This window comes from Dermochelys coriacea, chromosome 2 (assembly GCF_009764565.3).
Source record: "Dermochelys coriacea isolate rDerCor1 chromosome 2, rDerCor1.pri.v4, whole genome shotgun sequence".
NCBI lineage: Eukaryota > Metazoa > Chordata > Testudines > Dermochelyidae > Dermochelys > Dermochelys coriacea.
This window is the reverse complement of record NC_050069.1, coordinates 267,193,207-267,423,192: the sequence shown is the minus strand read 5'-3', so window position 1 is coordinate 267,423,192 and position 229,986 is coordinate 267,193,207. Positions and strand designations below refer to the sequence as shown.

Here is a 229,986-nt window from a genome sequence, read left to right as displayed (position 1 = left end):
GGCAGCTGAGCGTCATGCTCCAGGAGTGGCTGCTTGCAACTCCGCGAGGCCCTGGACGCCAGCTCTACGGCTGCCCCTTTCCCCTGGAGATGGACATGGACACAGGAATCTCCCAATCTCCCATCCGCCCAACAGGACACCGACGGCTTTCCTGATAAGTCAGCTCATAGAGTCTAAGGCCAGAGAGCCTCACCCCGGGATCCAGCCCAAGAACTTGCATCTGAACCAGAGCAGATCTTTATCAAGATGCAACTGCCTGCCCAGCTCAGATGGTTACTGAGCACTGGCTCCAGGACAATCAGAGCGAGGGAAGTTCCACCGCTTTAGAGATGACCAGACCCACAGCCTGGGAGCGGTAAGGCCGAGAGGCATTAGGGAGCGAAGACTGGCCTGCGAGCAGGTTCATTTCAGTCTGTGGCCTTCACAGAACTCCTCCAGCTGGCTGTGTGAATTCAGCACCTCCATGCCCTTCTCTGGCACAGGAACTAGGGATGCAGGGAGTGCTGCAGCACCCCCAGGTTCTGCATGGGGCTCTGCTCCCAACCCCACGTCCGGGGTCCAGGCTGCCACCCCTCACCCAGGGCTCCATTTCTAGCCCCACGCCTGCTCCCAGCTGTGGCCCCCGCCTCGGCCCCCGTATCCTTGTCTGGGTTCCCCCCTCCCAGAGACATGACCCTGCTCCCAGCCCCAGGGTAAGGGGGCTGTCTTTCGGCACCCCCACTGTTAAAAATGTTACAGCACCACTGGGGCTACAGGAGGTTGGAAGCGGCACATTTGTGTGGGTTTTAGGCAGCTGATCCAAGCCCCAGCTAACACATGTTGACTAAAGTATCTAGCTCCTGGGAGAAGAGAGAGACAACAAAGCCCAGTCTCTGGCCTGCGTTATAGCCTGCTGCCTACCTTCTCCCACGTCCAGCTCCTGCAGTCTCGAACCACTGCATGGGCACCACTGTCAACCCCCTTCTTTTTAAAACCCCTGGCGTTTGCTCTGGCCAACTTCCCGCACTTTGGCTGCTCCTCTGTCTCGGTTGCCTTGCCTTCCTTTCACACAACCCCACCGCTTGAGGTGAGAGAGCCTTCTCCTCTGCTGTCTGAACCAGACCACTCAGCTCATCCCAAACCTCCGCCAGTGACACTTTCTCTCTCTGGGGCTAATTCTTCTCCTCTGCCCCCATTAATGACCCGATTTCCCTTCACCTCCACTCACCTTCCTTAACCCATAGTGCTGCTTCAATTCAGTACATTCCCTCCCTGCAGTTCTTGCTAATGTGAGTAAGCAGGGGAAAAGTTGAGGGCCCTAATACTGTGTGCACAGGAGGGTAGATACCTGTGAACCGCAGCACACACACCTACCAGCCCAGGAGCCCTGCCCTTCCCCGCTCCCCTGGGAGCACTGGTATAAGTGTAAGAACCCGCCCGGCTTTGTTGCATTTTTTCCAAGTCGGCCCCATCCTTGCAATAGCGCGCAGGGAATGTTCCCTCCCCAGAGCCCTTCCTGCCCCCTGGGGAATGATGTCAGAATGGGAGCATCTGGCAGACATTCCTTGCTGGAGGGAGAACTCAGCCAGGGAGGGAGAGATTCATGCGCCCCCAGCTGCCACCACTGATGTGGTTTTACCAAAGCCATTCAACAAGGCAACCACTTCCCCACCCCGCTCCTCTTTAACTGTCTCCAAGCAGCCCAGCCGCTGCCTTCCTTTTCACTCCAGTCCCAGGGTGGGTCTGTGCAAACTTTTTATTGTGACCAAGCTCAGCACAGAGTCAGGGTTAGGTCTAGTGTCTTGGTCAAAACAGCCCATGCAGCGTGTTATGTGGCAGTTAGTTGCCATGCTCCACCCCAGAACGGGCTGCATTTCAGGGATGGCATATGTATAGTGTGAGGAGCTTCAGCATGGAAGCCTCTATGGGTTTGATGTTCAGACATAGCACCCACTAATCTACTTGAAGTCAATAGGAATTGCAGCTGCTCAGCAGTGCTGGCCCAGTCACAGCTTGGCTAGACTGAGTGGCTCACGTCCACCGGAATGAGCACAGGGCTGAGCATCATGGCTCAGCCACTGTCCTGTGACCTCAAGCATGCCTCTTCACTGTGCTGTGCCTCAATTTCCCCTTCTATCAACAGAGATGCAACCTCTCAGCTTTCGGTCGCAAAGTAGCAGAGAGGTGCCGAGTCACTCTTAAGTAATTTACAGGGGGAAACGTGTTAAAAATAAAAAAAGAGAAAAACGTTTTCCATGTTTTCCAATTTATTTTTTGTGGGCCAAAATTTTGAAACTTCAGCATTTTAAATTTCAAACTGCAAATCAACATCAGCCTGCTCTAGCGCTGGTTAAAACACAAAAGAAATGGGGATTTCATCCAACATTTCCCCCGTGCTTTTTCTTTTCAAATGTCTAAATTTGAAAAATTCTGATCCATAGGTGCCAACTAGAGCACCAATGGGAAAAAAACAGTGGGTGCTCAGCACCCATCAGCCACAGCTGTTTGGCAGCTGGGGGAGGCGGTTGGGGGTGGGTGGAGAGCAGTGAGTGGTGAGCGGGCAGGGCCTCAGGGGAGGGGTTGGAGCAGGGGCAAGAAGAGGCGGAGCGAGGGCGGGGCCTCAGAGAGGGGGCAGAGCCTTGGGGCAGACCAGGGGGTGGAGCACCCCAGGGGAAAAAACCTAAGCGCCTATGCTCTGCTCACCCCCATTTAGGGACCTCGTCAGTGCCGAGAGGTAGGAACAGTGGCCATTTGCTCTCCTTCTCCACCCTGTCTCTCATTCTGCTCCTTTCCACCCGGGCGTGTCCCTCTCTCGAAGCAGAAACACCCACGCTCCAAAAGAAGAGCCTCAGAGCATCTCAGCATCGGCGCTTGAGCTGGATCTTAATGGCGGCTGGGAATAGCGCTCCTAGTCACTGCAAAGGCCTTCCTTAAACCCGGCTCGGTAAAGGGCCCCTGGCTGGAACTATTTCCTTTCCTGTGCAGGAGGAGGGCATTGAAGAGGGGTGGAAAGCCAGAGACGTGGCGACCCTTTTGAACCGGCTTCAGATTCCAAACCCATCCAAAATCTACAGGTGGGGGTGGGAGCCTTGATTTTGGTGGGATGGGACCGCTCTCTCCCACCACGGCACAGGAGCCGGTGGCTGGAAGTTGAAGTCAGACACATTCAAATTAGAAATTGGCCCCAATTTTTTTTTTTTAAATCAGTGACGGTGATTAAACGTTGGAACAGAGTCAACTGGCGGATCCTCCACCTTGACGTCTTCAAATTTAGACTAGATTCCTTTCTGGAAGATGCTTTAGTCAGCCACAAGTTATTGGGCTCGATACAGGATTATGCGGGAGGTCAGACTAGGCGAGCCAATTGGCCCTTCTGGCCTTAAACTATAAATTGATGAAAACTGACAGAACTTGCTACCCCAATCGCCACCAGTCCACACAGCCCAAGAGACTAAGAGCTCGTCTTACACTTGCAGTGCTACAGCACTTCAGGGTAGACACTCGCTGCAGAAACAGGAGGGGGTTTCCTGGCTGCATAGTTAATCCATATCCCCGAGAGACAGTAGGTGGTTCGACGGAAGAATTCGCCTGTTCACGTAGTGCTGTCTACACCAGGGATTAGGTTGGCTTAACTACACGGCTCAGGGGTGTGGATTTTTCACACATCTGAGTGATGTAGCTGGGTCGACTTAACTTCTTAGTGTAGACCTAGTCCAGGGAATATCCCCAGGTAAACACTCAATCCCAGGTGACAAAAAGAAAACGCTGCGTTTGCAGGCTGGGAAATATTTTGTACTCACGGCTCAAGTTTCTGGCCACTACCAAAGGTTGTTTGTGCAGCCCAAGTAACTCCCCTTTGGCTATGTGCACAGAACGGTCCCCGCTGGGGGGAAGCTCACACATGTGACTAGGTGGGTACTTGGAATCCTCTTCCCCAACTGCGAAGGAATTTCCTCATGCTTTCCAATGACAATGTACTTTTGATAACGGTAGGTCTTGCTAGGAAATCCCTGGGAAGGGACAAAGAGCAGCGCTACACAGGGCTCTGCTGAGACACCTGGAGTTCAGATCCTGCCGCATGACCCAGGACTGCCCTGCCCATGACTGTCCCTAGGCAGCACCTCAAAGGAACTGGGCTGAGGTCCACCAAGTCCCAACCTGAGCTGAACCCCTTCAGAGGACTTCTCTTTCCAGAGATCCATGTAGGAAACAGGGCCCTTTCTGTATCCACTACCCCAGCCCCATCTCTCTCTGACACCCCTGGCTCTCCATGTTATCACGGTATATGCTCCAAACCCCACTGCCAGCTCCGGACCTCTCCTGTTTCTACCCATTCAAGTAAGTTGGATATAAACTGGTGGTTGCTTGGACGTGAGGTAGCTGCCTCTCAAGCCCGGTGTCTCAGCTGGGCGATGGGCCAGGCCCGAACAGAGCATGGTACCGTTGTCTGAACGGCTAATCCAGCCTCCCCCTGGATCAGCCGTGATAGTCCCGGAAAGCACGTGGCAGCCAGGAGGGCTCCCAGCAGGCAGGGGGTCCCATGCAGACTAGGCACCCAGGACGGGACAGGCTAGGCTGTCGGCCCCCGGCGAGCTTCTACCACCGGCTCGTAAACCGCAGGCCGAAGGAACATCTGCACTAGCGCAGCCAGGAGGCAGGGCTGTCAGACACGAGCGTGGCCCGCACAGGACAGCGGGGTAGCCCCATCGCCAACAGAGCTGTGGCCAGGGGGAAGGAGACAGCAGGGGTGGGGCTGCTGCCTGAATTCCCCCTGCTCTCCCCCAGAGGCGGCTGCATTTCCGTGCTGGGTGGAGCAAGCTTGGTAGGACCCGCTTGCCAACGGTTAAGGTCACACCGGGAGCAGACCTGCTAGGCCCCAGCGATCTCAACAGTACGCAAAGCACCTCGGGGACAAGATGGGGCTGCCCCATCTCAGGGGGAGGCCCAAGATGCCATAGAGTGGATCCAGCTGCGCTAGGAGCCGCCAGGGCCCTGTCCCCCCTTTGCCCCCGCTGTCTGTCTCTCCCCCCAGCGGGGGCAGGGGGAGGCTGTCTGGGACCTCCCCCTCCCCCATCATGAGGTTTTCATTCTTTCTCCTGGGTCTTGTGGCCTCCCTGGCGCCTCTCCAGCCCCCCCTCCCCCAATGCCCCCCAGGGCTGCACTGCTGCCTCCCCACAGCCCACATGTCTTTCATTAGGCCCCTGCCGTAGTGTTGTGTTGCCGGGATGGCTCTGCGCCCAGCCAGCCAGACCCTGTGCATCTCCGCCCCCCCGCTCCCCCCTGCACAGCCCCGGGCAGTGCAGGGAACCCTAGGAACAGGGAGAGGGCCCTGCCTGGCACCAGCTCCCTCTGACACCCACCCCCCCAGCCTAGCCTTCCACCTCTTACACCCTCAGCCTCCCCATCCTCTTTCTTCTCTGCCCTCTTCCCACATCCCGGTTCCTCTCCCCCTTCCAGCTCACAGCTGGCTCACTCTGCTTCTCACCCCGACACCCCACTCTCTCTCTCTCTCTCACATTCATCCCCCCCACACACACACACTAGGGCCCGGTCTACACCTAAAACTTAGGACAACCTAGCCACGTTGCTCAGGGCTGTGAAAAATTCACCCCCTGGAGAGACGTAGTTAAGTTGCCCCAAGCCCCGGGACCGGCACCACTAGGCCCAGGGATGAATTCCAGGCGCTGGATTTACAATGGAAACCCTCCAGCCGTCGCGGTAGCAAGTGTCGGCATGACGCAGCTGGTGGAGGGTGTACGGGAATTGTCCCGGTTGGCCAGCACCACTGGGCAGAACCAGCTCCGAGCGCCACCCTCGCTAGTGTCCAGGCCTTGGGGATGCTGAACACGAGGGCTTAGGGGGATGTCAGGGCGGAGGGAACATGCACGAGGGGGTTGCACACTCTTATCTCAGCGCTAAAGGAAAAACTCATTCCCTAATGGGGCTCATGATGTTTGAAACCAGTCACTGACCGCTGGGCCACAAGGCGCGGGGAGCACAGGTTCCTATAGGTGGAGGCAACTCATACAGCTCCTGTGGTAGGATCGATAGCTTTTCCCATCCCTCGCGCCACATGGGACATCAGGGTTTGCTCCTAGGGTCACCTATGCTGTAAGGTTGGCTGCATCTAGCAACCAGGCAGCTGGAGAGCTTTGCACGGAGTCAAATCCAGCTCAGCTTGACAGTGCCCGGGGCCATCTGACAGCCTGTGGGAAAGTGTGATGGAGCTCCACCAAGTCCAGCACCAAACTTGGCATGAAGTGGAGGGGCCTCAGCAGAGAAAATGGGGATCAAACAGGCCTGGGGACAACCCTGTCCTTTAACTAGCAGAGGCAAGTCCCTGGAGGTTGGGGTGGAATCCCATGAGCAGCCTGCATTACTGCAGGCTACCCGCTGCTTTGGGAGGACTTCAGTCCTCCTCCCCTACCACTACAGTCAGTTGGATCCTCTGCGGGTGGAAGTCCCGCAGCGGGGCGGAGTGGTGCTAGTTCACACCAGCCGAGGAGCCAGCTTACGAAACCTTTCTAGACTCTTCACAAACTTCTCCATTGCTGGCACAACGCTCTGACCTTGCCTTCTCTGCCACAAATGCAGAGCAACAGGGTCATTTAAAACCCAAACCCCGCCACCCTAAAACCCTACCAAAACAAGACACTCCGCTGCCCATCGGGGCACGGCTGAGAGAACACACATGTCTGATGGGGAGTCACGGTGCTAAATGCACGAGCGGAAGGCACCCAGATACTCCAGTGATGGGCGCGGGATGAGAATCTCAGTGGAGAATCGACTATGCTATTTTCAGCATGGTGCTGTCAGCCACTAATTTCTTTTCTTGCACTCTGTAACGCTGCCACGCTGCACGGACTCTCCCATGGCAGCAGTCTGCTCTGGTTCAACACAGTTGCAAGCAAGGCCTTCTGGAAACAAACCCTATCAGTGTTTATACTGCCCATCGCCTTCGGAATTAGTCCCAGCCAGAGCAAGGGGGCAAGGCGCGGCCCAGGGGTGTCTGGGAACCTGGAGAGTCACCCCAATCTGCCTCATCTTCCCAGCCCACTGAGCAACATTCAAACACAATTCTCTCCCAGATGCAAAACCCACCCTTCACCCCTGGCTTTGTCCAGGGACAAAAGGGCCCAGCTGGGAGCTTTCCAAACAGCAGGCGCTTCAAAGGCAGCAGTTCACCTGAAGCACTGGTCTCTTTTCTAGTATGGGGCGGAGGTGATAGGCTAGCTGTTAGGCCCCCTGGGGAGCAGAGTGGGGGTGGGAGAGACAGCTCAGGAAATGACCCCAGCCCCAGGGAGTTTTATTGCCCCTGCTGTAGGAGAGTGGCATTTACAGGCTGTTAACCGGTTGCACTTCAAGGGCATTTTTGGTTTTTATTGGAGTCCACAGGGTGCTGCAGAAGGGGAGGGGAGAGGGGCTGGGGCAGGCCGGGCTTCGGAGAGACACTCATACAGCTTGGATCCAGTGGCAGGGTGACCCAGGAAAGTGGCGAGTAGGAGGGAAACCTGTCCAGAATAGACAGCCCCCAGCAGAAGGCCTTAGGTTGGGGGGAATAGAGGGTGCTGAATATGTTAGTTGGAGGAAATAAAACTGATACCCTGAGCAAAGTCTGGACCCTGACTCTGGGCACGGCCTTGCTCCGTCCTGGCCTGGGGGACAAGCCAGCAGGTAGAAGGACAGGGTCTTCCCAGGAGATGTTCTGCCGCTGGCGACAATCCCACTGGCAATAAAGCCACCTTAGTCCTTGCCTGTCTGGTTGGAGCCTTTGCCAATCACCTAATGGGTGAGAACAGTTGCCGAAAAACAAGCCCCCAAAGAATGGGCTTGATTCAAGGGGCATCTTCTCCAGCCTTGCTTGAATGCAGGGTTCATGAGCCTGGCCTGGAGGGGGCTAAGGGAGGATGCTCAGTGAAGTCAATGGCGTTCCACTAGGCTTGATGCCAGCCCATCATGGCTGGGAGTGCCCACAGCAGACCAGTGCCTGTGTCTTTGCTAGGCCGGCAGGGCGCGCGCTCCAATTTCACAGCGGTGACTGGAACAGTGTCGCGGGGGATGTGGTTTACCAGGGAGGGTTATGCTCTGGCAGAGCATGGGTTTGGGTTTTGATTCAAGCTAAACCCAGCAGGGCAGAGCTGACATAATGCAGCCACCCCTGTGCCCGCCTGTGCGAGCAATCCTCTCTCCCAGACGAGGGAGGCTGTGGATTCCCTTGCTGACACCACCCACCGCTGCGCATCAGCGGCTCTTTGGCTCTCTTTCTGTGCCCTCTCTGAGCCCGGCATCCATGTTGCCTTGCATCACAGCACTGCTGCCACGCCAAGCAGACCAGGGCAGTATTTGGATGGGAGATCACTGGGGAAGTGGAATCCTCCTTTGGGTCAGTACTGAACCATTGACCCTAGGGGGCACCAGGCTGCTGTTGGCTTTCCACAAAATCAAGTCGGTTACGGTTTGTTATCCCAGGCCACCTTTTAGATATGTGCACCCCAGGTCCTGTTCTGATTGCGATTTGGGCTACGCCACTCTACCTCCCAGTCCCTACCCTCCAGCTGGATTCTTCTTCACCTTTGTCCCAAACCGCGGTGTCAGCTTGCTGGGCAGTTTCACCCCAGAGGTGGCTGCAGTTCAGAGGCGGGGGACGAGATCCCTGCATCTGCAGTATCATTGCATGGGATTTGGACTCCTTCAGAAATATGGGACTGTCTGAATTCCAGCCATCAAAACAATCCAACAGCCCATATGCAAGAGCTCCTAATGCACCAGTGGGGGCTAGAAGCAAGCACCTTACGTGTAAGACACCTCTGTACCTTGCCCTAGGCTCCTGCTTGTGCATCTTTCCGAAGCCCAGTCATTATTGCGAACCAAAGGCAAGAACTCGAAAACCTGTGTGGTACACGGACCCCCCAGGGCAATTTCCTGGTTGCTACTCCTGCCCTAACACGGTCCAGGCACATACACCTTGTTGCTCTGTGTACGGGGACCAGATCCAGAAAGCCACAGCAGGACCCAGGGCTGGGTTTGCCTCTGGTCCCACCCCCTACAGGGCAAAATGTCTATTCAGATACAGGCAGGGACTCCCCCTGACTCTGCCTCTCTTGAAAGACGAGAGAGACACTTATGTCTCGGAGAAGCAGCCACAAAGTCATCCATTGTAAGGACCACTGTGGTCACCTAGTCTGATCTTGTGTCTAACACGATCCATGGGACCAACCCGGAATTAATTCCTGTCTGAACTAGAGCCGATCTTGTAGAAAAACATCCAAGCTCGATTTTAAAAATGTCCAGCGATGGAGAATCCCCCAGGACCCTTAGAAAGTTGCCCCAATGGTTAATTCCCCTCACTGTTAAAACCTGTATCTATTTCTAATCTGAATTTGTCTAGCTTCATTTTCCAGCCACTGGCTAGATTAAAGAGCCTCTTATTAAATTTCTGTTCCCCATGTGGGTCCTTAGAGACTGTGATCAAGTCACCCCTCAACCTTCTCTTCGTTAAGCTCACTCGATGGAGTTCCTGGAGTCTCCCCCTCTAAGGAAGGTTTTCCAGACCTTTAATTATTCTCTTGGCTCTTCCCTGAGCCCCCTTTAATTTATTGATGTTCTTGAACTGTGAACACCAGAGCTGGGCATGGTATTCCAGCAGCGGTCGCATCCATGCCAAATACAGAGTAATATAAACAGAGACCCTGCCAACTCCTCCGGCTTGCTACGCCCCTACCATCCTACCTCCCGCAGGATTGGCCCCCTTGTGGCTGGCGTGGCCCAGAGTCCGAGGCCCGAATGGCCATGGACATTGAACTCCCCTTTTGGTCTTTAAAAGGTCCCTTTCTGAGTAGGGCTCAGGCACGTCAAGGGGGCGGAGGCGGGGAAGGCAGGGGCTGTTCTGTGGTGAGCAGATTCCAGGGTCTGGGGTTGTGAGGTCAGCATCAAATTCACATCCAAGAAACCACAGTCCCAACTTGCCAGGTCAGCATCACAAGTGAGCGGCGCTCGCATGCATCCTGCAAAGTGACTGATGTACTTCTTGGAGAGGGGGACATGACGCAGTCCAGCATAGGTTCCTGCTCACCCTCCTCCTCTCCCCTGAAGAGGGGTCCTGGCAGAGCCACACCACAACAGCTGCCTTCCTGCTTCTGCACCAGGGTCCCTGGTGGAATCCCTTGTATTTACAGAAGGGTGAACTCCTGTAAACAGAACCTAGCATTAGACTAAACACAGGCAGGTCGGGGAGGCCGAGTTGTTGTCTTATTAGATGCAGAGCTTGCCAAGCCGAGATTGCAGCAGCTTCTCCGGCGAAGTGCAGAGCCCCCAGCATCCAGTCTGGGCAGAGGGCAGTGGTCAGGGATGCGTGCTTTGGCCACAGCCGCATGTCGGTGTGCCCGGATCTTCACAACCATTCTGGCTTTAGCTTCCTCCCGACCGACATGTGGAGGAGTGATGGGGCTTACCCCGGGGAGCACAGTGCTGGTGTGGGTTGAACCGTCCCAGCGATGATGCGCATGGTTGAGTGTAGTTGTGTGTTAACCAACTTGACACGAGACGGATGGAGCCAGACCGGAGCACAGTGTTCTGCTGCAGAGTAACAGAGGGCTAGACCTGATGAGTGCGGAGTTCGAGCGTTTGCTCCACATGAAGTCCCGGCCTGTTTGCTTAGGAGGTTGTTATGTGTCCTCAGCATAGCTGCCGTTTTCCTCAGGTGGTTAAGATATGTGAGAGATCTATCCAGGGTTACTCCAGGTAGACTGGGCAAGATTTGTGGTTCAAGCGATGTCCGTTGACAAAGACATTCAGTTCTAGGGATGCTCTGGGCCTGCGAGGATGGAACACACTCAAAACTGTCTTGGTTACACAGGGTGGCAAATGCCACTGACTACAGTATTGAGCCATCTTAGTCAAGTCAGCATTTCAGGTGCCTTCGAGTTCTGGAAATGACCGTGCTTCGACACCTGAGCAAATGTCATCTGCCAGTGTGAACGTGTGGGACTGGGCGAGCCTGAGGCCATTTGCACACAGGTTGGGACACATCAGTGCCAGCAGAGAGCTTGGGGGTAGACCATTGGTTTGTCTTCTCCCCGTCCTGACTCCATCTCCCGCGTGCACTCGGAAGCCTCTGTGGTGGAGAAGGAGGCCAACGCTGCTGACTACCCATGCTGGGAGTGCTCTTGACAATTTGACCAAGAGCCCCATGTGCCAGACCCCCGGGGTCATGCCACTGTTCGGTCCAGAAATAAAGCGCGCCAAAGGGACGAATGACACTGGGTGGGGGAGGCAGGGGAGGGATGCTTTCAGGCCAATGGCTTCCCATTGTGATCAGCCTCCATCCATGCGCAGGGGTGAGGAGCTGCCTGGGAGAGCGAAGCCCAGAGCATGGCCAGGATGCTTACTGGACACACACCATGCTGCCAGTTGGCCTCTCCCCGGCAGGGTCAAGCAGCTTGTACAGGAGCAGGCTGCCCAGCGAGGCCCAGCACTGCAGCCTGCTCGGATCAGGGGCAGAGAAGGCCGGGGAGGGCATAAGCCAGGATCAGACTTTGCTGAATGAGCTCAGAGAGGCTGGTCCCATTGCTCTCCCGCTTCGTGACCGGCGCGTACGCTGGCTTGGAGAGAGAGAGGTACTCGTGCTGCGTCTGAACCCCAACCCCCACATTCCTGATGGGCCCACACAAATGTCTGCCTCAGCCTCTCTTGCCGTGGCCCCGATCCAGCAAAGCACTTCGGCTTCAATCCCAATCCCACGGGAGCCAGCGGGAACTTTCCTTGGGGGCAGGGCTAAGCCATTCAGCAGGCACTTAAGTGCTTTGCTGGAAGTGGCTCAGCCAAATTCCCCCCTGGCTCAGCACCCCATAACCTGGGAGCGATTCGACTCCAGAGCAGGACTTTACGGCTTGGAACCATTGCCCAGCCCTGGAGGGTGGAGACAGTGGCCTCCGGACAGCACATGTTCCCGTTGCGAGTCCCTAGCCGCCGAGTGCAACAGGGCCATCCCTTCTGACACAAGTCAGCCCCCAATTTAACCACGTTCCCAAGCTGTGCAGGAGACCAGGCCTGTACTGCAGCAGTAACAGCACGGCCTGATCTCCTGGGGGTGATGAGACAGCCCAGCCGTTCAAGACTAGGAAGTGCTCAGCTAGGATAGCCAACTTTCTAATCACAGAAAGCCAAAACCCCTGCCCTGCCCCTTCTGAGGCCCCGCCCCTTCTCTGGGGCCCCGCTCCTGCTGGCTCCATCCCCCCTCCCTCCGTTGCTCACTCTTCCCCACCCTCACTCACTTTCACTGGGCTGGGGTAGGGGTGTAGGAGGGGGTGAGAGCTCCGGGGTGGGGCCGGGGATGAGGTGTTTGGGTGCGGGAGGGAACTGTGGGCTGGGGCAGGGGATTGCAGGGGGCAGGGTCCCAGCAGAGCTTACTGCAGCTCCAAGGAAGCGGCCGCCAGGTCCCTGCGGCCTCTAGGCGCATGGGTGGCCAGGCGGCTCAGCGCAGCGTGCACCTCCTCCACACCCGCAGGCATTGCCCCCCGCAGCTCCCATTGGTTGCAGTTCCCGGCCAATGGGAGCTACGGAGCCGACACCGGGGGGGGGAGCAGCATGCAGAGCCTAGCTGGCAGCCCCAGCGCCTAGGGGCTGCAGGGACGTGCCGGCTGCTTCCAGGAGCCAAGAGCCTACCTTAGCCCCGGGCCCCTGCTGTGCCGCTGACCGGAGCCGCCAGGGTCCCTTTTCAACTAGGTCTTGGAACATGGCTAAAACCCAGCATGGTGCCATCTCTACCCTCAGTCCCCAATGTCTGGCCCGCGCACCCAAGGGCTCACAGGCCACCAGGCCTTAATGGCCCACTGGGGCCTGAAGGCAGTAAGATCGAGGCTGATTTGCACCAGCTGAGGATCGGGCCCTTCACATTTAATTTGACAAGCCTGTGGTTACAATTAAGCGGGAGAAGAGAAAGTTTAGCAGAGGCAGGGTCCTCAATCCCCCCACGCCAGTAAAACAACCCAGGCTGTCCCCCATCCCCTCGGCTGCATGTAGATCTCTTGCTACGCCGGCCAAACCCACACGTACACATCAGAGACGCAGGCTGGCAACCATCTCTGCATGCTCCCCAGCAGCTCACAGGAGCTATGGCTATGTATGCTTTGAAGGCCCTGGCTCCGATCCCAGGGATGGGGGAGCAGTGCAGGCAGAAGGCCCATCGCCAAGCTAGGGGACCGCCCAATCGCCCCTGTCCTCGGCCAAGGGCCGGCTTGGGAATTCGCCCATCAGGGCATCAGTTTGCCCAACCCCGCGTGGCAGAGCAGGGAGGTGAGGAAATGGGAAAGCCCCCGCAGATCCCGGCTGACGTATTGATCCCACAGGCCCCAGGCCAGGGAGCCCATTCAGGGTTCAATGCCACGCTGGGGAGGGCAAGAACCCCCATCGGGTGTCAAGGGCACCCGTCCAGCCTGCACCCTCGGGGTTAAATGCCTCCCGCTAGAGAGGGGCACAGGACTGCCTCACTGCAGGAGTTTTAACCCTTTTGCTGCCCAACTCCTTCCTCCAGCCAGGCCCCCACCTTCTGGGTTTGAGCCCCTCATCCCGTGGGTGCAAAGCTGCCCTCCGGTTTGCCAGCCAATGCAACAGAAATGCCAGCTCCTGGTGGGGCATCTCCGGTGGTGCCTTTCCAAGTGCCCCCTCCCACCTTGGGAAGGGGTGGCCTGCCCTACATACTGCCAGAGCGAACTGCGGCTGTTCTGAGCAGATCCGCCTGGAGCAAACACCCATGCGTCCACCACAAACAGACCTCACAGCCTCTCCGGAGCCGAGTGTGGTTCCCAGGCTGGTAGGGAGGGAGCAGAGGGGGACACAAGCCTGTGGGCAGCTCCCAGCACTGTGGCTGGATGGAGTCTGCAGCTCTGCTCCGAAAGCCACAGCTACTTCCCACCCACGTGAGAGCCTGGGGTCCGGTGGCCAAGATAAACCTGCCGGACGCCAGAACCTGGCTGGGCATCTCCCCTCGACCACAGTGGGGCTGCATCACTGCTGCGGCCCCTCAAACGCCCGTGCTTGGCAACCGCACACCATGGGCGCAAAGCACTCTGGGAGTGCGGCCAAGGGGCCAATGCCATCTCCTGCAGCCAGGCAGGGTGAATGCACAGGGTCACGCCAGGTCAGCCCGTCCTGCGAGCCAGCGAGAGGTTGGACAGCATTGCAGGGAAGCAGCTAGCCAATACCGTTGGCTGGGAGGGGAAGTGAGAAGCCCTGGGTGCCGTGGCAGGAGGCAGCGACTCGGGGCATCCCCTCCCCCCAAGCCGTGCCGCTGCACCTCACTCCCACCCTGCAGCACCCTACTCTTCCAGCCCTGGGACCCCCCCCAGCCCTGCCGATGCACCTCGCTCCTGCCCTGCAGCACCCCACTATTCCAGCCCTGAGACCCCAACAGCCCTGCTGATGCACCTCGCTCCTGCCCTGCAGCACCCCACTATTCCAGCCCTGGGACCCCAACAGCCCTGCTGATGCACCTCGCTCCCGCCCTGCAGCACCCCGCTATTTCAGCCCTGGGACTCCCCTAGCCCTGCCGATGCACCTCGCTCCCGCCTAGGAAATGCATGCAATAGGGGGAGCTGCATCAGGATTTGAACTTTTCTCCCCAGTGCACGATCCTCTGCAGAGCTCCGTCCCTTCCCAGCACTGCTCAGCGCCCCCCCCCACGCCTGACCCCCCCCTCCCGCTCCCGCCCCCCAGCTGAGCTTCTGAGTCACCCAGAACTTTAAACACTCAGCCAGGTATGTAAACAGTCCCCAGTTCAGACCAGATTCCTGGCAGGAGATGAGGTCATGGAGCTGCTAATCGGGGACAGATGGGCGTGGGGAGTCCATCCAGGGCACACTCCCCTGGGGAGTCGGGGGTGTGTGTGTGTGTGTGTGTGTGTGTGTGTGTGTGTGTGGGGCGCAGCAATCAGAGCATCTCCCCTAATACCTCTTCCTGGATATTCGGTGCCCAGCAGTGGGCCAAGAATATCCCACAAAGGGCTCCTAGGGGGAGCCCCACGGCCTGGAGCAAGGAAGGGCTTGGAGGACTCATCCAGGCTTTGCACCGTCTGCGCACTGCCTGCCGCACCCCAGCCCTTGGGATCTACGAGAGCCCTTGGGAAAAGGGAAAGCCTAGTTCAACGCCCCCCCATCCTATCACCAGGCAGTTGGCACCCAAGGGTCCCCACTCACCTGGCACATGAGCTCTATTTAGGAGGCCCTAGGTGTTAGAGCGCCCCCAACCCCCTGAGTTCTGACCCTGTATTACCCCAGCGCTGGGCTCCCCTCTTTCTCTTCCAGGGCTGGGCACCCCCACTTTTCCACACCCATCCCTTGTGCTCCACATTGCTGCCGCGATCAGGGGCAGCTGGCCAGAGCTGGAACTGCTGGTTCCACCCGTGGCCCTGCAGAGGTACGGGGAAAGAAGCGTCCGCTGCCCCGTCTGCCTGCACGGCCCAAGAGATGTGGGGGCAGCACCCTAAAAAGCCCAAGCAGACAGGGAGGGCAGGAGAAAGAAGGGAGATCACCCCCTGCTGGAACCAGGGCCTCTGTCTTGGCACACAGCGGGCCCAGAACACAGGGAGCAGCAATTCCTCCGGCGAGCCCCTACCTCTGCTGAAGAGAAGAGGCAGGGCCGTAATTTAGGAGAGGACCATTTCTGTCCTCACCCAGCCAGAGCAGGGGCAATCTACCTACCTAGCTACGTCTAGGGCTCCTGGCAGCGCAGCACCGGGGCTCGTTAACAGCCGGATTTATCACCTCCCCATTGCACCAGTGGGGAAACCGAGGCACAGAGCGGCTAATGGGCATGCCCAAGGTTGCACAGGGAGTGTGATGAACCCAGGGCTCCCCCGGCCCATGGCGGCACAGTAACTACCAGCTGGAAAGCGGCTGATGCCAGAGGCCGGTCACCCTAGGATTTGGTGGCCCAAAGACACCACCGCCTCCTCGCCCCAGCCGGAGCAGCCTTCCCCGCACAGCCAAACCCTGCCACCAACGGCTCCCACCCCGGCTGTGGCTGGTGGAGCGATTCTTCCTCTCCGCCTCTGCTTTGCATTTGGGTGATTAAAGGCTGTAAAGGCCTGGAATGTGCCCCCCCCCCCATGCCACTTCCTGTCTGCAACTAATTTAACATCCTCAGAAACATCTGACGGAAATATGCCTGCATGAACCAGGCAGGGGCGCTGGGCATGAGCCACAGTGCCCCCCCCCCCCGACGGCAGACCGGCTCCTGGGCATCCCCTAGAGCCCAGACAAACACTGAGAAAAGGGGCCATCCCGTGAGCTGGTTGGTGCGGATCAGTGCAGGGGGAGGGTTGGCAGCACAAGCCCCGAGCCCCCTCAGGGGGAGATAAAAGAATTTCTCCGCTATCACCAACGCCTCAGAGGCTGCTGGAGCATAAGGTCATGAGGCCTGGGCCCCTCCACTGAGACTGGCGCACTAACGCCCCTCAAAAGAACAGCCCAGGAGGGGGTACCCAGCCCAGCTGGGGCTTCCCCGGCCCCAGACACCCTCCCCACCCGCTGCGGAGCCAGGGACTCTCGCACGTCTGCCTTTCTCGCACGCCAGGCTCAGCTCCACCAGCCAGGGCTTGCCCCAGGCCTCGCGGCTACCCAGAAAGCCGGCAGGCACTTGGCCAGGGCAGGGCATAGCTCTGGCTTGTCCAAGGGCAGCGGTTGGGCGCAGAGGATGATAGCAAAGAGCTGGGCCTCGGCCAGCTTGGATACCACAATGCCCTGGAGCCTCTCCCCCTGTTATGAGGTGTCCAGGTCTCCTATAGGGCAAGTACAGAACCAGGAGCCAGAGACCAGATGAGGAGAGCAGGGCTGGGGGGAGGCAGATCCAGGGGGCACCCAGAAGCAGGTGGAAGGGATCAAAACTCAGGGAGGTGGGCAAGCATCTGGGAGGGGACAGGGTAGAGACAATCTTCTTTTGCTGCCGGGGAGGGCCCAGCCTGGAACTCATCTCAGCAAGAAAGAGGGGTTGGGCCCTAATAAAGGAAACTGGGTAGATGGAGGAAGAGTTGCCCTGAGAATGCACTCTATAGGCTCGAGTGACACAGACATTCAGAAGCCAGGCAAATAACATGGAGGGAAGCCCAGTGCAGCAAAGGGGCCCACGCTCCCAGCTTGGGGCAACTTATTTTGCCAAGCATGCAACGTCCATAACTGCAGCCTGGCAAGAGGCAACGTCACCTGCCCTGGGGGGAATAGTTTAGACATGAGTGCAAACAGCTGTATGCCCACTGCAGCCCTGTTGCACTCCTGGCATCATTTCTCTTGCGTAGTTCCATGTATTTGTAGGTTTTCAGACATGTTCACAAAGTGTCATCTGTTTGCACACGCAGAAGGCAGACTAGAAAATCTGGCCCAAAACGTGTAACACAAACAATATCCAGTGTGTCGATATAGATGAGGTTACACTGCTGCAGGAAACTTAAAAAAAATAAAAAATTACCCATAAACTTAGCGATGGCCATGGGGAAGAACTGTGCTGGGAACCAGGACACCTGGGTTCTGCGCCTAGCTCTACCGCAGACTTGGGGTACAACCTTGGGCAAGTAGTCAAAATTCCCAAGACTGAAAGATCCCATATTGCAGATGGGTAAGTCAAGTCTTCATTTACAGCTGTCAAGCATTTTGAGGTCCTATATGAAAGACGCTAAAGAAATGCGAAGTTTTATTACACAATAAGTGGGTTCAGTGGGGGAGGGAGGAGGGAAGGTCAAGGCATTGAGAAACGTGTATTCCTTTATAAAGTTTATTAAAGATCACATACATTGTACTTTGCTAGCAAACCACATAACCTGTCCCCCTACAGAATGAGACCATGCTCCTCTTCAAGTTTAAGGCATAAATGTTTATTGGATTGTGCTTTGCTTTTGGAAAGAATCTGTAGACAAAGCTACAATATAAATACATTTTTCTGAGCACCAAACACACCCCTTGTGTGGATTTGTCATTCACCCTTCTCTTCCCTGCTAGACAGTGGGGAGTGGAGTGTGAGTGAAAGACTCGGCTGGTCCATTTCTCCTCAAAAAGAGAAAAGGTTCTAAAGGAAAAGCATAAGCAATGGTCCCATAAATAATGACTGGAGGACCACTTGGTCAGAGACGGGGAGTCTGAATTCCTGGGTTGGGTCCCAGCTATCAACCTGTCCCTTCAAATTCTTTGCCAGTCTCCCCAAGCAAACACTGCTCCCGTCCATACAGGAATGAGAACTGCATTCAGGTCTGAGTGGGATGCAATCTGACACAAGGAGGGTGGATTTGTTAACACCTTTCCTCTCCAAGATTCAGGATGCTTGGAGATCAGTATGTAGCACAACTGATTAGCATGAAGGCTCCAACGCTACTTACAGCGGGCCGGAGAGCTGGGAGTACCAGTGGTACTACCCTGGTCAAACCACTTGCTTGAATTCACTTTCCCAAAAGGCAGATCCACCGGGAGCCATTCACTTCCCAGAAGAGGTAGAGAAGTAGGTGGCCCCCCACGTAACCACCCCAGTGTCATACCACTGTACGCAGAGATCAGGCATGGGGCCAGGTTTTTTTTCTAAATTTGGGTGCTCACGTTAGGTTGCCCAAAGGCCAACTTGAACAGCCGTGCCCCCACTGGGCCGTGTAACGTAGACACTCAAGATTGAAGATCAGGTTTCACATTGTTATTCCAGGGGTGGACGGAGCCGGAAGGAATCTTGCAGAGTCAGAAGGAAACCATTCCCTTTGATCCGATGAAGTGAGCTGTAGCTCACGAAAGCTTATACTCTAATAAATTTGTTAGTCTCTAAGGTGCCACAAGTACTCCTTTTCTTTTTGCGAATACAGACTAATACGGCTGCTACTATGAAACCTGTCATTCCCTTTGAAGAGGAGCATCCCAAGCCTGCCAGACCCTTCCCCACACCAAAGTCTCAGAGAAATTGGAGAAGATGGGGATCAATATGAACATCAAAAGGTGGATAAGGAATTGGTTAAAGGGGAGACTGCAACGGGTCCTACTGAAAGGCGAACTGTCAGGTTGGAGGGAGGTTACCAGTGGAGTTCCTCAGGGATCGGTTTGGGACCAATCTTATTTAATCTTTTTATTACTGACCTTGGCACAAAAAGTGGGAGTGTGCTAATAAAGTTTGCAGATGATACAAAGCTGGGAGGTATTGCCAATTCGGAGAAGGATCGAGATATTATACAGGAGGATCTGGATTACCTTGTAAACTGGAGTAATAGTAATAGGATGAAATTTAATAGTGAGAAGTCTAAGGTTATGCATTTAGGGATTAATAACAAGAATTTTAGCTATAAGTTGGGGACGCATCAATTAGAAGTAACAGAAGAGGAGAAGAACCTTGGAGTATTGGTTGATCATAGGATGACTATGAGCTGCCAATGTGATATGGCTGTGAAAAAAGCTAATGCGGTTTTGGGATGCATCAGGAGAGGCATTTCCAGTAGGGATAAGGAGGTTTTAGTACCGTTATACAAGGCACTGGTGAGACCTCACCTAGAATACTGTGTGCAGTTCTGGTCTCCCATGTTTAAAAAGGATGAATTCAAACTGGAGCAGGTACAGAGAAGGGCTACTAGGATGATCCGAGGAATGGAAAACTTGTCTTATGAAAGGAGACTTAAGGAGCTTGGCTTGTTTAGCCTAACTAAAAGAAGGTTGAGGGGAGATATGATTGCTCTCTATAAATATATCAGAGGGATAAATACAGGAGAGGGAGAGGAATTATTTCAGCTCAGCACCAATATGGACACAAGAACAAATGGGTATAAACTGGCCACCAGGAAGTTTGGACTTGAAATCAGACGAAGGTTTTTAACCATCAGAGGAGTGAAGTTTTGGAATAGCCTTCCAAGGGAAGCAGTGGGGGCAAAAGATCTATCTGGCTTTAAGATTCTACTCGATAAGTTTATGGAGGAGATGGTATGATGGGATAATGGGATTTTGGTAAGTAATTGATCTTTAAATATTCAGGGTAAATAGGCCAAATCCCCTGAGATGGGATATTAGATGGATGGGATCTGAGTTACTATAGAAAATTCTTTCCTGGGTATCTGGCTGGTGAATCTTGCCCATATGCTCAGGGTTTAGCTGATTGCCATATTTGGGGTCGGGAAGGAATTTTCCTCCAGGGCAGATTGGAGAGGCCCTGGAGGTTTTTCGCCTTCCTCTGTAGCATGGGGCATGGTTGACTTGAGGGAGGGCTTCTCAGCTCCTTGAAGTCTTTGAACCATGATTTAAGGACTTCAATAGCTCAGACATGGGTGAGGTTTTTCATAGGAGTGGGTGGGTGAGATTCTGTGGCCTGCGCTGTGCAGGAGGTCGGACTAGATGATCAGAATGGTCCCTTCTGACCTTAGTATCTATGAATCTATGTAGCCCAAGCATTCCTGTTTGTGAAGAAGACTGGAACAGGAAGATCCCTCAGCAAGTTGCATCCTGACTCCAAAAAACCAGAGAAGGTACAAGCAAAGTGAAAGGAGGGAAAGAAAAACCTCTTCAAGTAGAAGAACATGGCAGAGGCCAACCAGAGAGCAGGTACCCCTGGAATTCAAGCATCTTCAGAACAGGGCCAGCAAAGACCCCTTCAAATTTCCACTGGCCCGAACAATTCTAAGAAGGATGACAGACAAATCCACAGTGAGGCTTGTAGGTCTCTCAGTGCTCTATAAAAGCCAGCAGGATTCTGGGAAGCTCCAAATACTTACCACCCTGTTTTTTGGGGGGGGGGGGGGGCAGGAAAAGTAGTAGAAATCTTTAGATTTACATCATTCAAAAAAGTTACAAAAACTACACACACACACACACACACACACACACACACACACAAACTGCAATACAGCACACATGCTAAAGAGAGTTTTCTCTACAAGTCGCAAATATTGCACTGTCGGTGGTTAAACCTTGATCTTCACCCAGGGAATGAAGTTGAGAGCATTGCTTGAGTTTCTTGCCCAGCGTTGGTTCTTCTTGCTTTTTTAAATCTTTTGTGAAGAGAATTGTGCACTGAACAGTGCCTCAAGTGTGATCTAACCAGCCACCCACCAAAAAGTCACCTCCAGACCAGTAGCAGCCTTCGCACGCAACAGGGTCCAGTGGCTAACAAGTGGTGCATTTAGAGAGCATCTCTCTCCTTATTAGTGGCATTTGCAGTTCAGCATCTGCAGCGGATTGTCCCAGGCCTACAGTAGATGTTTCCTCCAGCGTGAGCCACAACAGACCCACGTCCTCTCCTCTCAGCCCTTGTTGGAAAGAAGCTACCGAATTACCATGTCCCAAGACAGTGACCAACCCTTTTTTGGTCAGGAGGTGTCACGGCGTGGAAGGTCCAAACCATTTATAACCATCATCTGTTGTTGTTTGACGGAAAGGGACCCTGGAGGACCAATGGAAGAAAGTTGCGAGGTTGGATGGTGCAGCACCTTTAACAACCCAACATTATGAATAATAAAAGCAAAGCACATCTCCGCTGAACGGGATGGGGACTAGCAACCCAAGGCACATGGCTTTCAACCCGTCAAGAACTGCACTCAAATCCTAATGTTCCTTGACCATCTCTTTGATTTTCACATCATCTGCCCTGCCTCCCTCCCACAGATCTTCACCAGGGACCTACGACTTCTAGGAGAAATCCCTGGACGTGGGGGAGCAGTCTGTCTCCACACTGTGGCATTAGTAACACGGCGTAACATACCTAGAGTATATGGGGCCAGGGGAGAGATCCATTTCCTAGAGCCAGGGAATGGGTTCGGGGGCTGAGAGGAAAGGACAGAGGCTGCTCTTCAACCCACCTCATTACAACCCCTCCAGACTCTAGGACTGTGAAGTTTCACGTGGTTCTGAAGCCATGAGATTTGGATCCAGACCCGAATCTCTCCTCCCTCATCTCTGGGGAGTTCAGATCCAGCCGTTTACGGAGAACAGTGGCCGCACTTGTGAAGCTCAGCCCAAGATTCCAACATCTCCAGATGTTCGAGCAGGATTGGAGTCAGGTGTGCAATTGTCTATGGCTTCAAGCTAGTCACAGCCCTTCCTCTCTGAACCAAAGCCCGGCCCAGTCCGGAGGGCTGCGCCTGCAATAGCAATGGGCAGTCACTGGCACCAGGGGTAGGGAGAGCTGAATGGCGCCAGGGTGCTTGTCACTGAGAGCATCAACATGATGCAGAAAGGCTGTGGATTCTATAGTTCTCCGCCCAGACGCATCTGGAGCATGGCCGGAGTAAAGCCCCACCAGTCTCTTCCACCCCTGGCTTACCTGACGGAAGGAGAGTTTTTAAGATCGGAGAGGAAATGTGGGGAACAACATGGCAGCTCCCTCCTCCTTCCAGCTAAATGACAGTAACCGTGTCCTACAAGGACCGATCCATCGCCCCCTTGTTTGGGGGCCATTCACTCCCAGATGCTCTGGTGATGGGCTCATGCCCTGCATTGTAAACACGGAATGTTCCATTTCACAGGGACTGCAGGGCTCCTTGCAGCTGTAAGCTATGTCTGAATGGGGAGATGCCCAGGGCACAAACGTGCAATAGCCTCAGACAGCTGCTTCTAGCCTAACCCAACCCCCCACTCCCCTGTTCCTCCCTGGATCAACAAGGCCTTGGTCATACAGAGATCAGAACCTGGGTCCTTCAGAGAAGGTGCCAGCATGGTTTCAAATCTCACCATGACCAGGGATGGAAAGTCTGTAGGACTGGACCACTCCCCAACCCACCCAGTTGGTTAAAAGCAGGGAAGTGTTGGCTGCAAAAACAAGCCTCCTTCTGGGCGAATTCCTATTTACTGTGTGCCACTTCAGTATCAAAAACATACAGACAGACAGAGTGTTGGAGGGACAGATGGGCCTTCCTGGAGGGGGGGCATTTGCAGATGGGACCAATATTGGGCCCAGACTGTGAAGGAGACAAAATCCCAGTATTGCTTCATGTCTACTGCCGGAGCTTTCTCACTTCTGTCGCGATCCCTCTCGCATTCACCTCCACTGGCTTTGACTGAGCCCTTTGAAGCTTCGGAAGAGCTCTGCTTTGGCTCCGGGAGCCCTTATGGAGATGCCATGCTTCGAGGGCTGCTCTGTTGGTGAAGGGGCAGTGTGTGCTGCCTTACTAAGATCCGTGCTCCTTGTCAGAGACAAACCCCCACACCTCTTGCACCTGCGCTGACTGCAGAGCAGCCTGACCCTCTCCCCTTGGGGTGAGAAGAATTCTCTTTCCCCCTACAAGCAGGGATATCCGGTGTGCAGCCAGAGGCAACCAGGAAGGAGTTCCGCTATGGCCCCGGAGCTGCAGGACGAAGGCAAAGCTAACCAACGGCAGGGTTTTATTACTGGTGAAGTCATCCAACAAGCCATGCCGGCTCGTGCTTCATGGAAGAGATGAGTCTTGGGAGACAATAAGATTGTGCACATTTATTTTTTTTTGTTTTCTTAAAAAAAAAACACGTATAAATCGATAGGAAAGTTAGGAGGCGCCACCGGAAAATGATTGGGGCCCTGGGAGGCGCTGAATTTGGGTGCCTCTGGTGGAAGAGGCAGACAATCCATATTCAGAAGAATCCCAATGAAAGCGGAACACCCTTCTTTGCCAGCAGGGGGTTTAAACACATCTAGGATTTGGGGCTGGTTCAAGATAGTCAGTAGATATCTTTCTGGGTCCCTGGTATTTGTTGCCCTCCAAAATTCAACCTCTGGGAGGAAAACAGAGCAGGCTCTTGCCAGTCTCATCACATTAAAGCTTTTCTGCAGCAGACCGGCCTCGTGCTGAAAGCAGTTCTTGGTTTTGGTACAAGTTCTCTACGTAGTGCAACAAGGTCTGGTTAAGGCCACCCAAGAAGGACTGAGAATGCAGCGACGGTCGTCGTCTTGCATCTATTGCAACGTTTCCCTGCTGGGCGGCAAGGGGCGCCGGCTGTGGGCTTCCCATCCTCTCTGTCCAGCGAGAAAGTCACAAAGGATAATACAAAAACATTTTCCACTTCAAGCTCTGCTGGAAAGGGGATGGGCTGGGGGGGCGGGGGGGAGATACCAGATCGTCCCACACGCATCCTGGCTCAGCAAACCAGAGTCACCGGTGCAAGCCCCTGGCTCAGAAAGGGATCCTGAGCTCTGCACGCTCTGAGAGTGAGTGGTCAAGAGACCCAGTGCTCCCACAGTTCACAGCGATCGCCATGCTCCCAGGGGACGTGCAGATACATCTGAGTGGTGTGGCTGGACCGGCCCCCTCAGCCACCCTTCAGAGACCTCCTGCTGCAGGACATCTCTGCCCAGTAATGCTCTGGGGACAGGTCATCTCACATCAAGCCTGTCACTTGGACTCGGGCGGGTTGTACTCGGTCTCTCCGGAGGAGACCTGGGAGATCCGGCGCGTGGAACGCCACAGCAGTCTGTGGAACTGCCCCGTCCGCACCTGGGGAGAGAGCAGAAGGAAGGGGCAGGGCTGAGGAGTGACGCAGAGGTGCTTTGCGGAGAGGGATGGGGTTGCTCAGCGGAAGCAGGGCTGCAGTCCGTCCTGGCTACGTTACAGACCTTGCTTCTGTAAAGGGGGCCACCCTGCATTACGGAGCCCCGCCCTCCAGGTCAGGGTCTCATCACACAGCTGGGTTGGGCAGCTGCCTGGCTCCCGGGACACCCGCCCCTCGAGGGTTGGAGCCCGCCCTCCAGCGCGGACGAGCTGTCTCACCAAAGAGGGCGGGGTGCCTTTGTCCTAAGGGTTCAATCTAAGTCTTGGCTGATCCCAGCCATTTCACACTCCGGAGAGGGGCTGGATTTCGAGCGTTCTCGTGTGGGAAATCCAGCCCTACCGTCATGCTGCCCATGAGGAGACAATCCCCCAGTCTGTAGACAGTGGCTCTGATTTCATTCCTGTCTATGGGCCCATCCAGTCTCCTACCTGGGCTGGCCAGAAGCACAGCTCCTTCCCAGTCTCCCTCTCCTGCCAGCCAGGTGCATCCCCTCCAATCATGCAACTACTTCACTGGTGCTTCCAGCTGATACTGCACCTGCCCCTGCACACCCCCACCGAGCTCCGAGAAGGAGACGGTCTCTATTTACCTCTGAGGGCTGGCCCGCTCCCACCACAATCAGCTTCCCATCCTCCAGCCCCACAAGGATGTGGCTCTTCTCCTTGGTCACAGACACGCTATGAACTGGGACCTTCATGGGCATTGGCAACACCGCTGCTTGGAGGCTGCAATGGCAAGGAGGGGGGCATTTAAACAGTGTGGGGAGCTGCTGGGGACTCAGCAAGGACTGTGGAAACGGGAAGATGGGAAGGGTGCCCTGCCAGAGACCCTCCTCTCCAGGATCTTTAAATCGGGGGTCTCTCAAAGCATCCTGCTCACTCAGCAAACTGGCTCCTGGCTGCGCTCAGAGCCAGATCTGGGGATTATACTGCATTTCATGCCTGTTCACCCTGCCAAGCCGACGCAGCTGCGGGATAGGGAGCTGGGTCCCATTCTGGCTCCTGCATCAGTCAAATAATTGGCTAAGTCCCAGTTGCAGGGACAAATGCCATACCGGGGCAACTGGCTTGTGCGGGCATCTGAGGGCAGCGTTTTATTCCACAGACCCTTTGGGATGGAGGTGACATGAGAAAAGGAGAAAGCCAAGCTTGACTCTCAGATCCCAAGCTGGCGGGTAGAAAAACCAAACCATTTCACTTTGCAAGCAGAGTCAATCTGATCTGGAATTCCTGCCGTGCAGCATCCCACACGGCCAGTAGTGCAGACCTTGTCCCAGGGAGAACCACATTTTCAGGGGTTGATAAATCCAGGGTCGAGCGCCATCCATAGTGTCCCCAGAAGCCCCAGCCCCAAGCAGATAGTTACAATAGGTGATTCTCTTTCACCCACAAAAGCCAGCAAGACCAGATCCAACTGGACAGGGCCACAGGCAGGTTTGCCCCACCCTGCAAACGTCAGCTTCCTAATCCCTGTAAGGAACCCACAGATACTAACGGACACCTCATCAGTACAGATTCTATGGGCCTGGGAAACCAGCAGAGGATTTCAATCCCAAAAAAATAATTTCCACTCCCATTCATGGACTTTATGGTCAGAAGGGACCATTGTGATCATCTAGTCTGACCTCCTGCAGGACACAGGCCAGAGAACATGTTCACCTCACCCCCAGATGGGACACGAATCCTCAACCCCCAGTTTGGGAAGCCAGTGCCTTACCCATTAGTACATTTCACCTCCCGGGCTACTGAGAGCAAGGCACCAGCCACGTCCTAACCTCAGCCCAAATAAAAATGGAATGTTAACGGCTGCATGAGTATCTCTCGCCTGCATTGGGAGCTCCTCCAGAAGATGGTAGGCTACCCTGGGGTGAAGAGAGGTGCATATGCAAGACCCATAAGCTATGCTGTTGACCCCCTCGCTGGGTGGTTTTAGGGATACAGCAACTGGGTAAGAGCATTCACTGTAAGTGGAGGATCACAGCTGAGACACACTTGGGACCCTTGTCCCCTGCACGGGAGTGATACATGGCGCTGGTGGCGGGCCCAGGAAACTGATGAGGGAACATTTACCTCTGAAGATCCAAGATCTGGAGAGAACACTGCATGGTCCCCAGCACCACAAACTCCTCAGTGACACACATGGCAGTGACCTGCTCCTCCAGCGGGGTGGAGGAGAGATGCTTGCCGTTGACGGAATAAAGGTGCAGGGCAAATTTATCCTTCAACAAGAGAAAGGAGAAGGGCGTTGGGGGAGCAACTGACACTGGGTTGAAAGCTTTCCAAGCGCACCTCTACTCTAGGACGCGACTGGGTGAATGGCCTTGGCACCATCTCTCCCCGTTCAAATGGTAATAACCAGGACCCTGTTCAAATGGGCCTGGTTCTTACCTTCTTGGGCATCACCAGCCATTAAGGTTCTGCAGGCTGAGCTATACCATCAGCAATGCCTCCCCACTGCCTGCAACAGGTGTGACTGGAACTTACTACCCAATTCTGCTGGTGATGCGCACGAAGGACTAAGAATCCGCTTCCTCCCTCTTAGCAGTGCTGGCTCTGCAGGGTTGGAAGAGTGAAAATCTCCCCGGAGCCTTCAGTAAAACATGCCTCTGGAGCAGGAGGTGGGGATGCCATTTTTAAGAGTAGAGCAGCACTTTACTATACCAGCCAAATACCTAATGTGACCAGAGGACAGAAACGCGACAAGTCTCACTGCAATAGGAGAGCTATACAATGCACTGAGACACTATGGGAACCAGCACTTTGGATCGACAGATGGAGAGAGAAACTTTTGAGCACTCTTCCCTGCGATCACATGGAACGACCTCATTCGATGAAGCAATTGAAACCAGAGCAGCGGCTGTGCTCAGGCTAACCGTCTGCAAGAAACCTCCATGCTACACAAGACCCTTCGCACTCATTTTCACTGTTGGAGATTGCAAATTTTCCATATCTCTAGACACATTTACAGCCACACACACGCATCGTGGGACCCTCCCAGCATAGGTGTGAAACCAGGAAAAACTCACCAGTTTGGACTGAGTTTCCCTGTGTGCTCTCAAGGTAAATCTGCACTGCAGTTAAAAACCTGCAGCTGGCCCATGCCGGCTCACAGGGCCTGTGCTAAGGGGCTGCTTAATGGGAGTGTAGACATTTGGGTTTGGGCTGGAGCCCAGGCTCTAGGACCCTGTGAGGCAGGAGGGTTCCTGAATGTCTTCACCCCAATTGACGGGCTGCAGGTGTCTAATTGCAGTGTAGACATACCCAGAGAGTCGCCTTGAGGTATAGCAAGTAGTACTCCCGGGGGAATTCTGCGCCACTGTGTGTGCACATAATTAATGTGCCGTGAATAATGTCATTCCCCCCCGCCCCCGCAAAAAATAACTTCTGCCGAAAAATTTCTGCAGTTCTGCCTTTTGCCCTCCCGGGACCACTGTGGTGCTAGAAAAGAGCACCCCGTCCTGAGTGGGACCAGTCCCAGCTGCCAATAGGGAAGGGAAGAGGTTGCCTGCTTGACAGCACCCTGCCAGTGTGGCCAGGTCAGGAGACAGGGAATGGGGGGGGGGGGGACAGACAGCATGGGGCTGAGAGGTGACAGACTGGAGCAGGGGCTGAATAGGAGTGGAGGCGCTGGGCCACATGGAGGAAAAGTGGTGGCTGAGGGGGTGCAGGGACACATGGGGACCGGGGGGGGAGAGGGTGCCTGAGTGGGGGTGGAGGAATATATGGAATGGGGTACAAGGACACATGGGGACAAGGGCAGATGTGCCTGACTGAATGGGAGAGGCCGGGGTCAGCCAGGGTCTGCATGGGGGAGGCTACCTAACAATCCCTTGCTGCCCCCCACCCACACCCAACAACCCTCCAGGTTCACTCCCAGGCTCCTTTCCTCTCCCTCAGCTCCTTTGTTACCTCTGACTCCCCCAAGCCTTTGCATTGCTTCGGGGGGGGGGCAGGAAATATGGGTCTATATTGTAGTTTAAATGAATTATTACTCAGAATTCTGTATTAATATGCCCAGTAAGGAATCTATTTGTCAAAAAACATTTCCTGAATCTTTTTCATTGTCTGTATTGTTATAGACATACTTGTTGATAGGTATTTTGAAATAAATTACCAAAATAATTGAAACTGGTGTGATTATTTTGTGTTATTTTAACCAATAAAATGTGCAGAATTTTAAAATATGGTGTGCAGAATTTATAATTTTTTTGGAGCAGAATTCCCCCAGGAGTGAAGTGGGAAAGCTGTGGGGGTGGGGTGGGAACAGTGCCTTCTGCTCGGTGACAGACGGGTTGGTCCAAACAGGAATAAGTCCTCTGCTATGTTTATTTGGGATTGGAATCTGGCTGCTGCTGCTGATCTGCTCTGAGGCACGGTGCCGTCACCACAGCAGGATGGAGTTACTGCCCCTTCCCTGCTGGGTTTCGGACCGTGTCTGAGAAGCCCATCCTTGCCCACAGTGTCCCACAGGGAAAGGCCACACCTGCCCCTGCATTGCTGCTGGGCCCGCGGGTCCCGGCCCACTCACCTTCAGGGAGGATCTCCCCGCCACCGTAGTCTGGACGATGATCTGGCCCTCCAGGCCCACGGCGAGGTTCGAGACAGTGGCGGGCAGCAAGCTCTCACAGGGGGGCTTGATGGACTTCATGAACTGGCCCCGGCGGATGGTGTGGACGATGATGGTGCCGTCCTGCCACAACAACAAGGCCTTTCGGCTGTCACCAGGGCAACTGGGTGCTTTGCTCCCATTTACTGTCAATGGGCCCACAATGTCTAATTCCCATAGGCCTCTGAAAACCCAGCCTTAATCTCCACCTGCCCTGAGCCTTCCGTGAGGACTCCCCAAAGCTAGGCGGGCGACACAGATGAGCCATCGCCCTTCCAGCTGGCTAAAGTCCCCACCTCATCTTTGGTGGGCAGATTTCCTGTTGGTGCATGCTCTCTCTCCGGCCCTCCCACGAAGAGAGGTCTTGAGAATGGGGCAGCAAGCCAAACACCCCGAAAGCTGGACTGCCAGATGTGGCGAGCTCCAGGACAATGGAGGGGTGAAGCTGGCATGACAGACAGGAAACCATTTCAAGCCCAGGGATGCAGCAACACCCCCAGCACCTGTAGCTCCAGCACCTATTGCTCCTCTCCCCAGGAAGAGAAGTTAAAATAGCTAAGTGACCATATACAAATTAAGAGATTTTTGCCTAAATGGATAAAACCTTTTTCTCCCTATTGACTTAGCTACAAACAACTCCAAAGCCAGGGTGACACCTAATTTCCTACGCAAAACGATACGCTCATTGTGCAATAGGCCATGAGGTAGGTGAGGAAGCTGGGAGTTAACCAAATGAGAAATAATTTGCTATGTGAGACTGAAGGTCAAATAAGGCAAACTGCCTGTTACCCCAAGAAATCAAAGCCACGTTTGCACCCCAAGTTACAAACTACCCATTTGTTTGTCTTGTAAATCAAATACACTGTGGATAATCTGTTTTTGCCCCAGCAATGAGTCTTTCACTCCAAATTAGAGGCTGCACATTTGCTTGTCTTGCGAGTAAGATCTACAGTAGAACCTCAACGTTCTGAACTGACCAACCAACCACACTCCGCATTTGGAACCGGAAGTACACAATCCAGCAGCCGCAGAGATGGGGGGAAAAAAAGGCAACAGAGAACCGTGTTAAACAAACTACTGAACAAATAAAGGGAAAGCAGCATTTTTCTTCTGCATAGTAAAGTTTCAAAGCTGTATTAAGTCAACGTTCAGCTGTAAACTTTTGAAAGAACCATCATGTTTCGTTCAGAGTTATGAACATTTCAGAGTTACGGACAACCTCCATTCCCGAGGTGTTCGGAACTCTGAGGTTCTGCTGTACATCTCTGTGTGTGTGAACAGTGGCTCTTTTTCCATTGCAAACCCTAAATAACATGAAATTCTTATGTATAATCAAAGACCCTATAAAGTATGTCCATAGAATCTGGAAGATCTTTTGGTGTTCACCGTAAATAATTGTGACACTAGAAAGAGAGAGAACAGCTGGGTGAGAGGATATCTTTTATTGAATCATAGAATATCAGGGCTGTAAGGGACCTCAGGAGGTATCTAATCCAATCCCCTGCTCAAAGCAGGACCAATCCCCAACTAAATCATCCCAGCCAGGGCTTTGTCAAGCCTGACCTTAAAAACTTCTAAGGAAGGAGAGTCCATCACCTCCGTAGATAACCCAGTGCTTCCCCACCCTCCTAGTGAAAAAGTCTTTTTCCTAATATCCAACCTAAAACCTCCCCCACTGCAACTTGAGACCATTACTCCTTGTTCTGTCATCTGCTACCACCGAGAACCATTGGACCAACTTCTATTGGTGGGAGACACAAAGTCTGTGTAGCTTGAAAGCTTGTCCCACTCACCAACAGAAGTTGGTTCAATAAAAGATATTCTGTCCCCCACCTTCTGTCTCTAAAATCCTGGGACCCGTATGGGCACCACAACCCTGCAGCCTAGAAACAACAGGAATGTTTGGCACCAAAAGAAGGAATGTTGAAAGATATAAACACAGGAATAAGTTTGGATTATCCACAGAAACTGCTTAAAAAGGGAGAAATTCCAGGTAATAACGTGGGCTAATATTGAGATGCGATCCTGGAAACGAATCAAACATAAAAAGATAGGGAAATGGACTGAAGAAATGTGTTATACGTCAGCACCACCTACCGGGTACCGATGGAAGCATAAGAGAAACAGAGCTAAAATCTGCGCTTAGCTGTCTGTTAGAAATCAGAGGAGCCCTGAAATCAGAGTATATAAAGCTGAAGTCACCACGTGGGACTCCCCAGAGTTGACGGAACCCACGAGGAAGCTTCTGAATCCCCAGTGCAACGTATGCCAGGACTGGCTGTGGGCAGTCTCCATATTCCAGGGTTAAAAGGAAAAGAATTGGGGAGATTTCATTTCACAGACTGGATCGCCCCTTCTGCTCTTTAATATAAGTAACAAAGTGCCCATTCTCTAGGGAGACCTCCTGTAACCATAGGTTAAGAGTTGAACTCATGCTAGACAAATGCTCTCCTTCGTAATCCAAGCAAACCGGCCCAAGAGAGATTTGAACTGAAACTTAAAGCAATTGCTTTTGATATTTTAAACTTGTCCCTTTTGCAGCCAATTCATTCAAACAGCAGGGACTCAAAACTGCCTTACAGACAAATGCATCCAGCATTTCTCCAAGAAGGCTGGATGCAAGGGTGATGATACGTGTTCAGTACTAAGAAATGATGCTCATAAGTAAATGTAATTAAAAAATCTTGGTGGTTTGCATTGTTCCTTGGTGTAACTGCTGAGCTCAACCCTAGTCTTTGACAATTGCTGGCAAGACTCTGCTGGTGTGTGCTGCATGTACCAAGAGCATTGGTGCACCTACATGAGTGGTGAACTGCTGTGTATATTAATCTGGTTCTGGATCAATGAATACATTGTTGATTGGTTATTGGTAACCAAAGTGTCCTGACTTGAGAAATACTGTTCAAGTTAAGAGCTGATCTGAAAAGAGCCCAGCGTTAAATTAGGAAGGGAACACTCGCTGGACTCAATACAAAGGGGGTATCTGATACTGGCTGCAGCACTTAACCAACTGGCAATTCTAGTTGGTTGGAGTTCAGCTTTAAAATCTAACTGGCACCTCAGCAAACTCCTAAAATTGACACCTTCCACCCACCCCGCACACGCACTGTGACACATCCTCACCTTCGACCCCGACACGGCCATGTCCAACTCAGTGCTGATGGCGACGCAGGTCACCTCGGCGTCATGACCGTATAGGACTTGGACAGGTTTGGGAGCCAGGCCACTGGAAAACCCACCCTGGAGAGAGAAACCAGGGTATGTGGGCCAGATCCTGAGCCAGTCTAGGCCCCACAGCCCCTCCGGCTTCAGTGGAGCTGTTGCTGCTTAGAGCAGTGGAGGATCTGGCGTGGAAAGGCCCAGAGGAAACGGAGCCGAGAGGACAGAGCGCCAGCCAGAAGCTGGGGATGGGAAGCGTTTAGAACCACCGTGCAAAGCCACCGATGCTGCTTGCAAAGCTCCAATGGCTGAGCGAGGCTGGAGGAATAACCACAGCCACAGCCACACTTGCCAGGCTGTCTTCGGAGAAGCACCAGCCACATGGGTCGACACATTAGGGGAGCAGAGCTCAGAGCCTTTCCAGCAGGGCAGGCTGAACCGGGTAGGTTCTTGTCCTCATCTCCCGAAGGCAACCGGCCCCAGCACACAAATTCCACGGAAGCTAGTATGATGGAGCAATCTCTGCGCGGGACAGGGCTGGACCAGGAGTGTGGGGAACTGGCGTTGGGTAGAGCTGGGCGTGGGGAGCCAAAGGCTGGTGCTGCGAGTCAGGAGCGAGGGGCAGTGGCAGAGCTGTGTGGGGAGGCCCAGGGTTGGCATGGCAGGGGGTGCTGTGGGCCATGAGTGAGGGGCACTGGCAGAGCTGGGTGTGGGGGGAGCAGTACCACTCCCACCAGACAATCAGTATCAAGTCAACCAAATGCACACAAAATGACCCTGAAAACCTTTGAAGAGGCATCGGGGTAGCCCTGCTGCCAGCATGCCCTCGGACCTACAGAATGGTGCCTTCTCGGCCAGGAGCGAAACACACCGGGGATATGCCCTCTCCCAAGGCGAGCCCAAGAGTCACGCGAGGGTCTTACCAGGAAGTTCCCAACCACCTAGAAGCCTCCTCAGACCCAGCCCTGTGCTAGTAAGCAGAGAATTCCCGGCCGGAGCCGGTCTCTCCCTCACCTGCTGAAGGACCTGCCAGACCATGCAGGTGGTATCCCGGGAGCCCGAAATGAGGTAGATTCCACACAGATCGAGTGCCAGGCAGGTGACCACATCTGCAAGGAGGGGAAGAGGAGACATTGCTGCCGAGAGGCTGACCCCAGCGCCCCACAATGCCAACCCCCACCCTGTTTCCCTGGGGATCTGAGATGGGGCTAGGATCTCATGTGTCCCCTTCGCTGGAGACTCCATATCTGAGAAGGGGGCTTTGGGGCAGAGCCCACCAGGCACTTCGGAGGGGGTGGAAGTTAGTGACTGCAGGGTGAGCTGGCATGGCTCATTTCAATCCCACCCGGTCCTCTGGGCAGGTAACTCCTCTCCCCAAAGCACCAGGGCCACAGAGATAACAAGCTGCAAAGAGCAAGGGGTGGCTCCGGGACCCTGGCCAGCCCAAAGCATCGCGAGTTTGCCAGTGTCTTCCTAGTGCCCCCGTTGGTCGTGCCACGGTTAATCAGCTGGGCATGGGGTGGAACAGCTGGGGGGCTGCAGGCCAGGGTGGAGGTGCATTGGAGGGACGGGACACAGAACCGTGGCAGGATGGTGCATAGCCAGCAATGCGAGTCCCACCGCCCCACACGCCCCGCATCAGGTCACCCCCGCCGCCAGCCTGTCCGGGCGCCATACCTATATGCCTGGTGATGTGCCCGACAACCTTCCCTTTGCTCAGCAACGTGACACGCAGGCTGTTGTCCCAGTGTCCCCCGCTGAAGAGGAGCTTCCCGTCGGGAGAGACAGTCAGTGTCTTCGAGGACACCTCCACCCCTGGGGCAAAGGGGCCGGAGAGGAAGCGCTGGGTTCTAGCAGAGGAGACAAGAGCTCTTGGCTACAGAGCATCGCCCCAGAGAGCTGCCCACCCTTTGGCTCCCGGGAGCTCTCCGCCGCGCCGTCAGCAGGTCCCAATGGCAGCCAGCGTGGTGGGGGGTAATGGAGAGGACAGAGAGCCGGGCCTGCAAGAGAGGGGGCCTGGGAGCCCCGGCTGGCACAGGCAGGGTGGAGGGTACAAGCAAGACCCGGAAGGGGGCAGTGGATCACCACCACAATCCTGTGTCCAGAGAAGGCATTTGGGGCTGTGCATTCAGAGGAATCCCCTTGTCCCAGAGCAGAGAGGCGACCCACCCAAGGCACTCAGCCGGGGTGCCCTATGGCCAGAACATAGCTAAATGGAAGGGAATGGAGCAAAGAGCAACAGAACTGGCCAAGGGGTTACGAGGACTGGCCCTTGGGGGGCGAATGTCAGGAATGAGCATGCACAGCTTGGCCGGGAGCCAGGGGACGGGGAGCAGGCTGTTGGACCGGGAGGGTTTGGAGCCAGCTCCTCTAGGAGGCGGCTGGAAGATGTGGGGTAACACTATGCAAAGGACGCCGTAGGGTGACAGCTGAAGGAGTGTGCCTACTGGACGGGGGAGGGGTGGAGGCCTCCTTGGGTAGTGCCACCTAAAACCAGACTGGACAAAACATCTGGGGACTCAGTGTCGGGGCAGATTCCTCTCGGCTCTCCCAGGGCACTGCATGGCAGGAGCCAGGGAGGGACCCGGTAATGGGGTTCCCAGCCAAGAGGCGCCGGGCCCAGACTCACTTGGTATTGGAGACGGTGGGGTCTTTGGTGAAGCTGAAGTAGTTGGAGATGTTTTTGTCGTAGGGCAGCCAGCCGTGGGTTCCCAACAGGCCGTTGGTGCTCACCGTGACCTAGGAAAGGAGAGGGAGGCTAGCAGGAGAAATCAGGGTGCGCAGCCCCCAGGGTTACAGCCCCGCTCTTGGGAAAGCGCCACGAGGCATGGGAAGGCCGGGGCCGGTCAGGACCTGTTTTACGACTTGTTCAAAAGGCGCCACCCGTGTCCCGCAGCACCAGTGATGGCAGTAGTATGGTCACCCCTACCGCACTGGGTGATTCCAGGGTGTCCGAGCCAAGTACCAACCGGGCCTGACCCTACCTAGCTACTGCAACCCGAGGCAAACCACCGCGCCCGGCGGGATGCGTGCAGGATAGATTCCCTTCTCGCTCCACTTAATAAGCCAGCAGTTTAGGTAGTGCTCTTGGGAACAGCTGGAGCCAACACCCGCTCGGCCTACACTTCATCGTCAGCTGCAGGAGGGAGCTTTAGTTTCCCCGTACAAGTGCTGGAAGTTGGAAGGCCAGGATTGCGGTGAAAGCCCCGGGCTGGGACCCAGGAGACCCGGTGGCCAGTTTTGCCACTGACCTTCCACGTGACCGTAGGCAAGTCCCTTCAATGGCTCTGTGCCCCAGGCCCGGCCCTGTGAACTGGCAATCAGCTGCCCTGAGTGCACGGGGGCCGGGAGGAAACAATGAACTGATAGCAGAGGGGCTCCGATAGGTACCAGCTGGGGGGCTACAGGCGAAACGAGCTGAGAGCCCCCCCGAATTCCCAGCCCACAAGCCATGCCATGCCCCCAGGGCACTCACCAGCACATCCGGGGAGCCCTGTGTGATGAAGGAATGGGCCTGGTTCTTGGGGACCACAGCCTGCACCAGCGGGACCCCGTCGCTGATCCCCTGTGGGAGAGAACAGAGAGCTCTGGTGCTGCTGCCCGGCAGCTTGGGGGCTATGCACTGCCGCGGCCCTGCCAGCATGCGCGCGTCATGTTAGCGCTAGGCATTGTCGGGTGTTTGCAGCACCTCGGAGCCCCAGTCACGGACCAGGACAAGGTCGTGTTAGGCGCTGTACAGACCCACCATAGAGTCCCTGCCCCAAAGAGCTAGGTAACCGCACAGTCTCTCTGGAACCTGTGTCCTCCCTCACCCCAGAACTCCCGCTCTGGCCATTGCCACCCCATCACTCGCCCCTGTACCCCCCCGACACGGGTCCCCCCTCCCCACCACGTGGGAGGATTCCCTCGTAAGCTCTCCCCGGCAGGGCCCACAGTGGGCGGCCCTTGGAGCCCAGCGGTGAGGAGAGCTCTCACCTCGACGAAGAAGGACTTGAGCTGGTCGAGGTTCTCGAAGACGTTGGGGGAATACGTGTCGAGCCGGGCCAATCTCCTGGCGGCGGTTTCGGCTGAGAGGCGCACTGGGTGAGGTTCCTGCCGGGGGTGGGGGGGGGAGAAAATGCCAGCGAGTCGGGAGATGCCAGATCCCTGAGCGAGATCCCAGAGCCCAGCCTCCCGGGGAGAGAGAGGAAGAAGAGGGTGAAAGGACCCGGGGTGGGGTGGGGGGGGCGGCGCGGACGTATATGGACTTAAGCCCTGGCCGTGGGAGCGGAGCTCTGCTCTCAGGGCCTGTTGGGGGATCCCCACCCTCCCCGGGGTTAGTCGGGCACTCTCTCTCTGGCTCCCGATACCTTGAGCAGCTGGCAGGGGGTCTGCCCAAAGTTGCTGATGATGCCTTCCAAAGCCTTCCTCTGCGTCTCGTCGGCGATGGCGTCCAGGTCCACGGCCCCTGGGGAGCGAGAGAGGGGGGTGCTGTGAGTGACAGGCGCCCACCAGGGAACCTTCCTGCCTGCCCAGGCCCTGGCATGGCATCTCTTACCCTCGTACGTGCAGTAATAGAAGACGTTGAGAGCCTCCACGGCGGCCGGGCCCCTCTGCTTGTACCCAAAGATCAGGTCGATCCACTCGTGGAGGTGGGCAGACACGTGCTCCGACTCCTGTTACAGGGAGAGATCGGGGACAGTCAGCGCCACAGGGACATGCTGGGCTGGGGATGCCCCAATGGGTCTGAGCCACCTGGTAGGGAAACTCCGGGCCCCCGCCCTACAGGCTGGGGGAGCAGTGAGTTTGGCAGGCCAGGTGAAGGCTTCCCGGGCTGGGCGGAGCCCCTGCCCACTTACCAGTGCTTTCCTGTGCTTGTGGACGAAATCCTCCGGGGATCTGGCCCACGTCGGGAGGACGACGTCGTTCACCTGGTCGTTCGACATCTGCAGGCAGCCCAGGTCGAACCCTAAGGAAGGCGACACAGCAGGGTGGCTCACCATCCCCCGGCACGGGGTCAGATCAATGGCCCACCCAGCCTCAGGGCCAACACTGGCTCATGCTGGACGTTGCAGGGCAAGGTGGCGCACCGTGCTGCCCGATGCTATAACCGAGCAGAGCGGGGAATCCTGAGGATCCCAGGAGGTCACGCGCCAGCCATGGCACGCCTGCCAGGCACCAGCTCCATGCAGGGCGAAATTAGCTCTCCCGGCCCAGGAGCTCAGCCTGCGTCCCAGCTCTGTCTAGAGCCCAGTTACGATGCGCACAGAGTCCTGGGGCCCTCAACATGGTCCTGCCCCTGCTGGCTTGGGCATTACACCCTGCATGAGACAGTGAGCCTGGGCGCCAGCATGCCCAGTGGCTAGAGACCAGGACTGCGAGTCACTGCGACGATCATGAGAGATCAACTGAAATGGAAGTCACAGAAGAGATCCTGCCCCTTAAATGGAGGCCCCAAGTAGGCACCTCCCCATGCCAACCCCAGCGAGCCCCTCTCCCCCCGGCTCTAGACCCAGAGCACTCCGGCCAGCCGGGCTGCAATGCCCCAGGAGCTCCCTTTACCATTCTGGTTCTCCAAGAAGTCTGTGAAATAGAAGAACTCCGGGATCAGCTCCTTCACATCCACCGGGTTCTCCATGCGCGCCTGCCATGCTGCAGGCACCGAGTGAAACTGGCGGTCCGAGCAGTCAAACCTGCCGGCAAGAGTGAGGTTTGGCCTAATGGCTAAGGCACTGGGTTGGCACTCAGGAGAACCGGGACCTAGACTCAGCCCCACCGAGTGCCAGGGTGACCCTAGGCAAGACCCTTCATGTGTCTGCGCCACAGCTCCCTAGCTCGAAGATGGAAAGGGGCCTCACTGTCTCTTGCTAGATACCTGTCCAGCCCCAGGCAAACCAGACCCCGATCTAGGTGGAGGTGTGTATGCACTAGAGAGATATAATAAAGAACGCGTCGCTTTTCCTATCTTCCAGCGAGCTCCCGGGTTTACCGTATGGGCTGAAAAAATCAGCCTCGCCAGCCAAATCCCTGCATCTCTAGCACTCTCGCTTTCCCCGTGCCGGATAACGCCCATGAGACAGGCAGCCACGGCAGGATACAGGGCCGGCCAAACCCTCTTTCTGCTTTATCAACTCAGAGGCAAGGCTCAGAATCGGTTCTAGGACACTTTTTGCAATGGGTAATGAAGAATATTTAGCGCTTTCCTCAGCAGATCTCCAAGCACTTCACAGAGGTACCATCCCCATTGTACAGCTGGGGAAACTGAGGCACAGCACGGGAAAGTGACTTGCCCAAGGTCATCAGCAGAGCTAGGAGTAAAACTCAGCTCTCCTGAGCCTGATGATCTATTCGCTAGTCTACCTTCTGCATGTCCGTGCAAGGAAGTGTGGGGAAGACGTTCCTTGCACCCAAGTGAGGGAGGAGCATTTAAGAACAAGCCATGGGAAAGGATCCCCCACCAGCGAGCTCTCAGGCTGTGGATCAGGCTCCCAAGGGACGTGGTGAAAGTCTCCTCTCACAGGGGAGAGTTAGAACGAGCATGGGGGAGGTGGCAATCCTGCGTTAGCAGGGCCTGGAGAAGCTAGCAGGACTGTCCTGCCACGCCGATGCTAGCCCAGCTCCGGGTCTCACCGGCCGCTCTGCAACTGGATGTGAAGAGTAGCGAAGGGCTCGGTCCGGATCATGTAGTGCATGACGCCCGCCGCATTGGAGTAGTGTGTGCCATAGTGAAACTTGTCGATCATGCCCGTGGGGTCCTCAAAACTCTCATACCTGGGGACAGACAGGGGAGGGGAATAAGCAAAGCGCACCACTGAGACACAGGCGGGGGAAGGGAAGGAGGAGGAAGAGGGAAACCCAGCGGTGAGGCAGGGGTGGCTTGCAACACAGCAACTGCCTTGGCCGGGCTGGTTTCCCGGCTCGTGCTGCCACAGCCAGAGCGATTGCATTAGGAAGAGAAGATGGGCACCTGAGAGGGCACAGCCTTCTTACCAGCATGCCCCCACCCACCTCGCTGCTCTGCGTGCCTGGGGAAGGGGCTGGAGCAGCAGTCCCGGCGGCCCAGGGCCTCTCTCCAGCCATGGAGCAGAGCGCAGGGCAAAAATCCCCTGCCCACGCACCTCTTTTCTAGCCACGAGATGATTGCTCCATCTCCACAGAGCAAATGGGACGCATCAGCAATCTGCCAGCCACCCCCGACTCTAGGCCTTCGCTACCCCATGTGCTGGTGTCGGACTGCTATGTCCAGGGCACGCCGCCGGCTCTCGCCGGACACTGCGATGTCAGCCCCGCCCCTGGCGTGGCTGCTCCGGGCCACCTATCCCAGCGCAGCCACCGCCTTCGAGCTGCCCGGGACGTGCACTCACTTCTCCTTCACATCCTTGGCATGTCTCTCGTTGGCCACCCCGATGGGCTTGGAGAGATCCCGGAACACGTCCGGGTCACTCAGGTCCAGCGCCTCGGAGACGTAGTCCTGCAGGATCCAAGGGAACTATGGAGGGGAGAGGCCAGTCAGATGCCTGCCAACTCCTTACCCAGCCTGCCGCCGGGTCTTCAAACCCAGACAGACAACAGGGGAGTGGCAGAATGGGCAGTTTTCCCTAGGAGCACAGGGCCAGCGTTAGCGGCCGTGCTGCTGGGGCGGGCTGGTTGGCAGTGAGCCTTCCGGACTCTTACAGGGGGAGACGTTCTCAATCCACCGGGAGAGCCAGGAGGACACTGACAGCTCTGCATTACGAGGGCAAGAGGCTGGGCAGCTCTAATTTTATACTCTCCCCCACAGCAGGTAAGGTCCTTGGAGAGGTACGATCATATCTATAGGTTTGTACAGCACCTAGTGCAAAGACGCCCCCACCCGGCTGGCCTTAAGTGCCACCGCACTGCAGCTGTGAAACAGGCCCGCTTTCTAGTCAAGGCCCGCATCCATCTAAAGGGTTCCGACAGGACTGATCAACATAGGCACAGTTCAGGCGGCCAGCAGCACCCCCGGGTGCCAGAGACGGCAGGGAGTGACCAAGCACCTGCTGGGCTCTATCGCACTTCGTTAGGCAATCATTAACACCTCTACCAGTCCCTTCATAACCCCGTGGTAAGCACGCAGGGAGCGTCCCTGCAACGTGAAGGATGGCTTGCTAATACCGTCACCAGGCTAGTGAGAGCCGGACTTGGGCTGAGGCTGGGGGCCCATGCCACACTGCCAGCCCAGGGAGGGAGCGTGGAGAACAGACAGCCCCGGAAGGAATGTCGCGAGGGCTGCTCTGAGCACCCCGTCTCCGTCCGCCTGCCGGCCCCAGGACAGACCCTTGACAGCGTCTCTGGGCGGAGGAAGGCTGAGGGGAAGGGCCCGGCGGGCATGCTCACCACGGGGTACTGCGACAGATCGTTGTAAGTGCGCCCCGCAATCGTGTTCAGCTGCATCAGGTACTCGAAGTTGGAGATCTCCCTGTAGACCCATTTCTGAAACAGACATGGCGGGGCTGAAACAGGCCCTGCGGACGACAGGGGCAGAGGGGGTGGCTCTGGCTGGGGGAGCGGGAGCAGAGTCGCTGCATGGGGGTGGGAGTGGCATGGCACAGAGTGACCATATTTTCCCAAAGGGAAAACGGGACATGCCACAGGGCCAGCCTGAAGCCCTTCTCACCCCTCCCATGGGTCGGCCCAAGCCCCCTGCCACTCACCCATGCAGGGTCAGCCCGGCCCAAGCTGCTCTCCTGAGCCCTCCCTCCCACGTGGGGCTGGCATCGCCACTTGCCCCCTCCCCCTGCACGTTCTTCCATACCTCGCTTCGGGTTGCACTCCACTTTTCTGGCAAAACTGTGCATTTGCCCCCTTTGCTCTTGCCAACTGATCCGTTGCAAGCAGGACAAATACCCAATTTTGCCAGAAAAGTCGGGACGGCCGGGACAGGGGACTGTCCCAGCCAAAACGGGACACATGGGCACCCCATGGAAGTCGCTGCATGGGGCGGGGCTGGCTGGGACAGCAGGGAGGATATGGCTGGGGAGCAGACTCTGCAGGGAGGGGGATGGGAATCGCCATGCTGGGGGTTGGGGGAGGACCCTCGTGGGGAGCAGCATAGACACAGGCTACTCATCTAACCAGTGAGGATGGAAAGTCAGGCCTCAGGCCTTACCAGGGAAACTCATCCCATGGATTCTCCCCACCCTGCCATCACATCCCAGTGGCCTGCACCTGCGGGAGGCCATGCTAGCAGCCAGCCATGCCTGAGCTCGCCATCTGGCTATTTAACCCCTCAGGTGCCCATTCTGCCCCTGAGCACGATGACCCGCACCAGGAGTGGGACCCCGCAGCGAGGCGGCGCTCACTTTCCCTCTGCGACAACCCGAGCGACCCAAGCCTGTGCTCGGTCCCTCAGCGAGCCAGGGCTGGGGCCTCTCCCTTCGCAGGGCTGGGCTCACAGCCGGACCACGCCCCGAATGAAATGTGGTGGTTGCTGTGCCAACCTGGGCAGATCTCAGAACCATGACCCAGCTGGGCACAGCTGACAAGCCCTGGTCCAAGGGGCCCGTGGCTGGGGCAGAGGAGCGGGCCCCAGGATTTCTGGCAGAGCTGAGAGGCTGGGGGAAGTTTGCCCAGCACTCTGCCTGGCTACGAGGCAGCCCCGACGGACACACACTGCTCTCGAGGAGAGAGAGGGGGAGGCTAGAAGAAAATGCTAATGGCACCTGAGTCAGTCCTGAGGCCTTCAGCAGCTCCTGGGGCGACCGGCTGCCAAAGTAGATCTGGTTGGGTGGGCGCAGACCCAGAATACAGGAATACACTTTATTTCTAACCTGCGGGGACAAAACCAGGCACATGGAGCATTCAGGGGAGCACAGGTACAGCGTCCAGCCTGCCCTCGAACAAGGCTTTGCATTGCCAGAGTGCCTCTTCCCCAGGACCTCAAAGCACTTGATCCAGGGGGGTGGGGGGGATCAGGATCTCTCTCTCCATTTTACAGATGGGGAAACTGAGGCACAGAGGGGCAAGGACTTGCCCCATGTCAGACACTGGAAGCCGACAGAATCCAGCTCTCCCAATGCCCTGCTCTAGCAAAAAATTATCATGCCTCTCCACGAGATCTGGCCTGCTCTTGCAGTAGGGGCTGGAGAACCCCTCCCTGACAGACATGAACAAACCGCGTGAAAGGGAGAGCCATCCAAGGGCCAGACCCCTCTCCCCTGCTGTAAATCAGCAATGAAATCAAGGGCCCACGCTGATTTACACCAGCAAAAGATCCAGTCTAAGGAGTTCAATCCTAAATCAGATGGGTGTGCAATTCCCTTCTTAACAAGGCTCCAGCCCCTGCGCATCACGGTCAGGAAAGACGTGGCAGGGAGAGATGCAAGAAGCCAGACGGTTCTGTAAGCTCAGCTACAGATGCCAGCTTGGATCATGCCAGAGAGCTAGCAACCGAAGTGTAGCCAGGGCGATGTGAGGGACTAGCTGTGTCTAGGGTCCCGGGATGGGATTGTGCCCAGGCAGCCAGCCCCTTGCCCGCCACGGTTACACTGGTACTTTGAGTGCATTAGCCCGATCGGATATCGCGCAGGGACGTCCGGCAGAGCTGGAAATGATGCCTCTCGCTGCACCTTACATGAAACGGCGGCGCACGAGCGCTGGGGGAACGGAACGGGGGGATGCAGCCACTTGGCCCAGCGTCCCGCGTGGGGACAGGAGAAAGCAAGACACTGGAGACCTCTCGGCTATTTCCCCTTCAACAAGTGATCAACAGAAATCGGAACATGCCGGCCGGGTGCGGCTCCCTTGCTTTCCCTGCGCGGGGAGGGAGGCTGGAAAAGGTGGGGTGGGATGGGAGTACTACGGGATCACACACACAGCCCCCTCCATCCCATACCACCCCCCTTCCTGGCTGATCTCCGTCCACTTTAGAAGCTCTGGATGAAAGGCCATTTTGCCCATCACTCTGCATCAGGCCTCTCGCACCAGTGACAATTGACTTCCTGTCTTACCCCCCCGCCCCCCATCAATGCCCCCCTGGAATTCAGATCACCAGAGCACGATACTTCAGATAGCAACGTGCCCCAGGCTCTCACCACACGGGGCCAGGACCTTGTTTTGCGTCTCCAACATTGCACCATCGGCAGCCCAGCACCTCCCAGCACCGTGCTGGGGGCTGAGCTGGGCACCGACGCTCTGGGAAGGGTGCCACCAGCTTCCCAAGAGAAGTGGGGACGCCCCTGGGGCTGGGTAGCGGCCCCTGGTCTAGGAGAGCAGAGGGGATCAGGGCGAACCTTCTTCTTGAAGTTAACGAAGTAGTTGGCCTGGTCGATGAAGAAGAACTCCAGCGCCGACCGGCGGAGGTTGTAACGGCGGAGGTGCACTTCCCGGAGCTGAGACAGGGGGCGCTTGAAGTCATAGCCGATCCCTGGTGAAAGGGCAGAAGGCAGGCCAGCTGTTACTCCCCCTCCTATATGCACCTCCGTAGCTGGACAGCTCCCAGCGCTGCGGGGGCCACCCTGATCCTAGACACTGACCTATCTCAGCCAGCAATCGTCACACCAGGGAGACCCAGCGAAGGCTTCCAGCCCTCACCCGCTCCCCCATGTCACACCTAGGGTCTGAGCTCAGTGCTGGGCTAACCCCCAAGCCAAGCCAGCCTCCAGGTTAAGGCACTGGACTGGGACTCAGGAGATCTGGAATCAATTCCCAGCTGCACCACAGACTCCCAGCATGACCCGGGGCAAGTCACTTAACCCCTGTGACTCAGTTTCCCCATCTTCTGCCTGAGTCCCCTTCATCCGTGAGCTATTCGGGGCAGGGACAGTCTCTTCTGAAATGTACATCCAGCACCTAGCAGCATGGGCCAATAGGTGCTGCTCTCATGCAACGCTAGTAACGAGATTAACGAGTGATCTAACAGCAGCGTGGCAGTGAGAGGACAGGGCAGGCAGCCTCTGGTATCAGCAGGTGCGACAAAGGGCAGAAGAGGGGCAGGCATGGGCAAGCTCCGGTACCTTCCTCCGTCTCCTCCTTCTCGCTGCTGCAGTCGTAGAAGTAGATGTGCTGCGTGGTGACCTCCAGCCGGCCCTGGATCACCGCCACAATGGTGATGAGCTCGCAGTCCTCGGAGATCACCAACTTTTCCCTCTGGCTCTGCTCTTTGGGTTCAGCCCTGGAAGAGATCGGGGCAGCAGAGCCCTAATGGGTAGGATGTCCCGCCCGCGCGCACCTCTCTTGCGGCCCACGACCTCCCTCCCCGCACGCAGTCTTCCAATTATCAGGCGTGGGACTGGCTGGTTACAGAACAGAGGCCACCTTTGGCGTCCTGCTCTGGCTGGGGCCGTATGCCATACCGCATGCTCTGCTCCCAGCAATGGGAGCAGATATCTAGGCGCCCAGTGGCCTTCCCGTGACGCTCACTGCTGCTCAGCCAACCCTAGGCAGCTTGGCGACTCTCCTTGCACCCTTGCCAGGGAAAAACCTGCCAGCTTCCAGGAGTACCAGCTTGAGCGGTGTGCAGAGCGCCTCCTGGCGCTGCAGTACCAAGGAGGAACTTGGAGGGGTCTGAACTTGTGTTAGCTGGGAGAAGGGTAAGAGGGAGCCAGGGCCCAGGCAGGCGAAGGGGGATGGATGGCTCGGGGGACATGCGAGAGGATATAGCACCTCTCACAGCTCTACTGTGCTAGTGGCCAGAGGTCCCAGTCAGGATCGGGACCCTGCTCTACTAGACTCGGGGGATGTGGTCTCTACCCCAAGCTGCTCACAATATAAAGGCTGCTGGTTCAAATCCCACCTGTGACAGTCCCGGACCAAGAGCGGTTACCAGGCAATGGCTGTTTGAAGGCCACGACTAGCCCCGTTGATGAGCTCAGCAGAAAAGCCAAGGACTGAATTGGCCGGGAAGTCCCAACTGCCTCCTCCCCAAGAAGGGGGCCACACAGGGCGACACCGAGACACGCGGGCAGGCTCAGATGCAAGCCTCCGAGGCAACATACCCCTCTGCTGCAGGACACACTTCGTTCCTGCGCCCAGCAAGGGCCCGAACAGCAACCCAGGGCACAGAGCCGCCCAGGAGAGACTCACTGATTGTCCAAGAACTCAAGGTCCTCCTCCGCCAGCTGATCATCCTCCAGCTCGCTCACTTTCGCCTCCTTGGCCACAGCCAGTGGCAGAGGCTCTGCAGGGCTGTGAGAATGATCCGCGCCTGAAACGGACAGAGACTAAACTGGAGGCGCCAGGCTGAGCATGGCTCCTAGACAGTCACCCTGGGGCCCTGCAGCTGAGGGGCCCTGCTCTAGGTTTTATTTCTGCAGGCAGAGGTGGGATCCGGACCCCACTCCCTCCAAAATGTACATTAAATCCCTCTACATGCAAACCCTGCTCGGTGTGGCGCTCTGTCCCCCCTCTAGTGGCACCTAGCCCAGCTACAGATTGAAGAGCTGCTACAGCCTTGGCTAAGAGGCATGTGGCTTTTAGCTCACGCAGTAGAGGCTCATACACTAAGCTTCGGAGGTCCCAGGTTTGATGCCGCCCACAGGGGTCTGTCAGCGTTACAGCTGACTACACGGCAGTGAGCTGGCAGAGCCAGGCTCTGACCCACACGCACAGGGCCCATCCCCACGCTGCAAGCCCCGCTCACCTAGGTTGTCCCGGAGGGCACTAGCCTCCATGTGGCGGTCAAAGTTATAGTTGGGGACCAGTTTCAGCCTCATTCTGGAGTAGGTCTCGGCACTCGACAGCTTCCAGCGAATCTCTGGGGGGTTTCTGTGGGGGAGAGGGGGGAGAGAAAAGTGAGCGAGCACCGAGCACCCCGAAGTTGGGAACTGGAAGGGGGGCAGCTGGAGTCAGCATGGGGCAATGCAGCCTGATCCACAGAACAGTCTGGGCTCGCAAGGTGTTGGCTGACAGAGTCCCTCCTTGCTGCAGGGATTACGAGGACTCTACACTGAGCCGAGGACCTGCCGGACCAGGGCCCAGCTGCCTCCGAGAGTGGCCACGGGGGAGTTTCTACCACACCCCATCATGCCTTCAGCCTGGGAGCTGCAGGGCAGAGGGCAGGAGGCAGTGCGACAATAACGAGACAAAACGGGGTGGAGAGGGGCACAGAAAAACGCGGGAGGGTCAGGAACAGCTGTAAGCCACACTGCCTGGTTCCAACTGGGGGAGGCGCAGCTTTGCCACAGTGGGTGGGGCTAGCGCCTGAGCTCCCTTTGTTTTTTGTCTGACTCCAGCAGGCGTCGGTCTTCCAGTGGCCGCTCTGCAAGCGGGCAGGCTACAGCAGGACACGGCCGCGGCACGCACGGGGCTCTGCAGCACCTGCCATGAAAATGGCCCCCCCCCCATTGTGGGAATCACACCCCACGATGGGCAGGAAGCCAGGCTAGGACCATGGCACGGGATTCCTCTGGCGGGGGTGGGGGAAAGCAGCGATACTGCTAAACCCGGAGGATCCAGCAGCCCCAACCATGGGCTGCCCCATAAGCGCTGAGCTGGAGAGGGCCCTGGGCAGCATCCCCTCCCGCAGCCCAAAGGGAGCGTTAACTCCTGACCGGTCCGCCCAAGCAGAGCGCTGTGAGGTCAGCAGGCGGCGCAGGGCCTTCCACTGCTTCAGGACCACGCCGTGGTGGTTGTTGATCTGCTTCAGGACGTTCACGTGCCGGATGTGTTCGTACTTGGAGCGCTTTATCACTGGCTCCAGAATCAGCTCCTAGCGGGGGCAGAGAATGGAGGTGGGACTGGGTGGGGGGGGGGAAGGGAGTTGGAAAGGGCGGGCAAGCACACGGGTCTCCCCTGGGAGGAGACATGGCACCACAAATTAGGGTTTTGCGGGAAGATGTGCCAAAGAAATTCAGCTTGGAGGAGACACCCGGCACGGGCTGTTTCAGCCCCCGCGGTTTGTGTTTGGCCGAGTTATATTGGCTGTCATTCTGGAGCCCTGAGGTGTGGACTGGACAACAGCAGTGGGGGGGGGGGGGAGTCTTTCGAACAGCTGACCGCACGTACCTGGAACTTCTTCCTGCTCTCCTCTTTCTCCCTCTCCCTACGCAGGGAGCTGCTCATCAAGGCATCATAGCAGGAGTTCCAGAAATTGGACATGTGGTCATGGCTCTTGGCGAACGTGTCGATTTCAAACTGCGCCATCATGGGCTGTACCTGCCGAGGGGAGAGAGCCCTTGAACGGTGGTGGCCAAGACGGGTGGGCGAGGACGTATTTTCTGGGACGCTGCCTTAGAACCGGGCGAGGTCTAGCAGCGAGCACAAAGGACTGGGAGGCCAGGAACTCGCAGCTGAGGTGTGAATTCGCTGCGTGAATTCGCCCCTAGTAGATCATATGATCCATGCCTCAGTTTTCCCATCTGCAATCTATTTAGGTGAATGTATCCCCTCTCCCACTCCCCCCAAAAAAATCACTGCAGTGTCTGAGCACTTTATCCTCAACTCCCTGGCAAGCTACATAAATATTGGTTTCAGAGTAGCAGCCGTGTTAGTCTGTATTCGCAAAAAGAAAAGGAGTACTTGTGGCACCTTAGAGACTAACAAATTTATTAGAGCATAAGCTTTCGTGAGCTACAGCTCACTTCATCGGATGCATTTGGTGGAAAAAACAGAGGAGAGATTTATATACACACACAGAGAACATGAAACAATGGGTTTATCATACACATTGTAAGGAGAGTGATCACTTAAGATAAGCCATCACCAGCAGCAGGGGGGGGGAAAGGAGGAAAACCTTTCCTGGTGACAAGCAAGGTAGGCTAATTCCAGCAGTTAACAAGAATATCAGAGGAACAGTGGGGGGTGGGGTGGGAGGGAGAAATACCATGGGGAAATAGTTTTACTTTGTGTAATGACTCATCCATTCCCAGTCTCTATTCAAGCCTAAGTTAATTGTATCCAGTTTGCAAATTAATTCCAATTCAGCAGTCTCTCTTTGGAGTCTGTTTTTGAAGCTTTTTTGTTGAAGTATAGCCACTCTTAGGTCTGTGATCGAGTGACCAGAGAGATTGAAGTGTTCTCCAACTGGTTTTTGAATGTTATAATTCTTGACGTCTGATTTGTGTCCATTCATTCTTTTACGTAGAGACTGTCCAGTTTGGCCAATGTACATGGCAGAGGGGCATTGCTGGCACATGATGGCATATATCACATTGGTAGATGCGCAGGTGAACGAGCCTCTGATAGTGTGGCTGATGTGATTTCACATTTGGTGACAATGTATACCTTCAAATCAGCGGCACTGCGATGGGTACCCGCATGGCCCCACAGTATGCCAACATTTTTATGGCTGACTTAGAACAACGCTTCCTCAGCTCTCGTCCCCTAATGCCCCTACTCTACTTGCGCTACATTGATGACATCATCATCTGGACCCATGGAAAAGAAGCTCTTGAGGAATTCCACCATGATTTCAACAGTTTCCATCCCACCATCAACCTCAGCCTGGACCAGTCCACACAAGAGATCCACTTCCTGGACACTACGGTGCTAATAAGCGATGGTCACATAAACACCACCCTATATCGGAAACCTACTGACCGCTATTCCTACCTACATGCCTCTAGCTTTCATCCAGATCATACCACTCGATCCATTGTCTACAGCCAAGCTCTACGATATAACCGCATTTGCTCCAACCCCTCAGACAGAGACAAACACCTACAAGATCTCTATCATGCATTCCTACAACTACAATACCCACCTGCTGAAGTGAAGAAACAGATTGACAGAGCCAGAAGAGTACCCAGAAGTCACCTACTACAGGACAGGCCCAACAAAGAAAACAACAGAACGCCACTAGCCATCACCTTCAGCCCCCAACTAAAACCTCTCCAACGCATCATCAAGGATCTACAACCTATCCTGAAGGATGAGCCATCGCTCTCTCAGATCTTGGGAGACAGACCAGTCCTTGCTTACAGACAGCCCCCCAATCTGAAGCAAATACTCACCAGCAAGCACACACCACACAACAGAACCACTAACCCAGGAACCTATCCTTGCAACAAAGCCCGTTGCCAACTCTGTCCACATATCTATTCAGGGGATACCATCATAGGGCCTAATCACATCAGCCACACTATCAGAGGCTCGTTCACCTGCGCATCTACCAATGTGATATATGCCATCATGTGCCAGCAATGTCCCTCTGCCATGTACATTGGCCAAACTGGACAGTCTCTACGTAAAAGAATGAATGGACACAAATCAGACGTCAAGAATTATAACATTCAAAAACCAGTTGGAGAACACTTCAATCTCTCTGGTCACTCGATCACAGACCTAAGAGTGGCTATACTTCAACAAAAAAGCTTCAAAAACAGACTCCAAAGAGAGACTGCTGAATTGGAATTAATTTGCAAACTGGATACAATTAACTTAGGCTTGAATAGAGACTGGGAATGGATGAGTCATTACACAAAGTAAAACTATTTCCCCATGGTATTTCTCCCTCCCACCCCACCCCCCACTGTTCCTCTGATATTCTTGTTAACTGCTGGAATTAGCCTACCTGCTTGTCACCATGAAAGGTTTTCCTCCTTTCCCCCCCCTGCTGCTGGTGATGGCTTATCTTAAGTGATCACTCTCCTTACAGTGTGTATGATAAACCCATTGTTTCATGTTCTCTGTGTGTGTGTATATAAATCTCTCCTCTGTTTTTTCCACCAAATGCATCCGATGAAGTGAGCTGTAGCTCACGAAAGCTTATGCTCTAATAAATTTGTTAGTCTCTAAGGTGCCACAAGTACTCCTTTTCTTTTTACATAAATATTGTTACCCTCCCCCAACCCCCCAATTAACATACGGGTGTAACAGGACTTAGAATCATAGAATATCAGTGCTGGAAGGGACCTCAGGAGGTATCTAGGCCAGCCCCCTGCTCAGAGCAGGACCAATCCCCAACTAAATCATCCCAGCCAGGGCTTTGTCAAGCCTGACCTTAAAAACCTCTAAGGAAGGAGATTTCACCACCTCCCTAGGTAACCCATTCCAGTGCTTCACCACCCTCCTAGTGAAATAGTTTTTCCTAATATCCAACCTAGACCTGCCCCACTGCAACTTGAGACCATTACTCCTTGTTCTGTCATCTGCTACCACTGAGAACAGCCGAGCTCCATCCTCTTTGGAACCCCCTTCAGGTAGCTGAAGGCTGCTATCAAATCCCCCCTCACTCTTCTCTTCCACAGATTAAACAATCCCAGTTCCCTCAGCCTCTCCTCATACGTCATATGCTCCAGCCCCCTAATAATTTTTGTTGCCCTCCGAGCCCAGCGGAGGGCAACAAAAATGATTTTTGTCCTGACTTGGCTCTGTCAGTCTCAGAGCTGGGACAGCTCCTAGCCCTGCTCAGACCCAGCTCAGCTGAGAGGCACACGGAGCCTCTACGTGGGTCCCTGCCCTTCGATAGCTCAGCTCTCTGCCCTGCAGCTGGTCAGATCTTCTGTGCCCATAAACAGCCCCGCTGAGCACCCCCCCACCCATGCCCATTCTCCCAACATTTACACCATCCCCCCTTGGTTCAGGGCTTGGCTGTTGGCATCCGTGGCTGAGTGTGTTGTCCGAAGAGATTCCCCATGGACACGCACAGCACCACCGGCAGAGACAGGGACAGAGCCCACATCTGACATGCTCCCCGCTCTAACCACTCAGTGCTCCCTCCTCTGGCAATGGTAACCTCCCCGAGGGGCCCGTCCCGGCGACACCCACATGCTTCTCGATGAAGGCCCTCCACTCAGGGGTGGTGCAGAAGAGCTGGAAGTCCTCGTAGAAGGTGGGGCTGCCGTTGGTGGGGGGCAGCGAGGGCAGCAGGCGCTGTAGCTGCAGCGTGTTGTAACACTGGTCCAGCAGCGTGCGGACGATGGGCAGGAGCCAGGAGAAGGCCTCCGACTTGGGCTGCAGCGCGCGGCTCAGGGGGCTCTCCAGCTTGCCCAGCAGGTAGCAGGCCTCCTCCTCCATGGGGGCCGAGGCCGTCTGGAGCAGGCTGTGGAGCTTGACGTAGGCCAGCGAGTGCAGCTGGTGGGAGCGGGGGGGAGGGGGAGGCAGGGGAGAGGCTGTTACATCCCCAGGCTCATCCCAGCATGGGGGCAGGGGGAGAAATACTGCGGTTTTGGGGCCCTCAGAGCCTCTCCAATCCCTCTCCTTCCCAGCCTCTCCCTCTCCCCCGGACCCCCCACTTCCCTTCAGAGCCCAGCCCCTCCCCAAAGAGAGAAGGGGAACCCTCAGGGTCACTCTAACAAGGCCAGTCGGGGTCCCCAGCCGCCTCACCTGGGCCTCCTCCAGCCCACTGTACCCGATGAGGATGTGCAGGCCGATCTGAGCCATCTCCTTCAGGTCCGAGGTCCCGTTGGCCAAGTGGTACCACACCCCCAGCTTGTCCAGCAGGCTATTCACCCCCTCGTAGATCTGCAGCCACAGGAAGGGCAGAGTGACTCCTCCCAGCAAGGATAGCGACGGAGCTCACCCTCCCAGCCCCCCACGCTTGGCTTCCCCGGCCTCCGGACGGGAACAGGTATCGTCCAGGGAAGCTGCGGCTGAAGCCCAGGGCGGGGTAATTTAATGGGAGAGCCAGCTGCAAAGCAGTGACCCCAAAAGGATGGCAGCCAATGAACTGCGGCAGGAGGGAAAGAGAGAGACCCCCGGCTCTGTTCCGGCAGTATATGCCCAGCAGCCGATGAGCCCTCTGCACGTCAGCACGACGCTACCCCATGGAGCAGAGCGGCAAAACCATCTTCACCCGCCCCAGGCCTGCCAAGGTACCAGCCCGGACCTTCTCGCTCCACAGGGCCTGGTTGTTGTGCCCCTCGGAAAACAAGAAGTCCTGGAGGAGCCTCAGCAACTTGAGCGCGTTCTGGGTGAGGCTGGGCAAAGTGGCCGGAGCCGACTCCTTGATGTCCGTGAGGGCCGATTCCATCATCATCTCCAGGAGGCTGCAAGAGAGAGACAGGGAGAGTGTGTGTGCGCGCGCATGCATGCACGGGGGGTGTCAGGCATCCGATGGCACTGCCTGCTCTAGAGAATAACCCACTCATCCTCCCGCGCCGAGCGGGGGACTCCAGGTAGCCCCGCACGCTGCTAGCACCCACCGGATATTGTGTTGGTCACGCAGCCTCTCTCTCTTCAGGACCCCCATTCATATAGTATCTGAGTGCTTCAAAATCTTCCACCCGCTGCGAGGTGGGACAGCGCTGTTATCCCGAAGTTACAGATAGGGAACTGAGGCACAGAGAGGCTAAGGGACGTGCCCAAGGTCCTGCAGGCAGGCGGCACCAGAGGTGGGAAATGAACTCGTGTCTCAAGTCCCAGGCCACGAAATCAGCCACGGGAAGCAGGTGCCCAAGACCAAAGTTTCTCTGCAAAGCACCCGCCCCTCTGGGGAGCGTTTCAGGGCCATGTGCTCTTCAGTGCCCCAACCCGGGATTACCCTGGGCTCTGACACTCATGAACAGACTGGGAAGCTCCTTATTTCAAGGAGACAGAAGGGTTAGTGGCTTTTCCCTTCTACAAAGATGCCCAAGTTCAAGTCTATGCCCAGGTGGCAAGTGTAATGCATTTGAGGGGTGGGGAGGGGCCTACTCCTGATGTGTGCGGGAACATCATGAAATGCACCCCATTCATCAGACACATGCGACGCCCAAGACTGGAATAGAAAGGACAGGTCAGGAGTGAGCGGGCGAGATGCACAGCTGGGATCACAGGGGGGCGCGATCTGGAGCAAGCGGCCGGGGCCTGGCTGGGCATGGGGGTGGAAGGCTGTGATGGTGTGAGCCTGCTGGCTGGGAGCAAAGGACACAGGCTGGGCATGGGGGCGCAGGGCTGGAGTAGCAGGGGGTTACTAGTCAGGACAGCTACCTTTGATGCGTCACTTTCACAAGCACAAGCCCACCCCTCCAAGGTGTGAATGGGGAAGAGAAATGGGCAGGTGTGGGGGCAGGGCAGGGCCCTGGCTCCGAAGGGGTAAAATGAAGCAGCTCCTTTGGCCGACAGGCTAGGTGCCCTTAGGGCCTGGCAGTGAGCTGCCCCCATGCTAGAGGCCAACGTGCCAGAAACCCACAAGCTCGGACACGTTGTCAGCCAGGATCCTAGGCCCTCTGGCCCAACTGAGGGGGACAGGATGAAGGGTCACACACCTGTGGGCCCAATTCTGATCCTATTTCTCGACCTCCCAAACCCCTTCCCCAAGCTGGCCAGAGTCCACCAGGTGGCAGGAGGCCTGCCGCTCTGCCAGCACCCACCTGCGCTTGATCTCATCCGGCGGCCGCACCAGCTCGCAGGCTGTGCCCAGTTTGGTGAGGACGGAGAAGACCTGCCCGCGCTCCTTCCAGGCCGCGTCGTCCCAGCCTTCCACCCCACGCCAGGTCACCGAGAAAATGATGTTGGTGAGCAGGTTGCACAGCTCCTCCTCTGGCGTTTGCTGAGATGGGGGGAGAGGCAGAAAACACACGCTGATCTGAGCAGCTGGTCCGCTCCCCATGGGCTTCTCCTAGAGGGGATGGCGGACGCAGTGCCCCCTGGTAGAGACAACTGTCCTGCTCGGACATGATGGGGGTGGGATTGGGAGTGGGGCATCTAGGGACAGAGGGCCATGACCCAAGGATCTCGATGCCAGCTGGCAGAGGGCACCAGGGGGCATATAGGTGACAGGGATCCTCTGGGTCCAGTGCGCTACTATGTAGATAGCGAAGAGTGTCATTTACAGCCTGTCACACTGGGCAGCAGAACCTTTGGGTTACGTGTGAGCAGATAACATGCAAGGAGACGTGTGTCTAGACTGGACATTTTGTTCTTAAAGACTTGGAGTTAACGGCAGGTCAGCCAGACACATCTTAAGAGGGGTCCTGCTGGAGAGAAGAGATTTCTCTCCCTGCCTCACAGCGGGTGGTTGTTTGCACAGAATCAAATGCTGATTAAGAGACGGGGGACTTGAGGAAAAAAATTAACAGGAAGGGGTGAACGGCAGGGAGAGGGGGAACCTGGTTTACAGGTGAACAACAAAGGGCTGGTCTAGTGCATCCAGGGGTGCAGAGATACCCTGGCATCCTTCATCTAGGGAGGCCAGCTGCCAGCGGGCATGGTCTTGTAGGGTGACCAGATGTCCCGATTTTATCGAAGTGAATACCTCTTACTGCAGACAGTGGCATCCCCGCTCATCCACTGCTGCCGGCTCCCCTCTGAATGCTCTCACCATGGGCTGCAGTGGGAGAGCGGCTCCTTTGGCGGTCATGGGGGGCAGTGGCTTACCTGGGGGTTACTGGTATTGGAGACATCGTCGCTGGCCAGCGTCTCCTGGTAGCTGCTTTCGTCTAGGACATTGGAGAGGCTGGAGCTTTTGCGAGCCCGTGTGCCTGGGAAAGGTTTGAAGTACTCCAGAGGAGAGGGGGTCCCTGGCAAGCTCCCCGGCGTCTGGTTGCCGCTCTCCACTGTGGCGGTGGAGCAGGTGCTGGCCAGGTCGAGGCCGAGGTCAAAGGGTGACATGCAGAAGGGTGAGAGAGGGTGGTAGACACCATCAAACTGGTGGGCATCGGTGGAGGGGGCCTCCCCCTGGCTGGGGATGTCGATAGTGTTGAAGGAGGAGGAGTGGCTGGTGCGGTCCAAGGAGTCGAAGGATTTGAAGTTATAGGAGTGGAAGGGCTTGGAGCTGCCGGTCGGGGAGATGGAGTGGTCCGAGAAGCCCTCAGAAAGCTCATGGTCAGAGGCCTCAAAGCCCACTGGCAGAAAGACATCCAGGTCCTGAAGGTCTGCCAGGGCATGGCTGGTGCTGTCCAGCCGCTCCTTCCCGGCCTCGGTGCCCAACTCCTTGCCCCCGTGCTCAGAGAGCTTCAGGAAGCCGAGACAGCCCCCGTTGGTGGAGCCGCTCAGACTGTGCTGGCGGGACTCGTACGACTCCTTGACGTAGAGCTTGGTGAGCGTGTCCTGCCAGCCGGCCAGCTTTGCCAGCTGCCTCACCGTGTCGTGCTGGGAGTAGATCAAGTGGAAGAGCTGCAGGTGGGGAGAGGAGAGAACGGGGCATGTCACGGACCAGCGTGGCCGACCAGACCTGTTCCCACTCCCCGTGCCCGCCAGAGGGGGAGGAGTTTGGCACGAGCACCAGGGCATTCCACTCGCCTGCCTTTACTGGGGCAAACAAGGATTCACCCAACGTCCACCAGTGACTAGCCCTCACGGTTCAGGCAAGACTGGGTTAACAAAGGGTGCTGGGCCTGCCCACTGCTTTCTGCACCCCTCAAGACGGCAGCACCGTGGGGTAGGGGAATCCTCCTTAGAGGGCCCCACGTGTGGTCGAGAGAGGGGTCACGCCTGACGCTCCTCAGCCCAGAAATCAGGGCTCCCACATCTACAGCCCCCACGGTCTCTGCTGGCCTGGCTCCAGCAGCAAGGATGCAACGGCCCGAGCTGCACCCGCAGTCCTTGAGCAGAACTCCATTCACCTCACTAGGTACTTGTACGGCCCCAACAGCGCAGCATCCAAGTACTTGCTCAGACACCCACAGGGACTAATCCCCCACACCCCCAGATCTGGTGAGCAGCTGAAACCCGTCCAGCAGAGACCAAGAGCCACCACCGTAGGGATGTGTTCGGCCCTTTGGTACCTCCGCCCCTTTGCGGCGGCACGCTGGGGATGGCTCCGAGTTCTGAGGCAGGGACGTCAAGGGGGGCTGAAAGCCTTTGATCATGCTGAGCTGGACCTTTGCCAGCTCCGCGGCTCCTTCCCTGGCCAGCCCTTCTCGTGACACTGGCTGGCCGGCTGCCTTGAAGGGTCTCCATGGTAGCCAGCCAGCCGCTCAGCTGTCTTCCCGCCCCATGTGGCTCCAGCTCCTGCTAATCAGCATCTCTCCCCGCTCTCCATGCTTGGGAGGGAAATGGAGAGATGGGGTCAAGCCTGGCTCCGCTGCATACCGTCACCCAGGACCGGGCCGTGAGAGGGATCTAGGGACACCATCAGCCCGGCTGCGACCAACAGGGGATGGAATCCAGGGTGTCTGCATTTAGCCCTGCAGACGGACGGCGTCTGTCTGTCTATGGAACAAGGGCAGCTCACGGCTCTGACAATATGCCCCTGCCCTGACTAAGAGGGCAAGATGGCAGGTCAGCCTGCAGGTGTGTCCGCTCGGGGCACGGGCTGCATGGCCAATCAGTGTGAGACAGGGCAGTGCCTCAGTGACAGACACCAGCTCCTGAGGACACCCAGCCGTCTTCGGAAGGCAACAGCTTCCAGGGACGTGGGGCGCGGAGGGCACGTAAAGAGACAGAGCCAGCTGACTAGGGAGGCTTGGGGGCCTGATGGGTTAATGCCCCAGGCCCGAGTTTGAGCCCATCTGGGGCTGTACGTGCAGGTAGTGACATGGACTCGTCTCTCTGCAACAGTGTATGGTCAGAGAAGCCTGCAGAACTCCTCTGCCGGCTCCACGGGCCCTGAGGGCTCCACGCCGGACACTCCTACCTTCCGGCAGGTATCCAGCCTGACTGCCAGCTCCGCCCGGTGGGACAGGTACACCACAGCCATCAGGTCCTTGTAGCTGGGAGAGTCTGCGGGGGATGAGAAGCAAGAACGGGCGTGGGATGCGGCCCTGTGGAGCGCTGACCTAACAGACACTTCCCAGGCTACAGCCCAGCCTGCCTTCCACGGAGACCACCGGCTGCAGGCGGGTGATCCCAGATCCGAAACGTATGGCTGACCCCTGGCTCCATAAATCCCAGGCTCTCTTTAGCATCACGCCCTCTAAGTCACGTGGCTTGTGCCCAGCTGGGTAATGCAGCAGGGCCACAGCCTCAAGGCAGGCGCCGTACCTGAGCCAAGGACCTGCTCCAGGAGACACCGGAAGAGCAGCATGGACACCGGGATGTCGTTCAGATACGATATGAGCCCTTGGTAGCCAATGTCCTTCAGCTTCAGGCGGTACTTGCTGCGCTCGTGGGCCTTCTCATATTTCAGCATCTTGTACAGGACCTGTGGGAGGGTTAGTGCTGGCCTTAGTGGAGGGGCTTTGTGGGACCCACCACGGGCACTGGCCAGTTGGGGGGGCCTAGTGCTGGAGGCCAGGGGGATGCGGACAACACCAGACTCTAGGACTCGCATCTCACCTTGAAGACTCTCTCCCGTACTTCGTCCGAGAACTTTCTCTGGACGAGCAGCGAGAACAGGACCTCCACATTCCCTGACTCAAAGAGGAAGGCGTAGAGCTGCTCCTGGGAGGCCGGTTCTTTCAGCAAGCCATGGATCACCTCCAGAACTCCACACACCTGCAATGGCCACGGACGCAGTTACACCCCCGGACAGAGATGGCCTGCGTATGCCGACTGGCCATCACCCCCAGACCCAGCAACCCTTTGGCCTGGCCTCAGGATACAGCCACGCCGCCCCGGCTCTCAGACGAGTGACTGGCAGGGATTCGGGTGGGATATTCATGGTAACGGGGATTGCTGAAGGTGCTGTTATGGTTGGAAAAACAGCTCCCGAGGGCTTGTCTACATGGACAGTTAAAGCGGGGAAAGCTGGGGTGTGAATCTACAGCACACACCTTTGCTGCACGCTACCTGGCCACGGGGACCCTGCTGCTGTGTGCTAGAAGTGCCGGGGTGCGCCCCAATCTCAGTTTGCAAACCACAGCAGGTCAGAGTGCACAATAGAACCGCTAGCGCAAGGCAGCTGGGTCCGCACAGACACTTGGTAACGCGCTGTACATTCCTGCCCCAGCTTGCCGCACACTAACTGGCCAGTTAGACAAAGCCCTCAGCCATTCAGCTTCCTGTGGGTCCCCATGTCCTACAGATTATCACTCACCACACACGGTTTTACCCAGGGCCAGCCCCACTACAGCGGAGCGAGCTGGGTCAGGGATCTTCCTTAGGGACATCACTAGGACACAACCTGGCTTCTAGACCCCAGGTTGCAGGGCTGGATCCGAGTGCCCCCAAGCACAAATACACAGAGTCCTCCCGAGCATCACGTCATCACTGCGCTGACTCCAGCTACAGTTCCAGCTTGGTCCCGAGCGGGCACTTCTCAAGGCAAGGCCACGGCTGCCGTTCGTCACACCTCCGGGACAACCCAGATGCCTCTGAGCTCTCTGTTCGGATGCAGTATTTGTACTGCAGTAGCGCCAACGGGCTCCGGCCAAGAGCAGGGCCCTGTAGCGCTAGGTGCTGCACAAACCCATAGCAAGAGAGTTCCTGCCCAGGAGAGCTTGCAGTCTCAACAGGCAGGACGAAGAAAGGATCGCGCCCCCCTTTTAAAGATGGGAAATGGAAGCCCAGAGAAACAAAGAGTCATCCGGGGATGTCTGTGGCAAGGCCAGGCAATGAACATAGCACCCCCGAGTTCCAATTCTGCACCTTAACCACAAGACGCTGCACTCTAGTGGTGCCTCTCCCAACACCAACTGCCCCACCTCACCTGGTGTTCATCATGCACCGCAGCCAGGTAGTTCAGGGCGCTTTGCATCTCGTCGGCAGAGAAGCTCTTGGTGAGGAAATCCTTCACCAGGCTGAACAGGGACATCTGCACCGTCTTCACGTCGTCTGTGGGAATCGGCTTCTCCTTATGAGTGCTGCGAGGGGAAAGGGGGAGGGAACTTTGCAGTAAGGGCACACGCGGCACCGATGGCCTGGCCCGGATGCAGAAATGGGGGAGAACAGCATTCCTCAGCCTCCCCTGGCTTCGCTTTATACTGCCACCCCCTACAGGGCTCCAGCCCCCAACAGCGGCAGGCACGGTCCCTGGTCACAGAGCTGCTTAGTGAAGCGTGCAGGACAGGAACTCTCAGGCTGCAGGAATCCAGAGCCATAGGGCAAACCGGGGGAGGGGATGGAGCAAGAATCGCAGCGTCCAGGGGGGCTCCAAAAGCAGCAGCAGAACTGGCAAGAATGGGGCAAAGCAGCCTCACCGGGAGTCAGTTCTACTCCAGCCTTGAGAAGCTCTCACGGAACAGCCTGCCATGGGCAGTGGGTATCGAAGGCCAGGGGAGGTTAAGCCTCCCCTAACCCAAGTGTGACCCCGCCCACGCTCTGCTCCGAGGCCCCGCCCATGCTCCCCATCTCCCCTGAAGCCAGCGGGGCTCTGCTCCAGCTGGAGGTTAGGGGTGGTGGGGCGGCCGGGGCTCCTCAAGCCGCGGGAGTGAGGGGTGAGTGAGGCGCTCGGGGTTCTGGCGGGTGGGTGGGGGCCTCAAGTGGAAGAGGCGGGGCCGCAGGCTAGCCTCACCGACCTTGGGGGGGTTACCTGCTGCCCGCGTTTTCCCCCCCTTGCAGAAGCCCCTTGGATGAGGGAAAAGAAACGGATGGGCCCTGGGCAGAGCAGGCTGGAGAGAACATCGTCTCAGACTGCTGGCGCCAAGGAACTGGTTCAGTTTTCCCATGGGCTGCCTCAGGACATCCCCTCTTCTCCAGGCATTGAAGGATTAAAGCAGCTCAGCCAACTCACCGGGACAAACAGGGGCAAGCTGGAAGCCGCGAGCCAGCCTTTAAACAACTCACCCGTAGTACGTCCGAATGGAGTCCAGGATGTATTGGACCCCATACTTCTTGCGGCTCCTCTGCTTGTGGTCCTTGATGGTGCTCGATAAATGCTGAATGTGACCTGCAGGCATTGGGGAAAAGAGGAGGAGAGCAGACACATCCAGAAGATTAAGTACGTTCCCGTATTTGGCAAGCAGAGACAGTCGGGACATGGAGCAAGCTCTCAGCCAAACCACCCTGGCCAGGAGGCAGCTGATCCTGACCCACACAGGGGGAAGCCGTGAGCTGCCAAGGCCCGCTCCAGCTGGGAAGCAGACCCCCAACAGCGCTTACTTAGCCTGACAGCGAAGTCACTCTTGCTCCAGATGCGGAAGTCGAAGAGCAGGTACTGGTACAGGAGGTGTAGTAGAAAGCTGTGGCCCTCGGCAGCCACCTGCTCCATCAGGGACTGCGACGCCATCAGCACGTTCATGTCCATCATGAGGCTGGAGACCTGACAAGTGCAAAGCAATGAGAGCTGGGTGGGCAGCACCATTTCCATCCAGCAGCCGCAGGGCATTCTGGGACTTGTGAGTCATGTGACCCTGTGTTAGAGCTCTCAACAAAAGACTGGCAGATGTTTTCCTAAGCCAGAGAGGGGGCTTAAAGGTAGCAGAGGACTTGCCATTTCGGGTGATGGGAGAGAAGGAGAGAATAAACTCAACCACGAGGGGTAAAAGGGATACATGTTTGGGTGTCCCCACAACATGTATAAAATACTCTATTTCTCCAACACCTCAGAGATCAAGCCATCAGTATGCTCCAGAGTCAACACCCTATTGAAATGAGTGGGAGCAGAGGTCACCCATCATAGCTTGTTCCAGCTGGGTTACAGCCAGCACTGCATGGCATTACATGTATTCCCCGATTGGACATTCCCCTTTGCAGGCACATGCAGTGGCCCAGCTGCTGGCTTTAATGCACCATGTGTTAGGTCCTGGGCTCAGCTCTGCCTTGTTTAGCTCCCTAGGTGACCTAGGCTCTGACCGGCTGGCCCTGGAAGTCTCTTACTTTCTGCAGCAGAGCTCCAATGATTGCCGGCCCGTGGCACTGCACCAGACTCTCCTGGTTCACGGGGTGATGCTGGATAAAGTTCTTGACCAGCAGCAGAAACGCAGCCACGCCATTCTTCTCCAGTCTGCCCTCTGCAGGAGAGGACGAGAAGGATCAGCCAGGGACCAGCTCTTATTGCCAAGTGGGGGAGTGGGGCTGGCTGCCCAAGGGACAAGTAGGTACATGGCCCAGGCGAATTTCAGGGCTCCAGCGGCGTGTGGAGGAGCTGGTCTCCCGCTGCCCCGCTCCCATGCTTTACCAGCAATAGCCAGGCCGATGCTGCGCTCACCGGAGGACTTGCTCAGGGGGATGAGCATGCCTTGGCGACTCCGCGAGGACGTCAGCTCTGGCCCAACCAGGTCGTGGGTCTCCTGGCTGTCCTCCGATTCTTTTCTCTCGGCCGCCACTTGGTCCAGCAATGGGAGGAGCACCCCCATCCCGCCAACACAGTTCACAACGTCCTACAGGAGAGAAAGAGAGAGAGAGAGAGATAGATACAGGGCCTGGCTGATCCACCGAGACCAGCAGGGCGCACCCTGCCCCGCCCACGCGGACGCTGCCTCTTACAGGGTAGTGCTCAGGTAAGTAACATGCAAGTCTCCGGCGAGTTACCAGCCAGAGACACCCTCCAGCACAAGCCTGCTCAGGCCAGGGGACTGCCCCTAGGAGTCAGCAAGAGAGCCAGCTGCCGCTTCCCAGAGCCAGCCGCCGGCAGTGCAACCCAACAGCCAGCCAGGGGAACAATCATAACAGGAACAAGGTTTAGCAGTGCAACAAAACCATCCGTGTGTGTGTGCGCGTCTCAGCAGCTGTGCCTGACTTCTCGTTACCAACACCAGTTTAACTCTATTGACCTCAGCGGGGCTACTCCTTTGTAGAAGAGAATAAGGCCCACTGAATCTAAACGGTCTAGAGGACTGAAAGCTTAAGTTAGCACCAGGGTCTTAAAAGCCAATAAACCGGTCTCAAAACGCTGCTGGGCCGATTGTTGTCCTAGAGCAGCGTTCGATTAGCTGCCATGTGCGTGCGAGTCGCACAGCGAGACCGTGACTGTACGCTGTGTGCCGTGATGTTATCGGGAACACCCCGGACAACACAAGACTGCCAGTGGTTTGCAATCCTGAGACAGGAGCCTGGGATGCAGGGTTCAAGCGTTCCTCCAGTGCATCAATATCTTGGTAGTGGGTTTAGAGAAGAGCAAGGAAAATGATCTGGGAGCTGAAGGGACTATGGGGTACAAACAATTATTGCTCAGCCAAGCTCAGTGTAAGGGGGTAATGGGGCAAGGGGAATCCTATGGGTGGGAGTGTCAGAGAGGAATGATCTAAGGGCCATACAGGGAGAGAAGCTAGGAGCGAATGGGATGGCATTAAGAAAAAAGTGTCAGGAAAGTCTCCCTGGCAGTGAAATATAACTGTAGAATAGCCTCTTAAGCCTCAGTGCAGGAGATCCTTCTTAGCAGACCCACCCCCACACTCTTACGTGTTCTGTAGCATAGGAGCCAACCTCCTCTGTTCCCAGGGGGGATGCTCGACCCCCCCCTCCATCCTTTCCCCCCAAGTCCCCACATCCGCTCTGCCACTTCCCGCCCCCACTCCTTCCCCTCCTCCCCCAACGCCTCCTGCATGCCGCCAAACAGCTGATTGTGGCAGGTGCTGGGACAGGGGGAGGAGCTGATTGGCAAGGCTGCCAGTAGGTGCTCTGGGGCTGAGGCACCCATGGAGTCAGCACCTATGTCCTGTAGGGAAAGAGATGAACTGGGTGCTCTAACCCATGCGATTAAATTGGGATCAATGCATCCTCACGTTGTTAGCGTGGTAGGAAGCCCCAGTTCCTGGATTGCTTGACTACCCAAGACCACATTTCCCACCGAGTCCCAACCTCGCTGGCCCAGCGCCCACCAACTCCAAGAGGCGGGAGAGACCAAGAGGCAGAACCGTACCTTGATATCCCAGTTCACCACTTTGTGTCCGGTCAGCCTCCCGTCAAAAAAATGGTTTGGAGACAGGTCCAGGCAGATGTTATTTTTACAAGCCTACAACGGTGCAAGCAAATGACATGTCTTTAGCAAATACTATGGCCATGACAACAGGTTCAACACACACATGCTCCCTGTCCTGGCATAAGCCATCGCCCTAGACAACCCGACACAAGGAGAGGAAAGGTAGCCTTGGGGTTTGGGCTGGGACTCCAGAGATCCAGCATTCTCAGCTCCGCCACAAACTTCCTGCATGACCTTGGGCAAGTCACTTGATCTTTCCAAGCCTGTGTAGAACAGGGATAACTACTTCGGCTGGTCTGTTTAGATTGGAAGCTCTTCAAGGCAGGGGCTGTATCAGTGAGCACACAAACAGCCACTAGCACTAGCGAGCACGTCTATGGAAAACGCCATGTATCCAGGAGAACCAAGGGCAGGAGGGCCCGTCTCCTGCGTCATCCTTGTCATCAGGAGTCAGAGTGGCTGCTACAGAGATCTAGTTAAAGGAAAGGCTTCCCAGTTGGGCAAAACGCTGCTCTGTGGGAGAGCCTGACTGATATCCCAAGCCTCGTGTCTTACTCCCCAGGCAGTTCTGGAGGAGCAGTGCGCTCAGCTCTGGGCAGGGGACTCACAACACTGAACGGTTCAAACTTATGTGTGTTGTCTTGCTAGAATATGGTGCAGCACAAACTCTGCTTCACCGACCCATGTGGATCGTGAAAGCCAGGTCCCGCCACACAGCGGAACCCATCATCCCCCGGCCCGGAGGGGTTCACTGCCCCAGGATGACAGCAGATCGAAATCTAAACCAAGCCCATCCTCTGCAGTGAAGCCCAGTGGGCGTGACCCATTGGATGACAGCCCAAGAGCTTTAGCACAAAGAACAGCTCCACCACCTTGGCCTTCGCTCCCACAGGAAAGCCCTTGTTACAAACAGCAACCTCAGACAGTCACAGAGTCACTTGTGCCGAACTCGCAGCCCTGGGAAGGCAGCTACTTTGGTCACCCCGCCGCAACGCGCCCCTCATCTCTGTACGCCCATTACCCACGTACCATTCCAGCTCCACCTACAAACTCCCAGCCCCTTTGGAGAACTGGCCAGTGCTCAATGCAGCAGGCTCTCCGAGCCCAACGCAGCCCATCCAAGCATGGCTCAGCGAACCCCCAGTAGCACTGGCCGTGCCAATCCCTCGAGATGAGGCCAGCAGGGACCGAACCGCAGAGAGGTGCCCAGGAAGGTCTCTCCTTACCTGGGGCGTGTAGTACAGAAGTAGCTTGCTGCTGAGCTCCAGGAAGTCGCCTTCCGGCTTGAGTTGTGACGTAACGTTTGGTCCTGTGGGATGGAGGGAACGGAGAGTGGGGTGAGCAAGCGACAGGCACTCCATTGCCGGGCTGGCCCAGAGAGCCGAGCACGTGCTTCCCCCTGGGGCTGACCCTACTGGTCAACGAGTGCAGAGGTCAGCACAGCTATCCCTGGTCTGATCCCCAGTGGGCCTGGCCCCTGTGCAAGAGCGACCTGCCCCTTTCTTCCTCCCAGCATGGGTCCCTGCCAGGTCAGCCTCTACCAAGAGTGCCCAGTGCCCTCCCAAGCCAGGGGAGCGGTGCACTCGGCACGGTGGGGCTTCACACCCTGCTAGTGCACACTCTGGGGCTAGGGAGCGTGGGGCCCCATCCAGGCTATGGAAATCCATCCTGCAGCAGGGCCCATGTGGCTAAACACCCTGTTCAGCCCTGCGGCACAGACTGCGTTATCGGTGCTCTGGAATCACTGCACAGCTTGGACTGTCTGTGCACCGGTGGGGTGTGGGTGGCATGCCGCGATCCACAACCACGCTGCCGGGAGTTGGGGGGCAGCTCCCACAAATTCCTCAGCACGTTCCAGGCCCCGCCGGTACTCAGGGTCGGAATCCACCAGCAGCGACTTGTGTCAGACAGCTAGCACTGCTCTATGCCCTGCAGGGCCAAGGCCTCCAAGAGGTCCGTACTGCCCCCCTTCCTCCTGCTTCACACCCCACCCCCCCGAAACCGCCCTGCAGCAGGAGAACAGCCTCCCGGGCCGTCCGCAGAGCTGCACGAGGGATACCACGCCTCAGACCGGCTCACTGAGCGAGGAGAGGCACCGAAGAGGGAGATTTTCCCTTTGAGACCCAGAACCTACCTGAGGAGAAGAGTGCTTTGACCTGGGTCTGCTGGAGGGCTTCACAGAAGATGGACACTGACCCCAGGTGCCCTTCAAGGGACGTAGGGGTCCCCCACTCTGTGTCCTGACTCCCTGCTACTGTTGTAGACACCTGGCCTTCTCTGGGGGGCTGAGCGGCCCCGGGAGTCCAGGAGTGCATGGCCAACGAGGCAGGGAAGGATTGGGAGCGGTTGAGGGAGGGGTGAGAGGGGAAGGCTGGCTCCGGCGAGTGTGAAGGCGAGGGGTAGACCGTGGAGGTGGTCGTTGTCCGGTGGCCGGCGGAGCCGATGCAACACGAGGTGAACGACTGAAAAGAGAGAGAGGGAACAATTGCACGGAGCCCGGGAGAGGAGGGTAACACGGCTCCTCCAGTGCCCCTTCCCCCCCAGGCCCTTTGACTTGTATTTAGACTGAAAGCTCGACAGGGCAGGGGCTGTCTCTTACGCGCCTTTGTACACCGCCTAGCACACCGGGGCCCTGTCCTTGGTTAGGGTCTCCCGGTGCTGCTGCAACACGAGCAGGAAGCGTCATGTTCCCAGAGACCAGAGCGGCAGGTGGCTGCTGACTTCTCCTTTCTGTAGCCACCGTGATCAAGCCCTCCTCCTCCACCCAAAGACGCGGGACTAGGACCTGCCCTCCACCACTGGCACCTGGAACGACCGGATCAAGCAATGCACGATGGGAAAGGAGGCTCCTGGGTCTCCCCTCAGCAACTAGGGGTCGCTGTCGAGCCGGAGCAGCCTCCATACACTGAACAGCGATGGGGTCCCTGGGAGTTGGTCTATGGCCTAATGTTATGGCTCAGATACCAGAATCTGAGACAGCAGAGATGAACGAGACTATGACTGTAGGACCCACCCAATCCATCTCCCTAGGGACAAAGGAGGCGCCGCTGTCGTGTTTTTACCTCTTCTAGTTCTCAGTCACCTAGACAATGAGCTGGGGAGAACCCTGGGCCAAGGCAGCGTTTCTGTTTAACACGCTCTGGCTGGGAGATGCCCTGGTTTTTAGATCCCGGCCCTGCCAGCTGCTCCATGCAGAGGGACCCCTATGCTCATAGGGAGTCCCACCGTCGTCCACCGACGAGCAGCCACTCATGGGGCAGAGCCTGGCTCAGCACGCTGGCTGTCCAGCGCCTCCCTCATCCTGCTCAGCTGCCTGGCTGTAGGAAGCCCAACTCCAGACTGCACTGGCGGTCCCTCGCCCAGGAGATCCAGGGACAGTCTGGAGGCTGCTGTCGGAAGGACCCGCGGAGTGCAGAGGAAACCACGCTCTGTGCCGACCGGTACGCCCAAGGCTCTCTGCGCATGCCCTGCGCTCCGAGCCCGGCATGGCTATTGCGGCACCACCACTGCATTCGACATGAGGACATCCGCCTGGTGAGATTCAACTACAGGCTGCTGCTCAAATCCCCCAGTGATTCACAGCATGGATGCCCTAGGCACCCCGAAAACCATACACAGCGCTCCCCACCAGCCAGGCTCTGAACTGTGCTGGTTACCCAGGAAGGAGTTAAACCCGAAGCAGGGAGAGGCGCAGGCCAATGGGGAAAGCCAGCTACTAGCCGGGTTGAGCCCCTCGAACTCTGAGGGTGGCAAGGTGGCTCAGGAGACGGCGGGGCGGATGGGCACCTCTCCCCCCGCCATGGGAAGAGATATGAGGGTGCCCAGGAAGGAGCAACCTCCTGCACAGAGTTGGGATCAGGCCCTTCCCTCTAAGGGTTTCCTTTATAACCGAGAGCATCCGAGGGGGTTCTCTTGACGCACATCCTCCCAACCTCTCCCGGGCATGGTTGCTTCCCAATAGCAGGAGGTGGGGCTCCATGGCCTGGCATCACTTCATCCAAGGTGCCCCCCCCCCCACTGCCCACCTGCAGATTCTCAAGTCAGGCCCTTCAGATCTGACCTTTATCTGACATGCCTCCCCCAACCCCCCCATTGATTTTTCTCTCTCACCCTCCCCCTTCAATCCTGACAGGGCTAAAACCACTCAGCCCGGTCTCAGTTCAGCCCAGCACTTACTCCAAGTTCAGCCCATGCTTCCAAGCCCTGTCCTAAGCAAGGATGCTTTGCTGAATCGGGCTCAAGTAACCTTCCTCAGCCCTGGCACCCTCAAAAGCGTGAGAGCAGAGCTCCTCTCCCCCACGACCTGCACGTTCTTCTCACACGGCGCTGTACAGGGGAAGGGCCAGAGGAGAAGGGAACTAAAGAAATCAGCAATGGAAAGCTGTGGGGAGGCGGCAGGACAGAGTGTGAGGAGGCGAGGGGCCTGGCCCAGGACAGCAGGGAGGGGAAGGATGGGAACAAGGCAGTAGCACCCAGATGGTCCCCCCGCGTTACCTCATTGAAGGAAGGAAAGCGCAGCTGAGCCACCTGCCGCAGCTGCCCGTCTGTATAGATGTTGACCAGGTTCTGGCCGAAGGGCCGGCGGCCGGTGACGTGGACGATGTCGATGCAGTGCTGGAGGAGAGAGCCGGGCAGGGGAGAGTCAGCGCCAGCTTCAACCCGGCCCCTTTACTGACTATACAAAGCATGAGCCCAACGACCTGCAAGCATGAGCCCCAACTACGCTCCTTCCCCACTTCCAAACGCCAGACACTCAGGCTTCCAGATCCCCTCCTTCCAGACTCTCCCCCTGCAGACCGTCAAGGAACCTGCGGCCAGCTGCCCCCAATCCAAGCCATCTCCTCCCGGAATTGGGGGCAGCTCAGGACCCAAGAGGTGCCCAGATAACAGTTCAATGGAGGTTTAGCTTCTCAAGGCTGTGGTGGACATATGGGCAGTCTCCTCCGGGTGGAAGGCACCAGCGGCGTAAGCGAGACACAGCAGTGCTGCTCCCCAGCACCGCAGGGCAGGGCGTGAAACGCACCGTACCGTGCTGAAACTGCGGTGGAACACCAGCCAGAGCCCGGGCCGGGGGGCACAGTGAAGCACCTCTACGCTTGGGGAAGGTGCAGTCGGACCCATGATGGCTGCAGTCGGTCCAGCAGCACGGTGCCACCTCCATGCTGGGCGGCTGACTCAGTAGCGGCTCGCTGGGAAGAATGCTACCTCCTGAACCCCCCATGCATTGCTCAAGCACCTAGAGCAGAGGTGGGCAAACTACGGCCCGTGGGCCACATCTGGCCCGCAGGACCCTCCTGCCCAGCCCCTGATCTCCTGGCCTGCGAAGCTTGCCCCAGGCCCTTCCCCCGCAGCCTCAGCTCACTGCGTCGTTGGCACAACGCTCTGGGTGGGGGGGCAGGGACTGCGAGGTCTTGCCGGGCAGCACAGCTGCAGAGCCGGGCCTGACCCGAGACTCCATGCTACGCGGTGGCATGGCTGATTCCAGCCAGGCAGTTCGGCTGTAGCGCCGTCAGCCACTGGTACTCCAGGAAGCGCGCAAGGGGGCGGGGGGGGGGGATTGGATAGAGGGCAGGGAAGTGGGGGTGTGGATAGGGAACAGGGGGGTTGAATGGGAGCAGGGGTCTCGGGGGCAGTCAGGAAGGAGAGGGGGGATTGGATGGGGTGGCAGGGGGCAGAGAGAAGTGGTGGTTGGATGGAGCAGGAGTCCTAGGGGGGCCGTCAGGAATGAGGGAGGGGGTTAGATGGGGCAGTGGGGGGCAGTCAGGGAGCAAGGGAGTGGTGGATGGGGCAGGAGAAGGGGGGGCACATTAGGGGGCGAGAAGTGTGTGTGGGGGGTCGGATAGGGGTCGGCCCACACCTGGCTGTTTGGGGAGGCACAGCCTCCCCTAACCGGTCCTCCATATAATTTTGGAAACCTGATGTGGCCCTCAGGCCAAAAAGTTTTCCCACCCCTGACCTCGGGGCTCTCCAAAAGGTCTCCCAGGCAAGCGCTGGTACAGCTCCACCCCGAGCAGCTTGCGAGAGCCTGTCAGAGACACGCTCGCAGCCCAAGTATGTACAGCTGCAGTGGGAGCAGTAATAGGGATGCTGCACTGAACAGCCTGCTGCTTGTTTTCAAGGCAGACCTGACACTGCAGCAGTGTTTATTTCAGACAGACGTTTGCTAGTGTAACCCACACACCTGCTGTGTTCTGTCCTAGCTAGTGGCACCAATACCACAGAGAGAGAGATTAATGAGTTTGCTCTACAGCCTTTGTTAAGAGCCAGTTGGCTTTTAGCTCACGCAGTAGAGGCTCATGCACTAAGCTCCAGAGGTCCCAGGTTCGATCCCGCCTGCCGAAGCCTGGGGTCTGTCAGCAGGTCTCAGAGCTTTCAGTGAAGGCACTGGGAGTCAGATCCTAAGAATGACCATACCAGGCCCAACTGATAGTCCCTCTAGTCCAGTATCCCATCCCAGAGCTTCAGGGGGAGCATACAGAACAGGGCAATTTTGGAGAGATCCATTCCTGCCTTCCCCTCCCAGTTTCTGGCAGTCAGAGGTTTAGGATCAGCCCGAGCATGGTTATGCATCCCTGACCAGCTTGGCTAATGGCCATCAATGGACCCTTTCCTCCATGGATTTCTCCAGTTCTGTTGTGAACCCAGTTACATACCTTCCCCCTGTGACCGTCAGCAAGTTACTTCACCTCTGAGCCTTACTATCTCCTTGTATAGAGGGGAAACTGAGTCTGATCTACTGCCTTGAGTGAGGCACTAAAGAGACCCTGGACTACTGCTTCCTGAACTGCATGTTCCTGTTTGCTGCTGTCCCACTTCACCTACAGACACCTGCCTGAGATATGGTCCGGTGGAGGGGGTACCGGCCCCAGGACACCTGGGCTCTATTCCTGGCTCTGCCACTGATCTCCTGAGTCGCCTTGGGCCAGTCACTTGTCCTCTGCTTCCCCAACCACCCGGTGGCTGTTTGGACTGCAAGCTCTTTGTCTCTCAGTCCATGCATACGCTGCACTTAACATAACTGGGTCCTGATCTCCACTGCGATTGCTAAGCGCGACCCTAGAAATTTGCATCCTGACCATCATGTTGTCTTCATATCAGGTGCCACCCCCAGTTTAAATAGGTTGGCCTCAGTCTTTTGGGGGAGTGGAGAAGGATCCCCCCCAGTGACGAAAGGGCTCAGAGGAAACCCATTGCTTTAACTGCAGAGCAGAGGGTCACTGCGTGACATGAACAGCCTGTAGATTCAGAACAGATGCAGGAAACGCTAGGGCACATGGGCAAAGGACAGAATTCTGTGGCACCTCCAGTACAGCCATTGCAGGGGCTAGTTTTAAAGTAGGCCGGACAATACCAATCAGACAGATCCAAGTCACATTTCAGGGTGTATGCTGACCCCCCCCCTCGTGGCCGAGTGAATTCGAGATTGCCACAAGCAAGATGAAGACTTGATGGACCAACTCATCAGGTAAGGCCAATGGAAGGGCACAGGGTGGCCGGAACAGAAGGCACTGGAATGAAAGGGGATGTCCCATCCCAGCATAAAAGGGACACTACTCACCCATGCAGAATCGTTGAAGGTGAAGTCCGGGAGTGCCACTGTCATATACTCCTTCTTGGTGCACACTGCCACCACCAGCATCCCGTCGGCCGTGAAGAACGCCTCAAAGCCGGTGCCACTGGCCGTGAAAAAGCTGCAGGGGGGAGTCACAAGGAGGAGGGAGGACCGTGACTTGGGGGTTAGAAGCTGGCCCGAGGCCCTGGAGGCCAGAGGGAGAAAATGGAAGGGAACGGCTGTGGGAGGTGTGTGAACGAACATGCCGCTGGAAGTAAAAGCCTGGAGAAGGACAGTCAAACCAGCAGAGAGAATGGTTGCAGACAGCTTGGGGTGGGAGGGTCAAGTGAATCATTCAAGGATGAAAAATCAGACAGATGGGGATGATTGAAACCAGACTCTGAGCTCACAGTAAAGCGAAGGTGATCAAGATACAAAACAGGAAGGGAAGGAGAAAGACACCAGATAGGGCTCTTAACTTTCTCCTCGAGGAAGACTACCTGCCGTGCTCAGAAAGGGATTTAAAGCAGGGAGTTCTCCCAGCCCTGGATGCAGGGGGAGCAACTGAGACCCGCTGGGCACTAGGCACCAGTCTAGCTTCCTTTGCGAAAAGCTGACGAGCATGGGTGGCAGGTGGAGATCCCTGCTGGGGAGGCTAGCCCCCGTCTCTGCCGCTTCTGCCCACGCCCTTCCCATGATCGGTGCCCTGAGATCCCCTGCTGCCCCCCCTCCACCTCCCATGGCTGGAGCCACAAGCTCCCCCCGCCAGAGGAGCCGCAGGCTGGCCGAAGCTGCACCACACCTCCCCTCCCCGGACCCAACCCGCCCAGGGGAAAAGTATCTGTTAGAAGATGCTTTTGATATGCCCCATGCAGGTTCCAGGGTGCCTGAAGAGGTGGTATGTGCCTCAGCTGTCCCAGAATCTGCACGGGGCATAATAAAGCAAAATCTTTGCCACCAAACCCCGCAACTGGGGGTCCCCTGGCCTATTATGCCCACCCCCCATGCTGACCAGTACTCAAGGGGAAGTTTCTACGCCCAAGTGGGGTTTTACTTCACCCTGGGCTCAGAGTCAAGCTGGGTTCTTCTCATCCCGTGCATCACCACCAGTAATAAAGGATCAGCACTCCAAGTTAGAGCCGCGACCCTGTGGTCTTCAGATTCTGTCCAAAGCTGCACCATGCACCCCCTACTTTCAACGCTTGAGCTGCACAGGTGGGACAGACCTGAGTTTGGCCTGGCTGGAGCGTAGCTATCAATTCTGCTCTAAGTATTTATCTAGCCTCCACCACACTAGTTTGTGAGCACCTCATAGAACCAGATCATATGGTTCTGTATTAGTAGGAGCATTGCCAGCAGATCGAGGGAAGTGATTATTCCCTTCTATTTGGCACTGGTGAGGCCACACCTGGAGTATTTTGTCCAGTTTTGGTCCCCCCACTGCAGAAGGGATGTGGACAAATTGGAGAGAGTCCAGCAGAGGGCAACGAAAATGATTAGGTGGCTGGGGCACATGACTTACAAGGAGGCTCTGAGGGAACTGGGCTTATTTAGCCTGCAGAGAAAAGAGTGAGGGGGGATTTGATAGCAGCCTTCAACTACCTGAAGGGGGGTTCCAAAGAGGATGGAGCTTGGCTGTTCTCAGTGGAAGCAAATGACAGAACAAGAAGCAATGGTCTCAAGTTGCGGTAGGGGAGGTCTAGGTTGGATATTATGAAAAACTTTTTCAGTAGGAGGGTGGTAAAGCACTGGAATGGGTTACCTAGGGAAGTGGTGGAATCTCCTTCCTTGGAGGTTTTTAAGGTCCAGCTTGACAAAGCCCTGGCTGGGATCATTTAGTTGGTGTTGGTCCTGCTTTGAGCAGGGGATTAGACTAGATACCTCTTGAGATCTCTTCCAACCCTAATCTTCTATGATTCTAAGAGGGGAAGGTCGGGAGCAATCCTTCCTGGGAAGGGTTGGAAGGACTGGAGCCCATAAGGCCCCATGAGGCTGATGGGTGACCTCTGGTAAACTTAGCTGTGTGTGGTGGGGGGCGTTCTTGATTGTGTTCCATAAGTTTTCCTTGTAATGCTTTCACCTCAAGAATAAATGTGCTTGCTTGGAAAGGGCTGGAAACTTAGAGCTGCTGGCAATACACTGTTCATAGCCTGTTCAGGGATATCACAGTGTAGGAAGGGAACTGTGCAGCCTGGAAAGACCCCGCTTAGGAGGGAGGGAGACATGGGTCTACCAACCGCGGTGATGGCTGAGGAGCCGGGAGCCGAGAAAGGGTACTCTTGCTAGGCCACGAGAGGAAATACAGGTGCAGTTGTCCTGAATGACAACAGTCACCGCTTGTCAACACAAACTGCTGTTTCTAGGCAAGATCCTACGATATCAGAGGGATAAATACAGGAGAGGGAGAGGAATTATTTAAGCTCAGCACCAATTTGGACACAAGAACAAATGGGTATAAACTGGCCACCAGGAAGTTTAGACTTGAAATTAGACGAAGGTTTCTAACCATCAGAGGAGTGAAGTTTTGGAATAGCCTTCCAAGGGAAGCAGTGGGGGCAAAAGATCTATCTGGTTTTAAGATTCTACTTGATAAGTTTATGGAGGAGATGGTATGATGGGATAATGGGATTTTGGTAAGTAATTGATCTTTAAATATTCAGGGTAAATAGGACTAATCCCCTGAGATGGGATATTAGATGGATGGGATCTGAGTTACCCAGGAAAGAATTTTCTGTAGTATCTGGCTAGTGAATCTTGCCCATATGCTCAGGGTTTAGCGGATTGCCATATTTGGGGTCGGGAAGGAATTTTCCTCCAGGGCAGATTGGAGAGGCCCTGGAGGTTTTTCGCCTTCCTCTGTAGCATGGGGCATGGGTGACTTGAGGGAGGCTTCTCTGCTCCTTGAAGTCTTTAAACCATGATTTAAGGACTTCAATAGCTCAGACATAGGTGAGGTTTTTCATAGGAGTGGGTGGGTGAGATTCTGTGGCCTGCGCTGTGCAGGAGGTCGGACTAGATGATCAGAATGGTCCCTTCTGACCTTAGTATCTATGAATCTATAAAGGAACCTAGCACTTACACAAAGTTTACCACAGTAACAACTCAGTTGCTGAAATAATTCAAACTAGTCAAATAAAGGTGTGAGGCAACTGTGTTCCATTCTTAAAACTGTGTTTGTTGGCTGACTGCTTTCCAAACTCCAGGGATCTACAACGGGTTTCCCGTTCGCATGAAAGGAAGGGAAGGAGGCAGGTGGACACTGCCCACTCCCCTCCACATGCCCCACCTGTATAGCTGTTTCCGCTTCAGCCTCGTAGGCAGATCCGGCAAGCCTTCGGGCTCCTCGTTCAGACAGACCCAGGCGTGGAAGGCAAAGCCACTCCCGGGCCATTTCTGGATGGCCGGCACCATAATTCCGGCCATGCTTGGCATCAGGTCGAAGTATTGCAGTGCCCTCTCAGACTGGTCCTTCCTCGCCATGCCAGAGAGTGCCCGGATGACCAGCGTGGTATAAGGGTGGGGCCCCTTGCCGGGCTCGGTCCATAGCAGCCTGATGAGCTGGCGGAGCTCCTCCGGCCGGATGGAGAGGCTGCCCAGCACCTGCAGAAGGTAGATGAGGTTTTCGGAGCACTTCCGGTCCAGCTCCTGCTCAGCGCGCAGGGCGTCCAGGAGGCAGCTGACCATCCCTGCCTTGACGCAGGTCATGCGGCTCGGCAGGGAAGCGTCGCAGATCCTCTTCAGCCAGTCGGACAGGAACACCTGCAGGTCCCGTGACTTCAACTCAGGGAGCCACGCGATGAGCATCAGCAGCGGCTGCTCATTGCGGATGAGTCGGACGGGGAAGGCGCTGTGGTCTCCTTCTACTGCCTGGCGAGACAGAAGGCACAGGGTCACATCCCTTGGCCGAAGGGCGCGCCAGCCACCTCCCCACTGCCCTCTGGCGGGGTCAGCGCCCGGCCTGCTCTGAGCCCACGGATGGGCCACCGGGGTCATTGGTACGTGTGCTGCTGCAATGCATCATGGGGCATTCCAAACCATGGAGAACGCCATCCCACCACACGTGGCAGCATCTGTAGATGACTAGCGTCTCCGTATACTGGGAACGCACAACCTAAAGGGGAGGACACGTGACCCCCCCCCCCAACGTGTCTCCCCTGCCCAGTGACCCCTCCCGCAGCCTGGGGCCGCAATGCTCTCCCTGCCCCATGTTACTTGCTGGGGGGCGGAGGGAGGGGCGCATCTCGGTCCTCCTCTCCCTGTGCCTCCCCCGTGCACGTTCAGGGACAGAGCCGCTTCTGCCTCCCAGCCAGGCTCCCTCAGGCAGAAGCAGCTCCATCCTGCTCAACTCCCAGCTGCCAGGGAGAGCAGCCGAACGTGCTGGGGGAGAAGCGCAGGGAGAGAAGGACAGAGCTCCTCTCCTGCCCCGCCAATCTAGGGGGGCATTTGACACCCCCCATGCTCCCCCACACGTTGCCTCTGGCAGTGTCTATGCACAACTCCACACAGACTGGCATGCGCATCACACGAAGGTTCAGCTGAGAACCAGCTGGGCATGTAGGTCACGTGCAGGCAGGGGTGGGGTGGGAGGTGAGAGGGGCATACAAAGGTAAGGGGGCCGGGCCAGTGGAGGAGAGGGGTGTGAGGCTCCCACCAGCCCCAACTCATCACCAGCTGTGGAAACATGACCTTGCAATCCCAGACACCACCAGGATACATGAGCTGCTCTGCCCACAGGACCCACATCACTGACGTTCAGCATGTGGTTTGCCCCTGTCTGGAGGCTGGTTTATGAGCTAGCTACTGCTGCTCTGATACTGGAAGTTTGGCTCAGGCATTAAAAGGCCGTGAGTTTAGATCCAGAGGTTCTTGGTTCAGTCCCTGCATCCGAGCCAACCAGGGGCATCATTGCACTGTAGAGGGAATTCGATTATGGATGAATTTCCCCTCCCACCCACTGTGTGTGGAAATATTTTACCAGCCAGTTCAGACTTCTGGACAAGGCAACACCCAGACATGCAGCCTGGGTGCCAGGAAAAGGAGTTGATGCCCGCAGAGGCTCCATCTGCAGCCTCTTCCCAGATCAGTAAAAAGATCGGATACAGAGCCAGGCTGCAAGTATGTATCTGTGCACTTAAGGGTGAGACACAAATCAGCATCCTCTAGAAATGACATTGCTCAGACAACAGGACCGAGGGGCTGTGAATGCCCCAGAATTGCACCTCTGGAGTCCTTCTGAAGACACAGAAATGGCTTTGCTGCTTGGCAGCTATGTCCATTTATTTATTACTTGCATGGCAATAGCCCAGGGGCCTCAATCCTGGATCAAGGCCCCCACTCTCTAGGCACCGCACAAACCACTTCACTGCTGCACTCATGGTTTGCAAGTGGAAAGCTCTCAATGGCTCCATGGATGTCCGTTCCCATCAGACCTAGATCCTTATTAACGTCACCCTTCATGCCCCATCCTCCAGTGCCACAGGCCCCCTGGCGTGGTTTAATTAGTCTGTCCCCATGGCAGTGATGAAGCAGCTGCTTTTGAGGAAGCCAAGCGCTGCGGATGATGGTATTGCTTGAATGGATGTCAAAACTGCAGCCGAGTCATCCAATAACTTGCAAATGGAGAAATAACCTTTCTCGTTTCTAACACGAGAACTCTGCTGCCTTATCATTGTCAAGGCATCTTCCCCCAGCAGGGCTTTCTTCCTGCCCTTTGTATCTCCAACTGTCTTGAGCTGACAAGCTAATTAAGGGAAATGACTCATTCTGCAAACTCCCCCTCCTCTGGGACCTAGAGTAATCGGGTCTCTTCCGTTGAAGGCAGAGAAATCTTAACCTGATCTCTAGCGGGAAAGCCAAGGGCTATGCCTGACCCGCTGCACCCAGAGATAAACTAACAGGTGGAACAGACGCCTCATTTGTATTCCTTTGCTTGTACTGGGGCCCTTTGTGCATGTCTAGGGCCCTACCAAATTCACAGTCCATTTTACGGTCATAGGATTTTAAAAATAAAAATTTCTTGATTTCAACTACTTAAATCTGAAATTTCACAGTTGGTCCTAACCCAAAAAGGAGTTGGGGGTGGGGGGTCCGCAAGGTTATTGTTGGGGGGGTTGCGGTACTGCCACCCTCACTTCTGCACAGCTGCTGGCGGTGGCGCTGCCTTCAGAGCTGGGTGCCCAGCCAACAGCTGCTGCTCTCTGGCCGCCCAGCTCTGAAGGAAGCGCAGAAGTAAGGGTGGCAATACCGCAACCCCCTCAAAATAACTTTGCAAACCCCCTGCAACTCCCTTTTGGGTCAGGACCCCCAATTTGAGAAGCACTGGTCTCCCCCGTGAAATCTGTACAGTATAGGGTAAAAGCACACAAAAGACCAATTTTCACAGTTCCATGACAGGTTTTTCATGGCCGTGAATTTGGCAGGGCCCTACTCACGCCGCAGGGAGCAGTACCATCTCACGGACATGGCCCAAGGCTAGGAGGCAGGAGATGGGTTCTATTCTCAGCCATCTTGGAGCAGCTCCAAGTCCCTTAATGGGTATAACTATTCTTAGTTGCCTTTGATCTCTACATGTGCGACGCTGGAAGATTACGGCTCTGCAGCTGGCTGGGTCGTTTCCAGCTCAGGTGAATACACACATGGCTTTTGTTGAGTTAGCAGACTAACAACACGAGCGTCGCTGCGGCGGCGTGGGTGGCAGGATACATGCCTAGGATCCCAGGTGGGATCATCTCATCAGGACTACGCTTCTACCTTTAGCGCACTAGCTCGATTAAAGCTAGCGCGGGTACGTCCGTCTGAGCTGGAACTCACACCTGCAGCTCGAATGTAGCCATACCCTCTGGCAGAGTCCAGCCCAGGGCCTGCGAACACATGTAAACCTGCTCAGAGAACAGCCCCCAGGCACACGGGCATGCGTTCTGGCCTACACTGCCTTGGTTCCAGGGCATGCTGGAAACGAGGGAGCTGCCTGATTCAATGGAACTGTGGGGCCGGGCTCCCTGCACTTGTGGTTTGACGGGAAAGCGCTTTTCCTCACGGCAATCCGCACTGAGGATTCCTGATGCGCTACTCAATGGTGTGTTTGTTGTGAGTTTCATTCCCTATCGTGCCTTGATCTTCAGTTCAAGGACACAGCTGCAGTTACTCACCCGGCTGGTTTAGCGCACAAGGCAGGGACGGAGAGGAAAGTAGGGGGGTATTGGCACAGGCACAAAACAGACCACAGGTCAGCAAACATGACAGTGCCCTCAGAAGGGGCCAATTCTCACCTGGCTCCAAGGGGGGCTTGCAAAAGACAGACTATAAAAGGTCAGGCCCAGGGAATCACGATCACTGTACTGGGGAGTGAAGAGGAACCAGCAAAGGACCGTGCTCAGTAAGGAAGGAGAACAGCTCATTTTATTACTTCCCTGGGCTGCACATGAGAAAACAGATGGGCTGTAACCCATGTATCCCACCCCAACTCTAGCAGTCCTGCATTAGCAATAGCCCTGGGTGAGTCGCCAGCAACGGGGATTGAACTCAGGATCTCTGGCTCTAAAACCATCAGCCTCTACTGGCTGAGGCAAAGGGCTAGGCTGAAGTAGTACCAGATTCAAGCCTCTAGCCATGGCCTGGCCACACAGCAGTGTTGTAGCATCCCTGACCCCACCAATCCCATTTGGGGAACGGGACGCTTGGGGCCGGGCACTGCAAAGCCATGAGCTGCCCCGCAGCAGAGCTCAGTCTTTACCATGTTCAGAAGCTCCTCAAGCAGGCGGGCGGTGGGTTGGCTCTGACTCCTGAAAACTTCGTACAAGTGGGAGTAACCGATCCTTTCTTTGAACACCTCCTGGAAGCAAGACACGTGTCCATGTTAAGTGCATGCCCTGGCCCCATACACCCAAGCACAGGGCAGGGGTGACGGACAGGGTGTGGAACCGAGATAATTCAAAATGGTATTTTTATTTGAACTGGAACCAAACTAAAACCATAAGTTTGTCCTACCTAGGACCTGAACTGAAAAAAAAATTGCGGTTACCAGTTAAAATAAAGGGTCTGCGTGCTTTAGAACAATATTAAAAAAAAAAAAAAAAAAAAAAGGACCGATCTTATTGTCATTATTAAACAACAAAATAACCAGCAGCCCTGTGCCGACTCCCAGAAAGGCCTTGCCCCCGTATGACGAGATGAGAAGGAGAATAGAAGTAGACCAGCCCACAAGAGTAGGGAAGGAGAGGAGATGCTTGGGGAGCTGCCTGCACAGGATATGTTGCTACGTAAAAGGCCCGCTCTCTGGTCCCAAACGTTAAAATAACGCCTCAAGCCTCCTCCCACCAGCCCCAGCACCTGGGGCTAGCTCCTCCCTCCAGTCGCTCCACTTGAGGTGGGGCCCAGGCTCTAAACTCAGATTTATTCCTTCACAGCAGAGGCCCAAGATGAAAGAGCAAACATTAGCAGATGCTGTTTTAATTTGCTCAAACTGTTCCTAACAAAAAATAATAATCCCATGGATTTGACAAGGCAAAAAAAAAAAAAAAAAAGCCACCAGGAAACTCACATAAAATTAAAAAAAATAAATGGTAAAAAAATAGTTTCAGTTTTAAGTTTCAACTCGCTTTTTTCAATGCATTTCCACGCTGACTGGAATTTGATTTGAACTGTTCCTAACTGGTCACTGTTACCATTTTTCGGTGGCTTGATCCGGAACCGAACCTGAACACACTGAATACAACCAAACCTGAGCCAAGCCAAACCAAACCCAGGTCCGACTCCCCGAATGGGAGTTAAAACACAGCCACCTGGTATGATTTGTTCAAAGCCACTCAGAAGGGTGTGTCTACACGGCACACTCATAGTGGCATGGAACATATATATAGCCGTGTTGGGGAGTGTGCAGCCTAAACAGCATGACTTAGGTGAGTAGAGTCTAGACCCGCCAGAACTGTAGGGTATGTACCCTGCGTGACTCGCTACGCTCTCAAACGGTGCCTCCCCATCTACACTCCCCCCCCCCCTTTTTTTTTTTTAAAGCAATGTAGTGTCCTGCTGCCTACCCGCTGCTGGACCCTTTCCACATTGCCTGTCCCCACCAGAGCCTTTCACTGCTCCCGTGTAGCTACATACTGCAGCACGCATGCAGCCTGCATTTCACTGTGGCGTGTAGCTACATGGACCCTACACACTGCCGCCAGTGTAGACAAGGCCTAGAAGACCACTGAATCGTGTGGTGATTCTTCACGGAGCTCTCAAGTCCAATCCTAGGGCCTCATCCTATAGACGTTTCTTACCAGGCGTGGTGCCGCTGAAGCGCTAGTCGCCCAAACTCCCAGAAACACAGACAGCTCTGAGTTTCCAAAGAGCAGGCTACAGACATAGAAGCCCGCCAGGAAAATAGCTACTGAGCCGAGACAACATGGAATGCTGGGATTATCAAAGGCGGTTTAAAAGATGACCAGAAATCTACTAACAGCTCAGTTTTATTTCACAAAACAAAGCATCTAATGGAGACAAACACTCAAAACAAAACAAAAAAAAACCTCTTGACAAGATCCAGTCAACTGGTGATCAGACAAGACAGGGTTGGAAGGGACCTCTTCAGGCACCAAGTCTGTTTCCCTACCTCACAGGCATCCCCATCAAAAATTTATCCAGCATCCTCGTCAAACTAGTTGGGTTGTTTGCCCCACTTCTATTGGAAGGCTGTTTCAGGACCTCCCTACTCTGACTGTTACAAACCTTCTTCTTATTCCCAGCCTAAATTTATTCCTGGCCAGTTTATCCCCATTTGTTCTGTCCTTTAGTTTGTATTGCTCTTCTTCATCCCAGAGTACCGAGATCACCCCAGGCAAGCGGCAAGAACCAATGGCAAGGCTGTGAAGGTTCAAGAGACCAGCGGATGTTTTCGTTCCCAGACTGAACTTTCACTGCACAGTGGTTTGGTTGGTTTCAGTTACCCCCCGACCCTTCCACATTTGCCATGCCAGAAGCTCCCATTTTAGACGCCAAGTTGCCCGAGGCCTTGCCACCCTCACCTGGAGGAGTATCTGACTCTGTGTGGATTCCCGGTAATGGCAAGGTGATTATGCCCAGACTAGGATACTGCTCCTACAAAGGCAGAATCTGGTCTGGAAGGGGTAGCCCTGAAAAGCCCTTCAACCTACACGACATGGACTAGCACGGCCTATCCTACAGCACAAAATGAAACCCAGCCACACCTAGCAGTAGGAGCTCTCCTTTGGACCCCATTTGCCCCAGCATCCTCAGCCCTTGCTCAACCTGGCCATTGGTCACAGTCCTAGACCTGCAGATGCCCTTTGGAAGTAGATTAGGTTTAGATTTCAGTGTGTTCTCCCTTATGACTATTACTGTTAATGATACCTAGCTCTTCTCATTCACCAGTCTCAAAGTGCTTGACAAAGGAGGTCAGTGTCATTATTCCCAATTTACAGATAGGAAAACTGAGGCACGGAGAGGGGAACTGGCTTGGTCAAGATCACCCAGCAGCAAAGCCAGGATTTGAACTCAGGTCTCCCAAGTCTTAGTCCAGTGTGCACAATCCACTTGCCAAAACCACCTCCATTTCCACCTACATGTTTCATCCCACTCCCCCACAACTGCACCCTCACAACCAAGCAGAACCCCAAAGGGGGTCAGGCCTCCCCGCTTCTTACCTTGGCCGACGGCGAATTGCTCATGATGGAGGTGAGCACGCTGATGGCATGAACCGTGATGGCGTCGGAACTGCTGTCGAACACCTAAAGACAGGGGAGAAAGCGAGTGACGATCATGTGGTGACCCCGGCCTATTAAAATCCACTGGACTGGCAGGCCAATCAATCCCAGTTTTCACAGCTCCTCCAAGTCAAGCCCTGAACTACAAGGTCACACTGGGGGCTTCTGAGCAGAGAAGAGCTTCAAGTCGGGTCAGGTCAAGTTGGTAGTTGCAGGGCTGACAAGCACACTCATGTACTGGTGCGAGATCCGAGCTCAACCCTCTAAGCCGCTGACAGCCTGAGCAACCACAGGAGCTGCGGCTACCCGGCACCTCAGAGAAATCAGAACGTGAACCTTTCACTGGCCAACAGGGAGCTGCCAGGCTTTTTCCTCTCTTTACATGGCGTTGGTGATGGGGAGAAACCACCAGTTCACTCAGCCTCATCCCTGAGCAAACCCGTCTGGCCATAGGCAGGTGGGACAATCCTCGTTCTGCAGATGCCAAACCTTTCACCCCTACTTACCCAGAGCCACGAAAGGAGCTGGGGGCGATAGGATGCCTAGGATCAGATAGGAAAGAGACCCATACAGTGCCACAGCTGTACCTGACCTACAGGAAGGAAGGGCTCATGTCCCCTGCCCCACCCGAATCCCAGGGATTAGACTCTCCTTGGCAGGCAAGATTTACGGCTGTAGGTTGGGGAGCATGCTATTTATTTGAGGCAACGTCCCCCCCACCAAACTTTGGGAGAATCCAGACTCCAGATGTGGGGCTCAGATCCACCCGTTTAATATTAAACTCTGCAGGTCACCGCTAGGGACCACATGGTAACACACTCCTTGAAGGCAGACACCCGACGGGTACAGGAGATGACCACAGGGTAGTGGGATCATTCTGTGCCCCCTGCCTTCATCTGCTGCTTTAGCTTGCAAAGAAATTCAGTCCAACCGGGCATTGCCCCTCAGGGCAGATCCATTCTCCCTGGGGCTGTTTAAGGCTCCTAGGGGGCTAGGCCGATGGAAGACCATTAACCAGTAGGGGCTGGGAAAGAAGAGGGAATGGACCTGCATTTAATCCAGGCTATGTTGTGATCCTGAGACCCCTTCGGGGGCAGGGGAGATTCAGGGGGCTATTCCCAGGTTGGGTCCTTTCCCCTACATGGGCGGCTAGACAGTGGAGTGTGGTCTGAGAAAGATGCACAGAAGCACCAAGAGGAAACATCTGGAGGACAGAAGGAGCAGGGCCCTGCCAGACAGAGCGCAGGGCATCCCTGGATGATGCCCAGAAGAACCAGAGAGGGGACAGCAGGAACAGGGGTAGATAGAGGTACACGAAGCTGCTGCCTCCAGGACCACAGGTCGTTCTGTCACTGGCCACACCACCCGGGAAGAGGACAAGCCAGACATCGGAGATTTCCTGCACCCGCTGCCATGAGCAGGGGTTTGACTTCAGTGGGGACAGGATCCCAGCCACGGGCCAGCTAAGGAGGGGAGTGTTTCTTTGTGGAAAACACTGCCACCGCTCAGAGGTCAGCCCCGGAAGGGAGGTTTGTGTCCCGGGATCCAGGGCCTAGGACTGCTGGAGCCTCCGGGGAGTTTGAGAAGGGAGCTGTCGGAGCAACGCGGCTCCATGTGCGAGCGAGGGGCAAAACGGGCAAACACCACCTCCGTGTCCTGGGCTCGGCTTTCCCTTTTCTCCACAATCTGGGGCAGGGTTGCTGCGCCCTGAGACCCCACCCCTACCCTTCCTGGGGAAAACAGCCAGCCCCCAGCAAACGCTGAGACATGTCCCCGCCTTTCAGCCTCCTGGCCCAATGCTCCATTGTGTCCTTTTGTTTATCTAGGCTTTAAAACCCCAGCTCAAGGGGGGGGGGGGGAAACCTCTATTAATTTTCCCTTCTGGCCAGAAAGGACAGGATATTTCCCTGAAATAAGAGGGAAACAAGAAAGAGGGAGACTGGGCCAATTCCAGGAGTCTAATCTTTTGGACTGGCGGCTTTTTCTATCCCTGCAGTAGCCAGGGCCGCTCAAGATGCAATGCCCAGCGACCTGTAAAATAAAGATCGGTGCAGCCAAGTAGCAGAGCTTACATGGAGTGACTACGGCCGTCCCACATCTCAGAGCCGTAAGGGACCCCCCCCCCACGAGATGCAAAGGAAAGGGGACCTGTCATGCCTTGCATGCAAACTAAAGCTGGGTTGCCAAAGCACCACTACTGAACAGTGCAGGAAGCAGTACTGTGGGGCCACCAAGCCGCGGCAGCCAGAGGCAGCTTCACTCAAAGGAATGTGGGGCTTGGAGGGAAGGAGCTAGTGACAGGAAGGGTCTGAAACAAAGACAAGATCCTACTCAAACCAGGAGATGCTGATCAAGTGAATCAGTGCGGGGTTCCCCTGGCCTGTTAATCCGACCTGGGTCATTCCCCCATAGGCCCCTCTTCAGAGTCTCAAACGCTTTAACTCAGCTCTCGCCCAAGGAGGGTTCTGCAGACCTCCAGCGGCCCAGAGGACTAGTGGCATAAACAGAGCAAGAGGTCACCAGGCCAGCTGGTTAGGGATTGTTCCCATCCCCTGTCCCAGAAGCATGCGAAGGTGGAGGAGAGAGAGGGCTAGCCTCAGGGAACTCCTTTTCTGTTGAGCTGTACAAACTCAGCAAGGGTTTCTCTGGCCCCACCCACCCTCCCCAGTAGCCCTCAGCCCGGGGAAAACCACAAAACTTGCTCCCAAGATGTGCATGCATGTTGCAAACATGGGAGAAGTATAAAACCAAACGACAAGCTTTCCCGCAGATGCCAGCAAGGAGCCCGGAGGGAGAGGGAACATTTTACGGCTCCCTTGGTTTTCTGTAATTAAATTGTATTGTGAGCCACCAGCTGTTAATACCTCTCAGCTGTTCCATCTGGCCAGGCCTGCCTTCCTTTGTTAGGAGATTATCTTTGCTCCCTTCCTCGGGAAGGACAGTCTAAGTGGCTTCTCCTGGAAGTTGCTGCTCAATTTCAAAGCCAGAATAGCCTGTCTGCCTGCCTCCAGCTTCTGAAAACCTCTCTTGGTTCCCTAGCTACCAAGCTGACAAGGAAGGGGAAAATGGGAACACAGGTCAGAGCCTCCCACCGAGGGGGTGGGGGTGGGGGGGACTCCATCTACTGCTAAAAAAAACCCAACCAACCAAAAAAAAAAAAAAAAAAACCAAACGTCAAATCTCGCCAGGCTGGGAATTCAGGAACAAGGCCGGGGAGTGTGCGTGGGGGAAGACGGCGTTTATAAGCACAGGCTGCAGGAGAATTACTCCAGGCGGTTCATGCAAGGGGCCCCTTAGAACTAGGAGGGGACAGAGACACCCCCCCCCCCCACCACTCAATAGCCCCACTGGGGGAGCAACCCAAGACACCTAGGGGCAACAGGTGTTAACTGCGAGCGCTACACTGATTTCAATGGAGCGATGTCTGCTCACACCAGCTGAGGAACGGGCGCGTGCTCTGGATTCTCTCTCCTGAACTGCGGTGCCCCCAGTGTCCAGGTTTCGAGGGGAGGAAGGATGGACCTCACTACAGGTTGGTCCATTTTAGAAGACGTTCAATTGGACATAACATTTGGATGGGGCGTATTCAATGCAAAGGTGGATTTTACAGGCCTGATCCTGCTGGGTCCTCTGCACCTCTCATGACAGTGCTGCACGCCTGTCCACTCCCATGGAAATTGGTGGGATTCGCGGACGCTTGGCACCTGACAGGACTGGGCCCAGCCTTCCTGAAAACACTGCTTGGAAATCTATTCCCAGGAGGGCACCGGGGTTGCTGGCTAATGGCGTAAGATGGAACCAACCAGCAGCTCTCTGTTTATAACAGTGCGCTCGGCTGGTCTCCTGGCTTTTGGCTCGACGGCCGGCAACCTGATGGGCTTTGGTTACTTCAGATATTCCCTTTCTAAGCCTCCCATGGAGCCTGCCCTGCTGCGCCCCAGTTGCCAAGCACCTGGAAGGCTGAGAAGCATGCAACAGCGAGCCCTTGCTGGATGGCTCTCTTGGATCCAACGGGCGACCGCGCTATCCCCCCTCCCCACCCCCGGAGGCGAGCCAGGACGTATTCAGAGCGACGGACGCGAGACTAGCTCGATGCGTGCATGCGCGCGCGCACACACACACACGTGATTGGTGCAGGCTCATTCCCAAAGTGCCATCACCTTGCACAAACCAGGGATGTCAGAGCCAGGGAGGTCCAAATGGAACGGTGGATTTCCCCTCCCACCCCCATATTTTAGCCTCTGAATCCATCCTCTGTCTTAAAAAGAAACAGGGGAAGACAGCAGGGTAAGTAACTGCTCCAACGTGATGCCCCTTGGAAAGCGTCTGCTGCTCTCTTTCCCCAGGCTCTGAGGCACCCCAGACCCTTTCCTATGCTATTACACCCGGGAAGGAAGCCGAGAGCGGGTTCCAAGAGCCTTGCAAAGCCATCGGCGAGGTGAGGTGGCTGGGTTATTTCTCACCTAGTCATGGGGTACAGGAGACCTTCCTTGGGCACAAGACTACGGCAGGGGCCAATCGTGTTGTGCCGTCATAGCTTAAAATCCACCCTGGCTCCCAAAGCAGGTACTGAAGGGCTGGCAGGATGGGGAGGGGACAGGATGGCCTGGCGGGGAAGTCACTGGACTGGGACCCAGGAGATCTGGGTTCAGTTCAGCTCAGATTGGCAGTGACCTTGGGGAAGGATGGATTGCCTTCCTCTGGGAGTGTAGGGCACTTGCTGGGGTTCTCTGGGTATCTCTGCCTTTGCAGGGGCATCGGGCACTAGTGCACCTTGGTTCCCAATAGTCTATGCTTGTGGCCCATCATAGTCTAGTCTCCTGCGGGCTGTGATACTTCGGTCTCATTTCAGTTTCGGTTGGGTGTGCTGATAGGAGTGGCCCGTGTCATACTAGAGGCCAGAGCAGATGATCTGGGGGGCCCTTCTGGCCTTGAACTTCATGACTGGCTCTAGGACTCCATGCAGCACTCTGCCTCAGTTTCCCCATCTGTAAAAAGGGGAGGAGAATACCGCCCTATCGGGAGGCACTACGGTACTATGGGTGGAGAGCATCCATAACTGTTGGCTCTGTTCCGAGATCTAGTCCCGGTCTGTGTGCAGGCAAAATTAATTTTAGCGGGACGGGTGAAGGGTGAGGTTGTATGGTTTAGACAGGGACCTGCCAGGCACCCACCTCACTCCATTGCCAGCCCCTGGGGATGTGCCTCAGTTTCCCCATCAGTGCCAAGCCCTTGGGGACGGAAAGCACCAAGCAAAGATAAAATCTCATCCTCCATTCTGGATGCGCAATCCCCACCCAAGCCAATGGGCACTGGGCCGGCTCAGGTCCTATTTTCCTTCCCCCCTCTAGCTGGATGGTGCAGGGTGAACTTGCCTGACAGCTGGGCGCAGAGCCACGGGCAAAAGTGTCCCCTTCCCCTCCCCCCTCCCGGGCTTGATGGCGCTGCTGACATCACCCGGTTTGTTGCAGCGGAAAAGAAATTAACAAAAGCAGCCACAGCCTGAGTGTTGCCCTGGCCACTACCAGCGACGTGCAATACCTTCTGGACATCGCTCTCGGTCAGTAAGTGTGCGGCGAGCTCGCTCCCCATCTCATCCGCTTTATGTGCCCCACTCACGTAGAGCTGTCGAAAAGGGGGTCAGAAAAGCTTACATCAGCCAAGGAGAAGACAGAGAGAGGGTTAAGCACACAATGGACAGGCACACCTAGGAGTGTAGGAGTAACCAGCTGGGATTTCAACTCCGCTGCATCATCGCTGGGACACAGCTCCAACCTGGACACCCCCCCAGAGCCAGAGGGTGCAGGGGTAGCGCCCGGGGGGAAGATACTGTCCCCCATGGGCCCTGGATCAGGTTCTCAACTCTGGTCTGCAGCCTGCCTCTGACATATGGTTTGTGAAGTCTTGTCTCTGCACCATCAGAGTAGCTGGCATTTCTCCTGTGCACTAACTTCAAATGGCAGGGTAGAGCATGGCTGGGGGTGGGGGGCAACAAGGCAGATCCTGAAATCTTAATGCTGTAGGAGGATTGTAGAACAGCATGGTAGAAATTGCTCCTGGGAACCAGCAGTGGAGCTTTCCCCTCCAGGTCACTGACCCAAAGGTCTCCCGGGTAAGTAGCGATTCAGTAACCCCCGCTGTCAGCAGTTCAGTGGCATCTCTGAAGCGAGTTCGGGGGGGGGGGGGGGGAGAGAAACTGAATCCAGCTCCTACTGAGCTGTCATGCACATCATAGAGACCGGCACCTTTGCTGTCAGCCTCTACGGCACAGACCAGAGCCAAGGAATGTGGATGGGGCAACATGTGCATGGGAAAGCCTGAACTCTTCCAGCCTTGGCCACGAAGATAATACAGGGCTCCCCAATTTAGAGTGTTAGTCTGGCCCCATCGACCAGCCTGAGACAATTTGCTTTCAAGAACCGGATTGTCATTGTCTTCTCTAGCTCTTCCAGTATGGTAAGGCTGGGCAGAAACCAGTGAGGATCAGAGGAATCAGAATGCCTTGTGGAAAAAAAAAAAAAAGGGCTCACAATGAGTCTTGCTCTGTTCCAGGGCTCAGTCTCTGTCCTAGCTTTTGGGGGACAGAGGAAGGAAAGATTAAACCATCTGTGGAGCAAAGATCAGGACACAGGGAAAACAGGCCCTTCTCCGAACTATCAGCAGTGAGGTTCTTCTCTCCACCGTGACACCAGCACAGTGCCAGAACCGACCCACTGCAATCAGCGTAACTGAGCTCCGAAGCCAGCAGGGGAAAGATGAAGCATCACTGTTTGTAGCAAGGCAGCAAACCTCCGAAGGAAACTTCCCCCTGCATGGCCCAACGGCAGATGAATGCAGAGGCACTGGGTTCTGGGGCTGGCGTGCCGAGGGGGCAGCAATGAGTTACTGAGAAGGGAAGATCGGGGAACCCCAGAGAGCAAGATGGGAGGGGGAATCACTTCGGGATATGCGGAAGGAAGATCAAAGGGAGATGGTTACAGGAAGCTGCTCAGCACAAATGGGGACTTGAGTCGCCTGCTAGGGAGCCATATAACGGTCCCGAAAGCAATCTGGAGTCAAAGTGACGCAGCCAGTCCGCGAGTTGTTGCGTCGAGCTGGGGGCAGATGGGATCGGAGAGGAAGGACAAGGATACGTGGACCAACACCTCATGTTGCTGTCCTGCTTTCCTCCCTTGACCACCGGAGTCACGACTGAGCGGCACAGAGCTTCCCAGGAGCGCTGGAGAGTAGCCTGCTCCTTGCATTTAAAAAGCCCATGATAAAAGTTGGCTGTTGTAAGTTACCCTCCCCTGCTCCCACGTCTCCCAGCAGCAGCCTGCTTCGGACACAGATTAGCCAGCAGCTCCTCACTCGGCGGCAGTTCTGCCAAGGACAAGACCGGGCTGCAACCTGGAAACGGAAGCAGCTGGAGGTGACAACAGATGACAGAGAGAGGTGGAAAAATCTTGTTAGCTTCCCCGAAGATTGATCCCGCGGGCCTGGGGGAGCAAGGAGCAGCAGGGAGCCGAGCACCATCTAATTGCACTTGATTCTTTGAAAGAGTCTGGTCGGGAGCTCCGAGCCACAGCCAGCACGGGGCTGCTCGTCCTTCGGAGAATCCTCCTAGCTGGCTGCGTTCAGGGCTGTTCTAAACACCTCCACTGCCTGTCACCGGCCTGCAGGCCTATAGCACCCTGTCAGATACTCTGAGCACACCCAAGACAAGGCGGCGGCGGCTGCAGACACATGAGCCTGTGCCAAAGAGGTTGTGTAACACGTGCACTATTCCAGATGTGCTGGGACAAAAGGACACCTGGGAGGGCACATATGAGAGAGGCAGGATCCGATCACAGCAGTGGGAGTCAAGAAGTCCCGAGTTCGCATCCTTCCTCTATTGCAGGCTGCCACCGTGGCCTCCGACAAGTCACTCCCCCTCTCTGCCTCACCCTGCCCCCACCAAGACCCCTAGAGCAGAGTTATGCCACCATCTAGCCCCCTGCCAAGGGCTGATTACTGTGCATGAAGCCCATCGCAAAACATACAGCACCAAGCACCCTCTTCAATAAGGTGAATGGCTCCCGACCTGCTTAACAATCGGGCATCCCCCCAGTGCTAATCCATTAGCTCTCCACCACCGGTGGCCAAGATCCAGGGCTGCGGTGCTCATCGGTGCGAGTGAGGTTCTGACAGATGGGCTCCCATGGCTGGGAGCACAAGTTCAGAAACACTCTGAACGGACGAAAGCCCGGGCAGAGCTGCAAAGGACTCAGAATGCCCCCACGACGGCCTGGATTTTAATAACGGAAGAAGAGCTGGTTAAGGGAGTGCTGCAGCTACTCCTCAATGTATTTGAGTGCCTGCCTGTCTTCCCCCTCCCCCCCATTGCCAGGGTCACCCACACATCTTCGCCTGTTGCAAGGCATCCTCGCATTTGCCACAGAAAAAGCTCCAGGTGCAGCTTCTTGTAGATCTAGGAATCTACTTGGTACCGTGGCCAATTTCAGCCTCTCCTAGGGTAAAGACACCCTCTCTTCAGCTGCAAGCGTTTGCAACAGCACCCACTGGTGGTCACTGAGATTCAGGGTTTGCCCGAGCGGCACCTTACTGGTTGAAGCTGCTGAATGAAGAGCCCCCCTGGATCGCCTGTTTGTGAAGAGAGGGAGCCGAGATGCGCTCTCAATGTTAAACATGGGCAGGGGGCAGGTGGCGAGGGCACACACGCGTGAGCAGTGCATGTTCCGAGCCACCACTCCGGTCAATGCCATAAATGGGAAAATTCCAGCCAACCTGTACCCGGTTTGTTTAAACCGAAGTTAAAAATAACACACGGGAGAGAGGGAGAGCAAGATTCCAGCAGGGTCCAGCTTTCGGTTTGTTATGAATGGCTGTAAATCTTCCTTTTGTGTACAAGTGAGGATTTAAGGGGTTTTCCGGGCAGAACGAACATGCGCTGTGCCACAGCCAGGCCTGCGTGTTCTCTCCGGATTTAGAAACTGCAGCAAGATGGATGAACGCATGCAGAGCTCCTGCGTGGAGGGAAGCACTGTACGCTACACAAACTGCTGGGCCACAAAGATCTACTGCAGCAGGACAGAGCGCACAAAATTAAGAGCAAAGATGATGTCTTTTTTTCCTTTTCCGTCAAATTAATGGTGAGATGAATAAAAAGTGACCTCCAAATAAAGCCAGGTGAATCAACTGCAGGCATCTGGGCTGGAACTCCAGGTTCCGATTAGAAATGGGAGTGTGGCAGCTCCATACCCTCGCCAATCGCATTTCCAGGGCAAACCCGCTCAGTAAGCAAGTTAACAGATCTTTCCCAATTGTCTGCTCTGGAAATGCAGCCTGGGGATCAAAAACCTAGCTGGGCTCTTTTCACCTCTTCCACTAGCAACAAGTAATAAAGATCCTGAAATTAACACACAAGGCCAAACATGGGATCAGCTTTCACGTGCCATGACACGTGGCCTCTTCTAGAATGTGTTGGTTAACACCACACAGGAACATTACACAGCCACTTAGGACAGGAAGTGAGGATGCTGAGTGCAAGTGAAAATGCTCAAGGAGCTTCGGGCCCTTCTGGAATTTGGCCAGGGCAGCAGGGTTGACAGTTCTACTCCTGAGAAAAGTGGACTGGAATCTTGAATGTGCACTGGTGGTCAGGACCTTAGTGTAAGAGGCACAAGGCTTGCACCACGATAATGGTGAGGACCCGTGTGTTGTGGTAGCCTCTCAGGACGTTAAGTGGTGCATACGCCTAGGAAAACAGTCTCAGCCCCACACAGCATGCAAGCCGAATGACAAAACTCAGATCTAGGGTGAAGCTGAGGCTACAACATACACGCAGAGTGGATGTGTAACACAGGAATTAGGGACTCCTCTTGGAGAGGGCACACAACCCAGAACAACGGCCTCTCAGCTTCCTTGTCATTAGCTGGCTGATCTACTGTACTACAGCATGACAGACCTGGATCTTCGGGGGTAGGTGGGGGTGGGGGGGTCTGACTCAAGAGACGGTTAATGGCTTCTGAGGGACGAGAGCAACCCAAAGTCAACAGCTCAAGTTCCCCCAGAGTGCCTGGCTCATTCGGTTACTTCTACCTGCCCGGTATTAGAACAAGTCTCCTTGCTGAGACCAGCCCTGAAGCTTAAGGACCCGATTAGGGTTTTTCCAGGTAGGAGGAAACTCGGAGAGGTCCCACCCCTGCCACTTGCGACCCAAGAGTGCCGGGGAGCATACCTTGCTGTTCTGGATCAGCCGGATGATGTGTTCGAAGCAGTTGTTGCTGAGGAACATGGCTTGCAGTACTGGCCGGTCACCACAATTCAGCATTTCCGGAATTGCATCTGAAGGTGAGAGGAAGAGTGTCATCCATCAACACAAGCCGATAGGGGAGCAGCATCTGAGCCTCGCTCCATGGCAGACTCGTGGGGAGAGGAGCAGAAATAAGGCTCAAGGGCCATGCAAGTGACATCTGGGAGGCTGGGACTATCTAGCACTCCCAATAGCTGGGTTAGCAGGCTGCACACGACCCACCCCGAGCTCCTGGGGGGACAAAAGGGAATTTGGGAAGTGGCAGGTGCCTAATTTCCAGCAGGGTATGGAGATTGTCCTCTCCCCCCAGAGAGGTGCCCATTGGAGAGAGGCAGCCACTCTAAGAGGCCAGATGAACGGCTAGGCCGTGCCTACATCAGGCAGCATTGCCTCGGTCAGCATGCGAGCTAGCGCTGAGCCCAGTGTACGAGCAGGTGAAGAAGAGACGACACGTGGTTGAGCCCTCCTCAGGCAGGGCTAGCCAGAGTGGTTAAGACCCAGTGGATAGCCATGTCTGGTCTTCACTAGCCCTCCCAGCAGCGGCTGAGCAACACTGCCCTGGTGCCCTGGGAGGCAGAGCAGCCTGCATCGCCCTGCTAGGGACTACGGGACTAACCCTAGGGACAGCTTCATCTCATTCCACTACCCCAGCGGCTCCCATCCGTGTGGTGCACAGTCAGGGAACCGTACCCATCTTGTGTGGGAAAAACTCGCCACCCCAGAACCCTGTCCGCCTCCCCATCCCCCAAACTCCAGGCCCAGCTCCTCCCAGAGCTACCTACCCAGCATGTTCACCCTGAGAGCAATCATCCCCTCCTCCCAGCGAGTGGCCTGCGAGCCTTCCAGAGAGGCCATGGGCTGGTCTGAATTGAGGACCTTGAAGTAACTGTCCAAGATGGTCCTGATCTCCACCTTGCGCTGGCCCGGGCTGCTGGCGTGCAGGATGTGAATCATTCCCACCAGACTCTTCAAGGTCAGCTGCAGCAGTTTGGGGTCCTTGGTGTCTCCATTCTGTGGGGAGCACCACTGCCTGAGCACTAGCATGAGGGCCTCAACGGAGGTCGGCGTGATCACCTGCAGGGCATTTTGCTGTCGAAGCAAAGCAGCCCCGTTAGATGGCGCCCCAGGAAACCAAGCCCAGACCAGACCCGAACAGGGACTCGAGCCCAGATTCTCAGACCCACGGCGGGAATCACACCAGCATGCTGGGTCTTGCGTAGAAACGCACGTACACCACGCTCACGGGCGGTGCGATTCACGCACAAGGGGCTGGGAATCTGGGCTTAAGCAGGTGCCAGAGACTCACCCTCTGCAAGCACAACCTAGCTTCCTGCAAGAGCATTGGATCACGTGGGACTGGGGCCCATCTGTCTAACGCTCAAGGCTTGGGTCTGTCCTGCAAATGCTGTCCAGTAGAGGGCAGTAACGCAGTCAGGGTAAAAAACCATGGGATCACGTCGCCCTCTACTGGCTGCAGCCTACAGGGAGGAAAGCAGAGTGGGGATGGGGAAGAAAAGGAGAGAACAGGAGGACGATAGGAAGACTGAAGGAAGGTACCTGCAATATCTGAAGTGCACCCACTGCGACTCCGTCTCAGACGGCCTGTGCCCCACAATCCCTACCTCCCCCCCTTGTATTCCTAAAGCACCAGGAGCTGCCATAGGCTCCTCCTAGGACCCAAATCCAAGCAGTGCTCTCATCTCTTCCCGCATCACCCTCCCCACCAGTAATAAAGATGTGGTGGATGGGACGAGAGACCCAGACCCACGGGGCCCCGCAGGGTGAAGCGAGGCCAGGCACCGGGAGCGCTTGTTTTCAGCCCTACGCTCGGCAAAGGCAGGATTCCGAATGCCCGTGAGGGGCAAGTGTGGTGACATGACATTGAGTTTTTCATCCCTAGATCACACAGGAGGATCGGTATTATTAGCCCCATTTTATGGGCAGGGAAACTGAGGCACGGGGAGAGAACGTGATGGGCCCAAGGTCGCACAGCAGGTCTGGGGCAAAGCTAGGAATACGAACTAGGTCTCCCGATTCCCAGTCTAGTGCCCTTATCCATTGAGCCACATTGCCTCCAGGTGGCTAAGTATCGGTGTCACAGACTCTCGGGGCCTGAGCCCCGCACCTGTAAAATGAGGATAACATCCTCTCCCTCCCTCCCTCCATCTTGCCTGGTTGACTTGTGACCGCATCCGTGCAGGGACTCTCTATATGTGGGCATAGCACCTAGCACAATGGGCCCCGATCTTGCTAGGGCCCGTAAGCGCTGCTGCAATAAAAGTATTTTCCCCCTAAAACAACACAAGGGACACTTAAAGGCACCCCTGGCTCCTGTGGGGCTTTCAGGCCAGCCGAATGCAGCCAGCTGCGCATTGCGCTTCCCATGCTCACAAAACATCCCAGCAGGTGGGGGGCGGCAAGTGGGGGAGCATACAACAGGAGACAAATGCAGAAGGGATCCAAGCAGTTTGCTTTTATGTCCTAGAAATGTGGGGCTGGAAAGGACCTCGAGAGGTCGCCTAGTCCAGCCCCCGCACCCTGAGGCAGGACCTACACCATCCCTGGCAGGTGTTCGGCCCCCCAGCCCTTAAAGATCTCTGGGAAGGGGTGTGGAATCCCCAAGCTTGGTTATCAGACATGGCCACGCCCGCTCTCCCGCCCACCTCTCCCTCCCCAGGAGCAAAGCTTGGCTTTCAGGAAGGAGGGGACCACAAGGGCTAGGGACGAGTTACCTTGGCTCCAGAGATAATGGCTCCAAAGAGATGGATGAGTCGCAGCTGGAGAGCCTCGGGAAGCTGCCCCTCGTCCTGGAAGCTCCCTGCAGAGGGCGAGAGGGGAGAGAAGTTTAGCCTGTCAGCCGGAGACTAAGCACCAATCTCTCGGGGGCGGGGGGAGGAGATACACGACCTGATTGAATGCCTGCTGAAATCAATGGAAAGACTTCCCGGGGATTTGTATCAGAATCTGTCACTTGGTGCCTCAGTTTCCCCATCAGTAAAGCCATGATGACACGGCTTCCTTTCTCTGCTGTGTCTATTTAGACTGCGAGCTCTATGGGAGAGGGACTGGCTCTCACTGGGTGTATATTCAGTGCCTGGCACAACACGGCTCTCATTTGGGTTGCCCCTCTAAGCGTTACCACACTACACATTATAAATAGTAATTTAGGGCACGCACAGATCACCTCTGTCTCCAGAGGTGAAGCAGCTCATGCCAGCTAGGATGGGGCGCTAGTGACCCTTGGGAGACCAAGGATTTGAGTCCCATTTCCATTTTTGCCACTGACTCACCGCGTGGCCTTGGACTAGAATTTTCTGAGCCTCAGTTTCCCCATCTGTAAGAGGAGGCTGACACAGCTTTCCCCTCAGCTCTTCACTCACTATTTGGAAAGCTCACCCTCCGCTCCTTAGCTGGAAGATGCTACTGAAGGGCAAACATGCTCTTATTTAAATCAACCTTAGAGAACGTAGGGGAGGAAGCCCGGCCCGTGCAGGGAGGGAGAGGGGCTGCATTAGCTAACGCCCTCCCCAGATCAGAGCTGTACTGCTGTTGGGTGGGAACGCTCCCTGGGTCCCGCTGTGATAGGGATGTTGGGGGACAGAGGGGTGGGGAATTCTCTCATTCTAAAGGGTGCTCAACGGCAAAACCCTTCTGGTGTCAAACCCAGCCCAGAGCGTGCGGATCGAACAGAGCTTCACAGGCGCTCGGGAAGCGCTTTGAAGATGGAAAGTGCTCCGGCTGGGTGTGGCAGCCTCACTTCCTCCGGCTGGGGCACGTGTGCAGGGAGAGAGTGCTCACGGTGTAGCTACTCTGGGAGGCAGCATCTCGGCTCCAGGAAGCCCAAACCCAGTTTCCTACAGACAAGACCCTGGGAGGATATAAACAGATGAGCGACCTGCTCCTGAGCCCCTCAGCGCTCACGCCAAGGGCTGCTAACGGCGGACAGGCCAGGGACTGCCAGCCAGCACCAGTAAAACACTCAGGGCCCTGGAAAGCCGGGAAGCAGGCTGTTGTGCGAAGTCGGTGTGGGGACCCTTCCCTGCAGAGGCGGGTGGTTGGAGAGGGGAACATTCTCCTCCTTTAGTCTGGCTCTGCCCACACCTGGTTCCATTCCCACTGTGGCCACCCCTTATGGGGTTCCTCTGCCCCGAACAGCCACCTCCTGCGTCCCAGGCCAGCACTTATGCTGCCACCTCCATTAGCTGCCCCTTGTTGGCAGACCCAGTGGAGAAGCCAGGAACTGACTAGGCCAGAAGACTCCTTCCCCCAACCCCGCAGGTCAGGCTGAGGCAGCGTGGGGGGAAGCCTGCCCTGCATCCAGCTAGTGCTGCCAGCTCGGTGCCTTGGGCTAGCACGACATTCATGTGTCAAGCCAAAAAGGGTCGGGTTCCTTCTCCCGCCGAGCTGGAAGGCGAGCGCAGCATTTCCCTCCTAGCGAGGGGCACAGTGACTGCTGGGGGAGGTGGGGACGAGACCAATGGCACATGACCCTGATCTCTAGTCCTTGGAGCATGTCCAGTCACCAGCCCGGCCTCTCCCAGGGACCACAAAACCGCTCCAAGTCCCAGCAAGCCCGGAGCGATACACGAAACAGAGGCCAAGCCCTCCCGTTCCCCCCCGGCACCCGCAGAGCTCTCAGCCGCCGGTCTCTGACCGGACACACAGGGTCTGACCCAGATGCTGCCACTAGGGGAGTCGGTGCAAACTCACTTCACAGGACTTCACGTTTCACCGCTCTCCTTGCGGGACACAAAACTGACGGGCTGTTAGCTCACAACTCATCTTCCCTCTCCCCCACAATAGGGCCTCTGCGCAGAAAGGCAGGACCAAGAGCCGGGTTTGTCACAACCTGCATCTACACGACTTGCTGATAGTTCTACTTCCTTCCCAATAATTTCCCTCCTAGTGGTAGCATCAGAGGCCTCATGGCTCAGGCACTGGAGGGGGACTCGAGAGGCAAATTCAATTCCCAGCTCTGCCACAGACTCCCCCATGTACCTCTGGGCAAGCCATTTAACCCCGACCCCTGCCCCCAGCACAGTTATGAGGTATACCGAGCATGGTAAGCGTATGTAGTTAATATTGATTGCTTTATCGTTCCTGTTTGAGTTACCAAATCCCCTGGATATTGCCCACCTAGGGTCAGAGGCCCATTATGTGCAATGCTGAACACACACAAAATACAAAAGACCAAGGACATGTCACACAACCTTTGCAAAGCAGGGTTTGTGCAGAACATCGCACGAGGCTTTGCAGAGAGTGTGTTCCACACTCCACTGCGGACAACAGTACCAAGCCAAGGGAGAAAGGAGAAACAGCGTAACAGATGGATTAAAAGCCATCCAACCAACACAGATGCAATGCACCGAGATTCAAGAGTAGGAAAGACACCTCCCGTGAGTCACCCCTTTTGCTGCATTTGGAGCTTTTCTCCAAGTCACGTAATCATTCCTCAAATCTTCCCTTGACAACTTCCTGCTGGCATTACCTACTGATTGAGCTATGAGGATCACTGTCTGGCTAGAAACACTCACTCACCTGGGTTACAAGTACCACTATCCTGGGTAGGTAAGAAGGAAAGAACAGTGGCTTTACACTGTTTAATCTCTGCATTTCAGAGGCAAAGGGACTGGTCAATTTCACTTCTGTTGCTAGTCAGTTTCACACTCTGGGTCTCATGTGCTACCTCCAAAGCAAACTTATTTGGGCAGGAAAGACCTGGATGGGGTTTAGATGGGTGTTTTCTTAAATAAAGCCCTTCCCAATGGAAGTTTAAAAAAAAAAACCACTCATGGAAACATCTCTTGACCTTCAGAATTAAACCTCTGTGGCATTAGCATCTCTGCATGCCACACGCCTGGTTCAGGGAGCTGGTAATTGGGCATCCAGCTTGGATTGCCATTTCACTTCTAGGAGACTGCAATGCTGTACAGGTACAGCATAGCTTAGCGTAGTGTTAGTACAGGGTTTGGGGCCAGGGCATGGTGCAGGAATCCTTGGCAGGGATGTTCTCTGGCCTGCCCTGGCTGTAGGTTTGTAATGCCAAGCTTTGGTCTTCTCTAGCTCCATTTTTTGGAGGATTTCCAAGCACTTTAGAGGCCGTAGAAGCATCTGTCTTGGATAGTTTAGATCCAACAAATCCTGCATCTTGGCAGGGCGTTAGACTAGATGACTCTTCCAGTCCCTATGGCTCTATGATTAAACATTGCTTTTACAAGACCTACGTTTGGGGCCAAGTCTGAGCTGACCATTTCCCTTTAAGGACAGCAAGGAGTGTACCTGAGATCTCAGCATTTTTCATCGTAGATCTCAAAGCCCTTTACAAAGGGAGACGGTCATAAATATAAAAGGAAAGGGTAACCACCTTTAAATCCCTCTTGGCCAGAGGAAAAACCCTTTCACCTGTAAAGGGTTAAGAAGCTAAGATAACCCCGCTGGCACCTGACCAAAATGACCAATGAGGAGACAAGATACTTTCAAAGCTAGAGGGGGGCTGAGGGGGAACAAAGGGTTCTCTGTCTGTGTGTCGTCTTTTGCCGGGACCAGAACAGGAATGTAGGTCAGAACTCCTGTAAAAAATCAGTGAGCAATCTAGTTAGATATCCATTAGATTCTGTTTTGTTTAAATGGCTGATAAAATAAGTTGTGCTGAATGGAATGTATGTTCCGGTTTTTGTGTCTTTTTCTAACTTAAGGTTTTGCCTAGAGGGATTCTCTATGTTTTGAATCTGATTATCCTGTAAGGTATTTACCATCCTGATTTTACAGAGGTGATGCTTTCACTTTTTCTTCAATTAAAATTCTTCTTTTAAGAACCTGATTGCTTTTTCATTGTTCTTAAGATCCAAGGGTTTGGGTCTGTGTTCACTTATGCAAATTAGTGAGGCTTTTTATCAAGCCTTCCCCAGGAAAGGGGGTGTAGGGCTTGGGGGAACTTGGGGGGGGGGGGGGGGACAGACATTTCCAAGCAGGCTCTTTCCCTGTTATATTTGTTAGATGCTTGATGGTGGCAGCGATAAAGTCCAGGGACAAAAGGTAAAATAGTTTGTACCTTTGGGAAGTTTTAACCTACGCTGGTAAAAATAAGTTTAGGGGGGTTTTCATGCAGGTCCCCACATCTGTACCCTAGAGTTCAGGGTGGGGAAGGAACCTTGACAGAGGCTAACTAGCATTACCCCCATTTTACAGCCAAGAAAGCCAAGGCACATGGAGACCCCCTCCCCCTCAGCACCACACAGCAATCTGGGATGAGAACCCAGCTCCCCATTCAGCACCCCAGGCAAGCAGCAGGATGGATGCTGAGAAGGGGAAGAGCAAGGACAAGAGAAGAGAGGTTGTGAGTCGGGTATGTGGGTTGGCAGCAGAAGGGAGGATGCTACGGAAAAGGGAAGGAAAAAAGAGACAGATTGAAGAAGATACCAGCAGGCACATGGTCAGAAGCCCAGCTACCTGCATCGATAAAAACACCAGCCACTGAAAACCCCACGAGGCTTCGCTGCCCAGAAATGGGTTTTCCCCAAAGGAAATTCTGCCAATTAATTCCACGAGAAGACTCGTCTGGAGACGCTTGTCCCCGGGCACAGCGTGTGCATGAAAGCTCATTATCTAGTAGGGCTGCTGGACATGGGACTCAGGGGAGGTTTCCCTGGTGCCCCCCGATTCTTTGTGGGACAGGGTGGTATTTAACAGTGCCGTGAAGGGCCCCAACCTTGCAGGTGCGCAGTGCTTACGGCCTTCGCTCCCAGTAGGCGCTGGGACAGAACGTGCTATGTGAGAAATCAGCCCAGATGCAAAGAGCTTTTTTCCTCCTAAAAATAACTGGGAAAGGGGATTTACACCATGTGGTCAAAGAAAAACTCCCTGCGTAGTTTTAGGGGCTTTTTCTGCCCTGTTATGACTAGGAAGGGGCTATTGATTAGCTTCCCCCAGCAGTCAGATGCAAGTTCTCCAGCCACAACCCTGCAGCCTCGCAGCTGAGAGGCACTAACTCAGATGTACAAAATTAAGTGTGTGTGTGTGTGTGTGTCCTTAAGAAGCCATCCAGCGAGGTACCCTCCTGCCTAAGAGAGACACCAACCTGGCATCAGGTGCCTGGCAGAGGCTCTTGGAGTGGATACAATGTCACGCCTCTACAGAGTACACCAAACAGAGGCTGAAATACTGGAGAAAAAAGGAAGTCTGCTGTTCCCTCTCTAGAAGTATCCAATACTCCAGTGCCGTGAGATCAATGGATAATGGTAAATATAGCATTAGGGGCACCCAGGCCTACACTGAAACATCTGGAGTCTATGGTCTCCCTGCTGCACGGGAGATCGCTTGGTGGTGCACAGAGCAAACCCATTAGCATGCGAAGGAACGGGTGCCAGCGAGGATAAATCCCCAGCTTGCGACAGAGAATATTAAAAACCCAAGTAGCCAACGAGTAACATGCAATCAATCCATGCAAACGGACTCCTGCCCCCATAGGAATAGCTGCCTCTTCTAAAAGCAGCACTAACATCCTGGTGTTGATTTCTGCTCCCCGCCACTCAGTCCTCTCCTGCACGTGTGGTCTAATTCAGACTGTGAGCACCACAGGCCTGGAACCCAGACTTTACTTGTGCCCGGTATCTCTATGGCACTGTATAGATATTGCTAATCCTGAGCCAGGCCAAACTCTGAGCCCTGGGAGGTTACCCCTGCACTACTCATCCAAGCACCATTTGTTATCTAATCAGATACTCACCAAGTTCAAAAGAAAAGGAGGACTTATGGCACCTTAGAGACTAACAAATTTATTACAGCATAAGCTTTCGTGAACTACAGCCCACTTCATCGGATGCCTGAGTTCTACTGGTCACTTCCAACATGTGTATAAGTCAGTCACACCCCTCCTCCCCCAAAATGTTTAATACAAGATCCAGTCTAAAGTCTCCCAATGCAAGGAGTTACCCTGTGTAGCTTATTCGCCATAATAAAATACAGAGCTTCAATGCAGTTCATCAGTAAAGCGTAGGGCTTCTTCAAAATATGTATCTAGACTTGAATTTGGATTTCACAAAGCCCTGCAGTTTAGGGGTGCCTGAATCCAGGGTTTTTCTGCAACCCCTCCTGCTCTGTTTCTTCCGATAGCACAAGCCTCCAGTTAGTCAGGAAGTTATTGATGAATTCAAGTTCATCTTAGAAAATGAGGGGCTATGCTGAAAAGTGTGTGTGTGTGGGGGGGGGATATTTCATGAAACCCAACCCTCTCACACCCTAGTTAAAAAGTAACTTGTAAACGGGGAGAAATTGTGTTTGCAGACTTTCTTCCTTCTTTATAGTGTTGTAGAAAAACCTGGAGGGGTATTTTCAAAAGCAACAGGAGTACTTGTGGCACCTTAGAGACTAACCAATTTATTTTGAGCATAAGCTTTCGTGGGCTAAAACCCACTTTCATCGGATGCATGCAGTGGAAAATACAGTAGGAAGATATATATACACACACAGAGAACATGAAACAATGGGTGTTATCATACACACTATAACGAGAGTGATAAGTTAAGGTGAGCTATTACCAGCAGGAGAGAAAAAAAGTTTTTGTAGTGATAATCAAGGTGGGCCATATTGTATTTTCCACTGCATGCATCTGATGAAATGGGTTTTGGACCACGAAAGCTTATGCTCAAATAAATTTGTTAGTCTCTAAAGTGCAACAAGTACTCCTGTTCTTTTTGCGGACACAGACTAACACGGCTGCTACTCTGAAATCTTTCAAAAATAATGTTTTCCATTAGAAATTCAGGTCTTGTTCTTGGATGATTTCCAAGTACAGGACAATGAAAGAGGTTGGGTCATCTGGGAAGCAAAACCTATGAAGTTTTAAGTCAGATTGTCTAAAACTATGTTTATTTTGCATAATGCCTATTTAACTGCGATGCCTGAGAAACAGTTGGGAGAAAAGCTCTTAAAAAAAAAAAAAAAACCCTCCTTCATAGAATCATAGAATCATAGAATATCAGGGTTGGAAGGGACCCCAGAAGGTCATCTAGTCCAACCCCCTGCTCAAAGCAGGACCATGTCCCAGTTAAATCATCCCAGCCAGGGCTTTGTCAAGCCTGACCTTAAAAACCTCTAAGGAAGGAGATTCTACCACCTCCCTAGGTAACGCATTCCAGTGTTTCACCACCCTCTTAGTGAAAAAGTTTTCCTAATATCCAATCTAAACCTCCCCCATTGCAACTTGAGACCATTACTCCTCGTTCTGTCATCTGCTACCATTGAGAACAGTCTAGAGCCATCCTCTTTGAAACCCCCTTTCAGGTAGTTGAAAGCAGCTATCAAATCCCCCCTCATTCTTCTCTTCTGCAGACTAAACAATCCCAGCTCCCTCAGCCTCTCCTCGTAAGTCATGTGCTCTAGACCCCTAATCATTTTCGTTGCCCTTCGTTGTACTCTTTCCAATTTATCCACATCCTTCCTGTAGTGTGGGGCCCAAAACTGGACACAGTACTCCAGATGAGGCCTCACCAGTGTCGAATAGAGGGGAACGATCACGTCCCTCGATCTGCTCGCTATGCCCCTACTTATACATCCCAAAATGCCATTGGCCTTCTTGGCAACAAGGGCACACTGCTGACTCATATCCAGCTTCTCGTCCACTGTCACCCCTAGGTCCTTTTCCGCAGAACTGCTGCCGAGCCATTCGGTCCCTAGTCTGTAGCGGTGCATTGGATTCTTCCATCCTAAGTGCAGGACCCTGCACTTATCCTTATTGAACCTCATTAGATTTCTTTGGCCCAATCCTCCAATTTGTCTAGGTCCTTCTGTATCCTATCCCTCCCCTCCAGCGTATCTACCACTCCTCCCAGTTTAGTATCATCCGCAAATTTGCTGAGAGTGCAATCCACACCATCCTCCAGATCATTCAATGAAAGGCTAAGAAAGCTCTTACTCCAGCTCCTTGATCTTCCAACAAGACTTCCACCAAGAACAGGGAAAATGAGATTTGACATTTCTAAAACAAGCAGAACTTTTTTGGGGGGGGGGACGGGACAAGCTTAGGCCAAGATTCCATGTGCTTCAAATAAGCATAAGAGAAGGTGGGGAGGGGAAAGCAGCACTTAACTGAAGATGCAAGAATGGTTCATAAAGAGGTCTGTTTTTCTCAGCGTTTGAGTAAAGCAAGCACAGAATAAAGTTTAATAGTGAACAGAAATAATCCTTTTCCCTCAAGCAGGTTTCACTCCAGCCAGCCACAGAATCCTCCAAGAACAGCAGGTTAGCCAAGACCTGAGTTTCTAATGTAAAAAAAAAAAAAAAAACCAAAAAAAAACCAAAAAAAAAAAAACCCACCAAGCTGGGGTTGGGGATGGGGCTTTTAAAAAGTAAAGAAAAATGTCCAAAGCATATTTCTACAGCATGGCAAGCAACCAGCTATTTCTCCCCCTTATGGTCAGATTGCACTGGGCTTTTCATCTCCAATACAAAGGAAGGCAAGGTTAATTTGTGAATTGACCGGGGTCAAGTTTAAAGGTTCATAGGCTGCAGCTCCTGGCAAGACAGCCACACACACAGCTTTATGAAGCAGCTCCGCCGCATTCAATCAAGACTCTTCCTCTTTAGATGCCATCAGCATGTGGCGGGACATGGTAATGGGACGAAGCAGCAGCCTGGGCACCCCGCCCTTCTCCCCAGAAGCAGTCACTTGCTCCTTGGAGGCGAAGCAGCTGGCCGGGACAGGGAAGACGATGCCACTCTGAGGGGCAGGACGAACCCATTTCCTTGTAAGACATGTAATTGGGCTGCTGCTAGTGCTGGTTATTTCTGGTAGCCATAGCTCTCAGGGGAGAGCCCAACGAGACTGGCAGGGCGCGCTCAGTCACACTTCCCGGAGTCTCCATCATCACTTGGATGGCACCAAGACGAGGGCCCCAGGTTGACCCTGGTTGGCCACAGACAGCGAACACACAACAGTGAGGAGACTGCACGGCGTGTACCGATGCTAGCCACCGAGCCATCCCCCATGGCCAGCTCCTGGCCCATCTGATCAGTGCAGGCTCCCACCAGGAGGCTGGAAAGGAACTGGGGGGCCATCCACACTGCTGCCCCAAAGCATAGCGTTCCCCCTCCCTCTGTCTTTGCTGCCATCGTCCTCTCCTGGAGGGAGGCTGAAATGAATGAGTTCATAGCAGCACCAGCGGAGATTAGGGCCCCATCGTCCTGGACACAAGAAGACAGTCTCTGCCCCACTGAGCCTACAACCTACATGGACAGGAGAGACAAAGGGCAGGAGGAACAGGAGGTTCCGTGTCGCCTCCTCTGTAAAATGGGGGGAAGGGCTAAGGAAGGTGGTGCAGGGAGACTGGAGCAGAGCTGGGAACAGAGTGCAGAGCTCCAAGTTCCAGACCAGCCCTTCAGACGCAAAAGCCCACCCTTCCTTGTGCAAACAGCCAGGACGTTCCATCTAGTCCTCCTTACAGTGCTTCCAAAGCCTCACGCCTTGTCGTGCGTCTCAGCACTGCCAGTGAAAGCCCCCAGATGGCTCCCAACCTCCAGGCCTTTCCCCAGCCTCTGAGCTGGTGTTGGTTCCACACAGGAATATTCCTCCCAACCTCCACTGTGCTATGTTCCTTAGGAAGTTTGTTACAGAAGTTAATGAGTCAATGAGCCAAAAGAGTCAACGTGATCAGTCTCAGAGTCCAAGACAGCGAGCGCTCAGCTCCAGTGCTCTGGCGATGAAGGAAATTCCTTCTTTAGTTGGGGGAACCTTACCTAGAAACTGATACAAGGCTATTTACGGCCCCAGGGACGTGGGGTAAAGGTGTTCCCAGGCTCAGCCAGAGGCACATGGCGCATTGGCAAGACGATTCCAAAAAAGTCAAAGGAAAGCAAGGAGCAAAGGGAATTCCAACCACTGTGTGGAATTCCCCTTGCAAGCCCACAGAGAATGGGCCCAGAAGGGATAGGAGGTGGCTTTGGTAGCTAGGAAAGCCCCCAGGAAGCCTTCCTGGTGTCCAAGCAAAACGAGAACAAAACCCAGCCATTCAATGGCTTGCAGGAGAGATTTAGACATTGGCACAAGTGACCAGGCCAATGCTACTGGGTGGAACTTGCTCAGCATCCCAGTGGAGGAGAATCCACCTTACGAACCCCCTGCCCTTTTACAGACAGCCTCAGCAGAGAGGGCCCAGACTGAATGGGTCTGGAGAGTCAATTCCTCTCTGACCCCCAAGGAGTGGGTCTTTCAAATTAAGCACTGGCTGCTGCCCCTGCTACGTGGGCAAACAGGTAGGTCCAGTCTCCAAGGCTGGTAAACTGGTACCTTTCACCAGCACTACATTCGCTCCCCACCCCCATTTGAAACAATGCACTCAGTCCCCACTCCTCTGGGACACAGGGACATGAGAAGCAGAATGGGATACTGGGTAATATGCAAATACACCTTCTCAACACATACTGCTGGCTAACAGCTGCCGTCTGGCAGTGCTGGGGTCTCAAACGTAGGGAGGAAATCTGGGAAGCGCGAGCACGCTTTTTGGGTGCACAAACTTTGCTCTCTTCAACACCACAGTGAGCCCCCAGGGCTGGGGAGGAGGAAATCAAGGGTCATTAAAGATGATAGAGCTCAGTGGTTTGAACATTAGCTTGCTAAACCCAGGGTTGTGAGTTCAATCCCTGAGGTGGCCATTTGGGGCAAAAATTGGGGATTGGTCCTGCTTTGAGCAGGGGGTTGGACTAGATGATCTCCTGAGGTCCCTTCCAACCCTGATATTCTATGATTCTATGATTCTATGATAACTGCCTGCAAAGGGCTGGAAAGGTTAGGGTGACATTTCACTCCAGCACGGGGAGGGAAGGAGGAGGGCTCCTGAACCGAGAGATAACAGCACTGGAGATGGAGAAACCTCCAACCAGAGATGGAGGCGGGGGAGTTGGTTGTTTGGCATTTACCTTGGAAGAAAGTGCTGAACTCTAGAGGCAAAGCAGCTGGTGCAAACTTGTATTTGCTCTTCTCTTTCATGCTGACAATTTCCCTAGAAACACAGGAAATGCAGGGGAAGTGAGACAGGATTCCAGGCAGGGAGCAGCTAACGGGGAGCGGGGGAGTTGAAATTACTCGGCCAAGACATCAGAGTGGTGCAGCGCAGAGTCTTTAGATGCCCATGTGTCATGCTGCATGTTTGAAATGCGGAGTGATGTCTCAAAACCCCACTCTCTGACACCCCACACCAATGGGTTTTATGCAATGGATTATGGCTCGTCATTGACTCTGACGCCGCAGGCCAGCTGGGCTGTGACAGTGTGCCTAGACTACAGCAGAGTGAGAACATACAGACAGGATGCTGCTCCACACCCACTCACCCGCTCAGCTGCCTCCTCCACGTCTGGTAGGGGTCGAAGAGGCATTCGTAGAGGTGCAATGCATAGATGGTTACGGTCTCTAGCTGAGACCTGCTGGGGGCACACTGCTCCAGGGTGTTCTTTAGCTGCAAGGTCAGAAGAAACCTGTTAATCCACAGCATTTAAAACAAAAAACCCCCAAACAAACAAAACCTTCGCCCACCCCCCCACTAAATAATCTTCATTAACATTCAGTCGTACTGCTGAAAAGTGCCTTGAAGATGTGAAGTGCTATTGAAATGCTTTATTATTATTCAGGCTAATTTCACTCATTTGATCCAGAGTAAATGGAAGAGCGTGTGTTTGAGTCTGTCGCAACTGCTCTAAAGGTGACCTTTATTATTACTACGTCCTCCAGAGGACATGGGTTGGGATCAGAGGGCCTTTCTGCGCCAGGTGCTGTACACACACACACACACACACACACACACACACACACACTCTAAAGAGACAGTCCCCACCCTGAAGATCTCACAATCTTAACATATTATGGGGCACCAGAGAGGGAGATGACCAAAAAGGCAGAGTGGGAGACAGCCAAATGACTGGGTGTGTCATACTAAGCAGGCAGTTGCAGTGTGGCCAATGCCCACAAAGGATGTTTTAACAACCCAGCTGACCATTTTTGGCTTCCTTTGATAGAAAAATGCAGCCTGAAAAAGTTGGTTTGATTTTTTTGTTTTAATTATTCCTGGTTGTTATTTACCTTTGAATCCCCATAATGTCAAGCCTGATTATTCCTGGTGTTTCTGGATGACTTCTGGGAGGCCTTGGGGATGTTTACTGTGGATTTTTAACAAGGGCTGAGGGCGTGAAGTCTTTAACAAAGGCTTCCTTTTCCAAAGTGTTGATTAGTCACTGGCATTACATGAATGCCACCAAAAAAGTTCTATGCAGCCTAATTTGAGAAATCCCTGCCCCTCGCAACAGATCCAACTACATTTAGGATGTCACAGTTCAGCTCTCCAGTTAGAGTCTCGCATGCCAGATGGGATCTGGGTGTCTAGCATTAAACGGCAGCATCATTTTCAAGATGCATTCGTTCATCATAAACAAAATAAACCAGGCACACATCCAATTTGTTTCATCTCTGTGGGTCGCCTGTAAGTGGTGTTGGAGAGGGGAAGAGGACCAGCCAGTCATCAGAACTTCTCTCAAGTCACAAAAATGTGAGCTCCATAATTTAACAGTTCACCCCAGCAGAAGGGCTCCCACTCAGACCCACACATTACGGGACTACATAGTCCACGGGACCTTGTCTGGGCCTGCTGCACCGGCATGAGTCTCACTCACTGAGTGCAGAATGCGTGTGCAGCAGGGGAACATGTCACTGCATGTCTGTTCTTTGCGGGATTCAGGTGTCCTGGCCCCTGTGAGACATGTCAGTGACACACTTCACCCACGATGAGGCCTTAGAAGAGAGCTCCGTGGCCCAAGAGCCAGTATATTCCAAGTTCATAGATTCGAAGGCAGAAGGGATCTAATCTGATCTCCTGTATAACACAGGCCTTGCATTTTGCTGGCTTCTTAATATCAATAGCCCATATATGTATTTCAGTTTGGATTTCAACAACAGGCCAACCCAAGACATAAGCATTTCCAGGCTTAGAGCGTGCAACTTCCCCTGCTGCATGTGGGGGTTATCTAGAGGCCCTGTTTAAACTGGGCATGTGCCTGGCACAAACACGCATGCTATGAAGCCGGCGCTTACCTTGGCTGTACACGCAACCAGCAAGCTAAGCACCTCGTGGATAAAAACTGGTGTCCTGTCGGCTTGGACATTTTCTAAATTCCTGCAAGGGGGGGGGGAGGGAGGGAGAAGAGAAAAAAAAAAGGGGGAGGATCAGAAGTCCTTGCAAGTGGTTTAGATAAGGAGCAGCAAAGGGGGAAAGCTGAAACTGTGTATAGCTTGATTTGCAATAGATTGGTGGGGGTGGGGGAGGAGGGAAAATCAGATGAGCTCTGCCTGGTTTTTAAATGAATTAATCTGTCACCACACTAGTTAGTGATTTATCCATGGCTTCCCCTTGCCTCAGGGCAACTTCTATTCCATAGTCCTGTCGTCTGGGTTTAAAAAAAAAAAAAAGCCATCACCCTACCCCTAATACTGTCCCAAGGTCAATTAACTCAACCTGATGCGTCTTTCGCTGCACCCTGTAGGCAATCAGGCAGATGAGAACAGTCTGACAGAGCGATCAAACACCAGCCGACAGTAACGCTGAGCCTGCTGTCTGACTAGCATTTCAGAGAGTGCTCCTTGGAAGAAGTGCTTGAGCATGATAGCAAATGGGGATGCTCATTCCATTCATTCCCAAGGGAAGCGTTCTCCTCTAGATCTGCAATGGGGAGGCACTGGAGTGCTGCAGAGCTGGGCTTGCCCCAGACGGGAAGGTAATTGAAGGCAGAACCAGTCCCAGTTCTGCAGCCGTGCCCACTGCCCTCTCTCAGGGAGGCATTGGTGGAGTCCCACTCAACTCTCCTCAGCCAAAGGGAAGTCCCTTGATAATTGCCACCGAGGGAGGCGGTAAACTGGAGGAAAGGAAAGGGCGGCCATGTCTATCCATCCACCTCCCCAGCCATGGGGAGTCAGACAGGGCGAGAGCCCTTTTCAGCCAGGGGAACTTTCTGATCAGGACACACAGAGGCAAACGCACAAATTCCCTTTGGGAAATTGACTCCATCCCAAGTGAATGTTGCCTAGAGAAAAGTGAACTTCCAAGGGCTGGGGCACTAAAAAGTACCCTGTGCCAGGAAGGCTTATCAGCTCCTGCCAGACAAAGCCGGGTTGGACCTGGCGTAGAACAGGTTCCAGTTACATCAGTCTATAATGGGCCGTCACAGCACCCGAGATTCTCCTCTCCCCTACCAACCCCTTAGTCCAACCTGAGCATCACAGAGAACCTCAATGGGCAAATGACATTTAAAATGCTCCCGACAGACATGGGGGGGTGGGTAGCTCAAGATTTGCGCTGGTCAAGAATTTTCCATTGAAGCCATTTCTACAAAAACTTCAATTTTTGCAAAACCAAGTCTGCTTTCTGAGGAAACCTGAAGTATTTGGACACGCTGCCTCATCTCTCACCCCCCCATTCTTCTCTATGGACTGAGCTCCCTGGTTGGACTACATCTCCCATGTTGCATGACGTCCCTGACAAGAGGAGAGACCACGTTGCTTCATGGGAGATGTAGTCCACTCAGGGAGCCCTCTCCATGGATGAGAATAGGGGTGAGTCACCCAAACTACAACTCCCATGAGGTATTGCAGCAGCACTTCAGAATTTAAGTTCTTTTGGATTTTGGCTAAAATTTTAAATTTTTGCCAAGAAAAACTAAATTTTCTGCCAAAATTCCTCCCTGTCTCTGCCCCAACCAGTTTTAGTCAAGACCTCTCTTCTTGGCAGGACCAGTCTTTCAATTCCCTCTGTTCAGTCCAATGTCCCCATCATGGCTGCATCACCAGCCATAGCATTTGGGGCAAACAACAGAGGTGAAAGTAAGCTGATATGCTCCGGTATGGCGTACCGGCAAGAGCCGATGCACCATACTGGGGCAGCCTGGCTTCCCAGGGGACAATTTAAAGGGCCTGGGGCTCCCAGCAGTCTGACCTTTGACTCTGGTTCCCGGCTTCTGACCTTGGCTCCCAACTCAGGTCCCAGGCCCCAGACTCCAGCTCCACCCACTAGTCCTCACTGCACATGCCCCAGCCATGTCACTTGGGACATCAGACTCCCTATGAGACCATAGGCATGCCACTAAATCTTTGTGCCTCAGTTTCCCCTCTGTAAAATGGGGATACTACTTCCTTTTCCCCGCCCCGTCTGTTCCATTGATGCTGTAAGCTCTTCAGGGCAGGAGTGGTCTCTTACTACATGCACACAGCACCTAGCACAATGGGACCGTAATCTCGACTAGGACTTCTACATGCTGCCGTAATACAGAACAGTAATCCTGCTATCGCCTTTCACGGAGGGCCAGCCAAGGGGTACAGGTAGGAGCAAACGGAGAAGGAATTCACTAGCACAGAACATTTTCTAATGAAGGGTTGTACTGGGCTGTGGAAAAATGAGATTTGTAAGGTCATGGAATAGCTGATTTGTTCATTTGTCTATCATTTAAATTTACCAGGGAGCAGAAATATTTGCAAGTTATGATGGGGAAAAACAAAACAAGTGCTGTGTCTTCGGGGACGTCTGCACTTTGAGCTGGACGTATCGATGCCAGCTTCCAGAGCCATACCCACACGAGCGGGCTAGCGCGCTGAAAACATACACAGAGCAGAGGTGGTACGAGGACGCGCCCAGGGCCCCAGACAGGAGCGTATGGGGAACAGCAAGTCTTGTGCTGCTATGGCCACGCTTCCATTTCCCGCATGCTAGCCCAATCAGAGCTAGGGCGGGACTGGCTCCTGCTGCTGGACTTGACACCTCCTGCTGCAGGTGTCGACGTACTCAGACAGCGAGCAGGTGTCAAGGTTAGCACTCCTGTTCGGGGATCAGCACTCTCTCCTAATCCTCTCCTAAACTCCATCCCCACCCTGAGGGTGTGCTGGTGGAAGGATGCAAAGGCTGAAAGAGACCTACTGGGCAAATTTAATGGCTGGGGATGATTGGAAGCTGAGGAGAGACAGAGGCAGGAAGCGACCAGGGTTTTGGCTAAGAGTCCCCTCCCAAAGGCAACGTGTAATGTTCAGAAGCCATTCAGCATCTCCTAAAACCAATACCCCACTGTCACCATCTCCTACAAAGCCAGTCTACCACCAGCACACGGGACAGGGAGAGGTGAGAAACTACCCCAGCGTCATTTTTAGCTACTGAAAGTAGATCTAGCGGCTAAGAATAGGGGAACTGGGAGCTAGGAGACCTGGGTTCTAATCTCAGTTCTCATGCCAACATGGTATGTGGCTCTGGGCAAGTTGCTTGCCTGCTCGGTGCCTCGGTCTCCCCCTCTACAACGGGGATGACGCTACAAATGCTGATGAAAAGACAGAAACATGAATGCTAAAGATCCTCCTGCTTAGATCTGTTTCAGAGTAGCAGCCGTGTTAGTCTGTATTCGCAAAAAGAAAAGGAGTACTTGTGGCACCTTAGAGACTAACAAATTTGAGCATAAGCTTTCGATGAAGTGAGCTGTAGCTCATGAAATCTTATACTCAAATAAATTTGTTAGTCTCTAAGGTGCCACAAGTACTCCTTTTCTTTTTCCGCTTAAACCTGCATCCGACGCACAAGGTTTTCACTCCTGTGACTTCTGTGAGCTACACACAGCTAAGAGGGCAAACCCCGAGCAGCCTGACAAACCCCACATTAGCCTCTTCCCTTCCCCGATGGCTGCCGGCTCCATTCATCCCCCAGTAAGATCAGGGCTGTCTGATAGGAGCCCCAGGAGCAAGGCACCGTTCTGAGCGTTAATAGGGCTGCTTCTCTGCTCATAGCCTATTCCTGTATTACTGTAGCTCCAGACACCCAGCTGAGATGGGGGCCCCCACTGTGCTAGGTGGTGTTCAGATACACAGCAAGGGCAGATGCCTACCCCAAGAACATGCCGTCTAAACAAACAAGGCAGAGCGTGGGAGGAGGAAGGAAGAGCCATTAACCCCATTGTACAGATGGGGAACTAAGGCCCAGAGCAATTAAGTGACTTCCAGGTCACATGGTGAGTCAGTGGCAGAGCCTAGTCCAGTGCTATAAACACAGACCTTCCTTCCTCTCGTCGTCCACCCACGCGGACAGCACAGACTAGACAGGCATCTTTACACCCTGGGCACTGGAGTGGGGACAGACGTGCCTCGCTGTAGCCCACCTCCTGGTGCCTTGTCCCCTTTGCTCTCCTGCATGCTGGACGTGCTCCCCTGGCACCTCCAGGGCTCATGCTGAGCGCTGCAGACAGCCCCAGCTGGCAGTCCGGGGGACAAGCTACATTGCTCCGCAGTCAGGAAAGAAGCACTGAAGTGGCTGCTCCTCACCCTGCTCGCTCCACTTCCCCTTTCGATGGCAAGCAAACGGAACCCCCCTAGCATCTCCCGAGCCAGCATGCGGATCCCTCACTCACTCTTGTTGCGGGGGGGGGGGGAGGGGGCGGGAGAGAAACCGGCAAGACAAGCAGCTGCATCCCCCTAGCAAAGGCTCCCACAGTGAGGTGGGGACAGACGGGGTTACCGTGCAGCGCTGGGAGACAGGACTCCTGGATCTACCCCCAGCTCTGCCAGACAAGTGCTGGAGGAACCTAATCAAGTCACTTTGTGTGCCTCAGTTGCTCCATGTGTAGAATGGGTAAATACTATACCTGCCTCTCTGTGACACTAAATACTTCAGTGCTGCATTATCTGCCGAGCTGGGGCAGGGACCGTACCTTCTGCAGCTTGTTCTGCGCGACGGGTCGGAAGGATGGGCCAGGCACTTTGTGACCTAGGGGCTAGAACACTGGACTGGGTTCTGTTCCTGGCGCTGCCACAGACACAGTGTGATTATGGCCAAGTCACTCCCTCTGTGCCTCAGTTTCCCTCTGTATATAATGGGGAATACTCGCACTGCCCTATCTCCTGGGGGCATTGAGTCCATTCACGATTGCAAGGAGCTTTGATCCTATGGCCATGAGGACCAGAGAAGGCTCAGAATCAAGGGCTCTGGAGGGTAGATCCAGGGAAAGCCCCTCCACTCCCCCTAGCCATGTCAAGGGTGCAGCAACATTCGATCTCGTCCTGGCAGATTTCAGCATCTCAGCAAAGTGAAAGATGTGGGTGGGGATGGCTGGTGTTGGGGGAACCATGCGGTCTGGAGGTTAAGCCCCTGGACAGCACCGTATCCTCTGCATTCTCCCTTCATTCTCCTCTAGCAACCTTCCTTCCTCCTCTCATCCATCCCTAGCTCCCCTGCCCCCATGCTTCCTCCGCCATCCCCCCTTCCCAGCCCTCTGGCCAACCCGAAACATGAGCAGAGACCGGGCTCCTGAAATTCCAGGAGATAAGGCTGCTGAGAGCTAAGCTGTGCCCCCTTATCACCCAGCGCTGACAAAGATGTTTGGTAACCAGCCACGAGACACTCGGGTGCAGGGACCCACCTCCTGGTTAGTCACCCCGAGCAGAACTGAGACAGACCCCAGTGCTTTCACCTGCCCCACAGGGCATCGGGCCGTCCCTCCTCCCCACTTCAAAAGGCCAGGGTGGCTAGATAGCAGGAAAATAAGCTAAAGGCTTCACACATCCTGGTGTTGCCAAGGTTGGTAACGGTTGAAGGAACACAATGGTCTCACCACAAAATTAGCAACAGAATAAAAACCACCAGCTCATGCTCTGAAAGGAGAAGGGGAGGCCAGGGCTGACAGATACCGACCACAACCAGGAACTAGCCAGGGGCCCTGGGTTCATTCTGATATGAAACTAGGCTTGAGGTAGATGACACAAGAACCCTCCGAACTGTACCCCAAATCCAACACGCTGAGGAAAACTCAGACCAGCACTTCAAGGCTCTCTCACTTCCAAGCCCTGCAAAGCCAGGGCACGTCTGCCTGAATCCCAAGGCCACAGAGCAATGGAAACCCACAGGCGGGCTTGTGGTGGAATCTCTGGCTTGGGAGGGAGGACGCAGAAGAGAGGAGCAGGACTCAGGAGGGTACCTTCTCACGTCAGCTTCTGGTTAAAGTCCTACTCATTACAGGATGATTAGCAGAGGGCTGCCTTGAGTGGTGTTTTACAGCACCCAGCCATTAGACAGGGCACTAGGTGGAAATCTACGCTCTAGGCGTGAGGGATGCCAGGTGCCCCTTAAGAAAAGGAGGTGGTCCCCAAAACTTGCCTGCAGGCAACCACAGCGGAGATGCGGCATGCAGACAAGGCAGGGCAGGGCAGGGGCAGCGGCAGCAGGGATGGGAGAGTCTTTTTTTCCCCCAGAGCTTAAAACGCGTATGTTGAAAGTGATGGTGGATTGGTTTCCATGGAAACAGAACCAGAGATAGAAACTGTACAACCTGCTGTCTTGGATACAGGCCCCCGCCCCAAGCGCATCGCTGCGGGAGAGGGCTCTGCCTCGTCAGGTCCCGCAAAACCTGGCAGGGGGCGCTGGGTTTGTGTGTGTGCGCGCGTCACACATGGCTAGAAAAATAAGTAACCCACAGAAGACACGTGGGGAGATGATGTTTGTGTATTTACATATGTATGAGTAGGGTCAACAAGGTAATCAACTTGTTGTATTCTGATAATTCAGAGGTCAAAAGAAGATCCTAGCACTTAAATGAACTGTAAACATGGGATATCTCGATATTCATCTCTCTTTGAAATGTATAGCAAATAATCTGTGAATGGTGGAGGAACAAGCAAATAGCCTTATGTTAATTCCTATAGGTAAGTACTGGTGATGGACCACCTTCAAAGTCATCCTAATTACCTTTTGTTCCCTGAGGAACTCCCAACTCATCAAAGAGGACATGAAATGGTCAAAAAAAATCCTTGGGTCCTGATTCTGTCATCTCAGGTCTGCTTAAGATTCTTCAGGGGAAGTTTGAGTTGCAAGATTGGGGTCCCAGTTATGCTGGTATGCCCTGAATGTGATATTTGGATATTGGACTATAAACTATTAACTATTTCTGAAAGAACTCTTTGCAACCACTCGGCTCACCATCTCGGCTATGATCTGCACCTAAACGAATTGATCTCATGTCTGTATGTATATTAATCTTTTAACCATACTATTTGTTTTTTAATAAGTTTTAGTTTAGTTAATAAGAATTGGCTGTAGTGTGTATTTGAGTAAAATCTGAAACATTCATTAACCTGGGAGATAATCCTTTGGCATTGGTAGAACCCTTTCTTTTATACGATGAAAAAAGATTTACAAAAATTTTTATCATATTTGGCGCGGGTACCTAGATGGAGGCCTGAGGCTGGATCACTTTAAGGGAACTGTGTTGTTTCGACTTCTGAGTAACCAGCAAGGTAATAAAGAAGCTGTTTTATGCTGGCTTGGTAAATCTGGAGGGTTTGGGAAGCAGAATCCAGTCCTCTGAGGCCTGCAAGCGGGAAGGTGCTACGTTCTCACAGACTCCACCAGAACGATTAAACTCTCCAGCCTACCTGCAGATGATGATAAAGAACTTGACGTGCAGGAGCGCCTGGCCAAGGCCTGCCTCGGCTGACTCCTCGCGGGCCATCTGGGCCACGCAGTGCGCCAGCTGTTGGCTCAGCACATGCAGGACATCGCGTGGGAGCAGCGGGATCTCAGAGACTGAATCTTCTGGCCTGGGGGGAAGAGGGAACAAAGCAATTAGTCTAAGAGCTAGCAACCCCAGTCTCTGCATTCTGGGAGCAGGGAGATGCAGCCACCGCATTGTTTTTATCCCGAGTCTCACAATATTTGGTGTTTTTCTTCAAGCCCCAACTCCTGGAGTCATGGGATTGCAGGAGAATCTCAGCTTTAATTAAAAAAAGTAAAGTAAAGGGTCTAGCCCTTGTTGTGGCAGAGAAGAAGCGTGAAAGTGTGACCCCTACCAGGTCTCAATAATAAAGAAAATTGGTGGAAAAGAAGTCATGAGTGATGGATTCTAAGTCTTGTAATTTTGGGTGGCTCTGACTCATAATGCTTGAGGTTGGCAACACTCCTGGGTTCTATTCCCAGTCCTGCCCCGCTATGGCCCCTCTCAGAGTCACTTCTTCTCTGGTCTTCTTCATTCTCCGCCCCTATACACCTCCATCCATGAACAGGGAGGGAGTCATCCTGACCCACCGCTGTACCAACACAGAGATCTACAGGTAAGGAGTGCTACAGGAAGGTTGGACATAGTCATTAACTGTCTGCAAAATGTGTGAAGGGTGGTTATACAGGGAGGGTGGTGATCCACTGTTCCCCATGTCCACTGAAGGTAGGACAAGAAGCAAATTGGCTTAATCTGCAGCAGAGAGATTTAGGTTAGATATTAAGAAAAGCCCTTAACTAGAATAGGTAAGGACTGGAATAAGCTTCAAAGGGAGGTTTGCAAACCCTAGCTCTTCGGAGGTTTTAAGGAGAGGTTAGAAAAACATGGCAAAAGGATGATGTAGGTTTACTCATGCAGGGGGCTGGACTAGATGACCTCTTGAGGTCTCTTCCAGGCCTACATTTCAGTGATTACTGAACCACTGGGATCTTTCTCTAGCCCCTTCCAACACGTCCTAGCTTTAAAAGGGAGGGAAACAGAAAAGTCATGCCTTGTGGGCTAGGCACACGCTGCGGGAGAGGGATTGGAACAAACATTTCTGTTAGGCTTTGTTTAAATGTGCAAGTTAATTCAGATTAAGGCAGGGTGTGCTTTAAAGGGCAGTAGCTATTCCTGAATAACTCCATGTGAGGTCACATTTATTACAGAATAAGATTGCATCGGTCCCACATGGAGTCTCCAGGGTCCCCACTGGGTCAAACATGGCAAGCAGGAAAGAAGCAACCAATTCTTTAGAGTGACTGCTGTCTAGAAACAAACTCATCTTAAAACGCAAAACCTGCCCTGGGCCATTATTTGCAAATGACACACAAAGTAGGTCACTGACTTTAGGGCAGAGCAGGTGGCAGCTAAAAGAAATTTCTACTTTTGTTTGTCATACAAGGGTAAGATAACAGCTCTGTCATGCTCACCACCAATTTCCTGACACCCCCAGCTAGGACCTAACAGGTGAGGCTGCAGCACTTAGCACAACCAGTTGTTTCTATTTGAACATAAGAATAGCCATACTGGGTCAGACCAAAGGTCCATCTAGCCCAGTATCCTATCTGCCGACAGTGGCCAGTGCCAGGTGCCTCAGAGGGAATGAACAGAACAGGGAATCATCAAATGATACCTCCCCTGTCGCCCATTCCCAGCTTCTGGCAAACAGAGGCTAGGGCCACCATCCCTGCCCATCCTGGCTAATGGACCTATCCTCCAGGAACTTTAGTTCTTTTTGAACCCTGTTATAGTCTTGGCCTTCACACTCTGGCAACGAGTTCCATAGGCTGACTGCACTGTGTGAAGAAATACTTCCTTTTGTTTGTTTTAAACCGGCTGCCAATTAATTTCATTGGGTGACCCCTAGTTCGTGTGTTATGAGAAGGAGTAAATAACACTTCCTTATTTACTTTCTCCACACCAGTCATGATTTTATAGATCTCTATCATAACCCCCCTTAGTTGGCTCTTTTCCAAGCTGAAAAGTCCCAGCCTTATTAATCTCTCCGAATACGGAAGCTGTTCCATACCCCCTCATCATTTTAGTTGCCCTTTTCTGAACCTTTCCCAATTCCAGTATTTGAAACCTATCGAGATTTTTTTCCTCATTATACGTATCCCTGTCCCCCGTGGCACAGTCTATCCCACAACTGCACCTGATCGCTGCCCCAGAATCAGTGGGTTCAGAGCTGTGGTAATGGGATAGTTCTATGAAGGTCAGCAGTGCTCAACAATGGTCCATCTAACTTCAGGGGCAGCTGCAGGACTGACTTTTACTGGAGCTATTGAAAGTTAAAATATTGTTATCAGACACTCATCACAACAACTAAATTAAATACCCTGGGCTTTGGCGGTAAAGAGGGACCCACCACATGTCCCATGAAAAAAATGGACTGGATCTGGTGAGCTTTGGGCACAGTGCTGGGGAAAGGGAGATAAAGGACAACTCCCAGGCTCCGTTCACTGCCAGGCCATAGACCAGGGGAGGTGTGTGCACCACACTGTCTACGCTGCATAGCATTTAAGCTTACACAGGCCACTGCACTGGAGAGCAAGAGTCTCTCCCGACACAGGCTGGTGCCTTCAGCTGCTGTTTTCCCCCTCGCCGGACAGGTATCAGCTTCTCAGCCAAGTCCAGGCCGATGGACCAGCCACAGGGCTCGGTGCCAGGGTTTACCAAACGAGGAGGAGATGTCAGACTTGCTTCGCCAAGCCTACAGGGGAAAGGAGGGTGGCCCAGAGAGACAGACGGCTGAGGACATTTGGAAGCAGGGAGGCGTTGTCGAGGGCAGCAAGCAAGGCCACCTTGTGAGTGACCTATCGGTACAGGGGCCTGGGTGCCTCAGGAGACTGCCCCGGGTCTGGGTGAAAGCCCCACAGTACAGGGAGCCCTAGAGCAGGGAGGGGGGGGAGCAGGGAGTCCCTCCTCACCTCTCCCATGGCACCCATTCAGGCACCTGGGTTTGGCTGGCTACGCCCACAACATGCGAGGCAAAGGTCTGGACAGTGCGGAGGTCCGAGGGGTGGCTCCGTGGGGTGTCATGGGGGGCACCAGCAGGACAGGGGCGCTCAGCATGCGAGCAAGTCACTTAGCCTACAAGCAGCATGCCCAGTTCTGGCCTCTGCAGGCCTAGGTCAAAGCCCAAGCCACAGCCCGGTGAAGTCAGCAGAAGCCTTTCCATTACCTTCATCGGACTTCCCATCCAGCTCCTCACGTCTCCAGCTACCCCTTGCTGCAGTGGTGCCATGCATGCCCTTTGCCCCACCCTCCCCCACAGCAGCCCTGGCTCAGAGCCATGCCAGAGCCCTCCACTAATGTACGGCATAACTACGGCCAGGTCTCCCTGTCCCCTCCACCTCCCCATGCCCCAGGCAGCAGAGCTCTACCCAGGGGAGTCGCAATTTAACATCCTGGCCAGGACCTAAGGGGCAAGATGGGACGAGGCTTCCTTCCGGCAACTCACGGAAGTTACTAGATCGCAGGCCCTGGTTCTCATGGGAGACTTCAAATCACCCCCAATATCTGATGGGAGAGCAATACAGCGGTGCACAGACAATCCAGGAAGTTTTTGGAAAGTGTAGGGGACAACTTCCCGGTGCAAGTGCCGGAGGAACCAACTAGGCGCAGAGCTCTTCTTGACCTGCTGCTCACAAACCGGGAATAATAAGTAGGGGAAGCAAAAGTGGATGGGAACCTGGGAGGCAGTGACCACGAGATGGTCGAGTTCAGGATCCTGACACAGGGAAGAAAGGAGAGCTGCAGAATAAGGACCCTGGACTTCAGAAAAGCAGAGTTTGACTCCCTCAGGGAACTGATGGGCAGGATCCCCTGGGAGAATAACATGAGGGGGAAAGGAGGCCAGGAGAGCTGGCTGTATTTTAAAGAATCCTTATTGAGGTAATAGTAAATATGGCAGGCAACCAGCTTGGCTTAGCAGTGAAAGCCTTGCTGATCTTAAACACAAAAAAGAAGCTTACAAGAAGTGGAAGATTGGACAAATGACCAGGGAAGAGTATAAAAATATTGCTCAGGCATGCAGGAGTGAAATCAGGAAGGCCAAATCACACTTGGAGTTGCAGCTAGCAAGAGATGTTAAGAGTAACAAGAAGAGTTTCTTCAGGTATGTTAGCAACAAGAAGAAAGTCAAGGAAAGTGTGGGCCCCTTACTGAATGAGGGAGGCAACCTAGTGACAGAGGATGTGGAAAAAGCTAAATGTACTCAATGCTTTTTTTGCCTCCGTCTTCACGAACAAGGTCAGCTCCCAGACTACTGCACTGGGCAGCACAGCATGGGGAGGAGGTGACCAGCCCTCTGTGGAGAAAGAAGTGGTTCGGGACTATTTAGAAAAGCTGGACGAGCACAAGTCCATGGGGCCGGATGCGCTGCAACCGAGAGTGCTAAGGAGTTGGCGGATGTAATTGCAGAGCCATTGGCCATTATCTTTGAAAACTCATGGCGATCAGGGAGGTCCCGGACGACTGGAAAAGGCTAATGCAGTGCCCTTCTTTAAAAAGGAAAGAAGGATGATCCGGGGAACTACAGGCCAATCAGCCTCACCTCAGTCCCTGGAAAATCATGGAGCAGGTCCTCAAGGAATCAGTTCTGAAGCACTTAGAGAGAGGAAAGTGATCAGAAACAGTCAGCATGGATTCACCAAGGGCAAGTCATGCCTGACTAATCTAATTGCCTTCTAAGACGAGATAACTGGCTCTGTGGATGAGGGGAAAGCAGTGGACGTGTTGTTCCTGGACTTAGCAAAGCTTTTGACATGGTCTCCCACAGTATTTTTGCCAGCAAGCTAAAGTAGTATGGGCTGGATGAATGGACTAAAAGTGGATAGAAAGCTGGCTAGATTGTCAGGCTCAATGGTAGCGATCAATGGCTTCATGTCTAGTTGGCAGCCAGTATCAAGTGGAGTGCCCCAAGGGTCGGTCCTCAGGCCGGTTTTGTTCAATATCTTCATTAATGATCTGGAGGACGGTGTGGATTATACCCTCAGCAAGTTTGCAGATGACGCTAAACTGGGAGGAGAGGTAGATACACTGGAGGGTAGGGGTAGGATACAGAGGGCCCTAGACAAATTAGAGGATTGGGCCAAAAGAAATCTGATGAGGTTCAACAAGGACAAGTGCAGAGTCCTTCACTTAGGACGGAAGAATCCCATGGCACCGCTACAGACTAGGGACCGAAATGGCTCGCAGCAGTTCTGCGGAAAAGGACCTAGGGGTGACAGTGGACGAGAAGCTGGATATGAGTCAGCAGTGTGCCCTTGTTGCCAAGAAGGCCAATGGCATTTTGGGCTGTATAAGTAGGGGCATTTCCAGCAGATCGAGGGACATGATCGTTCCCCTCGATTCGACATTGGTGAGGCCTCATCTGCAGTACTGTGTCCAGTTTTGGGCCTCACACTACAAGGATGTGGAAAAATTGGAAAGCGTCCAGCGGAGGACAACAAAATGATTAGGGGACTGGAACACATGATTTAGGAGGAGAGGCTGAGGGAACTGGGATTGTTAGTCTGCGGAAGAGAAGAATGAGGGGGATTTGATAGCTGCTTTAAACTACCTGAAAGGGGGTTCCAAAGAAGATGGATCTAGACCGTTCTCCATGGTAGCAGACAACAGAACAAGGAGTAACGGTCTCAAGTTGCAGTGCGGGAGGTTTAGTTGGATATTAGGAAAAACTTTTTCACTAGGAGGGTGGTGAAGCACTGGAATGGGTTACCTAGGGAGGCGGTGGAATTAAGGCCCAGCTTGACAAAGCCCTGGCTGGGATGATTTAGTCGGTGTTGGGTCCTGCTTTGAGCAGGGGTTAGACTAGATGATCTCCTGAGGTTTCTTCCAACCCCTGAGATTCTATGAGGGGATGCATATTCTTTGGATGCAGTGCCTCTCCTCATTTGCTTGGCAAGGGAGGGGGGTAGGGTGACCAGATGTCCCGATTTATAGGGACAGTCCTGATATTTGGGGCTCTCTCTTATATAGGGTCCTATGAGGCAGAATTTGCCATTTTGCTGCAGCCACATTTTATTTGGTCTCCCTCTCTGCAGCTTCCCCCCCTCAAGAGGCAGAGGGGCTGTTCCATGGGGCCTGGCAGCAGGGTTTCAGAGCCCTGGAGGTAGCTGCAAGGGAGCCAGAGAAGTCAGGAGAATAGACTGGAGAGCTGGGTGCGTGGAAAGAGTGCAGGAACCCAGGCCTGGGGAGGCAGGAGGATGAGTCCCTGAAGCCAGCTTCAAGCTCCCCTTTTCCATAGCACACATTGGGAGGGGAGGAGCTTGAAGGCTCTCCCATTGCAGGGCTGGGGGGATCTGTCTGCTGCAGGCCTGCCCTGGGACATGGAAAGGTGGAGGGGACCAGAAGACCTGGCTGCATAGCCATGGTTATGCTCCACATTACTGTAATTCCAGACAATATTGTGACAGACTCAGGGGAGAGTAGTGAAAAAACCCATCCTTGGATAATCAGAGAGTTTAGACAGATTAATATCTGCATGTCATGAGCAGGAAGAATCATAGAACCACAGGACTGGAAGGGACCTTGAGACATCATGTAGTCCAGTCCCCTGCACTCATGGCAGCAGCAAGTATTATCTAGACCATCCCTGACAGGTGTTTGTCTAACCTGCTTTAAAAATCTCCAATGATGGAGATGCTACAACCTCCCTGGGCAATTTATTCCAGTGCTTCACCACCCTGGCAGTTCGGAAGTTTTTCCTAATGAAGGATATATTAGGAAGATTAGCTTTTTTATTTTATTCACTTGTACTGCAAGGGTTGTTCTTTGAGATGCGATACAGACCAGGGAGGTTTCAGAGTAGCAGCCGTGTTAATCTGTATTCGCAAAAAGAAAAGGAGTACTTGTGGCACCTTAGAGACTAACAAATTTGAGCATAAACTTTCGTGAGCTACAGCTCACTTCATCGGATGCATTCGGTGGAAAATACAGAGGGGAGATTTATATACACACACAGAGAACATGAAACGATGGGTTTTATCATACACACTGTAAGGAGAGTGATCACTTAAGATGAGCCATCACCAGCAGGGGGTGGGGGGGAAGGAGGAAAACCTTTCATGGTGACAAGCAAGGTAGGCCATTTCCAGCCATTAACAAGAACATCTGAGGAACAGTGGGGGGTGGGGTGTGGGGGAGAATACCATGGGGAAATAATTTTACTTTGTATAATGACTCATCCATTCCCAGTCTCTATTCAAGCCTAAGTTAATTGTATCCAGTTTGCAAATTAATTCCAATTCAGCAGTCTCTCGTTGGAGTCTGTGTTTGAAGCTTTTTTTGTTGAAGTATAGCCACTCTTAGGTCTGTGATCGAGTGACCAGAGAGATTGAAGTGTTCTCCAACTGGTTTTTGAATGTATAATTCTAGATGTCTGATTTGTGTCCATTTATTCTTTTACGTAGAGACTGTCCAGTTTTGACCAATGTACATGGCAGAGGGGCATTGCTGGCACATGATGGCATATATCACATGGGTAGATGTGCAGGTGAATGAGCCTTGATAGCGTGACTGATGCGATTAGGCCCTATGATGGTGTCCCCTAATAGATATTGTGGGGTGTGCATGCGCCCAGCGTGCCAACACTAGAGAACTCTGCCTAGCAGTACCCCGTAGGCCCTCCCTTGGCCATAAAAGGTCAAGAGCACAGACTCCGATGCAGAGGGGACAGAGGGTGGGTTGGGGAATATACGTCTGCATCACATATTGAAGAACAGTTAAATACATGCAAAGTGACTGTTTTTTTCTTCTTTTTTCGAGTAGATGCAGATGTGTATTCCATGTAGGTGACTCTATAGCAGGAGGTGGGGCTCAGAGTCCATTTAAACAGGGATTGCCTTCCCGAAGTTTGCAGCTGAGCTGGATGCAGTAGAAACGGCACAGTGGTTTGTAAATGTACATACAGAGGACTAAGTGGCAGCCCTGCAAATGTTCAATATAGGAACGTCACTTAGATATATCATCGATGTGGCCTGGGACTTCATGAGATGAGCTTGCACACTGAGGGGGCACAGTTGGAGATACTTTATATGCGGTCATGGTACAGGAAGTTATTCACTTGGAGATCGTCTGTGCAGAGAGACTGCTTGCCCCTTCATTCCATCTGCATATGAAACGGACAACAAAGATCAGAAAGATTTAGTCCTATCCAGGTAAAAAGTCCAACCTTGCCTGACATCCAACATATGAAGATCCCGTTCATCTGGGGTTGAATGCGGCTTAGAGAAAAAAACACTGGGAGATACACATCTTTGTTTAAGTGAAACTGAGAAACCACTTTAGATTAAAAAAAAAAACCTCAGGATGCAGCTGCAGGGTTACTGTGTCTTTGGAAAATTGTGTGCAAGGACGCTCCACCCTCAAAGCCTGCAACTCACTCTCCCGCCAGCCGATGTTATGGCCACAAGAGGGAAAAAAAAAAAAAAAGTTTTCTGACACGGAACAGAGAGAGAAGATCAATGGAGGGCCCATAAGAGCTGCTAAGACCATATAAGATCCCACAAAGGAATTGGCTCTTTAACCAGCAGGCAGAGATGAGTGGATTCCTTTCAAGAGCCTCTCTGCCATGGAGTTCAAAAAACACCAACTTCCCATGGATAGGTGGATGAAATACTGAAATCCACCCCGAGTGGACTCGCAACGAACTAAGTGCGAGACCAGAAGTCTGAAGGTGTAACAGGTACTCCAAAATGTCCTGGCTACAAGCCAACTTCAGTTTAACTCCTAGGCTAACCACCACATGGAGAACTGCTTCCACTTGGCCAAGTAGGCCACTCTGATGGAAGGCTTTCTACTATTAGGCAACAACTGAGCTTGTTTAGTCTGCAGAAGACAAGAGTGAAGTGGGATTTGATAGCAGCCTTCAACTAGCTGAAGGGGGGGTTCCAAAGAGGATGGAGCTCAGCTGTTCTCAGTGGTGGCAGATGACAGAACAAGGAGCAATGGTCTCAAGTTGCACTGGGGGAGGTCTAGGTTTGATATTAGGAAACACTATTTCACTAGAAGGGTGGTGAAGCACTGGAATGGGTTACCTAGGGAGGTGGTGGAATCTCCTTCCTTAGAGGTTTTTAAGGCCTGGCTTGACAAAGCCCTGGCTTGGATGGTGTTGGCCCTGCTTTGAGCAGGGGGTTGGTCTAGATGACCTCCCGAGGTCTCTTCCAACCCTGGATTTGCCAGATTGCCTCAAACATCAATTCCTCCTCTAACAAGGCAGCATCGACACCATGAGATGCAGGGAGCTGAGCGCTGGATGCAAACTTGACCATGACGCTGAGTCAGGAGGTCAGGGTTGAAGATGAGGTATGGGAGGCTGAACTGATAAATGTGAGAAGGTCAGAGAACTAACATTGTCTCGGCCACGCTAGAACAATGAAAGTGAGCTTGGCACTGTCCAATTTCAGCTTGAGAATGACCGGCGGAATGATCAGCACTGGAGGAAAAGCATACAGGAATTCCAGTTCCCAGTTCAGGTGAAAAGCATCGGTCAGAGAGCCTGAACTGAGACCCCCTCCAGAGCAGTACAGCCTGCATTTCTTGTTGGGTTTCGTGGCAAACAGGTCGATTGTCAGAATGCCCCAAACTTCAAAGATGGCCCACAGGACCCTGGGCTTCAGGGAGAAATTTCTGCCGAGGCCATCCACTGGGTGATTCTGGATCCCAGGTAAGTGATTGGCCACGGGTAACGTTTTCCCCGATGCAAAACTGCCAGAGCCTGATCACCTCCCAAAACAGCACATTGGAGTGTGCTCCTTCTGTTGTTCACCTAATACATCACAGTGGCATTGTCAGTGAGCATGGAACCGCTGAGTCCCTGATGTCATCTCGAAGGGCCTGACAGCCACTGTAGCTGGCACAAAGCTCTAGGACACTGAGATGCAGAGAAGCTTCCTTTCACAGGCCTTGAATTTTCAGCAACCCCAAATGCATTCCTCAGCCTATGAAGGATGACTGGTGACTACAATCCTGGGCAGAGGGGACCAGCAAAGGGAACGCCCTGACACATGTTGCCCTGAACCATTAACCTGGTACTGAAGTTAGCCTTACTGGCCTGTAACTGCCAGGATCACCTCTGGAGCCTTTTAAAGAACAGTGTTACACTCCTCCAGTCACCTGGTACCAAGGCTGATTTAAATGATAGGTTACCTACCAGTTAATAGTTCTGCAATTTCATATTGGAGTTCCTTCAGAACTCTTATTTTAATTTGCTGTTAAATGTGTCAGTTTGTTCCAAAATCTCCTCTACTGACACCTCAGTCTGGGACAGTTTCTCAAATCTGTCACTGGAGATGAATGGCTCAGATGTGAGATTCTCCCTCACATCCTCTGCCGTGAAGATGGTGGGGAAGCTAAATAAATTCTTTGCATCAATGTCCTTGTCTTCCTTGAGTGCCCCACCTTTAGCACTTCATTGCTCAGTGGCTCACTGATTGGCAGGCTTCCTGCTTCTGAGGTTCTTAAAACTAACAGCTCCCCTGCTCCCTGCCTGTTGCTTTTTTTTTTTTGGGGGGGGGGGGGGGGGGAGTCTTTTACTATTTGCTCTTCAATTTCTCTTTTGATCTGCCTTATACTTTTACTCTCAACTTCCCAGAGTTTATGCTCCTTTCTATTTTTCTCAATAGATTTCACTTAGTCCCTGCCATGAGTACTGGAGACTGGACTAGGTGATCCCTCAAGTCCCTTCCAGTCCTTGTCTCTGTGATTCTATTATTCCAATTTTTAGAGGAAGTCTTTTGTCTCTAACTACCTCTTCCACTCTGTTTAGCCATGGGGGCATTATTTCATCCTCTTACTGTTTTTTTTATTTGAGATATACAGATAGCAGGAGCCTCTATTATGGTGTTTTACATTAAGTGTCTCTGCAGCTTGCAAGCATTTCACTCGTGACTGTTCCTTTTAAATTTCTATTTAACTGGCTTCTCATTTTTGTATAGTTCCTTTTTGAAGTTAAATGTTACTGTGGTGGATTTCTTGGTATTCCCCCCCACAAAAAAAGGAATGTTAAATGTAATTACATTATGGTCCGCTATATTCATCTGTAAGACAAGATCCTGTTTGCCACTTAGGAATATATCAAGAATTGCCTCTCCTCTTTGGGTTTCCAGGACTAGCTGCTCCAAGAAGCAGTCATTAATGGTGTCTAGAAATTCTCTCTCTGCATCCCACCATGTTTCCAGAGACATGTTCCCAGTGAATATGGGAATAGTTGAAATCCGCCATTATTGGAGTTTGTTTTTGTAGTCTAATCTCCTGAGCATTTCACCACCCTCCTCAGGCGGTCCGTAGTATATTCCTATTGCTACACTCGGATTATTCAAGTTTTCCATCGATGTTTAGAATCCTAGGATGAGACCTAAAATGGTTGAATAAGCTTAGTGTGACTGAAGCTGGAGAGGGACTTTTCCATGCTGATCCTAATGTGGTAGCGGGGAGTGGTTGGACAGACCTGCTCCATCCCGTGTGCTGGAAGTAGTATGGCACAAGTCAGCACTCCTCTTAGAAACGGAGGGAGAGTCTCCCTGAACCTTGGAGCAGTTCTGATTTGTCTTATGGAACCTCCTCCTCATCACGCTAGGGTAGGAAGAACTTCCGCTTCCTCTTGGGTGAAAACAGCAGGGTCCGAAGCGGAGCGACATCACCTGCCAGTTCTGAAGGCAACCGCCGATCAGATGAGGGCCTTGATACGTCAGCCCTATGGCTCTGGGCCATCAGAAGCCTCTTCTGGAATGACTTACCGATGGAGCACTGTTCCATAACATGCCCTTCACCAAGACAAAGGCACCTTGGGTGGGGATCACTGTTGGAGACATCCCAAGACAAACAATGCTTGAAACCGTAGTGAGAGCCAACTACTCTAGACACTTAACTAAACCAAATGCACTACTAACTATTAACTAGAGGGGGGAAAAACCCTCAGAAAAGAGACTGAAAACATGACGTGAACACACCACACCGAGTGCCACTCTAGGTGGAGGGTGGTTGAGAAGGAACTGAGGGGGGTTGGGACAGCAGCACCCTTACATAGTTTAGGGGAGGAGCAGAGCCACAGGGCATGAGCACCCCCCCCCACAGGTACTGCTACGCAAAGTTCTCCAGCTTCAGTGCACAGGGCTTGCGCACAGCAACATGGAATACACAGCTGCCTCTACTTGAAGAAATCAGCATGCTGCCATCACGCTGCCATCACATGACCAGGGCTGCAGTGAGCCAAGCAGAGCGACTATGCTCCAAGCCCAGCTCCAAGAGGGAGCAAGGAAGAGGAAGAGGAGTATGCCAACAAACAGTGTCCTGCGAAACTGTGGACAGCACGTAAGCTTCAGAAAAACCCCCTGGCCTACACTGTTGCTAGTGCATTGCAAGCTGCATGGCACTTACCTTATTTATACCGGAGATCTTCAAATGTGCATTAGTGACTTGACAAAGTTCGTGTGGTCATGCAAATAAGACTTGGCCCAGAAGCCCTCTTCTTTCTGGCCTAGCACCAAATTTAAACACGGACTGGCACCGACCCTCCTCAGAGGAGAGGCATTAAAGATCGGACACATGCCAAGTGTCATTGCTAAACCCCTGAAAACACACCTCATCAGACCAGGATAGGCACAGGCTTGAGACGCTTCCCTTGGCAGGGGATTACAGCTGCTTGATCTAGGAGCTCAATGAGACGGCCACTCACAGCTCGATCTCCCACTCCACACATAGCACCTTCCAAAAATAGACTCTCTCAGGATCCAACAGGCTCAGTGTGGAGCCCCGCCCCAAAGAGCAAGGGATTCTCTGCCGCGGAGCTCAGAGGGAGATAAGAGTGAGACGCATTCTTCCCAACCCCACAACCAGATTAACTAGCGCTGCCAGCAGATTTGAATGGCCCAGTGGTTAGGGAGGCAGCCTGGGACGCTGAAGAGCTGGCTATGAGGCTCTGCCTCAACTACAGTCTTCCTCTAGCGTGAAGCTGATCCGAGATGGTAAGGCAGTCTGTACCGTGCAGCGGGGGGCTTTGCAAGTACATGCATATAGACAGCCCTAAGTATGCCCAATGGCCTCGGGGCTCACTTCTCGTTATACTATATGTACCAAAGCTCAAGCTTCAGGGCTCAGCAGCCACCCCAAGGGTCAGGAAGGGATTTCGCCCAGTGTATTCTGGGAGGTTTTTTTTTTTTTTTTTTTAAAATCTCTTTCCTTTGAAGCATCAGCGATTGTCATGGCTGGAGAGGAGACACTGGATGGGGAGGACCAGGGTTTGGAGGGGTCACCGAGCATTCTGTCTCTCAAGGGCATGGCTGGCTGGTACTTGCTCACGTGCTCAGGGTCCTAACTGATCACCACATGTGGAGTCGGGAAGGAATTTCCCTCCAGGTTAGATTGGCAATGACCGGGGAGAGGGCAGGTTGCCTTCCCCTGCAGTGTGTGGGTTGCGGGCCACTTGCCAGGAAGAACGGGTTGTAACTCAAACATTTGCCTGCCACTGCAGGGGACTCGCACATTGGTGTGCCTTGATCCCCCTTATTCTCTGCCTGTGGCACATAACAGCCTTGTCTTCTGTGGGCTATTCAGTTGGTGGGTTTAGTAGGGTTGGGGGGCTGCTGGCCTGGGATAGACAGGAGGTCCCTTCTGGCTTTGAACTCCATGACAGTCTCTCTTCTGGTCTTCCCCCACCATAGCTAGGACAGGTTGTTTGCCCTGCAGTTTGCATGAGTCAACAGAGCTGACTAATACCCAGTATAAAGGTGATGTCGTCTCCATGGAGATCTCCTCACTGCCTCCACCTCCCATGCACGGGCGGGGCGCAGCTCTCTGTCCTCCTGCCCCACCCCCACAAGAGAGGAGGGAAGCCGCCAGGAAATTGCACTGATGGTTGGGAGACACGAGGACAGATTGTAACTGCAATAGAACCCAAGGGGTGTGGAAATCAACCCTGCTAACCACAGGCAGAGGGAGATAGGGGGCAGCCACAGCATGATCTGAAACCTGGAAGCAAAGCGTTCCACAAATGGCTGCTTGGAGTTCAACTATCCAGGGCCTAATTGTTAATCTCACCCAGGGGCCCAATTGTGGTTACCTGCATGAATCTGCACTGACACCAGCTAGGCCTAGAGTCATCAATCCACATGCTTCAGGTCATAAAACTGACCTCCAGAATGGGTCAGGAAAGACTCAGCCATATAGAAACAGCATTGCTCAGTCAGATGCATTTATGGCTTCATCCCGAGTCACCTTATTGATTTCAATATGGACTGCAGGGGTTCAGCACCTTTCAGGATCAGGTTTCTGTACTGTGGGGAAGGGGTTAGGGCTTCCGTCAAGCACCAGTTTATCGGCCAAAATTTGAGGCAAGGGAGGGTGGCAGCATGAGAACAGTTTCATTTAAAAGACAAACCATCGTGAGCACAGAGTCTGGTTTTACTGCTTCAGGGCTGGTCAGATCCTTTCCAAGGGGTGAACATAATCCTCAATTATGCAGTCAGATCGCCTAATGGCCAAACGCCCTCTGACTTGCCAGAGGTTTATTCCAGAGCTCTTCACAGGGCACTTTCCTGATCTAAAGCCTGGGGCAGTCCCAGCCCATCTTATGCCCCTTCCACAACCGGCCTGTGGAATGAGGAAGCGGAGAGTCCAGATTTTAGCCTCCTACAGCAAGTACGTTAAAATCCACCCCACGGTACCAAGGAAGGAGAGTGTGAGAACTTCGGAGGCTCCTCTTCACTCAAGTGCCAGATGTACCCGCAGAGGGGTCAATGCAGGGGGCTAGGAATCTAGGAACCAGCCACGCCACAAGCCAGGCACTCAGGCAGAGGACCAAGGACTTAGGATCCTCCAGAGTCTCAGAAATATTCTCCTTGATCCAACAGAGGCAGCAGGAGCTGAATCAAAGAATTTAGATCAGTTGGCAACTGCGGAGAGGACTCAAGAAAAAAGGCCAACAGAGCAGGGAGTGCTGGTAGCGTCCACAACGAACTCAGCTGCATAATGATGCAGAAGACTACTAGCGAAATCTCCTCCCCACCATTCCTGAGCCTGGCACACCCTAAATCCAATTCCTCCTTTTGTTACACCGGGGTAGCCCAATGAGATTACAGGTTTTAATTAATGCATTGTGAAATATTTCACAATGCACAACTTCAGGCGTGTTCCGCTTGTGCATAATGCTGGCCAGGGAGCATCCGCAAATAGCATTAAGTGTAGATTAGCTGATCGTTGACAGGCCAAGTGCAATTACTGTACAACAATTAAGGGACTTGCTAAATATAGCCGATATTTGGAGCCTGGCTTTTCTTCTGCCTTAAACCACCCAGATTGGGCTCCATTTCCCCAGCAGAGAGCTCCTGGATCAACACTTAGGAAGTGTTACATGATTAGTCATATCTATAGACATGGGAATAACCATGGCCAGAGAGAGCAGGAGCCCAAGACTGGAATAGCGGGAGGGCTGTGGGTCAGGGCCGAGTTACAAACACACAGCTCTGCCAATGCAAGCACTGGAGCACAGAGGCGCAGAAGGGAAAAAAGCTTTAACGGCTAGAGCTGCCTGCATCACGTCTAGCCACTAGTCCTGCAGTGGAAAGTCACCCACACGATTTACATCCTTGCCCCTCCTGAACAATGCGAGCAATGAAGCACGGGGGATTTCAGGGGACTGTTGTAAGTGCAAACCTCGCGCGCTTTCAGCCAGCTGCCCCCATTCCATCTATTCCCCAGCACAGAAGCAGCTCAGTAGTTAGCTGCTGGTTCTGGAGAAATTCTGCATTACGTGGAATTGCATCAGGAGGAGGTTTTCAAGAGCCCCAAAGCCACAAGCGATGAGCATGGTAAGGTGTACCGTCTCCCATAGGTAGTGGGCACCGCAGGACACAATGATGCCCATCCTCAGTCCTGTTCTGCAAAAAGATCTTCTCCCGAGTTAGCAGTTAAGTCTCGCACGTCCTATCTAGAGAGAAGGCTTCTCCTGCCTCGGATGGATGGTGGAGAACAGGCCAGGAAACAAACACACCCTGGGCGGAGACCGTGGAACCCTCACTTCCACTAGGGCTTCCAGGGAACAGCAGCTAGGACGGAGCAGGGGAGGAGCATCCATTCCTGTGAATCCTTGTTAGATTCACTATTACTGCAAGCTCCCTGTGGCAGGACCTCCCTTTCAGGTAATACACCGAGCACAATGATGCCTCCACATTAGTATCATGAGGCAAGGTCAAGAAGCTCTTCCTCTGGAGAAGTGATGCCTGCACCCTCAGGCAGGAGGAGGATTAGAAGCCATTCGAAGCGAGACAGCAATAGCTCTTGGGACTGATCACTAGCTACTGAGCCAGTCACCCCCAAGGTGCTGGACCTGGCCGAGGAGGTGGCCTGAACGTCACTGCCATCTGGTTTCACGCTGGCAGCTGAGCAGCCATGGATATGGGGGTGGGGGGTCTCAGTGCAGGCCCTGGAAGGAGAGCATCCACTTCACAACAGTAACCTCAAGTGGCACTAATTGGCCCCCTTCCTGGCAAGAGAGCAGCTAAAATCTGAATGGGCCATGGGCACTGGTCCCTCCTCTGCCCCTGGTGGTAGTCAGTCTAGAACAAAGCTAAGGCACATTTGAGAGGAGAGCACAGGGGAATCTCGCGTCGCCACAGCTTGTGGTGTTCCTCCTCACACATTTTTGTTTGTTCTATTTTAAGGGCTGGAAGGGACCATTAGGATCATCTCATTTGACCTCCACCACAGCAGGAGAGAGAATTTCAGCCAGCACTTCCTGGATCAAGCCCCTAGCTTCTGGTTCAGCTAGAGACTATTTTAAAAAATGTCAGGTGATGGAGAATCTTCCGTGTCCCTCGATAATGGTCAGTTACCCTCACTGCTAAAAATATAAGCTTTCGTGAGCTACAGCTCACTTCATCGGATGCATTTGGTGGAAAATTGGTTTTTTTTTTTCCCCACCAAATGCATCCAATGAAGTGAGCTGTAGCTCACGAAAGCTTATGCTCTAATAAATTTGTTAGTCTCTAAGGTGCCACAAGTACTCCTTTTCTTTTTGCGAATACAGACTAACACGGCCGCTACTCTGAAGCCTGCTAAAAATAGCGTGACTTGTTGCTACGCTGAATTTCATAGAATCATAGAATATCAGGGTTGGAAGGGACCCCAGAAGGTCATCTAGTCCAACCCCCTGCTCAAAGCAGGACCAAGTCCCAGTTAAATCATCCTAGCCAGGGCTTTGTCAAGCCTGACCTTAAAAACCTCTAAGGAAGGAGATTCTACCACCTCCCTAGGTAACGCATTCCAGTGTTTCACCACCCTCTTAGTGAAAAAGTTTTTCCTAATATCCAATCTAAACCTCCCCCATTGCAACTTGAGACCATTACTCCTCGTTCTGTCATCTTCTACCATTGAGAACAGTCTAGAGCCATCCTCTTTGAAACCCCCTTTCAGGTAGTTGAAAGCAGCTATCAAATCCCCCCTCATTCTTCTCTTCTGCAGACTAACAATCCCAGCCCTCAGCCTCTCCTCATAAGTCATGTGCTCTAGACCCCTAATCATTTTTGTTGCCCTTCGCTGTACTCTTTCCAATTTATCCACATCCTTCTTGTAGTGTGGGGCCCAAAACTGGACACAGTACTCCAGATGAGGCCTCACCAGTGTCGAATAGAGGGGAACGATCACGTCCCTCGATCTGCTCGCTATGCCCCTACTTATACATCCCAAAATGCCATTGGCCTTCTTGGCAACAAGGGCACACTGCTGACTCATATCCAGCTTCTCGTCCACTGTCACCCCTAGGTCCTTTTCCGCAGAACTGCTGCCGAGCCATTCGGTCCCTAGTCTGTAGCGGTGCATTGGATTCTTCCATCCTAAGTGCAGGACCCTGCACTATCCTTATTGAACCTCATTAGATTTCTTTTGGCCCAATCTTCCAATTTGTCTAGGTCCTTCTGTATCCTATCCCTCCCCTCCAGCGTATCTACCACTCCTCCCAGTTTAGTATCATCCGCAAATTTGCTGAGAGTGCAATCCACACCATCCTCCAGATCATTTATGAGATATTGAACAAAACGGGCCCCAGGACCGACCCCTGGGGCACTCCACTTGACACCGGCTGCCAACTAGACATGGAGCCATTGATCACTACCCGTTGAGCCCGACAATCTAGCCAGCTTTCTACCCCCTTATAGTGCACTCATCCAGCCCATACTTCCTTAACTTGCTGACAAGAATGCTGTGGGAGACCGTGTCAAAAGCTTTGCTAAAGTCAAGAAACAATACATCCACTGCTTTCCCTTCATCCACAGAACCAGTAATCTCATCATAAAAGGCGATTAGATTAGTCAGGCATGACCTTCCCTTGGTGAATCCATGCTGACTGTTCCTGATCACTTTCCTCTCCTCTAAGTGCTTCAGGATTGTCTAACTTCACTTCTCAGCCACTGGCTCTCGTTATCTGTGGGTGTACAAAGGAGTCTCCAGAGATGCTATTGTTCTGGCAGTATTCGCCCAGCACTCAATTCACACTGGTTTAAAGAAAATATTCGATAGTAATCTGTGAACCCCTTAGGCAGAGAAACAAGCGAAATCTACTGAAGGCACCAGCTTCACAGGAGAACTTGTTCTATTCGATTCAGGTTCTTTAACTGCCCACGTGACCTCCAAGTGTTTGCACTAACTAGTGTGACCACCAAGCAGCCCCCAAACCAGAGTCCAGAGAGGGGAAACACTCACCTCCTCGGGTCCAAAGACTGCACCGCGATGATCTTTTCAAAGTTCATGACAAACGTCTCCAGCCACTGCTGCAGGTAGGCCAAGTCTTTCTAAAAGACAAAGCAAGGACGTGGTGAGAAGCCAGGAGTAAATATAAACTAAACGTACACCCCCCCCCCCCCACAGAGATGTTAGCTGAAGAGACTGGCCCAAATTAGAACAGTCTAGTCTGAACATCCACAAGCTTCGGGGGAAGTTAGAAAGAGGCAATTCCAGATTCAAGCTTCCCCCACCTTGACCGATCGATGAGAGAGAGTGCAGGGTACATAGTGCTGCAAAATCCATGATAATTCTATGCTTCTGTATGAACATGCAAAAGGGTCACATGGTCAGGTCAAATGATGGCCAGATTTGGGGGATGTGAAGGAATTGCCTCCCCAGGTAAATTGGCAGACACCTTGGGGGTTTCTTTGCCCTTCTCTGAAGCATGGGGTGTAGCTTACCTCCTAGGGCAGATCTCACCTCATGAGCTCCCTGCCACTGCATGGGCACCAGTGGTCCCACCATCTCTCCTGTTCTCTGCCTGAGAGTTTAGTCTCCCAAGGACTGATGTGAACTGGAGCCTTCGGGCTCAATATAGGGGTATACTGGTGAAATTTAACAGCCTGTGATGTACAGGTGGTCAGACTAGATGATTTAAATGGTCCCACCCGACACCTGTCTTGAAGGGGCTCAGCTCAGAGTGATGGGCACCCAAGCCTGGATAGGCTGACAAGTCACATGATCAACAGCCCATCGCAGTTCCCTCCCATATGATACACCCCCTTGGAGGCCACACATCTGGGAGGGGAGCTTTCCTATTACACAGCAGATGATTACCAGCAGGTCTTGGATCCCCACTGTCCACTCTCAGCAAGGCTGACCCAGCCCTGCATGGTTCTGAGATGCGCACTGAGCTCCAGGAGCTTCACCGGGCATCTCACTTATCTGACCTCCAGGGGCCCTGTCTGCTTGACAGAGATGTTCTCCTCCAGTAACCTGGGCTAAAATTTCCCCTCTCCTCCTCAGAGAGGTATCACACGTGCACTGGTTGGTCGCTGTCCCTCACCCCAGAGAGGGCTGCATCTCAGCAGCACTGCAGCCCAGAGTTTGTAGAATGTGAGGCTAGATTTCAAAACAGATGACACGCAAGTTGTGCAATACAGTTAATAGCTTTTTGCTCTCAGCAGTCCCAAAATGAGACGGTAGCACTCTGCCTTTTGTAACCCGTGTCCTTTTAGTAGCACAGACAGCACATAGGTCTCTGCCTGCTTCACCTATACCCCTTCTCTTGCATGCTGGGTTTGTCTTAGCCAGATGTCAAGCTCGCGGGGCAGGTTACACATCTCATTATGCTCTGTAAAACACCACTTATGAAGTGAGCTGTAGCTCACGAAAGCTTATGCTCTAATAAATTTGTTAGTCTCTAAGGTGCCACAAGTACTCCTTTTCTTTTTGCGAATACAGACTAACACGGCTGCTACTCTGAAATACGTACGTTTACAAACCGGTATTGTATAAAAGGTTTATTAAACTCACTCCAACTCAGAACACAAGCAGTAACAGAGCAGCAAACTCAGGTTCCACCATAAGGTGATATGATCTTAAAATCCTCATAGGCTTGTCCCACTCATGCCCCCTGTTCGAGGGCGGGGAAGATACTTTTAGACATACATGCAAAACTCCCAAAGGACAGCCAGTACAGATTCCACTGTAGGGTACTGCATCACAAACCATGCTGGAGACCAGCCGACCATCCAAAGGGGAAAGCAGAGACCACAAACCAGGGAAGTCAGAGAGGCTTTGTGCCATCACTTTGGTGACTGTCTCCCAGTGAATGACAGGAAACAAGGCAAGAGAGAAGGTGGGCCAGGTCATCTCTTTTATTGGGTGAAACACACAAGCTTTCGAGACAAGCTTTCGAGCTACACAGAGCTCTTCTTCAAATCCAGGAAACGTAGGGTGTCAGAGCTAAATATAAGACCAAATAGATAGTTCAGCATAAGTAGTTGGCACATATATTGTAAGGGACCACTCAGTGTGAATGGACTTTAGAATATGTTCAATCTTGTATTCAGCTGTGACATTGAATAAGCTCGAAAGCTTCTCCCTCTCACCAAACTGAAGCTGGTCCAACAACAGAGATTATCTCACCCACTTTGTCTCTCCTGAGGTTTTTAATACCTTTTGGGTTCTTCTTCTTCGCCTGGTAGTTCCTGAGCCTTTAGGTCACACTGTAACCACGAAGGCTGGAAACTTTTCCCAGAAGCTGAGATGCTGCATAATCACAGGACTCCAGGAACTGGTGCTTTATGAAAAGCCACAAACAGAGTGCAAGCTGGCAGAGTAGCCAGTTCCAGCAATCAGAGCCCATTCTAAGGGACCAGAAGTCCTTCCCCCCCCTTTCTTATCAGACAAGTTACCTGTAAGGTCACACAGGTCACTCTTGGTGGAGGGGAGGGAAGACCCATGCTATTCTCTGCCATGCAAACAAGCCAAAAGAAAGGGACTGAACAGTCAGGTTAGGCCAGGGGTGCAGGAGAAGGAACCGGTCCTCTCTTGACAATCCAGGGGTCACCTGCAAGGACCAAACTCAGAACCACTGACTACATGAATGGAAGGACCAGACGTGCTGGCTCAGAAGCAGTGGAAGATTCAAATCACTTCTGCGTGGTCCAATGACTAGAGGGACAAGGACCCACACTGAGTTAACACAGGTTAAGCTGGGATCCTGTAAAGCCAGGGTCACAGTGCAATGCCCGTGGACTGGCATATGGCCTGAGAGGCTATGCAGTGCCGCTCGAGGCTGCTCCCCCTGGCTCAGTGTGGAGAGGCAGCCCCAGCCCAGCCAGTGGGCTGCTCTAATTCATGCCAGCTGGCTGTGGGCCCAAGGGACCATGTGCCAGCTAGAACGCACCAGAGCTCAGTGTGCACCAGCCACTCCCCCTCCCCACCCACACCACACAAGCCCTGGGGGAAATCCCCAAGCAGGGTTCTGCGTCCGTCGTGCCATCTGAACGGCAGAGGACTGGACAGAGAATGGGCCTGCAGCTGGGTTAGCCAGCTGCAATAGTACATTCAGCCCCATGTGCTAAGCCAGGGCCTGGAACCCCCCCACCCAATGCCAGAATCCAGAGACAGACATGCACATTCAGGCAAGCCAATCACAACTAACAGCCAGCAGCACACGCACCAGCCCTTTGCAGTCCAGCCTCTCCCAAGAGCCATTCCATGGGACAGACAGACATCTGAAACCAGGGGGCCAGAGAGACCACCTCCATTTCTTTGCACTCCCTTGCTGCTGCATCCTTCTTGTGCCCATCACCTGGTATCTAAGTGCTTCCCAGAATCGCCTGCCCTTTTCCTTTGCCCGCTAGTAGAAGCTCTGCCCCCAACTGCAGGGTGTGTGTGTAGGTCTCCCTCCTCCTCCGAGTGGCAGGCTGCCTTGAAAGCATCTGATGCCAGATCAGCCTGATTTCCTCTGGTCGCTCCACAGTTAAAGCTTCCCTGAGAACAGTTTGCCTATCGGTCCATCGCTCTTTCTGTCTCAACTCACCATAGTTCTATAGAAGAGATAGGCTGATAAGGCAGAGTCATTGCAAGCAGGGGTAGTGGCTCTCTGGACAGTCACAGCTCTGGAGCGAGCAGACCTGCCGGGGCTTTCATGCCCAGTCTGGGTGGGTGGAGTTCGCAGCAGGCAGACCAATGGGCTGAGCCTTAGCTCCCATCTAAATCCTGGTGTCCAGGAAGCAGGTCTTTAGTCACTCTGTCTCCTGCCCACTGAGCACACCAGGAGCAAGCCAGCGCTTTTGTTAAGCTTCAGTAGCATCCAAGGTTCCCAACACCTCCCATCGCAAGTAACCTTTGCCAGGAAAGCAAACGGAGATTCCATGCCCCAATTCCTTCCCACCATGGATGGGCTTAAAGGAAGGGAAGAAGCAGAGGAGAAGTTGCATCCTTATGGAAAAGCCCTATAAGCTTGATATTAGAGACTCATCTCCACTCCGTAGACTTCCTGGACCAGCCACTAGAACGTGACAGGTTTCAGAGTAGCAGCCGTATTAGTCTGTATTCGCAAAAAGAAAAGGAGTACTTGTGGCACCTTAGAGACTAACAAATTTATTAGAGCATAAGCTTTCGTGAGCTGTAACTCACGAAAGCTTATGCTCTAATAAATTTGTTAGTCTCTAAGGTGCCACAAGTACTCCTTTTCTTAGAACGTGACAAACTCTTATCATTCCGCAGGGTGGCAAAAGTCCCTAGAGCAAGGATTTCACTCTGTTTCAACAGACAGCTTTTCAGAGTGCTCCCTGTAAGGGTCTACAGGGCTTTCCCAGGAAGGCGAAGAAGGGATTACATACACCCTTTAGATATTCCTCAAATGCCTGGTCTATTTTTCTTCCTCTCACTGCTCGCCACAGAAAGAGATGCCAGGAGCCCAGCCTGCCTAGCCTAGCTCCAAGTGACAGGGCTCCTCTCCCCAGGAGAGCCTAGCAGGACCTGCAGGTGTAAGATCGCTGTCCTCAAAAGGACCTGATCCTGCCAGGGGCATAGCACTCTCAAAGGGAGTGCCCAGCACCTGGCTGGATCAGGCCCAAAGACTGGACTGGTAAAAGCTCTCACACACGTGACATGCACTAGCCTCCCTCCTGCTACAAGCCATCGATCGACTTGCCCAGCACTGCAGAGACAGCAAGTGGAAGTTGTATTTACTAACTTGTTTTTCACACCCCAGACACAGAGCTTGTTTCCTGTAACTTCTCAAACATCTGCAAGCGCTAGATCAGAGGCAGACACCCACTTAGCCTGCACAGACTAACCCCCCGACGCAAGGCAGCGGGCTACCACCTGCATGCCATACCTGGCAGGCAACGGCCGGAGATCCTATGTGACAGCCTGGCAGCTCCATCATCAGCCAGGGCTAAGCCAAATCCAGCATGCAGGCGATATGCCGAGAGCAGAGCCGCTGGCAATGCGTGCGGCCCCAGCGAAGGTCGGCGATGCTCCGGGAAGGGGGGGGAGGGAGAACGTGAGCACGGAAAGCAGCAAAACAAGAAAGTGACTTTAAAAAAAAAAAAGCGTTGTGTAAAGAGAGAGAGTCAGGAAATGCCAAGTCACTAGAAACATCAGCGACACTTCCTCCCGCAGTGCCACAGCGGCTAGGGGACAGGCTGGGTCTCCAAGAGGCACTTGCTTCTAACCCTCGCTCAGCAACAAAGGGGCACCCAGCACCAGCCAAGGCCCTGGCCCGCTTGGCAGCATCGAGAAGGGGACACTGGTGGGTCTCAGAGCAGCACCAGCTTGTCCCTTCCCAGCCACATCTCTAGGCTACTGGGGCAGGTCCATCCCGGGGGCCAGCTCCACCAAACCTTGATGGAGCGACTCCAGGGATGGGAGGCCTTTCACATCGGGTTTATTGAGTCCACACAAGCTCCCCCAGAGGGCATCCGGAGCATCACAACCCCACACCTCCCAGTCCGCACACAATCAAGAGCCCTGGCTCCTGCCCTGCAGCGCCCCCTACTGTTGCAGGGCTGTATTCCCCCCCCCACACACACACAGCCCCAGGAGCCCCAGAAACTCTTGCTGTTCCCAGGCCTGGGCTTTCCCACGCCGCAGTTCTACCCACGAACCTCACTCCTGAGCTGCAGCCCCTTCTGCTGGTCTACGGTGGAGGCTCAGCCAGCTCTGTTCAATCCTCAGCCACTGCACCTTCCCTTCCTACGCTCTCCTCCGGCACAGTGCTGTCCCAAACTAACCAGAAACAGGCCCCTAGGGCCTCTTGGCCCAGCTCATAGGCTGCCAGCCATGGGAACCCCTTCTGGACAAGCCTGCATTGGGGGACTAAGGGCAGGCTCGCCAGCGTGCGATACACACAGGTGGCAAGACGAGAACCAGGCCAAAATGTAGCAATGTGTCAAAGAGGAATCACAGCAGGCGACAGTTGGCAAGTGCATCAAACTACTTCCTGTGCACTAAAATTCAGCCGGGAGACTCCAGGAGCAAAAGATGCCAGGTTCCCATTGGTGAAGGGAGTGCAGAAGGCAGACCAGATTCAGAGGGGAGTCCAAGATGGTGTGACTTGTGGGACCAAGGTAAGGGGGAATGACACCATTTACACTAAAAGCTTACAGAACAATTGATTTTTTTAAATAGGTTAGAATCATCCAATAGGCTTCTAACACACCAGGGATAGAATTCCCTACTGAATTCTACAGCGGGGTTAGAAAGGACGCCCTAGAAAGGTTAACGTTTTTGATGGGACTTTTCTACCTTCTTCCAGCAGGTTACACCAACCGTAGGGCTCCTATATACAGAGCCACATGCAACTCTCACACGTGCACATCGCACCACAAAGTTCAGCCTCTGAATCTCAGTGAGCATGAAGGAACTCATGCGGGTGCAACTCACATGCCAGGGGAGCACAGTAAGAAAAGAGGGGAAGTACAAACAGTTCACCACGCACCACTACTGCTTGTCAGGGGCTGGAGAAGGGTGGACATAGGTCCACTGGAGGGACCTCTGAGTTTGGCAGTGCCCAGGTTAAGGTGGTCTGATCTTTCCCCGTGCCTTCTGTTTCTCTTCTGCCCACCTCCGCCCTCCATTTGTATTTGATCGTCTTCTAGGAGGTGCTGAATTCCACCTTTAAGGAGGACATAATCTGGCCAAAAGGAAAAAGGAGTACTTGTGGCACCTTAGAGACTAACAAATTTATTAGAGCATAAGCTTTCGTGAACTACAGCTCACTTCATCGGATGCATTGAAGTGAGCTGTAGCTCACGAAAGCTTATGCTCTAATAAATTTGTTAGTCTAAGGTGCCACAAGTACTCCTTTTCTTTTCGCGAATACAGACTAATACGGCTGCTACTCTATAATCTGGCCAGTTCTTGAGCTCAGAACTGGCGTTCCACAGAGACATTAAGCCAGTGTCTAGTTTACTGGAACTGCTGCCTGAGGGTTGTGGTGAATCCTCCAGCTCTGGCAATTTTTACGTCAAGACGGGCTGTTTTTCTGAAAGCTTGGCTCTGATTCAAACAGGAATTAATTTAGGGAAGTCCTACTGCCGGTGCTGTACAGGTCAGGTGATCACAGGTGTCCCTTTTGCCTTTATAATCTATGAATCTCTGCACTAGAGGCGAGTCCAACCCTTTTGCCAACCGTTCCCAAGTTCAGGGATCTTCAGTGCACAGGATGGTTCCGATCTCAGGCCTTCTCAGTTCAGGGGAAGTTCCCAAGCTGCCCCAACTGCTCCCTGTTTGTGGCAGCACTGGCCCCTGCATCTCTTCATGCGTAGCCAGAACAACCCTGAATAACCAGCCAGCAGCAGAAAAGGAAACAAGTGACAAGCCAACAGCCCCAAGCCAACAACAGGAGGAAGAATTTGCAGAGGGCCCTGAAAGCTTCCCACTCTGCAGTGAGGGTTTTGCAATCCTTTCTCTGCTCAGGATATTGGGCAAGAAGAGGTGGTTCAATCAACCTGCCCTGGAGTGCCTGCCCAGGGCACAGCTTACCAGCAGGCGGCTCACACACTGCAAGTTTGGCAAAGGTGGGGAAGCTGGAGGGAAGATTATCCTCCATCCAGCTCCCTGGTAACAGCCCCAGTGCAGCTGGAAAAGCCATAATGAGAGGTGGGATGCTAGAAGGGGAGGGGGGCTCCTAGGACCCTACCATGGGCCTTAGAATGAGCGCGCTGAACCTATTTAGAATGCACTTTGCAGTAATCGGGCAATAGGATACAGCATTCAAGTCAATAGGAAGGGACGGTGCTGAGGCCCTCCCAGGACTGGCACTCAGAGCAACAACAGTGTCACTGGGGGGTTACCCGGCACTATTTTAATCACACAGGATTCGCTGTACCAGATTTGGATCAGTCAAGCAGCCTCCTGCAGTGACCAACACCTGATGTGAATAAACCCCACAACGCACCTGGCCAGCTGTGCAATGCTGCCCCAAGCCTGCCTGACCGCTGTGACAATTGCTTGATGCCCTGAAGCATGACTATCGATTATACAGAAGAGCCAGTGGCTAAGCCAATTTTAAAGACATCATGCTTCATTGGAACGTGCTTACAGTCAGGAGAGGGACCTAATACAAATGTCTCCTTTGCGGCCAGCGAAGGAGTGTCTGGCCAACTCTAGACAGCAAAACATTTTTATGCCGGTTAGGCATAGAAGGAGAGGGAGCTGGGTTCTAATCACCTCATGCCAGAGTGCAGTGTTAATTAGGTTCCAATCACAGATTCCCTCTTGCTGGGTGTTGTGCTTGCCAGAAGGAGCCCAGCTTGACTTTCAGATCTCAGGCAGAGTCTGCAGCCAGAATACACCAACCTCGTTTTACTTTTACATCGACGGTGCTTTGTAACAGTCATAAAACGCCATGAGCCATTTGTACAACGTAAAGGCACTTGAATGCCATCAAATATAAAAGCAGCTGGTTAAATTAACGTCTTGAGACCTTTGGGAAATGACACTTCTATGTTCTATGTGACAGATGCTGTGACATTTAAGTATAAAGCAGGTCTTAATCACCCTCATTCTACAGATGGAGAAACTGAGGCAGAGGTTAGACTTGGCCAAGGTTTCATGGTGAGTAAGTGGTAGAATCAGAATGACAGCCAGCCCCACTTGCTCTTGCCACTAGATCTCAATCCCTCCCTGAAGCTCAAGCAGCAAGCTCTTTGGGGCCAGGGCATTTGTAAAGCACCTAGCAGAACAGGGGCCTGACCAGTGCTACCCCAATATAAGTGTCAAAGAAGATCTTCCATTGAAGTAGATGCAATTGGAAGGGACTCTCTCTCCCTCCTAGGGCGAGTCTTCACAGCAGAGCTAGCCCAGCTGATCGGCACCCGGGGTCAGTCTAGCCTGGGCATGAGCCACCCCACTGCAAAGCCCTCCGTACTTTATCACATCCTCATTGGTGCCAGGCTCTGTCTCTCTCGCTAGGATTTCCAGGGGCATATCCCATGGTTCTTTATGCTGCAACTAAGCTAAGCCGCTCACCCAATGATTTGTGGGAGACCTCATCTGTCCTTCTGGGCACACTGGGTGAAGGCTCTGGAGGACTATCAACCCCCCACTCGCAGAGATTTCACCTGTGTCCACACTGCAAAGCGGCACCTGGGCTCTAACCCTGCCGGGCCAGCTAGCCCAGGTTGAAAGCACCAGATTCGCATGGAGGTTTGTGTGTGGACAGGAGGAGGGCTAGGGGGGGTGACAGCCTGGCCTCATTGCAGTGAGGACGGACTCTCACAGCGGTGCTGGGGGATTGACAATGCAGAAGGTGGATAGGCAAGGCTTTGGACCTGACGTGCAACCGCCAAGCACCTCTCCTGCCCCATTGCATGAGGATGCAGGAGGATTCTTAAACAGCTGAGGGATCAGAGCCTGACTTCTAAATAGTGACTAATAGCCAGCGAGCAGCTACTGTGATTGGTTCCCTGATAAACCACACCAGGATTCCCATGGCCAAGACGAATCACGGGGTGACAGGTGCAGCAATGAACGGGTGAGTGTTTCCTGGAAGGGAAGGAGGGTGGCAAAGAAAGAAAAGCTGTCCACCTGTATTCAAATGCAATCATTGTGGCAAGGCAGGATATGACAGGCTGAGTCATCTGCTTCTCAGCCTTCTCATCCACAGCGCAGATTGCTCCCAGCTCCGACAGATCTTTGGTTCTTGGCTCCCATTCAGATAACCCTTTTGTTGCCTGGCTCAGTCGCTTGCATTTGGCAGAGTTGGTTTTATTCAGGTGTTTAATCCTTCCTACCCAGATCATTCAGCCTGCAAGACAGCTGCGATTCTAGACAGAGCCAGACACGGGTTGGGGGAGCCCATAGCGGAGGAGTGATCAACTGCCTGAGATAGTCAGCGTGGTCATGGAAGGACTTAACATTTCAGTCTGATTTACAGGCAAAACGGGAAAAGGGAATCCATGGGATGCAGTGTGACTAGTGGATACAGCACTGGGAACAGGATACCCGAGTTTCTGGCTTGACCTCTCCCCTCTTAGGTGACCCTGGGCAAATCACTTCCCTGCCCCATGCCTCAGTTTCCCCATCTGTAAATGGAGATAAGGATACCGACTTTAGAAAGCTCTTTTAGATCTCTGGGTAAAAAGCAACAGGGTAAGAGCTAGATATTAGTTATTATAGTGCTTAAAAAAAAAATCAAACAAGGTTAGACAGCTTGCAGTGCAGTGGGTCTGTCTAAAGTTAGTGGTCCTTGAGCTAACTACTGCTCTGGACATTACACAAATATCTGTGCTTTCCTAATGCCGTCCTTGGTACTCAGCTGGAGTGAGAACACAACCAAATGCTCTAGAGTCTAGACAAACCGCAGGAGAAGAGGCAACAGGATGTTACCTTGGGAGAATCGGTCAATCCAATCATGGGTCACAAGTGAAACAACTTTGCTGTTAGCATCACTAGCTGCAGAATGACACTGACTAGCCCATTTTGTTAGCTTCAGTGGTTCCAGAATTTCAGTGCAGGTGCTGGCCTTGAGGGAGTTAAGAAATTGGTGCTAGATTGAGGCCCTGGCCTTCCATCTTTTGACTAAGTCTCCAGGCCAGGCCAGGCCAGGCCAGGCCAGGCCAAAGATCTGGAGAATGTTCTAAGGTCTACATTAAGCCCAGGTTTCTTAGAGGTTCATTCCTTGTGCAGGATAAATGAGGGGTGCCGCTGACCAGGTGTGTGTTCATTCTCAGCATCGAAGCAGACACTATTGCTCTCTTAGCATTAGGGTCAGGGCCACGGTGTCTGACTGTATCTATATTTGGAGTGCACAGTCTTTCAAGACGACCCCCTTTACCAAAACAAATGCTATCTCCCACGCCACAATCTTCCAAAGCACAGAAATCATATCTCCCCCTTACAGCTTGGCACAGCACAGGGCTTCACTGGCGCCTTGCCTAACAAGGGGCCTGACCCGATTCGCACACAGCTATTTAAAAAGATCTACTCTCGTTCAAACACGAGCTACCAGCCTCCAGGCAGGAAGCCCTGGGTGAGATTCTCTGGCCTGCGTCATCCAGGAGGTCAGACTCACTAGATGATCGTATGGGTCCCTTGTGTCCTTGAACTTCAAGAACATGAATCCATTACCACCCACCTCTTCAATATGTTCAGATCCAGATGGAGTATCAAATCCTAGGACTTGCATTCTCCATAACCCCCACCCCCCGGCTACCCCGACTCACTGGCTGCCTTTGGCCAACCCCAGTTTTAGCGCCTCCCCAGCAGCAGGCGCATTCCCTGTATATAAAATTCAGTGCCAACAATGATTGGTCAGACTCAGGCAATGGCTGAATTAACCCTGAAAGCCCCAGAAGGGTTTGTATCTCAGTCTCCTTCTCCCTCAAGTTAAGAGGTGGAAAGACGATCTGCTACAAGGGAGAGGCTACAAAAAAGCCTGCTCCCGTCCGAGCAGGTTTGTTAAGGACACCTACCGCAGGGTGAGCGGCAGTCCTCCGATACAACCAAAGGACAGCGGCTAACAGCAGCTGTGGACTTCTTTTTAGCTCCCCCTCTCACAACAAGGGCTACGTGACGGAGACGGGGAAGGAAACAGGGCTGGGAGGGCCAAGCCAGCTGAGCAGCAGAGTGAAGAAGCTGACACCAATTTCAGCAACAGGTTGGAAAGGCCCAGCCATCGCCCCCCTTCCCGAGAGGCCGCTCTAGGCTGGATGTTCTGGTTGGCCCCGGAAGAGGACATGGCTGCATCCGTGTCCGGCCTCCTTCAGTGTAGACGGGACAAGCTGTAACCTCAGCTAGCGCACCCTAACCACTGCGTCTGGTGGTCGAGGGCAAGCCTGGAATAACAGCTGCCAGCGCCGTGTAGCGGCGGGGAGGGGCAGATGGACGGTGTAGCAGGGTGGTCACCCCGCTTTTGCCCGAAGGGCTGGAAGCCAGCCCTTGAAGAGGGCTGGGACTGTGGGCTAGAAGCTGGGCTGATTGGGGAAATAGCCGCAGCTGGGCCACGCCCCAATTAGGGCCCAGCTGGCCCTTATAAAGACTGGGAGCCCGAAGCTCGGGCAGAGTCTCTCTGGCTGGAGAGAGAAGAGGCCTGGCTGTGCGGGAACTCACCCAGGGACCTAGAGCCGAGGCAGGGGCTGGGGAAAGGCCTCAGGAGCTGGGAAGCCCTAGGCCAGCAATGTCCCAGGCCCATATAGGTATTGGGGTTGCAGAGGGGCAGCCTGAGCGTGGGTAAAGGCAGCCAGTCCAAACCCCTTGTTGCCTGTGATAATTGGCTTTTACACTGCAGTCCGCCCCAGGGCACAGTGACCGGCAGTAGCCACGGCTGAGGCGATGTGGCGACAGTGGGTGAGGGTTCCCCGGGGTGGGGAGACCCAGGGAGTGGGGGTACTGCCAGGGGGCAGCACCCAAGGCAAAGGCACCGGGCCCTGGAAGGGACCGGGGGCCAGTGGTAAGGCGGATCACTGGCCTGCGGAGGGCGCTCTGGCTGGAAATTGAGCTAATTCCCGAGGATGACCAGCAGGAGGCGCCGCTGGGTGAGTCCAGACGGACAGCAGGCAGGCCCTGCATGCGGTTTTAAGCCGGACAGGCCTGTTTTTAAACTTTGTTCCCCGGCTGGCACTAAAACAAAACCAGAGGCGCTTTTAATCCCAGTCATGGGTCACCGTTTTGCGGCGCGCGCTGCTCCAGCGTGGCCTCGCCTGCCCAGTGCGTACAAGGTCACGCCGGTGGGGGTGACCTCGCATGCGAGGTGGCTCCCAGAGGTACAGAACAGCCAGGAGTCCGGGAAGGCGCGAGTGGCCGCCCTAAACACATTCGCTTTACTCTGATTTTATTTCCCTAGTTTCTTTGGGAGGAGCAGGGCACCGGGGCCCCAAGATCAAGTCAGCACTACCCTGGCACAAGACACTCAGCCATCCCCCTCCCTCCAGAGTCGTAACGGAGCCACTGAGCCTCATCCCACCCAGAACACGGGGCAGGGGAAAAAGGGGCAGCTACTGAGCAAAGCGGCGTGGACAGAACGGGTCTAAGGCCGCTGTCAGGAGGCCCCCAGTTCTAATCCTAGCTCCGCCACTGATCTAGAGCAAGTCACATTGCCTTTCTGTGCCTCAGTTTCCCCATCCCCAAAGTGGGACCACCACCGCCTACCAGGGAGGCTGGGAGGTTTAATGAGCTAGTGTCTCTATATGGTTAAAGAAAGTCACTGTAAAGTGCTATAAAATGCTATGCATGACCCTGATGTCAAGACTAAGGTGTTGGGGGTGACAGGGAGGAAGAGTGCTGGGTGGGGACATCGCCCCCGTTGCATAAAAGCCTCACGGGAGGATCATCCCTGGAGCACCCTGCCTGCTGGCAAAATTTAGATTTTCTTCCACAAATAAATCTTTGTCGTAGTGCTCATGAGATCTCAAAAGGTCAGTATCATGCCCATTTTACAGATAGGGGAATTGAGGCACAAGAGTTCCGTGACTAACCCAAGGCCACCCAGCAGGTCAGCACGCTATCCACTTGGCCACACTGCCTCACCTCCATTTTTAAATTTCCTTCCTTCACCCCCAACATTGAGAGGTGGGGTCTGATTAGAAACAGGACCATGCCCCCTCGATCCTTTCATGGCAACAGTGCCCACGCCTAGCCAGGCCAGCATGACAAGGAGAGGCAGCCCTCAAGCCAGCATCCGACATGCAGCTTCCACAGGAACCTGAACAGAGCTGCTTTGTGGGGGCTGAACCCTAACCCTGGGGGCGCCTGTGTCCGTTTCCTAGAGGCTGTCATGCCCCCGGGATGCTCCCAGGGCTGAAGCACAATGAGTTCGGGTCTTACCATACGCTCCCCGCTGCGCGCAGCTGGGCTCCAGCTCTGCTCTTGGCTCCGCAGCTCTCGCCCACCGAGGCTCCTCCTCAGAGCGGTGGGGGTGTGTTGCACTGCACCCGGCAAGCAACACCCAGAAAAGACATGTCCAGGCACCGACACTCACACAGCTGGACCGGGTCCTGGCTCACACCCGGGCTTCCCTGGCTGGCAGAGCCTGTTCGACAGCTCCGAGGCTTGGCAGATCAGGCGGGTGCGTTCCTATGTCAGTAGCTTGCACGCTGAAGGAAAAGGCTTGGATTCCCGAGCCCAAGAGATTCCAGAGAAAAGAGTGAGCCCCCGGCTGGCCAAAGGGCACCACAGAACAGCGGCCAGTTTGGATCTTTCCTTCTGTATCCAGCCGCAGTTACAGCACAGCCCGAAGAGTGGGTTTTAGGCCAGCTGGAGGGGACATCTCCCGGGTCAGCCGGTGGCCATTTGTCTGCCCCTACTCTAGCGCATGTCACAAAAGCCAGTACAGGCTTATTCAACCCTCTTCTCTAGGGTTGCCACTTCTGCCCCCCCAAGGCCCCGCCTCTGCCCCCCAAGATTTAAAAAAAATGGACATCGGGGCTTGTTAAATGGCATCTGGACACAAGCTGAAACCTGGACTGTCCAGGTGAAAACCTGACGGATGACAACCCTATCTCTAATCCCCCCAGCGCGTGGGAGGAATTGGGAGGGTGGAGATGCAAGGCTGTCGTACTCTTCCTCGGACCTCTATCGCCCATGCGGCTGCACACCTCAGCACCCCGACAATGCTGCACCTGCATGTGCTCCGTGCCAACCCCAAGCCCCGGGCAAGTTCCTGTTTCTGCCACACCTGCGACTTGGGATTGGCCAGACGAGATGCACTGCAGTCTGTTAGTTATATAGCACTGGCGCAACAGAGCCCCAGTCTCAGCCGGGGCACATACAGCCACTGCCTTCCGGAGTAGGTCTACACGGCACACTGAGTCTAGGTTGTGGGGTTTCCAAGCTATGTTTGAGGGGTCACACTGCATTGTAAACCCGGGTCTCGCAGCCATGCTAACGCATCTGTATTGCACTACGCAGACCTTCTGACTTGGGTCTGCAGCTTGAGTTGCGTCCACATTGCAAAGTAACAGGGATTGGACCCGAGGGACAGTGGGACTCTGGCTCCGACCCACCCCTTTTAGCAGGGTCCTAGGACCCCACCCTGAATCAGACTGATTTGTTTGTGGACAGAAGAGGGCTCGAGCTCAAACCAGAGTCGGAGCCCGGGGTAGTGCAGACATACCCTCAGAGAACGTGCCATCTGAACACAGGACAGAGAGACAGGCACAGAGAATGGAAGGAACTTACCCAAGATCACAAAAACAGAGTAGGAGAGTAGAACCCAGGTCTCCTGATTCCCAGTCGAGTCCCTTCACCACTCGGCCACCCTGCCTCAAGCTCTGTCCCATGCATCTGGAACCCTACTTGAACTTGCTGGGCCATCAGAGATAAGGCCTTAGACATGGCCAAATTCTATCGGACAGAGACTCAGGCCCACTGCTGGATGGATTATTTCACTCCTGCCTCGTCTTTCAACAGAATCCTTATTCCTGTGACTCAGACAAAAACCTCAAGGCATCAGCTGCACGGAGTCACCACAGCACATTGCTCCGGCCTTACTGGAGCTCAGCTGGCAAGCGGCATTAAGGTCTTGACATTTTTAAAATCCGAGGTGGCACAATATGGTTCTTTGGCATGATGGGAACTCCTCTTTGCATCGTCACCTTGGCTGATGCTGGCTTGGAGATCCACTTGGGGGCCCTTCCCCCAGGCCTCTAATCTGAAATACTTGTGTTACCAGACATGGGCAAGGCCGTTTTCCGAAATGAAGCACAATCCTTCAGTACTGACATCTGGGTGGCCAGCCAGAATCCTCAGCATTGGCCCCGCAAGGCCAATCACACCACGTGACCTTGCTTCCCCCACTCGACCCCTGCAAGAGACTCCGATATCTTCTCTATCTCACCGTAATGGAATTGCTCTCCCCTCCAAGCACCTGAGAAGCAGCAGGGATGCAAAGCCTTTTCCCAAGAAGGAAACACAAAACCCTCTCTCTCCAGCCCAAAGAACCAGACGCACATGGACGACTCTGGCAGGCAAGATTAACAGCAGAGCTGTGTTGGGAAGGAGCACCTGCGCTCTCAACATCTTGAGCCCACATTTCGAACGTCCGCTTTTCAGCCACTCTATATCCTCAGAGCGCTACTCTGCTAATAGCCTCTCCTGGCAATCTCTCATACTGGCCAAGCTGCCCTGTGAGCGGCATCTAGGCCTGAATGGCCTGCGGGTGTATAGCAAACTGACGAGGATTTGGTCACACTTATATTAAGGTTCCAATTAGAGTTTACAAACAGGTGAACAAACAAATTGATAGGTTGTGTAATAGGCTTCTACATAAGAACGGCCATACTGGGTCAACCCAAAGGTCCATCTAGCTCAGTATCCTGACTTCTGACAGTGCCCAGTGCCCCAGAGGGAATCATCAAGTGATCCATCCCCTGTCGCCCATTCCCAGCTTCTGGCAAACAGAGGGTAGGGACACCTGCCCTGCCCGTCCTGGCTAATAGACATTGATGGATCTATCCTCCGGGAACTTATCTAGTTCTTGTAGCATGTAGTCTAGACGGTCATAAGCAGCTTATTGACCTGTTGGACTAATTGTATATTAACCCCTCTATCAATCATTTATTAGCCCTTTATAAACTTATAATGGACCCTTACTATAAAGCCCAACCAACAACTCAGCAGGTAAATCCGCCTTCTCTCCAAGGGACTTCTGTAGCTCACATTCTAAAGCACAGAGCTCATGGGTGCAGGCAGACCTCTCAAATTGGCCATATGTTGAGGAATCGTCACATTTCAGTCCCAAAGATCCCCATAAGTTTGCTGAGCCTTCACTTCAGTGTTGAAAGGGATCTACGTCCAAAACAAAAAGACTCATGAAACCGAGACAAGAGGAAGTTATTTACATTAAAGCAATGAACATCGCCAGAATTTTCCGTTTCCTGCATTAATAGTTTTTGGGCCCCCTTACTTCGGGTCTTTGACACACTTTGCGTCCCAAGATTCAAGCCTCCGCCAGCTGGGAGTCTAAACACCACTGCCCTCTACTGGATGGAACTGCAATTTCTCCACTGTGCATCATGAGCCCTATAATGATAACAGATTCTCCTTAGCTCAAGCAATAGAGACCTGTGCCTTGGGAGCAGGATTTTCAAAACTTCCAGCTGCAAGGCTGAAATGGCCACAATTTTGTTCCAATACAGTTAGAGGGTTTTTGGAGAGGGCAGAGAAAGGGGAAGGGGGCTGGGGGTTTAAGGGAAAAAAAACTATTGGGACAGGTACCAGAAGAGATACCCCAGACCTGAGATTCCTCTCTGTGCTTTAAGTGATCACTCAGGGGCCCAATGTCCCATCTCAGAGCAAACCGGTGTAAAGGGATCTGGGCCCAGGGAGAATGGAAGCCTGCAGACAAGGGAAGAAAAACCACCAAATCAATGCATGCCAGCCATCACCCCGGTCACACAGCTTCCGCCTGCCTCGTCAATATTGACATTACGGCTTTGGTGCCTTGCATATCCCAGCACTTAGTGGCACCAGATGGCTAGAAAGGATGAGTGTTTGTCACCCCTGGTAGCAGTTGACAGGTTGTCAAGGTGAACCGCACGTTTACAGCCTCACCTGCAACCTGGGCGCCATCAGTGCGTCCGCCTGGGAGTTGCAGGGGAGCTCAGCTTTGGAACAGCCTCGCCTGGACAGGCGGGCTGAGCATTCAGGCAGTCAGAGGCTGACTTCTGCCTCCACGGAAGGGTTATGGCAGCAGCGGAGAGCAGACAGGGATGAGCTGCATGGCTTGGGAACCCTCTGCCCCCTTGCAGTCAGGGATCCCCGATTAGGGGTCCCACACCAGTGGAAGAGATAGCAGCAGGGAACGCAGCTTCTCCAGGGAACCTGGGGGACCCCCAGCTTTACACAGAACACTGCTTTGCATTTCCAACACAGCATCCCCCTGCCTTTCTAGCAACCACTGCATAACCCGCATTAGCCCCACACAGCTCTGTCCCCCTCTAATGGCAGGACCACGCACACAGCTTTCAGAATCTGCTACCCAACTTAAGTCACCGTACCAAGCCCTTTGGCACAAGCAGCAGAGCTCATGTTTTTAGATCCAGCATTTAGGGTTCAATCCCCGGCAGATGACCTGGTACAACGGCCCAGGCCCATATCCCCAGGATGGATGTGTCTAGTGATTCGCACACTAGCCAGGGAACTGGCGTCAATTCCATGCTCTGATACAGACTTCCCACGTGACCTTAGTCTGTCTCAGTTCCCCTCAGCTGTACAAGGGGGATAACAGCACTGCCCTGGCAGGGTAAATCCAGTTAAGACTACAGCAATCAGATGTGATAGGTACCTGTCTGGCCCCCATTGCTAAGACAAATGTCCTCTGAACCTAGATCACGGAGCACTATCCAGAATGAGGATGACGGGAGACTATTTTCAGTTCTGGAGGGTGTAAAGTCTCTCCCATGGGGTGTCATGCCTCATTTCCAAGAGGTACAGTGTCACCAACTCTCACAAGTCTCATGATATTTGGTGTTTTTCTAAGAGCTCCAACCCCTGAAATCAAGTGGGAACATGAGACCCGCCGCTTTCATTAAAAAGAACACACTTTTGAAAAGCCCTTTTTGCTGGAGAAAACTAAAAAGCACGAATTGAGTTAAAGGTGCCAAATCCAGAAGGCAAAGAATAAAGAATCCAAATTCTTGAATCCAAATTCAAGATATCGTGGGGGGGGGGGGGGGTTAACCTAATCCCGTGTTTTTGGGAGGCCTGACTCATGGGCTGGTGAGTTCTAGGCATTGGCAATGCTGCCAAACGCAGAGATACTCAAAAGATATATGGAACCTTAAACATTTTCACATTGGCTGTCAGAAGCTAAACAAGGGGAGTAAGACCATTAGCAGAGAAGCCATTTCTGCAACATGCCCGATGCAGACCGTGTACATTTTTTTTTAAGATGGGGGGAGTTGTCATTCATTCCCCCCTCAGAAGATCGGGCAAGTTAAAGAGGCTAACTCAGCCATGAGCCAGCATGGACAGCAGAGGGGGATGCCATTACCTAGTTGGTAGGAGGCAAAAGACCCTGCAGCTCCAGGCATGGTTACATATGCAGCTGTAAGAGGAGTAAATGATGCCAATTTGCCTTACAGAGGATGGGTACATTGAAGGGAGAGTCAGCAAGGAACAAAAAGGCCTGGGTTAGCCACTGATCACGTTAGCTACCCAATATTACTCTGCTGGGTGCAGTAGGGTACAACAGAGATGCAGAAGTGGACATCCAGTGACCTCCTTTGCCAACTGGTGGAGCCTTCCCTCCTTCTGAATGCCGGCCTACTCAGCCCAGCGGAGTCAGCTCGCCACGCCGATCTAAGGCACGGCACATTCTCATCCAAAAGCGGGATATCCCTGCCGAAGCTTACAGGTTCCATGCCTTTGCAAAGGTTCTCTTGTCCTAGCGTTGGCTGGGTGGGAAGCTGGGTGAACCGGAGGCCCATGGCAGCAAGGGGTTAGCAGCAGAGATGACTGCAGATATGGGTCAGGGGCTCTCAGAGCTGCTTGCACATACCTTGGCTTTGCATGCAAAGCCAGAGTAATATGTATGGTGTCCTACTTTAAAGTGATGACAGAGCAAGCATCCATCCCAAAGCTTAACCACAGAGGGCTTGGGTTTTGCTTCGTTAATGCAAAATGAAATGGTTTAAAATGCAGAACGCGCCTCTAGGCCAGCGTTTCTCAACCTTTAGGATACCAGGGACTGGTTTGCTGCCCTTCTAAACTGTGCTAGGGTGATCTCATTGAGAAACACAGCTCTGGGCCTCACCTAACAGGTCACCAGGAAGTAGAGCAACTGGTACTGTAGAGAAAGACACTTAGCCAGGGTACTGCCGGCATCAGAATCACTGACCACAAGGTGGAAGAGAGCGTACAGTACCTCACCTGGTGCGGACATGCTAGCGTGCTATGGATCAGCTCGCAGAATACCCAGGACGGATGAACTCAGTCACATATGCGTAGCCATTCTCCACTAAACTAGGCAGGGGGGAGTCGTTCCTATCAGGGGGTGCCCGGTATTTCTCCCGACTCCTCTCCCCACGCCCGAACATGCAGGCTCACCAACAGGACCCCCGGAGAGGCTCAGAGAATACTGCAGGGTTGGAGCCAGACTCGCCCAGCTGCCATGCTCCTGCCTAACATTAAGATAAAAAGGTCACAGGGTCGTCAGCTGCGCATCAGCTCAGTTCACCCTCCATATCACGCTTGGCACGCGGCGGAGAGAGAGATCGTGCAGGGGACCCCGTCTGAGATGCGACCAGGCAAGAGCAACAATAGACTCTCATAGAATCATAGAATATCAGGGTTGGAAGGGACCCCAGAAGGTCATCTAGTCCAACCCCCTGCTCAAAGCAGGACCAAGTCCCAGTTAAATCATCCCAGCTAGGGCTTTGTCAAGCCTGACCTTAAAAACCTCTAAGGAAGGAGATTCTACCACCTCCCTAGGTAACGCATTCCAGTGTTTCACCACCCTCTTAGTGAAAAAGTTTTTCCTAATATCCAATCTAAACCTCCCCCCCATTGCAACTTGAGACCATTACTCCTCGTTCTGTCATCTGCTACCATTGAGAACAGTCTAGAGCCATCCTCTTTGAAACCCCCTTTCAGGTAGTTGAAAGCAGCTATCAAATCCCCCCTCATTCTTCTCTTCTGCAGACTAAACAATCCCAGCTCCCTCAGCCTCTCCTCATAAGTCATGTGCTCTAGACCCCTAATCATTTTCGTTGCCCTTCGTTGTACTCTTTCCAATTTATCCACATCCTTCCTGTAGTGTGGGGCCCAAAACTGGACACAGTACTCCAGATGAGGCCTCACCAGTGTCGAATAGAGGGGAACGATCACGTCCCTCGATCTGCTCGCTATGCCCCTACTTATACAACCCAAAATGCCATTGGCCTTCTTGGCAACAAGGGCACACTGCTGACTCATATCCAGCTTCTCGTCCACTGTCACCCCTAGGTCCTTTTCCGCAGAACTGCTGCCGAGCCATTCGGTCCCTAGTCTGTAGCGGTGCATTGGATTCTTCCATCCTAAGTGCAGGACCCTGCATTTATCCTTATTGAACCTCATTAGATTTCTTTTGGCCCAATCCTCCAATTTGTCTAGGTCCTTCTGTATCCTATCCCTCCCCTCCAGCGTATCTACCACTCCTCCCAGTTTAGTATCATCCGCAAATTTGCTGAGAGTGCAATCCACACCATCCTCCAGATCATTTATGAAGATATTGAACAAAACGGGCCCCAGGACCGACCCCTGGGGCACTCCACTTGACACCGGCTGCCAACTAGACATGGAGCCATTGATCACTACCCGTTGAGCCCGACAATCTAGCCAGCTTTCTACCCACCTTATAGTGCATTCATCCAGCCCATACTTCCTTAACTTGCTGACAAGAATGCTGTGGGAGACCGTGTCAAAAGCTTTGCTAAAGTCAAGAAACAATACATCCACTGCTTTCCCTTCATCCACAGAACCAGTAATCTCATCATAAAAGGCGATTAGATTAGTCAGGCATGACCTTCCCTTGGTGAATCCATGCTGACTGTTCCTGATCACTTTCCTCTCCTCTAAGTGCTTCAGGATTGATTCTTTGAGGACCTGCTCCATGATTTTTCCAGGGACTGAGGTGAGGCTGACCGGCCTGTAGTTCCCAGGATCCTCCTTCTTCCCTTTTTTAAAGATGGGCACTACATTAGCCTTTTTCCAGTCATCCGGGACTTCCCCCGTTCGCCACGAGTTTTCAAAGATAATGGCCAAGGGCTCTGCAATCACAGCCGCCAATTCCTTCAGCACTCTCGGATGCAATTCGTCCGGCCCCATGGACTTGTGCACGTCCAGCTTTTCTAAATAGTCCCTAACCACCTCTATCTCTACAGAGGGCTGGCCATCTCTTCCCCATTTTGTGTTGCCCAGCACAGCAGTCTGGGAGCTGACCTTGTTAGTGAAAACAGAGGCAAAAAAAGCATTGAGTACATTAGCTTTTTCCACATCCTCTGTCACTAGCTTGCCTCCCTCATTCAGTAAGGGGCCCACACTTTCCTTGGCTTTCTTCTTGTTGCCAACATACCTGAAGAAACCCTTCTTGTTACTCTTGACATCTCTTGCTAGCTGCAGCTCCAGGTGCGATTTGGCCCTCCTGATATCTTTCCTACATGCCCGAGCAATATTTTTATACTCTTCCCTGGTCATATGTCCAAGCTTCCACTTCTTGTAAGCTTCTTTTTATGTTTAAGATCCGCTAGGATTTCACCATTAAGCCAAGCTGGTCGCCTGCCATATTTACTATTCTTTCGACTCATCGGGATGGTTTGTCCCTGTAACCTCAACAGGGATTCCTTGAAATACAGCCAGCTCTCCTGGACTCCCTTCCCTTTCATGTTAGTCCCCCAGGGGATCCTGGCCATCTGTTCCCTGAGGGAGTCAAAGTCTGCTTTCCTGAAGTCCAGGGTCCGTATCCTGCTGCTTACCTTTCTTCCCTGCGTCAGGATCCTGAACTCAACCAACTCATGGTCACTGCCTCCCAGATTCCCATCCACTTTTGCTTCCCCCACTAATTCTACCCGGTTTGTGAGCAGCAGGTCAAGAAAAGCGCTCCCCCTAGTTGGCTCCCCTAGCACTTGCACCAGGAAATTGTCCCCTACGCTTTCCAAAAACTTCCTGGATTGTCTATGCACCGCTGTATTGCTCTCCCAGCAGATATCAGGAAAATTAAAGTCACCCATGAGAATCAGGGCATGCGATCTAGTAGCTTCCGTGAGTTGCCGGAAGAAAGCCTCATCCACCTCATCCCCCTGGTCCGGTGGTCTATAGCAGACTCCCACCATGACATCACTCTTGTTGCACACACTTCTAAACTTAATCCAGAGACACTCAGGTTTTTCCACAGTTTCGTACCGGAGCTCTGAGCAGTCATACTGCTCCCTTACATACAGTGCTACTCCCCCACCTTTTCTGCCCTGCCTGTCCTTCCTGAACAGTTTATAACCATCCATGACTGTACTCCAGTCATGTGAGTTATCCCACCAAGTCTCTGTTATTCCAATCACGTCATAATTCCTTGACATCACCAGGACCTCCAGTTCTCCCTGCTTGTTTCCAAGGCTTTGTGCATTTGTATATAAGCACTTGAGATAACCTGTTGATCGCCCCTCATTCCCAGCTGTGATACGGAACAAGGCAGAGAGAGATCAGGCAGTGGCGGAGGGCCAAGTCCCTGCTGCCCTACATCATTCTGGGTAGGGCTGCATGAAGGTCATACACCTCCATTCCGATCTACAGCCCCCTTGTGGGCTGGTGGGACCCACCCCCAGTGGTGCAGGGCAGCAGATCAAGCCTAGGGCACTGGCAGAGGTAAGGTTATGGGGAGGGACAGGAGTGTCTAGTGCTGTACCAGCAGAGAGGAGGGGTGGGATAGGCTGAAGAGGAGAGGCGCTTATCATTAAATCCTGCATCAAATAGGTAACAGCGGGGTTGGCCGTGGACCTTGGAGACATGGTTGTGCATCTCTGTGCGGCGAAGCCCAGCCCAGACAGGCCAGTTGGAATGGCTCCCCACGTCCTGCAAGCCACAGTCCTGAATTCATCTGGGGCCTCCACAGTCCTTCCCTCTCCCTGCCAGTCACAAGGAGTGGCATAGGCCATGCATGTGGGCAAGCAGAAAGGTGTTTGGGACACGGGATCTCAGTAATTGACTAGCTCGGGGGGAAGCAACAGGACATAAGAATAAGCTCAGGTTGGCTCTAGACTGGAAGATTCACGATGGCAGCACCGTAGGCCTCGCCAGCCCCCAACCGTATGCGACGTAATACTGCCGAGAACTACAAGCCACCACAAACAGCGTCAGGATGAGAACACCCTGCCCGCACCCCCATCTGAACATTTCTGGTCACCCTCAGACGCTGGGGATTGGACAGGCTCCTGCTGATCAGCTCCATCTCCCACTGCACTTTACACCTTTCGGCACAGCCCTCCCGCCTTGTTTCCTGTCAACACAGCCACAAGCAAGAGAGACACTGATCTAGCATCCCACACCCCCCGCCGTTTCATACTGAAACCGGCTTTACGGGGAGGGGGAGAGGAACGTGAAGACATGCCGGTTTCTACCCCAAACAGCAGCGACCTTTTGCCCCGATGCAGCGCCCTCCCTCCCAAGCATCAGAGCATTTGACAGAGAACAGCGGCTGCAGGAGCTTGCAATTCACCACGAGCAGGCAGCTGTTCTGGTCCCCTGGCACCAGCGAGTTAATTTTGGGTTCTCACAGCCCCACGTAATAATTTTGTTTTTTTTGTTTGTTTTTTGTTTTTATGCAATAGAGCTGGAGTTGGCTCGTGCCACAAGGAGCTCGGAGTTAGCCGACGTGGTGGCGCCTTCAATACAAGAGAGAAAAGGGACAGAATCCAAGAGGTTCCTTTAAGCCACAGGGATCTGTCAAAGCTCAAGGTGAATCTCAAAATAAGCCAAACAGAGGCAAGCAGGAGGACAAAAAGCCACCTTTCCTCAAACACACGAGTGCATGACGCAAGTCTTAAAGCCCCTTCGCCAGGGCGCCGTGATCCCGCCCTCCCTTCTATCTGCAAAAACCCAAAGCACACGCAGCAGCCTTACCAGTTAATTCCCCAACACTAAATCCTCTAAACTGCAGGGCAGGCGGAGATACAAAAAGCACACAGATGGAGGGAGTCATCTCTGGCCATCTTGTACAATTCAACCCTGTCCCATTGCTGCCCTGTCTCCAGCCTCCCCACTGTCCGAGAGGGTCCAGACCCACCTTGGTTGGACAGGAAGTTCCTATCTCCCGCGGCACACACCTGGTTTAGCACACCCTTGGCTGAAGGATTTTGGGTGAACACCGATAGAGGGCCCCAGTTCAGAACATGCAGGGCCCCCGTCCTCTGAGAACGAGGTCCCTCTAAGAATGAGCCATTAGTCATTTTGATTTCCTCAGCTGACATGCTTATCGCTGGCTCAGCTTCCTCCTAGTGACAGAGCAAGGTAAAGTGTCCCTGCCGATAGCATAAGCTTTCGAGACATTGGCCGGCTGTGGTCTGCTCCCTGCTGTGGGATCCCATGCGAGTGGGCTGCCCCCAAAGCAGTGCAGTGGGGATGTCCTCTTCCCTCACAGGGTTCTTCTATGGGGGGGCGGGAGTCCCTGCTGGGTTCAAACTCGCCACCCCTCTTACTTCACGTGCATGGAGATCCACCGGGGGGGGGGGGGAGGAGAAGAGGGGAAGCAGCAAGAGACACGGTCATCCACATGCAGATGACTCTCTGAATCCTTCTGCTCCAATCCAGACAGAGAAATGACTATGACAGAAATAGACCACGGCTGTGGCTTCAATGCTAAGCTGAAGTTCTGCAGACAGGAAGGGGAAAAATCTAAGGGAACAGGCCAGGTTAGGAGAGGTTTACGCCTGAGCTTTGCAGGATTTCTCAGTCCACAGGAGATCCACGGTTGCTCATGGATTCCCGAGTTCACCAGAGCTTACTCTGGTTACTTCACACGCAGCTGATCTACGAAGCCCCAAGCAGTCTAGAATCCCGATGCCCTGGGGGATCGCCTCTGCCCTGCCATCCCAAGAGTGGCACAGTGCAGGGTTGCTCTGGCAGGCAGCACCTGGGACCAAGCTGCATGAAAGGCGGCTTGTTTCCTGAAAGCAGCAGGTGCTTTTAATCTGAGTGTGCAATTGCTAGATGGCCCGTTCAGATAAGAGCCCTGGCTCCCTGCCTCTCTTCCCATTTCCTTAGACAAACAGGGAACTTAGGAGGACAAAGCAAACTGCATTGGAGGGTGGAGACCAGAGGGGGAAAGAAAAAGGTTCAACTAAACAAATCCAGGGCTTCACAGCAGCAACGGTGCATACTGCAAGGCAGACAGACGCTGCGCTCTGGAGAGCAGCTCTAGCCTGAGACGGGGCATTAGGGAAGCCCACTACCAGAGTCTGGGGCAAGAGAGACTGCTACCTTATCGGGCCCTCAGTTTGTGACGAGATGGCCAGGAATAAGCGCAGACCTGGATCCTTCTGTCTTTGCACCAGATAAGCCAGCAGTATAGCCTTATGGTGGGCCTTGGACTTTGATTGAGGAATGCCGTTTTATGATTGAGCCTTGGGGGCACCACCGGATAATTAATACACTACAAATACATACATCATATCCATATTATTCATATGTATGTGGGGCTGAAATACAGAAGCCCCAGGAATTGTGGGATAGCAGTGGTGGCCTGTCAGAACATGAGCACCCCCGCTTTAGCTACATCCTCACTGCAGAGCGGACAGGCTGGGACATGTGCTACAGCAGGACCCGGGCTTGTACCCATAACTCGAGATAACCCAGCACCCCCTCGGTTGCGTGTGTGAACAGTAGCGGGATTTGGGCCTGCATACCAGAGGGACCATGCACATATTGTAGGGTAGACATGCTGTAAGAGAGGCAGGACATGCTAAGCACAGACAGCTCAGGCATGGACACTAAGCCACTTATGTAGGTGACAAACTCTGGGCTTCTCTCCTGCTGGCAAACCAGGAATCGAACCCTGGTCTCCCAAGTACCAGGGGAGCCCACTCACCACTGCGCCATCCTTGGTCTCCCTAGAATTTCACTCTAGGTTTGGATTATAACTATGCTCTGTAAGAGTCTCCACTAGCTACGCCGCGTTCGATGCTGTGGGCTCGGCCACGCCAAGGACATGAAAACCAAAGGGGATTTGCTAGCAGTGGGAATCCCAGCGAATGCTGATCTATACCCAGGCAGCCGCACTGGGTACCTATGCAAAAACAAAAGCCGGGGCGGCGTGTCTCCGAACCCTGGTCAACTGAAAGATAGCGGCGTAGATGTACAGGCTTGGACTCAGTCCCGGGGCGAAGGGAGGGTCTCCGAGCCCAGGCTCCAGCCCAAGCAGGAGAGTCTCCACTGCCATTTTCAGCCCCTCAGCTGAGCCCGTTGACCTGTGCGCCGAGATTTGTGGCCGTGGGTTTTCCTCCTTTTGCAGGGCGGACGTACCCACCGATTGGGGTGGGGACAGCTTTGGTGGGGCGGCGTGGGCGTGACCCGAGGCACAACGCGTCTCAGGGTGCCCCCACCCCCTCATTCCTGGCTAGCTCACGGCCTAACTCCACTCACATCTTCCTGCCTCAACTTGATTTGAGCTGAAGCAGCCTCTCCCCACCCAGCACAGGCCAGCAACACAGCCCACGTTTTCCGCCTCGCAGGCTGTGTGCGAGTGGCGGGGCGGGGCGGGGCGGCTGACTTATCGCTGCCTCTCAGCCTATCTAACCCTGAGTGGGAAAGTCAAGATTTATCAGAGTGACAGGCTCAGCGGGGCCAGGCACTCACTGTTTCTCTGAGTCACCAACTGCTTGCAGGGCAGTTTCCTTGTCAATTTCCGACCACGCCAACATCTCCGGGCTCCCCAGCTTTACATTCACCAGGACCCCAGGCTTTGCAGATGCTCCAACGCTTAGCTCGGAAGGCCAGAAGGGGCCATTAGCTCATCTAAGCTGACCTGTTGCGTAACACAAGCCAGGGACTCTCATCCAGTTACTCCTGTAGCGAATCCAGTGACTTGTGTAGGGCTACAGCATCTTCCAAAAAAACCCTCCAGCCTCGATCTGAAGACATCGAGAGAGGGTACATCCACCATTTCCCTTGGCAGGCTATTCTAATGGTTAAATCAACTCACTTGAAAGAGCTGAGCTTTATTTCCAATCTGAATTTGTAGGGCTTCAGCTTCTCCCATTGGTTCCTGTTAGGCGCTTCGCCATTAGATTAATGAGACCTTTGGTAGCCATCAGTTTCTCCCCGGAGGGTATTTAGTGTATCAAATAACCTTCTCAATCTTTTTGATAAGCTAAAGTCTCCCCCCCCCCAGGCAATTTCTCCAACCCCCGAATCATTTTTGTGGCGAGCGGGATTTGGTCTTGGAAATTGGAGACTAGAAGAGACATCAGTTTATTGGCCTTGTCTACACAAACCTGCATGGGTTTAATCAAACCGGGTTAGTTAAACCTCTACAAACCCACGTGTGGGCATTCCGGTTGGTTTCGCTTAAGCTGTGTCCCAATCAGCTGAAGTTAAACCAAAATACAATTGGTTTAAGCCTAAAAAAAAAAAAAGTGCCCCAAAGAACCTTAAAGTTACACTGGCTCAACTTTGCATGTAAATAAGCACAGTGGTTTTAAATCCACCCCCCCCCCCAAGCCTGACCTCCTGCACAACCCAGGCAATTGAATTCCACCTCACTGGTCCCCCAGCAAACCAGCCCAGGGCCATTCCCCATAAGACATTCATTAAGTCTCATTTTAACTGATCCATTGCTTCCAGAACCTCACTGGGGAGAATATCCCACAAAAATAGTCCTCCACTAAAGTCCATAGATTCTTGTCTTGGTTATTATCTAATGGGCAAGTTAGACATATCCACCCCTCTATTTTCTCCCCATTTTGATACTGATCAGCCCCCAGATCAATCAATTTCTCTTCTCTTTCTGGCCCCATGTCCAGAAGTGGTCACTGTATTCCCAGAGCGGTAACTTCAGAGCCATGGAAGAGAAGGATGTAAAATCACCTCCAAGCAGCACGGCGCAGACAGATCTTTACGGTCTCACTGCCGCAATGAACCTAGTGTGAGCTCAGACTAGACCTCGGAAACTGGGCAAGCTTCCTTGCGAAGAGGTTTCTTATAGCTGTTGGCCTACATTTATTCAAGCAAAATACAGTAGATAAGCCGCCTAAGGGGTAGGCAAGTGTGCGGCACGTGCGACAGACACTGATCCTCTCCCCTGCCACGTCCAGATCTCCGCCTGTCAGATCCAGAACGGGCTGAGAGCTGCAGATGGCTTTCCACGTCAGACAGTCAGCCGGTCCCTTCTCAACTGCAAAGAAAGCCTCCAGGAAAGAGACACCGGGGGAGTCAGGGTATTGAATTCAACAGGAGTAGGAGCAGGACTTGTTTTTTGAAAGCCCGGAACTTGCCAAAAGTTGGGTGATTGCAGCAAAAACTGCAGAGAGCTTCTTTTAAAAAAAAAAAAAAAAAAAAAAAAAAAAAAAAAAAATCCAGGGAAGCAACATGTGAAAACCACTGAGCCAGCTCCCTGCACTGCTTCATCACCCTGGTATCCGTAGCTACATCCGCCCCTCTCAGATTCCAGGGCAGTTTCTCAGGGAGAATTGTGCCAAGCCTCAGACCTTTTACAGCGTCCCACCCACAGCTTTTATCAGCAAGGCTGATGTGCAGTTCTAGCAGCGCCCCCGGGATGTCACAAGGGCACAGACTTCAAAACTTCACATGGATGGAGCGAGTGACCAACGGGAGCAATTCCTACAAATCCAGGTCTTCCCTTCGGCAGGGCTGGGACATGGCGTCAAAGTAAAATCTCTTTGGAACTTGCTTCTGCCAGCCTCGATCCATGGAAGCCCAGATTCATTAGCCCAATGGCTGTCCTGCCCAGCCCATCTTTAGTCCAGGCATTTGGGGAGCAGGCAGAGGGGGTGCCGCAGGGTTGGGGACTTTGCATCCTTGGCAGAGGAGGTTCACTGGTGGTACGCCGGCCGTGCTACATGCCGATCTCCATTTCAGAAGTTGGAGGTGGGTTCATTAGACCCCCGAAAAGGAGACCCCACCAGCACATAAAGCCCGGACTTCCAGGTGTAAGGTGGTAGTGAATGGTTTACTGGTGGGTTAGGGGCTCCCAGCCCAGAGGTGGTTTCCCCACCACGTCTCTGGAAGTCAGCCGTTCCTGTCTTTGGTCTGGGTCATGCAGCAAACTCCGTGTTGTCCTTGCAGTGACTAGACAGGAACTGCCTCCTTCACTGCCTCACCTAGGTCAGGGTATAGCATTAGCCAGGAAAGTAGGTGGCAGTCAACGCCATTAATTCCCCCAGGCCAGGAGAGCGCTCCCCAGCTGAAAGGCGAGCATCACACCAGTCCCGGCCCCAGGGATGGAATGCCAACCACCTCCCTCGGGCTGGGGCACCCTTTCATGAGCCCTGGGGCTGCTGGCTCTCCTCCCGAAATGAGGGGAATGGTTCAGTGGGTGCAGCACATCTGTTGCTTTGCAACGCATGGGGGCTCCACTCTGGAGCCATGGAAGGCCCCCCTGCAAGAAGAGCACACCCAGCCTGGGAGACAGATGGCGACTCTTATGACCCCAGGCCGAGCCTTGAGCAGACAGCAGCTATAGGGCCATGCCAGCTAACACCCAATTTCCGCAGACACCTGCTGCACAGCCGTAGCCAGATGGGCCACACTAGCTAGCAGCCCAAACGACACACGCTCAAGACTGGGGGGGGGTCCCCAGAAACTGCTGGCTTCTAATCCAGCCATGCAGAAGGGAACCCAGGGCAGTTGCTCTTCCTAAGAAACATATGGTGCTTAGCTGTAGGACAGTGCCACCCCATCAGGATTGTACAGCTCCTGACACTGGGGGGTAGAGGGAGTCAGACACATGGAGAGTCCCGAAGAATCTGTAGCCTAATTTAAGGCAAGACCAACAGAGAGACAGCTCCGGGAACACAGTGATGTAGATTAGCTACGAGTCCTCCTATATATAGGTGTGAGTGTGACAGAACGTATTCACGATCTCAGTACTTTTAGCATGAGGGAGATCGGTGGCCGAGTTACAAGCCAGAGGTTATTTCCTCACCCTCTCATACCCCATGCATGCCATGCCTGTGACGGTTGGCTATCAGCACCCACAGCGGGTCCCGTGAATACCCGGCATGTCCCGGCTACACCTACAGCAGGGCACTAGGAGCCAGGAAATTCCATGTTGCAATCCCAGCCCAGAGACCCTCCCCCCCCCACTCCCCTCTGATCTTCGCCAAGTCTCTTAGGTTGCGTGGCAAGCCCCTGCCTGTAAAACGGAAGGATACATTTAAGATTGCAGTAGCCCCAGGAAGCCTTGGTCAGATACCTCAGATCATCATTAACTGCTGTACCAGAAAACCCCACAACCTCACGCGCAAACACGACTTGTGACCAGAGGGCCCTCTTCCACTTCTTCATGCACTATTACAGTGCAGAGAGCACATATTCACTATTGCATTGTGATTGCACCTAGCAGCTCCAGGTGTGGCCTGCTCATCATGCTGCTAGGTAGTTCATAAAGAGAACAAAAAACCCTAAAGTTATATTAGTATGCAACGGACTGCATGTGTCCCACGTCTCTCTTTAAAGCAAACATGCTGGCCAGCATAAACGCATCAAAGCGATGCGCTAGGATAACCATACAAGCGGTTTCCGAGGGGTAGCTGTGTGAGTCTATTTGCAAAAAAAAAAAAAAAAAACAAAAAAAAACAAAAAAAAAAACACACACCTGAGGAGTCCTTGTGGCATCTATACCACCACCACCGGCTGGTCTTTGTAAAGAGCTTTGAGAACAGCAGGCCACAGTCCATTGAGGTGAATGTCGAAGCACAGCTGTGGGTGGCCAAAGGAGTCTGCAATGCAGCGGGGCTGCGTGAACCCCACTAAAGAAGGGCACCGGTGGTGGCACTACGGAGCATGACTCCCGTTGCACTGCAGCTTTGTAAGTGAACCAGATTCCCAGCCCAACCCCGGGGTTTAAGAGGCCCTGATTTCTCCGACTGAGGTGCCGCGTTCGTTTCAGCTCAGAAAAGATTCCAGCTCCGTTCACATGGAGCGGGGGGGAGGGGGGGCGAAACAGCACGCCTCACTGCTCCGATTAGCAGAGAATGGGGCTGAACACCGAGCAGAGGTGTAGCCAGGTGATGTGTACTTTTGCAATAGGCAGATGTCAAATATTTGCTCAGCATGTACACACCCATCCTGCCACCTTCCCCCGCCAGCCAGTCAGGTCCACAAACAACCGCACTCACAATGCTTTCCCTGCAAGCTGGATCCCTCAAACAGCTCACAAAAGAGAGAGTCCTGAAGAAAATTCTGTGCAGGCAGGCAGAACTCATTGCAGATCAAGGCCATGGGGAAGTGGGGTATTAGCAGACCCTACCCTAACCGGCACTGGATAATCAAGCCATGGAGGCCTTTTCTACATGGGCTTTTTTCTCCCCCCCAGAAGTTGCCCCAAGTTCCTTGGCTAGGGGTGGCGCAGGGAGCTGCAGTTGACCCTTCTGGTTTAGTAAATACTTATATGGGAAGTGCTCTAACCAAGGCCTGAAACTCTCATTAACGTCTGTATCATAGCAATCATCAGGGAGATTTCATAATGCTACCCAAATCCATTAACAAACCCCACTTCGTATGAGGGGCACCAGCAGGGCTGGATCCGGGACCCCTCCACCTCAAAGTTTAAGCTTCTGCACATTGAGCGAAGTGGCTAGCTCCCCTAAGCGGCAGCCTCTCCTGGGGAGGAGCACACAGGTCAAGACACCAATTCTGATAGACCATTTTCTGGCCCCAAGCCCAGACGGTGTCTCCGCAGCTCTGTTTCCACAACTGACGCTTCCACCCGCAGCTACGGAGCTTTGACCAGAAACACACCAAAAACAAGGACCCCAAGCCCCCATCCTACACATTAGAGACCCGGCCTTCCAAAGAGGCTGCTCTGGAGAGATCACCACCGTCATGGGAGGGTGGTTCGGAAGAGGGGGACAGAGATGCGAGAATCCCATTGAAGAACGCCCTGCGTTGGGAACAGAGCTGGGTGCTAGCGGTCTGCAGAGGGGTCTGGAGCCCAAGAGTACCGAGATTCTAATCGCTCTACTCCTTGACCCTCTGTGGCTCTGGGTGAACCACTTACTCTTTTCCCGCCTTTAAAGTAACTTCCCTGATCTCTTCCTCCTTCTGTGAGATGACTAGGATTGGTTATTGGGGAGTGTGGAATAACTTTACCTTGCACATAACACTCTCCTCTCCAACCTTAGCTAATCCGTGCAACACCCTAGTGATGCACGTATTTATTACTCATTTTTTACAAATGAGGAAACTGACTCTGAGGGTAACGGCTGGATTTTGCAGATGCTCTTTCCGTTCGCCTCTTGCCCTAAGCAGTGAGCATATCACCAGGACAACCTGTGCCTAAAGGAAGCCACACAAAAAGGGGCTCTGGCAGGGTTAACCACATGGCTCAGCTGCCAGACCAAGGAACGACTAGAAACAGAAACAGGGATGAAGTTTCCAGCGAGGGGAGCTGACTCAGACAAATTATGACAGGTCTAAGGAGCAGTCTGATTAGCGAGGCCATGAGGGAGGGGAAAAAAAATTCTCACGGTCAGGAGTTTGACAGCCTGCTTTGACATCTCCCCGTCTCCTTGCAGTGCTGGAGTTAACCCCATCTTAGTCCTTCGACGGGTGTATGCAGGAGAGGAAGTCCCATGTCATTCAGCTGAATGCCAGCAACCCAATCTCCCAGTAGCAGAACCACGGCAGACCTTGCGGAGCTCAGGAAGCACTTCCAACAGGCAGTCACTGTTCAAGATACAGCACTACCGGGTTTAGCACGTGCTTGGGAGATAGGAAACTGCTCCTTGGTAGGAGATCCAGTTGCTGAGGAATGGGGGAAGGACAGGGTTGGACAACAGTAATTGGTAGGTGGAGGTGACAGCTGTGCACTCTGCAGTCAGAGGCCCACCCCAGGGGAGAAAACACACCCACAAAGGCTGCTTTGGAGGAGGCAGCAGGAGGGAGGAGTTTGCCCTCACTCTCTCCTTCCTTAGTGGAGTGGTATCCAGGAGATAGGGCACTGGACTGGGAGCCAGGAGATCAGAATGCTATTACCCGCTTGGCCACTAGTAACTTGCCCTCAGTCATAACTACCTCAGTTTCCTTATTTGGGGATTATTATAATTCCCTTCCTTTGTGAAGAGCTTTGAGATCCCTCGGTGAAAAGCATCATAATGTTACCGGGTAGTTAAGGGTCCAAAAGATGTGGTCATCATACAGGTGACCTTAAAATTAAGAACTTGCCCTGGATGGCAGGTTGTCCTTAGACTCTTCTGCCTAGCAGATCTCCTGTTTTTCGAACGTTTGTTTCCAAGATAGCATGTTGATTTCACACTTTGTGTTGATTCGTGGGCTCCCCAATGTTAATTTACTCTGGTGTATTACAAGATGTAACACAATAATAGAAGTGTCATAATGCTGTCATCCAAACAGAGTCTGTATGAATGGTCTCTTTGTAACACTGGGTAGAGTCAGGCAGACAGACTCTGGGTGACAAGTACAGAAAAAAGAGTTGCTTTGGTTAAAATGAATGAAAATACACCACAAGTCATTAAATTCCCATCAGTAAAGCGATATGTTCAGTGCAGGGCACATATGACCAACATCCCAATGAATTCTACGTGACGCCGTCAGGGCGTTTCAACCAACACCCAAAACATATGATGGCTTTAAAAAGGTCAAAGGCTGAGCACCCTCGAGCCAGAGCAATCTCTTGGAGAGCTGATCCCCAAACCAAGTCACTCATTAACCACTCCACATGGTCTCACCCGCTTCTCAGCAAAGCTTTTATAGCAGTGGGGTGTCCTACAGGTATGGTCCTCAGAGGCAGGGGTCCCCTTGCTTTAGATGGGAAGCCGCAGAAATCTGATCAGAATCAATGCAGAGGGGCCAGGGTCCCAGGCAGCATCTTTGAACCCTGCACTCCCAGCAGAAACTTGTCTAGCACACTCACACAGATGGTGTTCATCAGATGCAAGTGAGCTGTAGCTCACGAAAGCTTATGCTCAAATAATTGTGTTAGTCTCTAAGGTGCCACAAGTCCTCCTTTTCTTTTTGCAAATACGCTGGGCGTCTCTTATCTGTCCCCCATCTTTTCCAAAGCATCACGTAAGGGCGCGTGGCACTTGCATGGCAATTTCTCAGGCCTGTTGGAGTCAGACAGACTCACTGACAAGCAGCATGAAAGGCAGCATAGTTTCCACATCAACCTCTCAAGTCTGGGTTCACCTACTCGTTTAGAGTTCACACAGCATCCAGGCAGCACTTCCCATGTTCAAGCATCTGTAAGATGGGGCTGATGGTACTGCCACGCCTCACAGGTGTGTCGGGAGGATAGTCACATTTGGGATTGTGAGGTGCTCAGATACTGCAGTAATGTGGGCCAGATAATAAGCTAATGAATCCTCTCCACCCCCTGCATAGGTGCATGGTCAGTATCATTATCCCCAGGAGGCACAGAGAGGTAAAGTGACTTCCCCACAGTCACACGGGAAGTTAGTGCCAAGCTAAGAATAAAACTTGCATCCTCCTGACTCTCAGCCATTTTTCCAGGCTGCTCTGCCTTCCTCTGATTAAAAACGCATTATGCACCGAGAATTCAGCTGTAGGTCAGCGGAAATCACTCGTTTCACATGCACCACACAAACAAGCTTTATCTTAAATAGGTGACAGTGGCAGTGATAGGCAAGCAAAAAGTACGCCAGTGAGAGCCACGTTAAGAAGGGAGCATTGAGTCAGACTGGCTTATCTAGAGAGCCAGAAAGATCCAACAGGACTGGGCAGAGTCTGTGGAGCTCCCAGAGCATCTCCTCAAGGGCACAAAGGGTAAGCTCAGCACCCAGGCTATGCAGGGGGAGCGAGGGGTAAGCTCAGCACCCAGGCAATGCAGGGAGTCAGGAGTCATCTTTTGGGGGAGTGGAGGAACAACTCAGTTCAGTAAATCAGAGTTTTTGCTCCTTCAGGGAGACATACAAGAACCTGGATGGGATGGGGACAGAAGCAAACACGAAACCTCGCTGTACGGAAATCGCTCTGCTTCCCAATTCCCCCCAAAAGGTAGAATCCTATTAGTGTTCTACAATATTGTACTGCGGTAATCCGGAGCCCTGGCCGAGTTGTGCTAGATGCTGTGCAGGCCTACAGGAAACAAAAATCACAAGAGATTCCCCCCCAACACACACAAAATTAACTGGGAGCAGATATGGGATAAAACTATAAAACAGCCTCCCTGTACTGTTGCTGTTTGCAGAGCTGCTCAGGGCAGTCTAGGACAGAGATGGGCAAACTACGCCCCGCTGGACCCTCCTGCCCGGCCCCTGAGCTCCTGGCCCAGGAGGCTAGCCCCCAGGCCCTCCCCTGCTGTTCCCCCTCAGCCTCAGTTCACTGTGCCACGGGCGCAATGCTCTGGGCGGCGAACTCTTGCCGGGCAGCGCAGCTGCAGCGCCCGGCCTGACCCGTGCTCTGTGCTGCATGGCGGTGTGGCTGGCTCCAGCTGGGCAGCGCGGCTGCCTCTCCTGGTACTCTGGCAGCGCGGTAAAGGAGCAGGGAGTGGGGGTGGTTGGATAGAGGGCAGGGGAGTTCGGGGTGGTGGTGGTCAGAGAGCAGGGGTGTGGATAAGGGTTGGGGCAGTCAGGGGCAGAGGTTCTAGTGGCGGTCAGGGAGAAGGAGTGATTGGATGGGGCAGGGGTCCCGGGGGGGGGGAGTCAGGAATAAGAGGAGGGGTTGGATGGGGGCAAGCAGGGGACAGGGAGGGGTTGGATGGGGCAGGAATCCCAGGGGAGCCATCAGGGGCCAAAGGAGGGGGGTCAGATAGGGGGCGGGGGCCGGGCCACAACTGGCTGTTTGGGAAGGCACAGCCTCCCCAACCGGCCCTCCATACAATTTCGGAAATCCAATGTGGCCCTCAGGCCAAAAAGTTTGCCGGCCCCTGGTCTAGGAGCTCAGAACCCAGCTGGTCCTCTCACTCCTTTGCAACCCGATGTTTGAGTTAGCACCAAGCAAATCGAAGCGGGTGCTTGTATTTTTTGCTTTGAGACAATGTGGGCTGGTAAGAGGACAGGGCTCTAGATCACATCCAACAGTAGAGCCTGGGAGAACCTCTGAATACGTATTGGTTTCTCACAACTTACAATTCTCGGCTCTAACCCTCATCTGCATAAATGCAAGTGACACTACATAGGAAGGGCTGTAAGAGGTGGGGTGGGGTGGTATCGTGCATGGACAGTTTAAGTGGACTGTGAGCTCTCTGGGACTAGAACCATTGCTTATGCTCTGCAGAGCAGACGGTTCTTGGGGTACCCAGGTCTGCGAGTCACCTTCGTGCCCCACTGTCTCTAGCCATCCTGGCCGGGGCTACCACTACCAGCCTCTTCGCCACTCAAGCTGTCTCCTCGGGTCTACGCCAACCCTGCCTTTGCCTTGCAGGTTAACAATAGGTGCACCTCGGTCCTGAAGTCGCTTTGAATTGTTCCTCTAGGACATCCAGCCCCAGACACTGGTCACTCAAATCTTAGATCCTCTGCCCCCAAAGGAGCATACACCAGTTTACTAGTTTTATTGGAAGTCATCACTCTGTAAAAGTCACACTGCACTCGTGAACGCTTCAAACAATAGCGAAGTTCTTAAAGAACGAATTGAGAGTTAACTAGAAACAGGGGAGTAGTGGAAACAAGTGGTTACGATACCAAACCCATACCACATGAACCGGGGTCTACATTTGCTAGAAGTTACCTTTCCTAGCTAAGGAAGTAGCTTTTCCATAAAGCATGGTTTCAGTAGAAATACATTACCTGTACATATATCTCGCAATGATTTTGAAATCTTGACAAGTTACAAGCTTTCTATAGACCCCTTACATGTTACTTTCTATGGAAAGATACCCTGCAAGCTGTGTTTGGTGTGGCGAGTTTGTCAGGTCTGAAGCAAGTTGTTTGCAAAGAACAGGGGACTCTTTGCCAAAGAGCCTGTGTTACCAAGCATATTGATGGCATCCAATAAATATTAGTATGCATACATCCCTGTAACCCTAGAACCTGAGAAGCCTATTGCACCTACAACAACATTAAAGCATCATTTTAATGGCCTATTCATAAGCTATAGTAAAATAGCAAAAGCCGTTGAGTGCCAAAACATCCATTGGCTGGGTTAGTCTCAAGGGCAAAGAGCCTTGCTTTGGCAACCGGTGCTGTATTCTAGGACAATCAAAACAGGGCAGCCAACACAAAGCCAACAAACAATTGTCAAAGACAGGCCTCTGGAAACCCGGTCCTCATAGGCAAGAGATGCTTTGGTTGTGTACATACAAGAAGAAAAAAAAATACACAGAGAAGTCAATTTCAGAATGGGGCGTGCCTTGTTTAAATAGCCCTCTCTATTATTAATGGATGCAAAGGAATTAGACAAATTCATGGAGGATAGGTCCATCAATAGCTACTAGCGAGAAGGGTGAGGGATGCTACCTCATGCTCTGGGTGACCCTAAACCTCCAACTGGCACTGACCGCTGTCAGAGATAGGATCCTGTGCTCAATGGACCATTGATCTGACCCAGTATGGCCATTCTTATGTTCTGTATCCACAGTGATTCTACTGCCCCTACTTCCATTGAGTAATACCACAAGTCCTCGATTTTCCTCCCCCATTGATTACTCCAGCAATAAGGTCCTACTCATTGCATCATAGAGGTACATAAAATCATGAGTGATGTGGAGAAAGTAAATAAGGAAAAGTTATTTATTTGTTCCCATAATACAAGAACTAGGGGCCACCAAATTAAATTAATGGGTAGCAGGTTTAAAACAAATAGGAAGTTCTTCTTCACTCAGTCAACCTGTGGAACTCCTTGCCTGAGGAGGCTGTGAAGGCTAGGACTATAACAGGGTTTAAAAAGAGAACTGGATGAATTCATGGAGGTTAAGTCCATTAATGGCTATTAGCCAGGATGGGTAAGGAATGGTGACCCTAGCCTCTGTTTGTCAGAGGGTGGAGATGGATGGCAGGAGAGAGATCATTAGATCATTACCTGTTAAGTTCACTCCCTCTGGGGCACCTGGCATTGGCCACTGCCAGTAGACAAGATACTGGGCTGGATGGATCTTTGGTCTGACCCAGTATGGCCGTTCTTATGTTCTTACTCACCATCTGGCTGTATATTTCATAGCTGGAGGGGTGGCGGGAGGTGGGGGAATCAGTCTCTAAATAAGATACCCCGAAAGCGTGGAAGAAGAAATCCTGAGTAAATTCAGAGATTAGTCAAAAGAACAGTAGCACAAACTGAAATCCATTTACACTGAGGAGTGGCATCACCTTATGAGTCATTTCCCACACCTCACCTAGTGGGGGTGGAGCGCAAAGGGGGGTTATTTTTACTACTGTGAAAAGTGGCAAGAAACTCAAGAATCATCGAATCCCACGAACAGCCCACCGTTACCGAAACAGGATGGTTAGACAATGCCAGAAATCCGCACTCCAGGAACATTAGCCCAAAACTCGCAGTCAAAGAAGCCAGAAGGCTTTTCCAGGAGGATCCTGGCGCCGCACGATCCACAAATGTTGCCGGATTCTCCCAGGTCGCCCCAGCTTTGCTAGCTGGTGCCTCCGCAGGCTCCGCATGAACAGGGCATGCGCTGTCAGGGACTCGAGTGGCATGTGTTACATTCTGGTGAGAGACAACGCAAGTGCAACAGCCTTCATATCATCCGCATTAACAGCGCTGATGGGACAAAAAAGTCTCTGTCATGAGAAGTTTCGAACAAATCAATTTTTTTGTTTGGTTAGAAATTCTGTAACCGATGAAAAGTGTTCCAGTTAGTGGAAGGGGGGCTGGGCTCACGTTTTTACTCCCCACTGGTAAATGGGGGTGGGGGAGAAGATGTGCAAAAATGGAAGTGGTTCTCTCCCACACGCTTTTTTTGTAATTAATATTTTTCACTAAAAAAAATTTTGATCCAAAATTTGGGGGGGGGGGGGGGAAGACGGGAGAAGGGAGAAAATATTTTCCATCCCCCAAAAAGTCACAGGAAAGTTTTTGGTCAACTCAGGTACTTAACACTAGCTTCAGCACCGTTCTGCCACGATCAACCTCACTGACAAGTGTTGACTATTCAATGAGACCCCAACACTATGTGCTTCGGTTTCCTAGATCCTCCAGTTTCCCCATTTTCCCTGTTTGGTCCCTGCAGGCCTGTCTCCCCCTGCCCAGGAAGGACCAATGCCTGCTCTGGTCCTTTCCTTCCCAGCCTGATCTTCACACAGATTCACAGCAACCCACGAGCCATGTCCCTAACCGAAGGAGGCTGCCCGTGCCCCTTGCATCTCTCCCTCTGCTCCAGTGCCAGGCACAGGACAAGCCACGCTGCATCCTGCAGCTCTTCCCTTCAACTAAGTTCTTTTAGCCCTTTATAGGAATCCCCTGATGCAGCTGGGTCTGATCATCCCAGGCTCAAACACCTGTTCTGAAAAAAAGGCAATAACATTTCCCAACAGGGCCGGCTGCCCCCAGGCCTTAGTGTGCAGGGCAGACATAGAGCCTGGGCTTAGAGGGCGACTCTGGTTTGAGTCCAAGCCCCCTTGCTGCGTACACACATAGCTGTGACTTGGGTCAGCAAACACTCAGCTCCTCAGTTCTAGGGCCCTGGGGGAGCCAGAGCTCGAGTCCCACTGCAACTCGTGTCCAAGACCTGGCATTTTGCAGGGTGGAGGCAGTTCAAGCCGCAGACAGGAGTCAGAAGGTCTGCGTAGTGCAGTATGGGTGTCTTAACATGGCTGAAACACCTGGGTCCAGTAACCATAAACCCAGGTTTCTGATGCAGTGTGGACAAGCACAGGCTTGGACACACCAGGCCCATAGGCTCAAGCTTAATGTGGACTGTAGACATGCCCTAAAAGGACAAAGCACCCTGTTACAGTCCCCACATACCTGCTCTTGATTAACTGGCCACTTCACCTTGAATGGTCTCTTACAATGGGTGAGGGTGAGAACTACCTATGCTAAACAATCTGTTCCACCTTGCGTTTAGCTGTCAGGCTGACTGCATTTCCCAGCCCTGAAGAAAAGCTCCGTGCAGCTCGAAAGCTGGTCTCTCTCACCGCAGAAGTCGGTGCATCCACCTTGATTATGCCAATTAGCTAAATCCTTGATCGCTCCTGCCAGGTACATGCCAGTGCCAATCTAGCTGCCCATCAGCACAGTTCGGGATGCCATAGAAAGTCAAATGCCAGCATATTTTCACCATCTCTCCCCACAGCACGCTTGTTTTTGCCACATTGGCTAAATCAGTAAGCTGCTAGAGACTCAAAGGCAGATGTACATGAAGGGCTAGATGGGACAGCAGCAACTGGTACATGAGCAACATTGAATCGCTGTTGAAAAATCTTGATCTGAAGTTCTGAGTTTCATTTTCCCCCCCTCCTTTTTATTGTGATATTGTCTCTCCATCACGAGCATTTGGCCTGCTCCCTACTACAAGCCTTACAAGAAACCACCACCTACACACTCCACAAGCAGCAAGGCAAATATTTACATAGGCCTGCCAAGCTAAGGAAAAGGAGGGGCCAGAGAATCTCACTTATTTCCCCAGAAGTGGGGAAAGCACCCTAACTTCAAAGACAAATTGGAGCAAGTTCAGAGAAAAGACAAGCATGATTTAAGGCATATATTTTCCAATCTTTTAAAGGGAGAGATTGAGTTCTGTGAATCTATTTAGTTGAACAAAAAAAGTTAAGGGGTGACTTGATCCCAGCTAATGGGTTCTTCAGTCTACCAGACAAAAGTCTAGCAAGATCCAATGGCTGGAAGATGAAGCTAAACAAATTCAAAGAAGAAATAAGGCGTATTTTTAAAGACGAAGGGTGAGGAGGATTAACCATTGAAATAATTTACCGAGGGTTGTGGCAGTTTCTCCATCACTGGCCATTTGTAAATCAAGAGTGGATGTTTTTCTAAAATACATGCTCTGGTTCAAACAGGAATTAATTCAGGGATGTTCTACAGCCTGTATTATACAGGAGCTCAGAGGTCACTTCTGCCTTTAAAATCTATAATGAATAAAAGACACTAGATGCTGAAGAAGGTCTCCTTAATATAGAGGACCAAGGTGTAACAAGATCCAATGGCTAGATGTGGAAATCAGCAGAGATTAAACTGGAAGCAGGATGCTTTTCTTCCCCCTAAAGACTGAGAGGATAATTAACCAGTAGAACAGCTGAAAATCAAGTTACAGTAGTTAAATCATTCCTTTGCTAAAACTGCGTTCCTGCTTTCCTGCCATGTTGTCCCCACAAAGGGATTAAACCAGAAGCCCAGAAAGCCCACAGCTTTGGTGAAGCATATAAGTGACCTGGGAGGTCTCAGGTTTTGGGGTCCAAGGTGGCAGCGCCCCATGTCCCAAGGAAGGGCATCAGAGAAAAAGGTCTGAGTCCAGGGGTGTGCCCTGGACCCACAGCTAGAAACAGTGAGTAGACCAGACCCACTTGGCTTGGAAGCATGTGGAACCCGGAGACTGGGTCCATCGCAGCCGACTGGGCACTGTGGATTACTGGGCTGCAATCATAACAGTCCCTCCTGCCTTAGGATCTGCTGATCTCTGGAAACAGCTTGCTCGCTCACAGTCACACAAATTAGAACTATACCTTAAAGCCCAGACTTGTCTTCCCTCACGAGAGATCCCTGCATTTCATGACGCTGCGCTAAGACCAGGGAGGGGAGAGCCACAGCTGTGGGAACATGATGCAATACAACGTCTGAAGACTGGTGCTTGGCATCCTGATTTACTCCTTCCTTCCCTATGGGAAGCAGCTCTCTCTGAAGTCACAAGGGAAAGTCTGCTGTGCCTGGCTTTGGTTCACCCCATGCAGGCTGGGGACCCGGTCTCCACGGCTGGCAGACTGGTTTCTGTGGAAGGCATATGGCCATGCACAGACAGCAGCATGTCTGGATTAAAGAGAAGCATTCACCATGCCGGCATCTCAAGACCCCGAGGTGTATCCCCAACTTTACCTTAGATGATAAAGCTCATAAAAACAACAAGAGTGGTGCTTCGAGCCCTCCAACATCACCAATCTAGAGCTAGAACATTGAGGCCAATAAATAAAGACAGCTAAATACTTCAGACTATATCTCACCCCTCTGGTGAGGGAGCAGGGGCAGGCTGGAGTTAACAAGAAATCACATTTCCATCTGAAATTTTCACACCATAACTTTTGTTCTGCTACACCTCTATGAAAGAGATTAGATCAGTGTTTGTTTTGCGGCATTTGACAGCTTTACAGGTTTTCTGGGTCTTAAATATAGTAGCAATACTACTAGGCTACATTTTGAGATTAGGCTTGGCAGAATTAGATTTTTTATATATATATAAATAAAATTGAGGGATAATATCAACGTTTACGTATTTTTTTACATTTGTCTATTGACATTTTCACAGTTGTAGGAAATTAGAGGGGGCCAGACAATGAGAGACGTTGGTTCACAAAGTTAAAGCTCCATAAGCTATTAACATCACATGTCAAAATATACCAAGTCAATATCCTTAAAACAACTCATCTGTTTTTACTATTCATTTGCAACAAGCCTAATTCAAAAGTCTAAGTCAAAGTCTTACTTTGCTTATCTGTATATTTTGATCATCAATGGAAATATTTTGCAGTTTGTGTAGGTGAAATCTAGGTTTACAGACAAAAATTGAATCCTTCCCAGCCTAGAGCTCATCTTGAGTGCTCTTACACACAGCACGCACATCTGGTACATATCACTCTTGGATGAGTCACCAACATTTTCGTCCCACTCTTGGGGCAATAAGCCTTTAAAGAATGAAGTCACATTTAGATACAGGCTACTTGATAACGTGATGTAAATAAATACGCATTTATCATCTCTGTCAATTGTTCCATTGGTAACAAATAAATCGCGAGACAGCACATTACAGTCCCCTCACTCTGTCAGGAGCTGGAGAGCTAAGGACGTTGATAACTTACCCTTTTTATAGGTTTGCATTGTCACTATAACTTTCACAGTCACCTGTGCACCGTAGGAGACTGACGTGCAGCAGCGAGACATAATCTTGATTTAAACTAAGACAACACAGCCCCACGGATGGCTCCCACTGGACGTTCATCCAAGGGCATCCACCACACTATGAAGGCACTTTGCCAGAGGAGCATAACTGTGGTAAGAGGACAATGCACGAGTTGGCCAGCAAGGAGGACAGTCAGCCTAGGTCAAGGCTACATTCCATAAGAGTGACTATGTGCACTGAAGGGCTGGGGAAGATAGAGGAACGGGAGGCTGAGGCACCGTCTCCACTGCGCCATGCCCCATCAGTGGGGCAGCCTGGAAAGGACTGAACAGAGCGAGCTAAAAAACTTCCTCCCCAGCAAGCAGGGGCTCGGCACGGAGCCCCTTACAGCACCAACAGCGAGAGGCAGGGGGGAAGGCTCCAGGAACAAGAAGTGGGCGCAGTCTGGTTAGGCTGAGCGGTGAGCAGAAGGCACAAGAACAGAATCTCACATGGGGGTGGGGGGGGACGGAGCTTGAGCTCTCCCTCCTAAACAGCTTGGAGGCACCATAAAGGTCTTTGCACCCCCCCGCGCTCATCTGAGCCTCGTGATGTTGACCAGGACCATAGGCTCAGAAGAACGCCTGAAATGCCCCAGGTGACCAGCTTATTCTGCTGCCGATCTCCCACCCGGCTTCCTAGGCCTGTCAGGTTTGGAGGACACTTGGCCAACACCAAAGGGCCCTTTTACTCCAGCGTCTCCACCGGGCTCCTCACCCCTGTGCCAGGCCTCCACCGCCACCTATGCCAGGCGATCACCACCTATGTGAACAGCAGACTCCTACCAGCCCAGGATAGGAGAGCAGTTGCCAAGGAGCCAGCAGCCTGTCTGTTCCCTGGAAGTCACAATACCTTCCTGGAGCAAGGTTGAGATTTGAGCAGCTCCCAGCAATGCAGGCAGTTCTTGACTCCCGCCCCATGCTGTGTGACCCCACCAGATCTCCCCCACTACCCTGCCTCCCTGTCCAACTCCAGGCCAGCTCAGGACAAGAGATGGGAAGAGCCAGCTCTAGGAACTGGATTTTCCCCCCATGCAACAGCAGAGGCTTCTTCCGATCTCGCAAGCAGCTTGCCCCACAGCCCAGCCTCATTCACCCATGCCCAAACACTTGCACCAGAGCTTCCTGTTAGCTGGGTCTCTGCTCATACCTCTACTGTTGGCCAGTTGGGTCAGACACAGACTTGGCAGCTGCAGCAAGCTCAGGACAGGTGGGAACGCATCACCTTGGCCACTCTGGCCAACACACAGACAACAGCTCCCTCCCGAATCACCGGCCACATGAAGGGCCCAGCCCTGAGGTCTCTCTGCACTAGCTTCAGCCACCTTCCTTGCGGGGCAACGAGGCCAGGTCTGCAGCCATGGGCACTGTTTGGGTCTGTCTGTACGTTTGATCCTAGGGGCAGCCAGAGAGGGGGCAGGTTCCCTTCTGCCTAGGCTCCGCTGAGACTTGCTGCAGGCCCCGTGGGTTCAGCTGAACCCCAGCGAGGTTTAGTTAGGGAGAATCATTGGCTGGGCTCTGCGGGGAGACACCAGGGCCCCCGAACCCTCAACCCCTCACTCAGGATCTCTTTGAAAACTGCGAGGACCTTGATCAGCTTCTGCAGCTCATCATGCTCCTGTCAAAGAGACCCCCAGCAGCTTGAACAGGGTTTTGGACCGGGGGGTAGGAGGGGAGAGTTGCTTCTTACCAGGCCAACGAGCAGAGAAATACCCTCCCCCAGGCCCCCGTTTCTGGAGCGGCTCTGGGCTGGTGCTTTCACAGCAAAGCTGGGGAGAGCCTTGCACAGCACACCACACCACACCACCCACTTGGGGTGCTGCATCCCCGGGTCCCACTGGGGCAGGGATGTAAAGGGAGGAGGGGTGAGGCAATGTTACATTTAATGGTGTAGACAAGCACCTGCAGGGCGTGACCCCCGAGGAGACGGAGGGGCTATCGAGGGCAGTACAAGGGGAGAGGACTAGGAAGAATCCCATTTCAAAAAGAGGGGAAGTTTAGGGCAAGGGGCAGGAAGAAATGGGTATTAGACAATGGCCTGGTTCACCCTAGGGACAGCACCAGATGGACACGAGGGGCTTTGCCATTGTCGGGACCTGCACTTTGAGCTCGCTGTTGATTTCAGCGCTGTAACGACTCAATGTTTAATTCGCTGCTCCCTGTTAACTGTATTACAGCAGCCCCGGGGTGCCCGCTGCGCGAGGCTCTGTACAAACATAACCACCCTTGCCCCGAAGGGACTACAGTCTAAGCGGCAAGACATGGTGGGAGGGGAAACTGAGTCACAGAGGAATGCGACTTGCTCGATGTCATAGCCAGGAACAGAAGCCAATTCTTTGAACACCTAGCCCAGCGCCCTATTCACTAGGCCACGCAGCTCCCAGCCTGGATCATCATATTCCCTCCCCCACCGCGTTTCTCCAAGGGAAGCCCGCTCCCCACCACACACACATCCCGCCGAGCTGGTGAGAACTGCATCACTGCTGTGCATGAAGTCAGTAGCTCCCCACACCGGCACAGCTGCTTTAGCCGACCAGAAACCAGGCAGAACTGTGGAAATGCCGCAGCACCAGCGGCTGGAAAACACACCCCCTCCCTGGCCGATCCATCTGTCGGGGAGGTGCCAGCCACAGTGACATTGGGCCAGAAATAACTGTCTCACATGGTGGCTGCTCCCCAGGAACCAGGGGAGAGGAGATACACAAGAGCCTTGGCAGAGAGAGGAAGGAAGGGGCTAGGGAGGCCGGTGGAGAGGGGCCGCATGTGAGCAATGACTCTGGCTGTGTGGGGTGGGGAGATAGAGGGTGGAACAAAGGGGTGGAGTGGATGAACATATTCCACGTTAGAAGGGCACCAGTCACAGCTGACCACCGTGCTGGTTCCTAGGATACATGCCAACTGCACGGCTAGAGGTGCCCTCCGAGAGTCTGCAGAACGTACAAAGCCAGCCAATAACCTTGAGCTCCCAGGGCGGAAAGGAGCAGGGCTGATAACACGATGGGGAAGGAGAACAGGTTTGCAAGGTGGCTAATTCCTTGGCACCTGGAGCCAGACCGCTGACAAGGCAGGCTGCAGGGAAGGGCTAGTCAATGCACTGGCACTATCTGTGCTTAAGAGAAGTGGCAGCAGAGGTCCGAGCAAGGTGGGAAGAGGCGAGCGGCTCCGAAAGGACAGAGGATCCTTCCAGAGCACGTCCTATGGATGGAGCGGAAACCCCTTAATGGGCTTCGCCTCCCCCCCAACTCCAGCAAGGGGGATTTGCTCCACTTTACACAGAGCGTTCCTTGGGCACGGAGAGAGGACGAGACATGCCAGGTGACCCAACAGATCAGTGGCAATGCCAGGAATGGACCCCAGGCCTCAAAACCTACCGACGGATTTGTCCTCTCCCTGTATATTTGTGTTCTGAGGTCCCAGCCTGCGCCCCACTGTCCTAGGCGACGCCCATACCTAACAGACAGTCTCGGCCCCAAAGAGCTCACAGGCTAGATATATGATGAGGCAGAGATAACAAACGGGGGGGGGGGGAAGAGGGAGGTCAACGGAATCACAGGGTGGGAAGGACCTCAAGAGGTCACCTGGTCCATTTAGCTGAATAAGGAGATGACGTCCCAGCACTCCCACCGCCCAGCAAATGGTGGCTGAAAGGGGACCACATGGCAGCCCTGCAGACCATTATAGGGAGCTCTACCCACGCATAGGGGGCCACATGGGCAGAAGTGCCAAGGTGCTCGAGGGAGAACAGGACAGGGCCTGACAGCTTAGCTCCCCACGCAGACAGAAGACGACGCCACAGAGTTTTGAGTCACTCAAAAACAGCCCAGCTCAGAACAGCAAAAGGAAACGCCTCCCAGGGTGTGTCCAGACGGCCGTTTGTGGGGTTGAGCTCAGGAAGGATCTGCTGGAACAGACAGCACCAGACACCAAGATGGTGACCAAACAGTAACTTGCATTTATACAGCACCTCTATCCCAAGGGATCGCAAAGCGCTTTACACGAACTACCCACAAACTGGGTTCACTGACAAATTGCAGCCACCTCTGGGGTGGGCCATGGCAGCTGTAGGACAGCACACAGCATGCGACCCAGCAGCTTGGGATTGGAAGTGAAGGGTGCCCATTCTCACAGCTATTTCTTTTGATACTTTTTAAATAAAAGGCAAAGTTACAACACAACACACTACCGCGTACAATGCTCCTTACTTATTCAGGGGCTAGTTAATAGCCAGAATCGTTAGCCAGGATCTTTAGCTCACTGGCTGAGGAGAGCCGAGTACACTTAAAAAGGATGACCAAGTTTCTAAATATCCATCCTCTTTTTGGCCCTTCTCTTGAGATCCAAGGACCATTGAAACTGCAGCGGACCATTGCTGGCCGGGGGGTTAGGCCAGCAGGCTGTTAGCAGCCCCGTTCACAGAAAGGGCCAGAGAATCTTTAGAGACAAGAAAGCGGGGACCATGGTCTTGCCTCATCTCATCTGAATTATGGCCCCCCTCCAGTATCAGAGCGCCCCCTTGCACCACGCTGTGGTATTGTGCGAGTGCTACCTTCCGGAGCAGAGCACTGCCTACCACACCCCCAGCAGCTCCGTTAAGGGTCACCGAGGTCTCCCACACAACTGCCGTCCAACCCAAGTCCCTCCAGTGGGGAGCCGAGCTGAACTCTGTTCACAGCCTTCTCATTACCAGAATGGACTAGGACACACTGCAGTAGGTGGAATTTAACGTGAGGGACCTTCCAGGTAGCTCCCATATTTCAGCAGAGACAAGAGAACGGAGTCCAGTGTCTCCGTTCACACCATGCTGGGTTTCCCCTCTTGCCGGGCGGAGCGGGTTCCCTTGCAGCAGTGCATGGCCAAGTCTGAACGCTTTCCAGGCTAGACGCCTTCCAGACACCAAGGCCTGGAGCTCAGTTGCAGACCGATGGCTCAGGGAGCCCATATCCTGATGAGCCGAGGGAGAAGCGGGGGCTTGTTCCCGAGACAAGTTGGGGTGCAAAATGAGGGGGTTGACTGCAATTCTTAGTCAGTTTGCTTTCCTGCTGAGGAGTTTGCGTTTTCAACAAAAACCTGAATTCTGCTCAACACCGACGCTTCCTGCAGACGGTGCCGTTCTCATGATGGAAAAACCATTTCAAGGCCAATGCCGTGGCCAGCTCCAGCCAGATGCAGCTCAGTGCAAGCCTCCCTTCCTCGGCACCCGCTCTCATCAAAACCAATTCTCCTTTCCCTGCAGTGTCCACAGGGGAGCCTCCCCAGCGCACCTGCTGCCAAGGACCACCCCCATGCTACAGCCTCTAAAGGCCCTGAGTTGCAAGCGGGGACTGTCTCCATCCCGCCAGCGTCAGTAAGGGGAGCCTGGGCTGGGGACACCCAGAAGAGCAGGAGGAGGATGGTCAGGAGGTCCAGGCAATGGATCACAACTCTGAAGATCTGGGTTCAGTTGCCAGTAGCTGCTGTGTCACTTCCTCCCTCCAGGATTCGGTTCCTCTGCTATAAAAGTCTTCCATCCATCTTGTCTAGATAGTAGATGGTAAACACTGAGGGAGGCTCAGTGTCTCACGAGGCGTATGTGCAGTGTCATGCACAATGGGGCCCTGAGCTCGGCAGAGGCCTCTAGCTGCTACCAGAACACAAACCATATTCAGAGAGGACACCTGTGACAGGAAAGGAGGGGCTCAGGTTTCCAGCCCCTCTTAAAAGCAGGTGCGCACCTGCGCACACCCACTCACTCTTCACCTGTATGGAACGTCCTTGTCTAGGGCAGTGATCTCCAAAGCGGGGTGCGCGCACCCCAGAGGGTGCGCCAGAGGATCCCAGGGGGTGTGCGGCAGGAAGAGCACCGCTGGACGGCACTCTGCCAATTTTTTCTTCAGCGGCAGTTCAGCATGCCTGCAGGTCTTCCCCTACGGCGACACGCCTGTGGTAAGTCTTCCCCTCTCCTTTCTTTGGTGGCACTGTGGGGGTGCGCGATCCAAAAACTTTGGAGGCCACTGGTCTAGGGGCCAGGGCCCTCTTCTCCCCAGGTTACTAATCTAGCAGCTGCATTATGGACAGTGCCTTTACATGTTTTGCAGCAGCACCTAGGAGCTGCAGCCATGGGCCACAGTGGGCTGCTGGACAAAGTTTTGAGGGCTGGTGTCACTTCACTGATAAAGTTACGCCCATGGCATCCTTCATCCCTTTACGAGTTTTAGGTACAGCCACCCTGTGGCAGACACCCTGGGGCAGCCAACCCATGCACAGCCCCCCCAAAAAACAGCCCCACACGAGGGAATTCTGGCTTCAGACCACTGCAAGGGTGGGCGCAATGGGATTTTCAAATCCCCTCGCCGAGAAAAGGCAGCCCTGGTTTAACATCTTAGCGAGCTGATGGTCCCCGCTCATCAGCCAGCGGGTCAGTAACTACTCTGGGGCAGTACCCCCAGCCCCCTGCTTTACCGTCCCCCGCAGCGGAACAGTTTCACTTATGCCCGGCAGGTAAGGCGGCTCCCTTCCCCTCACCGCGGGGCCCTGGCAGGCTGCCCTACTCTCCAGATCTCCCAGACCACCGCTCAGGTCTAATCACAAGAGCTACATCCTATTTCCAGGCCTCCCCTTCCCTGAGCTTGGAGCACTCCTCCTCCCTGCCCAGCAGGCAAGCACGGGACTCAGTCACTTGTCCTCCCCTCCTTCCCCCCCCATATTTCCAGCTGGGTCAGATCCTCTCCCCAATCTACCAGCTCCAAACACTGGTTTTTAAAGGGGCCACACCCCAAGCACTCACAGCCCTTAAAGGGGCAGACTGCCCTGTTCCAGTCTTGAGATACTGCTCCCCAAAGGAAGGATCAAACACTACAGACAAGCATGCCCCTCACTTGCCCACCCACGGCACTCTGATGAGCAGAAGGAAGGGGTGGGGGTTAATTCATTTCAATTAGCAGAGCAAAGGCACCCCCCAGTTATCGCAGCCGCACCTGGACCCTCATTTAGGGGGTCAAGACAGGGCTGCAGCCCCCTGGGCATGCTGCGGGGATTCTAGCTGGTGCTCCAGGAAGTCTGCCCATCACACAAAGCGCCTCCCAGCTGAAGGGCACTCTGAGGGGGGAGAGCCAGGCAGGCACTCGGGAGGGTGTGAAGCACATTTCTCAGTAAGTCTGGGCGGGCAGGGGAGAGGCGATGCCATGCCAAGCCAACGTGCAGACATGAGTGTCCAAAGCAGTTACCCGTAGAGTTTATGGTGAGGACAGCAAAGACCGCAATCCGTCACCCATGTGTTTAGTTAACTGCTGCCTTGTTTATAGGGGAATGACATGGTCCATGGGTCTGTCCTGGGGACATTAGCATCTCTCCACTAACATTTGTGCCGCAACCTCAGAGAGCTAGTCCCAGGCAAATGCTGCCGACTCAGGGCGGTTAGCCCCCTGTCCTTCAGCTGGCTGTAGAGCAGGACCGTTGCTATCCTCATGCAAGCAGCTGCCCTGGTACAGTTTAGCAAGCCAGAGGGATCCACCCAAGGCTCATTGTAATGGGGACAGTTACCAGGAGTGGGATAAAGGGTGACCACAGTTTAGGTTGATGGTTTCCAGGATGGATGAAGATTGATGATTTATCAAGACAAGCAGATTTTATTTCAGTTTAAACCCCATTTTTCTTTTTAAAAGTAAACCTCTGTTTTTAAAACTTGACACTCAGTACCGTTCTGAATGGGATGAAACCTTGTTATAGGCTGAGTTACATCCTCACAGCGATTAAATTAATGTAAACATACAGTTAAGCCCCCATCTAAGACAGAGGGCTATGTGAACTAGGCCAGGAACTTTTGCTGAGGATTGTTTTGGGTAGGGATTTGAGTGAGGCAAGGTCGCAGAGGACAGAAGAGAAAAACAGCTTGAAGGGGCAGCTGAAAACCAGGTGTCTGATCTTGGAAGAAACCTGCAGAGAGGTTTCTGAGTGAGGGGTGTAAACTACTTGTAGTGCTGTGAGCAAAAAAAATGGTTTTCCTACTATTTGATTCCCTCCATATTCAGAGACATGGGAGTTTATACATTCCTTGTAAATAAAGAAGATTGCAAAGAAATACCCAACTATCACCAATTTCTCTTCCTAACTAGAACATCTCCAGGGCCCCCAAACTTTGCCTAGCCACTTGGGTAAAAGGAGGGCAACAATATTAAGGCCCATCTAAAATATTCAAGCAGTACACATTTGCCACTGAAGTTAAGGAAAGTCAAGCCACTGAACTGGTGGAAGTCACTAGCTAAACAGATGGACCCCAAGTTTGCTGAAGGGCTAAAGCAGCTTTTGACAGCAGTAGCCTCTTCTGTGGGAGCCGACAGAATATTTTCTTCATTTTTGTTTATTCATCTAGTTCAATTAAATGTTTGAACTCTGAATGAACTAAAAACCAATTGGGAATTAAAGCAGGAAAGCTTGTTTTCCTCTTCTAATCTTGGAATAAAAACAAGGTGTAAAGATGAGATCTATTAGAGCTAAAACCTTCTTGGACATATGACCAGAAACAATCTGTTCAGTTCGCTAGCTACAGATATTTCATTTAATAATCAGTTTTAAATGCAAAATGTTTGGATAAACTCTATTCTTATGTACCCAACACATTTAAGATAGCATTTTAAAACATTAATACTTATTAAAACATATTAATGTTTATTTTAATTCCGGTTGCCATCCAAACACAACTTGAGACAAGTCACTAGTAAAAAAATCTAGTAAATAGGAAAAATCATTTGCCACTTTCTAAACATCATAAATGTAAAAATTAAGAACCTGGACAAGCAAATTAAGCTACATAACCACTTAAATGTGTACAGATCTCCAGCATAACCTCCTGTTTAGTAAGTCATTTTTAGTGCAAAAGGTATATTTAATTCCAAATCCACATGTCACCAATCAACGAGAATCAACATCTCTTTAGGAAAATAAAGTACAGATGCAAAACCAGATTAATTGCACGATTTAAATCAAGGTTTCCTACTTGCTGATTGAAGCCAGCAATTTGAAGTCAATCTACCCGAGGGCTTCAGACCTGCAATGTTTGATGAGGCATCAAACGCTGTAATGAGTTGGCGAGTGTCTCAGCGTTGCCCGTGGCTGGATGGAATCAGCACTGATCAGTTGCTTGCCATGGGCCTTACACCAGCAGCAGTTATCCTTTAGCTCAAGTGGCAGGGACCAGGGCTTTCGGAACAGGAGGATTCTAGACCCACTACTCCCATGAAGTTCCCAGTGGCCATCATGCACTGGCCCGTGACTTCAGTGGCACATGACATTTAAGAGACACCACTTCAGCTGCCCATCTGTTTCACTCCAATGGCTGAGCCCCTCCCCTGTGGGAGCAGGATCTGCCTGTTTACCTGCCGCCGTGACACCACCCGATATAGAATTTGGCTCACAGGCCTGACACCGGGTCGCTTAGACCATCGGGCCTGGAACAACAGCACTGGCGTATACCCCTTCTCACTGCCCCCCCCTCCCCGTGAGCGGGAGTGCGAGGCTGGGATCTAGACCCATTAAGTGGGGCAGGAACCAAAGCGCTCCCAGGACAGACACTTCTCTTCCCATTGTGGAGGTCACCAGAGGTGCCAGCCACCGCCTCCTTGCAATAGGCACCGTAGAGACGCAAGGATACGACAGCACGTCCCAGAGAGCTTACTGTCACCTTTGTTCTTCTCCTGCCCCACTGGCGTGCCCCCGCCTAGCCTGCTCCAGCCCTTGGCACCAAGACGGGATGCAGAGGTACAAGCCCGACCTGGCACTTAAGGAGCGAACTCAGTGGCCCAGGTTAGAAACCAAGCAGGAGAGCTCCAGTCTGTTTTGTGTCCACCTGTCTGGCAATACAGGGCGGGCTGGCGTGTATGGTCCAGAGCTCCTTCCCGGGCTGAGGAACCCACCACAGGAACAGGGGAGGGGGGCTGGGAGGAAGGGTGCCATATCGGGTCCTGCTAGGCCATCTCATGAGGACCAGGAGGAGACTGAGCCAGACAGCCTTTTCTCTAGTGCCTGGTCTGGTGCCACATTTCTCAAGGGGCTTCCACCCGCTCCCTTGGGAGCTTGATTGTCATTCTGGCAGACACCATCGCTGAGACCTTAAAGCCCCATCACTGTCACACTGCTTGGACAATCGCTCACCTCCTCAGCCTGTACAGGCTACAAGAGCGTAGCACTGTACTGTGACCATGATGCTGGTTAGTTTCCCTACAAGCCTTTACACGGCGCTTAATACCCTGGTCCCATAACACTGTACGGTCCAGCCAAGCCAGACTTGAGTCTGTTAGCCTTTCCATGTCCCAGACAGCGCTAGAGTCTCCTGGACAGGGGCACCTACTTAAAACCACTTCTAAGCGAGGCCTTCTTTGCTTCCATTTTGCTGGGAGCGCAGAGCAAGTCCTCAGCCTCGCTGATATTTGTGGTACGAATGCCAGAAGTGGAAGAAGTGAATCCGTGATGGTCCCTCACATGCCAAGGAGCAGAGTGCAGATGAGCTTTTTAAGCGAGCGGAGAGAGGATGCAGCACCAACATAGGAGAGAGGGGGCAGGCGGCTTACAGGATGAGCACATGCAGTGGACACCGTGGCCAGAGATCAGGCGTGTTAAAAGGTGAATCAACTCCACAGAGACGAAGTCAGGATAGCGATTGTGACCTGGACAGGTGTTTTACAAGCAAGCATATTCCATACAGTCACATTGGGGGGAGGGAGGCTAAAACAGGTCGGGGGAGAATTAATGGACTCGCATGGTTATGGGCACTTGGCTTTTAGTCTCATCCACAAGAACCGCCAGGAACCCAGGCGCCAGGAAACATGCTCCCTTAGCATTCTTCTAATTAACTGTACTCTCCTGGCTGCTTCCCTAGTGTTTTGTCATAAAGGCCCATTCCTAGAAAGCTATTAGGGACAGAAAGGAACTTCTGGAGGAGACCAATTCCTCAGTATTGTTATCAGAGCGGTGGCAGGAAAGACCGAGGGACAGGAAGCAGAGATTACTTGAGCATCATCAAAAGCCCACAGGGCAAGAGAGTCAGCAGCAGACAACTCAGAGATTGAGCTTTGCCCCTAAAACTAGCTTCCTGGTTTTCAGGATGAGTGACCTTCCCGGAGAAGCAGAACGTCAGAGAGCCGAGGTCTACATAAATGCAAGGTAGCATGGACTTGAGAGGAAGGGCCACTGTGGAGTTTGGGCACTGGGACTCAGGAGATCTGGGTTCAACTCCCAGCTCTGCTACAGAACTTTCTGGGTGGCCTTGAGCCAGGTCACTTAGGGCCCGATGCTGCAACATGCTCTGGCTCTGACCCAGCCAAGCACATGAGACTCCCATTGACTAGTTGAAGGCTCAAGAGACATACATGGGCTGCAGTCCAGTGCTGGGTCATGCTCAGCGTGCTCAGCCCTCTGCAGGATTAAGTCCTTGATCTCTGCGTCTCAGTCTCCCCCATCTATAAAATGGGAGTTATAATCCTCCCTTTGCTTACCTTGGCTAGTCAGACTAAGTTCCTTTGGAGCAGGGATTGTCTCCTGTATTTGTACAGTGTCCAGAACAAGGGGGAACCCAATCTCAGTTCAGACATTAGGTGTAAGTACTGTAATACAAATGTGTGGTTAGATAACTCTGCATTTCAACAGTCATAGCTGTTAAGGCCAGCAGGGACCATTATGATCATCTAGTCTGACCTGCTGTCTAATCCAGGCCAGAGGATTTCACCCAGCCTTTCTGGCAGCATACCCATCTCTTGAGGTTGAGCTAGAGTCAGTTTTTAAGAAAGGAAGCCAGCCTCGACTGAAAGGCTTAAGTGACAGGGAATCCACCAGAGCTCTCAGCAAGTTGCTCCAGTGGTTAATTACCCTCCCTCTGACTGGAGCAAGGCGGACATTAGGGAGCTGGAGAAGCGCTCTCTCAATGGACTGAGAACGTTCTGCCTTCAGAGAAGCAGCACCAAAAACAGTCAGCATCCATGTGTCTCTCATCTAAAGCAGCAGGTGGAGTGCGTCTCTGAAGCAGGAAGCTAGAAAGAATTGCCACCGCGTTGCTCAGGAGAAGGGAACAACCCTCGTGTTTACAGCACAGACAGCTTAAACCATGATTTGAGGACTTCAGTAACTCAGACATAGGTGAGAGGTTTATTGCAGGAATGGGTGGGTGAGATTCTGTGGCCTGCATTGTGCAGGAGGTCGGACTAGATGATCATAATGGTCCCCTCTGACCTTAAAGTCTATGAGCTTCGTGCGCGTGCACACACAGGTTACACCTCCGTATGTGCCCCACCATTTAAATTTAAAAATAGCCAGAGCCTCGCGAACCAGCTGAGCGGCAGCGAACCAGCGGAGCAGCGGGGACAGCAGAGCAGCTCACAGCAGGAGTTTGCCTGGGACTGGTAAGTATCCGAGTGTGTGTGTTTGCTTGCTGAGGAAGTATCCGAGCGTGTGTTTGCTGGGAGGGCAGGGAGAGAGCCTGAGTGAGTGTCTGATTGGCTGCTAGCCTGCAGGGGGCAGGCATTAGGGTGTCTGTGTGTTTGCGTCAGGGAAGCCTGGCTGTTTAAAAATAGCCAGAGCCTCGCGAACCAGCTGAGCGGCAGCGGAGCAGCGGGGACAGCAGGAGTTTGCCTGGGAGTTCGCCTGGAGGGAGCCCAGTGAGGCTTACATCTTGCCAACGTCTCTGAGGAAGCTCATAGTAGGTAGGTGATATGGAAGGGGGGGATTCAGCTGTTGTGACCTGCACTGGATGTGCCATGTTTGTCTTTCTTCCACAGGACAGAAGCGACTTTGTCTGTACAAAGTGCAAGCTGGTCTCCATATTGGAAGAGAAGATTGAAGGTCTGGAGCAACAGGTAACGACCCTGCGTTGTATACGAGAGACTGAGGATTTTCTGGACCAAACTCAGGATAGCCTTCTAGGGGCACAAAGCTCTAAAGATGTAGAGCAGGTTGCACAGAGGAGCCAAGAGGCCAGTGAAGAAGCTTGGCAACATGTGACCTCCAGAAGAGGTAAGTGGAATGTCCGGGTTCCAGTAACACAGACACAGGTAACTAACCGCTTTCATGTTCTCTCCACAGGTACCAATGCGGAGAGTGGACCAGATGATATGTCTGGGGGGAGAAAGCAGAAGGAGACTCCGCTGGTTGGGAGGCATGACATGCGATGTCCTGAGGTTGGGGGTTCCACGACCACCACTCCCAAGAGGAGAAGGCGGGTGGTGGTGGTCGGGGACTCTCTCCTCCGGGGGACTGAGTCATCTATCTGCCGCCCTGACCGGGAAAACCGAGAAGTCTGCTGCTTGCCAGGGGCTAAGATTCGTGATGTGACGGAGAGACTGCCGAGACTCATCAAGCCCTCGGATCGCTACCCCTTCCTGCTTCTCCACGTGGGCACCAATGATACTGCCAAGAATGACCTTGAGCGGATCACTGCGGACTACGTGGCTCTGGGAAGAAGGATAAAGGAGTTGGAGGCGCAAGTGGTGTTCTCGTCCATCCTCCCCGTGGAAGGAAAAGGCCTGGGTAGGGACCGTCGAATCGTGGAGGTCAACGAATGGCTACGCAGGTGGTGTCGGAGAGAAGGCTTTGGATTCTTTGACCATGGGATGGTGTTCCATGAAGGAGGAGTGCTGGGCAGAGACGGGCTCCATCTTACGAAGAGCGGGAAGAACATCTTTGCCAGCAGGCTGGCTAACCTAGTGAGGAGGGCTTTAAACTAGGTTCACCGGGGGAAGGAGACCAAAGCCCTGAGGTAAGTGGGAAAGCGGGATACCGGGAGGAAGCACAGGCAGGAAGGTCTGTGAGGGGAGGGCTCCTGCCTCATACTGGGAATGAGGGGCGATCAACAGGTTATCTCAAGTGCTTATATACAAATGCACAAAGCCTTGGAAACAAGCAGGGAGAACTGGAGGTCCTGGTGATGTCAAGGAATTATGACGTGATTGGAATAACAGAGACTTGGTGGGATAACTCACATGACTGGAGTACAGTCATGGATGGTTATAAACTGTTCAGGAAGGACAGGCAGGGCAGAAAAGGTGGGGGAGTAGCACTGTATGTAAGGGAGCAGTATGACTGCTCAGAGCTCCGGTACGAAACTGTGGAAAAACCTGAGTGTCTCTGGATTAAGTTTAGAAGTGTGTGCAACAAGAGTGATGTCATGGTGGGAGTCTGCTATAGACCACCGGACCAGGGGGATGAGGTGGATGAGGCTTTCTTCCGGCAACTCGCGGAAGCTACTAGATCGCATGCCCTGATTCTCATGGGTGACTTTAATTTTCCTGATATCTGCTGGGAGAGCAATACAGCGGTGCATAGACAATCCAGGAAGTTTTTGGAAAGCGTAGGGGACAATTTCCTGGTGCAAGTGCTAGGGGAGCCAACTAGGGGGAGCGCTTTTCTTGACCTGCTGCTCACAAACCGGGTAGAATTAGTGGGGGAAGCAAAAGTGGATGGGAATCTGGGAGGCAGTGACCATGAGTTGGTTGAGTTCAGGATCCTGACGCAGGGAAGAAAGGTAAGCAGCAGGATACGGACCCTGGACTTCAGGAAAGCAGACTTTGACTCCCTCAGGGAACAGATGGCCAGGATCCCCTGGGGGACTAACATGAAAGGGAAGGGAGTCCAGGAGAGCTGGCTGTATTTCAAGGAATCCCTGTTGAGGTTACAGGGACAAACCATCCCGATGACTCGAAAGAATAGTAAATATGGCAGGCGACCAGCTTGGCTTAATGGTGAAATCTTAGCGGATCTTAAACATAAAAAAGAAGCTTACAAGAAGTGGAAGGTTGGACATATGACCAGGGAAGAGTATAAAAATATTGCTCGGGCATGTAGGAAAGATATCAGGAGGGCCAAATCGCACCTGGAGCTGCAGCTAGCAAGAGATGTCAAGAGTAACAAGAAGGGTTTCTTCAGGTATGTTGGCAACAAGAAGAAAGCCAAGGAAAGTGTGGGCCCCTTACTGAATGAGGGAGGCAAGCTAGTGACAGAGGATGTGGAAAAAGCTAATGTACTCAATGCTTTTTTTGCCTCTGTTTTCACTAACAAGGTCAGCTCCCAGACTGCTGTGCTGGGCATCACAAAATGGGGAAGAGATGGCCAGCCCTCTGTAGAGATAGAGGTGGTTAGGGACTATTTAGAAAAGCTGGACGTGCACAAGTCCATGGGGCCGGACGAATTGCATCCGAGAGTGCTGAGGGAATTGGCGGCTGTGATTGCAGAGCCCTTGGCCATTATCTTTGAAAACTCGTGGCGAACGGGGGAAGTCCCGGATGACTGGAAAAAGGCTAATGTAGTGCCCATCTTTAAAAAAGGGAAGAAGGAGGATCCTGGGAACTACAGGCCGGTCAGCCTCACCTCAGTCCCTGGAAAAATCATGGAGCAGGTCCTCAAAGAATCAATCCTGAAGCACTTAGAGGAGAGGAAAGTGATCAGGAACAGTCAGCATGGATTCACCAAGGGAAGGTCATGCCTGACTAATCTAATCGCCTTTTATGATGAGATTACTGGTTCTGTGGATGAAGGGAAAGCAGTGGATGTATTGTTTCTTGACTTTAGCAAAGCTTTTGACACGGTCTCCCACAGCATTCTTGTCAGCAAGTTAAGGAAGTATGGGCTGGATGAATGCACTATAAGGTGGGTAGAAAGCTGGCTAGATTGTCGGGCTCAACGGGTAGTGATCAATGGCTCCATGTCTAGTTGGCAGCCGGTGTCAAGTGGAGTGCCCCAGGGGTCGGTCCTGGGGCCCGTTTTGTTCAATATCTTCATAAATGATCTGGAGGATGGTGTGGATTGCACTCTCAGCAAATTTGCGGATGATACTAAACTGGGAGGAGTGGTAGATACGCTGGAGGGGAGGGATAGGATACAGAAGGACCTAGACAAATTGGAGGATTGGGCCAAAAGAAATCTAATGAGGTTCAATAAGGATAAGTGCAGGGTCCTGCACTTAGGATGGAAGAATCCAATGCACCGCTACAGACTAGGGACCGAATGGCTCGGCAGCAGTTCTGCGGAAAAGGACCTAGGGGTGACAGTGGACGAGAAGCTGGATATGAGTCAGCAGTGTGCCCTTGTTGCCAAGAAGGCCAATGGCATTTTGGGATGTATAAGTAGGGGCATAGCGAGCAGATCGAGGGACGTGATCGTTCCCCTCTATTCGACACTGGTGAGGCCTCATCTGGAGTACTGTGTCCAGTTTTGGGCCCCACACTACAAGAAGGATGTGGATAAATTGGAAAGAGTACAGCGAAGGGCAACAAAAATGATTAGGGGTCTAGAGCACATGACTTACGAGGAGAGGCTGAGGGAGCTGGGATTGTTTAGTCTGCAGAAGAGAAGAATGAGGGGGGATTTGATAGCTGCTTTCAACTACCTGAAAGGGGGTTTCAAAGAGGATGGCTCTAGACTGTTCTCAATGGTAGCAGATGACAGAACGAGGAGTAATGGTCTCAAGTTGCAATGGGGGAGGTTTAGATTGGATATTAGGAAAAACTTTTTCACTAAGAGGGTGGTGAAACACTGGAATGCGTTACCTAGGGAGGTGGTAGAATCTCCTTCCTTAGAGGTTTTTAAGGTCAGGCTTGACAAAGCCCTGGCTAGGATGATTTAACTGGGACTTGGTCCTGCTTTGAGCAGGGGGTTGGACTAGATGACCTTCTGGGGTCCCTTCCAACCCTGATATTCTATGATTCTATGAGATGGGAGACACTTCAACCGTGACGGCAGCCAGGCAAAAGAGTCACGGTAGTTTCCGCATACCAAAAACCTCAACAAGCCACAAAGAATCCACAGCCAGCTCACGTCAGTACATGGTAGGAGTCACCACGCTCCCAGGCACTACGAACAATCATCTCTTCCCTAAAAAAGAAATGGGCTGCGAGTGTGAATGGTGGAAGGAGGAGGAGTTTATTGCTAAGGCGCTGAGCTAGGACCCAGGAGTTTGGGTTCTATTCCAAGCTTTGCCCGGCTCACACAGGCCAACTCATTTCATCTCTGGGCCTCATTTCCCAGTCTCAGGCTCGTATGGCAGGCTCCCATTCTTTTGTCCACAGCTGTGGTATTTGTATCGTAGGAGCTTCCAGCAGCCCTTGTCATGGACCAGAAGCCCATTGCGCTACGTGCTGTACAGACACTTGCCAGACCTACCTTATTGTCCTACACACAGTTTGCTGTTATTGTTAGAGCAGTGACTTGAGTGGTCAGCCCAGGTTTTAGGAACAGACCAGAAGAGTATGCAACGTGTAAATACTGCACCTAATGTGAGGCCCCAGTTCAGTTTGGATCTCTACAGCAATACAAATAAAAATAACCAGGTAAGAGAGAAACAAAAGGCCATACTATGGGCTTCGTTACACAACGATGCCATTTACATGCGTAGCATGTCCTCACCAGTAGTAAAGAAAACCCTTAGGTAGATAAAAGGCACAAAAAATTGTTCCTTTTTCTGACCAATAGGTCACCTTTAACTCTTCAGATGTGGCTACATGAAACTGGCAGCCCCATTCCACTCCCCGGCCACGCACACACACATGCCCAAAATCTCTGCTAATTCCTGCCATTATCTCCTAGTCAAATCTTTGTATTCATATCCCGCTTGCTTTGCCAATGACATAGTAACCTGGACAGCAGAACACCGATTTTATGATCAGTCTTACGAATGACCCATCATATGAACCATTTTTATGCCACCCAGTGGGACTTCAATCCTTCAGCCAGCTTTCAAGCGGCTGTACTGGTTTGAAAACACCGAGCAGTTTGGCAGCAAAGACTAATCAGACACTGTACGTTTGTAACTATTTGCTACGTACTCTGTCCCTGAGCAATAAGTTAACTTGTGCACTGCACCCACTGCAATTCTGAGATGTTCAATTTCATGTTCTTAGCGCCTCAATCCCCGATTAGTTCCTATAATAGGGACCCTACTGTATTCCTAGAGCACAATAAAATGGGGAAGCAGTTCTGTTATTGATCAAATATCAAGTAGTAGCTGTCTATTCAGAGGGGGCATAATTGAGACAAGCAAAGTGTGCAAAATCCTCACTGGATTTTTATGCTATATTTTCATGCCAAATCTGTTCATTCAGAGCCTGTCTGTAGCCTTTATGATGCAATTCTTTTACATTGTAAAGGTTTTTTTTTAAAAAAAGAACTACACCCGAGAAAGAAGTTTTAAACTCTTTGGTTCGGTATTTGACAAGTTCTTCTTGGAAGGATCCGAGTCCTGCACATCCACTGCTGATGAAGACCAGCACATGATGAGAAGTATGATATATGCCTAGACAGATCTGCAGCCTAAATTCATCATAGGCTGCTAATCTGCAAGCTTCGTAACCACTGCATAGTGAGACACCGAATATCACACCTAATTGGGATAGGGGCCAGATCAGATAACTGAAAATCTAGAGCCCCCGAGCTGCCTGGGGGCTGACAGCCAGAGCCCCCAGCCGCTGGTGATTCGGTAAATACACCGAGCTAGATAATGGAGGCTCGGTTAAACAGGGTTCTACTGTACTTACATCCTGGCCTAGAGGGGAGCTTGAGGGCTGAATGGGCCTGGAGAATGGTCTCTGTTAAGGGTGACAAGGGGCCAATTAGTGCCAGTTGTGAGATTTTTTTCCTGGGATGCAGACAACTGTCCACTGGGGAGTAACCCAAGATTAAATGTATTTTGATTAGTTCATTATTCAAACTAGGTGTTCATCACTGACTTAAAAGACACAGCATTTCGGGCAAGACGCTGGCTGATGGAGCTGCAATTATCAGACATTAAACAGGTCCGGAAAAGAACGCAAGCGGTACCAAAATAAATGAATCTGTTCAAATAGACTTACGGAGAGATCAAAACAAAGCAAGTCAGGCAACACTAAATGGCATTTTGTCAGATGAGAGACGGTGGCGATGGCTTACAAAAGCCAACGTAGTTTGCGGAGTTACAGAGCAGCTTTACATATGAACCAGTTACAAGAGAGGAACTTGGCAAAACACACCCGCCTTGCTGGACATGTACAGTATTTGTCTAACCGCGCTTACTGCACAAGACAAAACTCATTTGCTGTGAGCATCAGCTGACAAGCCACTAAACTGAGGACTGGATTCTCATTTATGTCTCATCTACGCTACACAGCTGTACTGTTTTACCAGGTGGCATACCTCTCCATTGTACAGGTACAGTTTATTCCCATATGGGAAGGGGAATAAGCTATAGTGGTAGAAGGTACCTTTATACCTGTATAATGCCTGCACTCTGAGGATGTACCAGTAAAAAAAAAAAAAAAAAAAAAAAAAATCACACCTTGATCCAAAAGAGTTATACCTGTGCAGAAAGAACCATTTAGACCAGGACTCGAACCAAGACCCCTTTACACTAATCTGGCGGCATGAGGGGACCTTTAAATAGGACGAAATGTAATTCACATGTACTAAGTCCTTTGTGCACGGTTTGCTTTAGTTGCTACCATAATCTCTGGTAGCCTTGCAGAGACCCCACTGCACTAGGCAGAGCGCATTCAGTGCTAGGCACGGTGCATTCGGCACTATCCATGCAAACTGGAGCCTCTGGAGCGCTTCCTTTTTCAGCACTAGCCACAGCACCAATCCAGTCCTTCGCAACACAGGACACGAGATCCAGTGGCATTTGAAGGAGCCTCGGCATATTTGCATGACACACGCCCTTCATCCCAGATGCTTGCATCCCTCTTCACCTGGAGGGACATGGGAAGGCCTCAGGCAACAGAAACCTGAGCTCCAGCCCAGGGCGTGGTGTGGAGATCCCAGGAAACAGCACAAGAATCTGCATCCCCTCTCCACTCTCCCGGAGCAAGAGGAACTGTATCTCAACTCCCACCTGTTGACATCACTAGACAGGTCCTCCAGAGACCTGGACTTAAAGCCTTCAACTAAGAGAGGAAAGCAAGGACCGGGAGCTTTTTTTCCCATACATGAAGTGGGGTTGCTGAGGGCGGGGGAAGGGAATTTCATCCACAGGCCTAAGGAAGCAGTGAAGCATACAAACTGTGGTTTTGAGCTGCAATTCACCTTGACGGTTTGCCGATGGGACTGCTGCTACAGCTGCAGCCATACGTTTCTGTACGCGTGGGCAAGGGAAAGGTTACCAAGTAAGGGTTCTTTGAAGCAAGGATCCCTTCCAAAGGGCAAACACAGGACGCCTGCACCCAACCCAGGAAGCTCTCCAGTTTACTGAGCCCAGCAAAGACAGCAATGCTGGGAACACCTGCAGCAAGCTGGACAGAGCTTACAGGTATGTTTGGGCACAACACACGACAGTTGTGCCACTGCAGCACATCCATGTGGACGCTCACTACAGCCATGGGAGGGCTTCTCCCATCATTGCAGTTAATCCACTTCCCCGAGAGGGGGTAACTTGGAAGAATTCTTCCATTGATAGTGCTTCCTCCACCAGGGGTTAGGTCAGTACAGCTATGTCTTGGGGTTTTCACATCCCTGAGAGATGTAGCTTTGCCAATGTCCATTCCCAGGATGGATCAGCCCTAAGTCCTGAGGCCACTAAGGCTGGCCACTGCTGGCTTCTAATTGACATCACACAGCTGCACCTCCATTAACAGAAGAGGGACAAGCCAGCGACTCCAGCCAGTAGGAGCAGCTACAGAAGCTGCTGAAGCAGGTACTGCTGCATTAGGAGAATGGGGTAAGAAGGGGCCCAGCCAGGGCCACACCTCTCAGACCCAGGACTGTGTTCACCAGACCAACCCCCCTCCAGCTCCTGATCCTCCTCCCCCCGAACCATACAGCCTTAAGGAAAAAACTGCAGAAGGCCCAGCCGGAAGGAACATCTGCAGAAGCAGCCAGAGAAGGGACCATCCGAGAACTTTCTACAGCTTTGACTGGACTCACTTTGCCCTGTGCCGATTACCTGTTTGCACCGTCTCAGCTTCAATCCAGACCTTGCCTCTTAGCCCCTTCTCCTCTGCCCTGTCATCCTCACCCCCTTCCCATTTAGCTGATTTCTCCCCCTTTCCCCTAACTAAACCCAGGATAACATTTGTCACTCGGCTGGTGTCTTCTACCGCTTCCCTCACTCTGTGTCTGGAGCCGCGATCTGGGGTGGTTCTTCAGCACCACTGTGATAAACATAATTATTACCACTACTGATAGACAAGCCACTCAAATTTTAACCACTGCCACACTCAGGTCACGTCTACACTACAAAATGACATCGACCTAACGTACGTTGGCACACAGCCATCGTGGTTATTAAATCACTTGTGCGCGTGCACGCTCAGCTCCTTGTGCCGGCGGGGTGTATCCTCGCCAGGAGCACTTGTTCTGTCCGTGTGGGGCATTGCAGGACAGCCCCTGAAAGCCAGGAACAGTCGACACAAGCAATGCGAGGTCTACAAGACACTGGGCCGACCCAACTACATCGAGCGGGACTCTCCTCCACTTGGGGAGGCAGTTTTGCTAAATCGGCACAGAAAGGCACTTATGCCGGCGGGAGCCTAAGTTAAGCGAAGACACTTCCATGGCTATGTTGATGCAGGGCAGCTTATGTCGACCTGACCATGCAGTGTAGGCCTAAGGCTACTCAGGGCTGGCCGAGGCAACGCGGTTAGACTGCCAGGCTCCACTAGCACAATGTCCACCTTCTCCTTTCCACATGCTACCGCCGGGGAGCTGCACTAGTGCACAGACAGAAAATGCTCGTGCAGACAAGACCTAGATGGAGGGGAGGGTGTCTGGGAAACGGGAGCCATGATAAAATAGAAACATGCTCCGAAGACAGTCAGAGGAGAGGGCTCGGCTGTCACCCCCTGAGCCCGCTCCAGCTGCCCGACATCCTCAGACACTGTGCACACTAAGGCTTGTCTGTGCCTGCCTGTCCACTGTATTACTGTCAAAGCTGCATAGTTCCCTTGGTGGGTAGGGAAAATGAACAAAGCCAGCCCAGCCCTGCAATGTCAACAGCAGCAGGGAAACTCCTTTAAAGAGGCAAGATCTGGTTACCAAGTTCTAAAACCCTGAGCAGACGGACCTGGCTGATCGGACACTTGATTGGTCCACGTTAACAGAAGGTACACGCATGCAGTCATTTAATAAGAGCTGCCAGTGGCTGCAATGGGCCGTGACAAGAAAGAGCGGAGTCCTGCCAAGAGCCACGGAGAGACCTGCAGCTCCAGAATGGTTTCCTCTTTCAAAAGGAGGCTGTATAGCCGCATGCACCTCCAGGCTTTCAGCAACTCCCTAAGCTCAGACTAGCCAGGAGCCACATGGGCATGCTAGAGTACTAGTCAATGCCTCCTTCTAGTCCATCACCAGAGTCTAGCAGCCCCACAAAAACACACTTTGGATGTCCTCCTCTCACCATCAGCCTCCAGGCCAACTGGTGCGTGGAGATGGCCACACGCCTCGTTCTAAATGGAAAAGGAAGCTTAGGTCAAGTTCTCCACGATTCTTCAAAACGGGCAGGCCTCAGCCCAGTTCCAAGGTGCTTATAGGGCAAGCTGTTATACGAAGCCAGAGCCTTCTTCACCTAGAGTAAAGGCAGAGCTGCGGTGAAGACAATGGACTGGGACTTAAGATCTGGATTCAATTCTTGGCTGTACCACGGACTCTGACCTTGTGACCCCCACCCCATGGCTCAGTTTCTCATCTGCAAGATGAGGCTAATCCTTTCCGCTGAGAGTGGGTGGCAGGGGATGGATCATTTGGCGATTGCCTATTCTGTTCATTCCCTCTGGGGCATCTGGCATTGGCTGCTGTCGGAAGACAGGATACTGGGCTAGATGGACCTTTGGGCTGACCTAATACGGCTGTTCTTACGTTCTCTATTTAGATGGAGATGCACTGTCTTTCTGTGCAGCGCCTCGCACCGTGGAGACTCTGATCTCAATACCTCTAGGCGCTACTATAATATTAATCACGTCACTACAGAACGTCAGAAGTTGGGGTATTGTCAGGTGGTCAGCGGGCTGGGAGAAGCTCACATCCTCCCCAAAGGCCACTTACTTCTAGTCCCATTTCACTACGCTGCAGTGATGTGTTTAATTAATGGCATGATACAACATAACGGATCATTTTTCACTCCCCAATACTTAATGTACTTAACAGAGAAAGCTCAGAGTGAAGATGATTAATAAGAACACTGAAGATCCATCATCTGCTCAATAAGGCTTTAGTATGATCTGTTAAAGAACTCACACAGCTCATGAACAAAGGCATTTTTACAAGCTGAGAAGCCAACAGCAATTTTAATTATTCTTTAACAGGAAAGAGTCAATTTACTGTGGGTTAGTAGACACACATGGCATCTTCACTGATCTCCATCACCATGTTGATTTTGTCTCCCTCGCCTCCTAACCAGCCCCCTGGATTTTATTTTAATTTTTCTGACACAATGAAGGACAATGTAAGAGAAACGGACTTCTGTGCAGTATTTGATATTCAGCCCAAATCGGATGATCAAAGCTAGCAAGCCATGCATTCCATTGGGATGTTAAAGAGAGATAACGCTATCTCTGTATGCTTCTTGTCTCTGCCTTTCAAAGGCAGTTGCCAGAAGACAGGGCCTGCTGTTGCACTGACTGGCCTACATTCCCAACATTAGGTTCAGACCAGAGTCCTAGCCAAAAATAGCAGCCCCCACAGATTTTGTAGAGGGATTTTTCACAGGGCACTATGGCTGGAGTAAATCTTCACAAGCAGAGGACTCCTGGTGGGGAAAGCAATGCTCCCAAGAACAGCAGTTGGTGTTTTTACGTAACAAACATCGTAGGAACATGGAAAGGCATCAGACGCAGGTGTACAGACATTCCTAGAGACTTTAATTGCAAGTATTCGTATACATAAATAGCAGGTCATGCCATAAAATATGAAGGCTGTGTGTATAGAAATCCAGTATTAACATAACCAATGGCATAGCCTCCTGCAGGCCCCTGAAGAGTTGTATTTGCACATTAGTGACACCTCCACTGCAAACAGAAATAGCATTTTAAATTCAGTTTCCAGCTCTCCCTGTTATCCAGCATGAAGTCTCATATGCCCGCAGGAAGAGCTGTTAATGCCTATTAACACATTGCAGGGTAATGGTGACATATCCCAGTTAAGCAGAGCTCCCATCGCCACAGGATATCAGTGCTTATCACCGAGAAGATGCCATTGCAACAATCTAGATTGATACTCCTCCTCCTCGGAGGTTTAACAAGATCCAACATAATCAATACATCTCCCCCAGTAAGGCATAGGTACCATACATCCCTCTGTCTCCAGACATCCATGCCTTTACTTATCCACTTCTCTCTCTGTTCACCTCTCTTCCTCCATCAGGTACCCAGTCAGATAACTCTGAACAGCAACCACACACACACACAATTTTGTGATTCATAACTACCTGGTCTCTTCAGATAGCATCCACCCCCCTTTGCTTACAAAGAACAGTGTGTGTATCCTTCCAGAACGTTAAGGGTGGTTTTTTTTGCTTGGAAGTGACTCTTGTCCACTGAATGCATCCGATGAAGTGAGCTGTAGCTCACGAAAGCTTATGCTCAAATAAATGTGTTAGTCTCTAAGGTGCCACAAGCCCTCCTTTTCTTCTTGTCACAGGGAATCTCTACTTGTGTTAATTTCTTAAAGGTTGTTAGTTTGGGGTGGGAGCTTTGGGGTTTTTTTTTAAGATAAACTGAAGTCAACTGTAATATCCCTTCCCCTGACATTCTGCTGCATGCACACATCCCCCTCTTTTGGTTCTCAGGGATGAGTCCAAGCCCGCAGACTTAACAGCGGTCAATTGACCTTCTCACTCCAAGAGTGAAAGATTGCTCCAGTTCGAGTGCAAGACGTAACACAGCAGGAAGGGACAGAACAATCCTCACAATGGGAAAGGCAGATACAGAATGAAGGCTTCAGTCTTGCTGTAACCTGTTCAGATGGGTGCAGGTGAACCACCAATCTTAGCTCTGGTTCATCAAGTTCTCAGGTTTGGAGGGTGGTAACTTTCCCCACAGAATCAAGCTCATGCACTACAATTACCGCTTTGCAGTCAACGGACTCAGGATTAAATTCTACCTTTAGAAAAATCAATTTCGGAACTGGGAACGTTTAGCTGTTGCTGCCCTTGTCTCCCCAGCTGGCTCAATCTTTTAATTCCATACAAGCCTGCGCCTTTAGAAAAGCAGGAGGTGGCAGAGGAAAGCAAAGGCCATATGATTTTGTGTTACAAATGATTTCTTCAGGTGAAGAAGTGACGGTTGCGTGTTCCCCCATGACACTGAACTGACTTTATCAGCAGGCTAAACGCTGAGAAAACTTGCTTGCCAGAACAAAGGAGGAATTCCCCCAGCTGATGCCACATTTAGGGCACTAAAACAAAGCTCTGCTGTAGGGGGGCTGGGTTCGCTTGTAGGAGCTGCCTTAGCAGAATAAAATAAGGCACACATGAGATGTAATCATCAATGCCAGCTAGTACCCAAAACAAGAGAGTTCTGGGAAGACTCGGACATTAAATAAAACTATAACCCACATGCATCTTGTTGACATGAACATACAATGCCCGTCTCCTCTTTACAAAAGTGTTCTACAGGCAGAGATCAAAATTAATCTTAAAGAGACCGTTTAAGTGTCTCCTACTCCAAAACTCATTTAAAGGGACAGCATCAGCTCAAGTCTGGGCACCATTTATGTTTTGTGAAAAAGAATCTTTCCAAAACAAGAGAGCAACAAAAACATTTCACCTTTTAAAAAAACAATTCTAAAAAAGGAACCAGCTCAGCAAAAACATATTCCTGCAGAGCACTTGCAGCTCAAACAGCCTCAAACAGCCAAGATGCATGGTGCCTTGCAGACAAAAAGTCAAAGGGAAGCGCCAGCAAAAAGCCTAACTGAGGGGAAGCCGGGTTTCAGAGTAGCAGCCCTGTTAGTCTGTATTCGCAAAAAGAAAAGGAGGACTTGTGGCACCTTAGAGACTAACAAATTTATTAGAGCACAAGCTTTCGTGAGCTACAGCTCACTTGCATCCGATGCATTCCCCACTATATTTTCCACCGAAGGCATCCGATGAAGCGATGCTACAGCTCACTTCATCCGATGCCTTTGGTGGAAAAAAAACGGACTAGCCACGTTCTAATGTCTAGCCTGGCTGAAGTGCAAAAAGCAAACAAAAGGAAAATCGGGAATTTAAGATCTTTTCAAGCACTTGCCCTTTTCATTTTCACTTGCAACATACACGCTCAAACTTTGCACGTGTCCTCCCCAAGAAGCAAGCCTCCTGCTTTTTTTTTTTTTTGGGGGGGGGGGGGATGGGGAAAGGAAAAGTTTTACTCCTGTCAAAGGCACCATGACCGTAACCGGAGGGAGGTTAGGCCATTTCCCTCCCCCCGTTTCCCTCGTGTTTGCCGAGAGCCTGCCGCACGCAGCAGCGCCAAAGCTGCTGGTGGAAGCTCACCGAGCGGCGGGGCCAGTCAGCGGCAGGTGGAGCAGCGAACAGCGGCAACCCTGTCGGTTCACACCGGAGGCACGTCCCTTTTAAATCGGTTTCATTTGGTTTTAGCCCCCGGGGACTCGCCTCCCTGCTCCACCTGCAGAGACCTGGCCCCTGCAAGGCTTTGCCGACGCCTTCATCTCGCAGGCACCGGACCCCCCCCCCCCCGGGAGCCCGCCGCCTCTCCTCGGCCCCCGCCGGGGCCTGCGGCAGCGGGGCCGGGAGCCGCCCGGCGGGCGAGGCCAGATCGTCGCCCCCCGGCAGCTCCCACGGTCCCCGGCGGCGGCGCCCCGTGGGTCGCAAGGCGCCCAAGTGTGGCCCCGCCGGGGAAGGGACAATAAAAAGCTTCCCTCTCCGGGGCGGAGTCTCCCCGCGGCCGGGGGGGCGAGCTCAGGGCCGGGGGGGGGCGCGCCCCGGAGAACAGGTGCCCCCCCCCGGGCAGCGGGAGGGGGGGCAGGCAGGCGCCCCCCGCCCCACACTCACCTTGGCGAAGTAGAGCATCCAGAGCTCGTAGAGCCGCTCCTTGGAAGCCATGCCGCCGCCGCCGCCCTCCTCCTCATCCCCGCCGCCGGCCGAGCCCGGCCCCCCGCCCGAGCGCCCGGCGGGCATGGCCCCGGGCCGCGCAACTTTCCGCGCCCCGCCCCCGCCTGCTCCGCCCCCGCTACGCCTCCGCCATGGCTGCCGCGGGGGGGCGGGGGGCTCGGCCGGCCCCGGCCCCTCCTCCGCCGGCGCCTGCTTAGACCGGAGCGCGGGGAGCCGCCCCCAGGTGCGCCCTGGCCCCGGGGACGCGCCCCGCCCGGCCTCTGCCCCCCCCCCGCGGCGCTGGCTCAGCCCACGGGGGGGGGTTAGCAAAGGCGGGCACGGGGCCAGGAGCCGCCGCGGATTGAACAGTAGCCGGGCAGGGCCCCCCCGCCCCCCGCTGGCCAAGACACGTGGGGGGCTGTAGCCGGGCAGGGGCCCCCCCCCCCCGCTGGCCAAGACACGTGGGGGGCTGTAGCCGGGCAGGGCCCCCCCGCCCCCCGCTGGCCAAGACACGTGGGGGGCTGTAGCCGGGCAGGGCCCCCCCCCGCTGGCCAAGACACGTGGGGGGCTGTAGCCGGGCAGGGCCCCCCCACTGGCCAAGACACGTGGGGGGCTGTAGCCGGACAGGGCCCCCCCCCCGCTGGCCAAGACACGTGGGGGGCTGTAGCCGGGCAGGGCCCCCCCGCCCCCCGCTGGCCAAGACACGTGGGGGGCTGTAGCCGGGCAGGGCCCCCCCCCGCTGGCCAAGACACGTGGGGGGCTGTAGCCGGGCAGGGCCCCCCCACTGGCCAAGACACGTGGGGGGCTGTAGCCGGACAGGGCCCCCCCCGCCCCCCGCTGGCCAAGACACGTGGGGGGCTATAGCCGGACAGGGCCCCCCCCGCCCCCCGCTGGCCAAGACACATGGGGGGCTGTAGCCGGGCAGGGCCCCCCCCCGCCCCCCGCTGGCCAAGACACGTGGGGGGCTGTAGCCGGGCAGGGCCCCCCCCCCCCCGCTGGCCAAGACACGTGGGGGGCTGTAGCCGGGCAGGGCCCCCCCCGCCCCCGCTGGCCAAGACACGTGGGGGGCTGTAGCCGGGCAGGGCCCCCCCTGACCCCCGCTGGCCAAGACACGTGGGGGGCTGTAGACGGGCAGGGCCCCCCCCCGCTGGCCAAGACACGTGGGGGGCTGTAGCCAGGCAGGGCCCCCCCCGCTGGCCAAGACACGTGGGGGGCTGTAGCCGGGCAGGGCCCCCCCGCCCCCCGCTGGCTAAGACACATGGGGGGCTGTAGCCGGGCACGCCCCCCCCCGCCCCCCGCTGGCCAAGACACGTGGGGGGCTGTAGCCGGGCAGGGCCCCCCCGCTGGCCAAGACACGTGGGGGGCTGTAGCCGGGCAGGGGCCCCCCCCCGCTGGCCAAGACACGTGGGGGGCTGTAGCCGGGCAGGGCCTTCCCCCCCCCGAGTCAGTGGCTTGACTTTCAACAGGTGCAGCCCTGTTCCTGGGACCGGGGTGACCAGGCAGCAAGTGTGAAAAGCCGGGATAGGGGGTCGGGGGTAATAGGAGCCTGTATAAGAAAAAGCCCCCAATATCAGGGCTGCCCCTACAAAATCGGGACATCTGGTCACCCTACCGGGGCCCAAGGAACAGCCCCTCAAACCGGGCTGAGAAGGGGGCAGCAGCCGAGAGACTCCAAAGCGTTACGGGCCCTTGGGCCCCGGGTTTCAAAAGTGGCCCCTGATTTTCAGTGCCTTGATTTTTGGAGGGGCCTGGGGCCTGATTCTCAGAGGCACCAAGCGCGCTCACGGCTCCCGTTCCGCTGGGTTTCTGGCTGCTCAGTGCTTTCTGATCCTCAGGCCCAGCCTGTGTCCAAGGGACACCCCCCAAAGAAGCTAAAAAACCATTTGCAGATGGCGGCCTTGGTGTGTAAAGGGGCCGGATTTCTGAAAGAATGTTAGAATGGCACCTAGTGGGATTTTCATAAGCACCTAGGCCTGCTTGCAAATCCCACTGGGGGCTGAAATACCTTTTAAAAATCAGGCTATAAGTATCTAGGCTACCACAGGATGGGCCTTTCAATAAATATCTCTAGCCCGCTGCAAACATGCGGGTGCTTAGCTATAAGCATGGGGGTGGTCCCAGTTATAAGGTCACAAGTAAGCGATGGCAGATAGATGAGATTTGTGATTGACAGATATAAACTGTCATGACAATCTCCAGTTAATAAAGTGTTAGGTATCTTTTATACAGCACTTTACAAATTATGGCTCTTGTCCTGCATTAGGATCTGCTCCCTCTGATACCTGTGCCTCTGTGGTATTCCCATGGCTGAGGTCCAGACATGGGAAAATAGCAAATGCAATTAGGTTGGTCATTTTCACTTTTGTTTACAATCAGTTTTCCTTTCTGGTTCACATACTAGATGCTTCCAGTCATAGAATCATAGAATCATAGAATATCAGGGTTGGAAGGGACCCCAGAAGGTCATCTAGTCCAACCCCCTGCTCAAAGCAGGACCAAGTCCCAGTTAAATCATCCCAGCCAGGGCTTTGTCAAGCCTGACCTTAAAAACCTCTAAGGAAGGAGATTCTACCACCTCCCTAGGTAACGCATTCCAGTGTTTCACCACCCTCTTAGTGAAAAAGTTTTTCCTAATATCCAATCTAAACCTCCCCCATTGCAACTTGAGACCATTACTCCTCGTTCTGTCATCTGCTACCATTGAGAACAGTCTAGAGCCATCCTCTTTGAAACCCCCTTTCAGGTAGTTGAAAGCAGCTATCAAATCCCCCCTCATTCTTCTCTTCTGCAGACTAAACAATCCCAGCTCCCTCAGCCTCTCCTCATAAGTCATGTGCTCTAGACCCCTAATCATTTTTGTTGCCCTTCGTTGTACTCTTTCCAATTTATCCACATCCTTCCTGTAGTGTGGGGCCCAAAACTGGACACAGTACTCCAGATGAGGCCTCACCAGTGTCGAATAGAGGGGAACGATCACGTCCCTCGATCTGCTCGCTATGCCCCTACTTATACATCCCAAAATGCCATTGGCCTTCTTGGCAACAAGGGCACACTGCTGACTCATATCCAGCTTCTCGTCCACTGTCACCCCTAGGTCCTTTTCCGCAGAACTGCTGCCGAGCCATTCGGTCCCTAGTCTGTAGCGGTGCATTGGATTCTTCCATCCTAAGTGCAGGACCCTGCATTTATCCTTATTGAACCTCATTAGATTTCTTTTGGCCCAATCCTCCAATTTGTCTAGGTCCTTCTGTATCCTATCCCTCCCCTCCAGCGTATCTACCACTCCTCCCAGTTTAGTATCATCCGCAAATTTGCTGAGAGTGCAATCCACACCATCCTCCAGATCATTTATGAAGATATTGAACAAAACGGGCCCCAGGACCGACCCCTGGGGCACTCCACTTGACACCGGCTGCCAACTAGACATGGAGCCATTGATCACTACCCGTTGAGCCCGACAATCTAGCCAGCTTTCTACCCACCTTATAGTGCATTCATCCAGCCCATTATCTTTGCCCATCCCCACCCTTAAAAAGAAATTAACAGCACAATTCACAAGAACACAATAAAAGGAGAAAATAGGAACTAGCCCCACGAGGCTGTATGACAAATAATTTTGTGACCTTCTGTAAAACTTGTTTCAGAGTAGCAGCCGTGTTAGTCTGTATCCGCAAAAACAAAAGGAGTACTTGTGGCACCTTAGAGGCTAACAAATGTATTTGAGCATAAGCTGCGTCCGATGAAGTGAGTTGTAGCTCACAAAAGCTTATGCTCAAATAAATTTGTTAGTCACAAGTACTCCTTTTCTTTTTTCTGTAAAACTTGTCCTTTCCTTACCAACCCCCTCCCCTGATCAGATGTTACTCTCCTCACTTTACCATGTTGAATGTATAGATCCCCATTCCATTGCTCCTTATACACTGCCATAAAGTGTAGGGAAGGGGCGGTTACAGGTGTAAAATGCCACCATTCCCATCTGGTAGCATCTAAGGGCTAGTGTACAGGGGAGGTTTTTACTAGTTACATCAGTACAATTATACTGGTATATTAAACCACTATCGTTATACTGGTATAACTACCCATCTAGACACTCCTATTCTGGAATAAGAAGGCTGTTTTCCAGTGTAGCTTAACTCTCTGGGAGCATAATGTAATAAAATCTCATTCTGTGGGCAGGGTGGTGATAGAAAGGTAAGGGAAGTGTCATTTTATTTGTAAAAATCTATGGAATCATAATTACAATGGTGTCACTCCCTGCAGTGTGGTGGGGGGGATTCACTGACACCCCCCCCCCTTGCCTCCCAGCTCCAGGTCATCCCGTTGGTGGAAATATTGATAACACAATGTCATTGGAAATGGATTGAGTTGGGTATCATTAGAAAGCCTTTTCTCCCACAAACACAATGATACCAAGCATGACAAACCTAGAACAATTACAGTAGAACCTCAGTTACGAACGCCAGAGTTATGAACTGACTGGTCAACCGCACAGCTCATTTGGACCTGGAAGTACACAATCAAGCAGCAACAGAGACAAAAAAAAAAAAAAAAAAGCAAATACAGCACAGAACTGTGTTAAACATAAACTGCTAAAAAAATAAAGGAAAAGTTTTAAAAAAATTGACAAGGTATAGAAACTTTCTGTGCTTGTTTCATTTAAATTAAGATGGTTAAAATCAGCATTTTTCTTCTGCATAGTAAAGTTTCAAAGCTGTATTAAAGTCAATGTTGAGTTGCAAATTTTTGAAAGAACAACCATAACGTTTTGTTCAGAGTTACGAATGTTTCAGAGTTACGAACAACCTCCGTTTCCAAGGTGTTTGGAACTCTGAGGTTCTACTGTATGTCGATAAATATTTGAGAAAATGTTTTAAAGTCAACTTTTTTATTATTCTGTAACACAGGGATGCATTGCCTCCATAAAGAAGACATTGATCTTTGGTAATCCTAGGGAAGTTAGCCTTGACATATAGGAACAAACACATTTATTCCTCAAAGTCATCATCAGTGTCCTCTCTGTTTAGGGCATCATTGCTAGTCACGTTGTGACACGCTGATTCTCCTCCATGTCGCACTCGCATATCTCTGTACAAGGAAGGCTGCTGGCCAAACATCTGTAGGCTGGTGAGCATCTAGTCTTTGCACACAAGCACTTGATTAACTGAAGGATTGATTGGGAGTGCATGGTATTTCACACATAATTGGTGTGATCCCTCTGTCCTCCAAGACCTATCCATACCCAGTTGGGCAGGGAAGAATCGCAGAGCCATTCCATTGATTGATAATTTGCCCTCTTGATTCCTTGCCAGCAGCAATTTTTCTTTGTCTGCTTCTTGGGAAACAGTCACCAATGTAGCTGTGCAAGCATCCTAATGTTGGTCTTCAAACAGTAAACCTGGCATATGAACCAATGAGCTCATCAGTGGCTGTCTCAGCCGTTCCGAGCACCTTCAGAGCAAGGAGAGAGTCTTCGGAGGCTGAATCAAATGTCTTCCAGTAAAATAATTTGGTCTTTCCAGCCAGTCTTTCAGTAGTGTCACATTCTGAAAGAGCAGGGAAACCTGGCAGTTGGGTGGCTTTTAATGGTCTGAGTGACAGGAACACATCTCTGAGGGATGTGCAGCAATTCTTTTCCCCTGCAGCAGGCTCAAAACCAGAATCTTGCAAGATGTCTTGGGTAGCCTCTCATGGCGAGTACTAGAACATCTGTGTCTTGTGCAAAAATCTGGTGTTTCATAGCACTTCTCTGTGGCACTGATGGCATGCAAGATAATTTTAGTGTCAACTTCCTCTTGGGACCTACGAAGAAATGCCACTGAATAGTGTAAGGAGGCAGTGGCTTCATTATGCCATACGATGATGAAATTCTCTGAGCAATTCTTCACATGCTGGGGAGTGTTTCCTATAAAGCATGTGGTTAACTTGTCCTCCATGCGAGACAGTAGCTTCTTCATTATGACATTGGAGACGTTCATGGAGTCAAGGATTTTGTATTGGACAAATGCAGTACCATGGAGTCTCTTCTTTCTGGTAATAAGAACATAAGAACGGCCATCCTGGGTCAGACCAAGGGTCCATCTAGCCTAGTATCCTGCCTTCCGACAGTGGCCAATGCCAGGTGCCCCAGAGGGAATGAACAGGACCGGTCATCATCAAGGGATCCATCCCTTGTTGCCCATTCCCTGCTTCTGGCAAACAGAGGCTAGGGACACTTCAGAGCATGGTTTGGGATTTTAATTGATTCCTCTGTATACGTGTCAAACATGAGGTAGACTTTGTCATAGATTCAATATTGTCCTTCTAGCCTCATAATGAAGTGTTCAGCCAAATCATGGCAGGTGTTAACAGTTTCTGATTTATTGAGAGTTTGTACATCAGCCATGCCATCTATGATTGCTACGCTGAAAGGCGTCTGCTGGCATAAGGTACCAGTCATGTTGTCAGTAGGTGCTCGTTTAGGAAGAGCATGCAAGATGTGAGTTTGTTTACTTTTCGCCCGCACGTATTCCTTGTTCTGTCGCATTCAAACGTCGATCGTGGTACCCTGGAGAACCTGCACGTTCCCAAAGTCTCAAAAATCAACACCACGCTGAGATCTGGACACGACCAGGAGATAAGCATCTGCTATGAAACCCCCACATACTTCAGGACAATATGCTTTTGCATAAAAATTTAGCAGCTGCAGACTAGTCTCCGTATTACTGTTGGCATCAGCACTTTCCTCCTCTTTTGACAGTGCCATGTCTTTTGCAGCTTTTAAAGATATGGGCTGTGATTCATTTCTGCGGATAGGATGGCTAAAAACTATGCCCATATCCAGCAGTACATCTTCAATGCACGCTTGAAGAGCCTTTTTGCTGTGCAGTTGTTCCTCTTTAATCCCATTCGATGCACACTTTTCTCTGCTCTTTGCCTCTTCATCAGTCTTCACCACCACTTCCCATCCATTAGCGCCTCTGCGAGCAACTCATGAACTCCAGCTGAGTTGCACAGTTCGCAGTAGTGAAATCAGTTTTCTGTTGCTTTTACCTTTTGACCCAACACATTGCATACGTTCTTGGTCTAGCATTCAGTGTGATACGCAATGTGATATGCGCGGGCGTGTTTCTGGTCCATGCACCCACTTAACTTTACTTTCCACGCAATGTTCTCGCTAAGACTGCCTGCTTCATATAGTTTCTCACCTGTCTCACATGTTGAAACTGTGCTTAATGCATGCCTTCTGGCTTCCTGCTTACTGCAGGAGAAGCAGGTGTTCTTCTCAAAACACATGCCATGGGATCTAGTATAAGCTGAGTCTCACCCACAGAAGATGTCATGGCATTTGCCACTTTTTCCTGGTGCGGGATGTTCTTCCTCTCCAAACTTGCCAAATTCAGTTTAGGGTGCACTTCTCATGTAAGGTGCCACCAAGCTTTGGGTTTAACCAGATCCTCGCGGTGGCATTCTCCAAAGATTCAGCTATTAGTTGGTATTCCTCATCTCCCACAAATGCCTAAAAGTTATAAGACTAACGTAAAAACAAGGATTTGGTAATAAATTGCTTTGGGACTGTAATTAATCGTGTTGTGTAATGTATGTTAGGTAACTATGTGCGTATCTTTTGCAGATGGATTCCCATAATTTATGGCTGGATGCTGACTTCTTAACCAGTACCTCGGCCACTCTTTTGGCATGATAAACAAAGCAGATAATCAATGCCACTGAACTGCTTCTTTTTTTTTGCCAATGTTGGCAAAGCAACTTGCATCCCTCCTTCCATTTACTGTAATGAGCGGCATTAAACGAAGCAAGTATCACGTGCTCAGCATTAACCAATCACACAGAGCTGTCAGTTCACAGCCACCAGTGAACTTTGTGAGGGCTGCATGTTTGACATGCCTAGGTTAAAGTATAATTAAAAAACTGTTGACCTGTAAACATTTTTGACTATATATCGACATAGTTGTTCTAGGTTTGTCATGCTTAGTACCATTGTGTTCGTTGGAGAAAGGGCTTTTGAGTGATACCCAGCTTGACCCACATCCCACAACACTGTATGATCAAAATGTCCACCAACTGGAAGACCTGGCATGAGATGGCAGCGAATCCCCCCTGCCACACCCCAGAGGGTGACACCACTGAAATTAGGAATCGGTAGATTTTTACAAATCAAACGACACCTCCCTATGGAATTACATCTACTCCAGAACCAAAATCCCTTCCAAGGTGATGTCAGCAAAACTGAAAAAAAGCACTCTTTGACTGGAATAAGAGTGTCCACATGGCAGGTTGTAGTGGTAAAAACTCACACCTTAGCTTGCACTGGTATAACCTTCCCATGTAGACAAGGTACATGGCAACAAGAGTATCTCATTTGTACCTTGTAACCACTGGAAGCTCTTCCAGATGAAAAGGGCAGTGTCCCCCCCCCCCGCTCACTTTTCACAGCTGTATATGACAACACACAGTGCAGGGCTGGGGAGGTCAGGTGCATCATTCATAGCCAGGCAGTGCCCCTGGAAATCCAAACAAAAGGCCATCTTTATTACCATATTAAAAATCAGGTTAAAGCCCATGTTGCGGTTTTTCCCTTTATTTAAACTTTCTGGCAGCCCCCATTTAATTAAATCTGAGACACTTCCCCAATGATTTGCTAAATATATTGGGCCAGATTCTCTGCTGCAGCACCATGGGTGTAATTTTCACTCATTAAGGTCCACTAGCTGTCTCCCCTGCCGCTTGGAGTGCATTTCCCCCCTCCCTCAGAATTTCACCCTGGTGGCCCTGCAAACACTTACACACGTGGGTAAATTTACACACAGGGATCATCTCAGGCTGTGTCTACGCTACAGACTTCTGCACTCTGTTGATCAGGGGCGTGAAGGGGGGTGCCAAAGATTAAATGACTCGGCCAAGGTCGCCTGTGTTTGAACGAAGAATCAAACGCAATTTTCCTGAAACCCAGCCCACTGGCTTAGCTGGGAGACGATGCTTTTGCCAAGCAAGTGCCTCCCACCCTCTGCACCGTTAGGTCGCCTCAGGGAACACCCCACTGCCAGAGGCTACCTCCATTGACTAAACTGGCTCAGGTGACTAGCAGCAGATGGTTGACTGGACACAAGTGAGCATAAAGCTTCCTGCTGCATATCAGACCCCTGTTCCTGCCTCCCCCTTTGCCTGGCTCTTGCTCCTGTTACTGCCCCTTGTTCCTAGCTCCTGCCACCTTGTCTGGTTTCCACGCATTGCTCTCATTACTGCTTCTGCTGCCTCACCCTAACTCCAGTGGCTCACTCCAGCTTGTCCCTTGGTTTGACTTTTGACTCCAATTCTGGCTTAATCCTTGGTGTGGCATCCGATGCTGGCACTGACCCTTGGCATGACTTCCAGGTGTGACCCTGACTCCATCCCTGGCTCTAACTGCTAGGTCAGACTGACAGCGACCCATAGGTCACACAGTGTTCTAGCCCCACAACTGCCTACAGCTGTTTCAGCAGCCTGCAGGGCTCCAGGAGACCTTGTGGATACCCAAGTAACTGCAGGTTCATGGACCTGGCCCCCACTCCTCTGCATCCTGCCCAGGGAGCCTCTAGAAAGCACAATTCCATGTCATGCAGAGGGGAGTGTAGTGTATTGAAATCTGTATTAAAATTGTAAGCTATCACTTTAAATGTTCAATGTTCAATGTTAAATGCATCCGATGAAGTGAGCTGTAGCTCACGAAAGCTTATGCTCTAATAAATTTGTTAGTCTCTAAGGTGCCACAAGTACTCCTTTTCTTTTTGCGAATACAGACTAACACGGCTGCTACTCTGAAACCTGTTTAAATGTTCAGGAGTTTTTCCTGCTTGCAGGCCAGGGGGCTCTGTAGGGAAGCATGCAATCAGGGACTAGCAGAGTCAGTTCTCCAGATAGGCAGCCTACAGTAAAGCGGGGTGAGTTGTGCCTCGCTGTTTTAGGGAGCAGCCTGCTTTGTCTCTTTCTGATTTGGGTTCTTGTGTGTTATTGGTCTGGATTCTAAGAAAGAAAGTCATGCTACATTGCAACCTTCTGGCAAGAGTATTTATGGTTTTTTGAAATCTAGCATCTCTCTGCGTGTGTGTGTGTGCTGTGAACATAACAGGGAAGAGATCCCAGGATCCTGCCACCCGCCCATTGAGCTGTGGAGCCCGTTTCCATCCAGGCTTTCCCAGGATACAGAAGGGGAGGGCAAGACTTGATTTAAATATTGGCTTTCCTGGCCCCTGCTAGACTCATTCCCAAACTGTGCTTTATACTGGGTTTGTAGAGCGCCTCTCCAGCAGTCTGCTTCTCTGGGGCCAAAGCCTCCGTTGGTGTAAATTGGCACATCCCCGCTAAAGTCACCAGCTGAGGAGCTGAGCCTTGTTCTGCACGAGTTGGCCTGCACCTTGGCTGATGTATTATGAGTACTCCTTGTTTTGCACTCCCCTCCCTTCCTGTGTGACATCAGCCTGCCACACTCCCCTCTCGGGGAACGTGTTGCTTGGCACAGTGCGGTAAAAGGCCTGCTCAGGAAGCATCTAGTCCTGGAGGTCAGGCCATCCAGATCCTTGCCAGGCAGAGCACCAAAGTCCATCTAAATGGGTTCCATAAAAAATCCAGTGCCTGGCAGGGGCCCTAGGGTCGCCTAGGAGTTCTTTGGCTCTTCCAGACAAAGGGAAATATGTTTTATTTTGAGGTGACTCATCCTGTGCTGAGCTTGTAATTGTGTCTCTGGGCTGCCACCTTCCTGTCCCAGGCAGCACTTGGACTGGGGCTGGGGGTGGGAGGCAGCCAGAATTTTCCTGTGGGAGGGGAAGAGGTTACCTGCCAAGTAGCGCCGGCCCAGAAATGGAAGAGGTAGAGATGGCAGCCCGGAGGTCTGGGAAGTGGGGAGCTGTGGGGAGAGAGACCAGCTGGAACCTCTCCCCCATATCCTACTGGGTAGTGTCTATGCGGGGGGTGGGGGAGGCCTAGACCTCTTGAACATCCCCCCCACCCCCACTGCACCACTGGCTTGGACAGCAGCTAATTCAGGTTGGGTTCTGTACTGCTGACCGGGGCCAGCCTGACAGCGCCGGAGAGTGACCTCGGCTCCTCCACGGAGCCCTGTTGCTCCCAGCCCACCTGGAACTCAAGACATGGGAACTCTCTGTGTCTCTGCTCGGGCCGGTCCCTTCCCTTCTCTGAGCCTGAGCTCTGTACCTGTAAAATGGGGCTGCTCGTTCTGCCTTTGTCTCAGCTGTGTCTAACGGGTAGCTCTTTGAGGCCGGGATTGTCTCTTCCTCTTCTACCCCAGTGGGGCTCCAACCCCAGGTGCAACCAGGGCCGGCTCTAGGTTTTTTGCAAAAAAATTTGCCGTTCCGAGCTCTGAGAGCGCAATTGCCCCAGCCAAAAAAATAAATAAATAAATAAAAGGAAGGCCAGAACCCCGGCTCTGGAAATGTGCCGCCCCAAGCATGTGGTTGCTGGGGCCTTGAGCCGGTCCTGGGTGCGACTGTAATTCAACCAGTGACCCCAACTGCAGCAGCACAAGTGGGAATATCCCCTCCAACTGCTCCCTAGGATTTTGGACCATCCAAAGAAGAGTCCGTCCTCCAAGAGGAGCATCCCTGGGTTTTCTGCTGAGCCCAGTGCATGCTGTGACGGGATGTGGGGAGTTCGATCAGCAGCACCCCAGAGAGCCTGCAGTGCAAGGCTCGGAGCCCGTCAATACTTCTGCACGGGAACAATCCCGCAAGTCAATGGGCACTGAGGCTCCTAAAGCACTTGTGGAAATTAGGCTCTTTAACCATGTTGTAGGTGCAGCTCCCCAAAGGTAGTTAGGTGATTCTAGGGGAAGTTAGGTGCCTAGGCGGAACCTTCCCAAAAGTGTGGGGGGGGACACCAGGAGCCCCTGCCCTCTCTGTGGCCCCACTCTGACCCCTCCTCTTCCCCCCGAGGCCCTGCCCCCGGCCAAGCCAGAAGCTGGAATGGGGCCGTTGAGCCTGGGGCCCTCCACCTGCCTGGGGTGGGGGGGCTGAGAGCAGTCCCCAGCCTGTGTCCTCCCCCCCCAGGCAGGTGGAGGGTCCGTGGCTCCCCACAGCTGCCCAGGCTCTCTCACCAGGCTCCAGCTGCCGGACTGGCCTGGGGCAGGGGCGGGACCCATGGTGAAAAGTGAAGGGGCCAGGCCCGTCCACTATCAAAAAGTGGGAGGGCCATGGCCCCCTGGCTCACCCTTGTTCCAGCGCCCCTGCCTTAGGTGCTTGGGAAATGTTACCCATAAACTCAGGGGGAAGGACATTCTCCTGGCTGGGCATTAGACTATGTGTCAGGTGACTGGAAAATCAATTCCTGGGCCTGCCTCAGGCTTGCTGTTGAATTCTTGTGAATGATCCCAAATCCCTGCTCAGAAGAGTTTTCAGACTCAGCTCACTGAATACGCGCACTCTAGGTCACCTGTAATCTATGGAGGTATCTTCCATACAGCCGTCATTGTGGCATCTGGGCCCAGCTAGTCGGTGGCATGGGGTAGCTGTGGCTGGTAGGTCTCACCCAACGCACCAGCTTTCAGCAGGGTTACCGTAAGGGACAGCCCGGAGTCCGGAAAGGCAGCAGAAAAAAAAGGGAAGAGGGTACGGGGGTAGATTATCCCACTTCTGCTGCTGCACTGGCCTTGGGGACTAATTCTGTGTGCTTCTGTGCAATCCATACAACTGCTCTGAGGCGACTTCTCCTCTCTTGGTTACCCTGAAATCGTTGGGGCTCACCCAGGGTGAGAGAGAGGAGAGTCCAGCCTATCGTGTTGACAAGCCAAAGGCAAGTGCTGATCACACCGAATAAAATCAACACTTGCCAGGAGCACGAGAGCACAGTCAATAGCGAGTGGGAATTGCACAGTGCTAAAAAACCAGGTGGGTGTGACAGACCCCACCCCACCTCCTCTTCTGCGATTGCTCCTGCACACATCATGTTGTTATCCTTGTTTACTATTTCTATTATTATTCTAGGAGCCAGTCAAGGGCAGGCCCCTATTGTGCTAGGTGCTGTATGAACACAGAATAAGAGCCAGTCCCTGCCCCAAATTGTGTATAATTCTAAGGACAGGGGAAAGGTAAGGGATAGAACACACTAGCAGTGTAACGGGCTGCCAAAATCTGGTTAACAACATCGTTTCCTGGAAGGAATGTGTGGGGCAGGTGGAGGGAGGGAGGTTGAACCCACCTAGGGCAAAAAGAAAAGGAGTACTTGTGGCACCTTAGAGACTAACAAATTTATTTGAGCATAAGCTTTCGTGAGCTTCAGCTCACTTCATCGGAATGCATCCGATGAAGTGAGCTGTAGCTCACGAAAGCTTATGTTCAAGTAAATTTTTTAGTCTCTGAGGTGCCACAAGTACTCCTTTTCTTTTTTCGAATACAGACTAACACGGCTGCTACTCTGCCACCTACAGCAGTCATCACGCTGGGTTGCAGCTGTTCCCAGCATATCTCAGTTTCCATTGTGTAATGTGACTTCATAGCTTCATAGTGATCATTTGCTCATCTAGTCTGATGCAGGACAGAGACCTGGTCCTGAGCCCAGCGGCAGATCCTCAAAAGGTAGTTAGGTGAAATCAATGGGAATTAGGTGTCTATCTTTGAGGATCTGGGCCCTTGCTCTCCTTGCTTGTTTCTCATGCTCCTTGATTCTCATCCACCCACGCTACACCACGGATCTTTGTTCCCATCTTCTGGGTAGTCCCCATAAGAAGCTATGAGTTTGCTACAGGTCAGGGTTATTTCTGTAGCTCGGGCTCATGCTTTTCTGGCTGAGGGACCGAGGTTCTAACCCTGCCTTCGACCCAAGCAGGGCTGGGTATGGGCACCCGTGCTAGATGTTTTAGCTTGTTTCCATTCTTCTAAGGAATCATGTGTCACTCAGCCTCCTTGGGATGTGACCTCGTTAGCACTCACAAGCTGAGCTGGGCCAGTACTTGCATTCCTCCCACGGAAACCCAATGGACAGAGAAGGTGCTATTGAGGATTCAGAAGGTGGAGCTCTTCCCTCTGGGGCAGTGCTGAACTGAAGCCCTAGGGAAAGACCTGCTGCTGGACCCGGTGTCTTTTGGAAAGGGTGGGAAGCCCAGGTCTGGAACTCTTCTATTCAAGATCCCCTCGCGCTATCTGGCCTTATTTATGTCTGCTTTTTCAGGAAGCTTTTTCTAAGCGTGGAACCTGGTTCTCAGTCATTCCATTCCTGCGCATGGGGCAGGGACAGAGCGGGAGGTTAGGGTGGCTTTAATCACCTTTGTGCTCCCTGTACTCTGAATCCATGCAACCACTGGTGTAAGTTAGAGCAGTTTCAAGGCTTCTGTGGCTTACACTTTCCCCTGTGGGCCATGGGAAGCAAATAGCCCAGCCACATTCCTGTCATCGCTCTGATCCATCCCCTACACCAGGCACTGGGAGAAGCATATGTCCCCTCTGCACAACTTGGGGAGCTCTCTGCATAGGGGGTATTCTCATGAGGCCATTCCTGCTCACTTTGAGGCCACTATACGCTACCAGATCTGCCTACAGGTAATGTAGCCTAACTGACAGCAAGACCAGATGTGGTTTGTATCCACCTTGTCTGTTAACACTTTGGTGCTGGCCAGGGTGGCTAGGGCAGAAGTTTGTTAAAGCCAGTCTGGAGACGAGGTAGCTCTACTAAGCAGCTGTTGCATTCCACCCCAGAGCTGGCTGCACGTCAGTGGTGTGTGAAGTCCTTTCCTATTGTTTTGGCTGAAATAATACTAAGGTCTTATCATAGCCTGACGGCTGACATCTGGCCATTACTATGTATTATCTGTATTAGAGTAATGCCCAGAGATCCCAAGCAAGATAAGGTCTCATTGTGCTAGGCGCTGTACATATACGCATGTAACAGGGGAGCTAGCCCATTAAATGAACCTGGGCTCAACATTCCTGTTCCAGTCCAGGTGCTCCTAGCTAGGCCAGTTAAGAGGTTGGTATAACCCTAAACACCTTGTATTCACACCCCACACACTACTTGTACAAAATATGCCTTGTGAGGCATCATTTGAAAATTAATAGCACGCTGGTCATTGCTACCATTGTCAAATGCATGTGTTACCCTTAGATGAGAAGTTACAAATTCCCTCTGTGTAATATGACTAGAACAGATTTGAGAAGACAGCCTAGCCTAGGCAAAAGGGACCAACAGGTCTGTTCTAGGCAGAGGAATGTGGGGTTACCTCAATGCACATATTAGCCATAAACAAAGCCATTAAGCAAAGCAGCGGCGCTTTGAACTCGAGAGACAGAGAATTAATATGGCTGCTGCACCCCAGAGAGAGACAAGAGTCTGAATGATCCGCAGGCCTTTCTGACTTTGAGAACAAAATTCTTTGGGAGTATAAGGGTCAGAGAGAGACTCCATCTTTAGCTGTCACCTAGGAAGACAAGGGAAACTAGCAACTTACACTGGTGGTGGAAGGTCCCGACTGAGAGGCAGCCAGCCAGGCTGGACCAAGAGTAATTGGCGAGCAAAACCATCTTAAGCAAAGGCTGTACCTTGCTAGATGAAGTGTTAGCCTTTCCGATGCGTGTTCTCACTTTTCTTTGCATGTAACCCACTTCGCCTTTGCTTCTTTCACTGGGCATCACTTCACCGATGTCCTGTTAACAAACCTGTTTTATTGCAATCCAAACCAACCCAGTGCTGTGCTTGAATCGAAGTAATTATTAACTTCAGTTCATGTGGTGAGCAAACAAACCTTATTATTTCTCCAAGTTGTCGGGGAGGGGGCTGGACACTTCAGGGCAGGCGGTCTGGGGGAAATTCGGGACTGGAACTGTGCTGGTGTCATCTTGCCAGGTGTAACCAAAGCTGGTGGAGAGCAGGGTAGGGCTGTTGTGTGGAAGGCAGGCAGGCTTGGAAGCGCTGACTCAAGGTGGTGCAGCTCACAGGCACTCTGGATGCGACATGCTTGTCTGCTGGTGTCTGGGCGGTGAGCCACGCAGCAAAGCATTTAAGGCACACAGGGCAGGCAGCCTCACAAGCCTGGTTGCACCTGAGAAGGTGACAGGCAGGGTAGCCCCTGGGAAGCTATAAAAGGGCAGTCAGGAGATAGACAGGAAAAGAGAGCTGCTAGTGGCAGAAGGTGGTTCCTAGGAAAAGGCTGAAGTCAGGAGAGAAGCAAGAAGGGTTTCATTGTTGGCATCCCTGAGCCATGGCTGGAGAGGGCTGAAGGCAGGGGAACAGCCAGGCGTTTACCATCTAATTTTAGTGAGAGGGCCAGAGGGAGTGAGGGATGCTCCTAACAGAGAGGCTGGGGCTGCTCTCCAGAAGGAAGGGTAGGGGTGGATGTCCTGGCAGAGGGACGGAGGTGTGGCAGAAGACACTGGGGGATGGGGAGAAGAAAGCCGGGTTGAAGGGCTACCTGCATGGTGGTGGTATGGATTATGGCTTGGGAGACTTGGTTATGGACTGGCTGTGCTATGCTTTGTTAATAAACTATGTTGCTGGGCTAGAGGGAAAACGGGCACAGATTTATCGGAGACTCAAGAGGGAAACTGAGGCGAAGGGCCCCTGGCAGGCCTGCTCCTAGGGTGCTCCTGGGAAGAGGCCACTTGTTTACATCACAATGAACAGAGAGTCCCTGCCCAAGGAGCTTGCAGTCTCAATAGGAAGGACAGACAAGGGTTGGAGGGGAAACAACCCGTCTGTCCTCCGTGAAGGGCCATCGTTCCAGCGGGATGCTGTCACGGCAAAGAATGCTAAGGCCACGTAGGCACGGCCTGCGGTGCTATCACAGCCCTGCCGGGAACCTCCTTAAAACGCACACATCACCTAACCAGGCCACGACAGTGTGGGCTGGCCTGGATGGACCCAGCTGGGATGATCACCACATTAAAGGACGCATTCTGAGCAGCCCTGAGAGGGGAAGGATGGCCTGGTAGGTATGGCACAGGCCTGGGACCCAGCAGATTTGGCTCTGCCACAGACTCCACGAGCATCCTCAGGCAAATCACTTAACCTCCACTTCCCTACCTGTAAAACAGGGATAGTAATTCTCCCTTCCTCCCACCCTGCGCCTGTCTCGTCTATTTAGACTGCAAGCTTTCTGATGCAGGGACCATCTCTGATGAGGTGTCCAGGCAGTGCCCCGCACAATGGGACCCTGATCTCAGCTGGGCCTCTGGATCTTACTGCCACCTAAAGAAGCAGCAGTAATGAAAGTGGCACCTAGCCCGGCACGTACACCTCCTCCCCCAATGCCTGCTTGAGCGCCTGTGAACGTCTCTTGGCAGAGCCCTGATTCTGCAGACAGTCCAGTGCCATCCTTTTGGACATTGCAATGCAAGGCAGCATTTGCTGGGCTAACAACGCTGGGGAAATGCCAGCCAGATTAGCCAGGGATGTTTTCAGCAGCAGGGGAGTATTTTTCCTCCCGGGCTTCATAAACTTTCCATGTTCCAGGAGGAAAGGAGGATGGGGGTGGCAGGGGAGAGCAGTGAGTGGCCGTGGATTGGAGCAGCAATATTACCACCAACTCCTCCAGTAAAGGGTTGGGGGGGATGGGGGACAGCAGCAGAACCAATTTCTCCCCCATCCGTTTTGTACCAGGCTGAACCCACGTGGGTCATTTCACAAATTGTTCCAGGTCTGCCAAACGGCTTTGCAGCAAATAAATGATGTGTCCAAAAAAAAAACGTGGCCCGGCTCTACTCTTAAGCTGGCTGCAGCTCTCATGCATTTGCACCCCGGATCTCCCCCAATGCTTGTTTTGTGCGTGCTGTTGTAGCTCTGTCTTTCGCCCCCAAGCCATGCTGTGGCTAAGGGGCAAGCAGGGCCTTCAGCGGCTGAAATTCCAATCCCAGATCCCTTTGAAGTTCCAGTGTTGGTCCACCTGGCTCACCTCCCTCTGGATAGCCCCTGTGGCTACTCTTGGGCCAATTCGTTAAGCTCATGTTGCTAGGAAGCAGTGGCCTAGCTAGGAGCGGAAATTTGGGTGGGCCCTGACTTTCGGGTGGCCGGGCAACGACAGACGGTGCTAGCGCAGCGTCTCCCCCGATGCCACGCCCTCTTCCGAGCCCTGGTGCCCCCAGACACCGGACTTCACCTGCTGAGCTTGGCACACGCACGGGGTAGCTCAGAACATGGCAAGGCAGAGCTGCTGGAGCGCACAGCTCCGTCCTGGATTTCAGGGCCCCGGGTGACGCTCCGGGCTGCTGTGGCAGCACTACACCCCCGCTCAGATTTCAGTGGGCCTGGAAACTAAGTGGGTGGGCCGCAGCCCATCCCTGGCTACACCCCTACTAGGAAGGTGCATTAGACAGGACCTGGAAAAGAAGAGCGGGAAACTCTGGCAAATGAAAAGGGAGATAATGATAATGCCGCCTTCGATAGGTCCCTGTGCATCTGATGAAGTGAGCTGTAGCTCTCGAAAGCTTATGCTCAAATAAATTTGTTAGTCTCTGAGGTGCCACAAGTCCTCCTTTTCTTTTTTTTCCCTGTGAACAGTTGCACTTGCTGCCATAGCACCCCCTATTGTCAGAGCTTCGCATTGCCTAGGTTCAAACCCTAGTACCTCCTGCTGGGCACCCCACTTTGTGTACAGTTCAGCCCTTCAGCTAAGCAGCTGCTAGTTCACATCCCTTTTGGGGTAACCAAGAGTCACTAACAGCCAAAATGTCTCTGTAAATTAGCCCTTCCCCTGGGCTCTGTCTTCCTTCCCCTTTCTCAGCTATCCTCTGGTCTCCTCTCCAGTGAGCACTGGCTCCCAGGCTCAGTCATGCCGGGGTCTCCATTCCCCCTCTGGCTCAGGTCCAGTCCCACAGCCAGAACCTCTTCCCACAGCCGAGCCTCAATCCCCTTTATGAGATCCATGTGTCCATTAAAGGATCACCTGACACTTTCATCCCCCTGACACTTTTATCCCACCTCTCTGGCTGAGGAGCAGTTAATTGGTTAATTACAGCACAGGTGTAGCAGATAAGACTAACTTTTAACCCTGTCTAGCCCATGATGGGTTTCACCCCATCAAAGACCCTACTGCTCACAAGGGGCCCAATCCAAAGCCCCCGGAAGGGACCAGAAAGACTCCCAATGACTTCAGCTCAGGACCAGATTCAATTAGTTTGAAACCTCTGTAGCTGACAGCTCAGTTGCTCTATCTGTCTCACCAACCCAGCTTCTTCAGAAACCACCCGATGGGCTAAAAATCACATGCGGGGTTTTTTGTTAAAGGAATGTTTGGGCTCTGTTTATTTCCCTTCTGGTTTCTGAGCCTTGAGGTCATCCTCAGGCCACATTTTCACGTTTTTCTCCGAACGCAAGGGCTCCAATCTTTCTTTTTAAGAAAATGCAAACAGGATCCTCAGCAAAGCCCATGGCTGGGAGCTGGGGCTTCAGGAAAACATCAAACATGGCAAGGTCGATGCTAATAGTGCTGTCAGGATCCCAACCAGGGCAGTCAGGACCCAGGGGCAAACCTGAGGCTGGGAATAGTGCATAGTCAAGTTCCAGGCCAGGGTCAATACCAAGGGTCAGAGTCCCATTCAGGAGGCAAAATCCAAATCAAGCCAAGGTCAAAGCCAGGAGCAGAAATAGCCATGAGAGAGCTACAGGAGAACTACACTATTACCTGGATGCCCCTTAGGTTTATATGGGATTGGGCATCAATCAGGAGCCATGGGGCTGCTGCCTATCAGACCCCTTAAGACAGGATTTCCCATGGTCTGTGTCCACATTGGGTGATGGGCCGAGGTACACAAGCTGGTTATAGCAGCTGGGAGATACCAGGTACCTAACAGCTCTGCAGACCTGGGTTCTAGACCTGTAAGGCCTTATGACGGCAAGAATTGGTAATGTAGTGGCAAATCACATGCTGTGACTCCCCCTGCCCCAACTCAGCCATCCCATACATGAAACACAAGGTGGGGTACAGATCATTTGCCACTGAGCATCTCTGCATTCAGCACCCCTAGATAGCTCCCTGTCTCCTCAGAGCCACTGTCACAGCAGTTCAGAGACCTTTGAACCGGAGAGTAACATTCCTCAGCCTCTCTGCCCGGCTGAGCTGTTTGGGGGCCAGGTAGATAAACAGCGTAACAATCGTCATCGCATCATCATCTACAGGCCCAAAACTAAGTCAGGACCTCCCGAGCTGGCCTGATAACAGTGAAGACGAGATACTCAGCTCCCGACACACGCGAGCTGATTGTTTCTGGGGCTGGATTGTTGCCCCGGGTGTGATGCTCAGCTTGGTATTATTTTAAGTTCTGTATCCAGGTGCCTTTTTAGCAATTGGTGCAGAAGCTATTGAAACCAAGGAAAACATCCCGTCTACAGCCAGGCCAGCTTGGCTGGGTTCCCTTTTCTCTCCCACAAGCTAAGCAGAGCTGGGCAGGGCTGGGCAGCACTTGGAGGGGAGACTGCCTTGGACGAGCTGGGTACTGTAGGCTCTGCTGTTGATCGGTCAGTGGTTGGTGCGCTCCGCTCGGACATTACAATCATGTCCTGGGAAGGGCACTGGCTGCACTATCGTCAGTGGTAAGTGTGGTCTAGTCCAGGGGTGGCCAACCTGGGGCTCCAGGAGCCACATGCGGCTCTTCGGAAGTTAATACGCGGCTCCTTGTCTAGGCACCGACTCTGGGGCTGGAGCTACAGGCGCCAACTTTCCAGTGTGCCGGGGGATGCTCACTGCTCAATCCCTGGTTCTGACACAGGCCCCGCCCCCGCTCCACCCCTTCCCGCCCCCTCCCCTGAGCCTGCCGTGCCCTCGCTCCTCCTTCCCCCCCCCAGAGCCTCCTGCACGCACAAAACAGCTGATCGGGAGATGCGGGGGGGGGGAAGGTGCTGATCAGTGGGGTTGCCAGTGGGTGGGAGGTGCTGGGAGTGTGGTGTGGGGGAGCTGATGGGGGGTCTGACCTATTACTGTGGCTCTTTGGCAATTTACATTGGTAAATTCTGGCTCTCTTCAGGTTGGCCACCCCTGGTCTAGTAGCTGGAATGTTTGACTGGGTTATAAGATCATTTGCTGTATGACTTTGGGTAAGTCTCTTTCTATCCCTGTATCGTGTCTGTTTAGACTGTAAGCTCCTCTGGGCAGGGAGCTTCTCTTCCGATGTGTCCATCTTGCACAACAGGGCCCTGAGCTCGTCTGGAGTCTCTAAAGGCTACTGCCATACAGCAAACAGCAACCTGAAGACTTTGGGCCTGGCTCTTAAAGGCCCCAGGGTCCTTCTGCAAAAGTTTCTGTTCATTTTGGTTATGCAGCACCAGTCACAAGAGATCCACTTCCTGGACACTACGGTGCTAATAAGCGATGGTCAATAAACACCATCCTATATCAGAAACCTACTGACCGCTATTCCTACCTACATGCCTCTAGCTTTCATCCAGATCATACCACTCGATCCATTGTCTACAGCCAAGCTCTACGATATAACCGCATTTGCTCCAACCCCTCAGACAGAGACAAACACCTACAGATCTCTATCATGCATTCCTACAACTACAATACCCACCTGCTGAAGTGAGAAAACAGATTGACAGAGCCAGAAGAGTACCCAGAAGTCACCTACTACAGGACAGGCCCAACAAAGAAATAACAGAACGCCACTAGCCATCCCCTTCAGCCCCCAACTAAAACCTCTCCAACGCATCATCAAAGATCTACAACCTATCCTGAAGGACAACCCATCACTCACAGATCTTGGGAGACAGGCCAGTCCTTGCTTACAGACAGCCCCCCAACCTGAAGCAAATACTCACCAGCAACCACACACCACACAACAGAACCACTAACCCAGGAACCTCCTTGCAACAAAGCCCGTTGCCAACTCTGTCCACATATCTATTCAGGGGACACCATCATAGGGCCTAATCACATCAGCCACACTATCAGAGGCTCGTTCACCTGCGCATCTACCAATGTGATATATGCCATCATGTGCCAGCAATGCCCCTCTGCCATGTACATGGTCAAACTGGACAGTCTCTACGTAAAAGAATAAATGGACACAAATCAGACGTCAAGAATTATAACATTCAAAAACCAGTCGGAGAACACTTCAATCTCTCTGGTCACTCCATTACAGCTGTAGCTCATGAAAGCTTATGCTCTAATAAATTTGTTAGTCTCTAAGGTGCCACAAGTACTCCTTCTCTTTTTGCAAATACAGACTAACACGGCTGCTACTCTGAAACCAGACCTAAGAGTGGCTATCCTTCAACAAAAAAGCTTCAAAAACAGACTCCAACGAGAGACTGCTGAATCGGAATTAATTTGCAAACTGGATACAATTAACTTAGGCTTGAATAGAGACTGGGATGGATGAGTCATTACACAAAGTAAAACTATTTCCCCATGTTATTTCTCCCCCCCACCCCCACCCCCACTGTTCCTCAGATATTCTTGTTAACTGCTGGAAATAGCCTACCTTGCTTGTCACCATGAAAGGTTTTCCTCCTTTCCCCCCCCTGCTGCTGGTAATGGCTTATCTTAAGTGATCACTCTCCTTACAGTGTGTATGATAAACCCATTGTTTCATGTTCTGTGTGTGTGTGTATATCAATCTCCCCTCTGTTTTTTCCACCAAATGCATCCGATGAAGTGAGCTGTAGCTCACGAAAGCTTATGCTCTAATAAATTTGTTAGTCTCTAAGGTGCCACAAGTACTCCTTTTCTTTTTGCGAATACAGACTAACACGGCTGCTACTCTGAAACCTAGCACTAACAGTGTGTCCAGTGCAAATGGGAATGCAAGGTCCCCGCCCTGAGCAGCTTACAGTCTCCATAGAGCCTTGTCTACGCTTGTGGCGGCATGCAGGTCTATGTAGCTACACACAGCAGTGAAAGGCTGGCTGTGTCCACACTGCAGGGGCTAGCTACAGGTGGCAGTGAAAGGCTCTGGCAAAGAGCAGGCAGTGGGGAAAGGCTCCGGCACTGTTTGAAATAACAGTATAGACGTGGGAGGTGTAATGTGTGTACCCTGGAGGTTCTGGCACATCTATACTCTACTTGCCTAAGCAGCCTCACTTTCCACACTGCTGTTCATGCCTGTGAGCTGCGTGTGCACCTGCTGTAAGTGTAGATCTACCCTAGGTCAGGTCTGGGGAAAGGAGTGTCATGCAACCAAAAAGCAAGTCAGTTCAGCTGCCTCAGTTCCAGTGGAGGTCCTAATCTTATGCTGCACCTCCCTCCCCCGTGATGCATCAGCCTGCTATGGCATTCATTTTCACTTCCGGTCCTATCTGTTGTCGAGCGTGACTGTTGGCTGCATCTCCTTGCTGGAGGGATCAATCCCTGGAGAAGGTTGTCACTGCAGCGTGGGAAGTGTCCAAATTGCTTCAGGAATAAAGCTGCTATGTAAATGTCAGATGTTTTCCTCTTCTAAAAGCCAGACCATTTAAAACAGAGGAGGTGAGTCCTACAGAGCAAGTGCCACATCCCACAAGAAAAGCTGGGACCCCTGGCGAGGGCCAGCACTGAACTGGAACCCTTAAAAAGTGGGATAGAGTCCAAGTGCAGAGGCTTAGGGAAAAGGCCGCTACCATACTCCCTCAGATCCAGGAGGGAGTAGGGTCTAGTGATTAGAGCAAGGGGCTGGAAGCCAAGCATCCTGTATTCTGTGTCTGGCTTTGCTACCTCCATGCCAGGTAACCTCACCACTTAATCTCCCAGACCTCAGTTTTCTCAGCTGTAAAATGAGAATAATAAGACACATACCAGCTCCCAGGGCTGCTGGGAGGCTCCATTAATTAATGCCCATAAAGCTCTCAGAAGTTCGTGGATGCGAAGTGCAAAGTATTCATCCATCATCCTTTATTACGTGAATGGCAGATCTCAGCGCAGGCTCAGGGAGGCCACCGGCAAGCACAGCAAGGGTCGGCACCCGCTCGTCTTCATTATGTCCTTTGGATCATGGCAATGAAACACATTCTGTGCTTGATTTATATTTTAGGGGAATTCATCCGCTCCCACTGTGAATTTCAAGAGGGGATGATTTGACCGACCCAATGCTGCTCCAACTTCAGTGCTAGCTTCCCAGGAATGAGCTTTCTGAGACAGAAATGTACTGAGGTAGAGAGACCAGACTGCCCCCCGCATCTCCTATACACACTGGCCAGGGCTGGAAGGGTGAGGGTTCTGTCCTGAAGCTAGTCCCACCCTGGAACATCTGGCAGTAACATCAAGCCTAAAAGGCAATCATAAGGGAGAAAGCAGACTTCAGAAGGTGGTTGTCCTAGTAGAGGGATCGGGAGTCTGAGGCTGTGTCTACACTGCAATTGGAGTGTGATTGCAGCTTGGGAAGAGGTACTCACACTAGCTTTAACTGAGCTAGTGTAGCTAAAAATAATGTGGAAATGTGGGCTGTACAAGCCTGCCCGGAACCATGGGCAGGTCCTTGGATTGCTAGCCCGTGTTGAAGCCCACACCGCTGCATTCACTGCTCTTGGTACCTGCCCCAGCTACATAAAGCTAGCACAGGTATCACACCTCCAGCTGCAGAGTAGACATAGCCTGAGGCAGAGAGGACCAAGGGGGGAGCTGAGCCGGCCTAAATGAGGAGCCCTAAGAGCAGCCAAGCCTGGCTTGTATTGTGTTGTGTGTTTGTTAACAGAGTGAAACCTCAGGAAGGGGGTGAGTTTTGACCCAACACATGGTAGACAGACTACATTTTAGAGCTGGGGGATGGGGGAAGTCAGCTGTTCTCACATACACTTTGGCTTTATTTAAACACCAGGAAGGTTTCACTGACTCAGCATGTTTTGAGGAATGATTTTATTAACATCTTTTCGGACCAATACTCTCCATGCAGCGTTACTGCTGGACGAAAACGAATAGAATAATTGCTGAGGCATTCATGACAACTTCAGCATTACAGCTTATTTTGGGGGGGGGGGCGGGGGGAGGAAATTGCAACTTGTGCCCTGGATATATTATTTTGAAGGCCTGATTTTTCAGTCAGAAAATTCTCATGCATTTGTGCATGTGCAATTATGCTCCTACTGTAGATGTGCACTATTGCATGTGCAGTTCTGTGTATGTGTAATCCACTGGAGAGCATGTGTTACAGCTCCTACTCTGTGCCAATCTGCAGTGGATAAGAGTTGTCACAGCCCTTACCTATAACAGCTTGTCTTTTTAGCACATGATCTAGCTGCTCACATTTTTCACTCTGGAAGCCCCTGGTTCAATCCATAGGGTATCGGGCAAGAGGATGGCTGTCACATATGGAAAGATCGGTGCCGGCCTAGATTCCTGTTTGCGTAAATCCCCAGCACACAAGTTGCCTGGGTTCCTTCCCCACTCTGAACTCTAGGGTTCAGATGTGGGGACCCGCAATGAAAGACACCCTAAGCTTATTTCTACCAGTTTAGGTTAAAACTTCCCCAAGGCCAAAGTCTTTGCCTTGGATTAGGTAAACGCTGCCACCACCAAGTGATTTCACAAACAATCAGGGAAAGGACCACTTGGAGTTCCTATTTCCCCAAAATATCCCCCCAAGCCCACACCCCCTTTCCTGGGGAGGCTTGAGAATAAACAAGATGAGCACAGACCAGCCTTGGATTTTTAAGACCCCAAAAAAACCCAATCAGATTCTTAAAAACCAGAACTTTATTAGAAGAACAAAAAAAAGATAAGAGAAACTCTGTAAGTTCAAAATGGAAGATCTTACAGGCAGTCAGATTCAAAACATAAAGAATCCCTCTAGGCAAAACCTTAAGTTACAAAAAGACACAAAAACAGGAAAGAGGACACCATCATAGGGCCTAATCACATCAGCCACACTATCAGAGGCTCGTTCACTTGCACATCACCATGATCATGTGCCAGCAATGCTCCTCTGCCATGTACATTGGTCAAACTGGACAGTCTCTACGTAAAAGAATAAATGGACACAAATCAGGACATCAAGAATTTAACATTCAAAAACCAGTCGGAGAAACACTCAATCTCTCTGGT

General features: G+C 52.9%; 1 protein-coding gene across 1 annotated transcript; it reads right to left on the bottom strand.

Moving 5' to 3' along the window:
- Positions 1–23,362: 23,362 nt before the first annotated feature.
- NBEAL2 (neurobeachin like 2) lies at positions 23,363–204,167 on the bottom strand. The gene is given in 57 exon segments (XM_038390938.2): positions 23,363–24,379; positions 25,024–25,159; positions 26,504–26,652; positions 28,962–29,123; positions 32,163–32,279; positions 33,213–33,307; positions 33,876–34,048; positions 34,828–34,937; positions 35,674–35,763; positions 36,174–36,290; positions 36,548–36,645; positions 36,736–36,853; positions 37,037–37,146; positions 37,740–37,870; positions 38,808–38,948; positions 39,542–39,666; positions 40,536–40,631; positions 41,861–41,968; positions 43,430–43,563; positions 44,153–44,310; positions 45,222–45,342; positions 45,778–45,902; positions 46,688–46,845; positions 47,142–47,291; positions 50,844–51,149; positions 51,402–51,539; positions 51,904–52,063; positions 53,369–53,547; positions 54,375–54,704; positions 54,707–54,806; positions 55,018–55,112; positions 56,575–56,660; positions 56,922–57,081; positions 57,216–57,374; positions 58,528–58,681; positions 59,604–59,706; positions 59,919–60,078; positions 60,636–60,769; positions 60,967–61,138; positions 62,620–62,712; positions 63,906–63,988; positions 64,814–65,141; positions 67,174–67,293; positions 70,238–70,370; positions 73,518–74,098; positions 77,964–78,062; positions 80,884–80,967; positions 86,485–86,568; positions 91,163–91,269; positions 92,020–92,326; positions 93,970–94,055; positions 105,149–105,231; positions 105,560–105,684; positions 107,310–107,391; positions 114,663–114,827; positions 133,463–133,551; positions 204,027–204,167. Coding segments are annotated over 57 exon segments (8,235 nt in total). The 5' UTR covers positions 204,153–204,167; the 3' UTR covers positions 23,363–24,277.
- Between the last annotated feature and the right edge of the window lie 25,819 nt (positions 204,168–229,986).